The following is a 268,559-nucleotide window of genomic DNA, read 5'->3' as shown; positions in this document are numbered from 1 at the left end:
TGTTTGGAAACCCAGAGAGGAATGACGTGGTTTTCCCAAGACAGCCCCCGAGCAGCCCTGGTTCACTAAAAGCCTGACCCTGGCAGTCCCTCCCAGGAATGGCCATTGGTTTGGAATATTGGGACTGAGCTCTTGGAAATGGCACCATTGAGGGCCCAGAGGGAGGCTGGAGGGCGAGGGGGCAGCGCCGCAAAACGTCTGTTCCCCAACATTTGCAAAGAGCACCCGGCCGGGGTCCAGGTGGCAGGAGGACGAGGCTGGGCTAAACCACACCTGGGATTACCTGGCGACACAGCTCAGGAAGGACGCTCCCGCTGGAAAGCCAGCATGCTGTCCTCTTACACATTCCTGCGCTAACTCTGGGGCTCTGGGGAAAGAAGAGATAGGGACAGGACCATCATTGTTTCCATGCCTGCTGACTCAAAACCGTCTTGCCAGAGGGCTTCTTGGAATGCTTAAGTAACTTTCTCCTAATGGTACTCGCTAGGTGTCGATAACTTCAAAGCAAGGGAAAGAATCTTCGTGCTGGAACACACTTGCGCCTTTGAGATGGCGCTTACAAATGAGCAAACAAACCCGCCAGAAGGGAAACAAGGCTTAGGGGCTTTGACACACATCTTGCTGGTGGCAGGCCCAAGCAGGGGCTCCCATCTGTTGATTAACACGATTGCCTTTAGGATTAATATTTCCCAAGGCCTGTGGTGCCAAGGAGTTGGATTTTAATGGAGAGTCATGTCAAGCATTTTACGTGCCTCTTGAAGTTACGAAGGAAGAGGAGCACCAGAAAGGAAATTGAGAAGTAAAATACGGTGTGGTTTTCCTTTGATGATCCTTTGCTAAGAGAGCTTTGGGTTTTAGAAAGAAGTGTGTGGAGTAACTGGCCAATCGAAGAGAAGTTCTTCATTTGTTAGTGACTTTGCGACCAGACTGTGAGTTCCTTTAGGGCAGAGACGGGGTCTCTTAGTTTTCCCTGTATCCCTAGAATTTGATACACGGTGGTTTTCTGCCAAGAGAAGTTATTTTGAATCGAATAATGCCAAATTGGAATAAGTCCTAGATTATGGCGAAATAAAAGAATTTGGCAAACTTGTCACAGTGAAGGTTATCACTTTCAGGCAAAGCGTTTCAACCCGTGTGGAAAAGCACAGAGTTGGCCATGGTTGCTGTTACTGGTGAAGGGTTATCATGAGGCAGAACCAACGCATGACCGGACATATCTATCCTGGACATACCGGACCAACACATGCTAACATATCTATTTGTGGCCCATCCTGGGTGTGTTGAGTGTTTTAATTTTGCCAAGTTTGTAAAACTCAAGGTGAAGGTGGCATCAACCTTCAGGAATGGGGATGGTTCTACCGACCCAATATCACAATGCTTGTGTTTTGAATATTTTTAAAAATCTGAGGTGAGTATGTTAATCCAAATTCCAGCTGGCTCTCCCTAGGAGTATAAACAGCGAAAACAGGGCTATTGGCCCAAACCTAAGGCGTATTCCAAAGACTACAGAGTGTCTAAGTAGGAAGACAAAATTCGGATTCTTCCTCTTTTACTGGTCCAGTAACTTTGGGCAACTGACTTATTTCTCAGGGCGCAGAAGGGGAAGACGACCCAGACCCGATCAAGTCCAATGGTGTATGTCCTACTAGCACACTGGATTTCATCATCTTAAAATTCATCATAATTTGTTTTATTTTATTTTAATTTTTTAATGTTTATTTGAGAGACAGGGAGAGAGAGAAACCGGGCATGACCAGGGGAGGGGCAGAGAGAGAGGGAGACAGAATCTGAAACAGGCTCCAGGCTCTGAGCTGTCAGCACAGCCCAATGCAGGGCTCAAACCCACCAACCATGAGATCATGACCTGAGCCAAAGTCAGACACTTAACTGACTGAGCCACACAGGTACCCCTATCACAATCGATTTTAAATCACTGTGTAATTATTTGTTTATTATTTGTTTCTTCCACTATAACAAAATGAACAGTTTAGCTAGTTACAGAACTCTGGACTGTAAATAATTTTTCTTTAAAATATTGGAGGCATCACTCACTGTCTCTAGCGTCCAGTATTTTTTTTTTTTACTGTTTTGTTTTTTATTTTTGAGACAGAGAGAGACAGAGCATGAACGGGAGAGAGGCAGAGAGAGAGGGAGACACGGAATCGGAAGTAGGCTCCAGGCTCTGAGCCATCAGCCCAGAGCCTGACGTGGGGCTCGAACTCATGGACCACGAGATCATGACCTGAGCTGAAGTCAAGACGCTTAACCAACTGAGCCACCCAGGTGCCCCTAGTGTCCAGTATTTTAAAACAGCTTTATTGATAAAAACTTGATACACAATAAACTGCACATAAGTAAGGTGTATACTTTGATATTGTTTCACATATACATACAACTGTCAAGGTCATGAACATATACACCACTAGCCATCTTACCCTTCCACACTTCTTCAGCCTCCACCCCACCAGCCTCTCCATCTGCAAACAAACACCAATAGGTTTTCTGTCACTCTAGGTTAGTTTGTGTTTTCTAGAATGTTATATAAGTGAAAGCAGACAGCATGACTCTTCTGCCTGAGGTGTTTCACAGAGCATAATTATTTTGAGATTCATCCATATTGTGCCATATATGAAAAGTTCATTCCTTGTCATTGCCTAATAGTATTCCATTGAATGGATATACCACAATTTATTTATCTGCTTACCTGTTAGTGGATATCTGGACCGTTTCTGATTTGGGGGATATTATAGTTAAATTTGGCTATCAGTCTTTATATGGACATATACTATTATTTCTGTTGGACTGACACATGGCCTTAAAGGACTGGGGTTGGCAATGGAGCAAGCCTGGCAGGTCAGGAAGTACACTCTCTCTCTCTCTCTCTCTCCATCTCTTGCCTTGGTAACTGTCTTGTGCCTTTTTTGGCTTCATCCTTTCTGGTGGCCAACCTGCTACTTCTGCTTCTCAGACTGGATGATGGACTATTGGAGCAGACAGCACTGGGGTTTACACAACATCACTTCCAGCCACCTGAAGAGAAACTGACTCATATATCTTGGCTCCAGGTTTAGAATTCTAGGGCACAATTCTGATTGGCTCAGAAAGACCAGGTGTCCACCCCTAAACCAATCAACTGCAGCCAGGAGTGGGGTTCATCATCACCCTTGAAGTTGGATTAGAATTGGAATGGAATGGAATGGAATGTTTGTTGGGCAGACAAAAGTCAGTGACTGTTATAGTCACACGAGAAAAGAACTGGCTTCATATTTGTTTGTCATCTTCCTTTTGAGGAGCTGAAATTACTCTTATCTCTTACCCTCCCGGCCTTCCCATCATCTTTGTGAGGCACCATAGGTTAGCATCAGATTCTCCATTTTATAAGTGGAGAAAGTAAGGCACGGTGAAACCAAATGACATACCCAGATCCCTAATAGAAATTGCTGTATGTCTGTATTCCCAACACCCCTTCTCTGTAAGTGACAATGAAGTGTAATGGGTGGATAAATCCCAGTTTATCACATCCTTAAGTATTTTCACTTGGGTGGAGTTCCCCCAGATGCTCTGCTAGAATTGAAGTAGTATCATTGGGTCTATTCAGAGCTATTCTTTTCCTTGTGGACAGTAGGACATTTTCTCTAGCTCATTATTCAGCCCTCACCGCTGATGATGGATAGATTGGCTGGATATAGAATTTTAGATTGGGATAATAATTTACAAGGCAAGGCATTCTTTTACTACCTTCAAGCAACCGTCATTGCTGTTGAGAAGCCTGATGCTATTCTGCTATATTATCCTTTTGACCTTTTCCCCCTTCTCTCTGGAAATCTTTTTTTGGTCTTGGAATGAGTCTTTTTCCATCCTTTATGCTGGCCCTTTTTAGTTGCCCTTCTGATGTGAAAATTTATGTCCTTCAGTTCTGAGAAATTGTCTTGAATTATTTAAATTTTTTTTAACATTTATTTATTTTTGAGACAGAGAGAGACAGAGCATGAGCAGGGGAGGGTGAGAGAGAGAGGGAGACACAGAATCTGAAACATGCTCCAGGCTCTAAGCTGTCAGCACAGAGCCCGATGCGGGGCTCGAACTCACGGACCGTGAGATCATGACCTGAGCCGAAGTCGGCCGCTTAACCAACTGAGCCACCCAGGTGCCCCATCTTGAATTATTTAATTGAGGATTTCCCCCAGCACTTTCTCTATTCATCTTTCTAGAGTTTCTATTATTTGGATATTGGATCTCCTACAGTGGTCGTCTAATTGTCTTCTATTTTCTACTTTCTGTCTTTCTTTTTACTCTTCTTTCTGGGCTATTCCCTCAATTTCATCTTTCAATCTTTCTGTAGGGTTTTTCATGTATGCTGTCCTGTTTTTAACTCACAAGAGTTCTTCTTTACTCTCCTAACAATTCTTTCTTTGAAAAATCACATTCATTTCCCCATAAATACGTGGCCAACTAATCTTCAACAAGGCAGGAAAGAGTATCCAACTGAGAAAAGACAGTCTTTTTAGCAAACGGTGATGGGAGAACTGGACAGCAACACGCAGAAGAATGAAACAGACACTTTCTTACACCCTACACAAAAACAAATTCAAAATGGATGAAAGACCTACATGTGAAACAGGAAACCATCAAAATCCCACAGGAGAGAACAGGCAGCACTCTTTGACTTAGGCCACGGCAACCTCTTACTTGACATGCCTCTGGAGGCAAGGAAAACAAAAGCAAAAATTAACTACTGGGACCCCATCAAGATGAAGAGCTTCTGCACAGCAAAGGAAACAATAAAACTAAAAGGCAACCGACAGAATGGAAGAAGATATTTGCAGATGGCATCTCAGATTAAGGGTTAGTATCCAAAATCTATAAAGAACTTCCCAAACTCAATACCCAAAAAACAATAATCCATGGCAGAAAACATGAATAGACACTTTTCCAAAGACGACATCCAAATGGCCAACAGACGCATGAAAAGATGCTCAACATCACTCATCATCAGGGAAATGCGAATCAAAACCACACGGAGATACCACCTCACACCAGTGAGAGTGGCTAAAATGAACAACTCAAGAAACAACAAATGTTGGCGAGGATGCGGAGAAAAGGGAACGCTTTTGCACTGTTGTTGGTGGTAATGCAAACTGGTACAGCCACTCTGAAAAACAGTATGGAAGTTCCACAAAAAATTACAAGTAGAACTACCCTATGACCCAGCAATTTCACTACGAGGAATTTATCCAAAGGATATGAAACTGCTGATTCGAAGGGGCAAATGCACCCCAATGTTTATAGCAACGCTATCAACAATAGCCAAATTGTGGAAAGACCCCAACTGTCCATCAACTGATAAATGGATAAAAAAGACATGTGCGTGCACACACACACACACACACACACACACACACACACACACACTGGAATGTTACTCAGTGATGAAAAAGAATGAAATCTTGCCATTTGCAACAACATGGATGGAACTGGAGGGTATTATGCTAAGCGAAATAAGTCAGCCAGAGAAAGCAGATATCATACGATTTCACTCATACGTGGAATTTGAGAAACTCAACAGATGAACATAGGGGAAGGGAAGGAAAAATAAGATAAAAACAGAGAGGGAGGAAAACCATAAGAGACTCTTAAATAAAGAGAACAAACTGAGGGCTGCTAGAGGTGGGGCAGGTGCGGTGGGAGGATGGGTTAAATGGGTGACGGGCCTTAAGGAGGGCACTTTTGGGGATGAGCACTGGGTGTCATATGTAAGAGATGAGTCACTGGGTTCTACTCCTGAAGCCAAGACTATGCTGTATGTTAACCGACTTGAACATTAAACAAACAAACAAATAAATAAAGGAAAAAATAACATTCATTCCTTATTTTGGGGATGGAATACCTTCCCTTATCTGAGGATTATAGTACTTTTTTTTGAGGATTATAGTACTTTTGAAGAAGTTTATTCTTTCTGCATAGTGTATGTTCCTTATAGCTCACTGTCCCCATTTATTTTATGCATCTATGTATGTAGGTAAGTGGGCTTTATGGTCCCTATATTTCATGTTACAGACTTTTCTCAGATGCTGGGGAATCCACGGTGGTCTGTTCATGCCTCTGGGTAGGTGAGGATTGTAGACTCTCAGCTTCACTGTAGGAAGGTCCACCTGGGGTGTTTTGGGGCGTCCTCCAACGTCAGCTTGTTTAAGCTGTTCCTCTTGGGCAAGTTAGATTCCCTACAAAAATTTATCCCAGGCTCCTTCCTGGAAACCAGAGCACCTATCTTAGTTTAAGTTATATCTTCATTCACCTGATTCTTTGACTAATACTTGTCTCCCTCACATGACCATGAACTTTGGAGATGGAGGTATTGTGTCCATATTGTTTGCTATGTATCTCCAGCATCGAGCACATAAGATGTGTTCAACGAACAATTATTTCTATAAATTAATGAATGGAGTCTGTTGACAATGTCCCATCATATTCTTTTCATCCCCGCTTTATTATTTTGTATTATGAAATAACATAGGCATATAAAAAAGTATATAGACTAATGTGATGGACAGCCACTTATTTACCCAATACCAATATAAGAAATCAGCACCAAAGTTACTAGTGAAAAACCCTGTGCTGGGGCGCCTGGGTGGCTCAGTTGGTTAAGCGTCTGACTTCGACTCAGGACATGATCTCACGGTTCGTGGGTTCGAGCCCCGCATTGACAGAGTCATACTCCGTCTCTCTCTCTCAAAAATAAATAAAACATTAAACATTTTTTTAATTAAAAAAAAGAATTTGACTGCTCTAGGTACTTCATGTAAGTGGGATCATATAACATTTGTCCATTTGTGCCTGGCTTATTTCACTTACCATAAAGTCTTCAAGGTTCATCCATGTTGTAGCAGGTATCAGAATTTCCTTCCTTTTTTTGGGAATGCAAGTTGGTGCAGCCACTCTGGAAAACAGTATGGAGGTTCCTCAAAACACTAAAAATAGAACTACCCTACGACCCAGCAGTGGCACTACTAGGCATTTATCCACGGGATACAGACGTGCTGTTTCGAAGGGACACATGCACCCCCATGTTTATAGCAGCACTCTCAACAATAGCCAAAGTACAGAAAAGAGCCCAAATGTCCACTGATGGATGAATGGATAAAGAAGATGTGGTCTATATAGACAATGGAGTCATTACTTGGCCATCAAAAAGAATGAAATCTTGCCATTTGCAACGACGTGGCGGGAACTAGAGGGTATTCTGCTAAGTGACACCAGTCAGAGAAAGACAAAAATCATACGACGTCACTCATATGAGGACTTTAAGAGACAAAACAGACGAACATAAGGGAAGGGAAGCAAAAATAATATAAAAACAGGGAGGGGGACAAAACAGAAGAGACTTATAAATATGGAGAACAGACCGAGGGTGGCTGGAAGGGTTGTGTGTGTGGGGGGGGGGGGGGGATGGGCGAAATGGGGAAGGGGCACTAAGGCATCTACTCCTGAAACCACTGTTGCACTATATGCTAACTAATTTGGACGCAAATGAAAAAAATAAAACACAAAATTAAAAAAAAAGAATTTCCTTCCTTTTTAAGGCTGAATGACAGCCCATGGTATGTATACACTACATTTTATGTATTCATCTGTGTACAAATATCTATTTGCACAAATATCTGTTTGAGTCTTTGCTTTCAATAAAATGAATTTTAGTTTATGTTCTTTTCATGGGATGAGCACATACTAGCTCCCTAGGAAGAGAAGTCCCTTTGGGGCTTACCTCTATTCTCCTCAGCACGTCGTATATAGTGAGTACTTAGAAAAATAATGGTTGGCTCATTGGTGGAAAGAGAAGGTCGTATTTCACCCTTAGCCGGTCATGGTTACCATGTCTGATGCATGGGCCACTCCATGATTATTCTTGGGGAGGTTCTGAGATAGAGTCTCACCAAATGTCATATCTCCTAGGAACAGGAATTGCCCTGTGGGCCACACTCTCCAAGCTAGGACTAACTATTCCGGGACTGGTTCCTATTCTAGCAAAATAGTTGCCAGTTGAGATAAGAAGGGCTTTATTCATCAAAAGAAGGGGGTGAAGTCATAGCACAGCCAGGTACAGACCTTTGACCTTTGCTGTTCAGGTTTTACAAATGCTCAACTGGCAGCCAGGGGAGGCAGGATCTGATCTGCTTGATGGTGGAGGGGACAAGATAAGGACACCAAGGCTCAGACAAGTCAAGACATGAGCCATGACCACTTAGCTTTCCGCCCTCATAAGATTATATTAGTTTTCTATTGTTGTGCAACAAAGGACCACAAATTCGGCAACTTAAAACAATGTATTATCTCACAGTTCTGTGGGTCAGAAGTTGTGTCACAGTGCAGCTGGGATCTTTTCCTGGGGTCCCGCAAGGCCGAAATCAAGGTATTCCTGTGGCTGAGGTCTTATCGGAGGCTTGGTGTCCAAGCTCGTGGGGTTTTTTAATTCACATCTTTGGATTTGCAGAATCAAGGAGGCTGAATGTTCCTGACTCTCGTAAGAACACAGCTCTCTGACATTTTATCTCCTTTCGAAGGCTCAATTGATTATGTCAGGCACACCCAAGATCATTTCCCTTTTGATTAACATAAAATTAACTGATTAGTGGCCTCTTGACAGGAATGATATCCCATCAAATTCCTAGATCTCATCTGCTCTCAAGGCAAGGGGATTATACAGGATTTCTACAAGAGGCAACAGGAGCTTTGCACCACAGAAATCAACGAAGTTTCTTTTCCGTGTAACAAAATAGGATTGGTGGGTGTGGGGTAGTAAGGAGGGTGATCAACCCATCAGATTTGCCTGGGAAGGAAGCGTTTCAGGATGGGGGACTTTGGGTAGTAAAACCAGGAAGGTCGTGGGAAAATTGGGATAAGCTGGTGACTCAAGATGTAGAAAGAACAGACGCATGAAACCTCACCCTCCTTAAGGCACCAGTCTTGCTACCTTGGACATCCCTGATTGTTGCTTTGGACTTTCAGGAGGGGAAGACGATTGAAAGGGTAAATAAAGCAAAGTAAAAAGGTGGGGAGGGGTGCCTGGGTGGCTCAGTCAGTTGAGCGTCTAACTCTTGATTTCAGCTCATGATTTCATGGTTCACAAGTTCGAGCCCACACTGGGCTCTATGCTCACAGCTCAGAGCCTGGAGCCTGCTTCGGATTCTGTGTCTCCCTCACTCTCTGCCCCTCCCCTTGCTCATGCTCTCTCTCTCTCTCAAAAAGAAATAAAAGTTAAAAAAAAAAAAAACTCTGTGGGTGGAATTAAATCTGATAAATACACTCAATTGTTAATTCATTCAATGAGGTTCAAAATCTTTTTTTCTAAATGTAAGAGCAAAACTTGCTTCTGTAGATGCAGCAGTCTCAAGAATGCTTCATGTAGAAAATTAAGTTCCCCTTGCTCCTACTTCCAGAAATCTCTACCGATACAGTTTTGTAAAATAATGATGATGATGATGATGCCATTACAAAAAATATATGTTAAGAGATAAAATAATATTCAGCACCCAGAGAGGAGGAAATCACTTTAGGCTGGGCACAGAAACAACGAGAGAGACCAAGAAAAAATGTGATGGAGAAGGTGGCATTTCAGATGGGCCACGTGGACATTTGGAGATGTGGCAGAAGGGCATTCCTGGTGAAAGGAACAGCATGAGCAAAGGTATAAAGTCAAGAAGATGTGGGATCTGTGTGGACAATAGTTTGACCTCTTGAGGCAGGGGCTCAGACAGCATCACTGGGACCTGTTTTCTCCATTGCTGGGCTCTGTCTGCTTCCCTATCTTGAATCCATTCTCAGATTAAGCATAGATATGGCATCCCCTTAGGCTCATGTCCAGCCAGAAGGAGAGTCTGGTTTTGTCTCAACATTCCTAGAAAATGATTCATTGACTTGACTCCATCCCATACTCCTGCCTGAAATAATCTTGTGACCACGGTAATGAGATTTACTAATTAGTGTAGATCCTGATTACATGCCCATAAAACACACCATTAAGAAAATAGAGGGGCGCCTGGGTGGCGCAGTCGGTTAAGCGTCCGACTTCAGCCAGGTCACGATCTCGCGGTCCGTGAGTTCGAGCCCCGCGTCAGGCTCTGGGCTGATGGCTCGGAGCCTGGAGCCTGTTTCCGATTCTGTGTCTCCCTCTCTCTCTGCCCCTCCCCCGTTCATGCTCTGTCTCTCTCTGTCCCAAAAATAAATAAAAAACGTTGAAAAAAAAAAAAGAAAATAGAAAGGCTGGAACACCCCTAACCACTTTCAGTTTGGCCCTACCCAGTTGGAGTCAATTTTTGCTCGAATAAACTCTCAAAAAAAAAAAAAAAGGAAAAAAAAAAAAGAAAAAAAACCCAGAAAATCAAGCCACAGACTGAAAGTATTTACAAAACATACATTTCACAAAGGACTAGTATTTATGATATATAAAGAACGCCCACAACTAAATTTAAAAAAGGGGGGGCACCTGGATGGCTCAGTCAGTTAAGTGTGTGACTTCAGCTCAGGTGACCTCACCCTTGTGGGTTTGAGCCCCAAGTCGGGCTCTGTGCTGATGGCTCAGAACCTGGAGCCTGCTTCAGATTCTGTGTCTCCCTCTCCCTGCCCCTTCCCTGCTCATGTGCTCTCTCCCTCTCTCTCCCTCCCTCTCTCTCTCTCCCAAAAATAAACGTTAGAAAATTTAAAAAAAAATGAAATATGCAAAAAAAAAAAAAAGGTTTTTTTGGACACATCACAAAGGAAGATGAATGGTCAATAAGAACAAGAAAATGTGCTCAACATTATTAGCCAGTAAACAAATGCAAATTAAAACCTCCACCCACCCACCTGAATGGCTAAACCTAAAAAGACTGATAACACCAAATGTTGACAAGATTATGGGGAAGGTGAAACTTTCACATTGTTCTCGGGAATGAAAAATGGTACAACCACTTAGAAAAAAGGAGTGGTAATTTCTTTCCTTTTTTTTTTTTCAAATTTTTAAAAGTTTACTTATTTTTTTAGAGACAGAGACAGAGCACTAGCTGGGGAGGGGAAGAGAGAGAAAGAGAGAGACAGAATCTGAAGCAGGCTCCAGGCTCCGAGCCATCAGCACAGAGCCCGAAGCGGGGCTGGAACTCATGGACTGCAAGATCATGACTTGAGCCAAAGTCAGACACTTAACCATCTGAGCCACCGAGGTACCCCAAGAAAGCCTCCTTTTAAAGGGGAGTCAGGAGGCTGGAAAGGGGAACTCTCACGTCCTACCACTCATCGTCAATTACAGACGCCAACAGCAAGAGACGTACCTTGGATTCCCAACGGGAAGAAGTCTGTATTTTACCACCCCACCAGGATGAAGATTTTCTTTTTGCCCGTCAGAAGCCCACCCAGTGAGAAACTGTTACAACTTGGCCAATGCAGAGCAACAACACTTCCAACTCCCGGTTTATCCCACTGGACTTCTTGTTTATAACAGTCCTGTCGGGGCACCCGGGTGGCTCAGTCAGTTACGGGACCATGATCGACTCAGGTCATGATCTCATGGTTGGGGAGCTCTGCGCTGGGAGAGCAGAGCCTGCTGGGGATTCTCTCTCCCTCTCTCTCAAAATAAACGTTAAAAAAATAATAATTACAGCCCCTCTCGATCGCCCCCTTCCCTTTATAAGAGAGAAGCTCCCTCTGCGTTGTTCTCTGGATTTAACTGTGGTTTTGCTGTAGCTTGCATGTCCCAAATGGTAATTGTCTGCTGTTCCTGAATAAACCCATTTTGCTGGCAAAACAACGGGATGTTTTATTTTTAAGGTTAATATATAGAAATTTTACAAAGAAAAAACATGTAAACAAATATCGGACTCCAGTCAATGATACACGTTTGGGAGGAGAGGTACCTATGTCTGCAAGTTACTTTCAAAGACACCAAAGATGAAATGGATTAATTGCAAGATAGAGGGATGGATAGAGGACAGACATGAGATAAAGAAGTGCAGTAAAGTGTTCATAGTAGAGTCTAGGTGGTGGGTTAATGGGTGTTCACTGTTAAATTCTTTAGTTTTCCTCTATGATTGAAAGTGTCAAAAATGTATTAGAAAAGGAAGATGCCATGAATCATTTTGGGGGGAAGGAATTTGAGCTATAGATCTCCACCACAGAGTTCTGCAGTCTCATAGATCTCAGCAGTCTCAGGGCCACAGATCTTGAGTGTAGTGTGAGCGAAGGGGCCGATTCACCAAGGGAAAGAGAGCTGTCAACAGAAGAAAAATGGATGCAATGGCAACAAACAACTCTTGACCACTACAAATATTCCCGGATGGGGAAAAGTAACAGATTTGATGGAAGAGGATGAATTCAAAAGGGTCATGCTCACCCTGCATTCAAAAATATGTGTGCTTTTGTTGGACACATTCATACTGCCTCATCTCTACCTAAGCACTGGGCAGACATAACTTCTTCCCTGGCTAGACCGATACAAAACCATTTGGTTGTCTGTGAAACTGTGTCCTTTCCTTCTTCACAGAGAGTAAAAAATGCTGGTAGGGACTATTGTACTAAACCCTCTTGCTTCCAGCCATTCATCCATCCATCCATCCCTCTACCTGTCCATTTGTCCATCCATTCATCCATCCATCCATCCCTCTACCTGTCCATTTTTCCATCCATTCATTCAACCATCCATCCCTCTACCTGTCCCTTTGTCCATCCATCCATCCATCCATCCATCCATCCCTCTACCTGTCCATTTGTCCATTCATTCATCCAACGATCGATCCCTCTACCTGTCCCTTTGTCCATCCATTCATCCATCCATCCATCCCTCTACCTGTCCATTTGTCCATTCATTCATCCAACCATCGATCCCTCTACCTGTCCCTTTGTTCATCCATTCATCCATCCATCCATCCTTCTACCTGTCCATTTGTCCATTCATTCATCCATCCATCCATCCCTCTACCTGTCCATTTGTCCATCCATTCATCCATCCATCCATCCCTCTACCTGTCCATTTGTCCATTCATTCATCCAACGATCGATCCCTCTACCTGTCCCTTTGTCCATCCATTCATCCATCCATCCATCCCTCTACCTGTCCATTTGTCCATTCATTCATCCAACCATCCATCCCTCTACCTGTCCATTTTTCCATCCATTCAACCATCCATCCCTCTACCTGTCCCTTTGTCCATCCATTCATCCATCCATCCATCCCTCTACCTGTCCATTTGTCCATTCATTCATCCAACCATCCATCCCTCTACCTGTCCATTTTTCCATCCATTCATTCAACCATCCATCCCTCTACCTGTCCCTTTGTCCATCCATTCATCCATCCATCCATCCCTCTACCTGTCCATTTGTCCATTCATTCATCCAACCATCGATCCCTCTACCTGTCCATTTGTCCATCATTCATCCAACCATCCATCTGTCCATCGATTATCCATCCATCCATCCATCCATGCAACAAAGGCTCTTCTGTGAATGGATTATTGAGGCCAGGTTCTCTGAAAGGCCCTTGCCTACAATAATCCATTCTTGAGATCGAGGCATGACATCAGGAGAAAGATAGCTAGCGTGGAGCTGCACATGAAATCTAGGGAAGGGTTGCAAAGGACACGAGGTAATAACCAAACCATCAAGAAAGCTTACCACTGATGTCTGTGACTGGAAAGAGGCATGAGTCAGTAGATAGAAATGGGTATGTGGGTGGGTGGGGGGGGGGGAGCAGTGATGAATATCACACTGAATCAACCGGACTATGAAGGAAAAGGACATGGCAGGGATTAGGGAAGAGTTACTGTTAGAACATACGCTCTATTCATTACCCAGAGATTTCTAGAGATTCTAAACTTTCCTGGCTTCTGGTCCCCTAAATTAGGGATGTAGTTAAAATTGTCTGTGTGGTATAGACTGGGTTAAGGCTGAAAGTATCTGGAATGGACGAGAGGCAGGCAGGCTCCCCTCTCCTGGTCACATAGGTATCCTGTGTCTGTCTCCCGTTCATTTCGGGAACACTCATTTTCTGCTCTGCAGCTTGGCTGTTGTGGTTGGCTCAGCTCTGATCCTGGAGGCCAGGCTGAGGAACAATGAGTACTTCACTGAGAACGAGGCTGCCATGATGCAGGAAAAATGGGAGGCTTCCAAAGAAAATTCCATCCTGTGTGACACCAGGGAGGAACCTGGCTGCAGTTTCACCAAAATGTCCCTCCTGGCTAGGGGTGTTTTATCTCTAAGAAAAAATCAGGGGCTGGGATAGTCCCCAGAATCCAAAAATCTGAAAGGTCAGGTTGTGGCTTATCCTCTAAAGCCCAAGTGCCTGGGGCAGGGTCTGATTCCAGGGCGAAATCACTGATTGCTTTTAGAACACTCACTCGGGTGTGTAGTCCATGCTTCATGGTGACACGTGCCTTTCTGTGTCTTCTGGTTGGCTATCACGGCTTCCAAAGACTCCAGAAAAGAGGCTTTGACGACAGGCCCGGGCCTCAAAGCCCATAAAGAAGAAACAAACAGGGGCGCTTGGGTGGCTCAGTCGGTTGAGCATCCGACTCTCGATTTGGGCTCAGGTCATGATCCCAGGGTCGTGGGTTCGAGCCCCACGTCCCGCTGAGCCTGGAGACTGCTTCGGATTCTGCGTCTCCCTCTCTGTCTGCCCCTCCCTGGCTCGCACTGTCTCTCTCTCTCAAAAGTAAATAAACATTAAAAAGAAAAAAAGACACAGACAAATGCACGTGCAGTGAAGTGCGAACAGAGACTACCTCTGGAGGACAGGAGGAGGGAAAGCCAAGGGAGGAAGGGGGGAGGGGAAGGGGGAGGGGTGGGGGAGGGGAAGGGGAGGAAGGCCTGCAAAACCAGCAGTCAAAAGTCTTATGTATAATGTCAACATTTAAAAACAAGTAATATGTATATGTATATATTTGCTCACGCAATTAAAAATCAATTAAAAACTTTTTTTTAATGTGCATTCATTTTTGAGAGACAGAGACAGAGCGTGAGCAGGGGAGGGGCAGGGAGAGGAGGAGACACAGAATCCGAAGCAGACTCCACGCTCCGAGCTGTCGGCACAGAGCCCGATCCAGGGCTCGAACCCACGAACCGTGAGATCATGACCCCTGAGCCAAAGTTGGGCGGTTAACCGACTGAGCCCCCCAGGCGCCCCTAAAAAATCACTTTTTAAGAAGATCTTATTCTTCGGTGCATATCAAACTGGGTGAAAAATGTTTTATAGATCAGATAAAGGAAGGATGGCAATTAACATTTGCCTATTATTTGCCCCTCATTACAAGTAATAATTGGGGGGGGGGACGGTGCCTGGGTGGCTCAGTCGGTTAAGCGCCCGACTCTTGACTTGGGCTCGGGTTATGATCTCGCGGTTCCTGAGTTGAGCCCCGCGTCGGGCTCTGTGCTGACAGCTCGGAGCCTGGAGCCTCCTTCCCATTCTGTGTCTCCCTCTCTCTCTGCCCCTCCCCTGCTCATGCTCTGCCTCTCAAAAAGAAATAACCATTAACAAAAATTTAAACAAGGAAAGAACTGCCTGAGGCTAGGATTGGCGTCACCAATGGAGCTGAGGGCTGGGTCCCAAGGACAGAGCGACTTCCACTCTGTGGCCGAGGTATGGACAGTGCGTGAGGCAGGCAGCAGGAAGGTATTCCCACCCCAGCCAGGCCTCCGGAGGGTTCTGAGAGTGGGCGAAGGTGCCCTGAGGGCAGATCCGTCCCGGCCAAGGCCCAAACGGGGGACGCCATCCTGCAGGAGAGAGGGCCGACTCTGCCAAGGCCTATCTCTGCAGCAGCTTCCCCGTGGATCACACGCAAGTGCCAGGGGGCTGAGAAGATCCCCTGTGGAAGGTGTGGACGGAGGCAGTCCAGGTTGCTAAGCCCTGGGGTCTGGCTCTCCCCATGCAATCACAGGGCTAGCAAACGATCGATCGGCAGACTTTCCCTTTGGAGGCGATCGAGCCAGGCTTTTGCGGGCACCACACAGCCCTGAGGTTCCAGGCTGGAGAACCGTGGCCTATGAAGGCGGATCTCCCATCAGTTCCTGCGGGCAGGGCTCGCGGAGACAGACAGCGGCAAGCGAAGGGGGAGACGATTTGGGTAACCAGTTTCCCTGCTGCAGAACGGCCCCTTAGCCCGTGTGCCGGTTACCTTCACGAAATAACAAATTGACCCAAGCGTTACCACTTTAAGACAACCGTTTTTGTCTTGGTCCCGATTTGCCAAGTGGGGGGATTTGGGAAAGGCTCAGCTGGATGTTTTTGGCCTGGGGGGATCACTTGCTTGGACGTGAGATATGATGGTGGGTGAACTGGAACCGTGGGGGGAGGGGCGGAAGACGGTTGGGGGCGGGTAGGTCTGGGACTGTGGGGGGGGGCTCACTGAGCACCCCTCCCTCATCACGAAGTCTCAGGGCCTCTCCACATGGGCTGGATTGGGCTTCCTCACTCCGTGACGGCCTCAGGGCCGCTGGCCTGCTCCCACGACGGCTGAAGCCCTCACGAAAAGCCGGCAAGCAGTGTAGACACCGCTTTGCCCTTAGGATCTTGCCTGGGAAATCCCGTTGCCTCTTCTGTCCGTTGCCACAGTAACAAAACCCCAGTCAGGTTCAAGGGGAAGAGACACAGACATCACTTCCTGATGTCTGTGTCAAAGTCCCCTTGTCCATAAGCATTGGGGTCGGGGACATTGTGGGGACTCTCTGGAAAATACGACCGCTCACCCCCTGCCATGTTCCCAAACCACAATCTCAACCCCTCTCTGCATTTGGCCACCTGCTATAATGCTCAAGGGAGAGACCCACCAGCGGCAGGAGAGGTCTGGGACGGAGGACCACTGATGGTAGAGCCCCATCAATTTCTTTGGAGAGGGGTTGGGGGCCCAAAGGGTTGGCTCTGTCCGAGGTGATGAAAACAGCAACCTTGGGGCACGTGGGTGGCTCAGTCGGTTAAGCATCCGACTCTTGACTCCGGGTCGGGTCATGACCTCCCGCTTCATGGGTTCGAGCCCTGCATCTGGTACTTTCCATTCTCCTGACCGTTGGCATGAATTGAACGACTCTGGGTACGGCGCGTACGTGGCATCACACAGCATTTGTCCTTTTGCGTGTGGCTTCTTTCACTCGGCATCATGTCTTCGAGGTTCATCCACGCGGTCGCCCGTATCAGGATTGTTTTAAGATTGAACGATATTCCGTGGTACGGATAGACCAGAGTTTGTTTATGCCTTTCTCCATCCGTGGGCCTTTGGGTTGTTTCCACCTTTTGGTTACTGTAAATAATGCCACTATGAACATGCACGCATAGAAACTGACTTTGGGGCCATTGCGGGGGGGGGGGGGGGAGGCAGGAGGGGGGGAGGAGGGGCAAGAACTCCCCCTACTGGTTCGTTGCTGGGGAAAATCAGGATCGGGGACCCACCTGTTGGCCAAGACCTTATTACCTCTTCTGCAGATGAGATGAAGCTCAGAGAGGACAAACAACCTGTCTGAAGTCACACAGCCAGGGAGTGGAGTCAGCGTTCAAACCCAGAACCGTGGCGTGAAGCGTGGCTTCCCAGGACCTCCGCCACCCTTGCCCACTCTCTCCTGAGGCCCGGCGGCCAGGCCAGTGCCTGCTGGGCGACAGGCCTGTCAGTGGCCCAGAGCAATCCTGGGGAGAGCCGCTCCTCAGCACCGGACGAGAACGGGCTGCGGGAGTCTGAAACCCACTTTGTTCGCTACGAATGAAAAGCAGATGTGATCTTAAGTGTCGTGCTTCAGCTGCCGGTGCTGGGTAGAGGAGAGCCCCCGTGAGCAGTCACACCAAATCAAACGTATTATTTAGGAGTGATTGGAAGGCAGACAAGCTGAAAACATTGCTCACGGAAAGGCTACCGTCATCCACCCATGAGCAGCCACATCGCTTTCCCCGGCTCAGACGTGGATTCACATTTAGGGCAATTTCCCTCCTGGTAGCGCAATTCCGTGAGCGGGCTGGGGCTTGTGGACAAGCGATTTCCCAGCCGAGTGACTTCCAGCCCCGGCACAGAGCAGGGGCGCGCGGCGGGGCTTGGCTCCCCTGCGTCTGCCCCCGGGGGGACGTTATCCCAGAACCAGTTCCTTTGTGCTGGAGATTCATCTCCCCAGTTTCCGCTGGGACGAGAAGGGTGGGCAAAACCTAAACGTTCGCTCTGTGCTCCGTAAGCAGCGGGCTGGGCCGAGGAGCGGGAAAGCGGGAAACTGGGGCTCCGAGAGGTTAAGGTGCATGTCCGCAATCACACAGCTTCCCCAAGGAGCTTCTGAAGTTAGTTAGGAAGGCGGGGCTGGCTAGCAGGTGCAGTCCTGTGTGGGGCTGGGGGCTTTGAGAGGGGGGAGACAGGGGAGTCTCCAGGTTACGGTACATGACTTGGGGGGGCTCTCAGGCCCTCTGAAGGCAAACACTAGGAGGGCTCCAGAGGCCCCGCGAACACTGACCCAGCTACAGACACAGGCACACGAGGCATCTGGCACAGATTCATAAGCACCCAGGACGCACCAGGCCCTCGGAGCTCAAGCTCCGGCTGGAGGTGGCAGGGCAACGACGCGGATCAACCGTTCGCCCAGGCTTACTAAGCAGAAGCAGGGCGGTGAGCACTTTGAAAGAGAGTCACTCTTCAACCTGCTGAGAGCCTGAGGGGGGAGGGGGTGCATTCATAAGAACAGCCTCACCGTCTTAACACATGACCCCACGACGGTGGGGGGGGGCTCATCCCCGCTCACATCCCAGTCCAGCGTGAGATGGGGTGTCCGGTGGGGGGACTCTGCCCAGGCGGACGCAGGGCGGAGAGGGCCCGGGAAAGAATAGCCCAGAAGGTTTTGGGAGACACTTCCTCCTGCGGTCCTGGGGCCGGAACTCAGGCCTGCCGGGGAGCCTGGGGATTGCAGCGTAACTGGGGGTTCCTGGGAGGAGAAGGGAAAACCGTTTGGCGGACAGCAGCCAGCATTCGCCACGGGGAGAAAATCCTCGGATTTTGTCTGGAGGAAACCGGTCCAGGAGCCTAGGCGGGAGGGGGGTGGTGCTGGGATCCAGCTGTGGGCGCTCTGACTCCAGAGAGCATGCCCTTAACCACCAGGCCACACTGCCTTTCTGGCCGTGAGTGCTGAACTCACAGCAGGGCCCTTGTGGGGGGGGGGGCGGTGGTGTGTGTGTTGAGAGTGAGGACGGCCCCCAAATTCCCCGGGGGGGGGGGTTCATTCCCTGACTCTGCCTGTGACCTGCTGTGTGACTTCGGGCAGGTCACGTAACCTCTCTGTGCCTCAGGTCCTCCACTCCTGGAGGAGGACCCTGCTCTTTCGTGGGTCCTTCCCTGCTCTCTCCCTGGGGCTGCAGGGGCAGGAGGAGGGAGGCAGAACCACACAGGAGGAAATCGAGGTGCTCACACGGGGACTATGGGTGGAGCAAAGAGGAAGACAGGAGGCTGAGAAGTAGGTCCTGGCCGCCACTTTGACCGGCCCTCCATGGTGATGCTCCTTTGGTGAGGACGGTCCCAGGGCCTCTGCTGTAGCCTCTGCTGTCACAACCTGGCTGTGGGGTGGGGCGTGTCCCAGAGTGGACATACTGTCACTCGGCCGCTTCATTTTTATAAAAATGTTTATTTTTATCATAAAAGAGAGCGAGTGGGGTGCCAGTGGGGGAAGGAGAGAGGGAGAGAGAGTCCCAGGCAGGCTCTGTGGTGACAGCAGGGGCTTGATCCCATGAACCAGGAGATCACGACCAACAGTCATGACCTTTTGAGCCAAAACGAAGAGCCGGACCCTTAACCGACTGAGTCACCCGGGCACCCCTCAGCTCCCTTATTTAAACCGTGTTCCATATACAAGATGCTCCATGAGAGCTGTTAACCTGGGGGCACCAGGGGAAGAGCTGAGGAGTCAGGAAGGACAGGCCCCATTGTGGGCCTTGGAACCTGCTGATGAGGACAGCCAGGCCAGGCCCCTGGGGTGTGTGCTGGAGGGGAGAGAAGGGGAGAGGAGGGGAGGGGAGGGGAGGGGAGGGGAGGGGAGGGGAGGGGAAGGGAAGGGAGGGGAGGGGAGGGGAGGGGAAGGGAAGGGAAGGGAGGGGAGGGGAGGGGAGGGGAGGGGAAGGGAAGGGAAGGGAGGGGAGGGGAGGGGAGGGGAGGGGAGGGGAAGGGAAGGGAAAGGAGGGGAGGGGAGGGGAAGGGAAGGGGGGAGGGGAAGAGAAGGGAGGGGAGGGGAGAGAAAAGGAAGGGAGGGGAGGGAAGGGAGGGGAAGGGAGGGGAAGGGAGGGGAAGGGAGGGGAAGGGAGGGGAAGGGAGGGGAAGGGAGAGGAAGGGACCCTCTTGTGTCTTGGCTGCTTCAGGCTTTGCCTGTAACCAGGGTGAGTGTTTAACAAAGCTCATCTCATGCCACCCCTTCCCGCCCTCCCCCCAGTCCCCACTGTGTCCCCGGTTCTGCAGGATCTGGTCCTGCCACTCCAGCCCCACCCCTCCACCTCGAGGCACCCACCTGCTGTGTGACATGTAGGTCTCAGGATGAGCCGTTTCTCGTGTCCACACATCGCTGTTTGCTGGGGCTGCTGAAACAGAGCACCGCAAACTGAGTGGCTTAAACCACAGAAGTTTCTCGTCTCGCACAGTTCTGGAGTCTGTGCTCAGATTCCTGCTGGAGGCCGGGAGGCCGTGCTCAATACCGCCCCAGGTGCTGGGGCGTCCGTTGGCTCCTAGAAGCATCACCCCAATCTCTGCCTTCATGTTTCCTTGGCCTTCTCCCTCTGGATGCCTCTCTGTCCAGTCGCATTGGACTAAGGTCCCCTCCTGTCCCGGCGTGACCCACAAGAATCCTATAAAAGGTGCCGTTCGGAGGTCCTGGGGCCAGCACTTTAACACGTGAATGGGGGAGGGGGGCCCCAATTCACCTCAGAACATCAGCCCTCGCCCATGCTGTTCCCTCAGCCTGGAACTCCCCTCCCCAAGTGGTCCAGGAAGCAAGCAAGCATCCACTCGCTTCCAAAAGTCAGCTCAGGCACGGCTCATTGGCCAAGGCCTCACAGTGGCTCAGCTAAAGGCGACCCTTGGTCTGCTGCACCCGGCTGTCCACGCACAGCCACTGGCCAGCACACCGAACGCTTTGTGCCAATCTCTCTGTCCCCTTGTCTCCCCGACCTCACTGGACTGTCACCTCAAGGGCAAGGGTTGTGCCCTAGGCATTCGGGAGTACCTGTATCCTCCCCAGGGGCTCGCGGTGGGGGCGCACCTGTTGGGGGGATTGGGGCAGGGTGGGGGGGTGGTTAGGGGAGGGGTAGGTGGAAACCAACAGGGCCAGGCCCAGCCTCCCCCAGGAGCAAACCGCCGTCCTTAAACACTCCCCAAACAAATTTATGATGTAAATCTGGGTTTGAAATAATAACAATAATGGTAAATAAAAAGAGTGAGGGGAGGCAGGAGGGAGGGAAGCGGGGCTCCACCCGGCCCCTCCCCCTCCCCCTCCCCCGGGGCCCCCAAAGGGAGGGGGTTGGTGGAGGAAACACATGGGAAAATTGAAATTAGTTGTGACAGCTGAAATTCTCTGCTCTACAGACGACATTTGACAGGGTACTTAAAAAAATAATAAGAAAAGGGAAAGTGGTTTGGGTCGCCCGCGGAAGGGGGGGAACGGGGGATTTCAAGTGACACAAGACGCATAATTCAGGCTTCTTAGATTGCAAAATCTCTTCTTACCTAAGGGGCCTGCTGCCTTTATTTTTATCCAAATGGCTCAATTACCACAAAGCCCCACAGAGAAAATTACGGATGTTTGCGTCTATTTTTCTCCTCTTGTCTCGACAACTGTAGATATTTTGTTTTCCTTCTTTCTCTTGCTCTCTCCTCTCTCTCTCTCTTTTTGGTGGTGGTGGGAGGGAGGGGTGAAGAGAGAAGGGGGTGTTCAGATGGGCTAAGGGGCCGGAGGTTTTTGAATTACTCCTCAAAGCCCGCATCGCACCCGCACCCCCACCCCCAGTCTCGGGCCACACCACGCACGACTGGGCTTTTTGTGTGTGTCCGGCTTGGGCGTTTGTCCGCGCCCCTCCCCTCCCCTCTCCTTCCCTCCCCGGCCTCCTGCCCCCTGCTCCAGGGGCAGCGGCTTCTTGGGGCCTCTCCTTTCATCCCAGCCATTTCCAAACCCTGCAATAGACACAGGGAGGCGCGGAGGTGCCCATTTTCCAACCTTCTCATTGGGTCTCCGTTTGTCATTTTCGGAATTGGCGCTCCGGGGAGCCGGGCCTGGAGGCTGCCGCGCTCACACCTGCCCCCTCTGCCGGGCGAGGGAGCCGAGCCTCAGAACCCGCAGAAAGCTCCAGAAAGATCTCTGGGGCAGCAAGGAATGGTGTCTGAGCATCAGGTCCCAGGACCCTGATGAGTGGGGACAAACTGGGGAGGGGCACCTGCCCACCCAGATTACCTCTACTTGCCTGTGGGGCAGAGCTTCCTTCTGTATCCCTTGCCCCGACCTTCTTCTGGGCCCCCCTCAGCACCTGTGCCCCCACCAGGCCACAGCCTCTCTTCCTACCCACCTCCTGGCCCCCCTTCTGCTTCCTCCCACCAGACGAGGTTCCTCCCTTGCCTAGAACCCCTTCCGGTGCACTGACCTTATAAGAAAACCAGATCTCTTCCCCTGGCCCACAAGGCCCGGCAGATCCAGCCACACACCTACTCCAAGGTCATCACCTATTCCCTCCTTTTATTCCCTGCCCCTCCGGCCCTGAGCCTTTGCAGCTGGGAGGCTTCTACCTGGCTCTCGCCCTTTGCCTCCCTCTCTTCACCCACCCAACTCACTGGGATGAATATCCCTTCGTCAAGAAGCCTTGCTAATCAGGGCTCCTCGCCCAGCAGGCCAGGCCCCCTGCAACGCTCTCCTGGCCCCTGCAGGTGGGGGTAATATATAAAATATCACAGGGGCCCCTGGGTGGCTCGGTTGGTTAAGCGTCTGACTTTGGCTCAGGGCACGATCTCACGGCTCGTGAGTTCGAGCCCCGCATCGGGCTCTGTGCTGATGGCTCAGAGCCTGGAGCCTGCTTCGGATTCTGTGTCTCCCTCTCAAAAATAAATAAACATATTTTTCTTAAATAATAAAATAAAATAAAAATCACAGCCGCCCACGGGAGAGGACAACCAATCAGAACGGATGCTGGTTCGGCCCTTGGCCGGGCAGGCCTTAACCCTCTAGTTGGTGGGTGTGACCGGGCCTGTGGGGTGGGTTCGAGGGAAATGGTCACAGAAGTATTCCAGCAGTTTAATCGCTGACATTGCCATGACAGTCTGCTTGCCTGTCGCTGTCACACACAGGTCTCTGCCCACTTGAAATTCCTGATTTGTCGGCCCTCCCCTCCACCCGTGCGAGCTGTGTGCTTCCTGCTTGGGCTTGTATCCAAGGTGACACACGAAGTAGGTGACGGGTAAAGAGCTGTTGACCAATTGCAGGGCCCTTGGGACCAGGCCCTTTCTGGGGACCACTGAATTCTGTGCCCACCAGACCCTCCTATGCCTCTATGTAGCTTAGCCGTGAGCCGTTGGCCAGCAGGGTGAGCACAGTCCCTGTGGAACATGACCTTGGTGGCATTGGGCTTCAGGGTTGAACTTGGAAGGCTTCAGGGTCTAAGGGCTGGAGAGCTCTCTCTCCCTCCCTGCCCCTCTCCCTCTCCTTCCCTGCCTCCCTCCCCCTTCTTGGTCTCTCTTGCATAGGGGTGTGCGTGTGTGTGTGTGTGTGTGTGTGTGTGTGTGTGTGCATGTGCTCGCAGGTGTCTCTCTCTCTTTCTCTCTCTCTCTCTCTCTCTCTCTCTCTCTCTCTCTCTCGGGCAGTTTATTGACTCCCTTGGAACTTCAGTGCTGAACAGCACTCACCTGAAGGGGAAATGCTAATGTATGTAAATCACTTAACTCCAGACGCCTGCATATAGCATATTGATGATTGATTTAGCTGGTTTTCTTTATTTTTCTTTAAGGTTTATTTTCTTATTTTGAGAGAGAGTGAGCGGGAAGAGGGAGAGAGAGAGAAGGGCGAGAGGGAGAGAGAGAGAGAGAGGAGAGAGAGAGAGAGAGAAATCCAAGCAGACCCCCATGCTGGAGCCCGACAAGGGGCTTGAACTCACGAAACCCGAGAGGTCGTGACCTGAGCCGAAGTCGACAGTCGGACGGTTAACCGACTGAACCACCCAGGTGCCCCTGGTGTCGCTATTTTTATCTCCTTGCCTTCTGTGGTCAAGAGGGACCCCCGGTTGATCCTGGCTTGCCCTTCCAAGGCACCGTCCACTCCTCCATTCACTTGACACGTATTTACGGAGTGTCTGTTATTTTCTGGCTGGGAAGACACAGCAGTGAACAAACTGGGCAAAAAGCCTGCCCCTGGCAGCTTTGGGTCCATGTGGGGTGCCCGGCTGACGGCTTCACACAGTATCTCTCAGCAGTAGAAACTGTGATTGTCTTCATCTTACAGAGGAGACACCGAGGCTCAGAGAGTTTGAGCGACTCCCCCAAGATCACTCAGAGGCAGGGGCGCCTGGCTGTCTCCGAAGGTCGAGCGTCCGACTTCGGCTCAGGTCATGATCTCGCGGTTCCTGAGTTCGAGCCCCGCGTCGCGTCGGGCTCTGTGCTGATGGCTCAGAGCCTGGAGCCTGCCTCGGATTCTGTGTCTCCCTCTCCCTCTGCCCCTCCCCTGCTCACGCTCTGACTCTCTCTGCCTTTCAATAATAAATAAACGTTAAAAAAAAAAAAAAAAAAGATCTGAAGCTTGGGCCCTTCTGAAGCCAGACCTTGAACTTTCATCTTCGAGTTGGATTGAGCCACTCCTTTGCATAATCCTCTACAGCAGCCTCTATATTCCTTGCCCCACCCTAAGGGTCTCGCAGCACCTTCTCCTCTACCTCTCTCCTGTCCCCCGGGAGCCCCTCCACCCTGGCTGGGTGCCTCCCTCCAGCCACACTGGTCCTTCGGTTCCCCAGACAGGTCTAGCGCTCTTTTACCTCTGAACCTTCGCACATGCCCTTCCACCCACCCAGAACACCCTTCCCTTCCTCTTGGTAACCTTTCCTCTCCTCCAAGTCTCAGCCAGACCCAGTCTCCTCAGGGATGCTCTCCGGTCTCCCTGAGGCTATGAAGCAATGCTCTCCCCACGTGGGGCCTGCTCTGTCCGGATGCTGTTACACTCACAGCCTAATTCCCCTAGGGGCCTGGGAGTTCCCTAGGCAGAGTCATATCCTGAGGGCACAGCACCAAGCCGGGCGCAACGCATGTTTGCCAAATGAACAAAGTAACGAAAAATTGCGGAAACCGCTCTCCCAGCCTCTTCTCAGCCAAGCTGCGAAAGTGAGCCGTAGCCACAGAAACCTCGCGGCTCTTTTTTGATAAACGTAATGGCTAACGAAAGCAGTCACTTCACAGAGCCTTGCCCTGTCTGGGGAACACAACTCCAAATGAGCATCTCACTAGAAAAAGTGTTTGGGGAGGTTTTTTTTTCCCCTGAAGAAGAAGGATGCGAAAGGCCCCGGGGAAGATCAATGAACTCCCAGTGCGGAGCGCCTAGGAAAGAGACTATCCCCCCGAAGCGCTGGCGACCACAGCTTTGGCTTTGGAGAGAGTGCAAAGCAGCTCCGGGAGAGGGGGGGCACGCTCCCTGATCCTTGGACCCCATGGGGGTTACTGGGCCGCTTAATCCAATGTCGGTGTTGCACATAAGGCAACTGCAACGTTAAACGTGCCGCGGGGCCAGACTTCCTGGAACCTCTAGGTCAGGCCTTCCCTCTTGTGCTGGAGGCATGCAGGTGTTCAGGCCGGGCCTGAGCTTTGGGGTGTCGGCAGGTGCCCTGCAGGGCAGAGGGAGAGGAGAGCGCAGAGGTCCTGTGGGACACCCCCCCCCCCCCAACCATCTTCAGGAAAGGCCACAAAAACTACAGATGCCATGTGAGGGAGATGAGAACAGGACCGGGCTCCTGTTGGGATTGCTTGAGAAAAGGTTAACCCACAGAGGCAGAAGGGGAGGCCAAGAGGGAGGGAGACTCCTTCTGCCGCCCCAACGTAGGTATCCTGGGTCCCAGGATCGGAAGTGACTGCCCACGGGCAGGGCGGCCCCAGCAGACATCCAGTGGGTCAATCTCAGAGCCAGGGTACAAAATCGGGAAGAAGGCAGAGCAGAGAGGTCCCCCGATGCAGCGCTCACCATTTCTCCCGCAGAGGCCAGAGATCTGGGCTCGGCCAGTCTGTGGGTGTTAGCCTGCGGGTCCCTGGGCCCCCATGGTGGAGTCAGGGGGGATGTGGTCTGAAGGTGGGAACCAGGCAGGACCAGACCCCAGCTCCAAGCTGTCCGCTCTCCAGCACCAACACCTGCTCCTTCCCCTTCCTTCTAGCACCACCCCCATCCTTCTCTGTCCTTAGAAACACTTCCTGGGGGCACCAGGGTGGCTCAGGTCATGATCTCCCAGTTCCTGGGTTTGAGCCCCGCGTCGGGCTCTGTGCTGCTGGCTCCCAGCCCGGAGCCTGCTTCGGACTCTGTGTGTCCCTCTCTCCGCCCCTCTCCTGCTTGCACTCTCTCTCTCTCTCAAAAATAAATAAAACATTTTAAAAAATTCAAAAATTAAAAAGAAAAGAAACATTTCCTGGCCTACCTAAGGAGGTAGGGACCCAGGCATTGCTCCTTGGGGCATCCCAGCCTGGAGGGCATCAGGAGGGCATTCACTGTGGCTGTAGGCCCACTGCCTCTGTCCCCCCCGGGAAGCCCCCAGGGGGAGGGTGGTTGTAAATGCAGGTTCTGGAGCCCAGGCCCTGGGTTCGAATCCCGCTTCCACGACTTAGTTGCTGTGTGTCTTTAGCAGCTGGCCTCCTAGAGGAGTCTCAGTTCTGCCACCTGTAACGTGGATGATTATAGGGATTCAATGAGACATGATACGTGGAGCTCTTGTCACGGAGGGAGTGCTGGGTACGAGTTCTGGTGATGGCTGGCGGCTGATGTGCTCGTCAGGATTGTTTCTCCTTAAAAAAAAAATTTTTTTTTAATGTTTATTTTTGAGAGAGAGAGAGTGAGAGAGCCAGCGGGGGGTTGGGGGGGGGGACAGTGAGGCAGAGAGAGAGGGAGACAGAATCTGAAGCGGGCTCCAGGCTCTGAGCTGTCGGCACAGCTCACGAATGGGGAGATCATGACCTGAGCCGAAGTCTGACCCTTAACTGACCGAGCCACCCGGGCGCCCCACGATCTTTTCTCCCGATCTAGGAGGCTCTGCCTCAGCCAGCCGCTGCCCTATCAAAGAGCCGGTATTGTTTTTAAGAAGACCGCTGAGGGTGAGGTTACGTCCACTGTGCGGCCATAAGCACAGGTCAAGTCTGAGGGCCATGGTCCCAAGCCCCAGAGAGGGGACACTCATGCACGTTATATGTCCAAAGCCAGGACAGGGAGCCAAGATTCCTGACCCCAGACCCAGGCCCCAGGCCCCCCAAGGACCCAAGACCAGGACTGGTGAACCTACCCTCCCTAGAGCCTGGGCAGGAAGGGTGGAGGGTGGGGCTCAATCAACATTTTGAAGAACAAACAAATCCTAAAAACCAGTGCGTCACTCCCGGCTGAAAACGTCCCCCTCCTGCGGGAGCCGTTTCAAACATGTTTGCTGCAGAACGCTTCCAGTCAAATCTTACGCAGAAAATCTAAACGTATAACCAGCTGCACTCGTGCCTGAGACCCGGGGCGGGGGGCTGGCCGCCGGGCCTGAGCTGAGGCCGCCTCCTTCTGGTTTATCTTCCGCCAGGTTGCCCGGGAGTCTGTGAGGAACCCCTAGCATTCATTCCAGGGAGCTCAGCTTGAACCACTGGCCAAAAGCTCAAGCCCAGATGCCTGAACCGAGTGCACGAGGCATGGCAGGACGCTGCCAGCTGACTGCCTCACTCGCCTCACGCCTGCCCTCGCGTGCCGGCCGCACTCAGGATATAGCCCCTGGTTCTCCCACCCCAACCGACTCACACGTTTGGCCAGTCCCACAGACTATTTCCTCACCTTCCAATGCTTTTCTGCCCATTTCCACCTGGCTGACCCCTCTGCATCCTTCAAAATTCAGTCGAGCACCACCTCCTCCAGGAAGCCTTCCCAGGTCCCTGTGGATGACGGCATTATCCTTCCTGTCCCGGGCATACCTCCCTGAGGGGATTTATCACAGGCCCTGTAGGATGGGGGTTGCGCAAAGAGGCCGTCCCGTGTAGGAGCTCAGAGCGTGGGCCTTGACCTCAGAGACTAGCGTTTAAATCTTGGCCCTGAAGCTCTACAGCTGTGGTCCCTGGGGCAAGCTTTCTAACCTGTCTGAGCTTCGTTTCTTCATCTACCGAGTGGTAGAAACAACACCCGCTTCCCACGGTCAGTGCAAGGATCAGACAAGATTGTGTGTGCAAAGGACTCCAGCACAGGCCATCCAAGGCGGCTGTCCTTCCTCCAGGCGCCCTGAAGTCCCAGCCGGGAACAGCAGAGGCTGGACCGGGGCTACCAGGAGACAGACGCTGTGCCTCTGCCCTCCAGGAGCTGATAATCCAGGCCCTGGAGAAGTCTAGATGCAGGGTAACGAAATAATGCAATATTAGTTAAGTGAAGGCAGAAGGGAGTGGTCCATATGGCTGAGTCCAAAACAGACGCTCCATAAATGCTCGTTGAAATGAAAAGAATTGAGTTCGATGGAGGGAAAGACAGCTCCGGGCCGCAGAGATCTTGGGAGCCTTTGCGGCGAGCAAGATCCTGAGCTGGGGTGAGCTGGGGCTTGGGGTGGGCAGGATGCCGATGGGCAAGGGAAAGGGGGCTGGAGCCGGGGAGCCCAGGCACGACAGGGGGCAGCCAGGGAGCACCCCAGTTTTATTCTATTTTTTAACGTTTATTTATTTTTGAGACAGAGAGAGACAGAGCATAAATGGGGGAGGGGCAGAGAGAGAGGGAGACACAGAATCTGAAACAGGCTCCAGGCTCTGAGCCGTCAGCACAGAGCCCGACGACGCGGGGCTCGAACTCACGGACGGCAAGATCATGACCTGAGCCAAAGTCGGACGCCCAACCGACTGGGCCACCCAGGCGCCCCTTGGGAACACCCCAGTTTTATAAAGAGGGGGCCTCCTTTTTCTATCTTTGCTGCCAACTACCTCAGGCTGCTGCAGAATCGTCTCGTGGGTTTTCTTCTCTCTACCTTTCTGTATGGTCTGGAGGTTTTTCGTAATGAGCAAGTTTACCTAGAAAATCCAAAAAAAAAAAAAAAAAAAAAAGCAAAGACGTCATTTTCATTTGCACATCCCCCCCCCCCCGCCCCTGCCGCCGCCGCTTACATCACATGCACGAAAGTTCGTTAAAATCAAGTTGAAAAAGAAAAAAAATGAAGGAGGCCTCAGAAGCAACGATGAAGGAAACTGGGAAGAGTTATTTTGACCAACGGTTCACTTTGACTTTGAGCTGCCAGAGCCAAAGCCAAGGGGGAAATTGGCAGAGGTAGAAGATGGGGTAACGAAAATAACTCGTGCCTCGCAGCGTGCACGGAAAGGTGGGGTTAAGGAAGCAGGAATAATGGTGGGTCCAGTGCGCTCAGCACTTTCCTCCAAGCCTGGTGTCTCAAAAGAACCTGTCCCTGCCCCTCTGGGGAGCCGCCACGGCTGTCTTCACCGCTGAGAGACCCACGGAGCGGAGGGTTTGAGCATCACATCCGAGGTCCAGGAGCGGGCAGTGGCAGACGCGGGATTCAAACCCTGGGCTGCCCAGACCCCGGAGCTCACGTGTGCCCGCCGTGCCCACGGCTCTCCAGCCGCTGGGGAAGGGGCGGGACGACCAGCAGACAGAGCTGTCCTCGAGTGCGGGCACAGGGGGTGAGGACTTGTCCCCCTCAGGACCCTCGGCCTGACAGCTGCTGCCCGGTGCCTCCCTAACGGAGTCCTGATCGGGTGCCTCCAATTCAGCCCTGCCTCAGGACCTTTGTATATACCGGTTCCTGCTAACCGTGATCCTGCCCTGCCTCTGACCAAATGCTGTGCCTGGTTGGTTCTCGATTCCTGAGACTGGGTCGGGGTGCCTTGTTACGGGCCACCTCCTTTAGATTGTGAGCTCCTGAGTGCAGTCGAGGAGGGCCTGTGCTCCTGGCTCCAAGGTCCATACAGGCACGTCAGTGAATTCTTTCGGTACCCGATGAGAGCAGGCCCTTCATCATCTCGTTTTCTCGATGAGGAAGGTAATACTCAGGCTGCAGCCACGGGTCACGGGGCCAGGCGGCGGCAGAGGCAGGATGTGAGCCCCGGGTCTGTCTGAGGATTCTGGAACCCTACACCGGGCAGCATTTGGAAGCTGGAAGAGATTGTAGAAACCACAGTCCATACTGCTCCAGTGATACATGGGCAGTGATATATGAGGCTCGGAGATAGGCAGTGAACCCTTCAGGCTCACATACTGAGTTGGGAGTTGGTGGGGGCTAGAATTCTACCCTCTTGGCCCCAGGCCTGCCTCCTCTCCCCACCCAGGAGTGCCCCCCCCCCCCCCCCCCACCCAGGGAGATCTGCCTCTTCTCGGGGATTCTCCCGGCTGCCTGCCGAGGCAGGTGCCCGGGGTAGGCACCCTTCCCCAGAAGCTTGGGCTTCTCCCAGAAGTGCGGCCCCAGGGCTGGGCTGGAGGTCCCCCCCCACCCCCCGCCTCCGCCCCTCCCCCAGCCCTGCTGGCAGCTGCTTAGCACAATTAGCCAACAAGTGGCTGTTTTGCGGAGTTACTGCTGATGTGTTTTAAGTGGCTTTCTGAGTGGGAAATGTTCTGTAGGAGAGTCAGGCAGACAAAGGGGAGTGAGTGCATTAGGTTTTATTGGTCTGTTTTGCACACATCTGACATCATTCTTTGAAGCAAGTTCGGCTCAGCCCTGGGAGGAGGATAAAGAGACAAGAGGGAGAGAGAGCGGACGGGCAGACACGCTCGCTCGCTCGCACGTGCGCCATCCAGGCTTCCGAGTGGCGGCATAATGGCCGGAGACATTGGAGCAAACTGTCCGACAGATGGGGCCTGCCCTGTTCCAAAGGGGAGGCTCCGGCTGCAAAGAAAGTCTTCAGGTAAAAGAGAATAACTGAATTAGCCAACCATTGTGCGCTGAGAGGGTAATGCGTCCCCCTCTTCCTAATGGCCGCCCGGTTGCCAGAGAATGAAACCTCTTCTGAGCACGCAGACCATCCAAGGACAAAAGTCACCAAGAGAGATGGCAGAGGGAGCAGGGAGGAGGGAGCCCCCCACCTGGGCCGAGGCTTGGACAAAGGGCCTGTCTCCTCGCCACCCTCATGCCCGGGGCTTTGGCTCCAGGTTTGGTAAAAAGTAGTGAGCAAGGAAGTAGCCACCTGTGGAGGGGAGTAGCTATCTGTGGAGAGGAGTAGCCACTTATAGAGGGGAGTAGCTACTCATGGGGCGGAGTAGCTACCTGTGGAGGGGAGTAGCTACCCATGGAGAGGAGTAACCACCTATAGAGGGGAGTAGCTAGCTATCCATGGAGAGGAGTAGCCACGTATAGAGGGGAGTAGCTACTCATGGGGCAGAGTAGCTACCTGTGGGGAGGGAGGAGCTACCTGTGGAGGGGAGTAGCTACCTGTGAAGGGGAATAGCTACCCATGGAGAGGAGTAGCCACCTATAGAGGGGAGTAGCTATTCATGGGGCGGAGTAGCTACCTGTGGAGGGGAGTATCTATCTGTGGAGAGGAGTAGCCACTTATAGAGGGGAGTAGCTACTCATGGGGCAGAGTAGCTACCTGTGGAGGGGGAGGAGCGACCCGTGGAAGGGAGTAGCTGCCCATGGAGAGGAGTAGCCACCTATAGAGGGGAGTAGCTACTCATGGGGCAGAGTAGCTACCTGTGGAGGGGGAGGAGCTACCCGTGGAGCGGAGTAGCTACCTGTGGAGCGGAGTAGCTACCCATGGAGAGGAGTAGCCACCTATAGAGGGGAGTAGCTACTCATGGGGCGGAGTAGCTACCTGTGGAGGGGAGTAGCTACTCATGGGGCAGAGTAGCTACCTGTGGGGAGGGAGGAGCTACCTGTGGAGGGGAGTAGCTACCTGTGGAGGGGAGTAGCTACCTGTGGAGGGGCGTAGCTACTCATGGAGAGGAGTAGCCACCTATAGAGGGGAGTAGCTACTCATGGGGCAGAGTAGCTACCTGTGGGGAGGGAGGAGCTACCTGTGGAGGGGAGTAGCTACCTGTGAAGGGGAATAGCTACACATGGAGAGGAGTAGCTACCTATAGAGGGGAGTAGCTACTCATGGGGCAGAGTAGCTACCTGTGGAGGGGGAGAAGCTACCCGTGGAGGGGAGTAGCTACCCATGGAGAGGAGTAGCCACCTATAGAGGGGAGTAGCTATTCATGGGGCGGAGTAGCTACCTGTGGAGGGGAGTATCTATCTGTGGAGAGGAGTAGCCACTTATAGAGGGGAGTAGCTACTCATGGGGCAGAGTAGCTACCTGTGGAGGGGGAGGAGGGACCCGTGGAAGGGAGTAGCTACCCGTGGAGAGGAGTAGCCACCTATAGAGGGGAGTAGCTACTCATGGGGCGGAGTAGCTACCTGTGGAGGGGGAGGAGCTACCCGTGGAGCGGAGTAGCTACCTGTGGAGGGGAGTAGCTACCCATGGAGAGGAGTAGCCACCTATAGAGGGGAGTAGCTACTCATGGGGCAGAGTAGCTACCTGTGGAGGGGAGTAGCTATCCGTGGAGAGGAGTAGCCACTTATAGAGGGGAGTAGCTACTCATGGGGCAGAGTAGCTACCTGTGGAGGGGGAGGAACTATCCGTGGAGCGGAGTAGCTACCTGTGGAGGGGAGTAGCTACTCATGGGGCAGAGTAGCTACCTGTGGGGAGGGAGGAGCTACCTGTGGAGGGGAGTAGCTACCTGTGGAGGGGAATAGCTACCCATGGAGAGGAGTAGCCACCTATAGAGGGGAGTAGCTACTCATGGGGCAGAGTAGCTACCTGTGGGGAGGGAGGAGCTACCTGTGGAGGGGAGTAGCTACCTGTGGAGGGGAATAGCTACCCATGGAGAGGAGTAGCCACCTATAGAGGGGAGTAGCTACTCATGGGGCAGAGTAGCTACCTGTGGGGAGGGAGTAGCTACCTGTGGAGGGGAGTAGCTACCTGTGGAGGGGAGTAGCTACCCATGGAGAGGAGTAGCCACCTATAGAGGGGAGTAGCTACTCATGGGGCAGAGTAGCTACCTGTGGGGAGGGAGGAGCTACCTGTGGAGGGGAGTAGCTACCTGTGGAGGGGAGTAGCTGCCCATGGAGAGGAGTAGCCACCTATAGAGGGGAGTAGCTACTCATTGGGCAGAGTAGCTACCTGTGGAGGGGGAGGAGCTACCCGTGGAGGGGAGTAGCTGCCCATGGAGAGGAGTAGCCACCTATAGAGGGGAGTAGCTACTCATGGGGCAGAGTAGCTACCTGTGGAGTGGGAGGAGCTACCCGTGGAGGGGAGTAGCTGCCCGTGGAGAGGAGTAGCCACCTATAGAGGGGAGTAGCTACTCATGGGGCAGAGTAGCTACCTGTGGAGTGGGAGGAGCTACCCGTGGAGGGGGAGGAGCTACCCGTGGAGAGGAGTAGCCTCTGCCCCTGGTGGGGCAGGGGCCCTAGGAGCAGAGAAGGGTTTGGCAAACAGGCATCGGTAACACAAGGGTAGACAGTGGGACATGGTCTGGAGTTAAACCGACTTTCCTTGGCCTTAATTCAGTGCAGCCGTCTTTATAAGTCCTTTCTTCTCTGCAGGTCTATTTCTGCTTCCCTAACAGGAGAGGATTTGATTTAACCCGTTTCATTGTCTATCCATCCATCCCTCCATCTATCCACCCCACACCCAATTATCCATCCACCCAGATGGACAGTCATTCATTTAATAAGCTTTCTTTTTTGAAGAAAGGTTAAACTTTTTTTTTTTTTTTTTTTGCTTTACATGCAGCTTTGAGTCACTGAAGTTGGTCCACAGTCTCTCCTACCTCCATTCCTGTGACCTCTTTCCTTGGAAACTTCCATTTCTCTATCTTGGCTTATTGATATTTTATCTACTTTCAAAGCCTATTTTGCATACTAGCTCCTGTGTGGTGCCTTTTCAGAGTTTTGGCTGACTCTATATGATTTATATGTCATTTAATAAGTATGTTTTGAGTCTTGATGATGGACCCTGCGTTCTGCGAGGGGCTGGGAACACCTTGGTGAGCGGGGAGCTCACAGGCCGGCAGGGGCACAGACCATCGGTTAAAACTCCCAGATGGGGCACCTGGGTGGCTCAGTCAGTTGAGCGACCGATTTCGGCTCAGGTCATGATCTCACAGTTTGTGAGTTTGAGCCCCGCGTTGGGCTCTGTGCTGACAGCTGGGAGCCCGGAGCCTGCTTCGGAATCTGTGTCTCCCTCTCTCTCTGCCCCTCCCCTGTTCATGCTCTGTCTCAAACATAAATAAACATTAAAAAAAATTTTTTTAAATCCCAGGGATAATCATGAGTTACAGTTACAGAGCGAGCCCCGGGAAGAAGCCACACGAGCCTGTGGACAACTTGGTGGAGGGTCAGGAAGGCTGCCTAGGGGAAGGAGCCTTGCTGGGGGGACTGCTAGGGTCAGGGCGGGAAGGGAGGGGACAGGGACACTGAGCCTTGAAGGAAGCCGAGCCTCGGGGAGCAGAGAGGGATGGAAAGGAGGCGTCTGGGTGCAGAGGGGCCAGTGAGAATGCATTGGGGGCCAGAACCCCGAGGATGGAAGGTGCCCAGCCAGAGCCACAGAGCCCTCATGATGCCGGGCACAGGGGTGACACCAGGAGGGGCCCCAGTCCTCCATGTAAACACTGGGAGTAACCGAAGCGGGGATGAAGGGAGATGCCGGGGACAGTCCTTGCCCAGGAGGACTGCCCATGCAGGGATCCCAGTCTGGGCTAGGAATCTGGTGATGAAGGAGCCAGAGGCTCTTTTCACCCAAAGCAGAAATTTCATTCAACTCATCAAAGCCTCCTTGCTGCCCCCGGTCCTCACCCTACCCCGCCCCCCACCGCAGCCCCTGTTCCGGGTCTGCTCCCCTCTCCATCCCTGCGGGCCCTGGGCAGGGGCTGGGGGACAGCAGGGGCGGAGAAGGAGCAGGAAGAAGGACAGAGCAGGTCAGCCATCCTGGCAGAAAGACGGCACTTCTCACTGGAGATCCCCTCCACCAGAGGATGCTCTCCACCCCCTCGAGTAAAAGACACGTCTGCGCCCCCACCCTTTCTCATTATGATAGTACCACACGCTGGTTGTGAGAGAAAGCCCAGAATCTGGGAATCCAACGGGCCTAGAACCCTGGTTCCTCTGGACTCCTCCCTTCCTCCCACCTCTGCGTCCAGTCTGCAGCCATTCTCGGTGGCTTTACCTTCAGAATGGAGCCCGACCCTGACATTGGCCATCACCTCCACCCTACCCCAGCCCAAGCCCCTACCATGGATCTTCTGGACCGGGCGGTGGCCTCCTGATGGCCTCCAGACCGAGCCTCCTACTCGGACTCCTCATTCAGCAGCCAGTGGGGACCATGTCATTGAGGGGGCAGGGAACCGGGACACATCTCTGCCCCGAAGGCTCCAGACACCTTTCCTCTCACTCAGAGCAAAAGACAAAGTCGTCCTCTGCCCACAAGGCGCGGCGTGATCGGCCTTCCTCCTCCTTCCCGCTTCCCTTCTCTCCTCTAACCCACCCTCCCGCCAGCCGCCCCCTTGCTGCTCCTTGAACCCGCGACCCCACTCCTGCCTCAGGGCCTTTGCATCTGCTGCTTTGAACACCCTTCTCAACCATATCTGAGGGGCTCGCGCAGGTCACTCCCCAAATGTCACCCGTTCAGAAAGGCTCCCCTCGGGACCCTGTTTAAATAGTCCCTTCCTACGGGCTGGCGGGGGGAGGGGGGAATGGGGAGTTAGTGTTTAATGGGCACAGAGTTCCAGCGGGGCAAGGGGAAAGAGTTCTGGAGACAGATGGCTGTGGTGGTTGCACAGCCACGTGCATGCCCTGAATGCCAGTGAATCGCACGCTTAAAAATGCCAAGATGGTAAATTGTGTGTGCATTTGCCGCAATTAAAAATAAAGAAAATTCCACCATCTACGCAAGTACAGCCGATGGAGCTCCCCTGGGCGGGACTCACCGCTAATCCAAACTCCAACCTACGCGCAGGTGCCTTCACTCTCTAGGACTCTGACGTGGAAGCAGGTGGATGGTTTAAACGCTCTTTCCAATGACGAAGTCACGCAGTGGCTCTCGGAGGGGAGGCTATCGCAGCATTCATTCACCACCATGGAGGTAATTCCAGTACAGGAGACCCCCACCCAACAGTCCCTTCCCATCGCTCTCTACCTCTTTGCTCTGCGTCACGTTTCGTTCTAGCCCTCCTTGACTTTTACAGGCTCGTTTCCGGTTCTATCATGTGCTTCCCTGCCCCCGCCCCCCACCCCCACCCCCCCGCCTGGGTCCCATGGGCGTAGAAACTCGGTTCGCTCACCGTGGCATCTGCCTCGTCTGGTGGAGGGGAAGTTCACAGAATGGCCGAGGCTAGACCAAACACTGACCTTTTCCCCCCCGTCTTTTCCTCCTTCTCCATCCCAGCATCAGGGCAGGGAAAGGGCTGGCTTCTCCAGCTTCATCTATCCATCCGTCCGTCCTTCTGTCCATCCAGAGCATATTCGTTAACACATACTCTGCACCGGCTGTTCTCTAAGAGCAGGGCCAGATCTTATTTCTATTAAAAAAAAATTTTTTTTTAATGTTTATTTATTTTTGAGAGAGAGAGAGAGAGACAGAGCACAAGAAGGGGGGTGGGGGAGGGGAGAAGGGCAGAGAGAGAGAGAGAGAGGGAGACACAGAATCCGAAGCAGGCTCCAGGCTCCGAGCTGTCAGCACAGAGCCCGAGGCAGGGCCTGAACCCACAAACGATGAGATCATGACCTGAGCCAAAGTGGGATACTCAACCGACTGAGCCCCCCAGGCGCCCCCCAGCTCTTATTTCTTTCTGTCCCTTCTGGTTCTCTCCCAGGGCTAGCCAATACTTGGCATATAACGCACAAGTGCCACAGTGTGGAGACTGGCCTGTGCCCCAACAGGTGAATTCTCCCATGGGGTCCCTTTCACCTTGGCTGCGGAGATGATCCCGACTGTGAAGGGGTCCAATTCCTGTCATCCTGTGTGACCGAGGTAAGGAAGTAGGGGCGGGAGGGAAGGGACACTTGCAGAGCTTATGGGTAAGTGGTCACAGGTGTCCATTTTCTAAGGGCAATTTGTCTAGCTGAACGAGGTATGATTTTATTTTCCTTCTCCCTGGCCCTGGTGCACAGGAGAGATTCAGAATAACAACAAAACGGTTGAGCTTCATTTGAGGGCACCAGCTCCAAGCCACACTGAAGGAACAAGGTGTTAGGGAGATGGAGACCCTTGGGGGTCCCTGCCTGGCCACCTCCTGGTGAAAGCCCAGTCTAGGGAGCTCAAAGTTGCCCCGTGTGTTGGATATTGACTGCCCTTTGCAGCCATACTAAAATAGTCTGAAGACTGGGGAACGGGCTGGGCTTGGGGGCTCCTTTTCCTCTTAGCCTCCCAGGGAGATGAATAAATAATTTTAGTAAAACAACAGTGAGACCTAGTAATTCTACTCTGAGAAATAACAGATGAAGGTCGTGTATAAGAATATTCAGAGGAGGGACGCCTGGGGTGGCCAACTTCAGCTCAGGCGTTGATGATCTCACAGTTCGTGGATTCGAGCCCTGCATTGGGCTCTGTGCTGATGTCTCAGAGCCTGGAGCCTGCTTCGGATTCTGTGTCTCCCTCTCTCTCTGCTCCTGTCTCAAAATGCTTTGTCTCTCTCTCTCTCTCAAAAACAAATATTAAAAATATTTAAAAAAATATTCAAAGGAGTTTTACTCCTGTGTTTCTAGTAATTTTTTACTATATTCTGGACATTATAATGACACAGTATAGAGGCTCTGGATTCCATTCTCTTCTTACAAGGTCTACCGATTCCTTTTGGAGTAGGCGGTTTAATTACTGGCTGATCACCTTGGACCTACCCATGCCTGGGTTTGTATCTTGTTAGAGAAGATCTGTGGGTAGACCAAGGTGTTTTTCAAACCCCTCTAACTTGGCAGGACCTAAACTCCGAATTTTGCTCTCTCTGTGGATCTCGTCAGGGCTTGGTTTTAGGAATTACTAGGGCATGAAGGCTTACTCTAGGGCATGGCGCTTATTCCTGTATTTTATTTTCTTACTTTTATGATTTTTTTTTTAATGGGGCTACTAACAATACCAACCTCACGCACTTAAAAAAATTTTTTTTAACATTTATTTATTTTTAAGAGACAGAGCATGAGCAGGAAAGGGACAGAGAGAGAGGGAGACACAGAATCCGAAACAGGCTCCAGGCTCTGAGCTGTCAGCACAGAGCCCGACCTGGGGCTCGAACCCATAGACTGCAAGATCATGACCTGAGCCGAAGTCGGGCGCTTAACCAACTGAGCCATCCAGGTGCCCCCTTATTCCTTTATTTTTAAGTTTATTTATTGATTTTGGGAGAGAGAGGGAGAGAGAGAATCCCAAGTCGGTTACGCACTGTCAGCATAGAGCCTGATACGAGGCTCAAACTCACGAACCGTGAGATTATGACCTGAGCCGAAACCAAGACTCGGATTCTTAACCAACTGAGCCACGCAGGTGCTCCCGTGGTCCTTATTCCTAAGGGGAGACTCTTCTGATATCTGGATTCTCATGATGTTAATGCGGTCTCTCCTCTTGGGCTGGACTGGAACTCTAACATCCCCCGGCACTGCTTGACTTCCCATATCTCTGTTCCACTCTCCACCCCATAGCAGCTGATCTCTGGGAAGACTCAGGTCATATCCTGGGCACATGCCATCCAGATCTGGAAACCCACCCCTGAAACCTAACCTAGAAACCCACCCCTGGGCAGCTCCCTCTTCTCTAGCCCTGCAGAGTCTAGCTGCCTCCGGCAGCTCCAAATCCTGCCTTTCAACTCCGCAGCTCAGTGGGACACCTCTGTTCATCTGGGACCCGAGCTCTCTCATCTGTGGTTGGGAAACTGGCCCTAGGCAGAGAGCTAGGTGACCGTGGGCTCCCCTCATGGGTTTCCCTTCTTGCTCATGCCGCCTGAAAACAGCTACATCATATATTTTGTCCAGTTTCGTGGATGTTTATGGTGGGAGGGCTGGCTGTGTGCCCACTGTTCCACCACGGCCGGTAACAGGTGCTTACTAGCAGCTTATCTGTTTGTTTCTTTTTTTTTTTTTAATTTTTTAACATTTATTTATTTTTGAGAGACACAGAGAGACAGAGCATGAGTAGGGGAGGGGCAGAGAGAGAGGGAGACACGGAATCCGAAGCAGGCTCTAGGCTCCGAGCTGTCAGCACAGAGCCCGACGCGGGGCTCGAACCCACGAACTGTGAGATCATGACCGGAGCCGAAGTCGGCTGCTTGACCAACTGAGCCACCCAGGCGCCCCTATCCGCTTGTTTCTTAAATACAATTTTTATTTTGGAAGAGTTTCAGAGCTACGTAAAAGTTGCAAGGCCAAGGCCAAGGCCAAGAGCTTCCCCTGAAGTTAACACCTTGTCTATAACCGTGGCACGTTTGTCAAACTGAGAACTTACCCTTGGTGCGCTGTTATCAATGAGCCACAGACTTTACTGTGATTTCTCTAGTTGTATTCCATTACCGTCCTTTCCCTGTTCTAGAATGCAACCAGGAATCCCACAGGCTGGCGGCTCTGTTTTAATAGCCAGGAACTGGAAACAACCCGAATATCCGTCGATAGACGGATAGCAAACGGTGGTGCATTCGAGGACTGGAACACTACGCAGCCGTGGAAAGAGAAATTGCCCACCTCGGCTCCGACACGGATAAATCCCACAGACAACAATGATGCCTGAGGGGAGCCTGAAGCAAAAGGCACTGTGTGCTTCCATTTCGGGGGGGTTCTAACTGACGATGAAAGAGGGCACAATAGTCATCACCCTTTGTGGCAACAGACCCTAGAGTGACCCCCCCGCCCAAACACACACGCACCCTAAATCCTACCGGCTGGTGTTTACATCTGGTGTAATCCCTCCCCTTGACTGTGGGTGGGGCCAGTGAGCTGCTTGTCGCTCACCCAGCATGACACAAAGGGGAAGGGAGTTTTTGCAGATGTTAACGGAGGTCCCATATCAGTTTGATTTTCAGTTCCTCCAAAGGGGAGGCCAGACCTAATCAGGCAGAAGCTTTAAAAAGAGAGACTCTCCTGCTGGCTTGAAGGAGCAAGCTTCTGTCGTGTGACCTGCCCGGGAGAAGACCATGTGGCCAAAGCAGGCCCCGGCTGACAGCCGGCAAGAAAACTGGGACCTCAGTCCTCCAACTGCAAGGATCTGAATTCTGCCAACAGCCACGAGATCTGACAAGACAGCCCCGAGCTCCAGAAAAGAACGCAGCCCAGCTGACGCCTTGGCTGCTGCCTCGGGGGACCCCGAGCAGAAAACCCAGGAAGCCATGCCCGGAACTCCTGAGGCACGGAAACTGCGAGATCCTACATGGATGTTGTTTGAGGCTGCTAAGTTTGTGGTCGTTTGTTGCGCAGCGGGAGGTAACTAATACACCACTGGAGGGAGAGCGCCTGGGAGCGGGGAGAAGGGGGCTTCTGGGGTCCTGAAAATGTTCTAGATCTGGATTTGGGTGGTGGTCATGCAGCGCATGATACAGTAAAAGTCCCTCAAGCTTCACACACTTAAGATTTGTGCCGTTTACCGTATGGAACTTACACCTAAAGTGAAAAAAAAAAAAATTTTTTTTTTAATTAAAAATCATTTCCAGCGGTGAACTCTGTGATCACCGGCCCTGATTTTCTATCCCAGTCCCCTGAGGACTGAGGAACATTTGGACTCAGGGCCCCCCAAATCTGGTGTTCTTTCTGGGGGAGCGAGGGTATCTGAGCACACTGAGCGTTTTGCTCAACGCCCCGGGCTTCTGCTCTAGGCAGGATGTTACGACTGAGCCAGAAGACCGTCCTAAAGGTCTGGTTTCTGCCGCACATCAGTCAGAGGCAGGGCGCTCTACCCTGGTGGCATGGTGGGTCCACTGCGGTCCAGCTGGGAGGCTCCGGGAGAGCCAAATTTGGCCGCTCCAGGGGCCAGTGACATCCCAAGTACCAACGGCTGTTACAGCGCCCCACCGGGAAACCAAGAACCACCTTGAACTTGCTCTGTGACCTTGAGGACCTTGCTTGTGACCTCCCAGCCTCAGTTTCCCCATGTGAAACCAAGGCTGCTGGACCCCCCCCCCCCCCAATCCCAACTCTCGCCTGAGACATTTCGGTGGAGCCGAGGACAAGTGCAGAGATGTCCCAAGCCCGCGTGTGCACACAGACCTCAACTCGGTGGCTGTCACAGTGGGGCTTCCGGGGAAGGGGATCCTTCTCTGCGGTCCTCACTGGCCCACATGGGGCTGTTTTTCACAGCACCATTGATCCAGCTAAACCAGGGAGATGCATTAGGTCTCCTCCTGAGGTCAGGGGTTGGGCAGCCCCAACGGTAAGTCGCCCAGGGGCAGTGCTTTAAAGCTCGGCTCTGTGTTTTGGCTCCTTGGGGCCGGGCTCGGGAGTGAGGCTGGGAGGGGGCTGTTGAAGCCTGATCCGGCTCTGGGGGCTGGCGGGCGGGGCAAAGGGCCGCAGCCCAGGGAGGGACAAAGAGATCGATGGGAGACTGTCATGACCCCGTGACCTCAGAGATGGCTTCAAACCACGGTCTTAACCTGCCCTAGGAAATCTGGGGATAAATCTGCCTCCCCAGGGGACAGCGGGGACAGGGGCAGGGGGGAGGCGAGGAGGGGGATGCCAGGGCTAGATGCCCATCGTCCCCCGCCAGGCTGGGTTTGTCCGCTCTCCTTCATCGTCGGATAATGACACCTGGGACTTGACAGTTTGCGTGGAACTCTGCACATCACCCTTGCTGGGAGCAGCCTCTGAGGGCAGGGCTCAGAGCCCCATCTGACAGTGGGGAGAGGGCTAGACTCAGCCCGGGTGGCCCAGCTCGCCGGTGGCAGAGCTTTAGAGGGGCTGCGAGTGGGTCAGTCCGGCCGGCGGACAGAATCCAGGGGGGGTCTGGACGGGTTGTGGGGCGGGGCCCACAGGTGGCAAGGAGCGACTCTGGAGGGTTTTGGCTCGTGGTGGGGGAGGGGCACGACACGCCGCATCTCGCGGTCCGGAAATCTCGCGCCGTCAAGGTCGCTGTGGGGCTGCTTGGGCGGGGCCGGAGGGGCGGTGGTGGCGTCTGGGACGGGGATGACCAGGCTTGAGTTTCCCTCCCAGCGCCGCTCCCTGGCCCCCACCACCTCCCCAGGCATTCACCCCGCCGTCCCTGGAGTCTGCCAGACCCGGGTTCGAATCCCATCCCTGCGCCTGACTTGCTGTGCAGATGTGGTCGAGGGACTCTGCCTCTCCGAGCCTCTATTTCCTCATCCTTAACGCGTCTGAGTGTTCGGCCGGCAGCACCCGGGGTCAAGCAGGGAGAATGGGGCCGCTAGTATTCCCTTCCCCCTCCCCCTCCCCCCCCCCCCCCCCCCCCCCGGTGGCCCCAGCCTCCCCCCTCCTCAGGGTTCCCGTAGCTCTCACGACGCACCAGCCAGGTCCCTGGTGCCCAAACACAGCACCGGCTGCAGGGCCATCTGCCCTTCTGCTGTCCCCGCTGGACCCCGCCCAGCCCCGCCCCCAGCGCTGAGGCTCATCCAGAGGTGGCCTGGGTTCCAGCCCGGGTTTTGCTGTGACCGACCCTGCGTCCAGAGGCTTCCCCTCGTTCTCTCTGGGCCTCCTTTCTGTACGATGATTGGTGTTTCCCAAGGGCAACAGGTACATCTGGTGGCAGATTTAGGCTCTTACGTGTTATAAATAACACCAACTCTCTTGGGATAAACAATATTGTTCTTTTTAAAAAATGTTTTTTTATGTTTATTTATTTTTCAGAGAGAGAGAGAGGTAGAAGGAGAGGGAGACACAGAATCCGAAGCAGGCTCCAGGCTCTGAGCTGTCAGCCCAGAGCCCGACGCGGGGCTCGAACCCACGAACCGCGAGATCATGACCTGAGCCGAAGTCGGACGCTTCACCCACTGAGCCACCCGAGCGCCCCGACAATAGTGTCCTTCTGATTCTCTTCCATCCCTTCCCATTGTGCCGGGAAGCCTTGGGTTGGTGTTGATCTATCTTTAGCGAGTGCCACAAAGGGTCTCGTGGGCATTAGAAACAATCCCCGAGGAGGCACTGCCCGGACTCCACATTTGCCATTATCAGCGCCAACCCGGGCTTCGCAAGGGCAACAGGGACCAGGCTGGGAGGCAGCACCCCACGCACCCAGGAAGAGTCTGCGCAGGAACATCCACCCTTCTGGAATCTCCTCTTGCTGATTCACATTCCCTCCAGTCTGCCCGGTGGTGGCTAAGGGCATAGATCTTTCTGGAAGTTCCTTTTCATGTGGAAAACGGCCTTCCTTGCCGGTTTGTTCCCACTCGCCGGTGCTTGCCAGGACCAGAGAAGAGGAGCAGGGAGCAGGCCCAGGAGATCCGGCTACGGGCGCCCCGGCCTTACCTGCCTCCTGCCTCCCACAGGATGGGGGGCCACACAAAGGGCCGTGTCACCGGCCACTGCAACCGAGGGACCAAATTGCAGCGGTGGTGAGGAGGGACAGGGGTGCCTGTGTGGTCTTCTTGGCTTCCTCCGAGGCCAGGCTTCGACCCGGCTGCTCCCCTAGGGCACCCTTTTGTCCCCGGCCTCTCTCCGCATCTGCAGCCCCAGGACTCAGGGCAGCCTCGGCTGCGTAGCTCTGTGTGTCAGCCCGGACCGCCCGCTTCCCAGCAATCTGGCCTGGGACACAGATAAAGCGGCCTTTCAGAGCTCCCCCTCGGGCCGCTGCAGGGGTCCTCGGAGGGTCCAGGAGGAGCACTGGGGTCCTCTGCGCCGCCTGACAAAGCCGCCTTGTTGGTTGGACTCAGAGGGAGCCGGGACCCCACTCCCTGGTGAGACCCTTCCCCTCAGGCGCTGTCCAGGGTACGTGGGGCCAGCTGCTCCCAGGGGCAGGGCCATCGACCTCACTGAGCCCCAGGCACACGAGGGTGGAGTTGGGGGTGCCGAGGGGCCTGGGTCCCTGGGAGCCGGACTCCTGGGTTTGGGACTGCCTTGGCAGCTTTTCACCGGGCTCTCCTTGGCCACATGAGACCCCCGTTGCTCCCTGTGCTCTTAAAGTAAAGCCAAAGCCCCTGAGACCTCAGGTGACCCGGCTGTGCCCACCTCCCCAGGCCTTCCCTGTCTCTCCCTCTCTCTTCCTGCGCCCACTCAACCCGTTTGGTTCCTCAAACCTCGGGTCTTAACCGTGCCGTTCCCTCTGCCTAGAACGCCGTTCCCTGCACTTTTCACATGGCTGCCGCTGCTCGCCACCCTCGGAGGCCTCCCTGACCGCCCTATCTAAGTGACCCCCCCCCCCCCAACTCGGGTCTGTTTTCTAGTATACGGGGGAGCGTGTTTCCTTCACCTCTGTGTCCCCAGCACAGGGACACACAGGACACATACAATGAGTAACTGTGGAACGAATAGGCGTCTCTGTTTCCCTGGGGCGCGTTGCCCAGCAAGTGGAAGGAACTGTCAGATTCTCCTCCATAACTGTGGAGGGTCTCCCTTGGGCCACTCCTACCCCAAGAATGAGGGGGTCGTACCCCTACCTCTGTCTTGTCACACCCACCCCTTCCTCTGAGTGGTCCCAAAGGGCTGGGGGCTGCCTCCATCAGGGCCGTGGCCCTGGACATCTGTCTCCACGAACAGGCCTGGCAGGGACAGAGCGAGGCCCGGGGTGGGGGGGTTGGGGGGGACCTGCGCACGGGTAACGCGGACATCAATAAATGATCGCACCAGGGATAAACAGCTGGGCTGTGGGAGGTGGGGTTGGGGGCAGAGTGCGCACAGGGATTTCTCGAACCTCAGGCAGGACTCGGGTCAGCCGGGGTCCCAGATGGAAAGGCCTCCTGTTTCCCAGCCGCTTCATTACCGTATTAACTGAGTGGCCGGCTGGGTCCCTGTTAGCCCCAGTGGGGGTGGCTAGTGTCGTGATTAGTCACAACTGGTGCCCCCCCCCCCCAACTCCCAGGGTCAGGGTGTGGGGGAGGGGCTGGGAGAGGGCGCCGATTGTGATAACCACTAACTACGTTCTCACTTGTTGAAGGGTTACCAGGTGCCTGGCCCGTTTGAAGCTCTTTCTGTGCATAATTCGTTCCGCGGGGCACCCTCGTAACATGAGTGCTATATTGGGCCCATTTTATGGACCAGGAAACGGAGACTCAGAGAGACGACGCTCTCTGCCTCCTGGGTTCTTGCCGCCTCTGTGCTCCCGGGTGTTACTGGCTGTGCAGGGAACCCTCAAAGGCCTTCCCTAAGGAGCCTGGCCAGCGGGGGCCAAGCCCGCACCATCCGGGTTCAACACACAGCACTCCACCCTGCCAGTCGGTTGAGCGTCCGGCTTCGGCTCGGGTCATGATCTCGCGGTTCGTGGGTTCGAGCCCCGCGTCGGGCTCTGTGCTGATGGCTCGGAGCCTGGGGCCTGCTTCGGATTGTGTGTCTCCCTCTCTTTCTCTGCCCCTCTCCCGCTCGCTCTGTCTCTCTGTCTCTCTCTCTCTAAAAAATAAATAAAAACATAATTTTTTTTTTTTTTTTTTTAAGTTCTGTGGCCTGGTCCCACTGAGCGCTCCCGGCCGTCACCAGCAGGGACCCCTGGTGTAAAGCTGTAAAGAAGACATTTGGAAAGAAAGGGAACCTAGGAGTTGTGAGGACCCTGGCCCTTTGGTTTTACATTTGGGGAAACTAAAGCCCGGAAGGGCTCAGGGGCCTAAGGGTCACACAGCAAATGAGTGGTAGAGTCAGTTCCGCAAATTGCCATGACGTCAAGCTGCGTGGGGTAACAGGTGTCTACGATTCCACCACCTGAGGGTCAGTACTTACTGCCGGGTTCCCGGGAGCGCACCGGGAGGCATTAATGTAAAGGGCTTTGTGTTAGCTGGGCTCATGTGCCCAGGGCCTGGCATATAGTAGCTACTCAGTTAATATTTTTGAAATGTGCACTGAATGTCCTCCACAGCAGTGAATAAGAGAGATGCAACCCTTGCTGTCCCAGGGCCCACAGCCTGTCACCTCCATGGCTTGTGAGCCAGGATAAGGAAGGCTGAGTGCGTGTGTGTGTGTGTGTGTGTGCGCGGGGTGGGGGGGGGGGTCCCACTTCTCCAGGGGACGTGGCTAATTCTCTTCCTCTTCATCCCACTGGGCTAACACCTCAGTTTTACCAGTCCAAGTTCAGACAGGTGAGGAGATGCGTAAAAGCTTGCTGAGCGTGAGATGCTAAGGAACGGTAGCCACCGCGGCCAACAGCAACGGCATCTAGAATCTGGTTATTTTTCAAGAAGTGTCGAGGCAGCCACTGAAAAACCCCACGTGCCCTCACAGCCAAGTGGGGTCTGTGGCCATGAGTTTGCCCCAGCCAACATTCAGGGTACTGGATGAGGGGTCTGGAGACCAGGATTTAGCTCTGGCTAACTTCTGAGCATGTGACCTCGGACATATGACCGATTCAGCCTCCCCGTCTACGCGCTGGAGGACGGGTCGGGGTCACCCCCGAGGTTTTGCGCCAGGAAGCTGCTGGGAAAGCAGGATGGCCACCGCCAGGCAGGAGGCCGCTGTGGCTTTAAAAGGGCCCCAGCAGCAGCAGAGCGTGGCTGGCCACCTGCGGAGCCCTCCACAGCTGGGAAGATTAGTCTCTTCCACAAGACAACACCCATTACCATGTTCCAATAGCCATCACTTCCGCTAGGAGAGCTACAGATGAGATATCGATTGTGTTGACCCCAGGCGAGCCCTTTCCCCAGCCTGAGAGGCGCGGAGCGGAGCGGTTCTGTGCCTGGACCTTGGCTGCCAGGCCCTGAAGCCCCTCCCTGCAGCTGCCTGGGGCCTTGGGGTCCAGGTGAGGCTGGCAGTGGCCCCCACCAGGTGGGCCTGTGGGCTGGCCAACGCCTGGGCTCTGGGCCTTTATTCCCCGTGAAGGGCGGCTGGGGAGAGGGGCGTTTCCGTGAACGAAGGCATGTGAGTGGAAAGGGACGGTCTGCCTAGGGCCTCAGAGGCAACGTCTGGCCAGGGAATGGGGACAAGGGGGAAGCGAGGCCGCCGGTCGGGGCGGCCAATCTAATGCCACATCTGGGCCAGCGGTGCGAGCCCTGGGGCAGGACGGGACGAGATCTCAACCTCACCTTTGTCACTCGAGACTTCGGCCTCCCGGTCCCAGGCAGCCCGGCCTCCTAGCTCCGTAGAAATCAGCTGAGAGCAGGAGAGCAGAGGCAGGTGCAAGCTCCTTCATTCACTCATTCTCTCATCGACTCATTCAGGGAATCCCGCGGGGTAGGACCCAGCCACGGCCCAGAGCTCTCAACAGACGAGCCCTTGGTGATCCCTGCCACCGGCACTGTGATGGGGCGGCCTAGGTGCCTTTGAACTTTCTCCACTTTCTTAGTTGCCCAGCCTGCCTCCGTAAATTTTTTTTTTTTTTTTTTAATTTATTTTTGGGACAGAGAGAGACAGAGCATGAACGGGGGAGGGGCAGAGAGAGAGGGAGACACAGAATCGGAAACAGGCTCCAGGCTCCGAGCCATCAGCCCAGAGCCCGACGCGGGGCTCGAACTCACAGACCGCGAGATCGTGACCTGGCTGAAGTCGGACGCTTAACCGACTGCGCCACCCAGGCGCCCCTCCGTAAATTTTTTAAAAGAAGCAAGGTGTTCTCCCTCCCCGCACCCCCCCGCCCCAACCCTATGATTTCTAACAGTCTCACGGTGGCACTAGGGAGCCTTCTGGGCACTGGGGATGTTCCATATCTTCATCTCAGTGGTGATGAGATGAATACACCTCATCGAGCTGTCCATCAAAGATTTATGCACTTTACCGTGAGTGTGTGCATGTGTGTGTGTGTATATGCATTAGCGTGCACGTATATTGTGCCTCGACTGAAGCCAACCCCATCTTCTGCCTTTGAATAGAATGTTTGGCTTCTTCTAGGACCAGGGAGGCCTGGAAGGGGTGGGCCTGGCTGGCTGGCCCGGCTCCTTGGCCGGCAAGGAGATCCCTCCTTGTCTCCCCAGCCCCGGAAGGTGAAAGGGGTCTGGGGTCCTTGATCAGTCTGTCCTGCCCAGGCTCAGGACCCCGGCACCAGACACGAGAGCCCCTCCTTCCCCCCAGCCGGGAGCTGGAGGAGGGACAGGGGGGTAGATTTGGAAACAATAAGATAATAACTGACATGAGATGGGAGAATTCACACCATTCGACACAATCTCACCGAGAACTTCTTAGCTGCCAAATCCTGTGCCGAGTGCCCGGTGATCCAGCGATGGGCACAGGATGCAGAGTCACTGCTCTCGGGGTGTCTGCACCCTTGCGGGGTAGTTGGAGCCCACCCCGGGAATGGCCAGGGCCGAGCATTTAGGGAAAGCTGGAGGATGTGCTCCTCAACCTTGAACGCCAAGAAAGTGGCACTCGTCAGGGCCCAGGGCTCGTCAGCTCCGAGGCCGTGTGGCTGCTGAGATGCAAAAGGTCAGATCGTCGTAGGCCAAACCCACATCGAGGGGTGCCTGTTCCCTTGTAGGCATGCCACATGGGCTGACGTGGTTGGAAGCCGGGAGCCTGGACACCTACGGTTGCTGCATAATAAATAAAGTGCCCCTACGAGGCGGACACGGTTATTATCCCGGTTTTATAGCTGAGGATGCGGAGGCCAATCAGAAATACTGAAGAAGTCAGCCCGGGTCACTGGTTAGGAAGTGGCAGAGGCAGGATTTGAACCCAGGTCTGGGCAGCCTCACCGTAAAATGAGGGTTCTCCTCCCCTCCCCCCTCCTTTTCTCACCACGATGATGGTCAAGCTCCCACGACGTAAAGAAGAAGAAAAAGCCTTTTGAACTGCCCACCCAGGGTGCACATAAGGGGCAGTTTTTATTTGCAGTGACCAGCTTCTGTGACACTGGAGTGCCTCTCGGGTGGAGCAGTGATCGAGGCCAGGCTGTGTCCCGACGGCCCGTCGTGTGCCTCTGAGGGTCCCCTGAGATCCCTGGGAGGAAGGACCCATTATGGTCCCATCCTACAGATGGAGAAACCAAAGCTCAGGGGGACAGAGGAGTAGGCAGGATGTGGTGTGGGCAGCCTGTGTCTGGCCCCTGGACTGTCCCCCTGGCCCCGTCCCCCCTGCCTTGCCTATAGCTGCTCTGTGAGAGCCCTTTGCTTCACTCTGGCTGGACACCTTCCTCCCCTGCCAGAGGTTCCATCCAGCCCCACCTTCCCAGCCCATGCTCTTCCCCGTCCTTTTTGTTTTCTGTTTTTTAAAGTTTATTTATTTGGAGAGAGACAGAGAGAGCACAAGCTGGGGAGGTGCAGACACAGCGGGGGATCCCAAGCGGGCTCGGGCGCTGACAGCAGAGAGCCCGATGCGGGGCTCGAACTCACGAACAGTGAGATCATGACCTGAGCCGAAGTCGGACGCTCAGCTGACTGAGCCACCCAGGCGCCCCACCCATCCTTCTTTAACACTGGCCGTCTTTCCTCCTCACATTGAAACGTGATTTACACCTCAGACAAGATTTGCCCATTTCAAGCATATAATGCAAGTTTGTTATGAAGCCCGTATTAACACTGTGGAAAATTAATTATGCTATTATGTTAAGTGAAAAAAAATGAAATGTGCAAGTACACAACCTAAACATATTACATCACACGCATGAGAGCAAATGTGTATATGCAAACATGACTAACAGGAAACATAAAAATATTCACCAAAATATTTTAGCTAACCTGTGGATGCAGAGGGGCACCTGGGTGGTTCAGCTGGTTGAACGGCTGACTCTTGATTTTGGCTCAGGTCATGCTCCCAGGGTCATGCGATCGAGCCCCACATTGGGCTCCATGCTGAGTGTGGAGCCTGCTTGAGATTCTCTCTCTCCCTCCTTCTGCCCCTCTCTCCCCCCTCTCTCTAAAATAAAAATTACGCACACGCACGCACACAGAAAAACAAACCAAGAAACCAAAAGACCTCCAAAAAAAAAAAAAAAAAAAAAAACCATGTGGGTGCAGAAATGAATTTCTTCCCAACGATTTTCCGAAGTTTCTGTACTTTTCAGTATCACTCTGCTCGGTCACTCTGGCAGAGCCCAGGTAAACAATGGATGTGAGGTACCAACAGCCCCGTCTACAATCCAATATCTATTTGAATTTCCTGATTGACTTGAGAGCTGAGGGACATGCCTGGAGAAAGAGCTCCAATGTTGGGAATGGCCTGATTCAGACATACCTGGACATCTGTGGTGGTCTGGGGGCCACGTCACGGAAGCCTATAGCCAGGGGGTGAGGGAATCTAGGGTCTCCCAAGGATAAAATCTACCCCGAGAGAAGTAGGGTCAGTCCCGGTGAGCCAAGCCCTGCAACAAGGTCTGTGGCCGGAAGACAGGGCGGTCCTAGTGAGAGCTGGGGGCTGTCGGTAGAAACCACCAGCAACCCAGACCACTTGGCCACATCCGCGTGCTCAGATGGGGCAGCGCTGGGTGTGCGAACGGCTAGGAGTTCTAACATCTCAGTGTCCAAGCAACCCTACTCTGGATCCCCTAAGGTGGTGGTGTCCTACCCACTTCTCAGTGGAGTTGGGGGTCCCTGCTCTTGAGAGCAGGGGCGGAGGCATGTCAAGCTTGTAGGTAGTGGCTGGAGAGAAGTTACAGGAAAAACAGGAGGCGAGTGAAGGCAGGAACTGGGCTGTGGCAAGAGGATTGGGTTGGAATGGCTCCCGAGGGCCTAACCACCATGGGCACCTCCCTGTACTTCGAGATCAGGGATGGGCTCTGAACTGGGGGCAGAGGGAATGTGTGCTTCTAAAGTTCCTTGGATGTGGCTTCTGAGCTAATCAAGGCTGGGTGGATATTCAACATCCAACAAAACTTTTCTGAGTACCTGTTATGGACCAGACACTGACCAGACCACATGGTGGTTTCAGCACCAGGGGACACGGCTGTCTGGGTCTGACCCGGAGACCGGGTCTCTGCCCACAGGGAGCTCCCTGTTCCGGTGGGAGAGACACTCAACAATGCCCAGCATCCAATAAAAAAATTATTAGACACACAAAGCAAAGCAATGCATAACGTGTCAGGTGGTGATAGGTAATATGGAGCAGAGAAAGGCAGGGGAAAGGGTATAGTAGGTGCCAGGTTGAGGCTCTTTAACAAGTAAGACTTGTGGCTGTCTCGGGCAGGTGGCTCCAGGCAGAGCTTGGCCTGTTTGGGGAACAGCAAGTAAGGCAGGGGGCTGGACAGAGTGAGGGGGGCAGTGAAGGAGGTGAGGGAGGGAGGCAGTAGGGAGCCACGAAGGGATTCATAGGCCCTAGTAAATGTATTGCTGATCTGTTTCTGCATCATAAGCAACCCCAACTTAATGCAACAGAACAAAACTGTATTCATTCTCAGGAGCCCAGAGGTTGTCCGTCTGGGTGATTCTTCTGCTGGTCTTACGTGGGATCATTCAGGCAACCGCTGTCATCTTGCGGCTCGACTGGAGCCGGAGTTCCCATGTGGTCTCACTTCTGTGTCTGGCAATTGGTCCCGGCTGGAGGAAGGATTTGGGTTTTTGTGCCGAGCGAGACAGGAGACGCGGTGGAAACAGGAAGGATGGGAAACTATGCGACATGTGTTAACTGAGAGGAGAAACGGCCAAAAATGTTCCAAATTGGATAAAACCCCACAGATTCAAGCCCAATGAACCCCAATAGAATAAGCATAAGAAAACAATAACAAAGCATATCATAATCAGGTTGCTGAAGACCAGCAATAAAGAGATGGTCTTAAAAGCAGGCAGAGAAGGGGTGCCTGGGTGGCTCAGTCACTCGAGCCACCGACTCTCAATTTCAGCTCAGGTCGTGATCTTATGGTTCATGAGTTGGAGCCCTGAGTCGGGCTCTGCGCTGACAGTGGGGAACCTGCTTGGGATTCTCTGTTTCCCTCTCTCTCTGCCCCTCCCCCACTCGCACGCTGTCTCCCAAAAATAAATAAACATTTTTTAAAAACTTAAAAAAAAGCAGGCAGGAAAAACATCATACGTACAAGGACAAAAACGATGTTTGTAAAAAAAAATTTTTTTAATGTTTATTTCTGAGAGAGAGAGAGAGACGGAGCATAAGTGGGGGAGGAGCAGAGAGAGAGGGAGACACAGAATCCGAAACAGGCTCCAGGCTCCGAGCCGTCAGCACAGAGCCCAATGTGGGGCTCGAACCCACGGACGGTGAGATCATCACCTAAGCTGAAGTTGGCCGCTTCACCGACTGAGCCACCCAGGCGCCCCCCAAATGGTAAATTTTTAGTTACACTAGTCAAGAAAAAACAAGGACACAAATTACCAAAGTGAGTCGTGAAAGAAGGACACCGTTATCAATCCCACATACATTAAAAAGGCTTTGTCAGCCTACAGGAGGAAAAACGAGGCTTACAGAAGGATGCTCCTTCAGACAGAAGCGGCACTAAAAGCACCCTGAACCAGGCACCTGGGTGGCTCAGTTGGTTAAGGGTCCAAATTCGGCTCAAGTCACAATCTCACGGTTCGTGAGTTCGAGCCCCGCATCCGGCTTTCTGGTGCCTGCACTGAGCGCCCTTCGGATTTTCTCTCTCTGCCTCTCTCTCTGCCTCTCCCCCCACCCCAAGTAAATAAAAACACTAAAGAAAAAATAACAGCGGCGTATCGTAGGGGTTTGGGAAAAGTAATGCCTACAACAGCACAAAGGGAAATGTTCTAAGATTGCTCTGTTGTGAGATTCTCGCCTTACACGCGAGGCAGTACGGTATTCATTGAAGGTAGTCTGGGGTTAAGCTAAAGATAGATATTGTGACCCCTAGAGAAACCACCAGAAAGGCAAAAAGAAGTATAGCTAATAAACCAACTACCAAAAATGCCCAATGAAATCCAACAAAGGGAGGGAAACAATTTAGAAGTGGAAAAAAACTAAATCTATGAATCTGTGAGTAACTTGGGTTTGTTTTTTTTTTTTTTTCAATATAATGGAATGTTACGTAGCTCTTGGAAGTGTTCGAGAAGAGATTTCATGATGTGGGGAACCATTCGTGATATACTGTTAACATTTTAAAGTTTATTTATTTATTTTGAGAGAAAGAGCACGAGCAGAGGAGGAGCAAAGAGAGAGAATCCGAAGCAGGCTCTGCACGGTCAGCGTGGAGCCCGATGCGGGGCTCGAACTCATGAACCGAGAGATGATGACCAGAGCCAAAAGCAAGAGTCAGACGCTTAACCGGTTGACCCGCATAATATTAACATTTTAAAGCTGAGCTACCACCTGCTTTTAAAATACTTTAGCGTAGGGGCATGTGGGTGGCTCAGTCGGTTGAGCGCCCAACTTCGGCTCAGGTCATGATCTCCACAGTTTGTGGGTTCGAGCCCCGCGTCAGGCTCTGTGCTGACAGCTCAGAGCCTGGAGCCTGCTTCAGATTCCGTGTCCCCCTCTCGCTCTCTGCCCCTTCCCTGCTCATGCTCGGTCTCTCTCAAAAATAAATAAAACGTTAAAAAAAATTTTTTTTGAAATATTTTAGCTTAAAGGACTCTGCAAAAATATTTATAAGCATAGAAAAACACAACTGTAAGGAAATAAACTAGGTATAAGCAGTGTTTGTAACTGGGTGGCAAGCCGATGAATGTTCATTCTTTCCATAAAATTTCAATTAATTTTAGTAAGACGCAGCCTATCACGACATAACACGGGAGCGTTTGCGGGGCAGCCAGGCCAGCGTTTGGTCCTTGGCTCTCGCTTGCGGCTGAGGGACCTTTGGCAAATCAATTTCTCTGCCTCTGTTGCCTCCTCTGTAAAATGGAGGGGACAGTGTCTACCACACGGTGTTTTGAAGGTCCGGGGAGACCATGTGAATAAAGCGTATAGCGAAGTGTTTGGCAACGGTGGTTTTGAGGAATTCACCGGTAACTCCGATAAGCAGAGAAAAAGAAGTTTCAAAGACAAAACTCGTTTTGAAAGAAACCCTCGTTGGCCAAGGCAGGAGACGGGAGATCAGAACCAGGGCAGGGTCCAGAGTAATCTGCACTCCAGTCTTCCCAGTAAAGCGGCTTTTGGTTGCAAGTACCAGGCACTCCCTCCTCAAGCTTAGGCCCCACACGATACTGGGTTATGAGAACCCCAGGCTGTCTTAGAGAATCCGGATGAAGAAACGCCACCACCACCACGGTGCGCACCGGGATGGGAACTGGGATTCGAACCCTGAAGCCCACTCCTCCCATCCCCCTGCCTCCTGCTTTCTTCTCCCTCCGCGCTTTTCCGGAACGAGGCATCCCAACCAGCCCAAGGGCACCTGGTCTCGCTTCTGCCTATTTGTGCCTGCTGGGTCCCTGGGAGCAAGATTCTGATTGGCCCGGCTTGGGTCAGGTGTCCAGGCCCGGCCCAATGAGATATGGCTGAGGGGGCGGAGTCACTGCACAGACATGGCCGCCTTGGGCCTTGTTTTGTGTTGGAGTGATGGGGGGAAACTTGTAGGCCAGGTGGCCTCCCCCCAAGGGTTGATCCTCTGTTCTGTGGCTGTCCTTTTCTGTTCTCTGTTCAGGCTTTTCTTCTTAACTCAGGGTTCCTCCTCCTCCATAATTTGGGCCACATAAGGCCACCGTGCTGTGGGGGGGGAGCCTCCTGTGGGCAGTCATGGCCACCATTCCCGGCTGTTCTCTGTGGGCAGCGGGCGGGACAGCTCCCCAGGAGGTCACCCAAACTCTCCTTGGTTCCCTGTGACATGGCACGGGGCCACAGTCGGTGACAAAATGCCAGGCTGACCCAGGGGGCCAAATCTGGATTCTCTGGGGGGTTTTTGCGGGAGGAGAGTCGGTCCGATCCTCCCAGATAAACAGGGTCCCCGGCAAAAGGTGGCTTTGGTAGCGCTTAAATCACAAAGGTTGGTCTAAGAAGGGCACCGCTGACTACACAGTCTCACACACACCCTCTCTCTGCAGAAATAAAGAAACAAAAGACTAATGTATCTCTTTTTAATTGTCATTTTACATCTCCGCACTGCAGCCACCCCCCCCCCTTCCCTTCCGTGCCCACTTCTGCAGGCTGCAGGGGAGCGGGGAACAAAGCTGGGGGCTGGCACCCCCACCAGGCTGCCAGCCCGGGAGAACAAGTCACAATTACAAATTATCACAACAATTAGCGCCTGTACTTGGGAGATGGGCAAAGGAGGCGGCCCAGCTCCTCATTGTCAACCGGTCTATTTGGCAGTGACCTTGCTCTGGAGGCGATGATATTCCTTCAGCCTGTAAACCAGATTCAAAACAAAGAAAAATGTAAATTAACAATAACAACATGCACTCGCTTCAATTAATTCGGGCCCAACCCGGGTGGCGGGGGGCAGCTGCTTGTTAAGATGTGCGTGTGTGTGAAGTTGTCTTTTTTTCCCCCCCTCTGTTCCCACTCCTGCCCCCGGCCCCTCCTGCCCTCCAATCAGGATAATGTAATTAATTTATCTTTGGGGGAAAACATTGCTTGGCATTGTTGAAGACAAAGCATTTAACTGGCAATGGGAGAGATGAAGAGGCCATTATGAAAACCCGATGTGTTTGGAGCCATTGAAAAAGGGTTTATAGTCATAAAATACAGAGGGCGAAGGAGGCGGGTTGGCGGAGGTGATTGTCGGAGCGGAGAGCGCCCGGGAAGGTCAGGCTGGATTCAGCGTCTCCCTCGGTCTCGGCACCAGGGACAAGAGCCTGGCTTTGGGGGAAAACGGTGGCTCTGTGCCCAGTGCATGTGTCAGGGAGACAAGAGAGACTCGTGCCTTCTACCCAACGCCAAGTCCCGAGAGAAGGAAGTTGGTGGCTAAGCACCCAGAGCTGGACAGACACACCTTCTGGACTCAGCAATATGGCTTCCTAGCTGTGTGACTGTGGGCAGGTTACTTAACCGCTCTGGGCCTGTTTCTGGAGTCGCAGCTTTGTGTAAGAATTAAAGGAGACAAGTTAGGAGAGTGCCTTGGGAGTGGCTTAGTGTATGGTGACTGTTGGGAATAAATGACCCTGTTTGCCCTTGCTCTGAGACCGTACTGCAGAGCTCGGCTTTGAACCCAGGTCTGAGCGGCTTCAGATGGTACTCGCTACCCCGCTAGGCCATGGGGGTCCACGTGGCTAGGGTGGTTTCCAGTTAGACCCGCAGCTCGGGGGTGGCGACGGGTGCCTTCTGGCCCGGTGACTCTCTGAGGCGCCTTTCTACCTCTTGGCCATTTCCCTTTCTAACCCACCCAGGCAAGGGGCTCCTAGCGGAGTCCTTCTTCCAGCTGGAGAGGATGGGAGTAAGTGTCAGAGGCAAAGGGCAGGACCCGGGAACATGGAACCTAAGTATTCAGGACCCTCTGTGGCTCTTGGCTGTGCCTCCTGCCTCCTTGAGAATAGGAACAGGCTGGGTCCAAAGCAGGCACTGCAGGTGCCATGGGCAGGGGAACAGAAAGGTGGGGCTTGTCTAGGAAAGGGCAGCTGAGGTCCTATCACTGCCTGCTGCCCACACCTGGGGGAGGGGGGTGTTGAGGACCCATCAGGGCCCAGAGCCGCTCACCTGAGGGAGTTGATATTGATGAAGCCGGTGGCATCGATGGGCTCATAATCGCCCTGCACGTTCATGCTGCAAGGAGACAGTGGAAGCCTGTCAGCACAGCCCCCAGGCCTTGCTTTGCGATGTCAGAGGATCTCTGGGGCTGGGCACCGCTCAGGCTCCCAGGTACCCGGGGTCTTTCTGCCCTGCTGGCCCAAACTTTGGCTTCTCGTTGCATTTCTGTCCCAATTCAGGAGCCCTACTACGGGCCAGGCACCGTGTCCGGGGCTGGAGAGCGGGGAGCCTCATCCCTGCTAACACGACGGGGCAGGTAGGGTCCCGGCCAGACCCTGCCTAACCCATCCGCGAACCTGGTGCCCGCCCCACGCCAGCTGGCCACCAGAAGCGCCTGGTCAACCACTGCTGTTACCAGTGTCTCCCCCCGCCCCCCGCCCCATCTACAACCTTCCTCTTCCAGATTCGACCTCTCTGGGGCTGTTTTCACTTCCCTAGCTTCCAAAGCCCCTCCCAACCACAGTCCTTCAGGGCGGGGTGGGGGTGGGGTGGGGAGAGGCCTGTCTCTCAGCTCTGCCGCCCCTTCTCCCCCCCCCCTCCGCCAGGGAGCTTAGGGCAAATATTCCTGTTCTTTGAACTTCAGGCTTTTACTTGCCAAACGGGGGCTCTCAATGTCGTTACCTTGTATCATTCATTCACTCATTCATTTATTTGGGGATCTTTTAGGCACCCAGGACCCGCAGGTGCCGAGGAAACCGAGAGGGAGACGAGAACAGGGCCCGCGGGGTGTGGGTGGCGCAGAGACGGGAGCACTCAAGCACCCACCTGCCTTCCTTAACTGTGACTGTGATAAGCTCTTTGAGGACAAGTTCAGGGGCGCTGCGGTCTCAGATCTGTCTCCACACGGCCACCCTCCAAGGCCCCCCCCGTGGGCAGAGGACCCTCCTCTGTTTCTCACGCATCCTGCTCTGAATCAGCCCCTTGTCTTCACGTCTCCAGAACTCCAGCCTCGGGACAAAGCAGTCTCAAGGTTCTCAATGACAAGGGGGGGCGGCCTGTCCCCTCAGGAGCCCTTCTCCCCAGGGGTGAGATCGGGGAGGAGGAGGGCAGAGGAGAATCTGCGGGTGTTTTCGCCCTAAGGCTGTGCCTCTGGCTGGCTCTTTGTGGATGTGGGCTTTTTCCAAGGACCAATGGGGTCTCTGGGCTCCGCTGTCCTGAAACTTGTTCAGGACGTGGGCTCTGTTGCCCGACCCACACCATGACCTTGCCCTGACCTTCGTGGGGCTGTGAAGCTGCCCACGAACTCCCACCCCTCCCTTCCTCCTCACCTCCGCTGGCCCTTCCAGGTCTCAGGTGGCTGAAGCCACCAGGAGCCGACCAGCAAGTTCCCCTGTAAGGGGGAAGATGACAGACTTCGGGGGGGGGGGCGCTGCCTCTTGCCCCCCGCCCCTGACTGGGAGGAGAAAAAGCCGGACCAAACTAAAGCATCAGCCTCCACAGATCCCTTTTACGGACTTTGCCCTGGATGATAAATGAAGCTTACCCCTCCCCCCACCCTCCCCCCACAAATTGTGGAACACATTGCCACCGATCCCCTTCAGAAGGACCCCTGTGCTCGGCCCAAGGAGAAGCCAGGGCTCCGAGCTTCCAGCTCCCCTCCATGCACACCTGCCTTTGCGACACCATCTCGTCGCACGTGTCAAAACAAACTTTCCCACTCCCCTCTCCCTGTCGGCCCGTGTCCACCGGCCCCAGCAGCCCCTGCAAAGGGAGGCCCGCGTCCAGGGACCAACTTGTCCCGCAAGGCTGCCGAAGAGTTTCCGAGAGGTGTTTCTCAGGAGCTGAAAAACCTCTTTTTAAAATCGTGGTTTGGGGTGGGGGGGGGGGGGGTGGTGGAAAAAGAGTTTACAATGATTTTTTTTTTTTTTTTACCTCCCCTGACGGTCTACAGAAAACCTCTGTGCTTTTATTTTTGTTCATTCGAGTGGCTCTGACCTGCTCTATAATTACGTTACTTTCTACCTACTGTGCCTCGGCATTTCCAGCCCTGCTACCTCTCACGGCTTCCTCGCTGGTCCCTGTGACGCTGTCATTCAAGGGCTTTCAAGTCAGCGATGTAGAAATCAAAAAGAAAGGGGAAATGGTCGGAGACACAGTGAGAATAAATGCGCCTGCTTTTCTCTCTTTTTTTCCCTTCCCCTTTTTACTTTCTTCATTTAATCTCCCTGAGTGAGGCTGTAAGGCTTAATGAAGGGTTGGGCAGATTATTAGAGGCTGTTGATTCGGAGGGGGAGGGAAGAAAGAGCCAGAGAGAGAAAGAGAGAAGATAATTTGACATTTACCCCGACTGATCTAAACTGATTCGGTTATATTTATGGCTTATAGAGTGTTTAGAAAAATGGAAGGGGGGAGACGCTCAACACGGCTAGGAGAAGGGAAAGAGAAAAATAATATTGGCTGCCAAACAAAACTCACACACTAATTCCCAACGGGCGTCCCCCCCGGGGCTGACCTAGGCCTGGGACTTGAGTCGGGGGAGTGGGGGGGCTGTCTGTCCCCACCTCTGGTTTGGCCAGATGACCTCCAAAAGGGATGCCTTGATCATCGGCGAAGGCCATGCTCTCCTACACGAGTGCAGGTGCAGCTCAAAGGCAAAGGCTGCCTTTGACCCGGCCCACCCGGGCTCCGCAGCCTGTCCCCCCGGGGCCTCGTCAGCACCCTCGGCTTGGCCTCAAGATCCCTCCTTGGCTCCCTTGCCCTCTCAGTCTGATCCTAGCCCCCAGCCAGTTTCCTCCGGGCTTCGGAAAACATCCGGCTGTCCACCACTCTCCACTGTCTTCAACCCAATTTCTCCTCCCCTCTAGACCCGTGTGTCCAAGGGTTGACCAGGCACTCTCCTGGTCAGTCTCAAAGATGACTCACCCTCAGGGTGTCTGAATCCAAATGCACGCTCTTTCCTCAAGAATTCCCTCCACCCAGGACTTGCCACCGAAGCGCGCCCAGCTCGTGCTGGGTGATTCATACCTCCTCCTCATCTTCTTCCACGTCCAAGCCCTTTCGATTCTACCTCTCTTATTTGAATTTTTTAAGGTTTATTTATTTATTCTGAGAGATGAAGAGTGTGTGCGGGAGGGGCAGAGACAGAGAGAGAGAGAGAGAGAATCCCAAGCAGGCTCTGCACCATCAACACAGAGCCTGACACGGGGGTCTCGATCTCATGAACCTGGAGATCATAACCTGAGCTGAAATCAAGAGTCGGATGTTCAACCGGCTGAGCCACCCAGGTGTCCCTCGATTCTCCCTCTTAACCATTTGTCACATCCTTCTGCTTCTCTCGGTCTCCAGGACCATCAGCCGGGTCCCAGCCACCGGCATGTCCCCTGGGGTGCTTTATGGGCTCTACCCTTGCTCATTCCCTCCCCGCCCGAATCCATTCTCCAGGGCAGCCAGAAAGGACCCTTGGGAAACAAAAGATCTGATGGGTCCTTCCCTTTAAGATCTGGCTCCGGGAACCCCATGCTCTGGTCCCCGGCCCCCATGCTCTGGTCCCTCCCATGGTTCTGGTAGTGCCTGGAATGTTCTAGGCTCTTCCCAGGCCCAGAACCTCCCTGGAAACTTGCCTGCTGCCTCTCCACCTGGTTAGCTCCTGTCTTTTGGAGGCCAGCTCAAAGGTGACTTCCTCAGGGAAGCTTCTCCACACTCTACCCAGAGTACCCAGCACCTCGCCCCAGCCTAACACCCCCTTTCCTCATTCAATCGATCATTGGATTGGTGCCTTTCTCCCCATCTAGCCTGTAAGGGCCCCGAGGGCAGAGGCAGCATGTCTGTTCTCTTCGTGACCGTCTCCTCCGTGCCCTGCTCGTGCTCATCTTTGTTGAGAAAGCCCGTCAGAAGAGACACTGGCTGTGGGGGTCTGTTCCCCAGCTGGGGCAATTGTAGGGCACCTACCTCACCAGCTCCTCGTTGTAGAGGGACAGTGGGGACTCCCGGCTGAGGATGTACACTTGGCCCTTGAAGACAGACACCTGCACTCTCCCTTCCACGCGCTCCTGGGACTTGGCGATGCAGTGGCGGACGAATTCACACTCAGGGCTGTGCCAGAAACCTGCAGCGGGGACAAAGTGAGGGTGCTAGGGTGGCCCACGGCGCTGGGGTACCGCACGCCTCAGCCCATCATGGTGGACCTCGGGGGTGGGTCGGCCCTGTTCACTGCCGAGTCTCGGCATGACGCGCACTTGTGGCATAAGCCCGCAGGCCTGGCCTGTGGCCCTGCAGGTCTCTTGTGGGTAAGGAGGTACCCTTGCCACGGTCAGGAGGAGGGGAGCTATAACCCTCTGCCTCAGGCCAGACATTCAGGGAGCACAACGGGCCAGGCACTGGGGACACGGCGGTGAAGGGACGCTTGCCCGCTGGGAGCTCAGTCTCATGAGGACAGCGGACAGCGGTGGGGCAGGAGGCCTCCTGAGACTCAGGCGTGTGTGTGACCCCAGCCTGAGCAATGGAAGCACCCAGCACGGGCAGCTGGATGGTGGCTCGGGTGCAGAAAGGCCACATGTGCGTGGCCTTCACCTCTCTGCCTCTGTTTCCCCATGTCTGGAGTTGGGGTGACACAAAATCACCCTCCCAGGACTAGTGGGCTTCTTGGGCGTGGAAGTCCTGGGCATCCACACACTGGCGTCCTGGCCAAGAGCCAGTACGCATCCCCCAACCCCCCCTACTCCCTGGATGTCAGTAACCTGTCAACATACTGCTAATATTTGCATATGCAAATATTTTTATGAATGAAGCACAGGTATCCTGGACTGGCTCTTCGAATGGGCATAAACAGCCCTATGAGAAAAACTCTCTTAGCCTCTCTCTTCTCTGGGTGAGCAAGTAAGGCTCGGGGAAGCCGAGGTTTCTCCAAGGTCACACCCAAGCAGACCCTGAGGGGCCTGGGTCTGCCCTTAGTTCCCAAGTTCATGATAATCTTGGAATTTTCCTGTCCCGGGATGGAACATCCATCAGCGCACAAGGTGCCTGAGAAATGTGCCGCCTCCCCCGCCCCCAAGCTCTGACCCCCGGAGCCCTAAGGCCAGCGAAGGCCATGTGCTCAGTCCCCAGGCTGCCCCAGGGCCTGTATCTCAGCCCCAACAGGCTCAGACCTGCAGACAGCTATCTCCTCTCTGGTCCCTGTGGAGGGCGGGTGGCCGCGCGGGCAGGATTGGGGGAGGGACAGCTCAGGCGGTAGGGTTTCTTTGAAACGGAGCCGGGAAGGTGACCCCACCTGGGCAGCTGTGGGGCCAGATGGTGCGCGATCTCCTGCCCTGATAAAGGGCCAGGTCAGCCCCAGGTCTGCAGCTATTGTTGGAGGCCGGGCCTCTGGGGCGGTGGGGGGGGGGGGGGTGGGCACCTGCTGAGGCTCTCCGTGGGAAAGCGGAGCAGGCCTTCTCCGGGATGGGGTCCGGTGGCTTGCAGAAGTGGGGGAGGGGCCAGGCAGGGAGAGAAGAGACTGGGTCCTCGCTCTCCAGCCACCTGTCACTTGGGTTCACCTCCCGCTCCACGCTGACAAGCGATGCAACTTCTCTGTCCCTCGGTTTCCTCGTTTGTACGGTGAGAGAGTACTAACCATTCTCGGGGGGAGTTGTGTGGTTTCAATGACAGGATGTGGGCGGAACACTAAGCATTTTAAATCCCAGATTTGAACTCGGCCTCCGCCAGCCCTCACTGCATACAGGGAGACAGAAACCCAGAGAGGAAGAGGCTGTCGCAAGCCACAGTCAGATCCCGAAGAGTGCTCCCGACTCTGGCCCAGACCCCCGTGGGAGGGGACGCTGATGCCCCCCGCGCCCCTTCCCTGCCATGCCCCGGTGGCTTGGCCATCTTTCTAAGTCAGGATGATTAGACCTTTAAGCTCTCAGGCTGGAAGACAGAGCCAGAGATAGGGGGCTGAAACCCACGCGGGAAGACCCGGCCTGGGCTTTATCTCGGGACCTCCCCACCTCTACTACGTGGAGGTCTTGCACTCAGATTTCTTTTCCCAGCGGACCCAGCCTGGGGAGAGGGGCAGTGAACTTGGTGCGTTCCATGGGCATCTCAGCTCTGGGCTGGGCCAGGCACTGTGCCAATGGGGATAACAGCCCTCTGTTGGAGGGGTGCGTTATACCCATTTTTCTGCTGAAGTAACTGAGGCGAGGGGAAAGGAGGTGAGCTTATGTGCCCTAAAGGAGATGGGTCCTGAAGCCGGGATCCTGCCAGGATGACCCTGTGGGTTGGGACCAGGGTCTGCACCTGGAGGGAGGGGATCTGTACAAGCCCACAGGGAGATGTGGGGATGGGGCGAGGAGACGGAAATGAACAGGGGTCAGTCACCAGGGCATCTAGGAGTGGGGCTGAGGCAGAAGGGCTCCCTCGTGCCTCAGTCTCCCTGTCTGTGCTCCGGGGAAGCCGAGTGTCACAGCGGAGTGGCTGTATGACTGAGCTGTTAGACTCAGGAACCGTGAAGAGTCCCGGCCTGGTGCCCTATGTTTCACAGGAGGGGAAACTGAGGCTTGGGGTAGACAGACCTACTCAAGGTCATCAAACCAGCCAGAGGCATGGCCCTGGTCCCTGCCTCTATCCTGGGAAACATGCCAGGCATTTGTAGTTTTCAATACACTTTGCAGTAGCAACCCTCCCCCCCGCCCCCTGCATGCTCTGTCCACCCCACCCTTGATCTCCCTTTCCTAAGGGCCCCAGCCCACTTTCCCTGCCCCCACGCCCCTCCTGCCTCCTGGGATCGACTGGAGCGGCTGAGCACTTGCCCTCCGAAGCTGGCCTGTCCCGGGCTCAAAGCCACCACTCGTCAGCCGTGAAACCGTTCAAGTGTCTTCACCTCTGTGCAGCCAAGATGAGGTGATACCCGTGAGGGCCCAGCTCGGGGCCCCTCGGCAAGAGGTAGCAGCCCTTCTGTGATGAGAAGGGAGGTGGCTGGCGACTGGTGGCTTGCCCCCGCTCGGCCTCCCCGCAGCAGCAGCCGGGGCCTCGGAGCTAGCAGCCCGCCGCCGCCCGGGCCAGGTGCTCTCCCCCACTGGCCTGCCAGGCTTCACGACTCTCCTCCTTTGTAACCAGAATCCACCTTCCAGCTGAAGCCCTGCTGAGCAAGAGAGCCCGCAGGAGACAATGGTATTTAAACACCTGTCTCTACCTGGGAAGGAGGGGGACCCGGCTTCAAAGCTGCCGGATACAATGGGAGGGAGAGATCACCCAGCCAATAACCACCGAGTCCCCTTGAAGCCCCAAGAGGAGTTACAGTGGTTAGGAGCTTTCAAAGGAAATAAAAGCTCCGGGTGGAGGAGGAGGGGGTGAGTAGGAGCCGCGGAGTCTTATCCCAGGTAGGGATTATTAATGTTCACTCTCCAGGGTCCCCCTGACGTCCAGGACCCCATAGGTGTCAGCAGCCGGTCCCCGGCCACAGCTCAGAGGGGCTGTTTGCTGTGATGTGGTTTCTCACGTTAAGGAGCCGGTGAATGCCATAGAGCGGGGTCGGCAAACATCTTCCGGAAAGGGCCCTGAAGACAGTAACTATTCCAGGCTCTACGGGCCGTGCGGCCTCTCTCACAACTACTCAGCGCTGCCATTATCTCTCGGAGGCGGCCAGAGACAACATGGGAGCCAATGAGCGCGGCCGTGCCCCCAAAACTCTTTATGGACACTGAAATCCGAATTACCTGTCATTTTCCTGTGATGTGAAAGAGTGTCATTAACTTTTCCCCCAACTATTTAAGAAGTATTAAAAAAAAAAAAAACAACAAAAACTGGGTTCCCCTCAGGGGCTGAACAGGTATGGAAGATGGGCCGGACCTGGGGACCAGTGTTTTACAATGTGGATTCCAACTCTGGGACGACAGGTAAGGCACGGAAACCCGAGTCTCAACTGTAAATCGGGGGCCCACCCATACTGCGTGCTGATGTCATTCCGAGCGTGGGTTAGTGACATCTGGCTCGTGCGATGCCCGGACCTGGGGCCGAGCTCTTGGTCAAGGCAGCCTTTCCCTCGCTTGAGGTGGTTCCAGGTTCCGCCTGGAGACAGCCTGACCTGGGGCCAGACCCAACTAGGCCACCTCCGGTTGTGTCATTTTGTACAAGGTCCTTTTCCTCTGAGCCTCAGTTTCCTCGTCTGTAACAAGAGCTGGCCGGAGCTCTCCTGGGAACGTTGGGAGGGACTCCCTGGGATGGCTGGTGTCCCCACACAGTGCCTGGCACGCGTGCCGCGTCAAAGTCGGCCACCCCAGGGATGATGTGTGACGCTTCCCTGGCCCCCCTGACGTCACGCGAATCGCAGGTGGCAGAGCGGCTGGACATCCTGGGGGGACTGACACATTCCCCTCAACACCCGGCGAGGAAGGCAGGTTCTGGCGCCCCCGCCCCCCTCGCTCCTTGTCCCCCGCCCTCGCCTGACCCCCTTCAGCCTGCATCCTTCGGGCTCTCTCGCGAGGATGGCGGTGGGTGGAGCGGGACCGGAGGAGGGTGCTGTTTGCTTAGGGAGGGGAGGGCAGCGGGGTCTACGCACCCGTATACACCAGCTCGGCGAATTTCAAGCCCAGGCCCTGTTTGATTTTGCGCACTTCCCGATCCATGGTGAAGGCCTCGATGTCTAAATGAGCATGGTAAAGGATCGTCCCTGCTGGGGTCTCGTAGATACCTAGCCATTTTTCCAGGCAGGGGGAAAAGGAGAAAAAAAGAGAGAAACGCATGAAACCCAAACTGTCAGCAAATGACAAAAAAAATGGAAAAAAAAAATAATGACTCGTCTGACAGGAGACAAGCCGGTCGGACCCATTCACTCCCAGCTTGCCGCAAAACGCTCCTGTCATTATGCTCATGCTGGGGCCACGACAGTCCACTCTGCGGCTTGTGGAGAAAATGTCTGGATCCCCCCTTTGAAGAGGCCCTCAGACGTTGGAAAATGACAGGGTTTCGGAGCTGTTCCCCCCTCCCTCCCAACGCGTGCCCACCGGCCCGCGGCTGAAAACCTATAATTAAACCAACCACGGTGGAGCCCAGGGCCCCAAATATCCCTTCCTCCCTTCCACTGGGGGAGCCAGGGGAGGGGACAGCTGTGCACACACATGCCACCTTCAGCCAGAGGCTCCCTTATAAGTCACGTCTCTGCAGAGGAGCCCTCACCTCTGGGGTAGCCGCGGAGGGCTCGGCGGTATCCTGTGCTGGCCCCATGCACAGATGGGGAAACTGAGCCTGGGAGGAGAAAGGACGTGCCCAACGTGGGGCCACGTCCCTGACCAGTGCTGTCGGCTGCCCTGTGGCTCAGCTGGCGGTGGGGGCCCAAACCCAGAAGGTCGTGGGGAGGCTGGTCTTGCTCACGGCCCCCCCTCCGTCCCTATTACGTCAGGCCCAGCCCCTCCGTTTCCTAAACAGCCTGCTTGGACCAGACGGTCTCCGAAGTGACACTGAGGCGCCTGGCCCCGAGCTGAGCGCGGTCCCGGGAGGAAGGTGTGATTCCCAGATTCCTCCCTAGAGGGGAGGACACCGCGGTGCCCAGAGGCAGGACCGCCCGCGCGCGCGCACGGTCAGACCCCCTCTTGCGGCGAGCAGTACGGCCTCTCCTCTCGGGTGAAGTTCAGGGCAGCGCCTTGAGCTGACCACAGAGTCTGCTGTCCCGATGGCGGGGCCGTAACCGTCCCCCTTCCGCAGATGCCTCTCCAAAAGGTTCCCCTCCTCCCACCGCATAACGTTCCGGTATTAACGGAATGTTTTGGTGATCCTGAAAACGTACCGCGGTCTCGCCACCCTGGCTGCTCTAAAAACCAGAAAGGACCTGCACGGCCGTGTTCACCACGGCCAGAAGGCGGAAGCAGCGCGAATGCCCACCGACGGTCCGAACGGCTCAACAAAATGTGGCAAACACACTCAACAGAATTATTATCCGGCCTGAAAGAGGGAGGGGGCTCTGACGCGGGATCCGGCGGGGATGCGCCCGGAGAACAGGGCACGAGGAGCGCCAGCCGGTCGCGGGAAGACAGATCCTGCACGGTTCCACTTTACGTGAGGCCCCCCAGAGTCGTCAGGTTCATAGGCACAGAACGCAGAAGGGCGGGCGCCAGGGGCTGGGAAGGAGGAGGGGCTGGGGGGGGGGTGCTGGTTTACAGGGTGAGGACTCTCCGGTTCGGGAAGGCGAAAACGAGGCTAGAGGTAGCTGGTGGGCCGGCTGCACAGCACTGTGAATGTATTTGGACTGGACCGTAGGCTCGAAAATGGTTCAAATACACCTGTTAGGTGTATTGTACCACGGTTTCCACAAAAAGGTTTCAAAAAGCCTCCCCTGCCCCGAGCCCAAATCAGAAAGGAGGTTGTTTTCAACCCTGGAACCCAAGGGGCCGAGGACACGGCTGAGTGCGCTGTCCCTGGCCAGAAACGCCCTCCTCCGAGAACCTGCCCGCCTTGGATCTTTCCGTCTGGGAGTCGCAGAAATGCCGGGGCAAGGACAGGCCCTTTCGGATCGCCGGTGCCCTGTTGTCCTAACTTTGAGCTGCAAACCTGTTATTCAGATAGGCTTTGGCAGAAGCCCGGCCTTTAGAACACGCAGCCCAGGCCCCGCTGCGGGGAGCGGAGGCCCCTCCGAAAACGCTGGTCTCCACCAAGAAGTCCTTTAAATGCCAACTGGGTCCAACACCGCTTTCACAGAGGGGCAGGCTGAAGCCGGGGAGGGAGGGGACCTGCCCAAGGCGAGCGGGACCGGCACTGGACCTCCCTTCTCTGCCCCAGGCTGCTTCTCAGGGCCTCTGGCAAAGCAATCCTGTGCTTACCAGGGCGTGAAAGGGAACAAATCTGAGGAGTGGCTTAGGAGGAAAAGCCTGGGCTCTCACCCTGGCTCCGAGGTGTTCCCAAGTAGAAGAAAAGAGCCTCTCTGGGGTGTGTGTGGGGCGGGTGGTGAGTCTCTTATCTGCAAACCTCTGCTATCCTGGTCTTGGGGGGTGGGCACATCCATGTCAAAGCCCCACCTAGAGGCCAGGTGCCGATATGATCACAGTGTGCCACGAAGGAGCCTGTCCCATTCCACTTGTGTGGCCCTCAGGGCAAGGTCTACTGTCCTGCTCCAACCGTGACCTTTCAGGGGGGCAGGGGAAATGGCCTCCCCAGCAGGAAGACCCCACCATCCCAAGTTCACGCACCGGCCCCAAGCCCTGGAGTCCTGGGGAGTTGTTCAGACCCTCACTCAGCTTTTGGCAAACAAGGTTCAAATGGGCTCGGGGCGGCCCCCAGCCACAAGCCAGAAAGGGCAGAAAGGCTGGTGGCGGATGGATGGCTGAGAAAAGCCAAGAGCATGAGAACGGGGAGCCACAGAAAACCTACGAGAGCTTAGCACAGAAGTTGGGGTGGTAAGGTACCACACACGCGTGGCTCCCAGTGGCCCCCGGGGCCACGGAGAAAGACCGGACAGGTTCAGCCATCTGTTTACAAAGACAGACATGTTGGGAACACGGAGAAATGCCTGCCTCCAGGGGCACCCGTGTGGCTCGGTCGGCTAAGGGTCCCAGCTCTTAATTTCGGCTCAGGTCGTGATCTCATGGTCATGGAATCAAGTCCCATCCCACATCGGGCTCCTCGATGAGCGTGGAGCCTGCTTGGGACTCTCTCTCTGCCCCTCCCCACTCTCAAAATAAATAAATCAACAACCACATCAACAAAGTCGGCCTCCGGAATGGCAGAGATGAGCACAATATTAAAGGGGCAGGTTTTCAACTATCCTAGAAACTTTATGGTCGGGAACACAGTAATTTTCCAAGAGCCACCTAAAGCAAGATACCGACAGAGGCTTTTACTGGCCTTTCGTCCATCTTAGGCACAAGCTAAGAACTCGGTATTTATTGAATTGCAAACAGGCCTTCTAATGATTAGTTTTGCCACGTCTTGGAAAAACCCAGATACTTTCAAAGCCTATCCGTATATTGGCACGGTCGGTCTCCATAGTGCCAGCCGGGGCGGGCCAATAGCTAGAGCCCTGGAGCCCTCTTCCTTTCCGGCTCCCGGGGAGCCTGACTCCTCCTTGCTTTTCTGTCTGGCTGGGCGAGGCATGGGGCGCAGTCCAAGCCGTATTTGCAAAGGGCTGAGGCTGGGGACCAGAAGTCCCACGGACAGGATATCTTCGCAGAGTTCCCAGCTCAGCTTTGCCGTGTGACCTTGGCCCACGTCAGTTGCCTCTCTGAGCCCCAAGCAAACTGCTCCTCCTTCCAACCTTCACGGGAGGCCTGCCTGGAAGGCGAGTGCCCAGGCACACCCACATCACAGGTGCGCACCCTGCTGGCTTTGTCTCTAGAACACGGGGGCTGACCCCACAGTATCACCTGAACAGCAGTCACGTGCGATGCTACGAGGACACCTAGATGGTCCAGCCAGGAAGACCTGTGACCTGCCCCAGGGCCACCCGCTGCTGGCCCAGGATAGCCGTTTCCCAGGAAAGGAGCAGAGAACGTGCCCGACGGCTGCGGGAAGCATCCGGGCAAGAAGAAAAGCCATAGCCCCTGACACACAGCAGCACAATTAATATTCCTGCTCCCTTTCTTAGGTGTTAAAGTCAATCGTGACTGATCAAAAAGCTGTTTTCAGGTCGCTGCTGTTGTGTGTGCATGTGTGTGTGTGTGTGTGTGTGTACGGTGTGTGATAGGGAGAGAGAGAGCGTTTGAAAGATCTCCCCTCTCCTCTCCACAGGGGTAGGGGGTACAGATGATTTCTGTGTATTCCTTCTGGAAAAAAAAAAAATGACTTCAAAAAAAAAAAAAAAACAGTGACAGAAACCTGATGCTAAAAGACTATGGATTTGGGGCTTTTGACAGTCGGCATACAAACCACTGCGCAAAAAGAAGGAGGAAATGACAGGTGAGTCGCTGTCGCGGTGGAAGAGACAACAGACATCTTCGCAGTGACATGCACAGCGGCTCCAACTGTCTATTTTCATCTCCCCGTGTTTACAGGAAAAAGACAGAGGTGTCATTGGCTCTCTGCAGAGCAGCCTCAATCACACCGTAATTACTGCTGGGGCGGGGGTGGGGGGGGAATGGGGAAAAGGGCAGGGATCTAGGGGAGGTTGGCGGGGGGGGGGGGGGGGTGGGGGTGGGAGCGAGAGTGGACCGAGGAGGAAGTGGTGGGGACCAAAACACTTCTGCTGCTGTTTCTCTGCTCCCGAGGCTGCCAGGTTAACCGGACCCGCACGGCCTGGCAGAACTGAGGGAGATCCACCAGTGAGCTGGGGTCTGGGGCAGCGGGTGGGGATAGGGGTGAGGGCGCCTGGACCAGAGGTGGTCTGCTTTGGGAAAGCAGGATCCAGAGGGAGAGATTTGCAAAGACCCGGGGAAGGGAGGCTGGCTGGAGCCCAAGGGCTCCCCTCTTAGGTACCAGGGCCAAGGATGGAGGCGGTTGCCATGGTAATGGGGAGGCACATCATGGTGGGTCTCCAGCCGTCCTCTGTGCTCCTGGTGCCCTGCGAACCCCAGCCTGGTGAGCAGTGTGGGCCTCTGAGGGTACAGACATCTTTGTTGCATAACTCTCTCTCTCTCTCTCTCTCTCTCTCTCTCTCTCTCTCCTCTCCATCTGGAACATTCCATCTGAGCGGAGCCTCTGGGAGGCCTGGACAGGTGGGCAGGCAGGTGGGTAAGTGGGCGGGCAGCCCTTGGTTTTTCTTAGCCAGAAAGTGGAGGAATCGGGAGGAAGTGAGACAGGAGGGGAGAGTGGGAGAGAGATGGAAAGGGTGGAGGAGAGAGGGACAGGAGAGGGAAGAGGAGAAGCAGGCAATGAGGAGGAGAGGCAGGGAGTCCGCAGGGGGGAGAGGCAGCAGCAGGCAGAAGTGAGCCGGGGAGGGACAGGGCTGGGAGCGAAGAAGGGAGCCGAGGTGGCTGGAGAAGGAGAAGGTGAGCAGAAGGACAGGAGCTGGCGCCTTCCCCGCTCCCCTCCTGCCTGCCCTGCCCCCCTTCTCCTCCCCACTGATTTCATTTACTTCACTTAATTAGCCCCCCTCCAGAGTTAAAAAGATAATGTGATAATGACAACGTGAACAGCCACAATACAGCAAAAGGACTTCCGTCTGCAGCCTCCCCAGTCCCCTGCCCCTCTGACCCCATGACCACCCCAGGCTCAGGGCAGTGGCACTGCCCAGCTCCCTACCCAACTCCCACCCCCCCCAAAAAAAAAAAGAAACCAAGCCCTTTAACGAATTTCAATTATGAGCTTTGTAAAATCAATACAAACGACATTTTCCCCTTGTACACGGAGCGTCGGACAACAGCGTCTTCCTGTTCTGCCCTCAATATCGTTGACAATTAACAGCTTCTCCCATTACTGTGGACTTCATAAAGACCTTGTCGTGTGGACATCCCCAGCACCCTCATTTACCACCACCCCCCCCCCCCGGCTCGTTCATCCTCCCAACGAATTACTCGTAGAAACAGGACACCACCCGAGAAATCGCGAAGCAGCTGTCTTCTCTCACCCCCTCTGATCCAAGTAAGAAAACAGGCAAATTACAACTTCCAAGGGGTAAGATCACCCAGGCCGGCCCCACCTTCGACAGCTGGGGCCACAGAGAGGGAAAGCCACTTGCTGAGGTCACACAGCAAGTTCTTGGGAGCCGGAATGTCGACTGTCTGCTCCAAAGGCTCTACAGCCCTCGGGCTCAATTCTGTGCCTTTAGGGACGGCTCCCCACGGGTACACGCAGAGTACCCGGAGAGGCTAAGTCGCTTTCCCAGTGGTGATGGAGCTGAGACAGGGACTCACGTCTTCTATCAAAGCCCAGCCCTCCAATGTGCCTCCATCAGGTTCCAGGGGCTCGGCTCCCCCTCAGACCTAACAGGCCACCTGGGGCGCCCCCTAACTTCTTCACTAATCCCCCCAGAATGTTCCACTCCACCCTCTCTCTTCCACATCTACCCGCTGAAGCCCATTCTCCTGCCACCGTCTCCAGGGTGTCATTTCAGCATAGCCCCGTCCAGGCCTTCATGACTACCCCCCCTTCAAGTTTACTCGACTGTCCCTACTTTGCGGGATGCCATTTCACAGAGTGACCTCAGGCCAGTCCCTACCCGGAAGGTGATTCGTTTTCACCACAAGTGCCTGTCCCGGTCGGTTGGCGTCACCCTCCAAAGCACCGAGACACGTCCACAATCCACGAATGATGGCTCGGGAAGGTCATGACGGCAGGTGCCATAGAGGATGCCTCTGAGCCACACTGAGCTCCCCGAGGGCACAGGCCGCCTTTGACCTTCCAGCATGCCTCTGTGGCTGCTGTCATTTGTGGGGCACCTGATCCCACTATGCAACACGGCCGGAACCTGGGTGTGCCCCACCCCCGAGTTTCAGCTCTTGGCCTCAGCCCCACGCCTCTCTGGGTCTGGGCATCAGTCCTGGCCTTGGTTTCCCCTTCTGTCAAATGAAGGTTGCCGATCTGTGGCTCCCCAAGGTCCGCCTAGATCTGCCTCGCACGATTTTACATTGTGCTGTCTCCCAAGGGCAGACGGAGACAAAGGGACATTTAATTAGACGTTAATACAGGTAAGAGACAAAGGTAAGCGAGGGTAAAAGGTAGCAGCTAATTAGTAATATTGTTCTGACAAGGCCTTCCCTGAGAGTTTCAATTAGGTTGCTTCTGGAAGATAGTAGCTGAGACCAGGAGGGAAAAAAAAAAAAAAAATCATGGGAAAGAGGCTAAGGAGTCACTTTGCCTCCCTCCTCCCCACACCTTTGGAGACACATCCAAACAGGTCATAGGCAAGAAGATCCGACCTCCACCCCCGTGCCTACCACGTCACACGTGGGCCAACGGGGGCCCCGAGCTGACAAGTCAGAGGTCACCGGGCAAGCCTGGGCCAGCCTGAGTGACAGCTCCCACACCCTGCCTCCCGGCCCAGCGCGCTGTTCTGACAGCTGAAATCTGGCCATCAGCTCTCTGCATCTGAGAATCTTAGTAAAAATGTCCTAAAGGACAAAGCGCCGTGACTATCCCTTGGCCTGGCTGCCTTTGGCTTGTGTTATCTTTTTAAATTGGCCCAAAGAAGGGGCGCCTGGGTGACTCCGTCGGTTAAGCATCTGACTCTTGGTTTCTGCTCAGGGCATGCATGATCTCATGGTTTGTGGGTTCGGGCCCCACGTCCCCCCCTGCGATAGCAGTGTGGGGCCTGCTTGGGATTTTCTCTCTCTCCCCCTCTGTCTGCCCCTCCCATCTCGCACGTGTGTTCTTGCTCGTGCTCCCTCTCTCCAAATAAGTAAATGAACTTTTAAAAATAACATAAAATACGGGGCGCCTGCGTGGCTCAGTCGGTTGAGCGTCCGACTTCGGCTCAGGTCATGATCTCACAATTCGTGAGTTCGAGCCCCGCGTCCGGCTCTGTGCTGACAGCTCGGAGCCTGGAGCCAGCTTCATATTCTGTGTCCCCCTCTCTCGCTGCCCCTCCCCTGCTCACACTCTGTCTCTCAAAAATAAAGATTAAAAAAAAATTGTTTTTAATAAAAAATAACATAAAATAAATCGAACCTAAGCAAAGCAAGCTGAATATCTGTCAAAACACGGGACCCCCCCCAAGCTCACCACCAGTATTTAAAAAATCAGGGGCTCGATTTGGGGGCTCTCACTGCTGCAAGATTTCCCTCTCCCTCTTAAAGTTCCCTAAGGAGGCAGCATTGCTTTATATCATGCTGACAGACCCAGTTCCTGTGGGGATTTGAGATCCCCTTGCATGGGGAAACTGAGTCCCGGAGGGGAGGGTGTGGCCTGGGGACTGATCGGTCTGATGCCCCTGTGAGCGATGGCCGGAAAATCACAGGGCTCTGCTTACTAAAGAGAAGAGACAGGCACCTGCTTGGTTGGGACCAACCTCTCTCCACTCCTGGGCCAGCCAAAAGCAGCTACGGGCGGCCTAGCCTAGCCGAGTCAGCTGCCCCAAACCCAGGCGCAGGCCCCCCTCGCATGACCAGCGCAGCCCATAGCGCCCACCCCTGGCAGGATTCCTGCCCTGCTGGGCTGGCGGCCTCCTCAAAGAAGCCTTAATGACTGTGAAATCGGCCCTGCATGGTCTGCCTCCAGACCTGGCCGACCCACCCAGGGCACAGGGGAGCCTGGCTTCCAGGCCCGTCCCTGGCCTTCCCTCGCCTCTGAGCCCCTCCTGGACCCCCAGCTTCCTCCTCACTCTTGGGACAGTGCCTCTCATGATGCCCTTGGGAGTCAGGGACACACGGCCCGCTATCCCCGCTTCACAGGGGAGAAACGGTCTGGTGGGGGGAAGGAACCTGCCCCGACGTCCCGATGGGATGGCGATCTGGGGGGCTTCTGGAGTCTCTGGAAGCTGAGACGTGCCCCCGAGGGCGGAGAGCAGACTCACCTCGGGACTTCATCCCGATGAAGCGGTTCTCCACGATGTCGATGCGGCCCACGCCGTGCTTGCCCCTGCGGGGAGAGCGGGTTCTTGAAAACCAGATGCCGCCCTGCCGCGAGGATGCGAGTCGGAGGCCGCCCTCTTGGCTGGGCTCTCAGCTGCGGGGCGCCAGAGCCACAGAGCCACATGGGGGGGTGCCCGGCACCATCGCAGGATCCAAGACTCAAAGGACATCTGAGCCAAGTCACCTGCTTCAACCGCCCATTGCACAGGTGGGGAAACTGAGACCCCGAGGGTGGAAAGATCGCCTGGGTCACGCAGTTGAGTTTGCCACTTGTTACCTCCGTCCTGAGGCCTTGCATGGCACCAGCCCTACCCCCTGCTCATCTTTCCTTCTGTCCCGGTCTCGGGTCAGACGGAGGGCTCAGAAGCTCAAACCAGGAGACCCCCTGCCTACGGGCCGTGCCAAAGGCCACCGGCAGGACCCAGGCGCATCCCCCTTGGCCCCGAAGCCCCAGGCCGTGACCATCAGCCACAATGGCCTGTGCCAGGGCTTGCCCGAGATGGTGGTCTCCCAGGAGGCCGGGAAAGGCTGCGGGCACTCACGCGACTTCATTCAGGTACATGAAGAGCTCCAGGGACGTGCGGTGGGTGGTGCCGTCTTTGACGTTGGTCACCTTCACGGGGACCCCTAGGGCAGGAGGAGAGGGTGGTGGGCCTGCGGGCCCGGAGCTCGGAGGAGCCTGTGCCTGGCACCCCGCCCTCTCCCTCCACCCGCAACGCCTTAAATGGATGTGACAGATATGGACTCCAAATGACTCCTTGAAAAGCCCTGTGCAGGTTGGGGCCTGCTGGAGGGAGAGAAGGGGCGAGAACGCCCCCCAGAATGAAAGGGAAAATGCAATAAAAACGCGCCCCCCACCCTTCCCATTCTCTCTGTCCCTTTTGCATTTAGGGGCTGTGAAATTGGAACCAGCCCTGAACTAATTGAATTTCACGCTCCACCATTGTCTTACGCCCGGGCACCTTCTGTCCCACCAGCTACCCAGGCCGCCTGGCCGAGATGCGGAGGGGCTCGGGCTCGTGTATGCACATGCGCGCACACACACACACACACACACACACACACACTCACAGCCCCCTGCCACGTCCGTCAGGTGGACCCCCCGGACCCCGCACCCCAGACCTCCAGAGCCACAGCCATCCAATTGCCGGGGTAAAGGGGTGCCCGCTCCAGCAGGCGAGGTGTCGGGAGGTGTCCGTGAATTCTGAGAAGTCGGGGCTGGGGTGGCAGGAGGGCAGGAGGGAGGTGGCCGCTGCTCGGGGAGGGGAGGGCAGGGCCGAGTCAAGGGGGGCAGTGGGTGGGTTCAGGGTTGACTTTGAATAGCAAGGGGGCACTTTTCTGGAGCGGTGTGAAATGAGCAATGAATGTATCAGGGGGCTAACAAGAGAGCTGTAACAGTGACAAAGAAAAGCTGTTCAAAGTTGGCGGATAATCCCCCACCCATCTGCCCAGCTCATTACCATGTAGCCAGCGACCGGGGGCCAATCAGCCTCTATAGCGGCTTTCCAGTCTTTATTAGCCGGGCGCCGCTTGGAGGGGCTTCCCTCAAGGCGCTGTCACCTCGCCATTCTTCACCCCCATTTCCAGGGGTTTTATAACTTGGTTGTAAATTGCTATTAAATGTAAGTCTGCCCAATAATGAACCTTAAGCCCCTCTCGCCACTGCCCGCCTCTCCCCTCTCCCTTTCTCTCCCTCCCGGTCCTATTATGGCCTTCGCAGGGGCCTTGGATGGGGGCCTGCCCCAGAGAGGAGCTAACATTGTCGATGCTGCTGCCGGAGAAAGCCTCTTAGCCTTTAAAATAGTTAATAATTAGATTAAAACTTCAAATAAATTAACTAGAGAGTGAATGGGAGTAGTCGGGGACGGCTCCTCCCGTCTGTTTTTTTGTTGTTTTTTTTTTCCAGACGGTTCCCCAAATCATTAAAATGGATCACGTTTCTTCTCCAGCTCAGCCCTTGGGGCTGCCCTATTTCTGGAAGAAAAGGCTGCCAGAGCCTTGTGTCCGGGACCCCGCTGCCGCCTGCCCGCCCGCCTCCCACCCTCTCCCAGGCTCCCCGGCGGAACCTGCCGGAGGTGTTGCCTGGGTCCCCTCCTGCCACCTTCTTCGAGATGGTGCCCGGAGATGCCCCATGCCTGTGGACCAGACCTGGGTCAGACAGAATGGGCACTTAGGGCTTCAGCTACCTGCGGGGGCGTCAGACCACGGGCCCTTTGGTTCCCAAGTGGCATGAAATTCAAGCGTTTGAATGGATGCGGGGGGTGGGGGGCAATGAAGACACCCGCTGGCTTGGCCAGGTTCCTGGGAAAGGCCAGGAGAGGCGGATGATCCGCGTACTAACAGCCTCTATTTCCCACCGTCTCGCTCCACACATCATACTCAGCACCTACGAGCATCATTTCCATGGCCTGTTTTATAGGAAAGTGAGCCCGAGGCCCAGAGGGGTGAAGTTGGCTGTCAAGGTCACACCAGCACGAGTGAGGCACAGATCTGAACCCCCACCTCCCCTTCCCCATCCTAGGTCTCTGAGGTGCCCTGGGAGGGAACATATCCCTCTCCCTCCGCTCTGTTCTAGCCCAGGGAGTGGCCTTGTGGATGGACTGTCCAGCCTCCTTGTCCAGACTCAGGATGCACCCCCCCCCCCACCTTGCTGGATGCTCTAGCTCCTGCCTAGCACCACCTCCAGGAAGCCTCCCCGATTTCTACAGCTGCTTGGGCAGGTCCTCTCCTTGGGTGCCCTGAACCCTCACTCTGAGCCTGGTCCCGCCCTTCTCATTACCAGGCTCACCTTGCCTTCCCATCTGTCCTCTGCGGCAAGAGGTGTGCCTGGTGCCAGGCTCGAGACTGGGCACTCAGGCCGGGCCAGCAAACATGTCTTGCTGCTAGCAGTGAAGCTAGGGAGATCAGGACACCCACCCACGGCCAAAGCGAACAAGAGTGGTGGCAGCTTTGAGTCTGGGGTAGGGGGTGTGGACAGCGTCGAGCCTAGGACTAGCTGAGGCTTTAGCTGTGGGGTCAGAGGGGCCCCCCGAGGCTGGCTCTCTAAGACCCGCCATTTACTGAGCACCTCCTTGGTGCCGGAACCCTGTAGCAGACATGTCCCTTTCAGACCTCATTCCATGCCATGAAAATGCCAGGCGGCGGATGCTTTTATCACCAGTTTACAGAAGGGGACACTGAGGCCCAGGATAGCTGAATGACTGTCCCAAGTCCCAAAGCAGCTGGCAAATGACTGCCTGGGGACTGGAATGCTGTCACGTCAGAGCTGGTGCCCGTAAGCCCATGTGATGGGCCACTGAGGGTGCTTTTCTCTTAAGCCTGGGGGGCTTCCGTGGACCATGCCATCTGGGGAAGCGGGGGTTGGGAAACCTGAATTCTGGCTTCCGGGAACACAGGAGGGATGGAGAGGGCTCGTGCCCAGGCCTGGGCACAGGGTAAAGGAGCCAGGACCCCAGGGCCCCAAGAGCCCACCCCCTCGCGTCCCAACAGGCGGGCACCTACCTTTCTTGAACTCGATCTCAAGGATGTCAGGGCTGTTGGGGGCTTTGGCGGGGTCCTGGGTCTTTGTGTAGAGGCCTGGAGGCGCTTGGTTCTGATAAAAGACAGAAAGAGGTTGGAGGCCGGGGTGCCCAGAGCCAAGCTGTGCCCTGCCAGTCCCTGCACCCCACCTCCCGCAGACATCTGCACCCCTTCTCCGGAACTGGGGGGCTACGGCCCTTGCCACCACCTGGCACGGACCCATGGTCCTCCCAGCCCCCCAGCCCGGAGCTGGCCTCCCCCCTGCACCCCCCCACTTGCCAGGGGCCTGGGAAACAAAGGGCTCAAGAAATGACAATTTTTCCCCTCAACTTGATCTCATCTTTTTCTTCGACGCCCCCACAGCTGGAGGTAGAATAGAAAAGAATAGCAGCAGAGGAACAAGTCAGGCAAGAAAAGTGTGACTTTGGAGGAGCGAGGCGGGCGGGCGGGTGGCAGCGGGCTTCCCGGGAGCGGGCGCTCGCTCTCGCAGGCGCCGGGAATTGGGGTTTATTCTGCACTGACCGCAAAGCTAATGACTACGCGTGACCCCAGCAGGTGCTCCGGCAGGCCGAGCCGTCCCCGGGGTCCCCGAGGTTAATACTCACAGGGAGAAAAGAGAAGAGTAAAGCAAAAACCCATTTGAAAGCACATCAACCTTTATGTATATTTTTCCTTGGGCGTGTTGGAAAATGGGCCTCTCGTCTTGATCCAGCGGCAGAGGGACCGTTGACTGCCTGGGGCTCCCGAGGCCCTGGCTACCCGCCCCCCCCACCCCCCCCCCACACACAGACTCCCCGCCGGCCCAGGATCCTTGCCACTGAGGGGAGGGGGGCCTGCCTCTCAGCTTGACTGCTCTAGTCTCTCCTGTGGGCACCCCGGACCTAGCAGTTTCCACCTGGGACACCCTGGGACACATAGTTCCTTAAATCTTTGCTTTCAGAACCCTGTAGACATTCACGGGTCTCTTTCCACCTGCAGTTTCTTTCAGGTTCCCAGCGGCCCCCTTTGGTAAGGTCAAGTGCTATCATCCTATCTATAGATGAAGAAATAGAGGCTGAGCGGGGAGCGGGGGGCGGACCATGGCTGCAACTAGGTTCTGTGCAAGCCTGAACCCTGCCCGGGACAGGGAACCCCGAGATTGGCCACAGACACGAGCTGGGTTTTAGACTGGTGGGAAATACCCTCAGCCAGGGGTCAGGATCTCCGGCCTGGGGCCGGGGGAGGGGGAGGGACTGCTTCCCTCACCTGCAAAATGGGGAAACAATCCCTGCCCTTGACCATCTTCCACCATAAGCACACAGGATGGTTTTTGTAATTTTTACTGGGCGTGCACATCACCCAAGAAAATGGCAGGGAGGTCGGGTGCAAATTGTGACCTGCCCTGCAGGGGGGGTATGGCAGCTGGAACAGGCCCCCTGTGGCGTCTGCCTCCAGGAAGAGCCTGTCCAGGAGAGGTGGGCCGGCAGAGGAGCCTTGGGCCCCCTCGCCTGTGGTCACTTTGCTTCTTGGCTGTATGCCCGAGTGACCAGCCATCCTGGCTCCCGCCCGCCTAGGCACCCCTCAGTCCTGGGCAAGGGGGATGCTTGGGCTTCTATCTCCACCTCTGAGCTCACGCAAGGGTCTGCGGTGGACCCCTCACCTCCAGATTGCTGCACGACCTGGGCCCCGCTGTATCCCTTCATCCGTTTCCATCTGTAGGGTGGGAATAAGCCTCCAGAGCTGACCTCAAAGACAGACTCAGGGCAGAAGAGGGTCCTTCAGGACCTGATGCCTCCACGGCAGAGATGGAAAACCAAGGCCAAAGAAGTGGCTTGACCCAATCATATTGCCTGTCCCGCCCCCCTCCCCCAGTGTAGACTCTAGACTCCCTGTTCAGTGTTCTTCCCATCACCCCCTGCTGTTCCCCAGCTGGTTTCGAAACCAAAGGGCTGAGAAACAGCAGGAGGGATTGGGCCCGAGACAGCCACCATCGTGCACGGTGGGGACAGGCTTCGCGTGGTTTCAGAGAAATGCCCAGCTCCCCAGGCACCGCTGGGTCCCCAGGCACCGCTGGGTCCTGCCGACCACCGCATTCCTTGGGCACAGGCAGGCCCGATGACAAACCGTCCTTGGCCAAAAGGCAAAGTGGAGAGCAGGGCTTGGACCTCTGGGTGTCCCCCCTGACTCCGCAGCCCCTTTCCCCACAGCCCAGGATGAACTCCAAGCGGGGTGCCAGCGCTGAGGGTCCCCGGTCCCGCACCCACGGCTCCTTCCTCCCACCCCCCACCCCCCTCCCAGCGCTGCCTGACCTCCAGCCGCGCTTCTCTGCGAAGCTGGGAACGGAGGACGAGATGGCCTGTACTTGGGAGGACAGAGGAGGCGGGCAGAGCCGCACGGCCAGCGACCCACACTCTGCGGTGGACGTCGGATGCAGCTGTCCTGCCGGTTTCCGACACCCTGACAGCACCGATTAAATAAAATAACTAAATAGAAATCAAGTGACATTTGCTTTGCATTCCGAGGTGGCCGGGCGCCTGCCTTCTTTTTTACTCTCCCTCCTAAAAGCCCAGTTCGAATGACAAATAGTTTGTTGCCGAGTATCAATACCATCTATTTATCCCTCCCAGCGGGAGGGCTCACTTCCAATGTCATCTGGGGGGGGGGCGCGGGGGGGGGGGAGGGAAGAGAGTGAAGAAAAAAAAAGAGAGAGAGTGGGGGGTGGGGTGGGGGGAGAGGCCGAAAGAAAGCATGAAACAGGGCCGAGAAGGAGAAATTGGAAGCAAATGGCCCATGAACTAAACCATGATGTAGAGGCATGGTCGATGCTGAAAATGGTTTATTCATCCATCAGATATGGCGGGCCGGCGACTGAATGAACTCTTTCACTGTGTGCCGTATGAAGTTAAAGCAAGTAAATTTCTATCTTTCTTCGCATTAGCTGCCTCATTGCCCTTCAATCAGCCCTCACGGAGGCAGAAAATGGCTCCGCCATCTGCCTTCAGACCCTCCCTTCGGCAGGTCTTGGGGCTTTTTTTGGAGAGGGGGAGGGGGGCCCCCGTTCCCTTAAGCTGTCTCCCCATCTCCTCCCAAGGGGGCCAGGGCTGCCGGTGGGGCAGGGGGGGTGGGGGGGGGTGGAGGCTGGCACCATGCACAGGGCATCTAGAGATGCAAGCGGGGGGGGGGGGGTCCTGGGGTTTAGGCTGGGGGAGCCCCCCCACCCCTGCCACCAAGCTGGGCAGGCCCCGGAGAGCCGGACCGTGGGGTCCTCAGCCTTACCCCACACTGCCCAGCGGGAACGATGTTTCCTCTCACTCATACCCAGCCCAGCCTTCCCTACCCGATGAGAGGGGTCCCACGAGGATCTCGGCCCCTTTATCCCCCAAAGAATCTTTGTGTAAGGAGGGCGGGGGGGGGGGGGCGGGGAGCCCGGCGCTAAGATCGAGGTGTCGTCGCCCTGTGCTAGGGACAGGCCAAGAGCCGCAGAAGGGAAGGGCTGGCTGGGGCCTCCCACTGTGTGCATGAGGAATCAAAGGCTCAGAGAGGTTGGGTCACTTGCCCGAGGCGGCACAGCACCAAGGGGCAGAGCCAGGATTCAGAGCCCAGTTTCTTAGCTCCGGGCCTGAGGCCCCAGCCTTCCCAACTTGAGCGGGTGGCAGAATTCCTACAAAGACACTCTTTGGCCCTTACGCATCCATCCACCGCCCTCGTTAGACAGGAGGCCTGAGGGGGAGGGTCTGCCCAGGGTCACACAGCCATCTGCACCCCCAGCACTGCCCAAGGGGCACTTTCCCCTCTGGCCTTGGCTCTGCTCCCCGCGCCCCCCCAGCCGCCCCTTGGTGGGTGAGAGTGCCACAGGATGTTTGGAAAGGGGTCGGGGTCACAGCCTGCCTCTGCGCAGCTCTGCCTCTGCCAGGCTCAGCCTCCCCCGCCCCCCTTGGCGCTGACTGACTGGCTAATTAGGGGTGGCTGGCCTGAGTGTCATGGGGTCAGCAGAGCATGAACTGGAAAAACCTGTGGCCAGCAGGCAGCAGCCCCGTGGGGCCATCAGCCCCCAGGGGGCAAGGGTGCGGGCTCTCTTGAGTGACACATTGGGCAGAGCCGAGTGTGGGTGGGGGCGGGCACTGGGGGAACCACGGAGGCAGGAGGGCCAGCTCCTGAGATGGGGTGCCCTAGGAAGGCGGTGGGGTGGGGGGAGCCACTTAACTTTGGGCCTTGGTTTCTCCCTTTCCTCTCCCGTAAGATGAGGACTGGCTTATGGCTAGGAGCCAAGGAAAGGAATCCAAGAAGAAGCTAAACCCGGGCCTGGCCCCAGAAATGGTCACTGGGAAGCTGTTACAATATCACCCACATTGCCGGAGAGGCCTGGTCCCTCCGGGGGGCCCCCCCAGGACTCCCGGCAGGGGCTCCAGCTCTCCGACCCTCACCGGCACCACCAGGGCACCCCCCCCCTCCAGCTGGCCTTCTTGGATCCCCCAGACCCCGCTGCCCAAGCACCCCCACCCCACACAGCACACTTCTTCCCTAACGTCAGCCACCCAGCAGCTCACCCCACCCCCAAACCAGCCGCCCTGGTGTGGGGCTGGGCCAGGGAATGGAGACACATTCCCTCAGGGACAAAGAGATTTTTCTCTTTTCCCAGGATAGATTTCGTCCGGGTCCCCCCCCCCACCCCTCACCACCCCCCCCCCCCGCCCCAGCCCCCATCTCCCACGGTGGCAGGGGGAGATACAAAGGGAAACCCCCCAGGGAGAGAAATCCTAAACTTCAAACAGGGCTGAGGCCCAGCCTGGCCAGCCTGGGAGGCTGGGGACCCGGGATCAGGGCGGCCTGCCTCGGGCTGCCGTGGAAGCAGAAAACGCAGACAAATGGGTCCTGAGGCTCTAATCTGTACCACCCCCCACCCCACTGCAGCACTAGCGGCCTGAGAGCTGGTGGGCACAGCCTGGGCCCTCCTACAAGTGTCTCATCTGCCTAATTGCTTCTTTATTGTCTTACAATCACACACTCTCTCCATGCTGTCCTGAAATATTTCCTTCCCCTATTCATCTCGGGCGGCAATTAGAAAAAGAGAGCCAGGGAGTGGGGGGGGGGGGGGTTGTCTCAAAACGCAGCAGCATGGAGTGGGGAGGCGGCGAGGGGAGGTGGGGGGCGGTGGGGAGGATCTGGACGCAGGCAGGGCTCGGCCCCAGGCCCACACCCGGCCCCCGTGAAATTTCAAATTAGGCTACAATCACATCAGACAGCATCGGGCCCGGAGCAGGCAGCCCGTTCACAGGAAACGGGGTGGGGGGGATTACCTTGGGGTTCTCCAGGATTCCAGCCTCGTAGCTGCAGGGGGAGAGGGAAGACAGGGGATCAGCTGGGGAGGGGCAGGGAGACACCCCCCACCCCCACCATGCCCAACACAAGTCTGCCCTGCCTTTCTTTCTCTGCCAAAGCAACCGCTGCCAGCCCCGCCTGGAACATTCTGAGCCCACCATAGTTGGCTGTGGGAACTGCAGGTTGTAGGAAAGACCCTGGGACATTTCCCTCAATCTTCTGGGGGGGGGGGGGGCACGGCCCCAGGGCTTCCCATCTTGGGGGGGGGCGCTTCACACATGCTGTTCTCTCTGCTTAAAACACTGCGTGCACCTAGGCCGGTCCAGTCCGTTCTCATCCTTGAAGTTTGAATGTCAAATGTCACTTCCTCCGAGAAGCCTTCCGGATACCCCAGCGGAGGCCAGGTGCCTATCATCTATCTACCCCCCAGAGGGCCGTGCAATGAGCTACAAGTGGGTCGGTCCACGCATGCGGTCACCGTGACATCTGCCCTGAGCAGGCAGGTGCTCCCTGACACGGGGTGGGGCAGCGGACAGGCGGGGGACGTCTTCCTTACCTGATGTGCATAAGGTTCTCGTCCATGCTCCACGGGTTCTTGGGGGTGACCGGGATGGGGATTCCGTGTTGCTGCAGGTAAGAAGTGACACAGGGGGGGTGGGAGTGAGGCAGCGTGAAGGAGGCCTGAGGGGCAGGCCCGGCTGCCTTGGTTTTCTTTCCAGGCTGCAGACACACTGGCCACCACGCAGTCAAGGCCAGGGCCCCGCTCTAGTGTTCCTCCCCTCCTCCAGGCTGCACGGAGAGTGAGGGCCCTGTGGCTGGACCCGCACGTGCAGAAACCACAGGATGGTGTCTGCGACGTCGTGGAGTGGATACTGACCTTGGAGGTTCCTTCCAGAAGATTCTGAGCATTAGAATGGGTCCCCGACCCTCTGAGCGGGAGGGTGGGGGGCTGGAAGGTTCCAAACTTCCACCGCGGAAGCCATCTGTGCCCCAAGCAAAGGGCTTCTAGCCCACGACACTTGTTTACGATACGGGCCTGGCACTTTCTGGGAGGCACCCCTCTCCCCCTGCCTGGTGCAACGGCCACACCCATCACTCTGCAACCCTGCAAAGAACAGCCTGGGCCGATCCGCACCCTCTCCATCCTCCTCTCTTGGTTCTAATCGTGTTTTGCTTCCCAAATGGTTCCATCCGTCATGCAAGGAGAAAACTCATCCCACCCGAGACCCTGGGTCTGAAAGGCTGTTGGCGATCTCACTGTGAAGGCCCTTTCCGAATAAGGAGGAGGCTGACCCCCTTAGCTACCCCACGCTGCCCTGGGTGGATACTCAGCCGGAATCTAACGCACACACGCTTACTGGGCAGAGGCAGCTGAGGGGCCCAGCCAGGCCCCTTTAAGGCAGTGACACCTGACGCTTTGCCTCCAAGCCCCCTTTCGGCACCGTGCCCTCTGTGGTCCTAGACCTAGCCAGGCCCAGCCCCGTAGCCCCCACCAGCACCACTCTGCCTCTCCTGGTCGGGCCACCCTGAGCCACACTTATTCCCACGACTGTAAGATTCCAGCCTCCTCCAGGGAGCCCCTGGGTTTCCTTCAGCCTCACCTTAAAATTTCAAGGTAAATGAAGCTAAAAGCCCTCTAAGTCGTTTTTCTCAAGCTTTACCAGGGGAACGTTTCTGTAAGTCCGTATCTACTCGAGAATTTGTGGGCAAACAGAACACCCCATTTAGAGGGCTGCTCAGCGTTGGGGGGCCGCCTGTCTCCCCGCCAGGTTGCCAAGAGTCAAATGCACGTGCTGGCCTTAGGCTCCCTCCAGGTAGAGTGGGCCAGCTGTGGGGACCGGGACCCTGTGCAGGCGCTGGCATCCCCGGGCTGGGGGCGGAGAAAGCCAGCAGATGGGTTCCCTGCAGCCCGTTTGGGGGGATGGTTTGGAAACACTTTTGCCTTGTTTCCCACTGGGGCTCCTTGGTCGTGGTCGGAGTAAGGAGACGAGAGAGGGAAGGCAGGATGGGCAGCCCCTCCAAAGAGATTTTTGTCTCCCCTCCCCTCTCTGTCCTGAGGCTCCCCCACCCCCACCCCGCCCGCAAAGAAATTCTCACTGCAACTGAGACAAAAAAAACCCTCGTCAACATGTATGCAGCAACCGCCCTGCTTTGTAGCCCCCCCTGGCTTGTCCGCTGGCTTTTTAAAAGAAACTAATTAGGGTGACAATGCTGAGGACGGGTGATTCTGAGTGTTTTCCCCCTTGGACGATGGCTTGGGGGGGCTGGATGGAAAATGCAGGCAACACATGTTTGCGGGTCTCCGACCCCACCTTTTGGCCTTGGTAACTTACGGGTCTTGAAAGCAGGGGTTTTCAAAGCCCCATTGATTTTTTGTCTCAGCTGAATCAGCTGCCTGGCTCTGAATTTTGGACAAAGCCTGGTTGCTGTTCAGTGATTCTGGTCATTTCCTGGGTGCAGAAACACGGCCTCCCTCCCAGAATGTGCTCAGACTCCCTGGAGCTCAATGCAGATACTGCCCGCCCGTCGAGGGGCGGGGGGAGGAGAACCCAAGGCCTGGGGCCCCAGACTCGCCTGTTCCTCACCCCCCTCCCCGCCATGCTCTCCTGTCCTAAGGTTATTGGGGACAGAAGCTCAGTGAAGTGACTTCTCCCCCAAAATCTGGGAAGGAAATTCATCTTTGCTGGGAAAACCAGGAGCCGCTTTTGTGTGGGGCTTAACGGAAACGAAGGGCCACGCGTGGGGTCGCCCTGGCCCTCTCTTGAACCAGGACGGCAGTCGTGAGAATGTAGTTCGGGGTGGGGGTTCCAATTCATTATTCTTAAAGATGAAACGTGTTCCATATTCAGGATCAAGGAGACGAAGGGCTTGTGGGGGGGCGGCGGGGGAGGCCCTGTCAACCGGGTTCTCTTAATAGCTCTGCTATTTGACAATTTGTTTGGCAACATATGGGCTTCCTCTCGTAAACTCCCCTCTTAATAATGAAACAACAGATGGTACAGGAGATCTTTCCTCCAAGCCCTCCAGGTCTTAATGGGATGCTGGCGGCAGGGGCAGGGCCGCGTCCCCGCCGGGTCCCCTACCACGCGGCACCTTGGCTGCGGTGAGGGCTCACAGCCAGCCCTGGTGACTGCTATTTAAAACCTGAGCAATTTGCTGGCGTGTGCAACGAGTCGCTTTTCCCCCCGTCTGATTGATTGAGGCTGTTTGTCAAGAGCTGCCATTGAGTCGCTAAAAAGAAAGGTGCCCTGGGGAGCGGCTAAGGATCTTGATGCAAAACTTCTAATATGTTTTATTGCAACTTGTACTTCAAAAGGGCTGGCTCGACACCAGCCTTTGTCTGCCACTGCCCCTCAGCGTGCCTACCTGTTCCCTGCAAAGCGCCGGGGACCATTAGCAGCCAGGTAACGGAGGGCCAAAGAACACCTCACTCACACCTCCCACGGAGGGGGAGGCACGGGGTGCCTGTCACCCTCTGACCTGGCGGACTGGAGACTCTCCGTGGAGATGCCCAGCCCAGGTAGTGACCACAGCGCCCACCGTGGGGCTGGCCCAGGGGACAGGTGCCACGGTGGGGGAGGCAGCTGGGACAGAGATTCGGTACCCCCCCCCCGCCACCCCCCCCCCCCCGGGATAAGGATCAGCCTTAGCCTTGTATTGCTGGTCCAGCCCCTTGGAAGGGATATGCCCGGAGGGCCAGGGCTGGGGGTGATGGGGTGGGGGGGACTCAGCCATACCTTCGCATACTCCATCAGGTCATTGCGGCCCTGGAACCGGTTGTAGAACTCAGGCATCCGCCAGGGAGCGATGACCTGGGCATGGGGACAAGGAGTCAGATGTGGGAGAGCCCAGATGCTGGCTTCTTCTGGCCCTCTGTTAAGGGGCCCAAGACTCCAACGGTTACCTGGGTGGGGAGTCCCCCACTGCATCCCCCCCGGAGAGAATACAGTCCGTGTGGGGTGGCCAGTGGTACCCCATTAGGCACGGGATGGACAGGACCTGCTACACTGGAGGGGGGGGCGTGCTTTGTAGAGGCCCAAGCTCCACGGCAGGATGGCCCTGTGGCCCCCAGAAGGGTTCTCTGGCTTTCCAGGCATCCGTCTCTCTGAGACTTGAGGGTTTGAACCAGACAGGCCTCGGGTTTCCTACGAGGACCCCCGGTCAGAGGGCTAGCAACCCCCGACCCCTGCCCGGGGTGGGGGTGGGGGGCGGTCCACACCACTGCAGAAGCCCTGCAGGGCTCAGAGATAATGCATGGTGCTCTCAACCCATTTCTCTTGTTCTCCTGCCTTCTGCATGCCGGAGCTGCGCTGGGTGGGGAAGGGAGAGGAGTCACAGCCTGACTGAGGGGACTGAGCTCATTTCACGGGGGGCCCCATCAGCCTGGGGGTGTAAGGGTCAGGTCCTCAAGAAGAGCCCCCACCCAGCCCTGGAGCCAGCCAGGCCCCTGCCTCTGATGGCAAGCTGCCCCTGGCACAGGCTCAGCCATGGGGGGCACCCTCTGGTCTCATCTCATCTCAGCTTTGGCCCCTGCCCTCGGCCCCATCCCAGCCCCTCGGCTCGGCCTCTGCAGACAGAGATCCAGAAACCAGACACCTTGCCCTCCTCCCCCAAGCTGCTGTGGGAACCCAGGGAGGAGGGGTCAAGAGAAAGCCCCCATGGCCACCGGCCTGCGACAAGCTAGCAAGCAGCCACTGCTGAGGGCTTCTTAGCTGCCCAGTGTTTGGGGACCATTAGAGCTTCCCTCCAGGTCACTCCCACCCAGCAAGCAGCTGCTGGCTGGTTAAAGGGACAGAGAAAGATGTTCTACTTTAAAAAAGGGACACCTGGGTGGCTCAGTCGGTTACGTGTCCGACTTCGCCTCAGGTCATGATCTTGCGACTCGTGAGTTCGAGCCTCACGTCAGGTTCCATGCTGGCAGCTCGGAGCCTGGAGCCTGCTTTGGATTCTGTGTGTGTGTGTCTCTCTGCCCCTCCCCCACTCACGTTCTCTCTATCAAAAATAAACATTAAAAAAAATTTTTTTTAAATAAACAAATAAGGAAACCTCTTAGGGCTCCTTCAGTGCTCAGGAGGAGACACGTCTTCTGCAGCTTTAGCCTGAAGGGACCTCGAAGGAGCTCAGACCTAGGCCTGTCCTGTCCAGTCCGGCAGCCAGGAGCCACGTGTGGCCACCGAGACCCGAAACGTGGCCGGTCCCGACTGGGATGTGCTGCCACCGCAAAGCACAAGGAGCTTGAAGACTCAGAACGGAAAACATCTCATGAGTAATGTGTTCACATCGATGGCAGGTTAAATGACACCACTGGGGTACACAGGGTTCAGGACATACATGCAGTACATATTATTACAATGAGGTCACCCGTCGCTTTTTATTTTGTGTTTTTTTATCGGTTTGTTTTGATGCAGCTGCTAGAAAAACGTAAATTACCCATAGGGCTCCCATTGATGGCACATTACAGCTCTGTGGCCCAGCCTTGTCTACTCATTGTATGCCTGGAGCCTGGCCCAGGGTCTGATCTGAGTAAATACAGAAGGAAGGAAGGAAGGAAGGAAGGAAGGAAGGAAGGAAGGAAGGAAGGAAGGAGAGAGAGGGAGGGAAGGAAGGGAGGGAGGGCGGGAGGAAGGAAGGAGGGAGAGAGAGAGGGAGGGAGGGAGGGAAGGAAGGAAGGAAGGAAGGAAGGAAGGAAGGAAGGAAGGAGAGAGAGAAGGAAGGAAGGAAGGAAGGAAGGAAGGCGGGAGAGAGAGAGGGAAGGAAGGGAGGAAGGAAGGAAGGAAGGGAAGGAGGAAAGAAGGAAGGAAGAGAAGGAGGAAAGAAGGAAGGAAGGAAGGAAGGAAGGAAGGAAGGAAGGAAAGAGAGAGAGGGAGGGAAGGAAGGGAGGGAGGGCGGGAGGAAGGAAGGAGGGAGAGAGAGAGGGAGGGAGGGAGGGAGGGAAGGAAGGAAGGAAGGAAGGAGAGAGAGGGAGGGAAGGGAGAAAGGAAGGAAGGAAGGAAGGAAGGAAGGAAGGAAGGAAGGAAGGAAGATAGGAAGGAGAGAGGGAAGGAAGGAAGGAAGAAGGAAGGAAGGAAGGAAGGTGGGAGAGAGAGAGGGAAGGAAGGAAGGAAGGGAGGAAGGAAGGAAGGAAGGAAGGGAAGGAGGAAAGAAGGAAGGAAGAGAAGGAGGAAAGAAGGAAGGAAGGAAGGAAGGAAGGAAGGAAGGAAGGGAAGGCGGAAAGGAGGATGGAAGGAAGGGAAGGAGGAAAGGAGGAAGGAAGGAAGGAAGGAAGGAAGGAAGGAAGGAAGGAAGGAGAGAGAGGCAGGGAAGGAAGGGAGAAAGGGAGGGAGGGAGGAAGGAAGGAAGGGAAGCAGGAAGAAAGGAAGGAATGAAGGGAAGAAGGAAGGAAGGAAGGGAGAGAGGGAGGGAGGAAGGGAACAGATAAGATAGATGGACACAGGCCCAGGCCCCAGGCCAGGCTGGGGGGGGGGGGGGGGACAGAGGCAGCGGTGGCCGACACACAGCCCTGATGTGTGCTCTCATGCCTGGGCGACAGGCCACGGGCAGGGGCGGTTGATTCCCCAGATCCTGGTGATTTCCACCCAGGAAAGGATCCAGGATGCAGGGGGTCAGGGCTCAGGCAGCCGGAGCAGAGCCGGGGCCTTAGCTGGGTGGCCCCGACCTTGGGTGTGCTATGAGCTCCTAGAAACAGGCCAACATTGTCCCAGAACCGTTCCGGCCTGGAACCGAGAAGCCGGACCCAGGAGCACCAAGGACACTGGCCAAAGGGCGGCTATGTCTTTCTGTCCAGTGCTCTGACCTACCCAGGCCCCTGGGCAGCGCCTTCCAGGAGGACTAATGGTCAGAGAGGGTGCCACGGCCTCTCAGCTGGCGTGAGCACAGCGTCTCTCCCGAGCAAGAAGGGAACCACCCACCTGGAGACTCAGGGGCACTCTGTCCCTGTCCGTGGGACCTCCCAGAACTCCACACCCTGCCCTCCCCCGCCGGTGACATTAGCCCCCAGCACCCACCTTCGGGGGAGGAACAACATCTTACCTTAATCTGAGGGGCCAGTGAATAGCAGGTGAGCTCAAACCGGACCTGGTCATTTCCCTGAAACACGGAACGGGGGGGATCACCGGGAGCCACAGGACAGGGGCTGGGGGCAGGGACGGCACCGTGTGACGGCCGACAACCTGCCTGAGGGCTGCTCAGGGCAGGCCCACCTCCAACCCCGAGATCTTCTGAGGTGGGGACTGTTATGAGCCTCCTTCCTGGAGAGGAAGCCCCGGCCCCTGCCCTTTAGGTGGAGTCAAGATTAGAATCCAGGACTCTGAGTACACAGCCGAGCGGTGTGGGTGTGGGGCGTGTGGCCCGACGGGGGTACACCTGTCTGGGAACACGGTAGGGCGAGCACACTTCAGGGGGCGCACACATGTGTGAGGCGGGGGGTCTAGCCCCGCCGAGATCCCCGTTCTCCTCTAGGGAGCCCCCAGCTGTCCACACCTCAGCCTTCTTCCCCCCACCTGGCCCCATCTAACCCCCACCCAGAGATCCAGCCCAGGGCTGGGGCTCCGTGGTCCTTTGACGACTCATATCCATCCAGTTGGGAATCGCGTCTCCTCTCTGAGCCTCAGTTTCCCCATCTATAAATTGCCGGGGGAGGGGGGGGGGCAGGGAATGGGTGCAACCAGGTGACCCCTGAGGGCTCTTTGCTCCTCGGTTCCTCTCTGAACGGACAGGGAACTGAGGTCCAAAGAGAAGGAACTAGTTCAAGGGCACTGAGCCCACCTCCCTGGGAGGGTTGCCCTGCCTCTCTGCGCCTGCGTAAAATAAAGACTCATCTGACACCCCAGGGCGCTGACGACGGGGAGGAGGAAGAGAAGGCCGCAGACACAATGGTTGCCAGCGTCCTGCCTGCTTCCCGTCAGCTCGGCGCCCAGAGGGGGACTTAAGCTGTGGAAATAACAGAGGGGCCTTTCGCCTACTGTGAAAACTGCACGGGCCCAGCCAGGCAGCGGCGGGAATAACATGTTATTTTCCAGAATGTTGTCAGGCGGCGTGGAAATACAGGCTGCAGCCCCTCTCTGCGGAGCCAGGAGCCGAGGGGCCGAGGCCGTCCCTCTCTGATGCCTCCCAGGCCCATCCGGCTCTCCGCCCGCCAGCCAAGCCCCGTAGTGAGCACCTACTATGTGCTCGCGGCCACAGGGGAAAGCCGCCTGGGGCCAGGGGGATAGTTAACCCAGCTTTGCTGACAAGGCTCAGAGAAGTGATGCCACTTGCCCAGGGCCGCGCAGCCGACAGACAACGTTTCTGTCCCAACAGCTCACACGCCAGTGACCGGTCCGAGCTCCGGACTTAAACCCGTTGAATCCTTACAGCTGAGATAGGTTCCGGTATCGCCCCTGCCTGACAGATGGGGAAACCGAGGCACAGGTGGCACGCCTGCCCAAGGACCCGTGGCGGGCACAGCTCCCGGGGCAAAGGCAGGCGATGAAGAAGCAGGCTCGGTTCAGATCTGCGAAGCCCACGAAGCCCACGGTATTGCGTCTCCTGGTGATTCCCACCCCCCACCCCCCACCGTGGCTTCACGTTTCCCCAGTACAATGGCCACTTGTGCCTCCTCGGACAGGCACACCCGGGCTGGTGTCTGCCTGTCCAGACCCACATGGGGACACCCATCTGTTCCACAGTCGGAGACCCTCGCAGAAGCCAGACGGGCCCCCTTGCTTCAAACTCTGTCCCAGGTTAAGACTCCAGTTGGTCTAAGTCCTTCCTCCCCCTGGAACCCCAGGACCCTCGGCACCAGGGCGGCCCCGAGGGCGGGAGGGGGGGGGTGTAGCCGTGTGTGTCCACGCGCTGATACACGTGCAGGTGTGCATAAGTGTGGGTGCAGCGCCCACGGGGCCCGGAGGGGCTGGGGGAGGGGGGCCCGCCCATCTGTTCCTCGGCTAACCATACAGATGGCGCCATTTACAGACCTGCTCCCCGTACCCCTGCCTGGGTCTGGCTCATATTTCCAGGCCCTTCTTCCAAAACTAGGGGGGGGTGAGGGGGGTGCCGGAAGGGCCACCCCAGCTTCTGTGCAGCTCTCTCCTAGCGAGGGATCAGGGCAGGGCGTGGAGGGGGGACCCCCAGCTCCAGCTCAGTACCAGGTGCCGCCCGGCTGCCTCCCTCCCGCCTCCAGGCCTTCGCAAGGGCTGTTCCGGCCTGGGATGCCCTTCCCCGCGGCATCCCTGGCTAACTCTTGCTCCCGCCCTGTTCCAGCCCCTGCTGGGTTAGGGCTCCTAAGTCCCGAGCGCCTCCTGTACCAGCGTCCCCGTGCGTGGAGGAGGGCCCGTGCTGGATCAGTATTCGGGGAGTGAATGGACACACGCGGGAAGGTGACATCTATCCGGGAGGCTGGAACGAGTTTCCTCCATCCGCGACTCAGGAGCCAACAGCTGGGAGAGGCCAGCGGCTGGGTGTTCCAAATGGCCACAGCCTCAGGACTGGCCACGCTGGGATCTCCCCCACATCTGCAGGGGGGGCGGGGGGTGGGGCCGCAGTCTGCTTATACCCCAGCTCTCTCTTCACCGTGAACCCCTGCAGAAAACTCCGCCGAGCGTCCTTCTGGCACCTCTCTTTGGGGTGGCCGGCCACACCCCACGGGGCCCAGGTGCCTCCATCTGGGGCCACAAGCCTCCCTCGCTTGCCCGCAAAGCCCACCTCCTGATCGCTGGTGCCCACTGCAGGCCGCCGGCCCCTGTCCCCGCTCCTTCCTGCCTCAAAAACTTGGCATTTCTCTGGACGCGGCCCCAAGCCTTCCTGGCTCTCTCTACTCGCACCTCTCGGGGCTAGGAAATTGTCTTCAGAGACTTTGGGGGGCTTCCTCAGGTTCTGCAGATAAGGGGAAACTAAGGCACAGGAGTATGCCTCGCCCATCAACCCCCAGAAGGGACAGCGGACCCGGGGTAGCACGGCACACACCTTCTCACCCGAAGGCCTCAAATCCAAGCCTCTGGTGTCCTCTTGTGGCCAAACAGAGGGTGCACACGGCTGCAGGTGGCTGCTCGCCGCCTTGTGGGGTTAGTTGCCCCGGGAGGGGTGGGGGTGGTCAGGGAGGGTCTCTCCCTGGACCCTCGAGTCTCCCACACCAGGGCCAGACCCACCATTCACTCCGCCAGCCCTGAACGCCACCCATCCTCAGTCCTGGGGGGATCTTCTCCAGGCAGGAGCCCTTCCGGAATCCTGATCTGGTCTCAGTTAAATGCCTCGTAGAACGGGGAGCTCACTGCTCAGCTCAGCTCATCCGGGGCGGATGACACGGCTCCGAAACTTCTTTATTCCGCACGGACATGTGTTCTCACTGACCTTCCTCTACCTGCAGGAGCCCCCAGTACAGCTCTGAGAGCCGCACGACCCGAACCTCCGGGTTCTCGTGCACTCTGTCCTACCGCCCTCAAGGCGGGAGGGGACGCGCACATCCCCGTGCAAACAGCCCGGCTCTGTCACCCTGCTCACCGTGTGCTCACGACTAGGCTCTAGGGTCACAGGTCTGCGCGAGAGACCCCAGTCCCCTTCCTCCGTAGAAGGAACTCCCACCATTTCAGTCCAGAACCATCCCCAGCACACCAGTGGGGGACTCGCTGGCCACCCCCCACCCAGCCTGGGGCCCTCCCGTGCCTCCTGATGTGCTGCTCTCAGAAGTCAACCCCTCAGCATGGCCGCGGCCCGGCCCCGAGCCTGCTGCCTCCCACAGCGACAGTTCTGGCTAGATGCCCCCAGACGGGCTGTTGTTCGGGGCTCCGTGCCCCCAAGCCTTGGCACAGGTGGATCCCTCTGCCGGGCACACTCTTCCCGTACCCTGTTACTCACTCACCCACACTCCTCCTGCAGGGCCATGCTCTGGAGATCAGCCTCCCTCCCCTGCCTGTTGCCCCCATGGCCGAGAGGCCCCACCCCTACAGCCACCTTATTGTGTCTGTCTGTCTGTCTGTCCACTCTCCTCTCCCTTGCTAGGACACACAGGCTCCCTGAGGGCGGGAGGAGCCCCAGAAGTTCAATACTGTTGCCAGACCCGGCTTGTGTCCAACCCTTTCCACAGGCCCCCGTATAAGCTTGCTGACCTCGTGCCCAAGCGCCTGAACGAACGCATCAGCTCTCGAAGACCGGAACCAGGGCCACCCTGGCTTGCAAGGCCACCCTCAAGTCACGTCTGCTCTGTCATAATCTAGGCTACAAGTGTCCCTGTGTCACAGCGAGCCAGAGTCTGCTTCCCCTCCCACTGCCCCGACCAGCCTGGGCAGGGGCGGGGCCTGGGTCAGGTTAGCATGAGCGCGGGAAAGGTAGTGAGCTCCCTGTCGCGGGGAGGGGCAGGGTCTGCTGACTGTGGGGTTGTCAGGGAGCCAAGCCCTGTACCGGGAGGGGGGGGGGCTACTGGTTTGGCGTCCAGTGACGTTGAGAGCCCGTGACCACACAGCCTTGCTGACACCATTGCCCAAGACTTGTCTGCCTTGCAATCTTGTGTCTTGAGCACGGCCACCTGTGGGACACCGTGCAGAGGGCTCTCCTGCCTTGTCCCCCACCGGGCCCCCTCCCTCAGTCTGCACTGGCCATGCAGGGGCCGGAAGGCGGGGTTGTGTCACGGGTTGACTGGTGTCCCCCACAAGAGCCAGGTTGAAGCCCCAGCTCTCAGTACCCGAGAACGTGACCTTATTCGGAAACAGGTCTTTGTAGAAGTGATGGGGTTAGGTTGGGATCAGAAGGGTGGGCCCTAATCTGATAGGACTGGTGTGGTATAAAAGGGAGGAATTTGGACACAGAGGGAGCCATGCCCGAAGGCACATGAGGGCCCCATAGAAACCTGGAGAGGCCTGGATGGACGCCTTCCTCGCCACGCCCCCGCCAGGGGAGCCCGGCCCTGCCCGCACCTCGGCCCTGGAATCGTGATACGACACACTTCTATGGCTGGAGCCACCAGGCCTGTGGCACTGTGGGGCGGCGGTCCTGGCCAACGAAGACCCACAGGGGCCACCCAGGTGGGATCCACCCCGCTTTGCTAATGCGGGGTTTCCAGCCCTCTCCACTGCACTGCATGGTGACCTGTGCTCTGTGACCCGGGCCAGGGGTGATTGCCCTGAGCCGCAGGGTCAAGTCCGCCAAACTGCTCCCCCCGTAGACAGAAGACACACACGGACCCGCGGCACCCAGCTGCCTACGCCCTGGTACCCGCTCCTGCGAATACCATTCGTCCTGCTCAGACTGGACAGGCAGTGTGGACAGTGAGCGTGTCCGCTGCTCGCCTGCCTCTCCTGGGGGCGAAGCCTGCAACCACCCTGGTTTCCCGAGTCCCCTTTGCAGGTTCCCCCCGCCTCTGCCCAGCCCTCCCCAGCACCGTCCACCCATTGGCTCACCTTTCCTGTGGCGCCGTGAGACACATACTTGGCTCCCTCCCGCTGGGCGATCTCCACTTGTTTCCGGGCAATGCAGGGCCTGGCGAGGGAGGTGCCCAGGAGGTAGCGGTCCTCGTACAGCGCGCTCGACTGGATGGCCGGCCAGATGAACTCCTCCACAAACTCCTTGCTGACGTCCTCGATGAACACCTACAGGGAGAGGAGCCCATGGAGTGAGGCTCGGCAAGGAGAGGGCCCAGCCAGACGACAGAGCCCTGTGTCTACGGCAGACTCTACTAATGGATCCTGGCCAGATGCACCTCCACTTTACCTTCTGTTTATCTGTAGCAGACATCATTAATCAACCCTAGCACACAGTACTCTTACTCCCTTCCTGCACTCATGGCAGACATTGCTAATCAATCCTGATAGGCCATCTAGCTGAAACCTATGCAGACTTTAAGTCCCTCCCAGCCCAACCTTCTGGGCCTGAGATGAAACTTGTTGTCACCTAAGATCTAAAGCAGTAGATAGGAGATAGTAATCCACAAATGCTCTCAACTAGGGATGATTTTGCCCGCCAGGAGCAGTGACAATAGCTGGAGATATTTTTGGTTTTCATACCAGTGGGTTGGGGGAGAGGGTTTCTGATATCTCATGGGCAAAGGCCAGGGATGCTGGTAGACATCCCAGAAACCTCAGGGCAGCCAGCTCCGTCCCAAGAGTGCCAAGGTTGAGAGGCCCCGATCTAAAGGAACGGTTCTCAGAGCATAGACCTCTGGACACCCTCAGGACCCTTTCAAGGAGACTGAGTGAAAAGATTTTTTTTTTTTTAATTTGAGAGAGAGAGAGAGAGAGAGAGAGAGAGAGAGCATGCATGAGTTGGGGTGAGGGGGCAGAAGGAGAGAGAGAGAGAGAATCCTAAACAGGTGTTCTCCCAACTTGGGGCTTGATCCCACGACCCTGGATCATGACCGGAGCTGAAATCAAGAGTTAGACGTTCAACTGACTGAGCCACCCAGCGCCCCGGAAAGATTTTTTATGATGATGCTAAGCTGTCATTTGCCTTTTTCACTAGGGTTGACGTTCACACTGGCACCTCAGCACAAATCAAGGCAGAGACACCGCCACTGTGTTCCTAACGTCTTGTTTCTACCGCGATGATTTCACTTAAGAACGGTCTCGAAGCTGCAGCAATGATTACTTCCGTTGAATCTCAAGCACAAAAGGTGAAATGCACATGAAGTCCTTCTGGTGCCTTCCAAAGCGAGTTACAAGCTGAAGTAGCCATTTTTTTTTTTTCATGAAACATCGCTTTTACTTGAAAGCATGACAGACAAAACATGGTCTTTCAGACTGGAGTGTTTGACATTTTCACAAAAATGAAGTGACCTTGTTGTCACTTCAGGGAACACTTGAGTATTTGTTACCAATGAGAAAACTCAGGTTTTCCGGTAAAAGTTAGAATTATGGACAACGTCCATCTGACAGCTTCCTAATATTTCCGTGGGTAGTGGCGAGATTGACAAATGCGATGTTTTGATATCTTATGATGAAATGTACCAACATTTGGAAGATCTGCATAACTCAATGAAATAATGGCTTTCACATGATCAGTGGATGCATGATGTGACACAATCTTGCACAGACAAAAAAATCCATCGAAAGTGCAAGATGGACAGGGTTTTTAAAAATGTATTTGTATTTTATTTATTTATTTGAGAGAGAGGGAGAGAGCGAGCGAGAGAGCACGCAAGCCAGAGTGAGGGGCAGAGGGAGAAGAAGAGAGAGAATCTTAAGCAGACTCCATGCACAGTGAGAAGACCCATGCGGCGCTCGATCCCATGACCCTGGGATCAGATGCTCAACTGACTGGACCACCAAGGCGCTCCTGCACCAATGGATTCTGATGCATGAAAAACTCATTGCTACAGGGTCAAGCTCCCCATCACACTAATCTTTAAGAAACCACCCCTTGCTGAGTTTAGGTGCAGTATCAGAAAATATCCCCAACTCTCTGAAAAGGCTATTAAAATATTCCTCCCTCCAACACCCAAAACACAAATAATCCAGTGAAGAAATGGGCAAAAGACATGAACAGACACTTCTCCAAAGAAGACATCCAGGTGGCCGACCGACACATGAAAAAATACTCAACATCACTCATCCTCAGGGAAATACAAATCAAAACCACACTGAGATACCCCCTCACACCGGTCAGAATGGCCAACATGAATAACTCAGGCAACAACAGATGTTGGCGAGGATGTGGAGAAAGAGGGTCTCTTTCGCGTTGTTGGTGGCAATGCAAGCTGGGGCAGCCACTCTGGAAAACAGTATGGAGGTTGCTCAAAAAACTAAAAAGAGAACTGCCCTACGACCCAGCAATGGCACTACTAGGCGTTTCTCCATGGGGATACAGGTGTGCTGTTTCGAAGGGACGCGTGCACCCCCATGTTTATAGCAGCACTATCGACAATAGCCAAAGTACGGAAAGAGCTCAAATGTCCATCCGTGGATGAATGGATAAAGAAGATGTGGTCTATATAGACAATGGAGTACTACGCGGCAATCAAAAAGAATGAAGTCTTGCCATTTACAACTACGTGGATGGAACGGGAGCGTATTATGCTAAGTGAAATTAGTCAGTGAAAGACAAATGTCGTATGACTTCACTCATATGAGGCCTTTAAGAGACAAAACAGTTGAACATAAGGGAAGGGAAGCAAAAATAATATAAAAACAGGGAGGGGGACAAAGCAGAAGAGACTCCTAAATATGGAGAACAAACTGAGGGTGACTGGAAGGGGGTGTGGGAGGGGGGATGGGCTAAATGGGTCAAGGGCACTAAGGAATCTACCCCTGAAATCATTGTTGCACTATATGCTAATTTGGACGTAAATTTTAAAAAATAAAAAATAAAATAAAATAAAATATTCCTCTCTCTTCCAGGGCTACATTCCTGAGGGCGTATTTTCTTCACAGTGTCAGCCAAAACAACACATCGCAAGATGAATGGAGACACAGCCACAAGAATCCACCTGTCTTCTGCTAAACCAGACATGAAAGAGATTTATAAAAATGCAACATACACAATGCTGCTTTTACCAAACATTTTTGTTTTGGAAATAGTTATTTTTCTGAGGTAAAAACGTCACTGATGTTAACATAGGATGTGTTTAATATTGGTCTTTTAAAGTGGGTTACTGGGGTGCCTGGGTGGCGCAGTCGGTTGAGCGTCCGACTTCAGCCAGGTCACGATCTCGCGGTCCGTGAGTTCGAGCCCCGCGTCGGGCTCTGGGCTGATGGCTCGGAGCCTGGAGCCTGTTTCCGATTCTGTGTCTCCCTCTCTCTCTGCCCCCCTCCCCCGTTCATGCTCTGTCTCTCTCTGTCCCAAAAATAAATAAAAAAAAAATAAAATAAAATAAAACGTTAAAGTGGGTTACTGTGTTTAATTTCAGCTTTTATTTATAACGTTGTATCAGTAGATGTAATCCACAAAACTATGGGGCACTCAAGTATTTTCAAGAGTGGAAAATGGTCATGGGGTTCTTTATATTATATTTGCAACTTCCTGTGAGCCGATATTTAGCTTAAAATGAAGCCATTTTGTGGGGGGAAGCGCCTGGGTGGCTCAGTCAGTTAAGCACCCGACTTTGGCTCAGGTCATGATCTCACAATTCGTGAGTTCGAGCCCCGCGTCGGGCCCTGTGCTGACAGCTCAGAGCCTGGAGCCTGCTTCCGAGTCTGTGTCTCCCTCTCTCTCTGCCTCTCCCCTGCTCGTGCTCTGTCTGTCTCTCTCTCAAAAATAAATAAGCATTAAAAAATAATTTAAAAAAAAAGAAACTATTTTTTTTAAATGACTCAAAGAATGAAAGAAAATGAAAATTAAAAGAAAAGCAATGAGACTATACCCTGATGGTATGGGCAAGAAATTCCCACTCCAATTCCAAGTACATAAAAGTAGTTGGGATCCTCAGAGCACAGGGTTAAGAATGCTCTAGAGTAATGAATTAAGGACAGATCTTTACACAAAAGCCCAACTCATGTGAAGGCCCAGCTCATCTTCAACACTCAAGTGTTCTTATCCCACCTTCTGGGTTCCTGCTCAGACAACCCCTCTCCACCCTGAGACGTGAGGGAGATCCAGTTTTAGGCCTGCGGCCAGTGATGGGATATGGGACTCATGCATTATTTTAATGTGCCAATTGAGCTCTTTGTATGTGCCAGGCTCCTTTTTAGGTTCTGAGAGCCCCAAGGAAGTGCCCTGCAGAGGGGACCAGTTCTGACCCAGCAGGTGAGCTGATGGCTTTTCACACCATCCCTGCTGTGTCCCCTGTCCACTTGCCCAAGTGAAGGGGTGAGGGTACCAGGGACGGCCCCGGGGAGCAGCTCAGACTTTACACTGTGAGCCTATGTGAGCAGGGACCATGTTGGCCCTGTTTACTACATGGGCTCCACACCCAACAGAGGGCCTGCCTGCCACGTGATTAGATGCTCAATCAGGGCACCGGACTCAACTGGAATTTTCTGATTCTGTTGAATGGATGGAATGATGGACAGAGATAGAAGAGGAATGGACAGGTAGATGGATGAAGGATGGATGAAAGAATGGGTAGATAGATGGACAGATGAATGGATGGATAGTTGATGGGGGGATGGATGAATGGATGGATGGAAGAAGGTTGGCTGGATGGGGGGACACATGAGTGAATGGATGGCTGGATGGCTGGATGATGGTTGGCTGGATGGATGATTGTTGGATGGATGGATAGATGAGTGAATCATGGGTGGAGGGACAGAGGCATAAAGGAGGGATGGGCAGGCAGACCGACGGATGGATAAGAGGAAGACAGAAGGGCAGGGGGGGATGAGGACGTGGTGGGAAAGTGGGTAGGGAAGGCAGGGAGATGATGGCATCCACACACCTGAAAACAGAAGGAATCGAGCCCATACTCTTGGAAGCAAGAGGACCCAGCTGAAAAGGATGCAGGGGACAAGGAACCCTGAGGCAGCCATGCCCACTGCTGCCTCCACCAGGTCAAAACCCCACTTCCAACCCCAAATCCTGCCGCCACTTGGTACCTTTTTGGCCCCGAGCTTCAGCGCCTTCTTCCTGGCTTCTTCAAAGTCTTCCTTCTGGCCGATGTTGGCCTGAGAAACAGCAGCAGAGAGGCCTAATCAGCCCGGGGGCACGAAGGAGAGCTGGAGAAGAATTTCAGCCCCTTCTCCCCCTGCCAAAGCTGTCTACAACACCCCTCAAATGGAGGTGGCTCTCACTTGCCAGGTGACTGTGAGCGAGACGCTTCTCTCCCTGGGCCTCACCCTCCCCTACCTGAATGACAAGGGGACCGGGCGCTCTTAGGTATCTTGACTTCAACTGCAAACCAATCACTCCTGGCAACGGCTGAACTTTTGTCTATGTGGAGCACTGTCCTCGCTTCCTCTGGGACCAGAAACTTCTTTTGGGGGGCCTCTTTCCATAGGAATGGAGGGGAGCAAATCACGTCCCCTGCTCAAGGTAGGGATACGCCCATGATCCAAGCCTAGTCAGTCAGAACCCTTCAGCCACTGCAAGAGTCTATGATCTTTGCAGACTCCCTGGGTGCTGACAAGGGGCTTCCGGAAACAGGAAGACGGTGTGCCTTCCACGGTCCCCGCTGCAGGCCAGAGCCCACGGCCCCTTGCAGGCAGGCTGGCCGGGTCACACCGCCAAGCTCATTTCTGGCGTTCCCCGCTCCGGTCGCCCGCATACGGCTGGCCTCCTCGGTGCCCTGTGGGGCACCCCAGACCTGGGGACACCACGGATGTTCATTTTACCGGGGAAGAAAGAAGTATTTGCCTACAGTTGACAGGCTTAGGGAGGGGAAGCTGGGCTCGGGGGCAGGGAGAGCGAGCTCACGGACAGCAGGACAAACGGGTAGAAAGACGGACACACTGCGAGCCTCCTTACCAGGTAGGCGATGACGTCATAGCCTTGTTCCTTCAGCCACACGAGAATGCAGGAGGTGTCCAGGCCGCCACTGTAGGCCAGAACCACGGAGCCTTTGCTGGACATCTCGTCTGGGGGAGGGGGAGGTTGTCGTGGAGGAAGGAGAGTGACTCAGAGCCAGCCCATCCCAACCGGCCAGCAGCCCCCACTTTGGCCTTGGGCAGCCTCAGCCCTCGGAGGAGCTGCCGCGGGGGGAGGAGAGGGTTGGGAACAAGGTGTTCACCTGTTCTCAAGGCCAGCTGAGAAGCTGTTCCTTCCTGCGGCCTCATCCCTTCCCCCACCCCTACCCCCGGGGACCTGACCCCACACACTGCACGCACACACCTACATCCATGCAGGGAAGGCCCTGGGAAGACTGATAGCAGCTTGGGGGTGACAGGGGTTTGGGGGAGGAAGGAAGCATCCCTCGCCAGGTAGACAAGGTGCCTGAGGCTGAGCTGTTGGGACAGGGCCAGGATGCTCTGGAGACTTGGGCGGGGCTTTGGCCCCAAGCCTTGGGCAGCTCAGAGATTGCCAGGCGTGGCCCTGGGGGGCCTCACGTGGCTCACCCCCCGCCCCTACCGTGACCCGCTGTTGTGTCCGTTGGGGCGGCAGACCCTGGGGCTCAGACAGGTGAGCAGCTGGCTCAAGGTCACAGAGCTCGTCCCAGCATGCAATGCTGCCTCCCAGCAGAACAGGATGCTAGGGTGCAGAGTCCCTGCCTCCACGTACCCCCCCCCCCCCCCCGCCACCTGGTGCCCCAGCGAGCCCTCGCACATTGGGAGTTTAGACTCTTTTCAAACGCTGCTCCAGGATACAGACGGAGACACTGAGGTCCAGAGAAGGAAGGGGACAGGCAGAGGGAGTTCCTTCCTGGAGATGAAGATGATCCGTCCCCCTGCAGCAGGGACAGATGCGTCCCGCCTTATCTGTCTCCTCAGCTACACTGAGGCACCAGAGACCCCTGTGTCCTTGTCTTTGCAGCCACTGTTTCTTCCGTCCGGGAGGCTCTCCCTCAGCCTTTGGGCCGTTAGGACCTGCCCTGAGTCCCCCGGCACTCTCCACGAGGTCCCGAGAGTAGGTGCTGTTATCGTGCCCGCTTTGCTAATGAGGAAGCTGAGGGTCGCGGAGGTGGGGTCATTTGCTGGAGGTCATACGGTCAGCAGGCAGCAGGCCCAGATTTGGACCCAAACCATCTGGTCCCAGCCTCCCTGGACGTGGCCCCAGCATCCTGCATTGGTAGGGGGGATTCTTGTGTCTGGTGAGAGGCGTTCCCACTGGAGTCTGACCAAGGTCAGGGTCTTTATTAGGCACTGTTGGGAAAAGCCGTGGACGCCCCTCCGCAGGAGGGAGCCCACAAGGGGCACCCCATCATCACGACCGCAAAGATACAGGCTCCCATGTACTGAAAACTTCCCCTGTGCCTGGGCCTGGAAGTCCAGGGAGGAGATGTGCTGGCCCAGTCACCCAGCCCTGCGCAGCAGAGCCTGGAGAGGGCCCGACTGCGACGCTAGAACACGCATCCTGTGTGCAGACCCCTGGCCAGCCCCAGGGCTTGCACACCCTGCGGCCCTTGGCACGCGGAAGGGAGAACACCTCATGGAGAAGTGCGGATGGGGGGGGGGGGTGTTTCTGACGGATGCAGACGACTTCTGCCTCCACTGGGCATTCGACCGCCTGCCAGGCCCTGTCCCCAGCCCGGCTTGCTGGTGACTCAGCAGACCCTGACCCTGGGGCCCAGGGATGGTGCTCATGGCAAGAGCAGACCATCAAAACTGGAGGGAAGGAGGGGCGCCTGGGTGGCTCAGTCGGTTGAGCATCTGACTTCGGCTCAGGTCATGATCCTGCGGTTCATGGGTTCGAGCCCCGCGTCGGGCTCTGTGCTGCCGGCTCGGAGCCTGGAGCCCGCTTTGGATTCTGGGTCTCCCTCTCTCTCTCTGCCCCTCCCCCGCTCGCGCTCTGTCTCTCTCAAAAAATAAACATGAAAAAAAAATATTTCTTTTTTAATGGAGGGAAAGAGGCAGGAAGGACTCAGAAGGTACCTTGGATGGGACGTGCGGCTTCCCGGCTTCTGGAACCCGACTTCACGGCTCGGCGAACCACTCTGCAAAAGCCAAAGCTATTTCAGCCGTCTGGAACGGCAGTCCAGGTGAAGCCAGAGACCCTGAACCTGGCCTCTCCGGCTGGTCCCCACAATCCACATAAATGAACATGCCCGTCACGTGCGGAGCCCTTCCCTTTGTGTCGTCTCCATTTCCGAGACGGGGAAACTGAGGCTCAGGTTAAGGAGCTTGCTCAAGGCCTTGCTTGGCTGGTTAAGTGGCAGAGCCGGGACTCAACCCCAGAGCAGCTGGGCCCCAGAAGCCCCCTGCTGGAAGGCACAAGGCCCAGGGAAGGGAACCGCTGGGGCCAGGTGTGGTCTGGGAAGCCACAGGCGGCTCAGACACCCTGGCGCGGCTGGGGTGGGCTCGAGACAGGGACAGGTGATGCAAGGCCAAGACGGTGGGCGCCGGAGTAAGGGAGAGGGAGCCCCACGGAGACAGACAGACTGTGCCCGCCCCCCTCTGCCCCGTGGTCCCATCTCGGCACAGGCACGCTGCATTCTAATTGTACCCCCACTCCCATAAGTGTGAGCTCCGCGAGGACAGGGACCATCTCACGGACGGTGCCTGGCACCTGGCAGGCACTCAGAGCGACGCTTCTGTTCTACTGTCCAGAGGCCAGTTCCTTGCCCGTAAGAGGAGGGTTACGTCCCCCCAAAGCCTAGAATTCTATGCACGCGCTCATCCAGAAACTGGCGCGCCCCTCCTGCCTGCCAGGCTGTGTGCCTGCATGCCCACCGAGGACCTTGGCCCCGAGGTCTGAGCTGTGTGAAAGAATGCACGTATCTAGGACTGTGTGCCCAGGAGCATGAACGCGTGTGTGCACGCCCGCGTGCGTGGGGGATGTTTGGGCCTGTGTGTGCAGAGATTAGCGGGGCGGGTGGGCTGGGAAATGTCGCAATCTGACACTGGCGTCTTCCCAGCGCCCCCACCCCCCATCCCCGGACCGGTGAAGCTTCTCCTCCCCCAGCCAGCCCGGTCCCTGGGCTGTGTGATGACACTGATGTCTGTCTCCGCGAGTGGAAACTGACAAGAGCTGAGGCCTCGAGTTGGGGGCGGGAGATGGGCAGAGGAGCAGGATGTTGGGGTACAGTCCAGTGAGTACCCACTATGGGTAAAGCACAGGGGCTGGGTCCTCCAGACCTGGGCTCAGGCTGCTTCAGCTGCTCGTCTGCTAAATGGGGGTGAGAAGAGCCCACCAGTCCACAGGGCGACAGTGAGGATTCAGTGAGATGCTGGGGCAGGGGGGGGGGGGGGTTGGCGGGGAGGAGCCAGAGTTGGGCACCAAGCTAGACTCCCCTTACCACGGCCACGGCTAACCTCAGGCCAGTCCCTCACTCTCCAGGGCTCAGTCTAGCCATCGGCACTACCTGGAAGCCGTTCTGGTTCTGACACCCCAGGACCCTGGGATGCCTGCCTGGGGGGGTTGTCTAGCAAACCCTCGTCCCCACCCCATCCTCCATGAAGGGCCCAGGGCAGTCTCCTGCCCCCCTCCCCAGATCCTAGGCACGTGCCCATTGCCAAGAAGATCCGTGTTTCCCCACTCCCACGCCAGACCTGACACCCTTCCCCGGAAGACGGACACCTTGGGAGGAGGGAAGAAGGTGGCCTCATGCCGAGATGCCTACCAGCCTGGTCTGAGTTGCCCAGGCAGGTGGCATTCTCCGTGGCCCCAGCCCGGGCCACCCCACCAGCTTCCCATGCACCTGCTAGGCCAGCCTTGGATACTTCCTCAATTCTAATGAAACCCGTGGGCTCCTAAACGTCAAAGCTGGAACGATGACAAGAGCAGATACTCTGTGTGGTGCCACACAGGTGCCATTTCAAGGTGGAGACTATTCCTAAAAATTAATTATACCAGCTATCACTACCACGTGGGGCTCAGAAAAGGTCAACTACTTGCCCGGGTCTCAGGTTGCCAGATGCCAGAACTGGGACTGAAGCCTAGGCTGAATGCAGACCACAGATCGCCTCCCCCTCACTTTTGTCTTCCAGAAACCAAAACCCCCAATGAATCATCACCAACCAGTAGTATATTTCTCCGCGAGTCAGGGATACAGCTTGGCGAATGTTCTTCTGGAACCCCTCCCTCACATTCTAACTCTGCTGATCTGGGTTCATTAGAGTTGTTTTTTTTTTTTAAACCCTAGCTCCGCCTAAGCCGGAAGAATTCTCTCTGACTTTGGGGTTTCCTCATTCTTGGGTTTGGAGGTCCTATCACTTTGGGGCCCTCTTTTGTGTCTGACAGAGCTAGGCTGCAATTCCACACTTTGACCAGGAGGTGCCGCTGTCGGGTTTCAGCCCGACCATCCACTTGATGGGCTCAGCTCATCTGTCTGCACATCCTTGGTAAGACAGTGAGTGATTTTCTTCCCAATTGACAGAGGGGGAAGCTGAGGTCAAGGGGCTTGTCCTAGGCTAGACAATGAGCTGGCTCTCAGCAGCGGGATTCCTGGGGCCTGAGAATCAAATCGGGAACACTGGCTTTCTCGGGGACAGTGGCACTCCAGCAAACATCTTCCACCCAGGGTTAGGGGTCACTGGGGAGTCTGCCGTGGCTGGGAAGGTTGAGTCTCTACTTCTGGTGAAAAGCCCCTGAGACAGGTGGTAGGGAGACTAAGCAGATCTCACCAGACTCTGGTAAAAGACAGGCAAACTTCTAAGAGCATTTGGAGCACACGGCAGAGAGTGCATTCATTCATTCGTTGATCCTACCAATAATATTGCAAAGCCTGTTGGGTACATGGCCTACCCCCAAGTCTGGGGAGGGCGCCTCCCCAAGTCTGGGCGGGGGGGCGGGGGGTGGAACGCACCAGGGCCTGGAAGATCAACCCTTCCCAAAGTGTTACAGCAGAGCTCAGAGGCTTAGACCCTGAATTCCAATGAGTTTCTTTCCACATGGGCGCCCACAGGCAAGGCACTCTCTTCAGGGGCTCTGTGCTCCAATAAAGGCATCTGGCTGTCCTGGCTCGCCTCCCAGGACCCATGAGGCTAAGAAGAAATGGGACCTGGGAAAGTGCTTGCACAGCAGGTAAGTCTGGGCCTGGCTCCCCTCCGTGAGTCAGACTCCTGGGGCCCCAGGCCAGGGGAAATGGCTACCATCACAGCCAAGCGACCACAAAGCCCAGAGCAGGCAGCCAGTTGATGCGGCCCATGTGAGTCCTCGGGGGAACTTGGACTATACAGAGTGGGGGCCTCCCTGCTCTGCCCCACCTGGTGCCTGCCCCAGGGTCTAGGTGCTCAGTGGGCAGCCTGCATCACTCAGCTTGTACTGAGCGGAACGAGAAGTGCTTCTCAGCACAGGGCACAGATGGCTCCAACTGGGACAGGTCCCCACCCCGCCCCCTGGCTCCCCTGCTTGGGCTCCGAGAGGGGGGATGGAAGGAGGGAAGGTTTGTAGGATGAAGATTCCTCCCGCCCTACCCATCCATTCCTCTTGTGGCTCTGTCTACGGTCTCCTCACTAGAAGCTTCCGTAGGAGGGTAGAGATCTGGTCTCCGGTCTCATGTCCCCTGTATGGCACGTGGTGAGGCATGCCCCAGACAGTTACTGAGTGAATGGACCCAGCCACAGTTGTCAACAGTCTACAGAGATTGCCCCACCGTCTTACTGCTTCCTGAGCGCCGAGCCTGTGCCAGCTCTGACAGACGGAGAAACTGAGGCTTGGGAAGCTGGCAGCTGACCCAAGGTCTCACCCGGTCGTGCCTGCCTTCCGGGCTTGGGTCTGCTGGCTCCAGAGTCTGCCCTGTTACCAGCCGTGGGCTGGGAAGGAAAGATCAAAGCCCAGGGCCTATTTGATCCGACCCTGGGGAAAGAACAGGTTTGTTCCTGCCTGACTCTGTGCAAGCTCCGGGCCGCGATGCCCCGGAGGAGACGCCCCCACTGCGCAGAAAGGAACACTGAGGTGGCGGGTCACGGGACCTCCTCAGGAAGAGCCCTGGCGGGATGGGAGAGGAGTTTCCTCCATTTCACAATGACCCTCCCTCTCCGGAGGGCGCAGCCGCCCAAGGGGCCAAAGGCAACAGCAACCCGGACGGCGGACATTTCCTGCAGAGCGGCCCCTCCCACAGCCCCGGAGTCCAGTGCCAGCCACAAACCGGGCACCGTGACCCGGCGCGGCCACCGCCCCCAACCCTCGGGCGGAGAAGGCTAATAGGTTTCAGGAGGCAGAGACTGACGCCCCCTGCGGGGGAAGGAGCGCAGTCACAACCAAGACTCCGCGTCCCGCTGCCCATCTGCCCGCGGTAAACTGAGGCTCGGGGCTGTGGGAGGGGCCCATGCGCCCAAGGCCCGGGGAGAGGGGCAGAGGTCGGGCGGGAACTCAGGTTTCACGCAGAGAAAGGGAGGCGGAGACAGAGACCGGGGCAGGAGGGGGAGGTCAGAGAAGGGGTGAGAGAATCCGGACCCCACCCCACCCTCCGGACTCCCAAGGTCTCCATCTGGGGGGGTCCGGCATAGAGGAAGCTGGGCTAGACACGGGGAATCTAGAAAAGACCTCGGCCCGCAAAGGGGACGCATAACCTGACCTGCCACCCCCCCCCCCACCCCCGCATTGTCCGATACTCGCGCCCCGGCCCCACCCTCGAAGGACTGAAGCCCCGGCGTCGCTCTCCTGCCCTCCCGTCCAGGTGCGAGCGCGGGGCGCTTGGCCACTCGGGGCCGACTTCTGCTCCCGCCTGCACGGGCGACCGGAGCGCGGTCCCCTCGGCCTCCTCGGGTCGCTGTCGGCGGGACCCGGGGGCAGGGTGTCCTAGGCCAGGGGGTGGGAGCGGAGTCTCGGGCCGGGGGCTCCTTACCGTGGCCCGGGCGGCGGTGGCAGGCGGCGGAGCAGGGCCGGCTGCGTGGCGCATCCCGGGTTATAAACACCCGGCCCGGGGGCAGGGCCCGGGACAGGGACACGTGGGGGGGGGGGGGGGAACGCGCGCGACAGGCCCCGCCCCCGGGCCCGGCCCCCACGCGGAGCCGCTCGGCGGCCGCGGCCACCTGCAGGTGGGCGGGGCCCGGTCCCTCCTTCCCTCCTTCCTTGTCCGCCCTCGCCCCGCCCCCCGGGGCGCACGTCCTCCCGAGGGCGCACGCGCCCAGGGTCCTCTCGCCCTGACCCTCGGACAGGCGGCCCCTCGGGGCGCGGCAGTAGCTGGAACGCGGGCAACTGGCAGGGTGACCACGGCAGGCGGTCCTGCCAGAGGCTTGCCACCGCCCGGGGGTGGGAGTGGGAACAGAAGTCCCTTAGGCGCGGTGCATCTCGTGCCCGCTTTTATCCCGCGGTGGCCTCTCTGCAGACCTCCCTTCCCCCACAGTGGCCCCCGGGAACCGGAGCCCAGGTGAAGGCGGCCCCAGAAGGCCGCGGTTTCAGCCCTCCGTCCAGGGCTGGTTCTTGGCTGTCTCCCCAGAGCCTGGCACCGGGCCACCCCCCTCCGGGGCACCCCATAAATAGTGAAGAGAAGACTGGCCAACTGCTAAGCCGGCGGGCAGTCGGGGTTCACAGCTGAGGTTCACAGAGGCGAGGCTTCTTGCTTGCAAAAAAGAAACGGGGACTTGCCACCCCGGTCTGGCCTGCAGAAGGTTCCGTGTGTCAGAAGTTCCCCAGCCTGGTTTAGAGGCCCCAAAGCACCAATCCCTGCCTCTACAGCTGAGTGAAATGGCAGGTGCCCACCCGTCCAAGGCAACGCCATGGTTAGGACTGACTCCCAAGTCCTCTGGGCCCTGACCCCCCCCCCCCCCCCGGGAGGTGGGAGCCCCAGACCATACTGCTGGTTTGCCATTCAGCCATCTTGTAAAAGTGGGGGCGAAGGTGGGGGATAGGTGGTGTCGAGGAGGCAGCCTTGTCCCCTTCCTGCAACCAAGAAGCAGACAGAGAAGGGGACCCTTGGCAGAGAGGAGTGAAGGCCGCTGGCTTAGTCACTTAGTCCTCCCAGTCAGCGCCCCCGCCCCGGCCCATCCCAGCCCCGGGCATCCCTGCCTGGCCACCAAGCACGTCTGCCAGGTTAGTGGCTGTGAGCCCATCAGGAGGCAAAAGGCATTAAAGCAACTGACAAGCAGAACCACGGCTTTTGGTCCCTGTGAACGCCCCAGCCTCAGACACCCAAACCCCAGGAGTGGCCGTGATGGCAAGGAAGCGCCCCAAGAGCTGTGTGGGGCTGGGTGACTTCAGGCACCTTCCTGCCAGCAGGCGAGATGGCGGCTGGCCCCTGAACCCACTCACTCAGCCGCCTCTGGGCCTCGCAGAGCCCCTGGCCTTCCACACTAGCAGGAAGCAAGTGAGGAACAGCCGACACAACATGCCTGCAGCCTGGGGCGTGCAGCCTGGGGCGGCTTCCTTCCCCAGCAGGAGTGGGGAAGGACCGTCCTGTGACTTTGTGCTGGGTCTTTGTTTCTTCCTTTAAGATGTCACTGCTGGTTGAGAAAGTTGGGGAGGGTGTGGGTGAATAGGGACCACCTCCTGGGAGTTACTGCAGAGCAAGTGGGGGGGGGGAAACTGAGGCAGGGAGGCCTGATGTTCCCCCAAGCTCTCCAGAGCCAGTGGTGGCTCCAGAGAGAAGCCCCATTACCCAAACCTTAGGAAGAGGGTGGGGTGAGGGATAAGCCCCTGTCAGTCTAGGACAGATGGGGGAGGGGCGGCGGGATGGAGGAGGAAGTGAGTTCATCTGGGTGAATCTGGGGCTCAATGACACCCTTGTGGGTATCACGAAGCACGGTTGTATCCTCCTTAGCTTTATTTGCTCTTCACGATCCCCCTATATGAGGCCACTATGACTGTTATCCCCATGTTACGGATAGGAACCTGCAGCACAGAGAGGGTATATCTTTCCCAAGACCACACAGCATGTTAGTGGCAGAGCAGGACTAGACCCCAGGGTCTGAGGCTCCGGCCAAACCCTCTGCTCGAGCTCGGGCTTGGGTTGAATTGATAGAGGCACCAGGGTCTCTGTCCCAGGGTCCCAGGCTGCAGGGACCTTTACGCTCTGCTGCAGAAATGGCTCCAGTCCAGGGGACTGTCCCTTTCTGACGCACAGGAGCTGGTGACACAGCTCTCCTAAGAGGAAAATGGGCCCAACTGCTAGCAGGGGTCCCGCCCACTGGGCACCAGGGTGATTGAGAGGCAGAGATCAAGGCCAGGATGGACTGGCCGGCTTCTGGATGAGCCACTTTCATCATGCACCCCTCCATCTGCCAGGTGGACATCCACACCCTGCCCTGGCCCTCACCTTGCAGAACAGGTCGTGGGTCCACGGCCGGGGCCTGGCCAGAGGGGCTCCCCTACCTGGGGCTGAGCCACTTTGGCCTTTACCTTTCACCCACACCCAGGTCAGGGCTCCTGAAGGACCCTGCACACCTCCTAGGTAAGTGCCCTTGGGTGGTGCCTCTAAAAGAACAGCGGCACGTACGCCTGACCGAGCGGAGACACTGAGAAGTTCGAATCTTCTGCGTGTATCCAGAGCCTGCCCTTTCCTTCCGGTCTCCACCTCCTCCCCACTGGCCTGTCTTCTCTTACTCAGACCATTGCTATAGCCTCCTTGATCATCTCCCTGCTTCTCTCTTCCAGTCTCCTGCTCCCCGCCCACAAATCCTTTCTCTGCACAAGAGCAGAGAGTTCTTAAAAACGCAGAATAAGTCACACCCTTCTTCAACCCTTTGGTGGTTCATTTCTCCCATATTAGTTCCTAGTTGGTCTAGTCACATTAGTTGAGGACTTTCCTTTCTCCATTGAATTACATTGGCGCATTTGTTGCAAATTAACCGAATATGCAAGTGTGACTATGTCTCTGGACTCCCTCTTCTGTTCCACTGATCTATTCGTTCTTATGCCAATACTACACCGTCTTGATTTACTACAGCTTTATAGTAAGCCTGGAAGTCCGATAGGCTGTATCTTCCAATTTTGTCCCGCTTCAAAATTATTGTGGCTATTTCAGCTCATTTGCATTTCCATATAAATAGTAGAAACAGATTGCCAGTTTCCATAAAAAGCCTGCCGGAATTTTGATTGCGAATTCCAACAAATCTATATAGCATCTTGGGGTGGGGGGGAATGGATATCTTAACAATATTGAATTCTTCAATCCATGATCATGGTATACCTCTCCAGTTATTTATAGCTTCTTACATTTTCCAGCATTTAAAAAGACTTCAGGCTGTTTACTGAAAAGTACTAGTTGGGGGCAACTGGGTGGCTCAGTCAGTTAAGCCTCCAACTTCGGCTCAGGTCACCATCTCACAGTTTTTGAGTTCGAGCCCTGCATCGGGCTCTGTGCTGACAGCTCAGAGCCTGGAGCCTGCTTCACATTCTGTGTCTCCCTCTCTCTCTGCCCCTCCCCCTGCTCACACTCTGTCTCTCTCTCTCTCAGAAATAGATTAACCTTAAAAAAAAAAAAAAAAGAAAAGTATTAGTTGCTATTTACATGAGCAATGAGAAAGAAAGTCAGGCCAATCTATAGGAGGTTACATCTTGAGATGATCTTCATTTGTGATGGATTCAATTTTTGCTTTAAACCAGCTTCAGAGTCCAGCCTTGGGATAGATATTTTACCGGACAGGTTATATGACTTGCCAGCTGGAGGCTTATTCTTGGGCCTTATTCTGCTCAGAGAAGAGGAAAACCCGGCCGGTTGGTGTGTCCTTGATGGGTGGTATAAAAGTCCTCAGTTTCAACAGGAGTGTCAAAGGATCCATCTTGGTTCAGATGTCTGAGCAATGTTTTGTAGGTTTTAATGTACAGTTCTTGCTTATCTTTCATTAAACTTCTTCCTATTTTAAGTATTTTAAATTTTTGGATACCATTGTACATGATTTAAATTTCATTTTCTAGTTGTTTGTTGCTAGTATATAGAAATACGGCTGGTTTTTGTATATTTGCCTTATATTCAGCCACCTTGCTGACGTCACTGACTAATCCTAGTAGATATTTGGGGTTTTTTTCTTAAAAATTTTTTTAATGTTTATTTTTGACAGAGAGAGAGAGACAGAGCATGAGCAGGGGAGGGGCAGAGAGAGAGAGGGAGACACAGAATCCGAAGCAGGTTCCAGGCTCTGAGCTGTCAGCACAGAGCCCGATGTGGGGCTCCAACTCGTGAACCCACCAGATCATGACCTGAGCCGAAGTCAGACGCTTAACTGACTGAGCCACTCATGCATCCCTGACTTTTATTTTATTTTAATGTTATTTATTTTTGAGAGAGAGAGAGACAGAGTGTGAGTGGGGGAGGGGCAGAGAGAGAGGGAGACACCGAATCGGAAGCAGGCTCCAGGCTCCGAGCTGTCAGCACAGAGCCCGATGCGGGGCTCTAACCCATAGACGGCGAGATCACGACCTGAGTCGAAGTCGGACACTCAACCGACTGAGCCACCCGGGCACCCCAATCCTAGTAGATATTTGTAAATACCTTAGGATTTTCTATGTAGACAATAATGTCCACTGTGAATGGAGACAATCTTGCTTTTCCCTGTATTATCTCTGTGCTTTTTCTTCTTGCCTTATTGCAATGGTGAGGACCCCCAGTATAAGATTGAATAAAAATGGTGAAGGACGATATCCTTGTGTTGTTCATATTCTTGGGGAAGGCATTCATTCACTCTTCCACTATGATGTTAGTGTAGGGTTTCTTTTTTAAGTTTATTTATTTATTTATTTTGAGAGACAGGGCATGAGTCGGTGAGGGGCAGAGAGAGAGAGAGAGAGAGAGAGAGAGAGAATCCTGAGCAGAGAATCCTCCCTCCCCCACCCCCTACCCCGCCATGTGGGGCCAATTAACCAACCAAGCCACCCAGGTGCCCCAAACTGTAGATTTTCCATAGTCACTTTTCATCAGGTGAAGAAGGTCACTTTTACTCTTAGTTTGTTGAGAGTTTTTATCATGAGTATGGGCTGAATTTTATAAAGTGCTTTTTCTGCATTTATTGAGATGATCATATGATTTTCTCTTTATTCTATGAACGTGGTAAGTTACATTGATTGATTTTCAAGCCTTGAACCAACTCTTGCATTCCTGGAATGATCATATCTCAGTAAAGTTGATTTTTAACTTTTTATGGGGGAAAAAAGGAGATGGGGGGCTTAGGGTTCAAAGAGACACAAAGGATGTACTTAATCACAATATGTAGACCTCCTTTGGATCCTGACTTTTTTAAGCCTAAACATTAAAAAAAAAAAAAAAAGCATAAAAGAAACACCCTTTTTGTGACCACTTGGAAACGTGAATGAACACTGACAGGATTGTTGAATTTTTAATTTGATGTGATGATATTGTAGATAAGCGTTTTTAAAAGAATTTTTAAATTTTTTTTTCAATTTTTGAGAGAGAGAGAGAGAGACAGAGACAGAGCATGAGTGGGGGAGAGGCAGAGAGAGAGGAAGACACAGAATCCGAAGCAGGCTCCAGGTTCTAAGCTGTCAGCGCAGAGCCCAACACGGGGCTCGAACCCACGAACCGTGAGATCATGACCTGAGCCGAAGTCGGACGCTTAACCGACCGAGCCACCCAGGCGCCCCCGGGGTGGCTTTTCTAAGGGTCGGCTCTATTGCCGCCACTTGTCTGAACGTAGATGCAGCCTGTGCATCTAACCAAGGAGCAGACCCCTCTTGTCCTCCGTGTCTCCCCTGCCACGCGAGGGCTCGCGCCTGTGAGTCACACAGGGGCCTGGGAATGTGGAGACCGCAGACACTTCACCGCACAACCATCCCATGCTTGGCACTGGATACCATTCTGCTGCTGCCCAGGCCTGGGCACCGGCTCCAGGAACAAGAGTGTCCTCTAGGCCAGACCCCCAGGTTGCCAGTCCCTGCCCAGAGGGAACACAGAGTCCATTTGTTTGTTGGGTTCTTGGAAAAACCGGCATCAGGGAGTTTAATGAGTGACCTACAGGGCTGTTTATCACCATTGATGGATCGGGACAGCCTCCGCCCGGAGGTCAGATGGTGCTGGGGGCTGGGGTGGCTGGATGGGGCCCTGGCCAATGACGGGAGCTGGTCGGCAGCTAGAAAAGCAGAAGTGGAAAAGGCTCCCTTGGGGCTGGCTCCTCCTCTGCTCCTGGATCTGCTCCCTGTGGATCTGGGCAGGGGCGGGTGGGGCAGGGGAGCACAAGCCTGAGAGTTCACGGCCCGGATTCCAGGCCAGGTCTGCTACTGGCTCACTGCCAGACTTTGAGCAATCAGCCCTTTCCACCAGCTCAGATGGCCATTTGGAAGGCGGGGGAGGCAGGACTGAATGGACACTCCCCTCGTGGCTCCTCAGGTCTTGAACTGTCTTGAATTGTCGCGGTCCCTCCTCTTCATCCTGTTCTTGGCCCTCCTTCACCTCCCATCCTCCTTTCTTGGGGAGTGGAGACAGGGGGCCTGCAGGCTAACACCCCCCGGGCTCTGGAGTCAGAGAGCCTGAGTTGAGTTCTTCTTTCCTGCAGGCTGTGTGAGCTTGGGCTAGCGGCTTGCCTTCTCTGAGCCCCCATTCCTTCATCTTTGAAATGGGCATACTCTTTCTTGCCTCTGGGTCTCCTGGGAGAAGGAAAACTCGGGCCCACAAGGCACTGGGCATGCCAACAGATGGTTTGCAAACATGAAGGGCCAGGGGGAGACTGGGAAGCAGCAGACAGGAGGCAGCAGGGGTGAAAGAGGAGGCCGCACCTCCCCTCCGCAGGTCTCACCTCTGCAGTGCCTCACCCTGGGGCTGACCTTTTCACGGGCTCCATAAAAAATTAACAGCCCAGCAAACGGCAGGGCGCAGGTTGTGACCTCTGGCCCCTAGGGTTGCACAAAGAGGGGCGTTTCTCCCAAGGGAGGTCCTCACAGGTGGGCGCCAGACAAATGGGTGTGGGGGGGGGGGGCTTGCCGGACCCCGCCCCCTCGAGTTTCTCCTCCATCGTTAGTGACTTCCGTGGCTTAAATCCGGAGTGGCGGGCTACAGCACCCCCCCGCCAGTTTTTGTGAAGCCTGCAAGCTCAGGATGGATTTTGCACTTGTAAATGGTTGGAAAAAAAAAATCAAAAGAGTATTTCGTGACATGTGAAAACTGTATGAACGTCCAACGTCAGTGTCCAGTCATAGTTCATTGGGACACAGCCACGCTCATTCATTCGTGTGCTGTGTGGCTCCTCGAGCGCTGCCGCGGGGAGGGGAGTGATTTCAACAGAGCCGAGGTTCGCCAAGCCCAGAGCTTTCCTTTATCTGGCCCTTCACGGCAAAAGTTCGCAGACCCCTGGCTTCAAGGAGAACAAAATAGCTTTGAGGAGGAAATGCCCCGGGGAGGTTCAGGTGGGGCCGTCCAGTGGAAATCCGGAGGGCCGGTCGAACCATGAACCGGTCGCCTATCCGGCTAGTGGCTGCGTCACGCCCCCTCTCGGAGCTTCCTTTTCTCCATCTGTAAAATGGACACAGCCGTTTCCCCGTTTCATGCAGCACTGCTGGAAGTCTCTGCTTACAGAGTCTGGTTGTCATTCACCCGTTAGTGAGAAATAACTCAAGACAGCTTTTTCCCTCCCTGCCCGGCTGAGAGAATGAGGACGCAAAGGGGGAGGTGACGGTGTCACACTGAGCAAGGGCAACGGGGAGGAAGGGTCTCTCCTCTTCAAAACCACGTGCCACGTGCGATTGAGCCTCTTTCTGCCAGAGGCTGTGGCCAAGGGCGGCAGCCACAGGGTGGTGGCTGAGGCAGGGTCGGGGGTGTGGGCGGAGAAGCAGCTCCCTGCGCTTCTGCAGAGTCCCTGGTGACTCAGACCCTCCCCAGCACCCTGGAGACGTGCCCTTACGTACATAGATGTTCTGATCCTGTCCCTTCCCAGCTCATTCCGTCAAAGCCAAAGTCCCTGCGATGGCCTAGAGGCCCCAGGGATCTGGCCCAACATGCTTACCTTTCAGGTAGCATCTCCCTCTTCCTCCCCCCAACCCGCGGAGACTCCAGCCTCCCCCACCTTCTCCCGGGACCTCCACCAGGGAGCACCTTCCTGCCTGAGGCCCAGGGCTGCTGGACCAGAAGGGTGGTCCAGCCAAAGCCCCTCCTGACCAGAGCAAAATAACTGGACGAAGAGATGAAGTTGGTTAAAAAGAAACGTTTTTATGTTATACGTACACACACACGGGGCTCAGGAGGACACCGTTCTGTGGGCAGAGGATAGCTGCTGTCACCCTCTAGGGGTCTGTCCCTCCCCTGGGGCCTCCTGGTGTGCTGTGTCCCAGCCCAGGTCTCCCTGGAGTTTGGGGCAAGCCTGGAGGCGCCCCCGTCAGACAAGCAGGCTTCACCACCCAAGGACGGCCTTAGACTCTTGAGTGCCCAGCTCCACCTCCGCGGGGGGTGGGGGGAGATCGGGTCCTTGACGTCGTGGGGTCAAGGTTGCACAGGGTCGTGTTTGCTGAAGGGCTCAATGACGCACAAGGTGTGGGGGGGGTGACGCTTCTTGCCACAGCAGGTGGTGAGGGCAAGAGCCACCTGGGCGGGCGGGCGGTGGGGACCGCTCCGGCTCCTCCCTGGCCCCCCTCCCCATCCCTGGAGGTCACTGGCCCCCAAAGCGGCGGCCAGCGACCACGCCCCTCAGTAGGGATAGGGGGACACGGCGATGAGCAGGACGAAGACGCTCTGGTGGCGCGGCGCGGCGGCGCGCACGGTGAGCCGGTAGAGGCCGGCGCGGGTGAGCGCGCGGCGGGTGTAGACGGCGCCGTGGCCGGTGCGCAGCGGGCGCAGCGCGAAGGGGCTGCGCGGGTCGGGCTCGAGCACGCTGAGCTCCGTGCGGTTGGCGGGGACGCCGGCCTCGGAGAAGGCGGCGAGGCGGGCCACGTCGTGGTGGGCGCGCACGCCCAGGGGCAGCGGCAGCAGCTTGTACTGCAGCGTGGAGGGGCCGCCCGCGCTGCAGTCCTGCGAGCAGCGTCGGAAACACGTCCTGCGGGCGGGACAGACGGATCGACTCCGGGTGCCGTCGCAGCGTGGTCTGCAAACCGGACCTCGGCCCCAGGCCCCGCGGTTCTCCCGTGCGCCGCCCGGCCCCTTGCCCCCCGGTGGCTTCTCTACAGGCACCATAAGCCCACTTTAGAGATCCGCAAACTGAGGCCCAAAGAAGCCTTCCCATCGGAGCGGGTCCCATAACCCCACAGAACTTTCCAGACCCACGCTCCAGGGCTCGCCGGTGGGCGCAGGGCGGCAATACAGTTTGGGGCCCTCCAGGCCTGTCTGCAGCCCCGGAACCGAGTCATCTGCTCTGGATTTGCAAGGGGGCAGGGGTGGTGGGGCTCAAAGACGCTTGCTTAGCCTTGCCAAGGGCATCGGTGTCCCCACCCCCGGCCTGGTCTTCCCGAGGGGTAGAGTCGCCTGGGCAAAGTCACCTTCCCTGACTGCTGCGGCTACAGCTTGTGACCACCAAGATCCCCAAGTCCGCGCATCTTTCCAAGCACCTGTGGCCGGTGGGAGTGGGGTGAAGGAGATGTGTTTCGTGTTCGTGCGCCAGTGTGTGTCTGAGTCCTGGGGTTTTGGGGGGGTTTCTGGGTGGCATTTATGTGTGTGTGCGTGTGTGTGTGTGTGTCCATGTCTAGGGTTTTATGTACACAGTCATGTGTTCCCCTACATCTCACGTGTTCATCTCCAATTCTGTGTGGCCTCTGGCCTATCCCCGCCCCCCAGGATTCTGCTCCGGCCGCATTGCCACCGCGGTAAATGCCAGCGTTCGGGTCAGCTTGCCACCCGTGTGGCTGCGGGGAGGTACGCTGCCCTGTGGGCATAGTCGCCTCACTCGGGAGTCCTGGCAGGGGTGACCCCACTGGCCCCTGCCTGAGACATGGCCTTTCTGGGGGCAGGCTCCGGCCGCCCAGGAGCCAGAACGTAAGCCCCCAGCTCCTGGCAGTGTGCCCCAGTTCACCCCCAGCCGCCTCAGCCCTTACCCTGGGCTGGAGCCCTGCCGGTAGGTGGCCGGACATGGCGTGTCCACGCACTGGTAGCTGCCGCGGGTGTTAAAGCACATCTGGCTGGGCCCACACTCGACGTCGTTCTCCTCGCACTCATTGATGTCTGGGTGGGGGAGGTTGGCACAGAAATGGGGAGTGAAACAGTGGAGTAAAGTGGAAGGGACCAGGGCAGGAGCCAGAGACGGCATGGGAGTGGGGGTGGGGGGAAGGGAGGTGCTAAAGAGAAAAATGCCTTTGGGGGACCAGGGAGGTAGGCAGCCCCTCTCCCCTTGAACCCAGCCACCTTGACCTATGATAGCCCAAGCGGCAGGTCCCGAGCACCTCCCCATCTCCCTAGGGGGGCACCCTGGGGACCTCCTGAGCCCAGAGCTGGGTTGCACAGCCTGGGAGAGATGACGGCTGCCCTTGGACCCCGAGTGAAGACTGCCCGTGACCCCTGTCTGCCCTAGTGGAAGCCCCGCCCTCCTCGGAGGACATTCACAGACCCTCGTGGCAGAAAGTGAGGGATGGACACGGGCAAGGTAGGCTGGAGGCAGATTCCCACTCTACAGGGGTGGGGAGGAGGAGCGGGGCACTAGCCCCCTGGAGCACATCAAGGGGAGTGCTCCGCTGCTCCCACCAGCAGCTGGCTCTGGGCCCGCCCTCCACGTGTCTCATCCGGCCATTTAAGGGAGCGCGTCAGCCCCATTTCACCAGGAGGCTGAGGCTCAGAGAGGGGAAGTGAGTTGTCCAGGGACACACAGCGGGGCTGCGATGGACGCCCCCCAGGGCTGCTCTCAGCCTGCCCACGCCCCCCCCATCTCTTCGTTCCGGCTTGCCTGGCTGTGGGCCCCTGGGGTGCTCTGAGCTCGGCTCCCTGCCCCACCCGTGAGAAGCCCTGTCCTGGTCCCTCCCGCACTGGGAGGGGGGGGAGGGCCACGGCTCACCCTGGCAGTTTTTCCCGCTGGGGAGGAGGCGGTAACCCTTGGGGCAGAGGCACCGGTAGCTGCCCTCGGTGTTTCGGCAGGCGTGCTGGCAAAGGTTCCTCACCCGGCACTCGTCCAGGTCTGGCCCAGGCGCAGGGGTGGGGGGGGATGGGGCCAGAGACACGCACTGAGTCACAGACGCCCAGGGCGCCAGGCTAAGGGGATGTCTCTGGCTGAGGCGGCCCACGCCTTCTCTCCGCCCTGCCCACCCCACGTTCACGGGGCCTGGTGGGGAGACGCTGCCCAGACCCCTCTGCCCAGGCAGGAATGCTGAAGCACATCTGCCCTCGACACTGTCTCCCCTTTGCCTCTGCAGCCCAGCGCCAGCCTCCGCGGGGGGGGTTTAGGGGGGGGCTGTCCCTAGCCTCCCCCCACCCCACCCCCCTACCCACCAGTCTCTGTTCAGGGTCTCAGATCAACTTGGAACGCTCCTGCAAATCTCCCTCCCTGACTGCTTCACCTCTACGCACCAAAAGCAGTGTTTCTCCAAAGTGGCTTCCCCGGGAACATCTGCCCCGGGGGACAGGACACTCTCTCTGGGCCAAGAGCCCCTCCCCCCTCTTGGAAGCCCCTTGCCCATTAGTACAGCCAGGGCCTCCCAATGGCACGTAGCCACGAAAGTGACTGTCGGCACCTCCCACCCTGCTTGCCGTGAGCCCTGGGTTTCTGAACATGGGGTGTGGTGCCCACGCGCCCGGCCGGGGCGCACGACACACTGGAGCGGGGCGTGTCCCCAGTGGGATGGCTGGGGCTTGGCCTTACCCGTGCAGACGCCGTTCTGCCGGATGAAGCCAGTGGGGCACCAGGCCCGGCCCTTACTGCTCAGGGCTCCGGGGCCCGGCCGGAGGGAGACCCAGGCCTGGTAAGAGCCCCTGGGGTTTGGGGTACGGGGCCGCAGCCAGGGCACTAAGGGGCCCCGGTGGCCGACAGTGGTCACATTTTGTTCACTCTGCTCTAGGGGGGTGCAGGTCTTGCCGTCACGGAGGAGGGTCTGGCCCGGCGGGGCACAGGCAGCGGTAGCCACCCTGGAGGTTTTGGCACTGGTAGGCACAGGTCCCGGGCAGCTGCAGGCACTCATTGATATCTGGAAAGGGACAAGGCCAGGCAGGGAGCCAAGGGCGGCTCAGGGCTCGCCACAGCTCCCCCCGCCTCATCCCTCCCGGTCTCCCGCCTTCCCCAGAATCCAGCTGCCTCCCCCACTGCCTCCAGGCCTGCCCGCAAGCCTTGCCTCTCCCGGACCGCCTCCTGCCTCTGCTGCGCAAAGAGGCCCCAGCCTCCCCCAGCTCTGAGCCTCATCCCAGACTCCCCCCTGTGCCGCAGCATCCCGGTGAGGCCCATTCTCCCCGCTAAGCCTCTCTGAGACCCACCCCACTCCTCCCCACCCTCCTCCTCCACCTCCTCCTCCCGGGCTCCCCGGGAAGGTTCGGTGCCAGACAGCGGCAGAGCCCCGACCCGCGCACGCGCTGGGCGCACGGGCAGTGTTAGCTGCTGTTTGGGTTACTCGCAAAACTCAACGACACCCTTGTCATAAACACCCGCTGCTTGCGGGGTCAGCCAGCGGGTGCTGACCAGGGCTGCAACCAGGGGGGTGAGTGGCCCCATACCTAGGCAGGGCAGGCCGGGGCCCTGGAGCCGGTACCCTCTGGGGCAGCTACAGCGGTGCCCGCCTGGGGTGTTCTCACAGATCTGGTTGTAGTGACATTCGTCAGACCGCTCCAGACATTCGTCCACATCTGGGGAGGCAGGGGGTGCGGACAGAGGTGGGGCCGAGCCCCTCCCCCTGCCCCAACAGACACAGCATGCCTCTGCACATCTGGGCCTCATCCCTGTCCCCTTCTCCAACCTGAGTGCCACCAGGTAGAAGGCCCCTGCCTGCAACCACCTCTCCTCATCACACCCACTTTGGAGGGTGAGAAGGTTCCGGATCCAAAAGAAAGGAGGGGCTTTGGAGGCAGAGTCCCGGGTTTGGGCTGAGCTCTGTCATATCCCTTAGTCCCTGAGCAAGGAATTCTCCCTGTCCTGGCCTCAGTTTCCTCATCTGTGCAGAGGGGTCAGGATGGGACCTCTTCACGGGGCCATGGGGAGAAAACTGGATCACGTGCGTGAAGCGGGTAGGAGCCTGATGGGGGAAAGAGCGCCAAGAACTGGTAAGAGAGGAGGCGGTGAGGGCAGAGGAGCCGTCTAGGTGGACAGGGCGCTCCCTGAGGCCACGCACATGGGGTGACCTCCTCTTCTGAGTTCCGGTTTTACCAGACTTTGCCCCTTCACTAGGTGGTCCTACCACTCAGAGGAGGAGCCTGTCCGAGGAGCTGTGATCGTGATCGTGATGGGGAGGCTATGGGAGGCTGGAGCCGGAGAGCCCCGGGGGCGGGGTCACCCTTCCAGGGGTGGCACTGAGGCACTGAGCTTCTCTCAAAGGCTCACTGCAGCCGATTCATAGCGGCTGCTGGAGAAGCTGTGTCGAGAAGGAGCCGGAGGCTGTGTCCGGGCCGGGCCACGATCCACAAGGGGAAATCGGGGAAGCGACAGCAGACACAGCACGTGTTTGCCATCCCTGACCTGGTCCCCCTTCATGAGATGAGAAACCTAAGGTCTGGACGGGAACAGACACTTGTCCCAGGGTCCTCAAATTGCCAGCGGCCAGGCCAGGCTAGGCCAGGCCAGGCCTCAGACCTCTTGAGTCCAGCTCAAGCTTTCTCCCCGGCCTTCTCTGCTCCTTCTGCTTCCTCCGAAGGCCCAGAGTCCCCGTGGCACACAGCACCCCCTCCGCTGAACCCAGGCAACCACCGGAGCACGGACAGCCCCACCCACGTCACGCCCCTGTCACCTTCACAGCCGGCCCCGTGAGCGGCCACCCGGAAGCCAGGCCTGCAGTCGGGGAGGCAGTGGTAGGACCCGAAGAGGTTCACGCAGCGCTGTCCCTGCTGGCAAAGGTCGGCATCCCACGCGCACTCATCCACATCTGGCGGGGCGAACGGGGGCAGGGGACTGCGTGAACGCGTGTCCCCCGGGCCCTCCTCGCCACCCTGACCCTGGCCAACCTAACTGCACAGGCTTCATCCCCGGCCCAGTAGCCCCTGGCAAGAAGGTCCCCACCTCTCCTGTTAGCTCTTTCCAGCATGTTGCCATAGGCCTTGGCCTGGGGCACCTGATAGGAGGTTGAGGACAGTGTCCCTCGGGCACCCAGCTCAAAGCCCAGTGGGGACTTGGCCATGCCAGGCCTCCCTGGTGGAAGCGGACGGGTGCAGAGGGGAGGGTCAGCATCTGGACAGCACCTACGGTCACATTTGTTGTCCAGAAGCTGTGTTAAGGGGACAGATGGGGGGTCCACTGCGTTCCAACCCCAGCTGGCTGGAAATGACTGCCATGTTAGGAAAGCGCCTGAGGCCGTGTCCGGGCTCGGCGGGCACGTATGCACGAGCACGCAGTGGGCACGTGTATGTCTTTGGGGCTCCCCAGCACCCCTAAGACTTGAGCCTCTCTGATCTGCAGCCCTCCTAGCAGGAAGTTCCCAGGGGAAACGGGGCATCGCCACCCCTAGGCTGGCATCCGTGCCATCGGGAACGGGCCAGGTCCTGAGGCGGGTGCCCCTGGCCAGGGTCCCGGCTCTGCAGCGCCCCCCACACACCCAGGCCACCTCCCAGGAGAGCCTCTGCACCCGGGCCCACTCACCTCTGCAGTTCCTGTCATCCCTGGCCAGGGCAAAGCCGGCTGGGCAGGAGCAGGAGAAGCGGGCCGGGTGCGTTGTGGCAGGAGTGAGAACAGGGGCTGGGGGCCGGCCGAACACTCGTCCCTGTCTGGGAAGAGGGGGGGTGGGCGGGATCTGGTGGTCTGCACCCACAGGCCCTCCTGCCAGCCGGCCGGGACACATCATCCAACCCCGGCTGAGAGGCCTCCTCGGCCATGCCAGGGGAGGGGAGGGCACTCACCCACACAAAACTCTCCCTGGGCGTCCAGCTCGAAGCCCTCTGGGCAGCCGACTTCATTCTCTTCTGCAAGGCGAAGGGGGTAGGTCCTAAGCACACAAGGGCACCGTACCCAAGGTGCCCCGGGACAGACAGCAGCCCCGGCCGAATGCGCCTCCCTCCTGCCAGCCTGGCCAGGCCGATGTCCCCTCGGCCCTGAGCCAGGCCCGTGCCCAGCCAGTCAGCGAGCCTGTTCCCAGCTCAGGCCTGGTGGAGGCGCTGGCTGTGGCTCGTGCCACACGAGCTGGCTGGAGTGTAAGCTGACAGACGCAGGGGAAATCATGAAGGATGCCCACCGGATGCCCATGCGTGCAAAAGTGCACTCTGAGAATCCAGAGGAGTGGGCGTGGCCCCCGGCCGTGCCCAGGGTGGGGGGTGTGCAGAATGGGCAAATGACAGCATCTGATGGGGGCAGCGAGCACACCGAGGGGTGGCGGCAGGCTGCGGTCTGGAGACAAAAAGACCAACTACCAAAATCAGTGTAAGGACAGCATGCTGGACAGAGCAATCGATCCCCGGGTGCCCGGCGAGGGTTCTAGAGAAAACACCGCTATTCCTGATACCCTGCGAGGCAGGTGATGTTGTGCCCACTTACAGGTGGGAACACTGAGGCTCAGAGAGGGCCAGGGCATCGCCCCCAAGGTCCCACAGCTGGGAGATGGTGTGGCTGGGTTTCAATGAGGGGCCTGACTGACCCCAAAGCTACGCTCTTACCGCTGTCCCACGTTCAATGTTAAAAACAAGCGGGGACCTCAAATAATGGTAACAGATCTTTACCATCCACCGGTTGAGATTATATGGCATGTTCATGGGGGCCTCCGGGCGTTCCAACAGGGGCTCCCGGCTGCCCGGGGCGGGGGGAGCTCTGGTGCAGGCACCCTTGAGAACGGGGGGCATATGGCTGGAGTCTTGGACGTCAGCTTGGGGGGTGGACCTGGACCTTCCCCATGGGGCCTGGAAAAGGCTCTGGGGGGGTTTGAACAGGAGCGGCCAGAAGAGCTGTGTCCCCGCTGGGGGTGTGGATGGTCAGACAGGACCAGGGACAGGCTGAGATGAGTGGACCAGGGGGTGAGCTGTCCCCGTCCCCAGTTTCCGGTCCGTGGTGAGAGGGCGCAGGAGGTGGGGGTGTCACCTTGGCTCTCGGCCAGGTGCATCGGGGGCCCCCGGTGGGTGTCTGGGGAGTGGAGACAAAGGACGGGGGCCTCACCAGCCTGCAGGGCTGCGGTCAGCTGGAATTGCAGGGCCTCGGCCTTGGGGTCGAAGGCCGAGCTGATAGCCGAGGCCCACAAGCGCTGCACCAGCTGGGGCTGGAGGCCCCGGGCCGCGCTGTACTGGATGCTGTGGTTACAGCGCAGGAACGTGGGAAGGCCGTCCTGCAGGAAGTGCTGCGTGGAGCCCCACGAAGAGACGGCCGGGCCCCACCTGCACATACTGCTCCTCGAAGTCCTGGAGGAGGGGGGAGGAGGGGTGGAGGGGAAGGAGGGAAGGGGGTAGGGAGGAGGGTGGGGGAAGAGGGGGGAGGAGGCAGAGGAGGGGGAGGAGGGGGAGGGGAAGGGAGAAGAGGAGGAGGGAAGAGGGGGAAGGGGGGGAGGAGGGGGGAGGAGGGGGGAGAAGGGGTGGAGGGGGAAGAGGTAGGGGGAAGGGTGGGGGAAGAGGGGGGAGGAGGCAGAGGAGGGGGAGGAGGGGGGAAGGGGGGAGGAAGAGGTAGGAGAGGAGGTGGAGGGGGGGAGGGGAAGGAGAAGAGGAGCGAAGAGGAGGAAGGGGGGGAGGAGGGGAGAGGGGTAGAAGGAAGGAGGGAAGCAGAAGGGAGAAGAGGGGGAGGAGGAGGAAGGGGAGGAAGAGGTAGGGGAGGAGGTAGAGGGGGAGGAGGGGAAGGGAGAAGGGGGGAAGGGGGGAGGAGGCAGAGGAGGGGGAGGAGGGGGAGGGGAAGGGAGAAGAGGAGGAGGGAAGAGGGGGAAGGGGGGAGGAGGGGGGAGAAGGGGTGGAGGGGAAGAGGTAGGGGGAGAACGGTGGGGGAAGATGGGGGGAGGAGGCAGAGAAGGGGGAGGAGGGGGAAGGGGGGAGGAAGAGGTAGGAGAGGAGGTGGAGAGGGAGGAGGAGAAGGGAGAAGAGGAGGGAAGAGGAGGAAGGGGGGAGGAGGGGAGAGGGGTAGAAGGGAAGGAGGAAGCAGAAGGGAGAAGAGGGGGAGGAGGAGGAAGGGGAGGAAGAGGTAGGGGAGGAGGTAGAGGGGAGGAGGTGAAAGGAGAAGGGGGGAAGGGGGGAGGAGGCAGAGGAGGGGAAGGAGGGAGGGGGAGGGGAAGGGAGAAGAGGAGGGGGAAGAGGGGAGAAGGGGTGGAAGGGAAGGAGGGGAAGCAGAATGGAGAACAAGAGGGGGCAGGAGGAGGAAGGGGAAGAAGGGGGAGGGGAGCAGGGGGAGAGGGAGGACCAACGAGACCGAGAATGTCTGAGATTTCAACTTCCAAGGGGTAGGAGCCTTAGCCCCTCGTTCAAGGGGCCCCGGGTTGCTGGAGGTGGAAGCCTGGTAGGCCTGTCACCTCTTCCTCTAGCCGGTTGGGGACCCTTGCGCAGGTGGCTTCCCTTTGGTTTATGAAATGGGGAGGACACCTGTCCCCGAGAGGCTGGACCCAGGGCACCCTCCCACTGGGCTAAGTCTGGGCCAAGCCACGCCCCAGGCCCCGCTTGGGGTGTCAGGAGGGGACGCTTGGGGCAACACATCCCATTCGCCCCCCACCCCCACCTGCACGCCTCGGGGTGCGTCCCCACCTGCGCTTCAAGATCTGCGTCAGCCAGGCTCCCAGGGACGACGCCACTGACCACCACGTCAAGGAGCAGGAGGCCGTCGGGATCCAGGCCCCTGGCCTCCTGGGTCATCGTGAGCAGCTCGCCTGTAATCACCCCCCGCCCGGCCTGGAGTCACCACGGGGGAGAGGCCCTGGGCTCGGGCCTCAGCCGCCCCGGCCCCCCGGGAGGAGACCCCTGCTCACCCGTGGCGAACTCCACGTGCGACTTCTGCAGGAAGCTGCCGCCCGTCAGAGAGTGGCCGTTCAGGGCGTCTCCGGTCTCTCCAGCCAGGGCCCAGTAGACGGGGGCGACGGTGACCAAGAGCACGCGCATCAGAGGCCCTGGACGGGGTGCGCACGGAGGCCGAGTGAGGGACCGATCCTGAGGGCCGCCACTCCCCCGCTCGAGGTCCCTCTGCAGCTCCCTATTGCCCCGGGAGGGCTCGGGCCCCCTTCCCTCCCTGCCCAGGACCAGCCCCGTGACCACCCGGGTCAGTTATTGGACCAGAACCTGGGAAAGGGTAAAAGCAAACATCTAGTTTGTGGAGCGGTGTTTGAAAACTAACAAAATACAAAGAAGGGCATGGGGGTTGGGCGCCCGGGGGGGCTCAGTCAGGTAAGTTTCTAACTCTTGATTTCAGCTCAGGTCATGATCTCACGGTTCGTGGGTTCGAGCCCCGTGTCGGGCTCTGTGCTGACGGTGCGGAGCCTGCCTGGGATTCTCTCTCTCTTCCTCTCTCTCTGCTCCTCCCCCACCCCCCTCAAAACAGATACATAAGCATTTAAAGAAAAAAAACCAAAAAACAAGCCAAACGAAGAAGGGCACGTGACTTGCTGATAGTCCATTCAGTTCCACGAATCCTGAGGGTGACTGGTCACCCCCGAGCCTGGGACGTATGTGCTGAACCAGGTTGAAAGTCAACCAGGTCTCCTCACTCGCAGACGCCTCCCGGAAGAGGAGGGTCACTGAGTTCTGAACAAAGGGCCCCAAATTGGCTCTGGATGTGGATTCTCAGACTTGCGCGTGCTGCCCAGCCCTCCTCGATGGGGCAAGGGGTGCCTCAGTCCGGGGAAGGGGGAAACCCCACTCGCTTAGGGGGGGTCAGGGATGGTGGAGGTCAGGGATGGAATCGTTATCTGACGGCATTCGTATATCCCGATTATTTCACACTCTCTGGGTCTGATTTTTATTTCGTTTTGTTGGGAGGTAGCGGGGGTGGGGAGGAAGTGGCCTGCACCTCAATCCACTTTGGCCTCGACTCGGGTCTTAGGGGCGGTCAGAGTTTTCCTCCGGCAGTCGGGCCCTGGGCAAGCCTCAGAACACACGCTTGGCTTCCGCCTGGAGTCGGAGGGGCCCCGGTGCAGGAAGAGGCTCTGGCCCCCGCTTACCCACGCTCGCAGGGATGTGGCTGATGCCGCTCCAGATGGTGGTGACCCCAGAACGTGCCTCCTGGCGCACGCTGGTGTTGAGGCTGGCCATGCCAAATTCCTGGCCGTTGATCACCCCGGATACGCCGCCCCGGCTCCCGCGGGGCTCCCCTGTGAGGAGGGAAGGGGACGGCAGCGGCTTTATCCACCTCCACGCCCTCAGCATGAGCGGGTACTGTCACCCACTTCATGGAACAGGAACGGAGGCTCAGAGAGCTCAGGTGGCTCGTCCAAGGCCACACAGCTCGCGGGTGACGGACTCGATGCCCGGGGGGTCCTGGCTCTGAGGAGACCTGCACTCGGGGCTAGCTTCGAACAGTGGCTCTGCTGTCACCTCCCTGGAAATCTGGGCAAGTCGGGCCCCCGAGACGCACTTGAGCGAGGAGGTGGGACCACAGATGTGCCAGAGACCTGTTGGGTTCTAAAATGCCAGCTGCTCATGATGGCGGGGCCGGCATGCTGGAGGAGCCGGGGCACCAGGCCAGGGACGGCATGCCGCCACCTGAACGTCCCCCATTCCGTCGGTGGCCCTGGCGCCCTCCGCCCTGCGGCTGGTTTGGCCGGGGTGGGCCGGATCTCTCACAGCAGCCAGGCGGGTCTGCAAGCACCCACGCTTTTCAGGACTAATCAGACGGATGGTGGGGGCACAGAGGGTGCTTCCTCTGGCTAATGGGCCAGCTGTCCTGTCTGCACAGATGGCATCCTGGGGGCTGAGAGACAGAAGCTGGCCTGCCTCTTCCCCCTGCCAGCTCTCTGGGGAAATTAACAACCAATTGCCCATGATCTGTCGAAAAAATAACATAAAACACTCAACGGCCAGGGTCCTTAATGGGCAAATCAGGGGGCTGGTTAATTTTGGATTCCGGGAAGCAGTGCCATTTACCCAGTCCAGAGCTGGGGCTTGATGAGATCTGATGCCCATCTGGGATGTCTCTCATCAATATCTGTGGCTCTGGGGCTTATGGGGGGACAGGAACCGGCCATGAACCTACCCCCTGGCTTCTCAACAAGGGGAGGAGGAAGAAGCTGGGGTGCAGATAAGCAGCAGAATGGCCCGGCAGCTTTTGAGGGGGACAAGAAATTGGAGGCCAGGAATGACAAGCCACTGTCAACTTTCTCAGACATGGGATGACTCAGCAGGCCTCTTGCCTCCCACGAGGCCAGGCTGGGCGCCACCCAGGCTGATGGGAAACGAGGAAGAGAAGACAGCGCTCAGAGTGAGGGAGCCTTCGAAACCTCTGAATGCCTTTTACCTAGCAATGCCCTGTTGGAAGAACTCAGCCCGTAGAAATATTCAGGCCAGCGGACAGGTGCACACCACAGGGTAGTTTTCAGGGAGGAGGGTGGGGGGACTGGGAAAAAATAAAAACAAAACCCAAGCCCGTTGCTTATTTAACAAAGCCATTTGCGGGGCGCCTGGGTGGCTCAGTTGGCTGGGAGTCGAACTTCAGCTGAGCTCAGGATCTCACGGTTCGTGGGTTCAAGCCCCGCATCGGGCTCTGTGCTGATGGCTCATAGCATAGCACTTTGCTCTGGCGGCCCTGAGATACTCATCCAGAAGCCATGTGCAGAGCGCTGTGGTTTGGGGCGTGAGCTTTCCAACAGGAGAGGGTAAGGACGGGACCCAGCTCTGAACTAAAGGGAGGAACCGCTCAGACCCGAGGCAGGGCGTGTGGCCAGGCGTCAGAGAACCGCTGAATTTCTGGAGCCGTGTGCGTTGGTCTTCTGTCCCTGTCCGCAGGAGATGAGGCGACCAGGGGCCACAGAGGGTCCCCACAGTTGGCTGGCGGTGGGGTTCAAGTGGGTTTGCAAGCGGCAAAGTGTCGAGACCCCCGCTCTCGGGGCTGGAAAGGTGCCCTCTGGAGCAGCGAGGAAGTAATCTGGCCTTGGGGGCGGGTGATAGATCAGTGATGGCTGTCACGGCCAGGGACAGCAATCCAAAGCCACAAATACGGCGTATTTGCTACAGAGACACTATTAACTTTCAGAAATGAGACTCAGTGACTATCCGCGGTGCGATCGGAGTCGTTTCACGGTGGTTCAAGATAGTCCTTTTCTCTGTTTTGAAGTTTGGCCCCAGGGAGGAGGGAGCTGAACGGTGAGGCCCGGAGGTGGGGGGGGGGGGGTGGCAGGTGTCGTAATGCGAGAAAGCAGTATCCGTCACTGTCCACCCATCATGGCCTAAGTCACAGACTTTTCCCAGCAACCCCCAAAGTGGGCACCAGGGCACCTGGTTTTACTCTGCCCACTTCACAGTGCTGTGGAATATCCAGAGAGAGGACACTGTCTGTGCCGATACGAGCGGCAAACACTTAGCATCTCGGAGCCTCAGTTTCCCCAGCTGTAAAGGGCAGGGTGGGTAAGGTGACCCAAAAGGCCTTTTTCCTCCTAAGTCTGTGATTCTAAGCGAAGGGAAGAGTCGCGGGGGGGGGGGTGGTGGTGGTGCTGGCAGGACAGGGGGCCACGTCCCCCCGACGAAGCAGGAGATCCCGCCCGCCTCTGTCCACAAAGGTCTGAGCGGCGACACCCCGTACCTCTCACGGCCAGGACCGCTCGGGCCGTGGCAGAGCCCAGAAGGTTGTGAGCGACGCACTCGTAGATGCCCGCGTCCTGGGCCTCCACTCGCTGCAGCCACAGGCCCCCGTCGGGCAGGGTCTGGAGCCGCCGGCCGGCCCGCACGGGCTGGCCCGCACGCAGCCACTCCACGGTGGGCACCGGCTCTCCCGAGGCCTGACACTGTAGGGCCACGTCGTCCCCAGATCTCGCCGTCACGTCCCGGGGCTCCACCCGGAACACCGGGGCGCCTGTGGGAAGCCCAGGGCAGCTGTTAGGAACGTTTGGTTATTTTCGTATGTTCAGCTGCTGCTTGTTCATTCAGACGGCTTAGAAAATGCAGAGGTAGAAAGGAGAAAACAGAATCATGAGTGAGCATCACATCCCATCACCGTTCTGAGTACGCCTTTCCAGACACCGTTTCCGTAGAACATGACTGCATGGCTCATAGCTGCTTCCTTCCTTCCTTTTTCACCCCACAATAAATCCTAACTACCTTTCCGTGCCATGAGATACTCGTTTTCAGTGCCTCCCTTCGTTTGGGTCCCTCACGGGGATGTTTCTAACAATGCCAGATGGGAGACGGGGGCCCCGTCACCGACCGTGGGTGAGTCTCACCAAGTCTCTCCCTGGCCCTCCGTTTTCTCGTCTGAGAGATGGCAATCCCTGTCCGCCTGCTACCTCAGACCCTCCGAAACGGCTGGAAAGAAGACACTCGTGATAGCATTTTGGCTTCTCCACGCGTCCCAAACCATAGCATTCTGATCCAAGAAATCCCTTTCCGTCTTAAACCCCCGAACGTAATCATGTCTGCAAAGATCCCTTCTCCAAATAAGACCACGTTCTCGCCTGGGAGGCGAGGACACGGTCGCTCAAATGTCGGGGGGGGGGGGCCACTTGTCAGCCTACCACGGCCAATGTCTCCTAACGCTGAACACATGCCTATCGTGTGGCCCGGCCACTCTCGGACGGACACCCGAACGGAAAGGTGCATGCGTGACCGCCAAAGGCACGCGTCACCTGCCGAAGCAGCGCGGCCCGTAACTGCCCCCACGTGGAGGGGACCATACAAACCGTGACGTGTCCGCACAGCGGCGAGCCAGACCGCAACGGGGACGACGGGTGAGCCACTTCCGCGTGCGAGCTCACGCGGCGCTGTGCACAAGAAGCCGGACACGAGAGCGCACGCGATGGGGTTTCGTTGCGACGACGGTCAAAAAATAAGCAAGAGCAAGACGCTGGCCGTGGCCGCGTGAAGAGGTCAGCAAATGCACAACTTGACAGAATTATCCAAACCAACTATTTCAGGGCTCTAGAAGTCAACGGAAGGCAAGCCACAAATGGAGAATCACTGACCCGCGAAAAGCTTCCAGAACTTTGGGCGAGAACAGTGGAGGCGTGTGGCCTGGGCCTGCTCCCATCCGCCACCCCTACTCTTGAGCTGGGGGCGGGGCTGGCCGTGAGACCCCAGCTTTTGCTATCACAAGGGGCCGATCCGATTTGCGGGAGGAGACGATGCGGGGGGGTTTTGTGGGGGGAGGGGCAGAAGTGACAGGAAGCAAGCAGGGAACTGACGCCTCTGCTGGCCTGCGGAGACCAGGGGACCCGCCGGAAGCTTAACGAGAAGAGCCTGGAAACGAGGGAGCCCTGGAAAGGCCAGACGGGGTCTCTACACATCCCTGGCTGCTGTGGACGGCGTGCACCTGTGCGGGGATCTGGGCGGGGGTGGGCCAGGAGGAGTCAAGGCCGAGGTCCCCTCAACACCTGCCCCAACTCTGACTCACCCAGATGCTTGGATGGGGGGTGGGGGGGGGGGCGAGGCCTTAGTTTCTTGGCCCTTTAACCGTTAGCAAGTTTGACCGGGGTACGTCTTGGGGCAGAACTTCTCCGGGTTTATCCTGTTTGCGTCTTGCTCGAATTTTGTAGCCTTACGTCTTTTGTGACAACTTTTCGGCTCTGGCGTCTCTGGGTATTTTCTCACCCCTTTCTCCTTTCCTTGCGGGACCCTAATGCCACGATGTCAGGTCTTGGCTTCGTCCCACACTGGCTCTGAGGCTCTTCTGGTTGTCCTGCTCGAGTCTGTTCTCTCTTTGTGGTTCCGACTAGGCGAATTCTATTGTTACGCCTACAAGTCGCTAATTCTTCCTTCTGTCCTATGCATACCTGTTCACACCCATCCACTGAGGTTTTCATTTTATGGAAGTTGGGTCCTAAGACTTCCCTTCGTTTCTTCTTCATAGCTACTATTTCTTAAGATTTTTAAAAAATGTGTATTTATTTATTTCGAGAGAGAGAGAGAGAGAACACGCGCAGGGGAGGGGGAGAGAGAGAGAGAGAGAGAGACAGAATCCCAAGCAGGCGCCCCCATTTAACCATTTTTTAAGTTGTACAGTTCAGTAGCGTGGAGCACGTTCACATCACCGCCGTCCATTTCCAGGACCCTTTCGTCTTGGAAAATTGAAACTCTAGATCCATTCAACCACGTCTCCCCATTGCCACCGACCCCCGCCCCGCCGGCCGCCGCCATTCTGCTTTTCGTTTCTACGCATTTGACAACTCTGGTCACCTCACAGAACTGGAATCACACAGCGTTTGTCTTTTTGTGACCGCCCTCCTTCCCCTGACAACCTCAAGTTTCGTTCAGGCACCAGGTGTCAGAATTTCCTTCTTTTTAAAGGGTGAGTAACATTCCAGGGTACGAATGGGTGAATTTTGCAGTGTATATATTGACAGAGCTGTTTTTTGTTTTTGTTTTAAAGCGATCTCTATGCCCAACATGGGGCTCGAACTCATGGCCCCAAAATCAAGCATCGCAGGCTCTGTTGACTGAGCCAGCCAGGCAGCCCAAGCTGTTATTTCTTTTAAAGGCAAAACCCTGGGGGTGCCTGGGTGGCTCAGTCGGTGAAGCATCTGACTCTTGATTTCGGCTCAGGTCATGATCTCACGGTTCGTGGGATGGAGCCCTGTGTCGGGCTCTGTGCTGACAGTACGGAGCCTGCTTACGGTTCCCTCTCCCTCCCCCCATCCCTCCCCCGCTCTCGCACAGGCGTTCTTCCTCCCCCTCTCTCAAAAAAAGAGCAAAACTCTGGACAGGGTAAGTTACCTGGGGCAGGGCATTGACTGGAAAGGGGGTACAGATAGAAGTGTCTGGAAGCTGGCAGTATTCTGTTTTTCTATTTTTGCTCTGGGTCAACTCGGTAGGTTCACATGATAAACATTCATTGAACTGTTCACTTCTAACATGTATTGTCCCTATGTATGTTAATCTTCAGGAAAAAGTTTTATTAAACACCTCTAGGCGGTTTCACAGCATTACTTCGAGGCTCAGACAATGCTTTGTAATCCGCAAGCTACTTGGCAAATGCAAGAGCTGTCCCTGAGATCTTGTTGATGGTTGTGAGTTTGAATAAATGGGTCCCCCCGGGGCCTGGCTGTCGGGTCCCTGGATATTCATTAGCCCTCACCCCGCTCCCCATTCCCCAACTGGGGAGCCATTTCATAGGACTTCAATTGTGTTTTCTGAGTAAATACTTGTAAGAGAGTTCCAAGTCCCTGGCCCTGCCTTTTTTAAGTTTGTTTATTCATTTTGAAAGAGCTGTGCGAGCAGGGGAGAGGCTGAGAGAGACAGAGAGAGAGAGAATCCCAAGCAGGCTCTGTGCTATCAGCACAGAGACAGCCGTGGGGCTCGAACCCACAAACGGTGAGATCATGACCTGAGCTAAAATCTATAGAGCCGGACGCTTAACTGACTGAGCCGGCCAGGTGCCCCTCTGCCCTCCGTTCTTGTCAGACAGCCGGGGACACGCGCCGGGCGCCCACTCTGCACTGTCCCCCCCCGCCGGGGCCCAGGGGAGGGGGAGGGGGAGGCCGAGACTCACTCTGCAGCACGAGGGTCACCACTTTCTCCACTGTGCCCATCTCATTCTCCGCCAGGCACTGGTACCGACCCGCGTCGTCCATCTGCAGGTGGGGTGGGGGGAGAGCAGGTGTTCAGGGGAGCAGGAGGAAGGAGACCGTGCACAGTGAAGGATCATCACTCCGTGGCACGTTACTGAAAACCAGGGGTCTGTGGTGAAGCAAGTCTGGGAAACACGGAGTCGAGACGACACCCCGCTTCTGGCCGCAGGATTCCTCGGGGCTCTTATGGTGCTGGAGCGCAGCGAGGCTTCCAGAAGGGAGACGGTTTGCAGTGTTTTCCCGGCTTAGTGAGAGGGAAGCTTTTCCCACGGGGCACGCATCACCCTGGCCACTGGGGAAACTCCGGAAGAACAAGGCTCGGCTTCACCTCTGAACGGCAGCTGGGGGACGGGCTGAGGCCGCCGTCTACACCCGGGAGGTGACGGCCTGGATGCTGCACCCAAGGGGACTGCCGGGACAGCCCAGCATGCAGGTAAGAGTGGAGATTTGGGGGTCAGATCGGGATGGGGCCGAACCCTGGCTCCGCTGCTGACCACACCCGACTCGTGACCAGTACGCCGTGTCTTTGGAGCGAATCATCTCCCCGTCGCCAAATGCGGATTGTAACCGCTGAGAGCGGCAGAAGCATTACAGGAAATCATGCTCATCGAAGCCAAAGTATCGCCAGTGCCTGGCCCGTGGTAGACACTCGGGTCACCTTAGCGGGCAAGATCGAGGGCCCCTAAGAAGAGCCTGACAGGACGGGATTGTGGATTTCTGCATGATCACCGGGACCCGGGACACAGGAGGGGAGGTGAACGGGTCTGGCCCGAGACCCAAGGCTTTGTAAACAGCACGGAGCAGGGGTCAGGAGAGCTGGGATGGGGTCCTGCCTTGGGAACTTAACTGTTGTGGGCCTCTCTGAGCCTCAGTGTCTTTATCTGTAAAATGGGGCACTCTTACTGGTCTCTTCCGCCCCATGAGTTTGTTAATAATATTTATTGGCATGACCCGGGGGCCAGTCACTCTTGAATACCGGTGTGGGTCATCTCGCTGATTTCTTACTGCAAACCTATAAGCTAGAAACAACCGGTAGCCCCGCTGAATGGCTGGGGTGACTGAGGCACAGAGAAAAGTCACTGGCTGGAGGGCACTCTAGTTTGTTGGGGTGGAGAATCTGGGAGGTGGGCAGGACAGTGCTTTGCAGACTGTAGAGGACGGTGGCCAACACTAAGAACCCTCCCAAGCCATCACAAAAGGCTGCGGTTGTCCTGGGTGGCCCCGCCCCGAGGCACCAGGTCCTTCCTTGCCTCTGTCCTGTGGATGGTCAGCGAGCCATTCTGCAGCCGGTGCCGGAGACGGCTGCCCCGGAGCGGAAGGCCGTCTTTGATCCAGCGGATGTCAGGCGCAGGGGCTCCACGGACCACGCAGTCCAGCTGGACGCTGCTCCCCACGGGCTCCACCAGGTAGGAGAAGGCCTCCCCTTGCAGGACAGGAGCTTCTGCTCGAGGTGACATCGGACAAGGGGTCAGAAAGGTTCCCTCAAGGCTCAGCCTCCCATAAGACAACTTCCGTGGCACGGGTCAAACGAAACAGACTGCCGGGAACGCCGATTTGAAACCGAGTGGGAACAGTGCCGTGATCGATTGGTGATGCCTGAGACGGGCCCAGGAATGGCAGGCAGTGCGAGGAGTGTCATATGCTTGCCCGCCTGGATGGATTATCCCAGCTGCAGGGTACCTGCCGGGGACTTTGGAAAACAAGGACTACCTAGCCACTGGGACACCTCAGTTGGACACAGCAACACTAAGACGCCCCTGATCCTCACTTCGTGCAAGCGAATCCTAAACCACTCTCGGATGCCCCGTGTCAGTTTTCCATGCTTGCTGGTTTCCTGAGATCGAAACCGGCCGCGGCCGTGTCCCGGTGCCTTGGGTGGCTCGTTCCCTTCCATCGAGCTCTACCCCTCCCATCCTGAAATCAAGCAAACTAGGTCATGGCATCTCGGAGGGTTAGCATGCTGCTCTTGACCAAGCAGGGCCCTGGGGGACAACTGGTAGGCTGGCCAGCTTCAGGCGTTTTTCTGCCAGGACACCTTGGTCCCCGTGCCCTCCTTCTACACTGGCACCGTGCAGCTGATGGCGGTGTAGGCCAGCGGGTCAGATCTCATTCTACCCGCGGCCAAGTCATCTGGGGAGCCGAGAAAAATACTGATGCTGGGGCCTCACCCCAGGGAGGCTGGTTTTGAGAGTCAGGGCTGGCACCTGGGCCTCTCAGCATTTTATAAAGTCCCCCAGGGCACCCCAAGCCACCGTCAGGGCAGAGGGTTACTAGTTCAGAGGCCAGGAGATTGATTTCTTAGAAAAACTAACAGATTGGGTCTAGTGGAGGTCTCAAGAAATCCACACGGCTCACGCCCTACCCTTCACGTGGACGAAGCTGACGGCCTGCACACGGCCCACTCTGTTCTCGGCCCAGCAGACGTAGGTCCCGCTGTCCTCTCTGGTGACTGCCACCCGCTGCAGCGTGCTGCCCCCGTCCTGTTCGGACACCCCCTCTGGTGGAAAAAGAGATGCCCCAGAGGGTTCTGAGCCCAGGGTGCCAGGGACCTCCTGCCCCAAATACTTAACCCGGGCCGGGCACCCAGCAGGTGTTTGACAAAGACACAGAAAACAGGTGTCTCTTCCCGAGGGTGGAAGGCTGACCACATCAGGCCCATTCACAGCAGGCCCAGGCCATGTTAGAGGATGAGGTTGAAGGACCAGCCTTCCGCAATTTTCAGGTCCACACCGCGAGCTTGCTGCGGGGCTGAGGGTAGGTCTTTGGGGGCCTATTAATCTGCACTTCCTGCATTAAACCAGTTGGCCCTCAGCACCCCTCTTATCTCCATTTTGAGACGAGGCAGCTGGGCTCAGAGAGGCTGAATCACTCCCCCAAACGCCCACCCCAGGAGCTGGTGGGGTCAGGGCGACGCCTTCTTTACAGGTGCACGGAGGCGAGCTTCCGCGCCCGGACTCCGGTTTAGGAGCGCCTGAAAACACCATGTTAAAAAGTTTTGTATTTTATTTTTTAAAAGTAGGCTCCACGCCCAACCAGGGGCTTGAACTCACATCCCTGAGATCAAGAGTCACACGCTCCTCCGACTGAGCCAGCCAGGCGCCCCTGAAAATATCATTTTGCGGTGGAGGGGACTCAGCCATTTGCCAGTTCGGCAGACGTTCATCGAACACCCACTCCAGACCCTGTGCCCTGTGCGGGCCCTGTGCCTCCCTCAACATCACCTGGGGACCAGGAAAGGGGTCTGCCGAGGGGCCCAGCAGTGCTGGGGTGTGACACGTGCTCCCTCCCGGGCCCTGAGGTCTCTGGGGCTGAGTCTTTTCTGCAGGTGGCTTCTTGTCAGGTCTGACATGTGCTGGTCGCATATGGCCACACCTGTGTTTGCTCGGTGCCCCCCCGCAGAGGGCCAAGTCTGGAGACCCAGCACCCACCAGGCTGACGGACACCCTCTTCCTCTCTACTAAGCGGGGTCTCCCCACCTGTCGGCCCTCCTCCCAGGAGACCCCCACCACCCGCTCCCAATAGGCCCAGACCCGTGACAGGTCGGTCGTTGACGGTCCAGCCGATGCGGGGGGTCGGGCTGCCCCGGGCCGCACAGCGAAGCCACAGCCTGTCCCCGACGCGCAGGCTGCGGTCCCCGGGCAGGGTGGTGAAGACGGGCAGTGCCAGGATGGTGAGATGAACACGGTGGCGGGCGCGGCCCGCCGTGTTCTCGGCCACACACGTGTAGGTTCCAGCATCCTGGCCCTGCGGGCAGAGGAGGGGTCGGCCTGAGAACTGCCCCCACCCCCAGCTCCTAGGGACCCATTCTCCCCGAGGTCCCCTCGGAGCGTGCAGCCCAGAGAGGTGAAGTGCTTTGCTCAAGGTCACACAGCTGCAGTAAACGGCTCCCTTTCACCACCGCCCCATGGCGCCCCTTACAGCCTTCATGAGACTCCGCGAAGGTCACCCGCACCCGTTCATCCGTGCTCCCATCATCCCTGAGGTCCTGTGTTTGGTGCCCTTTGTACAGAGGGCTCAGCCAAGCTCTGAGAAGTTCCACGGTGCTCTCCGGCACAGCTAGCTCACTCACCACTGTCCGAGGACCTTGTGACCCTGCCCTGCAGCAGGTGTGTGCCCTGAGCAACCTCCCCCCCCCCCCCCCCCGGCTGGAGAGGCGCCCATTTGTAACTGTGGAACCCGAGTGCTGTCCGAGAAGGTGGTCGGGGCTCCCACCCACGCCCCTGGCTCAGGTCAACAACAACGCATGGTTGAGGACAACCAGTCTGGGGACACAAAGTCAGCTCTGTGTCCCGCCCCCCCACCCCACCCCATCCAGGGCTCCTTCTCTCCCTCAGGCATTAGCCACTGAGGCCCAGGTTCGAATCTTGGTTCTGCCTCTCGGCAACGGCGTGCCTCGGAAAAACTGGATACGCTCTGAGCCTCAGTTTCTTCATCTGCACTTGGGGATTATGATACCTATTTCCCCAGATTGCTGGGATTAGAAGCTGCATAGCGCTCAGCACGGGGCATGACAAACGGGGTGCTCGGCCGGCATTTTCCGCTCCTGCCATTACCATTAGACCCCTCGGTGCTACACAGGGAGGGAGCCACACCTCCAAGTTCTTCACCAGCAGCTCCCCAGAAGGCTGGATGGTGAACTTCCCCTCGGCCCCGGACACAGGCTGGCCGTCTTTTTCCCAGGTGATGGTGGGCTCAGGACTGCCGCTGGCCCGGCAGGGCAAGAGGACGTGGGAGCCTTCGGTGGTGGACAGGTCAGGGAGGCCAGTCTTGATCACGGGCGGGACTGTGGGGGGAGAGAGAGGTCCGCTTGGGGGTGAGGGCGGGCTGCCCCCGCTCCAGCGCCCTTGGCAGTTGGCGTGCCCCTCGCCCCTTCCTCCACCGACCCTGTCACAGGCCACGGCCCATGCTCTGGACCATTTGGGGACTGCTGAGTTTGGTGAAGCTGTGACGGGGTGATCCCAGCGCACACACACACACACGCACGCACGCACACACAATGACTAAAGGGACAGAAATGGCTATGGTTGCCGGAGCGCCGAAACGAGTGAGGGAGGCCCAGACCACTGGCTCAGCAAAGGTCAGAGGAGGCAGAGGGACCCGAGGCACTGTCTAAAGGCAGACCTTGGGCACAAAACGGGAGAAGGCGTTTTTTTCCCCTCACTTCCTTCTCGAGCACAAGCCAGGCTGGCACGGGGGAGGATGCAGGGACGTGTCCTGCCCGGGACGCCAAAGCCCCTAGCTCGCCGGGGTCCACCTCAGCCCCCTTCCCTGGGCCCACCTTGCACCACCAGCCGTGTTTTCCCGATAGCACTGCCTGCGCTGTTCTGGGCAATGCAAAAATAGTTCCCGGAATCCTCCGGGCTGGCGTGGATAATCCGAAGCTGTCCACCGGGTAGGACCTGCGTACTCGCTCCTGGATTTGTGGGGGGGGAGGGAAATCGGGGGTTCGTGGCTGAGCCAGCAGGACCACCGAGGAGAGCAGGAGGGCCGTGTGGACTGTTCTGTTTGAGCAGGTAGCAAGTGACTCGTTGTGGTCACAGGGTGATGGGGGCGGACAGAGACCCGGAGTCCAGCCGGCTTGCCCCGCTCCCCAGCCTCCCAAGTCAGCCACCGAGTGCTCCAGCAGAGTCTCAAGCTCTGGCTGGTGAGCAGACACAAGCTGGCAGGAGGGAAAGGCGGGCCAGGGCTTTCTGGGAGCAGGCGGGAGGATCCCGGGCCCGGATGATTCTTCCCTTCCCGGTGCTGGGGAGACTCACCTGCGGGAATGCTGAGCCCCTCCTTCTGCCAGGTGATGCTCGGCTGGGGGATGCCCGAAGCCACACAGGAAAGCAGTACCTCCTCGGCCACCAGTGCCCGGACCACGCTGGGCAGAGGCTTCACCACGGGGGAGGCTGCAAGGGAACGGGGGCCACAGAGGTCCCTGGGGATGCCTTCAGAGAGAGAAGCCTCTAAAAGGACCAGGGGATTCCCGAAGTCTTGGCACTGGAGGACAGAGGCGGGCTGAGGTTTTTCTCCCACAGAATCCCATCAGGGAGGCAGAGCAGAGAGGCAGGTCGGGGCGCCTGGAACCCGGGCCCCACGCACCCCCGCCCGCCTGCCTCTAGCTCTCCACCTGCTGGGGGGCCCTTACCTTGCACAGCGAGGACCACGTGCTTGTGGGCCACGCCCGCAGGGTTGCGGGCCGTGCAGGTGTAGCGGCCAGCGTGGACGGGGAGGGCCTGCCCGATCTCCAGGGCACCTGTGGGTGGCAACGGGGCCCGTGGAGAGGGGCGAGGGGACTCAGGACGGACGTCCCTAGCGACGGCTGGCAGGGCTCTTACATCCCCCCCACCCGGGTGTCTCTCTATTGCTGGCCAATCGACCTGCCTCCCTGCCCGTTTGTAAGCAGCACCGGAAAACCCGGGTTCCGGGCCTGCCTACGCTCCCTGTCTGGAGCATAGCGGTGGGCAAGTCCCTTCCGCTCTAGGGGCCTCAGTTTCCCCACGTGCACAGTGAGGAATCAGACAGGATGGTCTCTCGAAGCTGCAGGCTATGATGTTCCAGGACCTGCCGCTGCCCTGCCTAGAGTCCCTGGCCCACCGGTAGTTCCTTAGACCCTCACCCTGCTACCCGTGCCGTGTTCTGCTCAAAAACTTGCCTCCTCCGGGCAGCCTCCCCAGATGACTGCTTTATCCGTCCTCTCTTTACCTTTTCTTTCTTAGTCTTGGCTGCTCAATGAGCACCGTCTGAACCTTCCTGGACCACCCCAGCCCCAGATAGAACCAGAACCTCAGCTTCTTGTACATGACGGGCTTCCCCGTAACTGCTGGTCAGAAGAAAGGGTTCTACTTCTTCAGAAGAGTTTGAAAACCGCAGATCTGGCCAGCGGTGCTCAGAGTTCACGAGTTCACCAGCTAACCAACTAACAAATAAATGCCATTTGGAGAACCCCCGTAAAGTTGCCAACTTTTAACTTTGACGAGCAAAGACGTTTCCAAATCACCCATCTACTATCACCTTGATCTCATAGAAGAAAGGAACTTCCAACACTAAAATAGCAGGAAAAGCATAATTGCAGGGAGCCTGGGTGGCTCGGTTGGTTGAGCGCCTGACACCTGATTTCAGCTCAGGTGGTGATCTCAAGGTTCATGGGATCGAGCCCTGCGTCGGGCTCTGTGCTGACAGCTCGGAGCCTGGAGCCCGCTTTGGATTCTGGGTCTCCCTCTCTCTCTGCCCCTCCCCCACTCACGCTCTCTCTCTCAAAAATAAATATTAAAAAAAATTAAAAAAAGAAAAGCATGATTAAAAAAATTTTAAACATTTTTATTTATTTTTGAGAGACAGAGAGAGACACAGCATGAGCAGGGGAGGGGCAGAGACAGAGGGAGACACAGAATCCGAAGCAGGCTCCGGGCTCCGAGCTGTCAGCACAGAGCCCGATGTGGAGCTCGAACCCACCTGCTGTGAGATCGTGACCTGGGCCGAAGTCGGATGCTTAACCGACTGAGCCACCCAGGCGCCCCGAAAAGTGTAATTTCAGAATAAAGGAAAATCCTTCCAATGAGCTCAAACCCGCTTTACGGAAACTCTCACGTAGCTATTATTTTCCTCACTTTGCCACGGAGCGGCACTGATCTGTCAACTATCATCAGAGAACCACTGACAAATATCAACGCGCTAGTGCGTTGAGTGGGGATACTAAGGCCCAGAGAGGGTGAGGGGTTCCCCGAGGTCACACAGCAGGGAGTGGCAGAATCAGACCGGGTCTCTCCACTGCTTTCACACCCTCGGCCTGACGCCCCGTCTCCACCCTCACGGCTCACCCCTACTTACCGGAAGATGTGACACGATAGCCACTCCCCCGCATCCCCAGCTGGGCGCCTGCCTTGCTCCAGGACACGACCGGGGCCGGGACGCCCGTGCTGTGGCACGTGAGGACCACGGGTGCCATCTTGGTCACGGTGAAGTCTGTCTGGTCGTCAGCAATGGTAGGGGGCACTACGATGTAAGACAAGGCTTGAGGCCCCGCTGAGGTCCACTGGCGGAACACGTAGTCATGGGGCCAGGTGAATGACAACTATCAACAGAGACTAAGACACAGGTGACATCAGTGACAAAGGGCCGGGGGGGGGGCACAGAGAGAGGTCACATTCACCCGCTTGGGAGGTATTTTTTTGCTGGGCTTTGGGGGACAGTTACGAACTGCTTTCTGTAGGGGTGCCGGCTAGGCATCTCCGGAGGGTTTTACAAGAGAAGGGAGCTTCGTGGGAGCTCAGAGTTGGGGACACCACATGAGGCCTCCAGGGGAAGTGGCATTTAACCTGAGACCCGAAGGAAGAGCAGGATTGGCTGGGTGAAGGGCAGAGGGAACAGCATATACAAAGGCCCTGAGGTGAGGAACCAAAAGCTAAGCAGCATGACTGGATCCCAGAGCGAGGCGGGCACTGGGTGAGCTGAACTTCGGGTGGCTGGGCCAGCATGCACGGGACACTGTGGGCCCAGGTGACACCCTGCATTCTATCCTGAGAGCCGTGGGCAGCCGTGGAGGGAGGAATTTTAACCAGGGCGATGGCAAGGTCAGATCTGGGTTCAGAACATTCTGGATTGGGGAGAGGCCTCTCCCGAGAGCTCCTAAGTGCCATGAACAGTGCTGGGGCCAGGGTTGCGTCAGCGTGGGTACGTGGGATCAGGAGACGTGCACGCTGTGCCTGTCCTGTTTTCTTCCTCCTCCCTCTGCTCCAACTCACCGTGAACGGTCACCTGGTAATGCCTGCGGGCCTCGCCCACCTCATTGCTCACCACGCACTCAAACTGGGCTGAGTCCTGGGGGCTGGGAGCTGCCAGGAGCAGGGCGTTGGAGGGCAGGAGCCTGGGACGGACGGACAGACAGACAGATGACGGCTAACCAGCTGGCCTGGCTGACCCGAGCTCAGCCTGTGCAGCAATCTGGATGCAGGGGACTGGCGGGGGGGGGGGGGGGGTCTCCTGACTAATTTCCCCTCTGGTGTCTGGCCCCCAGCCCCGAATATAGAAGTTTCTTCTAGAAGTTTCTACGCTTACAGGTCGGGCAGTTGAGCTCGTGGGCAAGTTTAATTGTTACCCCCGTGGTTCTCTATGTCCCTGCACGCTTTCTGTAATCACCAGATCGGACACCTTCCATAATAGCGACGGTACCCAAGTCCTTGATCGGAACAGCTCGGGTCTGTTAAGCACGTGCTTTAAATTTCTCTTTTTAAACGTTTAGTTATTTTTGAGAGAGACAGAGTACGAGCCGGGGATGGGGAGAGAGAGAGAGAGGGAGACCCAGAATCCGAAGCAGGCTCCAGGCTCTGAACTGTCAGCACAGAGCCCGACGTGGGGCTTGAACCCACAAACCGTGACATCACGACCTGAGCTGAAGTCGGCCACTTCACTGACTGAGCCACCCAGGCGCCCCTGCTTTAGACAGAAGCTCCGTGTCGGCCTGGCACCCGACACAAGAAATATTTGGCGAATTAGTGAACTGACTCCTTTAACGTGCCCAGGGATCATTCCATGGTCAGCTGCACATGAGAAACTGGGAGACGAGGATCCAGGCTCAGCCAAACTCAGGCCTCCATGTATGGATATCGATCGTTGTTAGACCACAGTGGCTGGGATGGTTTTCAGAGCCATTCCTTTCTGTTTGGCTCTATGTCCCAAATGCCCCTACCCCCTATCAGGCATCTCAGTATAAAGACGCTCCTAGACCCCTGAGGTCAGGATATAGATCCTGGTGCTGGCTTTGTTGAGACCCTGAACACATCCCTGTCTCATTTCTTTCTTTCCTTTCTTTTCTTCCCTTTTCTTTCTTTCTTTCTTTCTTTCTTTCTTTCTTTCTTTCTTTCTTTCCTTCCTTCCTTCCTCTCTCTCTTTTTTTTTTAATGTTTACTTATTTTGAGAGAGAGAGACAGAGTATGAGTCAGACATGGGCAGAGAGAAGGGAGACAGAATCGGAAGCAGGCTCCAGGCTCGGAGCTGCCAGCACAGAGCCCGACGCGGGGCTTGAACTCACAGACTGTGAGATCACAACCTGAGCTGAAGTTGGAGGCTTAACTGAATAAGCCACCCCACCCCTGCCTCGTGTCTGACCCTGCTCCCCACCGTGGGATGGGCACACTGTCCCCCCACCCGGAGCACCTCGTGAGGCTACCCAGAGGCCCCGCTCAGTACCGGTAGGTTCCCTGCTGCAGGTGGAAATCCAGCTTCTGTCCGTCCTTCCACCAGACCACCCGGGGCTTGGGGGAGCCGCTGGCCTCACAGGGCAGTGAGGCAGGGGTGTGGGCAATCAAGGTCAGGTTGGAGGGGCTGGGGGCGATGGCAGGAGGCTCTGGGGAGAGAGTAGTCATCAGGAGACAAGGGTCTAGGATGCGGGCAGGGGAGAGGCAGGAGACACTCCGCAGGAATCTTCCAACAGGCACCCCAAATCTGGGGTGATGGAACCTTTGCTCTCCAAGGCTGGCGGCTCCCTAGCCACCTCTCCCTGAATGCAGATTTCGGGGTTCTACTCAGCCCTGCCGGAGGCCAGCGCCCAGAAGAGCGGCCGCCACCAAGGTGATCCATTGGAGCGGGAAAAGCAGATTAGCGCGTCTGGTGCGGTGACTCTGAATCTTATCCTTTCGAATGTCTTTTATCTGTGCATGTTTCATCACTTGCTTGATACAATGGTATGGGAGCAAATATCCGTACGATATTGATGAAATCAATACGCATCTTTGGCGCGTGCATGTTCAAAAGTTTTGCCAGTAGGCTTCATGGTCAAAAACATGTAGAGCTCATTGCTCTTGGCTCCTGACAGCAAGGATAAACCCAAAAACTAAGCAGGACCCGGCCCAGACTGGGGGTGCAGGATGAAGGCCAGGAACATTCCTCCCCTCGTCCACCTACCAAAGACCTGGAGGTCACGGCCTTGCCGATCTGAGCCTGCAGAGTTGGATGCAAAGCAGAGGTAGTGGCCAGCGTCCTGGGCAAGGACTGGCTGGATCCTCAGGGAACCTTCAGGAAGAAGCTGCAACCTGGAGTGGAGGAAGGGGGTTGCCATGGAGACCAGCAGACTAGGGAGGCCCTTTGAGGGGTTGGACCCCGGTAGTGTCTCCAGCAAGACCCTCCCCTCTGCTCCTGGCTTTCCCAGTAAGAAGGTGCTAACTCTGGAGTCCTGCATCCATGAGGCCAAGGTCAGAGGAGGTCACAGCCATGGGCAGCTCCCCACATCCCAACCCAGCATCGGGGCGGGCAGGGGGTGGGGGGGCTCCTATGCTCACACCTGGGCCTAGCTCCTCTCTGGGAGTCAGCAGCATCCAGAAAACACCCTTTCCGCGCCTGTCCCCCGGATCTGAGAACTGCCCCGCCCCCAGGCCTTGTCTGTACTAGGTAGCCCCGCCCCCCAGGCCTTGTCTGGACAGGGTAGCCCCGCCCCCAGGCCTTGTCTGTAATGGGTAGCCCCGCCCCCAGGCCCTGTCTGCACTGGGTAGCCCCGCCCCCAGCCACAGTCAGTTGGACAAGGGATAGACACGTCATTCAGGCTGGACCAATGGAATGCTCTGCCCTGGAAATGGGGGTCCTCGGGTAGTTTTCCAGGCTCTGCAGGTTGCATGAACTGAGAAACTCTAACTCGGCGGCAGGGGGAGCCCGGGGAGGGGTTGGGGGCTGTCTCTGCCATGTTCACAGAGAAAGAAGGTGTAGAAAATTGGTCTGAGAGAGAGAGACGGGGATGGGCGGGGGCGGGGGGGGGGGGCATGCAATACACACAGAAACAGACATTAGCAACCAAGAGTCGAAACCAGACAGACAGGCAGCCAGCCAGCCACCTGGGATTTTTGACACCCTCGATGCCCTGGACATGCCTGTCCCCTTGGCTTCGGAGGAGACCCGTGCGCTGGCAATACAGCCACCTTTCTGCTCCAAGTGCCCAGGCGGTTGCTGTTTATAAACCGCCCCCCCCCCCCCGAGACCCTCCCCTCCCAGCTCCCACCTGGGGCTCTCAGGATCCAGGGGGGCCCCGTCCTTCCGCCAGCTCACGAGGGGTGGGGGAGCGCCGTCCACCCGGCAGGGCAGCACGGCCGTCTGGTTCACGGAGGCGTTCACTGCGGGCGGTCCTGGCTGGATGGTGGGCACCACTGGGGGGGGCGGGGCACAGAGCGAGTGGGTGCTGGGAGCCTGCAGCCCTCGGGAGGGCCAGCGCGCGGCGGGGTGAGGCCCACTCACTGTGGATCTCCACGCGGAAGGCCACGCTGGTGCTGCCCGCGGCGTTGCGGGCCGTGCAGCTGTAGTTGCCCCCGTCGGCCGTGCTCAGGGCCCGCAGCTGGAGGAACCTTCCCTGTTCTGGGAATTGGGTGTGGGCGTCCGCCTACAGGGTCCCCAGGGTGGAGAGACCCTCCTTAGCACCGGGCCAGGCTGGGCCAGGCACCAGGCAGGGAGGAAACAGGTTCGTGAGGGTGGGGGTGGTGGGGGGGGGGGGGGGAGGGGGCAGGTAGGGAATGAGCCTCCTGCCCTCGGGCTCTGCCTACTGGGGATGTCGCAGAAGGGACTCATGCTCGCAGAAGACTTGCAAGCTTCGGTTCCCATTTCAGGGGAGAGCACAGAGAACCTCAGTAACTAGCCCCGGGTCACCCGGCCTGGTCAGGGGCCGGGGCCGGAGGGCCACAGAAGGTGGTGGCCCCTGCCTGGCACCCACCTGCAGCAGGATGCCATCTCGGTGCCATTCAATCTCGGGTGCTGGCTCCGCCTCCACCGAGCACTCCAGAACCAGCTGCCCGGGAGCCAGGCCGACCACAGAGCGGGGGCCTCGGGGCCCTATAACGTGCGGGGGGCCTGGGTGGGCAGCAGAGAGGGCATGAGAGACGGACTCGCCCCTGCGGGTCCCATCCCGCCTGCCTCTCCGGCCGCCACCCTGGCACGCCCTACCTTGAACCCTGACCCGGAAGCTCTTCTCCGCTTGGCCGGCGGGGCTCTGGGCCAGGCACGTGTACAGCCCAGCATCGCCCACCTATGGATGGACCAGGGTTAGCAGCTGCCTCTGGTCCCAGCCTGCCCACCTCCTGATCTGGTCTCTTTCCTACACAACTCGGGCCCCACGATTCAGACTCAGGCCGGCTGAGTCTGCCACGCCCCCTTTCCCACCAGCCCCCTCCCTGGGACGTTCCTTCTCCATCTCCAGCTCACCCTTGCTTTGTGGCCAGGGTAAAGCCTGCCTCCTCCAGGAAGTGCCCCTTGACTGCACCAGCCCTCCTCTGGCCGGGCTGGGGAGTGACCCGGTTTCTGCATCAGCCTTGGCCCTGACCTGGCTGGGAGCTCTCGAGGGCATTGGCCCTGGTGGGTGACCCCCACACAAAGGAAGAGCTCAGCCTAACTGCCAAGTGCTGTGGGGTCCTTCCCTCCACCTCTCGTCCCCTGCCCTCCCCTCCCCTCCCCTCCCTTCCGCCAGCCCCAGCCCACAGCAGTGGGGAAGCTGCACCTGTACGTCCTCTACCCGGAGCACCCTACTGCTGTCTGCAGGCCCGCTCAGGGCCTGCCCGTCCTTATGCCAGGTGATGTTGGGCGGCGGGGTGCCCTGGGCATCGCAGCGGAGCTCCAAGGGGGTGCCGGGAGTCAGCAGCAGCTCTGCGGGCTGGCCCGAGTCCTCTATGTGGGGGGGGTCTGCAAAACACCCCACCCGGGGTCAGCATGGCGGCTGCACTCAGCGCTGGGAGCTGGGGTGCATCTCCAAGCCCCCACCATCCGGACGCTGACCGCAGAAGGGGCCACCAAAGGCGGAGGGGCGGGGCGCTGTGCCAGAGGATCCTGAGAACACCAGAAACCACAGGCCCATTTGCCTGGGACAATTATTTGTGCTTTAAAGCCAGCAAGCACACGGCAGGCCCTTTGTCTCCGCTCTACAACACTGGGGGACAGAGCTGAGGAGCAGAGCCCCAGGAGAACGAGGCCATCCAACCCCCGCGTCAAGGCCAGCGAGGCATCGGGTATGAGCCCGCCCTTCCCCCCAAACCCTGCACCCAGGCGGCCGCCCCTGGGGAGATGCACCAGGGGACGTCACCTCCCTCGCCACCTTCTCCGACGCCCCCCGGGCCCAGAGACGCTGGCACGGGGCGGGGGGTGGGGGGGACAGATGACCCACCCATCACTGTCAGCTGGAAATGCCTCCTGGCTTCCCCCGCCTCGCTCACGGCCACACAGGAGTAGGTGCCCGAGTCTCCAGCTCCCGCTGTCTCCAGCTGCAGGCTGGGCCCCTGTTCAAGGCTCTGGGGCAACAAGGGCTCCCCATCCTTCATCCACGACACTAGGGGCAGAGGGCTTCCCCGGGCTTCACAGGGGAGGACCACCGAGGAGCCACGGACGACCGCCACGTCATTCTGGAACTCTACCGGCTCCAAGACAGGAGGCACTGTGGAGGGCAAGAGCGGGCACGAGTCCTCGCATGGCCCTCGCCCCTGGACCTTTGCACAGGCTGTTCTTGTATCAGTCAGAACGCCCTTCTCCTGGACTATTCCCTCTCATCTCCAGTCCTCAGCGTAGACCTCGCCTCCTCCGGGAAGCCTTCCCTGAACTCCCCAGGCCAGTCGAGGCGGCCTCTTCTGGGCTCCGGTAGCTTCCTCTCCTTCCCCTGCTGTCACTAGTTGCCTGGAATTCCGACTGCCTCTTTACAGAGCTGTTTCCTGCACTGACCCCCCCCAGTGGCAGGGGCCTCTGCTGCTCACTGTCGCACCCCGGTGCCCAGCAAGGCCCTGGCACACCGCAGGGTCTAATGGCTGCTTGTGGCGTGAATGAATGAGGAACCGAGCGAATCAAAGACTGAGTCTCTGTGTTTGCCCACTGGCCTGATTCTCAGGCCCAAGGCCAAGGGACACATTTATTCCACCCCCCACTCCCCCCGATCCGTACCGTGCACCTGCAAGGTGAAATTCCTGTCGGTCACACCAGCTGGGCTTGCAGCCACACAGGTAAAGACACCAGCATCTGCCAACTGCACCTGGGAAATCCTGAACCCCTCGAGAGGGGTGACGGGGGAAAGAGGGAGGGGAGGTGGCTCATGAAAACAGTCCTTCTCTTTTCCTGTCTCCCAGTGGCCTGCCTGCCAGAGAGGCAGCTCTGAAACTCACCTGAACGGGCCCAGCGTCGGCCCCAAACCCCTTCCCCGGTTCCCGGGTGCCCCCAGAATAAAGCCCCAGACTCCCTGGCCCCTGCTGCCTTCTCTGACTCACTTCACCCCGAGGCCAGATCTCCTGCTTTTCCACTCCCACCGCCTACGCTGTCTCACCCAAGGAGACACCTGCCTGCTGGTCCCCCCCACCCCGCAAGCCTCCCCCCAATCCTTGAATACACGGGCACATGCCCACCTCAGGGCCTTTGAACTTGCTGCTCTAACCCTCTTCCGGTTAGGGAAGCTCCTCCCTACAGAATCCGCTCAGCTCGCTCTCTTAACTCCGCCCACCTCTGCTCAAAGGTCGCCTTATCTGAGTGCCTATCACTGACCACCCTAAAATACCAGCCTCCGCTGCTACCTCTCATTTTTTCTTTCCCCTACTTTATTCTGCAGCGTGTGTATCCCTTGTGACATTCTACCCAGTGTCCGCTCTCCTCCCCTGATAAAGCAGCTGCAGGGGCAGAGGTTTTATTTTGCTCACTGCCCAGTTCCCAGTGCCCGGAACTAAGTGTCGAAGAAGGCTCAGAAGCCTTCTTCCAGGAAGCCTTCCCTGATTTTTCCTCCACCCCAAGGCAGGCTGAACTGGAAACCACCAGATGTCATCACCTGGCTCTCTGCCTCCCTCCCTCGGTGGGGAGAACCTGAGGGCAGAGTCCTCTTTTGTCACTGGAGTTCCATTTGGGGGTGGGTCCCCACCACAGACCTCTGCGTGCTTATATGTATTATTTTTATTTGAAAACCGTTCAGATGTGCTCCGAAACCCAAGCTGCCTGGAGACTGTGTCTGGGACCAGCTGGCCCAGGGGCCGGGGGGCCTCCCCCCTACCTGAGGGTGCGGCCCGAGCTGTGGAGGCGAGTGCGTTGGGACAGCGGCAGGGGCAGCCCGTCCTTGAGCCAGCTCATGCGGATGGGCGCGGAGCCCCGGACGGGGCACGCCATGGTCACCAGCTCCCCAGGCCTGCTCACCAGGGTCCCCGAGCCCTCTGCCCACTGCTCGATGGTGGGAGGAACTGGGGGCGGGCAGAGAGGAAAAGGGGGGCGGTGAGGGCGTTGAGGAAGAGGGTCTGGGTGGGGGAGATGGGATGCTCTCGGGCAAATTCCAGAAAGCAGCAACCATCTCGTATGGGGTTCTTAGAGCCACACATCGGTGCCAGGAGAGGAAAAAACCCAGCACAGGGGGGCACGGGCTCACCCCATGGCTCTCTTCTCACCCGCCCCCCTACTCCCCAACTCTCCCGCCGCGCCCCTGGGCCGGGAGCGCCTGTTCCTTTAGTCTCAGAAAGGATGCAGAGGCCCAGAGAGGCCGTATGGTGGCCTGGCTCACAGTGTGGACATGGCTGGCGCTGGAACCAGGTCTCCGGCATCCCGGCCCCGGCATCCCCCCTCCAGATGCCCCCGGTGGAGGCCCCACAGTGGCCGGGCCGCGGCAGCCCCGGGAGGGCAGAGCCGCCCCCCTCCTCGCCCCTCCGCTGCTCACCCAGCACGCTCACTGTGTGCAGCCTGGCGTCCTCCCCGGCCGCGTTGTGGGCCACGCAGGTGTAGGCGCCCGAGTCCTCGGCCCTCAGGCCCTTCAGCACCAGGGCACCGCCGTCCACGTAGAACCTGCTCGGGCCGGAGAGCCGAGAGCCGGCAGGTAAGGGGCTGTGGCTGCTGCTCGGGGTGGGGGCGGGGGGACCCGGGAGGACACGGGGCGGGCCTTACCGGAGGTGGGGGCCCACGCCTTGGCCCAGCGGGCCACCGTCCTTCAGCCAGGCCACGTCGGGCGGGGGCTGCCCGTCCGCCTCACAGTGCAGCCGCACCTCCTGCCCCTCCAGGACACTGTGCTCCTGCGTGGCACCCGAGCTCCGGATCCGGGGGGCCGCTGCGGCGGGGGCTATGGTGAGGCGGGGGCCCGCGCGGGGGCTGACGAAGGGGGAGGGACACGGGGGTGGGGGACACAGGGCGCGGACGTACCCAGCACGGCCACCACGAAGTCCTTGCGGGCCTCGGCCTGGCTGTTCTCCGCCACGCACGTGTAGGTGCCAGCCTGGGCGGGCTGCAGGCGACTCAGCTGGAGGCGGCCCCCCCGGGAGACCACGCCATGCGCCACGTTGCTCTCTGTGGGACGGAGGGACGTGCCAGGCCCTCACCCGCACGGCCGCACCGCCCCGGGCGCCACCTACGGGGCCCCCCACGCAAGTCACGTGACTCCTGGAGAAGGCGCCCATCCCCCACACTCGCGGGACCCCAGGAACCCTGGCATCGCCCACCCGCTTCTGGGGCTCACAGGGAAACTGAGGCCCAGACAGGGGCAGGGTCTTTTGCTGCCTACATCACAACCTTCCTCAGCTGGGTCTCTAAGGGCCCCGTGCCCCACCCACAGCTGTCCCTACTGGCATTTCTCGCCAAGGTGCCCCATTTCCTTTAGTGTCCGAGGCCTGGCCCTCTTCCTGTGGGCCCCCAGGGCCCCCCTCCCCTCCCGCCCATCTCTACCCTGCCCGCTGTCACCCACCAGGGCTTCCAATCAGGGTAAATCAGCCACTCACTGACCACTTCCGGGCCCCGATGCAAGTCTCGCGAGGGGCTCCCCAGGGCCTCTGCTCAGGCTGCACGCACCTGTCCCCCCACTCCAGCCTGGAATGGCCCCCGTCTGTCCAGCCGCACCTCGGCCTGAAGCCTCCCCTGGCTGCCCAGCCCAGGCCGGGCCACCCTCACCCGGGTTCTCAACTGTGCGGCCAGTCTCTGGACACGAAACGTACTAAACCAACGACTGCACGTCCGGCTGTCCGCCTGGGGATCAAAGCCGAGTGAGACACGGCCCGTGGCCTCTAGGGGCTCAAAGTGCATCCGGGACAGTGAGACCCGCGGGATCCTGCACGACCAGCCCTGTGAAGCCCCCGAGGGAGCCAAGACGGGTCAGGCAGGTCTTGGGAGGGGGCGGGTCTCAGCTGAACCAAGCGGGTATCAACCAGCCAGTAGAGGCACTGGGCGGGGTGGGGGGGGGCCCGGGGTGGGTATTTCCGCGAGGAAACAGCGTATGCCACGAGAGGAGGTGGAGAACGGGGCCCAGAGAGGTTCCACAACCAGGTGTAGCCCAAAGGGACAGGAGAGCGTGAGCCACACGGACACTCGTCCTTAAACACTTCACAGCACATCATTCATGAGAGCCCCAAGGGGGATTCAACCCGGACGTCCACCGGCTGATGAAAAGGATAGAGCAAATATGATATAGCCCCACAGTGAATAGTCAGCCATAAAAAAGAGAGAAAAACTTGAACTTAAAAGAAAGAACGGGGCCGCCCGGGTGGCTCAGTTGGTGAAGCGTCCGACTCTTGGTTTCAGGTCATGATCGCACTGTTCGTGAGTTCGAGCCCTGCATCAGGCTCTGTGCTGACAGCATGGAGCCTGCTCGGGATTTGCTCTCTCTCCTCCCCTCTCTCTGCCTCTTCTCGCCTCTCTCTCTCTCTCTCTCTCCCTCTCTCGAAACAAATGAATAAACTTAAAAGAAAGAAAGAATGAGGAACTAACACCCGCTGCTACATGGATGGACCCTAGAAACAGGAAGCTAAGCAGAAAAGTCAGTCGCAAAAGGTCACGTAGTGCATGATTCCACTTGTGTGCAGTGTCCAGAACAAGCAAACCTACAGAGACACAAAACAGGCCAGTGGCTGCCTAGGGCTGGGGTTGGGGGCAGGTCTGGGGGGGAAATGGGGTTTCCCTTTGGGTGATAAAAATGTCCTAAGATTGATCGTGGGGATGGTCGGTGAATATACTAAAAAGAATGGAATCGTAAGCTTTAAACGGATAAATTGCACAGTATGTGAATGTGGATAAAGCTGTATTTGAGGGAGGGTTGGGTGGGGGAGACAGAGAGACCGAGAGACAGAGAAAGACAAGGGACCTCCTCAGAGCTGCACTTTGAGATCCCTTCCTCCCCGTCTGGAGACGGCACTAGAGACGGGGACTGGACCAAGGACCCGTGTGGGGGCTGCTGCCCTCCCGGGGCAGGGGGACCGTGGTGGCCGGAAAGGGAAAGGCTACGGGCAGCAGAGAGCTGGCTGGCACCAGAGGCGTCTAGCAGCTGACGAAGGGAGGGCTCTGCCGACAGACCTACGGGTGGGTGAGGGGAGAGGGACGAAGGCCTGGACGGGGGGGTGACCGGCAGCCGGGCCAGACGGAGCTGAGTTGCTGGGGGAAGCAGCAGCTTTGGGGGCCGACGCCAAGCCCAGGGGCAGACCGCCCGGGCCCTCAGCACCCACCCTGCACCCAGCTTGTGGGAGCTGATTGGGGACACAAACGCAGGGAGCCTTTGAGCCCCCACGTGAATGGGTTTCCACACTGGGATTTCAAGGGCCGATCGGGTCGAAAGACAAACAGGGGGTGGGATGACAGGACCCCGCCGGCCTTTGATTTCGCCAAGGTCGCTGCCATTGTTGTGTCATCGCTGAGAGGGCAGGATGCACTCACCAACAGGCATTCTGTCCTTCAGCCAGGTGACAGTAGGTGCAGGGACCCCGGTCACATCACAGCTCAGCACCAGGGGGCTCCCGGCCACCTGGCTCACTCTCTCTGTCCTGGGGTTCTCAAATGTTGGGGGCACTGCAGGAGAGAAGCCAGATTGCCAGGATCCTAAGATTCCGCGGCCCCCTTCCTTCCGCCCGGGCGGATTAGGGACACTCAACGGGCTCTTCCTTCTGGTTAGCAGTTGACATGTTATGCTTTGCCATCGGTAGCAATAAAGGTTGCCTCACTCACAGATGTAAACAGAACCAGCAACTGCCTGCAGAGCAGAGCCCAGAGGGGTCCACTCAGCCCAAGGATGGTGAGTGCCTGGCTGTGAACAGGGCAGACATCACTAATCGATCCCAACACTCTCTCCTGCTCAGCCAGGATGGCGTCACGCGTCCCAGGCAACCGCTACCAGTGGAACAAAAATGGCTGTGCTCAGGATGAAATGTCTTTGTCCTCAGGGACCAGACGTTCCCCCCGCTTCTCACCACTGGTCAAAGCAGCCAACGGGAGAAGGCTTGAAGCAGCAAACCTGCTGTCGATAAGTTTCAACAGCCGTATTCAATATGGCTCACGGTTGGCTCCACCTGCTACTTGCCTGGTGGGCAGGCTCCTGGCTTTGCCTTCTGGGGCGGACAGCTGATGTCCGCCCCCCCACCCCCTTACCCCCCAACACGCACCTGTCCTTCCCATCTCGCCCAGCAGTTTAGCAGAGTACAGGCTCGCTCAGGTAGAACTACATTTCCCAGTCTCCCTTGCAGCCTGCTGGGGCCAGTGGCCTATGTTCCCACTGACGGGATCCAGGCAAGGGGGCAGACCCGCATCACTCGCTCAGAACAAAAATGCTTGCCCTCTGCTCCTGCTCCTTTCTGCTTCCTGTGAACTGGGACGGGATGCATGTGGACAGGGGCAGTGCCCTAAGGGGAGGGTGGCCGACAGGACGGAAAGATCCCGGGCCCCAAATTACCACTCAGTAATTTACCTACCACTCGGAAGGCCCCGAGCTCCCCCCCCCCCCCACCGACCCCCAGACTAGACACTCACCTCTGGGCTTTTGCACGAGAAAGGTAAAGTTCTCTCTCGTTTAATCCACTGGGGTTTGGGGTCTCTTTGTTACACAGCTGAGCTTATATTCTAACTGATACGATACCTGATGCCAAGAAAGTCTGGCTGAGCCTTCATCCTTTAGTTCCCTAAAGCGAGCTCCCCCTTTTCCCCCAGCTTGAGCCACATCCAGTCAAATGCCATCTGTGTTCGGTCCTTGGGCTGAGGGAGCAGGCCCCCCAGGGCTCAAAATAGTGGCGACATGGCCGCAGGGCTCCCACTGCCTGACTCTCTCAGGGCCGTGCTGGGCACTTTATAGATACACTCACGGCAGCCCGTCAATTGAACGCTCCCTGTCTGCCGAGTAGGCAGGTACCACTTTTCCTCCCTTCACCGGAAGATAAACCCAAGGCTCAGAGGAACCAAGGCGCCCTGCTGAGCCCCAGAGAGCAAGTCAACAACAGTCCTGGTCTTTTCAGTGCCGTATCCTGTGCCCTAAGTACACAGGGCCACTGACTCTTTCTAGCTACTGCCCCTCCCATCCTTGGCGGCCCTGTGTGCTGCTAGGGGGGTCCCACGGCAATGCTCTCAGGCTGGTCCCCAGCTTACCCTGGACAGTGAGGACAAACGTCCGCATGGCTTCCCCCGCGGTATTGCTGACTTTACAGCTGTATAAACCTTTATCCGACACCTGGGACAAAGAGAACACGCGGTGATGGTGTGCACGGGGCCGGGAGGGGGATACCTAGGGCCCCCCCAAAACACCCAGGCCTCAGAACCTTCTGGAGAAGGGACTCCCCAAATATGCTGGTCCCGCCTGGGAAGCCAAAGAGGAGACAGGACCCGCTGGCTTTTCCCAAGAACCTCAAGAAGCAGGAGGGTTGTTGGAGGGTGAATGCATAGGTTCCGGACCCCCACCCGCCCCTGGGCCTGCACATCAGCCAAGCCTGGAGGAAAAAGCCCCTCGCTGCAGGGGGACGGAGCTGGGCCAGGAGACGGGAGCCCAGCAAGGTTTCCCAGAGGAGTAGCAAATATTCATCCAACAAACACTTGTGAGCGTCTAATCCACACCAGGGAGGGTGGGCAGAGCAGGCTCCCAGAGGGTCGCAGCCAGGGGGGCCTGGAGAAGGCTTCTAGATCCCAGGGAAAGGAGGCAGGTGCCAGGGCACGGACGGCTCAAGGTCAGTTCAGAGCCAGCTCTGGCGCCCCGTGCTCTTCTCACGTCACCTGCCCTGCAGGCTGCTAAGCAACTTGGTGCGAGGCCCTGTAGACTAAGGAGGTGACCGTCCCTACACCCTGCCACGCAGCTGCCTCACCCTGCCTGCCTCCTGGGCTCACCAGGCCCGGGCCCCACGACCACCCACTGCTGCCCACGCCTCGGGGCCGCTCACCTGGGTGTCCTGGACCTCCAGCCTCTGCCCACCCAGCAGAGCCCGGGTGCGCTGCGTCGGGACCAGGGGCTGCCCGTCTTTAAGCCAGGTCACGGTCGGCTCAGGGAGTGAGTCGGTCTCACAGCTCAGGACTGCTCTGTCCCCAGCCCGGACCAGGATCGCGTCCTGGGGGCCGCCGGGAGCCTGCCTGAAGGTGGGGGGCACTGGGAAAACAGGTGAGCGGACTGAGGCACAGCAGCCTTCCCGGCGTCCTCCCTGGTTCCAGCCAGGGGAGACAGCCGACGGAGGCCCACAGGGGTCACGCAGTGGAGCCGGCCCCAGGGAGCGGGGGGACGAGAGTCCAGGTCCTGGGAAAAGCCTCCTGCCCTCTCTGGGCCTCAGTTTCTTAGATGGGGAGATCCTCCCATGGCCTTCCTGGGCTCTTTCCTGCACGGGGCAGGCCCTGGCTGGGTCAGAGCCCCCATGGGGGTCCCCCACAGCCCACGTCCCTCCAGCAAACCAGCACGGAAGCCCCCACCCCCGGCCGTGAGCCCACGGGACCTGCCACAGGGCACACACAGTAGGTGAACACCGTGCTAATAAATCAACCGGCCCCGGGGCTAGATGGAAACCTCCAGTGAGCTCTGGGTCATGACAACTTGGGCCAGCTTCTCCCCAAGAGGAGTCTGAAGACCAGAGGCCCCGACAAAGGCCGCATGCTGAGAACCTCGGATCAATCAGGCTTGGGAAGGGCCCCTCCTGGGCCAGCCCCCCCGCAGCTGTCCTGCTGTCCCCTCCTCGACCTCGGGGCTCACGGCGTGCCGGGTAAGCACTCACAAGCCATCCTTGTGCCAACCGTCACCTTACAGACGGGAGGCCTGAGGCTCAGAGAGGGAACGCGACTTGCCCCAGATCACAGAGCAACGAAGCGCACAGGTGGGTCTCAAACACAACGTGTCCAACTCTGCAGGCCAGGATGTTACCCACCCTGCTGCCCAGAGACGGTGCAGGGCATCCCAGGCTCCCCCCGGGGCCGGCTGCCCCCTTTCCTGGCTGTGCTCCCTCAGCGTGTGGGGCCGAGGGCTCACTGAAGGAGTGGGGGACAGGCAGGACGTACCCAGCACGCTAAGCTGCACCAGCTTCTGGTCTCGGCCGGCGGCGTTGAGGGCCTCACACAGGTACATCCCGGAGTCTGATGGCTGCGTCCTGGCCAGCTGCAGCGTGTGGGTGCCTGTGGCGGGGGGAGCCGGCCCCTCGCACCAGCAAATGGGCCCCGGGGCCCCGGCCCACAGTCCCCAAGTCCTCCCAGACTCCCGGTGTGGTTCCCAGGTTTGGGGAAGCAACTCTGACTCCCCACACAGCCTCAGGCTGGGCTCCAAGCCTCAGTTTACCCACCAGGCCGGAGGAAGATCTCTTTTCCCAGGGAGACGGCCTGGCCGTCCCGGTACCACGTGACCTCAGGGCTCGGGTGAGCATGGACGTCACAGGACAGGGAGATGCTGCTGTTGACCGTGGCAGTGACCTGCTCCAAGCTTGGGCCTGTGATTCGTGGTGGGGCTGTCCCCGCAGCCACCGGGAGAAAGAAAGACCCATGAGAGCGCGTTCGGGTCGGGGGGGGCGGGGCAGGGAGCCACAGAGTGGAACACGGCCCTTCGGAGCTCCTGGCGCCTTGCCTTGGAGCATCTTTTAAGCACGGCTGTGCAGTCACAACTATTTGTCACGACTACCCCACGGATGACGACACAAGGCTCAGAGATCAGAGAGGGAGCAGCGGCCCTCCCGAGCTGGGAGCCCCCCCAGGGGCCGCTGCTCAGCCCGGCTCACCTTGTACCCTGAGGGTGAAGAGCTTCTCCGAGGAGCCCGCCGGGTTCTCCGCCACACACATGTAGCTGGCGGCATCGGCCACCTCGGCCGTGGAGACCTGCGGGCGCAGGGACAAGGTGCCTGGGAGACGCCACGGGCCTGCGGGCTCTGGGCTCCTCCAGGAAGGACCGTGAGGGCTCCTTTGTCTGCCCGCCGCCTTTGTCTGCACGGAGCAGTGCTCGAGGGGCACCCCCCACCCACGTCCGTCAAGGGCTCTTTGGGACATTTGGGGCACAGCGTGAGCTTGGTGCTAGGTGATCCCCTAGAGCAAACTAGATGGTGACAACCGTCCCCCCCCAACCCCAGCCCCGAGCAGGGCCGCTCCGTGCTGTGCTGGGCACCCGTACAGCTGTGCCTGGATCCGGGTGACCGAGGGTGCCGGGCCCAGCTCTGTGAGGGTCGCGCGGCTTTCCTGCCGCATCGGGCTCTAGATGTGGCACACGTATGTGTCCTCTGCGGGTACTCCGTGTGGCCCTGGGCTGCCAGCGAGCTCCTCACATAGGATTATTTGGTGGGCAGAACTTAATCCCAGGGGCTCCGACACGCTCTCGGGCAAAGAGCCTCGTCTGGCACAGATACCGTCAGCTCCTTGGTCCCCGGGCCAGCAGGACTGAGTCACGGGGGACGTCCTCACCTGCAAGACGCGCCCGTCCTCCAGGACCTGCAGCCGTGGGCTCGGGGAGAAAGGCAGCCCGTTCTGGAGCCATGAGATGGTGGGCACGGGGTTGCCCAGGGCCGGGCACTGGAGGCTGACGGTGCTGCTGGCGTTGACCGTCACCTCCTCCACCAGCTCCTCTGTGTCACCCAGGATCACAGGTGGGGCTGGGGGTCAGAGAGAGCAGATTGAGGAGTGGGCAGCCTGCCTGGGAAAGGTCACTGGGGTAGGGGGGCGGGTGTGGAGGTGAGAGCAGCCCGTGGCGCCAGGCTCCGGCTGGGGCTCCCTGTGCCCTACCGGCCAAGCCCCCCTCGGCGCCACAGCTAGGGACCCTGGGGCACAGGGACGGACGCCCGTGATTTGCCCAAGGCGACAGAGCCACTTGGAATCTGCCCCTAGTCCAAGGTCGTGTGCCTTATGTTATCAACCTCTCGGCACAGCAGGACTGGCTATGCACTCTGCCTTGAGCCCCTACGGCAAGGAGCCCCTCCCCACCCCCTGCCATGGGCCCTGCAGACCCAGACCCCCCCGGGCCCCAGGCCGGCCACTCACTCAGCACAAGCAGCTGGTAGTGCAACCAGTCCTCGCCCACCTCGTTGGAGGCCTTGCATGAGTATTTCCCGGCATCCTCTGCACGCACCAGGGGAATCTGCAGGACCCGACCTCCTGCGGGGACACAGGACCGAGACCTGAACGAGGGCAAGGAGGCCCGCTCTTTCCCCTGGAGGGGACCTGGGAGACGTCCCTGGCCCACCTCCTCGGAGATAAATGGAGGAGAATCAGCCTGCCCCGCCTGCGGGGTGCCGGGCCCTGGGCTGAGCATTTTCCCGGCCTCTGACTCTGTGTGCTAGGACCACTCCCATCTCACAGATGGAAGGACTGAGGCTTCCCAAGAGTGCCCGGCGGCGCTGAGCCCAGCTCCGTGATGAAGGCAGAGGGAGGGGGCAGAGAGCTGGGCAAAGGTCCAGGCATTGGCTTTTCGGAGGCGAGGAGGCAGCTCTTGGGCTGTGGTGATTGCGGGGGAGGGGGAAGCGGGGGGCTGGGGGTGTCACCTGGGACTCTGTGATCAAGAGACAGCCAGCGCCAGATCCTGGCATCTATGGAGGGGGCTAGCGATGGTCTCCCGCGGAGCCGGGTTGGGGTCACTATGAGTTCAGGAGTCTGGGTTGGGGGATCGCTGGCCCAGGCTGTGGTGTGCTTGTGGCCAGGGTCAGAAGCAGGGGCTCGTTACCTACAGAGCCGGGGGACAGTAGCCAGGACTGGAGAAACAGTGGCTGCGTTTTGGCGTGGCGGGGGAGGGGGGTGCGGGGGGGGGGGTCACTTGATACGTAAAGTTGATCTATGGTCAGGTTCAGAATTAAGGTCCACCTGTGGCCACCACCACCATGTGCCCATGCCTAGGGGTCGGTGGCCAGGGTCAGAGGGCAGTGGTAGGGTTGGAGGTTAATGGCTAGGACCAGGGGATCAGCTGATGGCTGGGATTAACCTCTGGTCGGGCCCTGAGGTAGGCATCAGCATGTGACTGAGCTCACTGTGTACCCAGGATCTGGATCAGTGTCCAAGTCCAAGGGCAGTAGCCTGGCTGAGGGGTCAGTCCGGGGGTTTATGACAGCAATAAACAGCTTCAGTAAGCATCGCCTCTCGTCCATCTCCAAGAGGCTGTCTTCTTTTGCAAGCACCAAAGTACGACCCTTGGAATGGCCCTGTTCGTCTAGAGGCCTGGGCTCCCCCAGCCAGCCCCACCATCGCCCCCGGCCTGGCAGGACACAGGCCAAATCCTACGTTGAAAGGTCACATGATCTCCCCCCTGATGAGACGATACAGGGCTCTGTGCCTGGACCCCCATCCCCTGCACCAGTGTGGTCCTCATGAGATCACAATAAAGGAACCGCCTCCCCCTGCAGAGAAAGACACCAGCTTTGGCCAATTATCCCAGGACCTTACAGACCTTGAAGCCCAGAGGTGGGCTCGTTCTAGAAACCAGAGGCAAAGGGGGATCCTGCTCCTGCCTTCAAATAAGCAAAGAGCGTCTAGCCCGAGTTTACAAAAGGCAGCTAAGGTCCAGGGTGGTTGTGCGGCCTGCCCGCGGTCACAGAGCAGGCAGCACCCAGGAGAGTTCCCAGGACACGTAAGGGCAGTCCGAGGTGAGTGTGCCCCCGATCCCTGCCTGCAGACGCCCCGACCTCCCTGGCAGACGCCCTGACACCCTAAACTACCTTGCAGAACAGACACCCCGTCTGCGGCCGAGAGGGGCTGGCCCTCCCTGTACCAGCTGAGCTCCGGGGGAGGGATGGCATTGGTATCGCAGTACAGGTAGGCAGGGTTGTTCTCCACAATCTCCCGGTACTCCGTCACCCCACCGCGGACCTCTTCTTCCCTGGACGGGATCTCGAAGTCCACACCGGCATCGCCCAGCTTCTGGAACATGGGGGGCACTGGGGTGGGGGACAAAGCCATTAGGATGCACAGCTGAGGGACGGGGGTACGCTTCTGTTCCAAAAGACTCCCGTGCCAGCCTCTCTCAGGGCTGGAGAAGTCCACTGTTAGAGGAGATCCCTAGGGTCGAGGCAGCTTTCGAAGACACTCATTCTTTCAGACAGTGTTTATTGAGCAGCTACTTCGCTAGGCACTGGGATAGAGTTCTGCCCTCTGCAGCTCACGTCCAGTGGACTCAAGAGACTGTGTGGCATGGTGACACCTCTCAGGGGAGGAAGCAGACACGAAGTCGTAACTAGGGTTTGCTGAGCGGAGCACAGAGGCACAAAACCACTGGCTTTCAGAAGTGGAGGGGGCCCCCGAGGCCACCTGATTGGATGACCCACATCTTACAAAGGTCAAACCAAGGCCGGGAGGCGGGGGAAGGGCAGTGATGTCCCCAGGTCACCGCCAGTTAAGGGAAGAGGCCTGGGCCAGGGGTCTGGGGGTGAGACATGGCGGCCAGCAATGAGAAGAAGAGCCAGCCGCCTGGGACAGAGTCCTCCTGCTAGACCATTCCAGAAGCAGGGACACTCCCCACCCCACCTGTGCCGCCCCCGCCCCACCGGCCCCCACCCACCCTGGATGAGCACATTGAAGTCCTGGTCATCCTCGCCAGCCACGTTGGTGGCCACGCACAGGTATCGCCCTGAATCCGAGACCCGCGTGGGCTGGATCTGGAGGAGCCGGCCTTCGCCCAGGATGCGCAGCCGCTGGCTGGGGGTCACGGGCTGGGGGTGGGAAGAGTGGAGGGGGGGGCGATCGGAAATGAGGAGCAGGGGCGCCTGGGTGGCTCAGTCGGTTAAGCATCCAGCTTCAGCTCAGGTCACGATCTCGCGGTTCGTGGGTTCGAGCCCCGCATGGGGCTCTGTGCTGACGGCTCCGAGCCTGGAGCCTGCTTCCGATGCTGTGTCTCCCTCTCTCTCTGCCCCTCCCCCGCTCACTGTCTTTCTCTCTCTCTCTCAAAAATAAACAAACATTAAAAAAAAAAAAAAAAAAGAAAGAAGGGGCAGAAAAGACCTAGATGAGAGTACTTAAGAGTTTAATAAGATTTTAAAAATGAGGGTAGTGCTCTGACAGTTTTGAACCCTGAACCCGTGTAGCCGAAAACCCGGGCGAGTTAGACAGGTGAATGTGGAGTTTAATGTTGATGACACCTGTTCCCTACAAAGAGCTGGATTTCTTATTAAAATATAAAGTGGGGCAGGGCCCAGGCCAGCTCGGGGGCCAGGTGCTCTGACTGCCTTCTCCGGAAGGTTCCAAGCAGAAGCAGGGGGACCCCGGGGCCCCAAGCTTACCCGTCCGTCCTTGTACCAGCTGATGGTGGGCGGGGGCACGGCCCGGGACTCACACTCCAGGGTCAAAGTACTGTTGACCTTGGTCTTCACCTCCTTCACGCCGGCCTCCCCCGAGGGGTCGTCTTTGGAGATGGAAGGAGGGACTGAAAGCCACAAGGGGGTCCGAGGAGCAGGCTTAGGAAAGGGCTGCTGAGACCCAGTGCCCACTGTGGCCCCAGGGCAGTCCCAGAAATGGGCGGCTGGTTCCCAAGAGCAGAGCCACAGGGACCCTGGAGACCGACCCGCTCCTGTCACTGTTCATTTAGGGGAGAGAGTGTTGGTTTGAGAGCGATTTACGGGACAGGGCAGGTCTGAGGCAGGGGACTTCCTGGGGTGACCTCTGGGGGCCATTCTGGGGGTGCCAGGTCTCAAGGTGTAGGGCCTCTGGCCGCACCGCGGCGCGGGTGACAGAAGGAAACCGGGACCGGCGGGAATCTGCGTCCATGTGGCCCAAGTCCTAAGTCACTTGTTTCCATCTCCTGGTGCCCTTGGTCCTACAATGACTGAGTCAGCCCTGGCTGCCTGGGGACCGTCAGAGGAGGTAAGCCACATGAAGATACCTAGGGCATCCGTGTGGTCCAGGTGCCGGGGCCCCAGGGCTCCCAAGCAGCCTCCTGCCCGCCCTGCCGGTGCCCGGGAGGGTCCCCGACTCACTGAGCACCTCCACGTGGTAGTTCTTCATGGCCTCCCCAAGTTCATTGGTGACCACGCAGGTGTACTGTCCCGCATCTTCCTTCTGGGCATTCAGGATCTGCAGCCCGTGGGTGCCTGCTTGTGGGGGCAGGGGGCAGGGTCACCCCCGAGGTCACATGAACTCAGGCTCACCAGTCCCTTCCTCCAACCGACAGAGGGCATCACCTGGGAGCATCTGGATGTTGTTCGAGGCCTCAAACGGGGCGCCGTCCTTCATCCAGGTGATGGTGGGGGAGGGGAAGGCCAGTGTCTCACAGATCAGAGAAATGGGGTTGTTGATGGTCACTGTCACCTCCTCATCCGCGCTGTCCTCGGTCACTCCCAGGATGGTGGGAACCACTGTTGGGAGGCGGGGGTGGGGGGTGCCACGATCCTTAACAGAGATCCCTAATCCTGGGCCCGAGGATCCAGAAAGATCTCAGCTCCTGGTGCTTCGCTTCTGAGCCTACGCTTTCCACCGCTAAGCAGTGCCCCAGGGGAAGTTTAGGACGATTCCCGCCTCAGTTTCCCCAGAAGGCTCTTAACAGCCAGCCCATCTACTAATGTACCAGAGCCTTGTCAATTCGGCTTGTGTTCCAATCCGTCCCCCTCTCCCTCTGCTCTCGTTGGTCCTAAGATTTCCTCTTTCAGGTCCTGCAGGGGACCGTCCCTTCTACCATCATTTGTACAAGCAGATTTTATTTATTAAGTCTTCTCATTTTCTAGATCCCCGTTTCTCCTGCCAAGACAGTCCGTGCCGACCACCCTCGGGAGACGGACAGACACCTGGGGGCCCCGTCACCTCCCCAAGCCTCAGTGCTTCGTTGGTGACACAGAGGGACAAGCACATCTCCCACCCCCTAGGCTTGTCCAACCAATCAGGCCTGCGCAAACGCCCAGCCCGTGACAAACGTTCAGCCGATACAGCTATGACTATTTTTGTTGTTGTTGAACCTGAAGAAATGGGAACGAAAAAAATAGCAGAGTGCTTTGCGGGAAGCTGTCTATTCGCAGCTGGCCACCTTGGCTCCCCCTCCTTTCGGCGCCCAGGGAGGCCCGGAGATGCCCAGCACTTACCCAGGACGCTAAGTTGGAAGTGTTTGGTCTTCTCCCCTACGGCACTGGCTGCAATGCAGGAGTAGTGGCCAGAACTAGACAGGTCGGCCCGGACGATCTGCAGGAGAGCTCCGTCTGGAGAAATGCGGTAGGCGTCTCCACCAGCCAGGGGCCGGCCATCTTTGAACCACGTGACCTTGGGCTGTGGGTGGCCTGTAAGGAGGGGGACAGGCAGAGGAGACCATTCGGAAGGTTCTGACTGGGTTGGCCAAGAGGTCAGAGGTGGCTCCGGGGTAGGGCAGGGGACATAGATTTTCCATTCTCAGGCCAGAGGCCCCTGCAGCAGGGCACGACATAGGAGCAGCCTCCAAGCCTGGCCCGGGACCTTTCCTATGTGGCTGACTGCCTTTTCTTTAGGGAGGACGGGGCAGAGATCGCTTGGTGTAGACAGGCAAGACAGAAAGGCAAGTTATCCCTTTCATCCATTCACCCATCCATCCCCCCCAGTCCACAAGCCTTAATGGGAGCCTCCTCTGGTAGGCACTGGGAGAACCACGGTGACAAGGCAGTCCTTGGGTCCTCATGGACCTCAGATCCCAGCTGGGGTATACAGATGTCAAGGTTACTATGGTCGAAGGTGCTTGGGGCTGGGACAAGAAAGCCCTGGGGCCTGTGGGACCCCAGTGGAGGCAGCCCACGGGCCCAAGGGGTCAGCCAAGGACGCGTTGTGGAAAGTCCTGGAAGTTGAGGTCTCTAGCCAGGTGAGGAGTGGGGAGGAGTGTTTGGGGCAGAGGCAGAGCCAGTGCGAAGATGAGCAGGGATGTGGTGCCAAGTTCAAGATGTACAGAGACCTTCCACAGGGAGCACTGGGGCTGGGGGCAGGCCAGAACCCCCGGGCACCCCCTCCTCTCTGAAGCTGACTTCTCATGCTTGTCCCAACCCACCGGAGGGGCCCTCACCTGTGGCGTTGCACGTCAGGTGGGCTGTCTGCCCCTCGGGGACCTTGACTGCCTCCTCCAGGTCCTCGTTCTCAATCCTGGGAGGAACTGGGAAGAAGCAGGGAGACGGACGGTTACTGACCAGGGTTGGCTGAACAACCATGAAGCAGGAAGCCAAGAGCCCAGAACCAAGTGCCCAAGGCAACCGCCTTCAGTTTCCTGTGCCTCAGTTTCCCATCCCCTTAGGCCTGCTCCCACGGGCAGTGAGTTCCATAAACATTTGCTGCTGGCTGAGAGAAGTCCCAGTGCCTCTGCGGGAAGGCCCTGATCAGAGGAAGACGGTTGGGTGGTGTTGAGAATATGTGCCCCCTGTCACTTGGGGTTAGTCCCTGCTGTTTCCGGAAAGTTCCATGGCAACTTCAGAGCAGAGGCCACTCATGAGGCAAAGAAAACAAGGCTTGGTCTCTCCCCCCTTCCTGTGTTGAGTGCCCCCTACAGCATGAGCCCTTAGTCCTGGGGATAGCCCCCAGAAGCTCCAAGACAAGAGAGGAGGGATTTGTGGGGTGCTCATAGGAACGGGCTGGGGCATACCTAGGACCTCCACACTGAAGTTCCTCCGAACCTCCCCAGCCTCGTTGCTTGCCAGGCATGAGTAGAAACCTCTGTCTCGCTCCTGTGCCCGGGGCATCTTCAGCATCCAGCCACCTGGGGAGGGAGGGGAGTGGACTCCAGGCACGGTTCTGAACAGCCTCTGTCCCAAGCTGAACCCAGGCTGCCCACCAGAAGAGGAGTGTGTCAGATTTGGCAATTCGCTGTGTGTGTGTCTACCTCCCCCAGCGTTCCATTCCTCAGATGGGAAAACTAAGGCCCAGGAGGATAAACAGGTAGAGAGAGCCCCAGACATTAGTGCATGGGTAAATTTGAGGGCCCTGTTCTAATAAGAAGGATCTGTAAGCTGGCTACCCTTGGTTCTAGAAATTGACTATGGCTAAAAATGGGCTCTGTAGTCTTGGTCTAGGTCAGACTCCCAACCCCCCACCCCCACCCCCACCCCCGCCATGGGATTCTGGTGGCCCTGGAAAAAAGCCACCTTCTCCCAAGGACCTCTCAGAGGTGAGCCAGTTCCTCTCAGGAAAACCCAAGGATCATCTAAGACCTGCCCAGGGAAGGCAGATACACCGGATATACCATTACTACTATTCCTGCACCCAGGGCAGACATTGCTAATGGATCACCTGGGGGCAGACATCACTAATGGATCACCATGCTCTCCTCTGCCCAGATGCAGTCTCTGAATTCCTATCGCAAGGCATCTGGCAACCCCCACCAAGTGCTCAGAAGTGGTGCACAGGGGAACCTAATTTGTCATCCCAGCTTTGGCTACGTGGAACAACTGTTGAGTCACCGAGGCCGAACTTCAGGGGGGTCTTGAGGTTCTTGCAAAATATGGATGGGACACTGCCTCTTGGGCCCCAGTTTCCCCTTTCATAGTTCCCCAGTAAGAACTATCACAAACCAGCTCTGTGGGGAGGATGAATGTTCAGAGGAGAAGGTGCTTGGCTCAGCATTTTGAAAGTGTGTTACTGTTCTGGGGGATGTTATGGACATGCCATGAGAATTTTTGCTGCAAGACTTATCAGAGCCTTAACTGTGCACATAGTCGCTGTCCGTCTTCAGGAGGGAAACCGAGCAGGAAGTCTTTTCCACGCTTAAAGCCAGTCGTTTACCTCACCTAGCCAGTGTTTTCGGCTGCATTCTTGGGGGACCGATGGCTAAATGGTTTTCCCAACCAGGCCTGGCAGCGAAGGGTCAGTGGGCAGGGGCAAGTGATAAACAGAGGCGGAGGGACAGGTCCAGACCCGACAACCAGACTCTCCCCTGGCTGGCACCTTACCTGCCAGGAGGTAGGTGTCCTCCCCGGGGCTGATGGGCTCCTCCCCTCGGAACCAGCGGACCCGTGGGGGTGGGACGCCTGTGGCTTCGCAGAACAGCGTCAAGGGGCTGTGCAGGGCAGCAGAGACGTTGGTCACTGGGTCCAAGTCTCCGGTGAGCTCTGGGGGCACTAGACACAGAGGAGAAACCACACTCAGGTTGCATATGGGGGGGTGTATGCTCCTTCCCTGTCCCCCAACAGTCGTGCCCCGCAAGGAGACCCACCCCCGGTCGGGAGAGTCTGAGGAACAGAAGTGACAAGATCAGAGTGGCTCCCGCTGGAGGGAGTGACGGGTGCCCACAGGCTGGGCTTTGGCAGCAGCCAAACCTTGGGCCTCAGTTTCCCCGCTCCCTCAGAAGGATGCCAGGAGGATTCAGTAAGAACTCAGCACAGTGCCTGGTATGGAGTCAATGCTCAGCAACGAGACCGGAATTAGGGCCGGGGTGGACACAGATGTGCCCCCTAAACCCACACGCCAAGCACCTCTGTGCTTTCTAAAGGACCCACTCAGAAGGAGGTCATGCTCCAGGGATCCTGAGGCAGTGGCAGGGGTGGGGGCCATGGTGAGAGAGGCCTCGCTAAACCCATCCCTGCTCACCTTATCTCCTACCACTTCCTGCCCCCACCCTGAGGCATACAGTAGGCGCTCAATAAAAGACTGGAATCACGAGGATGGGGCGGCAGTCACCCTGAAAGTGCTGTGTCACCTGTCCAGGCCTCTGTAGCGTGTGTTCCCCAGCGGGCCCCGCATCCCGCCCTCCTTCAACACGCTGCGGGTCCTCACCCAGCACGGAGAGCGCAAACCTCCTCTCGGCCCTTCCGGCCACGTTCTCGGCCACGCAGGTGTAGCGTCCGCTGTGGGCGGCCTGCGCCCGCCCCACGTGCAGACTCTGGCCTTGGTTCCGCAGCAGCAGGCCGGCCTCGGCCCTCACCGGCTGGCCGCCCCACTCCCACGTCACCCTGGGCGGGGGCTTCCCTGTGACGTTGCACCACAGAGTGGCCTCCCCGTCCTGGACCACAGAGACCTGCGTGTGGGGCTCCCGGGGGCCAGCGATCCGAGGCGGCACTGGGGAGGAGGGGAAAGCGCGTCAGGGAGGGCTGCTGTGGCCACCGGGGCACCAAGCATCTGCCGCGAGCCGGGCCGGCCCCCACTCCGCCTGTGCTCCCCCGGCCACTCCCTGGCTGTGTGACCTTGCCGGGTGACCTCACCTCTCTGGGCCTCCATTTTCCATCTCTATAACGGGGGCCGCACCAGTACCTCCTGGCCCCTCTCCTGCACCCTGGAAATCAGGGGCAGGCCCTCTGTTTGGAGAATAAAGTCACAGCACAGCCCTGAAGGTCTGTGAGGGGTCTCCTTCCTCAGAAACGAGGGGCTTCCTGGGGCCTAAACGGGACACTGGGACTGTTTGGGGCAGGGCGTCATTCCATAGGTGGGATGCTGAACGGTGCTTTTCTTGGTTTTTTTTCCTAGAATTTTCTAGATGTCTACAAGGCTGCGGTATTTAATTGCACCGCTGCAGGACAAGTCTCTGGAGACAGGCTCCCGTTACGTGCAGGAACCTCACAGAGGTTTGTCCAGATAAACTTTGTTTCTCTGGGCCCACGGTGGGGGGGGCTACTGGGGATCGTGGCACCCCCCTCGTGCACACGCGCATAGGTCACGAGCTGGAAGAGGCTGATTGAGCAGGGGGGCAGCTCGTAAAACCCCAGTGGTCAAGGGGGGACGGGAAATTGTTCTCGTCGTCACTGTTTCTGTCTTTGCTCGGATTCTGGAGGGTGGGGTCTGCCCTACCGGGGTGCCTGGTGGCCCGCCCTTCTGGCCCTTTCCACCGGGTTCAGGTCGTCCCAGCCCGGCTCACCATGCACCTCCAGCAGCTGGTCCTGGCTGCGATTGCCCGCCACATTGCTGCACTCACAGGTGTACGTTCCCTCCTGGGCCGGCTGGGCCTGTCCCAGGTACAGCAGCCGCCCCACCGCTGACACCTGCTCGAGGCTGTTCCCCTCCCCTGGCAAGGGCTGACCTGGAGGCAGCAAGAAAGAAGCCCCTGATCCCCGGTCCTTCCGCCCGGAACGTGTGTCCTCCCACCTGTCCTGGCCGGCTTCTGCTCACCCTTGAAGGCGTTTACTTACACGGCACATCTATCAGGAAGCTTTCCCTGAGTGCCAAATCCCATCCCTGAGCTCCCACAATCCCTGGGCTTCTCCGCATCACGGGTCTGCCTGCAGATCCGGTCCAGCCTGAATCCCAGCCTGGCCCCAGGGCCTTTGCACCTGCTAAAACCGCTGCCTGAAATGTTTTTCCCTACCATATTCTCATGTTCACCCCTCCCTCCCCTTCTTAAATTCTGCTCGGCCAAACGTTCGTGGCCACCCAGCCTGAAACTGCAAACACCTCCTCCGTCTCCTGGCTTTATTTTCCTCCATAGGTAGTACTTACCATCTAAGTTATTCACTAACTCCCTGTTACCTGACTACCCCCAATCCGCTGCCATATTTCCAACACCCAGAACGGGGCCTGGCACGGAGAGGCCCTCAGCAACTATTGGTTCAGTGAATGAATGAATGACGAGTATTTATTGAGCACCCGTTTTATACCAATTTTGGAATTCAGGGGGGCCAAGACGACACCTCACGGGGCTCACAGACTCATGGAGAAGCAGACATTGAAGAACTAGGGTGGTTACACGACAGGTAAACACTCAGGGGTTATGTCAAGGAGGCCCTGCCCCAGCCTAGGGTGGGGGTCAGGGAGGGCTTTCTGGAAGAGGAGGCCACGGCCCAACCCAGCACTCACTGGCAGACTCAGGGACCGAGCAGAGAGGGGCTGAGGGCACTGTCACTTCTGTAAACAGCACCCTTACCCCCAGTGTCAGAAGCCCACCCGTCTCTGTTTCAGCTAGGCTCTGGGGGGGGGGGGCACCCAGCGAGGCCAAGGAGCAGCCCTCCACTGTGGGGGGCACCCAGGGCAGGGCTGGGCAAGGGAGGCAATCATACCGTCCTTCCTCCAGGAGATCTTAGGGAAGGGGACGCCCCGACATTCACAGGACAGCCTGGCGGGGTGCCCTTCGGTCACGGTCAGGATGCGGGGTTCCCTCGAGGGGAACACAGGAGGCACTGGGGGAGAACAGAGAGGCGTATGAGGTAGGTGCTGGGCCAGGAAGGGACAGGGGCGGGGAACAGAAAAAGCCTGGATCCCGGGACCATGGAGGCAGCACTCCTCTGGGGGCATGAGAGCCAGCCACGGCAGGGACAGGGGAGGGACCCCAGCCCAGCCCCCGAGACCCTCACCCCAGACATTCAGGTTGTAGTGCTTCTCCGAGCGGCCCGCCTGGTTCAGTGCCTCGCAGGTATAGCGGCCTGCGTCCCCCACCTCTGCTCTGCTCACCTGGCCGAAAGCAAGAATGAGCCATCAGCGGGGGCAGCACCGGGATGGGGTCACCCCTGAACAGACTGTGTGACCTTGGGCAGGTCATCTGACCTCACTGCGCCCCAGCCTCCCCACCTGGAACCTGGGGGCAATGATAGCACCTCCCCTACCTGGTGCACCGTGACGTTTCCAGAAGCCACAGCTTGTGGTGGCCTGACGTGGGCCGGCACAGGGACTGGGCTCCCCAGATGGCGGCCCTGCCCGCCTCACCCCACTTCACATCCACACCCCAGCCCCGCTAAGGATGGTTTGCGTGTGGCTGGGTCAGCCCCTCTCCCGCCTGTAATCTGCTCCCGGCCTCTTTGGAAAGTCCAACAGAGCAGACCAGAAGGGAAGGTAGAAAATGAAGAAGGATTGGGTGGCGGGGGGTGGGGGGTGGGGGGTGGGGGTCGGTCCCGTCCTCAGAGGTCAGATCCTGACGGAGGAGGTGACGAAGCTAAGTTGTGGGTACAGGAAACCAAAATGAGGTGTTCAGAGTTGAGAATGATCACATCACAAGGTGTAGAGGGGTGGGAGCAGGAGGAAGAGGCTGGAGTGGAAGTTTCTCCCCAACAGCTGGAGAAGTACCTCCCCTCCCCTAGCGGACATGGATGAGGCATCCGAGGGGCTGGCTTTGAACTCCAGCCACCCCAGAAGAGCAGCACCGATGTGCTTACAGGTGACAGACTGGAGGCCGGTGCGGTCGAGACACTGCCTGAGGCAGCCCAGCCAGGAGGAGGTGGAACTGACATTTAAATCCAGGCTGCGGTCCCCACAGTCCCCGGCCCTCATCGACCCTTCCCTTGTTGGGCCAGAGGCCCGACGAAGGGCTCCCATCCCCAAAGGCCAGGAGGCTTTGGAAGAAGGAGTAAAAAACAGGTGAAAAGCGAGAGGCTCGGCTTTGTGGGGACCGAGCGAGGCCCCTGCAGCAGCTTCTGACCAGGTCAGGAGGATGTGCCCCGGGCGCCGGGTCACGCTGAGCTGAACTGATCTCGTAGGGGCCCCCCCAGGCCCTGCCCTGCACACCTCCAGCAAGGCCTTGTCTGTGGAGAGGTGGACGCCGGGCCGCGGCTCCAGGGGGCGGCCGTCTTTCTTCCAGGTCAGCACGGGAGGGGGCACGGCTTGGCTTCGGCACTCCAGGGCCACGGATTCGTTGGCCATGACGGACACGTTCACCTCTTCCCCGAGGATGCTTGGGGGCACTGCGGGAGGGGGCAGGAGAGGGGTCTCAGGCACGTGGGTGGGGCCGGCAGGACGCCAGGCCCGGGGTCAGGCCCGGCCACTTCCGGCAGCCAGGAGCAACCAGCAGGGCATAGGGAGGGTGGTCAGCGCTGGGAGGGGCCCTCCGGCCCGAGCTGTGGCCTCTCATCCTCCCCGCAAGGACCTTCCCAGTCCTGCTCCAAGAGGAGGCCCCCAAATCTGAGCAGGATGGTGACGCATAGCCACGTCGATACCCCCACGTGTGGCTGTGTGCTTTACAGGAGGATTCTGTCGAGGGACACTGGGCAGAGGGGACCCAGGATCTCTCTGTACTAATCCTTACAAGTGCATGTGAATTTACGATGATCTCAAATTCTTTTAGAAACATAGTGTCTTGGGGCCCCCGGGGTGGCTCGATTGGTTAAGGGTCTGACTCTTGGTTTCGGCTCGGGACACGATCTCACGGTTTTGTGGATTCCAGCCCCACGTGGGGCTCTAGGTGCGAGCCTGCTTGGGATTCTCTCTCTCCCTGCCCCCCCCCTCTGCCCCTGCCCTGCTCATGCTGTCTCTCTCTCCAAACTAAACTTAAAAAATGTAAAAAAAACAAAATAAAACCTTTTTTTAAAGTTTTTAAAATTTTTAAATGTTCCCCGAAAGCAGTTACCCCTTTGATCGAGGACCGTGAGAACATCCGATTCCTGACTCGGCCCGGGATTCTCCCTGCCACGTCGTGTTCCTTCCACCTGTTCCCCGAACACGAGCTCCTGGCTGTGCGGGCCACTCACCTGCCTCCCTGTGTGCGACGGGGGAGCAGCTCACCTCCAACTGATGCCCCCACGAAGGCAGCCACGGTCTCAGGCCGGCGCGCCCCCTCCGCCACCCCGCTTTGGACGTGGTTTGGGGAGGGACGCCCCCAGCCCCACCTTCTTGAGCCCCCGGCCGAGCCCAGGCAGCATCCCGAGCCTGAGACTCACTGTGGACATACAGGACGACGTCCCGACGGTCCTCGCCCACTGCACTCACGGCCACGCACGAGTAGCTGCCAGAGTCGGAGGCCCGGGCACTGGCCAGGGTGAGGACCCGGCCCCCAGGGAAGACCTGTGTCCCCAGAAGGAAGCCCACGTCAAGCTACGCACGGCAGCACCCACACATTCCCATGCTGGCCCTGCTGCTGGGCACCCCTGGGCAGCCTGCCCCAGACCCCAGAGCCCCCCCACAATGCGGGGGAGCCGTGAGCTGTCCCCAGGCCTCGGGACCTCCGCCGGCTGGTGGACGAGTTACATCGGTGCTCCCTCTAGAGCCGGGCTGTGGCTACGGAGCCCTTGAAATGGGGCTGAACCCCAAGGGGACAAGACACAACGGACTGCAAAGAGTTGGAACAAAAAGAAACCCTGGGAAATGCCTTAATAATTTCCATACTGATCATGGATTTTTTGGCTGGATTAGCTTAACTAAAATGTTTTACTGAAACCGCTTCCGTGCATTTCTCGTTACTCGTTTGAACGTAGTCACTAGAAAGCCCAAAACTACATATATGGCTCACACTGGCGGCACGTATCGTGTTTCTGGAATCCACGGGGCTCTAGACTCTCCTTCCTCCTGCCAGCCGACCATCCTCGGCGGCCGCGGCTCATCCCTCGCCTCGGAGCTCCCGGGGCCCGACCTCTGCTCCCAGCACCTCCTGAGGCACCGGAGAGGTGACCCAGGGCTGCCCAGCCTGACCTGGAGGCCAGAGGCCCCTGCGGTGGACACGGGGTTTCCATCCTTCAGCCACAGCAGCGTGGGGCTGGGGACTCCAGTGGCATTACAGGTCAGCCGGACCGGGGCGCCGAGCAGCACGGGGCCTGGCAGGCTGGGTGGCTGTGTGATGTGTGGAGGCACTGCAGGGCGGGGGACAACGCAGGGCCCAGGGTGAGCCCCACTGGGGGCGAAGCCAGCAGGGCCCCTGGCCGGGCCACCCCACGGGGCACACGGCCACAAACAAAAGCACAGGGACGTCACTCCCAGCACGGGTGCTCCTCACATCCTGACCCCACCATGAGGGGGCTTCCACCGAAGGGAACCGGGGACTCAGAGAGGGTAAGTCATGGCCAAGGCTGACCAGTTCGAAAGTGACAAATAGCACTTGAACTTGGGACTTCCAGTGAGCATGAGGTCCTTAGGATGCAGACGGCAGGGGGCGACCTCTGGGAAGTTTTGTTTCCCAATGCAGAGGTATCAGATGAAAAGCTATCTGGCAGGCAGCCCCTCGAGGGCGGAAAATGGTCAGAAGACTCAACGGTATCTGGGAGATACGGTCACGGTCACGATGCCCAGGGTCCCAGCCTCCTGCCCAGCCACCTACTGCTCCTAGCATAAAGGCTCTGCCTCCCCAGCCTCTATCTGGCCACCTGCACCACCCCGTCCCCTCCTCCCATTGTCCGGTAAGCTCCTGGCCCCCAGCCTCCTTCCAGCTCCCATAATTCCCCACATCTCTGCAGCGTCAGCCCTTGGCAGGTGGTCTCCATTTAGGCATCCAACTGTCAAAGACACCTCTGGGACTCCCCAGGCCAGGTCAGTGTCCCAGTTCCAGGCACTGGGTCATACCTCCTCTTTACTAACTCTTATCACAATCGTCAGAAGATAGGATACTGGGTGACTGTGTAACTACTGTATTCTCCACTAGACAGAAGGCCCCTGGGTCTGTTTCCTTGGGGCTACAGCCCCAAGGTCCGCCCCAGAGGATGTACTCAATAAAAGTGGTTGGACAGAAGACAGATAAATGGAGGAACGGATGGATGGGTAAGTAGATGGACAGATAGATAGTTAGATGGGTGGATGGGCAAAGGATTGAATGGATGGTTACATAAAAGGATGAATAACGGATGAATGATGGATGGATGGCTAGATAATGGATAGATGGATGGATGATGGATAGATGGGTAATGGATGGACGGATGGATGGATGGATGGAAGGATAGATGATGGATGGGTAGATGGATGGATAATGGATGGATGGATAGATGGGTAATGGATGTATGGAAGGATAGATAATGGATGGGTAGATGGATGGATGATGGATGGATGATGGATGGATGGATGGATGATAGATAATGGGTACATGGATTGATGATGGATGGATGGATGGACACATGGGTGATGGATGGAAGGATAGATGATGGATGGGTAGATGGATGGATGATGGATGGATGGATAGATGGGTGATGGATGGAAGGACAGATGATGGATGGGTAGATGGATGGATGATGGATGGATGGATGGACGATAGATAATGGGTAGATTGATGATGGATGGATGGATGGATGGATGGAAGGATAGATGATGGATGGGTAGATGGATGGATGATGGATGGATGGATGGACGGATGATAGATAATGGGTAGATGGATTGATGATGGATGGATGGATGCACGGGTAATGGATGGATGGATGGGTGGAAGGATGGACGGACGGACAGACTGACAGACACATAAATGTAGGGATTACTTTTGGGACAAGGACCCCTTCAGTCCCAGGGCAGCTCACCATTGACCCGTAGCCCATACTGCAGCTCCGTGCTGCCTGCCACATTGGATGCCACACAACGGTAGCTCCCAGCATCAGAAAATCGTGCCCGCTCAATGTGGAGAACTCTCCCGTCAGCTGACACTGTCACTCCCTTCCGGGCTGAGACAGGCTGGCGGCCCTTGAACCAGGAGATATCTGGGGGAGAGAAGAGAGATGCAAGGAGTCCTGCCCGCCCTTCAGGCTGTGCCTGTGTCGTGAGCACCCATCAAAGGCGGCCAGGGTGGCCACATGGTGTGCCTTTATGTCAGGCACTGGAGAAAGCCAGAGTTTTCCAGGAAGAAGGCTGGGGCTGGAACAGGGGAGGGTTGTCTGAGACAGGGCAGAAGGCAGAGGGGAAGTTCCATGGGATGGAGGCTGGAGCTGCCAGGAGCAAGGAGAGTCAAAGCCAGCCCAGCCGCCCTCAACTCCTCTCCCTGCCAGGAGACCACTCACGAGGCAGAGGGAATCATGGCACGCTCTGAATCCTCAGCCCCACAAGCATGGACCAATTGTAGCCTTGGCCTCCTTACATCCTGCCAGAGCTCATCCCGTCCGCCGAACACTCACGCCCCGTAGCCCCAAGCTCTAGACAAGAGCCCCAGACAGACGGCGACTCTGAGGTCCCGGTCCTTGCCCCCGGCCCCAGGGCGGCCCTGTGAAATCGCGAGTTCTGAACAGAAGCCCCGCTTGCTTCAGACACCAGTGCAAAGGCCCTGGGCCCCGGCAGTGACCGACACATTGAGAAGAGAGGAACATTCGAGAAATAGGGGAAGGTCCTACGGATCCCTCCCTGTTTTGTCCACAGCCCAGGCGGTGCCTGGGGCACTGGCCGGCCTCATTAGATGGGGAGTTGGGGCCTGGCTGGGATGGCTTTCGGCCAAGGGGAGGGGTCTTACCAGGAGGGGGCACACCCGAAGCCAGGCACTCCAAGGTTACCGAGGCATTTTCCAGCACTGCCTTGTTCAGCGGGCCGGGCTCGATGTTGGGGGGCACTAGGGGAGACGAGCAGAGCCCCGTCTTGGTGGATGTGGGCTCTGGGCTCCTCTCGGCCCATCTCCTCTCGGTCATGCCCGATAGCCCTCCCCAGCCTCCCCGAAGGGTCCTGGGCCATAAAAGCCCCCAACGGCTCCCGTCCTCTGCCCGAGGAACCCCACTCCTGAACCGGCACGAGGACAAAGGCACCAGGCTGCCACCTTTCCGCAACCGGAAAGACCCCAGCGCCCAGCTCTGTGGGAACAGCCGCGAGCCGGCACAGTAGAGACGTGGAAAGTTAGGCAGCCGGGAAAAGTGACAAGAGCTGGGATTTGCGCACGCACGCGAGGACGTAAACGAACCCGAGGATGAACGGAGGAAGCAAAAGTAAATAGGCGCGCAGATGAGGACGTGCTATGTTTTTAAAATCCCCTGCTCCCTGCCCGCCCAGGGCGGCCCCGAGGGCCCTCGCGTCCCCACCGTCCGGCGCCCCCCGTCCTCACCCAAAACCTTGAGAACCACGTCCTTTTTGCTCTCCCCAGCCAGGTTAGTGGCGGCACAAGTGTAGACGCCTTCATCCCTCAGGTCCACCTTCTCGATCTGGAGGGGGAGGAGGGACGGCCGCGTGTGTGCCATGGGGAACACGGGGCCCTATTAGGGTGGTCAGAGGGATGCTGGGACACAGTGAGCAGTGGGTCGCTGCAGACCCCAGGGGCAGGAGAAGGGAGTCCAGGGGACAGTTTGGCTCCGGGGGTGGAGTCCTAAGCTATGCATTCAGATTCCCGGGATGCTCCCCTTGCCCCGACTATGCCCCTCCGACTTCCCTCCCCTCTTCAGGCCCACCACCCAGTACTCATCCTGTTCCCAGACTGCCAGGGGCCCGTACAGGGTCACCAGGATCCCTAAAAAGTGGCCCCTCCACCCGCGCCCAGCTGCCCCACCAGCCCTGGGGCCCCTAAACGTACCTGCAGCTTCCCCCCCAAGGCTGCCAGGGCCACCCCATCCTTCCACCAGCGGAGACTTGGGGTGGGCACCCCAGTCCCCACACACTGGAGGGTCACAGGCTGCAGGAAAGGGGCTGTGATATTGTCGCCCCCGACGATGGCCACCAGTGGGAGCTCTGGGCAGGGGGAGAGGCAGGGAGGGTCCCGGTCAGGGTAAGGAGGGGCGCAGTGAGTATCCAGCCACCCCCTCAATGCCTGGAGAATAGGGAGTGTCCTTACAGGGCTGGCCTCCGGCCTCCACCCGCTCAACCCGAGGGATGCTTGGCTTAGGGGGAGAGCACCAGACCAGGAGCCAGTAAAGCAGGTCTTTCCCTTTAGAATTCTCCCATCTATGCATCCACCCTTCATCCACCCATCCATACGTGCGTTGAGCATCTATTCGGTACGAGGCCCGGGGGTATAGCAGAGAACAGCGGCTAACTGCGCTGCCCTGCCAGAGCTCCCAGAGCTGGGCCGTGGAGCTCGACAGCCAAACAAGCCATTTTAAGACAGTGGGTGGTAGGCCATGGCCACGACGGGCTAGGCACTGCAGATTAGAACCACGGCGGAATCAAGGAGGGCTTCCTGGAGGAAGGGGTGCTTTAGGACGGGCCTGAGAGATAGGGAGCAGCTGGGCAGGCGAAGAGGAAGAGGGAGAATATTCCAGGCAGGGGAAATCGAATGGGCAGGCGTGGAGGTGAGAAAGCGGATGTATTTAAAGAACGGAATGAAGCCAGGCGCGTTCGGCGTGGAGAGAGCCAGAGCAGAGAGGGCGGGGCTGGGAGGCGGCGAGCGGGGGCCTGTGGACTGGACACGTGACAAGCGTGGAAGCAGCCGAGGCCAGCCTCTCACAACTGTGTCTCTTTGGGGAGCGGGAAAGCCCAGTCCAGAAACGCCGTCTAGGAAAAGACCAGCCCTGTGCCCTTCCCTCGTCCGGCAGGCCTACGAGGGCACGGATGGCCGTGGCCCCCCTGCTCCCCCTCCCCCACCCCCCACCCCCACCCCCTAGCCCGGTGTCTCAGGCTACCCACGCCCCCTCACCGTGCACGGACAACTCCACCTCAGCCCCGGCAGTGCCCGCCTCGTTGGTGGCCTGGCAGGCAAAGAGGCCCGCGTGGCCCAGCTCCACATGGTCGATGTGCAGCGTGGCCCCCCCTGAGGCCACCTGCACCCCAGCCAGCTCCTCGGCCGGGCGGCCGTTCTGCAGCCACCTAAGGAGGGTGGGGACAGGTCAGCCTGAGGCCAGGCAAGTCAGGCTGGCCGGGACCTCCCTGGCTCGGCGGCCTGCTTCGTACTCCAGGGAAGGGGAAGGGTCTCCCATCCCCACCGACCCCCCAGCATGCACTCTGCCTGCCCCCCCGCCACCCCCCGGCGCTGGCCTCCGCCGCCCCATACGCACTGGAGAGTGGGCGCTGGGGAGCCCGAGGCCTGGCAGGGAAGTTCCAGGGGCTGTCCCAAGAGGGCGGTCACCTGGCCCAAGCCTTCGGCCACCAGGAGCTGCGGGGGCACTGTGGGCAGGACCCACCATTGGGTGTTTGGAGCTGAGCGAACCCAAGTCCCCAGCACCCCGACAGCAAGACCCAGACCTCACCTCACCCTTCAGGTCCCCCAGAAATGGTTCCTCCTCCAGGAGGCCTTCCAGGACCACCCAAGACAGAGTGAGTGAGTGGTCCCCCCGGCCTCCCCACAGGCTTGGCCTGTCTCCCCACCAGACGGACAGCTCAGGAGTGTCGTCTGTCTTGATCCCTGCTTCATCCCTGGCACCACGCCCAGCCCAGAGTTGATGCCTGAGAAGTGTCCTTCGGAGGCAAGAGAGCAGGCGAAAAGGCCCCACCCCACCCCAGCCGACCCTGGAACCAAGCCCACAGCCCAGCTTTGGGCCTCAGGGAGTCCTTGATCGACGTCCGTCCCGTTGACCGGGAGCACCCGGAAGGCAGAGTGGGGCCCCGTCCCAAGTCACCGGCTCGGGGTCCCCAGCGGGAACAGGAACCACGATTCCGAGCTCGAGCCCGCCCCCTTGTGGCCCTGCAGGACCTCCAGCCCAGATGGGCGCAGGCGTCCGCCTCCCGGGCACTTCACCACCTCGCAACCCTCCGGGCGGCCCGCAGGGACCCACGCACAGTGGGTGTAGGAGGAGGGGTCCGCAGCCCAGGTGGCCCCAGGCGGGGGACAGACCGAGGCTCACCCTGCACTTCCACGGAGTGCTGCAGAACAGCCTCCCCGGCGGGGCTGGTGGCCACACAACTGTACAGGCCTCCGGACGCCTCCCCCAGGCTCTCCAGGCTCAGCACACGGCCTCCCGCCTCCAGCCACATCTCGTTGCTCTCGGCCACAGGCAGCCCCTCGTGGTGCCAGGAGAGGGCGGGGGGCGGGTGGCCCCTGGCCACACACTCCAGCGCCAAGGGCCTCCCAGCCACAGCCTTCACCACACGAGGTCCTCCTCCAGTGCCCTCGATGGTGGGCGGGACTAGGGGAGACGCACAGGGCCGCTCAGGGACCAGAGGGGGACACCAGTCTGCTCCCCGCCCGGCGGGCCAGCTCAAGCCCCTCGCCGACCCCACCCCATGGGAACAGCCTCCTCCCTCGCCTCCACTAGCCGAAACCCCCTGTTCAGATGTCACTTCCTTCAGGAAGCCTCCCCAGACCCTGGCTGGAAGCCTCCTCTCCCTCCTCTGCCCCTTGGCCGCATCTCCTCCCCGCACCCCACTCCCCCCCCGGCCCCCCACGGCTCACCGCTGCTTGTATCTTCCCTCGATTCCCACCACCCCTGCGGGCTCACCAAGAGCGGAATAAATAGCTTGTGGGTGTGTGTCTGCATATCTGCACACAGTAGGGCTCTGTATCTGCTGAATTCTAAGTGACGGGCTCCCCAGGGCCCAAAACCAGAACGACTGCCCCTTCAAGTCCCTTCCCTGGTCTGAGGAAGCGGATGCCTGGGGCGAGCCGAGCCCAGAGGGCCTGGTCTGTGGGGGCTCAGCCCTGGATGGCCAAGGGGGTAGCCAGAGGGGGACTTCTCTCTTCCCCCTGAGGAGGGCCCCCAAGTTGCTGAGACCACGGAGTCCTCACCAGGGGACGTGGGGGACAACTGCCTGGGACGAGCTTCTCAACCTTGTTTGGGTCACAAGCCCCTTTGAAAATTTTAAGCACACGTTTTCCATTCAATTCCCAGGAGGTCCCCCGATCCCCAAAGGAGAGTCCTGGAGCTGGCAGCCGGGGACGCAGAGAATGCCCGTGGACCCCACACAGCCCAGCACCCAGGCCCCCCTCATCTTTGGGGGCCGGAACTCCGGAGCGGAATCCTCTCGAGGGGCCAGGATGACGCCACCGGCCTGCATTCTGGGTCTCAAACCTCACCTGCTCAGACTCTATCCCTGCCCACCTACACTTGGATTTTCCTCCCCTCTCCATGCATCCTAAGAGCCCAGCCCCTCACGTTGGGTCTACACCCGAGTAAACAGCACAAGATTTACGGTCAGAACCACCCCCCCCCCCACCCCCGCTCCCCTCACCATGAACAGGGTCCCATCACGTCCTAGCAAGTGACCCTCGGCCAGAGTCTCATCCCCAGAGAACACCTGAGTGGGACCCAGGGCGACAAGGGCCCAGGCCCCTGAACCCTGATTAAATGAGCCGATGCTATGAAAAGCCCCAGGAGTCCCGGCTCACAGTGAGTGATTATCGCAGAGCAGTTAATTATTCACTGAAGGGCACGGAAAAGCGTTTCCCCCTGAGGGACACCTAGATTCTCCCCTGGGCTCTGCCTGGGCCCCCAGACAGGCCCTTCCGCCCCTGGCCTCAGCATCCTCGCCTGTCCAAGAGAGGGAAGTTGTTCAAGCTGAGATGGCCCTTCTCCCTGGCCTCGGTCTCATCACCCTGTACCTCTGGCCACTTCCCTCGGCGACTTTTGAAGACCGGGCCGCCATGGCTCAGACCACCCCCCTCCCCCACTGCCCACCCCAGCTGCCCACCGCTCACCATAAACCTCCAGCCTGGTGGTCTTCTCCGCGACCCCCACAGGGTTGCTGGCCTTGCAGGTGTAAGTGCCAGCATCCAAGCCCCGGGCCCTCTCCAGCTGCAGCTGCCGGCCGCCCCTGGTGTAGACGGCCTCAGCGCTGAGCGGGAGAGGGGCCCCGTCCTTGAACCAGGTGATGTTGGGAGTGGGCACTCCTCGGGCCTCGCACAGGAACCGCACCGGGTGGCCCTCCATGACAGCCACCTCGCTCGTCTCGTTGGAGCCCCAGATGGTAGGAGGGGCTGAGGACAATAGGAAATGCTGGTCACAGGGAGCCTCCTCAAGGCGGCTGGCGTCCCACCCACCCCATGTCACTGGCTCCTGCGGGGTGTGGAGTGTGTGTGTGTGGGGGGGCGGGGAGAGTGGGCATCTGGGGACAGACGGGAGAGGCCTCTTGGGACATGCTGGCGGCGGGGGCCACAGATCCGGGCTTTGGACGCACGCTGCCTCTAACTCACTGCGTGACCCGGCACAGGTCACTCCCCTCTCTGGGTCTCGGTCTCCCTGTCTGTAAGATGAGGGTCGGGCCTAAATCAGGGGTTTACTGCTAGTGACACCCACGGCGATCCTGGGAGCACGTGGGCACAGCACCAAATAGCACCGCATCTGAGAACGGACGGCTCCGCCCTTCCCAAACCCCTTCCATGCTGATTACAACAGACGGCAAGGCGCGGTTGGATAGACTGTGCACTTAATCCTTCTAGCACTCCCTGTATCAGTGCTCTTCTGCTGTATCTGTTCTCACGGCTTCCTCCCCGAAGGCCAAGTGGCCCTGACTTCCCACCTACGCTCGAGACAGTAAATATCCTTTTAAATGAGTGTCTTTCCGTATAAAGTAAACGGAGTCGATTTAAAGAAACAGGGGCAGAAATGATCACCCCCAAGCAGGATTAGGAATAGCAAAGCTCGCAAAGCCGGGGATGGGGACGATGGGATTTGGGAGCGCCGGGCCAGATTCCCGGGCCCTCGCCCCAGATTTTACTGGACCGGGGCTGCTCCCCTAGGACCTCCCTCCGGGAAGTGGGCAGCCCGTGGTGGGGGCCGGGCTCACCGTGCATCCTGAGGCGGAAGTCCTTGGCCTGCTGGCCGGCGGGGCTGAAGGCCACACACTGGTACCGCCCCTCGTCTCCCAGGTGACTGCTGGGGATCCTGAGAACCTGGCCGTCCTCCTGCAGCTGGACATAAGGGTCTCCCGGAGGGATGGGCCTGGGTCGAGAAAAACGCCGCCAGTAAGCAGGGCCCGGCCGCAGAGAGGTGGGCTTGCCACTTGTGAAAAGCAAATCTGGAAGGTTCATGGTCGCCGTAAGGTGGGTGGGTACAAACAGTGGCCGATCCCTACCACGGACTGTTATTCAACCCTTGAAAGCAGTCACGCATAGGCGGATACTGCATTTCTGACAAACTGAAGGTCTGTGGCGACCGTGCCTCAAGCAGGCCAGTCGGTGCCATTTTTCCAATGGCGTCTGGTCACTTCGTGTCTCCGCGTCACGATCGTGGCCATTCTCACAATATTTCAAACTTCTTCGTTATATTTGATACGCCGTGATGTACAACGTACGTTTGTTGCACGGGGTTACAACTCGCTGAGAGCCCAGATGATGGTTAGCATTTTCTCAGCAATACGCTTTTTTTTTTTTTTTTTTAAGGTTTATTTATTTTTGAGAGAGCGCGCGAGCCGGGGAGAGGTCGGGAGAGGGGGACAGAGGATCCGAAGCGGGCTCCACACTGACAGCAGAGAGCCCGACGCGGGGCTCGAACTCACGAACCGTGAGATCATGACCTGAGCCTCAGTGGGACGCTCAACCCACCGAGCCACCCAGGCGCCCTGCGATGAGCTATGTTTTTAAACTACCTTTTAATTAAAGTACGTATGCTGTGTAAGTATTTTGCACACTCAACAGACTAGAGTGTAAACCTAACTGTTCTTGGGAAACCAAGCAAGTGGTCTGATTTGCTTTATCGCGATATTTGCTTCACTGCGGTGTTCCGGAACCAAACCCGCGACAGCCCGGACGTGTGCCTGTACTGACACCTGCTGTGGCCCAGGTGGACCCTGTGAACTGAGCGCTCAGACACGTCAGACACAAAAGGCCCCCCGCCGTACGACTGCATGGGATTTCCATGAAATCTAGGTAAATCTACAGAGACAGCAAGCAGATGAGTGGTCGCCAGGGGCTGGGGAGTATGGGGGTCTCCTTTTGGGGCGATGGAATGTTCCGGAACTAGACAGAGGTGGCGGTGCACATCACGGTGCGTGTACTAAATGCCCCTAGAAGCATGCACTTCAGAAAGGCTGATTTGATGTTTTGTGAATTTTACCTAAAAAAAAAAAAGAAGTTTAAAGCAAAAAGCAAGACTGGCTGAGTCATGAAAAAATGCTGCTGGGGGGAGAGAGGAGGGCCCCCTGGGGAATTCCAGGCTGGGGTGGGAGGTGTCCCATGCTGACCCCCGCCTGGGCCCTGGAGGGAGGCACCTGCAGTGCTCACCAAGCTCCTTGCCCCCGTGCGCCCGGCTCTGGCAGAGGAACCACCCCCCACCTGCCAGGAAGACCACTCACTGCCCGTCCTTGGTCCATTCCACCTGGGGCGTGGGGACCCCCGAGGTCCGGCACTCCAGCTCCACCCCTGCACCGGCCAGGCCCAGCACCTCCTCCTGGGCAGCCCCGGCTCCCGTCACGGAAGGAGGGACTAGGGGGCAGGGGGCAGAAAGTCCTCAAACCCTGCACAGGCAAAGGCCCTGGGGCGGGCCTTTGTCTGTGCGGGTCCCCAGGTGCGCCCTTCCCTCCCCTCCGGTCCATGACTCGAAGCTCCCTGGCTGATCAGGACCCTGCTTGGTGCGTCCTCCGCAGCTTACGCTACCGTTCTGTAGCACGTAACACAACGCTAATTACGTGGTTGATCATGTGACTATCTAACATCTGCCCCGATGGCTCTGCGAGGACAGGGATGGAGTCCGTCATGGGCCCCCGGCTCTCAGCAGGCGAAATCTCCTCTTCCCCAGCCGGCGCCAAAGGGCAGGGGCTCGGGCCTCACTCACTGAGCACGAGGAGGTCGAAGTCCCTCTGGGCAGTCCCGGCCTGGTTCTCTGCCCGGCAGGAGTAGAGGCCAGCATCGCCCTCCTGGATCCTGGGAAAGTGGAGGGCCCGCGGCTTGTCCGGGAGGCGGTGACCACCCACCTCAGGAATCTGGGTGGAAGAGGCCAGAGGGAGCTGATGAGAGGGGTCCGGAACCTGGGGCTTCTTACTCCCAAAAGAGTGCCATGCCCTCTCCACCATGCAGCCCCCTAGGCTTCCTCCACTGCCCACTGCAGTCCCCCAAACACCTGTCACATCTCCCCGCCACACCCGGCCCGTGCGGGAACCCATCCAGAAGGTCCTTATCCAAATCCCACCCACAGCCCAGCCACCCCAGAGGACACCCACCGGCTGCCCGTCCTTGAGCCACACGATCTCAGGGGCTGGAAAGCCATTCGCGTCACACTCCAAAGTCAGGGACTGCCCGGCCATGCCTGACACATTGGTCCTGTGCCCGTCCTCCCGGATGCTAGGGGGCACTTGAGAGCAAAGAGAAGCGGAGAAACCATCCATCCCCTCTCCGGACAGCCACCGCTACCCAGACCCCACGTGGGCCACTCTTCCTGGCCTGGACAGGCAGTCCCAACTCCTGCCCTTCCCCAGATCCTGAGGTCCCAGGAGGCCCAGGCCTGTCCCCGATCTGGCCACCGGGAGCCGTGTGGACCTGGGAATGCCAGAGCAGCCTTCCCGGGGACCCGCACGCCCCAGCTGTGCCCGGGCACCATGCCACCCTCTCTGACATTCAGCTCTGCAAGATGCTGGAGCCCCCGGATCCACCCGGCTCTACTTATAACCTGTTTGTCACGGTCACCTGGGAGGGACCCAAGTCATAACCTCTGAAGACGGGGCTTGGGTGTATCTTCATAACAAATTTCCCAGGCAAGATGTTATACGGGGAGCCAGGATGGCTGGTCACGGGGAGGGGGGAGGTGGCCCATCAGGAGCAGTTAAAACTTTCCCTACTCCTGTTAAGAGGAAGGGCCCCCTCCCTCTGCCCACAAGACCATGGGAAGGGTCAGGCGGAATAGGAGGCTCTCCCTGCTCTGGGACTCTCTCCCCTGCCACTGGTGCTTGTTATAAAATGAATTCACCGGGGCGCCTGGGTGGGTCAATCGGTTGAGCGTCCGACTTCGGCTCAGGTCATGATCTCACGGTCCGTGGGTTCGAGCCCCGCGTCGGGCTCTGTGCTGACGGCTCGGAGCCTGGAGCCTGCTTCCGATCCTGTGTCTCCCCTCTCTCTGCCTCTCCCCCACTCTCACTTTGTCTCACTCTATCTCTCAAAAATAAATAAACATAAAATGAATTCACCTACGAGACCACCTTAAAAGCCTTTTAGGGAGTTCTAGGTCCTTCCCCTTACAGTGTCCCCATGGCGGTCTCTCTGGGGAAGGGGTGCCGTTGGGGTAAGTGAGCACAAGCCAGCCCCCACTCTGGGGGCCCTGCTTACCATAGACCACCAGCTTGGCTCTCCTGGACGTGGAGCCTGCCTCATTGGTGGCCTGGCACTCGTACTCTCCGCTGTCGGTGGGCGAGACTGAGGCCAGAAACAGGGAGCCTTCATCCAGCACCTCCAGGCCCGGCCGGCCACGCAGGGGCTCCGAGGTTGGGCCCTTCCGCCACGTGACCTGCGGCTTGGGCACGCCTGGCGGGGCGCACGGAGTCATCAGCATGAACGCTCTGAAACCTGCCCCCCCCTTGGGGCACCCACGCTGCCCCCCCTTGGGCAAATGTCACTGGCCCTCCCGTGGGGGGCTCCGGGCAGCTCCTCGCCCCCTAGGCTGGCGGGAGCAGCTCCCTCGGGGCCCACACACCCGCTGCCTCCCACCCGTGCTGGGGGTCCGCTGGTCTCCCAGTGCCCTGAAGGCCACAGGAGAGGGGCCAGAACCCTCTTTCTGGTTCCCTCCTCAAAGAAGGGCCGCCTTGTGTGGGATGGCACTCCTGCCCCCGTTACCCGCCCCGCGTTCCTCTTTGCCTGTCACCCCCAACTTCCTAACGTGCACAGGATGCACTCACTCAGGTTTCTTTTGTCTACCTTGGGGCCAAGGTCTTTGCTTTAACTCCCCGCTGTGCCCCCAGCTGCAAGCCCAGTGCCGGCCCATAGGAGGCGCTAAGTGAACGACCGCGCCTGCTGTGCTCGGCACCCATCTGGGGCCACTGGCCATACGGAGGTCCTCAGATGGGCGTTGTGGGACTGACCCGGGCTTCTGAGCACCACTCAGGCCAGTGAGACGGCGGCACCCAGTGGTCATGGGGTCACCCGTCCCCCACCCCTGCTGACCTGCTCTACGACCTTGGGACAAGAGCAGCCCTCTGTCCCCTGGGGCCTCGGCCACCTTCCGTCCTTCTCCAGCCACATGCAGATGGGGGGCCTCCCTGGGGGGGGCACTCCCCAAACTCACAGGACGGCACCTGGCACCTCTGTCTTCCCCATCGCGCTCTGCCAACGTCAGCCATCGGGACCGCAACGTGGGCTAACACGCGTGGGCAAACGCAACACCCCACGCGCTCTCTGACACCTCCCAGGCAGCGTGGGGCCCCGGGTGGACGTGAACTCTCCCGTCTCACCCACTCCTTTACCCACAGCCATGGGGGGGGGGCACCCCATTTGGGTGGACACGTGGGTGGCAGTCAGGACATGGCACACTCAGGGCATCCCAGGTGGGGGACCCGGGCCCGCTCTGCCTGCGCTGGCCCCTCTGCCCCACGTGCTGGGCCTCTGCCTGCCACCCTGCTCTGTGCTCCTGCGTCACGTCGCGTCCTCTGTGCCTGAGGCTTGAACCTTGGATCTTTTTTTTTCTTCAGGCAAAACGTCTCTCCCCTGGATGAGCTCTAGCCACAGAACTGCCCTGTAGCTCAGCCCCGGAAGATTCTAGGGGACTCAGGCTGTTGCTGAAAACCACTCCCCTCCCCTCCCCACTCCTACTTCACAGGGGCCAAGAGAGCGAGTCAGTGGCCAGGCTCCTGGCCTTTCTGTCCCACCCACAAGGAGGCGGCGGGCAGGGCCACCCTCCGCAGGCACCAGGGCTCCCACATTCCAGGCACCGGGCTGGGCACTTTCTCCTTTAGCCCTCTGACCCCAAGGCCACGTGGCTGGTGAATGCCAGTGCCTAGCACTGCCCAGCAGCAAACACCTGCTTGAAAGGGAGAAGGCCAAGGGCAGCCTGCGGGCAGGCGCAGGCCAGGCATGGTTATCAGCGGGGGCTTGGGTTATGCTGATTCCGCTGAAGTCTGGTGCAGAGGACAAGCCCCTGACTGGCCAGGGATCCCCCTCCCCGCTCCCAGACCGCCAGACGGCTGCTTGATGTTACCAGCGACAGGCACAAGGTGGCGCTCTGGCTGAGGGCGGCGCGTCGGCCCCTCCAGAGGGGCCGTTCTCAGAAAGGAGCCCCTGAGGTGCCCAGAGCTCCCACCCAGCACCTGCCTCCTACCTGGCCCTCCGTCAGGCCTGTTCCAGCAAACTCCCTGGTTCCAGTCTCCTGCCAGGCTTTCTGTAAGCTGTCACCTGCTCCTGAGACCCAGACACCCACCCTTCTGGAGAGCGCCCGCGCACAGGGGACACGGCAGGCCCTCTCGCCACAGAAGAGCCCGAAGCCAAAAGCGGCAGCTGGGGCAGGCAGTGAGGTCCACCGGGTCCGACAGAAAGGGAGGCTCTTCGTTCGACACATCGCCCTGAGCCCCTGTATGTGCCGGGCACGGTGCTGGGACCTAAGGCTCCTGCTGTCCCCCGGAGCCCTCACAGCAGCCCCGCGTGGAGGGCCTGGAATGACCCCACTGTACAGACGAGGAAACAGAGGCTCAGAAAGAAGGTATAAACTGCCCCAAGAAGGTACCTGGCCTGGAAGGGCCAAAGCAGGGGTCAGCGCGGGGCAATTGACCACAGAGGGATCTACCTTGGCCCTGCGGGATGCTGCTGACCCCAAGGGGTGGTCTGCCTAGGGCCACCTGAGTCCATCTCTGGTAGAAAGTCTGGGGCGGGCTTGAAGAGTGGGGGCGGGGCACTGAGCCCCAATCCTTGGACCCTCGAGCCGTCCTCAGCCCAGCTGCCGCATTTCCCAGGCAGAGGGGGCTGGGGTCAGCCCACACCACGCTTTGTGGGTCACCTCCCGGCTGCGCGACCCCTAACAAGTTGCTTAGTCCCTCTGGGCCTAGACTGCCCCTAACAGAAGAGAGTTAACGCTAACACCCATCCTACAGGGTCGTCGGCAGGATAACATGTCTGGCGTGGCCTGGCTGGGAGTGAGGAACCCCCCTAACGCTCCCTAACCCATGGGCATTGCCCACAGTGTTTCCCAGTCCAACCCACCCCGGGGCCCGGCCTCACCTCTGGCAGGGCACGGCAGGCTGGCATTCTCTCCTGCCACTCTCTCCAGCAGGCCGCCGGTCTCATCGGCCTCCCAGTGCGGCGGCTCTGGGGAGAGGCAGTGTGGCCGCACTTACACCCAGGCCGGTGGAGAGGGCGTCCCATCCAGAACCCGGCCAGGCACGAGCCCCACCTCCCACGGGCTGGCCCGCAGAGAGGTCGCCAGGGCCACGAGCGACCCCACGGGCTTGGGAGGCGAAGCTTGGCAGGGTCCTGCCCCGCGCTCCCCTCCAGCAGCGGCTTTCCGGGTTTGTCTTACGCTCGTAATAGTGAAAAATGCGGCACCACTGATCCAGACCAGACCTCCCCGTGCACCAGGATGCTTCTCACACATTCTCTCGGACTCCTTGCTATTATCGGACCCATTTTACAAGGGACAAAACTGAGGGTCAGAGAGTGTAAATGGCCTACAGTCGTCCAGCCAGAAAGCGGAAGGAGCTGAGTCTCGGCCCAGGCACCTGCTCTTTGATCATGACTCCGTGGCACCTTCTGGCCACCCCGGAGCAGAGAGGGTGCCCACGAGGCTGACCTAAGGCTCCCTCACACTGGACGCTCCCACCGCCTCAGGGGCTAGCGGCCGGGAGGAAGGAAGGGGTTAAGAATCTCAGAGGCCCAGGGGCGCCTGGGTGGCTCAGTCAGTGAAGCTCCATCCGTGAGTTCGAGTCCCAGTCCATCCGTGAGTTCGAGTCCCGCATCGGGCTCTGCACTGCCAGCTCGGAGCCCAGAACCTGCTTCAGATTCTGTGTCTCCCTCTCTCTCTGCCCCTCCCCTGCTCATCCTCTGTCTCTCTCTCTCTCTCTTTAAAAATAAATAAACATTAAAAATAAAAAAGACTCTCAGAAGCCCAGGCTACTGTTGGGGGTGGGGGGGATGCGGAGCGGTGAGTTGGGGGGGTTCAGGGGAGACTCACCCAGCACCCTGAGCTCCAGCTCCCAGGCATCCACGCCGGCGCTGTTGGAGGCCTCGCAGCGGTACAGCCCCGCGTCAGAGGCCTGGATGGCCGAGAAGTGGACGGAACCCTCGGGGCTCCCGCCCCGCAGGGCCACCCCGTCCTTGGACCAGTTCAGCCGGGGCTCCGGGCTGCCCTCGGCCACGCAGTTCAGGTCCAGAATCTCTCCTGCCAGCACCTTCAGGACCCGCGGGCCCGGCTGCACCTGAGGGGGCACTGAAGAGCCCCGGGGAGGGGGATCCAGTCACTGGGGCCCCAGGTGGGGGGGCGCAGAGCCCAGACCCACCTGCCCTTACTTCCGGGGATCGCCAAGCAGCAGGGATCACTGTAGGGCGCAGCCTAAGGCTGACCATTCCTCCTTTTGTCAGGAAAGGGCAGCAGGACGCCCCAGGTGATTCGCCCAAAGTGAATCGAATCCGCCTTTCGCCTGAATGCACGTGCTCTCATCGCAGAATCGTTTCTTTCTCCTCCTCCTTTCTCCCAGCTTCTTTCTCCTCACCCGCTCTCCCCGCCATCCCCCTACTCCTGCTCCCTCCCTTCCCTGGGCTGGGGGGAGATGGGGGCCATCATTCCTTCCACGTTTACATCTCCTCTGTCCCACTCCGGTCCTTCCTCCGGGCTGGTGATACCAAGCCCATTTCGCAGATGAAGAAGCTGAGGCTCAGAAGGGTCAGGTGATTGACCAGAGTCACCCAATCCCTCAGCTGAGAGGAACCGGAGCCAGCCCCAGCCCTGAGTCTGTCTGAGCGGGAATCCAGGCCGCTTCCCTGGGCCACCCCAGGACCTCGGTGTCCAGGAGCACGAGGGTGCCCGTGCCTTGCCCGCCCCTCACACCTGCTGAAAACAACAGCAGGTTCCACTGTGACGCTTCCCCTTCTGACAGCTATGGGATGGGCGTGACTGTGGCCCCTGGTTTACGGAGGAGGAAACCAAGGCTCAGAGAGGCCAAGCGGCTGGCCAAGGTCACACAGCCCGTCAGTGGTAGCAGAGTCAGGACTCACATCCGGTCCTCCTAACTCTGGGGCCTTGCTCACCACCCAGCCCCCTCCCTCCCCCCCCGCCCCCTGCCACTGCCCTATCTCTCATACGCTCACGCAAGCCAACAGCAAACCTTTCACCCCTTCCCTCTCTGAGCCTCAGCCTATCCACCTGTAAGATGGGGTGCTAACTTAGATCGGGGTCTCTTTTTCCATATAGGGCAAGAGAGTAAATATTTCAGCCTTTGTGGGCCAGATGGCCTCTCTCTCAACTACTCAACTCGCCCCTGTGGCTTGAGAGAAGCCAGAGACCACACGGACACGAGTCTCAGGTTCTAAGAACGCTGGTTTTGAGGACACTGAAATCGGAATCTCCTGTAATTTTCACGCGTCACAAAAAATGTTGTTTGGGTTTTTTTCCCAGTCGTTTAAAAAAGCGGATACCGTTTTTCACCGGTGGGCCATGTGAAAACAGGAAATGGGTCAGACATGGCCCGCGGGCCACAGTCGGTTGGCCCCTAGCGTTGGTAATCCCCTGGGGCTTTTGAAGCTAATAAGCTCCCTGCCTCTCTGGGGGAGCGACAGCATGGCTGGCCTCTGTGGACGGGACCGAGACATCCAGGGGAATGTCCACCCCTGGGGTCCCAGCCAAGTCGGGAACCAGAACCCCTTCATGGGTTCCCCTCTGACCCTTACCACCCTAGGCCCACCCTGGGCCCTGCCCTCTGTTCTCAGGGGGCCCCATCCGAGGGTACAGGGGAAGGGAGAAAGGGACTGAGGAGATACAGGGCTGGAGGACCCCGAGGGGAGGGGAGGAAGCACTGGAGAGCCCCACGAAGAGGCGACAAGGCCTGGCCTGCAAACAGGGAAGGACACTGAGAAGGCCTAAGAAAGATGGACGGAAGGGAGGGGCCGTGGGCGAGACCCTGGCCACCAGCCCGGGCCCTACCTTGCACCCGGAGCATGTAGTGCTGAGAAGCGGACCCAGCAGGGTTGCTGGCTGTGCATCTGTAGAGGCCACTGTCACCGACCTGGGCCTGGGCCACACGCAGGGAGCCTGACGGCAGGAGGCGATGCCTGCAGGAGTGAGGGGCATTGGTGAGACCCCAACCAATCCCAGCCCCGCCAGAAAGACCTCAAGACTCCACTTGAGCACCTGCCTCCCCCAGCAGATGGCCAGATTCCGTGTGGGCTCAGCCCGGGGCCAGGCACATGGTCACCAATTAACTCTGTCTCTTCTGCATGCCCTGCCCTGAGGCGGGGGACGAGGCCGGTCATACACCCTCCCCACAGCTTCTGAGGAGAAGCTGCCAGCCCAGAGGCCCTCTGAGGCTAAGTGCCAGGGCCGGCCAGACTCCGAATCCAGTGCATTTTGGTAATTCTGTCGTCCAGCCCTGTGCCGGGCCCTCGGGAGGAAGCTGTGCAGGCCCGTCGTCATTGCCGTCCCCAATCTGGCCCACCTTGCTAAAGCCACCTGGCCCCCCTCCCAGAGGGATCTGGGACCCCCAGCCAGGCTCCTGCAGCTGGGCTGGACCCCAAGGGGCCCCAGCAGACATGATGTCACCGGCCCATATGTGCTGGCTCCGTGAAGCCCCTGTCCCCATAAATCGGGGAGGGCAGCTGCGGCCACTGGCCCCAGCTGGCCCCAACTGCAAGCGGCCAGCACGGGGTTGGGGGACCCCAAAGGCCAGCCGCCAGCCTGTGCTCCTAGTATAACAGCTGGGCTCTAGAGTCCAACAGTGCTGGGGTCCCCACTCCCCTTTCTGCTGAGTGTCGGTTTCCTCCTCTGCAAAATGGAGGTGACAATGGTCCCCATCTCCCAGGCAGCTGCAAGCAAAGTGCTGGGCATGTGCTTCTCAGACAGGTCCTCATTGCTGGCAGTGGGCTGCCTGTGCGACCTCGGGCTACTAGTTTTGCCCTGCTGGGCCTCTGTCTTCCCATCTGTAAGATGGGGTAATAATCCCCCTGCCCAGTACCCCCTCCTCCGAAGCATCCAGCAGGCACTTGGTGCCAAGCTCTCTGAGGACAGTTAGTGACACCGGGTGATGGCCTCAGAGCCCCGGCACCGGGCTGGACCACTGGGATCCAACCCTGTTGGGCCACATGCTTGCTGTGTGAGGTTGGCCTGGTCATTTAACCTCTCTGTGCCTCACTTGTCTCGTTCTGGAAACTGGAGACAATATCATACGGGGGCGCCTGGGGGGCTCAGTCAGCTAGTGTCCGACTCTCGGTCTCGGCTCCGGTCATGATCTCACAGTTCCTGACTTTGAGCCCCACATTGGGCTCCGGGCTCCGTGCTGACAGGGCAGAGCCTGCTCGGGAGTCTCTCTCTCCCTCTCTCTCAGCCCCTCCCCACCTCGTTCTGTTTCTCTCTCAAAAACAAATACACTTTTAAAAAGTAAAAGAAAATAAATAAAATAAAAACATTCATATGAATGGCTTCACGTGTATGTGCGTAGATCTAATTCGTTCATTTTTCACCACTGCATAGTAGTCCCTCACGTGCCGGTACCACAATTCATGAATCTGTTCCCCTGCGGAGGACATTTAAATATTTAGATATTCTTTCTTTTTCTCTTCTCTCTTCTCCTCTCCTCTCCTCTCCTCTCCTCTCCTCTCCCCTCTTCTCTCCTCTCCTCCCTCCCTCCCTTTCTTTCCTTCCTTCCTTCCTCCCTCCCTTCTTCCCTCCCTCCTTCCTCCCTTCCTTCTTTCCTTCCACCGCCAGACCTTTCTGCACACTGCTCTATGGGTCCTGCCTGAACAGGACCAGGAGTCCTGGGCCAGGGCTCACACACCATCAGCCGTCATGGGCACAGACGCCTCACTCACACCTTGCAGGGCAGGGCTTCTCATCAGAATCTCCAGGCTTCGTGTGAAACACGCAGATTCCCAGCCCCACCTGGGGCTCTGATGGCGGGGGGCAGGAACTGGGGTTTCACCAAGGTCCTAGGTGGCTCTGACATAGGTCAGGGGACCAGCCCTTGGGCACACTGTCCAGGGACACGAGTAAGTGTCCCCACCCTGAGAAGCATCACGAAAGAGCAGACGGGAGCAGGGCTTTGAGTGAGCCCGCGTGAACCACCGTCTGCCACCGTGGGCCAAGGACTCCACCTCCAGGGGACTCAGGGTCCTCATCTGGAGTCACAGGAGGTGGCAAGCATGAAGTGACACGGTGCACGCCAAGCTCACGTGCCAGGGACGTAGTAAGTGCTCAGTAAATAGCCCTGCTGTTAGCACGACCCGCTAGTGTCCGGGGTCTCCTTGCGACTCTCCTCCGGTCAGCGGGGCTGCCCTGAGCTGGTCACTTGATCTCTCAAAGAGGAGGAAAAACACCGCGCAGATCCTGATTCGTCCCAGCGACGGGTACACGTCTCCCCCGTGTGGCATCGCTTCCCTGACTTTTCGCATCCACAGGTTTTTATATACTTTTTAATTAAATGATATTGACATCCACCAACCAAGGGCCAGGTCCAGTTTGAGGCTGGAACATATATATACATTCCGTCTACACGGTTCCCTCCCTCCCAGGACCTCACTGCAAACCTCAGCGGAGAACATGGGGACGGCGTGGGTCAGCGGCAAGAGGTGCGGGCTGGGAACCGGAGCTCGGGATCCGACATCTGCTTCTGCTACAGACGTGCTGTGCAACCTGAGGCAGGCAGTCAATGTCTCTGAACCCCAATTGCTTCCCATTTGAAGAGGCAGCTGCGGATTCTTTTATTCAGAAGCTGCCTTCTAGTTTTGAAAACTTCAGAGACCATAGAACCCCTCGCTCGCTCTCTCTCCCTCAGCAAGACCTTTAAAGGATAGGAACTGGGAGCTTCTGGGAGAAAAATAATCAGGGCCGCCTGGGTGGCTCAGTCAATGAAGCGTCCGACTCTCGATTTCGGCTCAGGGCACGATCTCGGGGTTCGTGAGTTCGAGCCCCGCGTCGGGCTCTGCGCTGACAGCGTGGAGCCTGCTTGGGATGCTCTCTCTTTCTCTCTCTCTGCTCCTCCCCCACTTGCGTGACCCATTCTCTGTCTCAAAATGAATAAGCTTCAAATAATTAGTAATCATAATAATGAAAGAAATTTCCAGAAGGGGAAAATTCCCCCCGATGAAAGCAGGCATCTTGTCTTTCCTATGACCAGCCCCAGGTCATTTCTCAGAAAGGGAACGCTGTTAGTTTACCACAAAGGAAAAACGGAATGAAGGGAGAATCCATTTTACAGATGGACAAGCTGAGGCCTAGCAGAGGCCAAAGGACCCCATTACCTGCCCCGTGGAGCCTGTGTCTGCTGTCACTGACAGAATGGCCATATCACTGCTTTCCCTCAAGCCCTCTGCGGTTGCCCCGCAAAATCCAAGCATAGCCTCCTGGCCTGTGTGGACCTTACACGGACCAGACCCCCGCCCCAACCTCTGATGGACCACCGTTCCTCCTCGAAGGACCGGCTTCGTCTCACTCTCATCCCTTTGCCCGTGCCGCTCTTCCTACCTGGGGCACCCCTCCACCTCCTGTTCACCCAGGTTATACCTGCTCGACCTTCAGTACTTAGACATCACCTCCTCCAGGAAGGCCTCCTGCCTCGATGCCCCAAGTCTGGTAGGTGCAGCCCGTGAACTCCCACGGCTGCCTGTCCTTTCCCCTCCCTGTCGCAGCCCTCTCCACCACACTGGCTTGGGACCCAGCTCTCCCTCCCCTTCCTCAGGCGCTCTGCAGGTCTGGGGGCTGCCGCCTGGGGGTGGGGGCCGGGGAGAGGTGGGAGGAGGCGGGGTGAACACTGCCGCTGCGTGCATGTGGTGTGATCAGTGGCGGCCCCTCCGGCGTGGCCGTGGCCGGAACAGCCAGACGGCTGCCCGAGGCACTGAGATGAGAACCAGGGAATTTCCTGTTTTGTTTTTTTAATTTTTTTTTTTTAACATTTATTTATTTCTGAGAGACAGAGCACGAGCAGGAGAGGGTCAGAGAGAGAGGGAGACACAGAATCCGAAACAGGCTCCAGGCTCTGAGCTGTCAGCACAGAGCCCGACGCGGGGCTCGAACTCACGGACCGTGAGATCATGACCTGAGCCGAAGTCGGCCGCTCAACCGACGGAGCCACCCAGGCGCCCCGGGAATTTCCTGTTTATGACACGCATCGGGCTCGAGCCTTCACAGATGGCTGCAGCTGCGAGGTTCACACATGGTTCAGGGAAGCCGCCCCTCCTGCCCCGGGAGATGCCCTGCCTCCGATGACCCGACCCTGGAGCCATTACGGCAGCCATCACACCTGTGATCACCTGTCAAGGTTAACGCTTCTAGAAGGGGAGGGGCCGGTTCCTGCCCTGTCCCCAGCCCTTAACACAGCCCCTGGCCCCCAGTAGGTGCTCGATAAAAATGTGATGGCAAATCTCAGATGTACACACACACACACACACACACACACACACATACACACACACACGCGTACGCGCCCTTTCCCACCTCTGCTCACACTGTGTCCCCCCATGGTCTCAAGGGCACACCCTCCTGCCCTCCAGACCCCCTTCAAGGCAGCACATGCTCCAGCCCCTCCAGGAAGCCCTCCCTGACCCTTGCTCTGCTCTGAGTTGCATGGAGCCCAGCTCAGCCAGCTGCTCGCTCATTCATTCATTCATTCATTCGACAAAGAGCCGCGGGGTTCCGGGTGCGCCGGCTGCCGCAGGGGCAGAGAAAATACTCTCATCTCCAGGCTGCTCAGAGTCCGGGTGGCTTGTCTACACTCAGCCCCTCTGGCCGGGTCCCGTGGTGCCCATCCTGCTGCCCCCGTTTCGGGCGGAACGCGGACTTGACTTTGGACGCTGCCCCCGTGCTGCCAGTCGCCACGGTGCTCTAGAATGTTCGGTTCTGAAACTTACTTCCCCTGACTGTTCTCCAGAATGAGAGCTGCTGGCCATAAGCTAATAAGACCCCTTGCCAGGCCAGGGAGCGGCACAAACGGTGAGGATCCACCAAGGTAAAGACCCCACAGGAGGGCACCGGGGCGTCGCCACCACGCCACCGGCTCCCGGTGAGGAGGCAGCTTTTCTCCAGGAGCACCAGAACCCCGCTGGCAGCCCGCTTCTCCACTCGGGGCCAAGTGGGCCCAGAGAGGCGGGTGGGCGCGCCAACCGTCCCGCAGCATCCCGGGGATGCTCCATCCGCTCACTGTCCCCTCCCCGCCGGCTTGCCCCCCTCCTCCCCCAGATGCGTCTGGATCGGCCCGGTGGGGGACCCTGGCCCGCTGCCCCCGGAGCTGGAAAGCTGGAGCCCGAGCCAAGAGCACTCACAGCTGTCCCAGCTACACATCAGAACCACAAACAAACACTGTTGCCCGGCAACACGGCCTCGCCCCAGCATCCTGGGGCTGAATCATGGGACCAGAGCCACTAGGAGCCGTCTGGCCACCATCGTCTGCCGTGAGCTCTCCGCCCGGCCCTTTCATTTCTCAGACGGGAAGACTGAGGCCCAGAGCGGGGAAGGGTCTCGCTCACGTTCACTCAACGAGGTGGGGACAAGGCTGGGATGGGATCCCAGGTCTCTTGCCACGTGATGTCACGCACAGCCAGAGCCCCGTCTCTCTCCGAGAGCCTTTTCTCTCTGCCGCCGCTGCGGCGCGGGGCTGGGCACGCAAGATGGCTCGCAAATCCTGCCGACTGCAGTTCTGAATCACGAGCCGGATGGTCTTTTCACAAACAGCAGGCCTCACAGGGTAAGAAGCACCCGATGACCATTCCCACCCCAGGACTCGGTTGTTTGCTTTGGGGACTATACCCCAAGGAAATGACCCAGAAGATAAAGAGAAGCGTTTGTGGGATGATGTCCCAACAGCCCATTTATTACCGCTGAAAGCTGGCAATGGAGCCTATGGCCCCAAACAGAGGAACAGCTTAGCAACCATGAGAGCTGAGCGCCCTGGAATGTTCTTTTGCCCTTTAAACGAAAAGCAAGTGATAAGGGCCAGGATGAATCAAGAAAATGGGTAAATGGGGGGGGGGGGGGAATGTCAATGATAAAGGCATAACAGAAGGTGCACTAAGTTTAATTCTAGAAAAGCACCTACATGAACAACTTGGACAGGGTTGTGGACACAGGTGAGTGATTTAGAGTTTAGTGCCACTCGAGCTCGTACCGTTCTCTTTCTGTTAGGACGTACTGACTCAGAGCACAGAGGAGCCCGGAATATTCTCTAGACCCCGCAGAGAGAGCAGCGGCCTGCCTAACGTTGGCCCAGAAGCCTGATGTAAATGCGTCTACGTTTGTAGACCTGTCTGTGTGTGTGTCCCTATGTGTGTGTGTGTGTCAGGACCCAGCCCTGGGACTCAGAAGGTCAGGATCCCAGTTTTCCACACCTCATGTTCTGTGTCTCCTCCTCAGTGCACTGGGTATGGTGACGCTCCATGCAGCCACCTCCAGGGGGGCCACCCTGACCACAGAGAAATGGAGGGGGCCTCTGAGACTCACCCACATCGTGGGGACCCCCCCCCCCCACGGAGCTACCAGGAAACTTTGAGGAAACACCAGCATTGGAGCTCTGCCGGCGACCCTAACCACAGCCAAGGCCGAGAGCCCCTGGCCCGCGTCACCCAGGGTCAGGAAAGACGGGCCCGGGGCAACCACAGAGCAAATGCTGGCTTTTCATCCTTGAGGACAGAAGGAAGAGGGGAGGGAAGGAGGGAGAAGGAGCGGACAGACAGCAGCTCCCTCCCCGCCCAGCACTGCCACGCTCGGCTCGCTCGGTGCCTGTTTCCAGGGGGTTTTTAAATCTCCATTTTCTGGCCGGAGGATGGTCGTATGACTAAGGGCAGCTGTGCGTCTGCGAGCAAAGCTCAGTTCTGCGGGGGGGAGGTTGTGGGAGCCGCAGGGAGGCCCAAAGAGCCAGGGGGACCCAGAGAGCCTGCGGACGAAGCTGCAATGCAATCGAACTTGCCGAGGTCACTCCCCCTGGCCGGCAAGGGCAACAACAGAAACGTCCATCAACAGGCGGATGGACAGACAGATGGTGGTCTTTCCACACAAAGGAGCATCATTCAGCCGCAAAAGAGAACGAAGCCCTGCTCCGTGCTGCAACATGGATGGGCCTCAAAAACGTGTCGAGTGCAAGGAACCAGACCCCCAAAGCCACATATCACACGATCCCACTTCTACGAAACGTCCAGAATAGTTTAAGTCCCAAAACAGAAAGCAGATGAGGGGTTGACATGGGCCGGAGGGGGGAAGGGGCAGGAATGGAGGCAGCTGCCAACGAGTGTGGGGTTTAGGGGCGGGGTGATGGCAATGTCCTAAACGTGGCTGTGGTATGGCCGCACCCTCCCGAATATCCCCAAACCCGAACTGTCCTGCGTGTGAATCGTATCTCGATAAAGCTTATATATTTTAAACAGTAGGTGAGACTGCGGGGCGCCCGGGGGGCTCAGCCGGTTAAGCATCTGCATCGCGATTTTGGCTCAGGTCATGATCTCCCCGTTCGCGGGATCAAGCCCCGCGTCCGGCTCCTCGCTGCGCGTGGGGCCTGCTGGGGCTTCACCCTTTCTTTCTCTCTTCCCCTCCCCTGCCCGTGCATCCGCTAAACACTGCGCATCCCTCGCTGCATCGCACGAAGTAGTGAGCACTATTTAACCAACATCCGCCGTGCAGGTGAAAAACAGGCCGGGGGGAGCCGGCAGCCACCTGAGGCCACACGACAGCAGCTGGGACCCCCAGCCAGGTGGGATGATCCCCGCCAGGTGGGACGAACTCCGGGGTCTAAGCTCCTCGCCCGGCCCCGCCCCCCCCACCTTAGATAAACTCCTAACTGAGATAAACTCCCAGAATCTCGTAAATCTCTGGAGAACGCTGTATGCCAGCAAGAAGCGGAGGGGAACAGAACAGGACTCCGGATTCCACAAGCAGCTCCCACAATTTATGGCTCCCGGTTGATCTATTAACACATCACGACAAGGAAGGGCGAACAAGTGAGCGCTGTGTGTTTCCTCGTCTCCGTAACGAGCCATAAAGAAACAAGCACCCGGCCGGCCGTCGCCTCCGCACAGGAGTTAACACCAGGCTTTGTGGGGAGAGCGGTAGGCTCCCCCGGCCTCCCACCCCCGGTTCCCAGGACACACGCAGCTGCGGGGACACCGACAGGGCGTGGGGGTGGGGGCACTGCAGACCCTGCCCAGGCCCGGGACCCCGGCCGCCTTCAGGGGTGCGGGCTCCACGGTTTGGAAGGGCTCACCCAACAGATGTTCTGAGATGCACAGACACACGTGTGGGTGTTAGGGGGGTGGGGGGGGGGGTTGCGGTGAGACCTTCTGGGTCTGGAACTTCTCAAAGACCTTGCCAGGACTGATGTCACTGGCCGGAGCCTCCCCCGCCCTGGGCTCAAAAGTCAAGAGCCCCGGGAGTCTCGAGACCCTTCTTGTCTGGAACCACCGTCTCCCACAGCCCTGCCTGGGGTGGGGGGGGGGGGGGGGGTACGGCCTCCCTCTGTGCCCAATCCCGGCATCCCTGATGGTGGGAGAGAAGCTGAGTCAGAGAGCCCAGCCACCAGACATCTGGTCTGAGGAGGAGACGGGGACGTTGCACGTGACAACGTTGGGGCGCCGTCCAACTGGGGGGTGGCTCTTTCCTAGCTGGGTGACCACAAGCAGTCCACCCCCCCACCTCGCTGAGCCTCAGTCAGCTCAGACAACAAGGGCTGCCGCACAGATTTGAAAGGAGATTCTGCACGTAGCACCCAGCGGCCGGTGCACGAGGCTCCGGGCACGTGAACTTCCGAAGGGTCTCACCCTGGCCACCTGTGCTCTCTCTCTCAGGGGTCCCCTGACAGGCTTCAGGGGACCCGTGGACAAAAGTGCTACGTGTGAAGTCGAATCCACGCCCGACCCTGGGAGAGTCCACAGGGTCCCAGACACTGGCCGGGTCGCTGGCCACCTCGAGGCCAGTTTCCTCAAACCCCAAGCTCCGCCCACCTCCAGGACCAAGGGCATCGGATCGGGTTACCTGTCGGTGACGGAGGGCACAGGGTGGAGGTCCTTGGTCCAGGTGACGAGTGGGGGTGGGGAGCCCTGGGCCTCGCAGTCCAGGGTCACCTCATCACCAGCCTTGGCCGTGACTCTCAGAGGCTCATCTGCATCACGTGACCCATTCCCACGGATCCTGGGCTTAGCTGTGGGCGGAAGCACACGGGGACTGTGAGACGGACAGGAAGCCGCGGCACAGAGGCCAAAGGGGACCAGGACGGCCGCCCCAGGAAACGGAGGTGCTACCCCCACCCTGGGGGGTGCAGAAAGTGGGTGGGCTCGGCTCTAAGGAGAGAGTGGGGGTGTGGGGGAGGCCCCAGACCCCATGGCCCCCCCAGTCCCGGCCTCCACCTCTCCACCAGCACCCTCCCTCTGGAAGCTCGGCTTGCTTTGATGACCCTGCCATGCTCACTCCTGCCCCAACGTCTACTCCCCTCTAGCTTCTCCTCCCCCGGCTGTCCCTTCCCCGGGGACATTCCGGCAGGTTCTGTCCTCGTCTTCTCTGTCCCCCCTTCTCCCCCAGGGGTCACCCCAGTCATTCTCAGGATATCAACCACCGGATGATGCACAACGTCCCCCTGGCCTTCTCAAACTCCGATCGGGGGTTTATACCAATCCGTGCACATCACCGTTTTCTCGTATCAAGTTCAAGGCTCCTAATGACAGAGCTTACCCCATCCCCCTCCTCCCTTATGCCCCCCTACATTTCTAGCCAGCTGCTCATACACTGATATACCAGGACATGTCTCAGCAATAATAATTAAGCTAGATGGGGCGCCCGGGTGGCTCAGTCTGTTAAGCGTCTGACTGTGGTTCGGGTCACCATCTCACGGTTTGTGGGTTCAAGCCCCGCGTCGGGCTCTGTGCTGACGGCTCGGAGCCTGGAGCCTGTTTCAGATTCTGTGTCTCCCTCTCTCTCTGCCCCTCCCCTGCTCATGATCTGTCTCTCTCTGTCTCACATAAGACCTCACGCATTCCCTTATACATTCATTTAGAGAGAAAATCTCCCCCTAAAAAAAATTTTTTTTTTTGTGGTATAAAAATACTGGTTGTAAGAGTATGTCTAGAAAAACTTGGCTGTACATTTGCTCCTTCATTCCAGGTGGTTCCTGAGTGCCCAGCTCTGTGTGGATTTGGGGAAGGAGCAGCAAAGGAGACAGATCCTGCCCCCGTCCTCCCGGCATTAGGGCCCACAGGGAACATTGCTACCGAACAACTCAACACACAATTAACTATCTAATCATAGTTACAAAGGGGACATTCCAGAGAGTCTACAGCAAAGCGACTTGACTCAGTCTGAGGAGTCAGAGAGCAGATACCTGACCAATGGGAGAAGTCAGCTGGCCCAGGAGGGGGAAGGGGATTCCAAAGAAGGAACTGTTCGTTCAAAGGTCCTGAGGCAGGAAGGCCCATTGAAGAAACTGAATGGAGGCCAGAGGGTCTGGGGCACAGAGACTCGGGGACAGTGGCGGGCAAGGGGGCTGCCCAGGTGGCAGGGGTCCAGTGTAGGGCCTGTGTTTTTCCGAGGCTTGTTAACGTGATGGCTTCCCACCCTCCGCTCACAGAGGGCTGAACTGGACCCACTCTTAGAGCATGTGCACACTGCTGAGGACAGTGAGCTGGAGGAGGGCAGCTTTGGTCCATGTGCCCTTCAGATGGGAAGAATTTCGAGGCAGGGGACAAGGAAGGTCCAGGTAAGGTCAGCTCGTCCATGCCCCTGCCTCCATGCCCGCCAAGCCCCTCTCCCAGGACAGGGGGTGGCCACCACTCACTGTTGACAGAAAGCCGCATCTCCTGGCTGGAGAAGCCCACAGCGTTGGTGGCCGTGCAGACATAGGCTCCTGCATCCCGGACAGATGGCCGGGCGATGACCAGGGTGCCATCCTTGCTCACGTTGTAGTGGGGACCCGTGGAGGCCAGGGCATTGGTTTCCTGCAGGAGAGTTGGGGGTGACGTCAGCAAAGCCCACACCGCATGGCGATTTGCATAATCCCCCCACCCCATGATGCACTGGGCCCACCCCTCTGGGTACCCTTAGCATAAGAGGCTCCTCCTACCTTGGTCCAGGTGATGGCAGGGGTGGGGACCCCCGAGGCCACGCAGGGGAGGGAGGCTGGAACCCCTTCATTGGTGACATGGTGGGTGGCCACGGGCTGGATTCTAGGGGGCACTTTCCAAAACAAACCAATTTTTTAAATTGAAAACAATCCAAATATCTATCAACTGGAGGACAGAAAAACAAAATGTGGGGCGTACGTAGAAAATATTATTCATCAGTAGGGGCGCCTGGGTGGCTCAGCTGGTTGGACATCCGACTTCAGTTCAGGTCATGATCTCACAGTTGGTGGGTTTGAGCACCACATTGGGCTTGGTGCTGGCAGCCCAGAGCCTGCTTTGGATTCTCTCTCTCTCTCTCTCTCTCTCTCTCTCTCTCTGCCCCTCCCTCACTTGCGTGCTCTGTCTCTCAAAAATAAACATTAAAAAAAAAATCTTTAAAAAGGAGTAAAAGTCTGGGACTCCTGGGTGGCTCAGTTGGTTGAGCGTCTGACTCTCGATTTTGGCTCAGGTCATGATCCCAGGGTCATGGGATCGAGCCCCGCATCGGGCTCCAGGCTGAGTGTGGAGCCTGCTTGGGATTTTCTCTCCCACCCTCTGCCCCCGCTCCCTCGCTCCCTCGCTCCGAAATAAAAAACAAACAACATATGGGGCGCCTGGGTGGCGCAGTCGGTTAAGCGTCCGACTTCAGCCAGGTCACGATCTCGCGGTCCGTGAGTTCGAGCCCCGCGTCAGGCTCTGGGCTGATGGCTCGGAGCCTGGAGCCTGTTTCCGATCCTGTGTCTCCCTCTCTCTCTGCCCCTCCCCCATTCATGCTCTGTCTCTCTCTGTCCCAAAAATAAATTAAAAACGTTGAAAAAACAAACAACATAAAAAATTAAAAATAAATAAATAAAAAGGAGTCAGAGTGTGATACATACTATAACACGGATGGACCCTGAAAACATCACGCGAAATGCAATTAACCAGACACAGAAGAACAAATGCTGTGTGATTCCACTTACACGACGTCTCTAGAACAGGCGATTTCTGAGCCACAGGGCAGAATGGTGGTTGCCAGGGGCTGGGCAAGAGGGAAATGGGGAGCTGGTGTTCAGCGGGGCAGAGGGCTTCACGTTGAGATGATGAAAAAATTCTGGGGACAGACAGTAGTGATGGCCGCCCTACGAACATGCTTAAACTGGAGGCTTTGACATGGTTAAAATGGTAAGTTTTATGTATATTTTATCAGAATTTAAGAAACGAACAAAAAAACTATTTCCACAAAAGGACACAAGGGGCATGGTGCGACGGCCACCACCTTTATGAATTCACGCCCCGGACAGAGGGCCGCCTGTGCCCGGGGCCAGCTGTGCCCTTTCTTTGCTCGGGGACTTTGGGTAAACCACTTAATCTTTTGGTACCCAGATTCCTTCATCAGCAAAACAGCTCATTAACCCCAATTCCCTGCCTGCCCACTCTCCAGGGATGGACAGATGAGAAATGGCAGAAAATAGTATTCACAGAACACAGTGAACTGGAAACAAGTGCCAAATCCATTCTGGGCACCGTCCAGATGTGCAGGGGCGGGGAGAGACCGGGCTTGGACAAGCCTGGGAGGGGAAGCCAGAAGCCAAGGGCTCTGCCAGTAACACTGAGACCCACCCGTTAGGGAGGAAAATGCCCTTCTAGATCCTCCCAGGTGGCCCAAGCCCGCCAGGCGATTACTACTGTTGAATTGGAAACGAAGGGAGCCAAGAGGACGAGCTTGGTCGCGTCCAGCACCAGCCCCACGGACGGACGAGGCGCCTGAGATCCTGCGGAGTTACTCGCCTCTCCGGGCCTCGGCGTAACGTCAGAACGGGGAGTCTTTTAAACCCCACGTCTCGGGTAGTTATGAAAATTCAGCGGAACCCACACAGAACCTGGCAGAGGTGTGGCCCGGGGCACACGCCCAGGCTTTGATCACTACTACTCGTTGGGGTGACGTGGAGGCAAGACAGCGCTCTAGACCCTGCCTCCTTCTGAACTTTGGTTTTCCTCTAGAAAATGGGAACAGTGTGTTCTTCCCGCTCACTCTTGGGGGGTTTTATAAAACAAATGGGAGGAAAAAAAAAAAAGGAGGATTATTATTAACATACTTGGTAAATGACAAAATGTAGCCAAACTTAGTTTAAGCCTCTCGTCTTAGGTTCCAAGGAAGGGTCGTGGGGCGCCTGGGGGGGCTCAGTCGGTTGAGCGTCTGACTTGGGCTCGGGTCATGATCTCACGGTTCATAAGTTCGGGGGCCCCACATCTGCTGTCAGCACCGGCTCGGATCCTCTGTCTCCCCATCTCTCTCTACCCCTCCTCCACTCTCTCTCGAGCACGCTCTCTCTCTCTCTCTCTCAAAAATAAGCAAACATTAAAAAAAAAAAAAAAGAACGGTGGCACCTGGATGGGCGGGTAAAGGGAACAGGGACTCTCCAGCACTGTGCGTGGGAGCGTTAATTGGGTAAAATACACTAAAAGCCCTAAAAATGGGCAGTCTCTGTCAGTCAAAACTCAATTCTACATTAATGGGTTTATCCTAAGGAAGGGATGGGGTGTGTGGGCAAAGGTAGAGCGCCAACCGTCCCCCTCCCCAGGGTGTTCGGGCTGGTGAGAAGGCGGACGTGAGGGGGCAGGTGAGCTGCTCCCGGCTCATCCAAACAGAGGACACGTCGTCTTCAACTGAGCCCTCTATTTATTCGCAGAATACGATCATAAGATCATAATCTATCGTCAAAACAAGCACCCAGGTTGCAAGACACTAATACGCTGTGGTCCCGGTCTCGTTTTTAAACATTTCTGTGTATGTGTATATAAAGAATCCGTAGATAGATGGATAGAAATATAGACCTATAAAGAATTTATATATAACGTACAAGTTACTTACATACAATGTACACAAAGCTATATACAATTTATGTCACATGTAACTCATGACATATACAGTGTGTAAGCTCACATGTTGGGGAGGGGCAGACCGAGAGGGGGAGAGAATCCCAAGCAGGCTCTGGCCATCACCACGGAGCCCGACGCGGGGCTCAGTCCCACAGACTGCGAGATCACGAGCCAAAATCGAGAGTCAGACGCTCAACTGAGCCACCCGGGCGCCCCTATTTGTGCATTTTTTTTAAATAACTTTTTTTGATGTTTGTTTATTGTGGGGAGATGGAGAGACGGAGTGGGGGAGGGGCAGAGAGCGAGAGGGAGACACAGAATCCGAAGCGGGCTCCAGGCTCCGAGCGGTCAGCACCGAGCCCGATGCGGGACCCGAACCCATGAACCGTGAGATCGTGGGCCAAAGTCAGACACTCAACCGACTGAGCCACCCAGGCGCCCCGATTTTTTAAACACAGGTGTTGCAGATCAAGTTCTCCTCATGCGTCCTCCCCACCCCGTCACATCCCTCACCCCTACCCTGCACCCCAGGACTCACCCTGGACAACCAACTCCACATCCCTGTGCTGAGAGCCAGCCGTGTTGGTGAGCACACAGCTGTACCTCCCTGCGTCCTCCTGCAGCGCCCGGTCCAGGTGGAGGCTGCCATCTGCTCGGACCGAATGCCGGCTGCCAGGTGGGAGCTGGGGAGGGTGAGGAAGCCCCAGCTTGAACCGCAGCCCCACGCGGCACCCGCTGAGAGAGAGAACGCTCTGGAAACCACACTGCCCACCAGGCCAGTGGGGAGCAAGCCGGACCGAGGGGTCGGGGGTTTGGAGAACTCTCTCCCCTTCCCTGAGACTCCTCCACCCCCGCAGACCCTCGGGGCTAGGTGACCTTGACCCCGGGCACACCTCGGACCCCACTCTCCCATGACCAGCCGGACCAGTGGGCCGGGGGGAGCCTCTCCCAAGAGTACAGGGCTGGGGCCAGAGCCTTTACTGAGTAGGGGCTGGGGCTCCAAGGTAGGGACAGAGAGTAGGGACAAATTCCTGCAGGGAGAGAACAGAGCCACAGGAGCAGAACAGAGGTGTGGCCACATCAGACGTGGTCCCAGGGAGAGAAGCAGAGACAGTGGCTCCTGGTGGCTGCCCAGATCTGTCCCCATGGGGACCAGGGAGAGCTGCTCCAGAAGGGCGCCCGGGGCGACCTTCATAAAGATGTCTAACCAGTCTTTCTTTGGTGAGGGGTCCTTTTAAAACCTTTCCACCACCAGGCCTCACTCAGCCCGCTTTCGGCATCCTTGTCCCTGTCCTGTGAGCCTGGCTGCACCCATGGGACTCGGCTCTAGGAGCTGCCCCTGTGCCCTCTTGGTACCAGGCCCCCTTGGGCCGAGCAAGCTTGAGGGGGTTTCTGCTTGTGGCACTGGGCAGCCCTATGGGCACGCGCCCTTCCGGTGTGGCCCTTCCGGTGTGGCCACGGAGCTCAGACCCCACATCTCCAGCCGCTCGCTGGCCTGGCATCGACAAGGCCCAGGGCCCTCTTTCTGCAACCCGAGCATCAGATTCTACTCAGGAAGCCTCCCTCAAGGGCACAAGGTCCCCAATATGTCTGAGGACAGGGCCCGGGAATTGAGGAAAGGGGAGGGGTAAAGAAGGAGTGGCCAGGGGCGCCTGGGTGGCTCAGTGGGCTAAGCATCTGACTTCAGCTCAGGTCATGATCTCGCTGTTCCTGAGTTCGAGCCCCGCGTCGGGCTCTGTGCTGACCGCTCAGAGCCTGGAGCTGCTTCGGATTCTGTGTCTCCCTCTCCGTTCCTCCTCTGCTTGCTCTCTCTCTCTCTCTCTCTCTCTCTCAAAAATAAATAAACATGTAAAAAAATTTTTTTTAAAAACTGTTAAAAAGAAAAGGAGTGGCCACGAGAGGAGAAATAGAAAAAATAAAATAAAGAAAACCGAATCCATATGAGTGGATAAAGCAGCTATCACGTACCCAGCTACGTAGTCAGGGCGGATGTTGAACTGCACATCCGGTCAGAATGGGGGGCAGAAAGCACTGTCTCTGTGCCCCCTAAATTCCTGCCCCCCAGCCTCAGCACTAATGGAGCGTAAGATTCTCCTGCGGCTCTCGGGGGGTGGGGACCAGCAGCCACAGAAACCTTGGCAGGACTTGGGAGGGTGACGGATGCTATCAGCACATTTACCAGAGAAGTTTCTGGAAAGAGGCAGGCAAGAGAGGGAGCAAGGAAGAGCACGTTCCAAACCAAGCAAATAGCAAAGTGGAGGCAGAGGGAGGAACGTGACAGTCCCCTCTGCCCCCAGGCACCACTGCGGGTGCCTGCACCCAGAGAGCTCGCTCACCGGCAGCCCGGCCTTGAGCCAGTGTCGCTCCGGGAGGGGCCTCCCCGCCAGGATGATGCAGGGCAGGGACACCGGCTGCCTCTCCAGCACCCGGACAGTGGAGGCGCTGCTTGCGATCTGCGGTGGGGCTGTGGGGAGGGGAGACGGTATGGGTCACATTAGATTCCCGCGGGTGGCCGTTGCGGGGACAGAGACCCCACTGCCCCCCGCTCCTCCCCAGGGAACCAGTGGATAGGGGATCCTCGAGGGTCAAAGGGCACACTTCCCGGGGCACGTTACCCAGGAAGCAGGGATCCAGATCTGCTCTTGGAGAGCCTGGCACGGCCACACCCGTCCCAAAAGATGGGCCGCCATAGTGAGGGGGCCTCCCTGGGGGTGCCCGGCCTCCCCACCAAACCCTCCCCCCCGCCCCCAGATCCACCAGCGAACCGTGTCCGGTCACGACGAGCCGGGCCTCTGCCCGGACCTTCCCAAACACATTTTGAGCTTCACAGAGATACAGGGCCTGGTCTTCGGGGGCCACACCTGAGGGACGGAAAGAGGCCGGCCTGACTGCCGGGACCCGCCACCGCTCCGGCCCCCCAGGTGCAGGCAGCCCACGGCACAGCCCAGCCCTGCAGGGGTGAGGGAGGAGGGCTGGGGGGAGGCAGCCAGGCCTTGGGAGGGCATTCGTGGTCAACCCAGTGCCCGGGATCCGACCCGCGCGACAAGCCCTCAGGCCGGCCCGTTATTAAACCCAGGCGGTAGGTTTTGTCGTTGTCATGGCTGTGGGGGGCTCAGAGCAGCGGGGCGACTTGGTCAGAGGCAGCCAGCCAGGACACGAGCCCGCGTCGGCCTCACCCGTGGCCAATGCCAGGCATCAACGTTCTGCTCCGAGCCACCCGGCCTGGGGAGGCACTCGGCGTGTCAGAAGCCATCCTGTCTCCCCCGCCCATCCTCCCCCGGCCCCTGTCTCTTACTTTCAAAGAACAGCACTCCCGAATCAGGCTGCCCCGTCCTGCCACCCCGCCTGGGCCCCAGCGGCTGGCCATCTCCACGGCGCCAGGTGACGAGCGGGGGCGGGCGGCCCATGGCCCGGCACGCCAGGAGGGCACTCCTCCCCAGCTCCACAGTGACATCCCGGGGCAGCTCCATCAGCTGGGGCGCATCTGCAGGGAGGTGACCGGTCAGCCATGCCCGGTGGCTGAACCCCACGTGCCCCCAGAGGACTGATCCTGCCGCCTGCCCCCCTCCCCTGGCTGGGAGGTTCCCTTTCTCCCGGCCTCGCCCTCGTGAACCTGGGGCTGACTCATCTCCAGGGCTCTAGGGCCAACCTGAGCTTGGAAGGATCCGGCCCTGAAGAGGGGTTAGGGATGAGGCAGAGGGAGCGGCCTTTGGCAGGAGGAAGCTACCGCCGCGCCTCACGCCCCTGCACGGGGTCACGGGAGCCCCGCTGTGCCTGGCCGTGCAGGGGGGCGGGGGCAACTGGCCTGCTCCTGAGGCGACACCTCCTGGGAAGCCCACCTCTGAGGGGCTGCAAATCAAGTTCCAGCCACAGGAGCCCCGCGCCTTGGAGACCCTCCCCTCCCTCGCCCTCCTCCTGGACCTCTTGCACCTGAACTTGGGCAACCATTTCCCGACCCCCAAAGAGCCCACTCTGTGGGGAGATTACGGGCCACCTTGACTCTCTTCTCCACATCTCTGTTTGCCAAAATTTTTGCAATGAGTATATGAAACGCCACCACAAAATGAAAACATGCTTATTATTAATCAGGTGACTTTATACTTCAACATTAATCATGACCCCAGGGCAACAGTCCTCGACGAGGACTCATCTGGGTCAAACAAAACTCCAACAATACGCAAGAATCTACTTCCCCCCACCAATCTTTTGCTCCCCACGCCCCCAAGCTCATGCCCTTCCCCAGGGCCACCACTGTTAATAGCTCGTAGCGTTTCTGCTAAACTTTTTTCTAAGCGTTGTCTGACGTTTATCATCAGGAGAAAATTAAGTGATTTCCCCAAACAGAAACTCGTGATCCTTTCTGCCCTTCCGTAGGCCAGGAGTGAGTCCAACTCCAGATGGGTCCAGGCCCCGTGCCCCGCAGCTAACGGGCACTGTCCTCCGGTCCCCGTCCCCAGACCCATGACCAGGAAGCCTTTTTTTTTTTTTTCCTTTTTTTCTTTTCTTTTTTTAGCCTGTAGCATCCAGCACCATGGAAACCCCTCCACCTCTTTGTTCTGTCCGCCTCCCTCCAGAAATCACCCCCATTTCCATCCAAATCATGACATCAAATTTCCCTCCTGGCCCAGGGATTAGGGAAGTTCCAAGGAGATATAAACACAAGTTGGAAAATTACTGCAAGGAGGACCCAACGGTCTTGGACCCAACCTCAGACGCCACCCGCACGCCTCTCTTTCTTGTTGGGCCCTGGCCAGAATCCCAGAAAGCCTCTGCTCCGGGCTTGCCTCAGACAGGGTCACTGGTCCAGCAGAGCCCTGGCCCCTGGGCAGAGGTGAGCCTCAGCTCCGGGACAGGCACTCCCAGAACCTGCCTTCGCCGGCCCCGCCCAGCCGCACCTGCTTCTTGACCCCTCCCTCCTTAGTCCCCAAACAGCCCAGCTTGGTCTCCCGACTCTGGGACATTACAAAACACACTCTCGTCCCCATTCTCCTCCCAGACCTGAACTTCCCCCTGGAAAGGGACAACCGACTTACGATCGTCAGCAAATGATATGCACAGAGCATAGCATCTGGAGCACCTACGAAGCGACAGGCACGGTAACGGTGCTTTTAGAAACACCAGTTTCATCAACGGCCCTAACAAGCTCCTGGAGTGGATGCCATCACAACCCTACTTTACAGATGAGGACGCTGAGGGTCAGGGAGATGAAGGAAACTGGCAAAGGGCACAGGTCCAAGCCGATGGAAGAGGCGGGATCGGAGCTTAGGTCTGGCTGCGGCTGAGGCCCAGGCTCTCACCCACCGCACCCCTGCGTCCCCCTGGGTCCTCGGGAGCAACTTGGCCGCTTGCTCCGGCCAGAGCCGCACCCGTGTCTTCTGTCCTTTCTTTGGGGTGAATCCCAAAGCAGCCAAATCCCGACTCAGATCCTGCCCGGAAAAACTCTGACTCAGCCTCGGGCACAGCCACACCCCCCTCACCCCGTTCCTCACTGGAGCCCCCAAATAAGGCAGGACCCCAGAATCCTCGTATGCCCGGGCTGGAGGTCCTTTGGTCACCTCCTCTGCACATGGGAAACTGAGGCCCGGAGCAGGGGCAGGGCCGGCCCTGAGTCCTGCAGCATGTCGGTGGGGGCTGGGCTCCCGACCCAGTGCTCTTCCCAGGGCCTCATCAGAGGCTCAGCCGCCTCTGCTTCCAGGCCCCCTCCCCACAGACTCCCAGGTGACCCCTGCAGTAACCCAGGGAGGGACCGTAAACTGGCTCCCCCGACTGCCAGAGGGATGGCCCCTTCTGCCTTGGCCTCAGGCGGGCTTCGGGGCAGGAGCTGCAAATGCCCAGAGACCATTAGGCACTGCAGCCCCACCAGGTTCCCTGGAGACGCAGCGTGTGTCTGTGGGGGCGCAGTGCCGGGTGGGGAACCTAGAATACCCAGGATGAGAGCACAGCCCCACTGAAGGATGCCAGCCAGCAGCCTGGGTTGGGGGGAAAGGACAGGAGGGTCTAGCCACCCTGAGGGCCACCTCCCCCTTCTCCCTGCTTCCCCTCCTCTGCAGAAGGGCTGAGGAGTTTGGTTAACTCGGCCCGGCAGGGCCACTCCCCACCTCCAGGAGGTTTTCGGGGGGAAAGGTCCCCGTGGATTCTAACGGCAAAGTGACCACGGCAGAGGTGATGACTTCCCTTCCTCCTACTCGGCCACCAGGGCAGGGGGCACCGGCCTAAAGGCCCAAAGCCTGTGCTGGGCCCTTGCACTGCCTCTGCCCCAGTGGGCATCGTGGATGAACCCCTTCAGCACTTGGGGCCTCAGTTTCCCCATGCAGAAGGAGGTAACTATTTTTATTCTGGCTCCAATACCTTAAAGTTCCACGGTTCTTTATCATTGTGCGCAGACCCAGCGTTCCCCCCACCCCTGTCCCCTGTGCCATCCCCCCGCCCTAGTTTCCGTGGCTCAGAGCCCTGCAGCAGGGCTGGTGAGGATGAGCCAGCTCAGGAAGGAGAGCTCCAGTCTGTCTTGACTTTGGCCACGAGTAGGCAGAGGGTCTTAGGTCCAATGGCTACACAGCAGGGCAAGGTGGGCAACAGGAGAGGCCGGCCTCGGGCCCTGCCCTGTGTTCAGAGGGAATGCCGGGGTGTCTGTGGCTGGGGGGGATGGGCTCCACAGCCCCCTCCCGGGCAGGGTCCTGCAACTGGGCCCGGAGCCGCAGCCCCACCAGCCAGGGCCGCAGGAGGACTCTCACGGGCCTCTTCCTCCCGTGGAAAAATATCAACAGTTATATTTTATGACCACATTGACATAAAGGCACACACTATCCAGGCTGGATTCCTTCTTACCTCTTTGTTGGTACCCATTTGCTTCCCTCTCATTTTAAAAGAAATGAAAATCAGAGCCTTATCCTGGGTCGCCGGAGGCATCGCAGACCCCGGGTCCATGCCCGCCGTGCCCAACGGGACAGCCGCCCGGAACCCTGGCCACTCCTGCCCCGGATCCCAGCGCCGCTTCTCTCCTGCTCTCCCGGGCTGGCCACGGGCCCTCTGCACCCCCCAAAGTACCTGCTCTCCCCCCACTGCTCATCTGCCTGGCGACCATGGGCCGGGAACAGAGAGAGGAAGGAGGGTCCTCTCATCCTGAATGAGAATCCAGCAGGCGCAGGTGATGGCTCAGAGCGGCTGTTCTCAGGGAGCAGAAAGGGCAGTGAACTTGGGGCGGGCATGGCCTGCTGCGGGGCCCCGCTCACCAGCCGTGTGACGAACCACGCCGCCTCACCGGGCCCCCGTGGGCAAGCGTGTTGAGTATTTATTCCATTCAAGCCCGGAGCGTAGCACACTGTCTCATCAAATCTCTCAAGGACCCTACGGGCAAGGCTCTGTGATTATCATCTCCTTTTCACAGATGGGGAAAGAAGGGCGCGGGGAGGTCAATAACTTGACCAAACGGGAGCCTGCACGCGGACCTCGGACTCCAGTCTTCCGCGTCCAGAGGTGACGCACAGGTGCCTTGCAGGCGGGTCCACTGACATTGGCACTCGCCTCCCTCCTTCCCAAACGCCCCCAGGAAGAGAGTTCCCAGCTCAACAGCAGCAGGTGGGCACTGTGCCCAGCCGTTCCTGGCCCTGGAAGGCTCTGCCGGCCTGGCTAGGAAGGCTGGACCGCAGCTGCCATCCAGATGGGCAGGAAATTCGATTTCCCCCCGCTGCTGCTAGGCCAGCTCTCCCCAGACACACAGGCGCTGGGTCACCGTCCACCCCTTCCCTGACCTAAAGGCCGAAGGCCACCAGTGGCCCAGTGGCCGAGAAGCCTGCCTCTGGGATGCCACCCATCTCCTCCTTGACATGGCCCTAAGGCCTGTGTCTGACAGGTAGAGGAAGCGGACCAAGGAAATAAGGCTGTGCTACAAAGAAATCAGACAGGAAACAAAGGATGACTCTTGGAAACAATGCCAAGGGCAGCCTTGCCTGGAGCGCCCTCTCTGCTCCCCCGGAACCTACTGACTGTTAACAATGACAGTGGCATTGATCAGAACCCACCAGCCCCCAGGCCTTTTGTATCTCTCACTCGTAAAGCATCCCGGAGCCTGGGGCTGGCGGTGACCCCACAGCAGGTAGCAGATTCCCGGGCACCCCTCACCCCCTGCTCTGTCTCACTCCCTGGCTCGCTTCTCTTGCCGTGGGGAGATCTGCACATGCTGTTCCCTTTACCTGGAACACTGTTCCCCAGCTCACCACCTGACTGATTGCTTCTGGGTTCATCTCAGACACCACCTCCTCCAAGAAGCCTTCCCAGCCCCCACCGTCCGTTGGACCCCTTCTCTGGGCACCAACAGCTCCCCGTGGATACCACCTGCAAAAGTTTGGTGTATTGTCTGTCTGACATCTGGGACCTTGACACCAAGAGCCCGAGTCTCGCCTGCCATTGTGTCCCCAGCACAGGGCCCGGCCACCTGGTGACCACGTGCTACAGGAATGAATGATGGAACAAACAAATGAAGGCCAAGAGTGCCCTGAGCCTGGGAGGATCCAACCCTGGGATGAGACTGTCCTCCTCAGGGCCAGAACCTCCTACTCACAGGGCTTACTCTCCCCCCAGAGCCCCCCACCGTCCTTGGAGAGCCCCTTGGGCGTCCCACCCAGCCTAGACAAGCACATCCCCGATTCTCTGTGCTTCCCCAGAATTCCTAGCACCTGGCTTTCCCACTGTGGCCACAGTGAACCCCTCAAAGCCCAGTCCATCCCGGCTCAGCACGCCAAGGAGCGGTGCCCACAACTTCAAGCAATCCCCAGGACTCAGGGTCCGGGCCTGGAACTGAGACGTCACGGCAGTCACAGCCAAGGCCATGCACCAGCCACAGGAGAATACAGACTCCCCATCTGTAAAAAGGCGATAATCAGCCATCTGTTTATCAAGCACTCAAGATGGGCCAGATTCTGTGCTAAGCTTTATATGCCTGATTTCACTTGGACGCTCACAGCAACCCTCATGGCATGGTCAGCCCCGTTTTACAGAGGGGGAAACTGAGGGTCAATGACTCGACCAAAGCACATAGGTGGCAAGACGTGACGGAGACGAGACGGGACCTCAGGTCTCAGGAGTGACAACGCCCGAACTTGACCCAAACTGTCTCTGTGGCAGGCAGCCTCCAAGACGGTCCCAGTGACCCCTGCCTCCCGGTATCTGCACACTTGAGCAGCCCCTCCCACCCACCGCACACAAGGGTTGGTTGGTGTGACCAACAGAATACAGTAGAAGGGACTCTATGTCACTTCCACGACTGTGGCTGGTTATAAAGACTTCAGGGCGCCTGGGCGACTCAGCCGGTTAAGCGTCCGACTCTTGACTTTGGCTCAGGTCACGATCTCACAGTTTCATGAGTCTGAGCTCCACATCGGGCTCTGCACCGACAGTGCGGGGCCTGCTTGGGATTCTCTCTCTCTCTCCCTCTCTCTTTGCCCCTCCCCTGCTTGCAAGTTCTTTCAAAATAAATACACTCAAAAATAATTATAATAAATAAAACACTTAAAAAAATTTTTTTAAAGACTGCAGCTTCCTGGTTGGATTCCCTCCCTCCCTTTCTCTCTCTCTCCCTCTCTCTCTCTTTCTCTCTCTCTCTCTCTCTCCCCCTCCCTCAGCTACCTCACTCATGAGAATCCATGTCAGGAGAAGCCTTTTAGACAAGCCCACGTGGAGAACGAACTGAGGCCTCCTGCCAACAGCCGCATGAGTGAATTCAGACTGGGTTCTCCCGCCCCGGTCAAGCCTTCAGATGAAGCAGCCCCAGCTGAAGCATTAACGGCAAGCCCACGAGAGACCCTGAGCCACGGCCACCAGCCAAGCCACTCCCAAATCCTGACCCTCCAGAACGGCAAGATAATAAATGCTTACTGTATAAGCCATGAAGTTTGGGGGCAATTTGTTACACAACGAGAGGCACTGTGTCCTCGGTCCCATGTGCTCTGGATCCACGTGAGCCTAATTCCACACTGGCGTTCTACACGGTAGTGTTCCCTCCTCCCCGCTCAGAGGCGCGGCAAAGGGGGAGGGGCAGGTGGGGGCCAGCTGCAATACTCACATCCAACCTCCAGCCGGATTTCTGCAGAGGCATCGCCCATCTCGTTGACAGCTCGGCAGGTGTAGACGCCAGCATCCCTCTCCCGAGTTGCCGGGATCCGCAGCGTCCCAGAGCTGGAGCCCTCGGGGCCCAGAATCATTTCAAGACCGCCTGGACCAAAGAAGGGAGAGCATATCTAACGGGGACAGAGTCTCAGTTTTCTAAGACGAACAGAGTTCTGGGAGTGGATGTTGGTGACGGGCATACAACGACACGCGTATAATTACAACTACCGAACCGCACCCCCAGCAAGGGTTAAGATGTCAAGTTCGTTATTTGTACGTTACGACCATTAAAGGCAAATTTTTTAAGTTGAAAAAAGCCTCCAGCCCTGCGGGGGGGCTTCCCTGAGCTCCTCCGTTGACCTCTGTAGAGGCCCAGCCTGTCCCCCTGCATTCAATGGGCTGAGCACCAACAAACTCCTTGCCTGGGTCTCCCCGCTGGGTCCCCATCCTCCACCCCAGGTCTAGAGCGACTGAGGTCTGGATCAGCTCTGGGGGCGCCCAGGGTCGCCCTGGGATGAGCACACCCCACCCACGGCTGCCTCTCTGAGGCCTCATCCCGGGCAGGCCTCCCGAAACCCACCCCGAGGCCTCCCTCGTTTCTCCTGACTGTTGTCTGCACCCAGGCTCCTGACGGCTCCCCTGATTCTGCCCTACGTTCTAAATTCTATTTTCAGTTTTTATTTTTACTGCGGTAAAATGCACATAAAACAAACAACTGCACCATCTCCAGCGTTCAGAGTGTCCGATTCAGTGGCGTTAAGTACGTTCACATTATTGTGTATCTGTCTCCAGAACTTTCTTGAACTTTCTCGTCGTCCCAAACCGAAACTCCGCCCTCAGTAAACAGTGACTCCCCATCCCCCCACCCCATTTTTCATTTCTTCAAATGAAAAAGACTTTTACTTGTGGCAAAAAAAAAAACCACAACAAAATTGGGGGCGCCTGGGTGGCTCAGTCAGTTAAGCGTCCGACTTTCGATTTCGGCTCAGGTCATGATCTCACGGTTCATGAGTTCGGGCCCCGTGTCGGGCTCTGTGCTGACAGTGCAGACCCTGCTTGGGATGCTCTCTCTCTCCTTCTCTCTCTGCCCCTCCCCCACGCTCTTGCTCTCTCTTTCTTAACAATAAACTTAATAACATTTTTTAAGGAACAACAAAATTTACCACCTTCACCATTTCCAAGAGCACAGTTCTACAGTGTTAACTATATTTACATTGTCGTACAACTGGAATTCCACTTCTTCTTAAGGCTGAATAATATTCCATCAAGAGATGCCCTCCTAAAGAGGGCTGGCCGGGCTCTCGGCCAGAACATGAGACGCGAGCACTGAATGAGGAGTCCCGACACCCCTGGCACCCACCAGGGGTGGCCTTGGACAAGTTCAAGTTCGAAGCTACTTCTGCCTGCCAGGACTCTGAGCTAATACCTCAGGTGCGTCCAGGTGGAAGAGGGCAATATGACTGAGAGGCTGACCCTTGAGAAGGAGCTAGTGTTCTGCTCCTGGCAAGACTGAGGCAGCAGCCCCAGGCCGGCGGCCCCTGCTGAAGGCTCGAGAACACCCCCGTTGGCCAAACTCTAGCCCAGCGTCTGGCACCAGGAAGACCCTCCGTGCCCATTAACTCAAAAGAGCCTCAGACAACCCTGGTCCTACAGCTCCCCATTTCTCGGGTAACTGCATCACTGTCACCATCTAAGGACACCGAGGCCAGCCCGGGTGCCAGGCTGGTCCTAAACACTATACACTGAATCCTTGCACAACCAACCTGTCTGATCTCCCCCCATTTTCCAGATAAGGAAGCAGGCTCGGAGATGCCAAGTCACCTGTCCCTTTTTCACCCAGGGAGCCAGAATTCAAACCTGAGTCCACTCTCGTTTTGTTTCTTTTTTTTATGTTGTATTTATTTTTGAGAGACAGAGAGAGAGCAAGCCGGGGGAGGGACAGAGAGAAAGAGAGAGAGAGGGAGACCCAGAATCCGAAGCAGGCTCCGGGCTCCGAGCTGTCAGCACAGAGCCCGACGCGGGGCTCGAACCCATGAACCGCGAGATCATGACCTGAGCCGAAGCAGGACGCTGAATCGACTGAGCCACCCGGGCGCCCCAATGAATCTACTCTAAATCCTGTTGCTGGCCACTGAGCCGTGCGAATGCTGGGCTGGGTGGGGGGAGGGGGTGCCCCCCTGACTGTTCTGGAAAGCTGATCCTCCGGGGCCCCCGCGGGACAGTTCCACAGACCCCTCTCGTACCTCGGTACCAGACGACCCGGGGTGGGGGCACCCCAGACACCTCACACACCAGCACGGCCTCCTCCCCGACAGCAGCCAGCACCACGGCATTTACGGCAGAGACCGACGGCGGATCTGTGTGGGAACAGATGGGGAACTTGGGAGCAACCCACAGACCCCCTAGGGCGACAGGGCGGCTTTTCACAGTTTGGGGGTGGGTGCAGCGAGGAGAGAGAAGGACCTGGCCTCCCTGCCTCCTCCCCATCCCCCACCATCCGTCACCCCAGAAAGGTTTCTGACCCAGGATCTCAAATCAAAGCCAGTCCCGCCTGGAGCCACCCCACCCCTCAACACACATCGTTTCTTATTGAACTTGCCATCAAAGTGGAAACCCTACAAGGTCCTGAAATGCCCTAGGTGGGCTGCCCAGCCCTCCCTGAAGTCCCCCTCAATTCACTCCACACCAGCCTTCTCGCAGCCCCTTGAGCACCCCAGACTCCTGCCGACCTCAGGGCCTTTGCCTCACCGGGTCCCCGGGCTGGGAACACTGCTCCTATTCCCTTCTCTGGTAAGCATCACCTCCTCACCGAGGCCTTGGCCGGTCCCGTGTGTAACAGCCATTTCCCCCTCGCCCCACCTGCCTATCACCCTGCGCTGTGATCCCCCTCGAGTACCGTTAGCTGCCCGCATGCTTCTTTTGTGCCTGGGCAGGGAGCGTGCGTTCAGTGCTGTATCCCCAGCTCAGTGAGTATCTATGGACGGGAAGGAGGGAGGGAGAGAGGGGGAGAGGCCCAGGTACCTGTATAATAGAGGGTGACCGTCTCCTCGTCTGTGCCAACCTCATTAGCGGCCCGGCAGCTGTAATTCCCAGCATCCTCTGGGGCCACTCCCTGAATGATCAGGGTTCCCTGGGCATCCACACGGATTCTGGAGTCACGCCATAAAATAACATGCTCAACGGGAGGGGGCTGATTAGGTGGGGTCACACAAAGATTAGGTGGGGATGACACAAAGTCACCCTCAGTAACGAACGAATTAATCCCATCACTAGCGACCGCCATTTCCTACTGACTGCTTGCTCTTTGGCTGGCGGTGCGCCCAGCACTTTACATAGATTGTCCTTTTTCATTCGTGAGGCTCAGAGAGGTAAAGCGACTCGCCCGAGGTCACACAGCCTGAATGGCAGAGGCAGGATTCGAGCACAGGTCTGGTGGATTCTGGAACTACGGCTTTTGACCCCCCCGGGCTCATACTGAGGCATCGCTATGTTTTCAAAGCGATCTCGCTGCCGAGTCTCAAATGATCCCAGGAAGAAGGCAGGGCGAATGCTACCCTCTCTTCCCAACCCCACTTAGAGGGAAGAAGATGGGGGCCCAGAGAGGTCCCCTGGGACCTCTAGTCCCAGAGTCCCTCGTCCTGGGGCCCTTACCTGCTGTCCTCTTGCAGAGCATGACCCTCACGGCTCCAGGAGATGTGGGGTGTGGGGTACCCCGAAGCTGAGCAGCGAATTCTCACCTCCACACCCTGGGAGAAGTGCTGGGACCGGGTGTGGATGCTGACCTGGGGAGCCTCTGCAGTTCAAAGAGTGGACAGGTGGTCAAGAGTCTGTCTGGGCAGCCGTGCTGTCCCAGGTGCCTCCACTCCATCCCCGAAGTCACAGATGGGCCAGACGTAGGAAGCAAAGGCCCCCCAAGGGCCCGAATCCCAGGGAGTGGCTTTCCTGGGAGCTGGGGTTGACCAGATAGCCGCCCAGGCCACACGGGGAGGATTTTCCAAAGCTCTCCCTGGGGTTCTGGTCTGGGCTGAGCATCCTGGAGAGGGTTAGGGTGATAGGCAGATGCCAGGGCTGGGGGCAACGCCCATCTCCAGTGACCTTGAGGGGACGCCAAAGCCTGCCCAAGTACTGGCCCCAGACTTAGGTTCTGTTCACGGTACAACGGGCTCGTCAGACTCGAACAGACCTCACCAGGCCAACTCATCCAGAATAGGCAAGCAGGCCCCTCCCATGCCAGTGGCAGTCTCAACACACTCCAGTCAGGAGTGGCTGGGACAAGAGAGGGCAGTTTTTCCAACACGCTCACTTTTACACTTAGGCAAACAGCATCCCAGAGAGAAGGATCTGGCTAAACCCTGGGTGGACCCGAGGCTACATCTGGGTCCTAAAACTCCAGGACGGGTGCTCTTTCCGCTGCCCACCCCCCCACCCCCCCGCCCCATCTGGCCAGGGCCACCCAGCCCCCACCACGCGCTTCTGATCTCTGGACTTCCAGAAGTTTCCCGTAGCCCACTCCTCCCCCACATATGGCAATGGAGCTGACCCACGGCACGGGAGGTAAACAGGACACGACGAAACTGGCTTGGTCTACAGCAGTAGAGATTGAGGTTAGCTACCAGGATGAACTTTCCACGGCGAGAACTGCTATACATAGGCTAGGAGGCTACACAATCTTTTTTCTCTGAAAACCCGGAAGACCCTAACGGGGCTGGCACTGCCTGCTGGGGGTGGTGTCTGGGCAGAGGCGTGGATCGACGGGCTCTGGGGATAAGCACGAGGTAGTGAGGGGCGCCCGGGGGGCTCAGTCGGTTGAGCGTCCGACTCCGTCTCAGGTCATGATCTCACCGTTCGTGGGTTCAAGCCCCACACTGGGCTCTGTGCTGTCAGCCCAGAGCCTGCTTCGGAACCTCTGTCCCCCTCCCCGCCTCTGCCCCGCCCCGCTCGCGCCCTCTCTCTCAAAAATAAATAAAAACTTTGTTTTAAATCGTTTGTTAAAAAGCACCAGGTAGGGTGCGGAATCAGGAGGACACATCGCAGAGGCAGGAAGAGCCTCACCTCGCACCAGGAGCCACACGGACGCCCTTGTGACCCCGTTGGCGTTGCTGGCCATGCACTGGTACCGTCCGCCGTCGCTGGGGATGATGCCGCTGACCTCCAGGGACAGGTCGGCCAGCTGGGCGACTCTGCCCGTCGAGGCCGACAGGACCCGCCAGTCCCGGATCCACGTCAGGTTGTAGGGGACCTCACTCAGAACCTGGCAGGACAGGATGGCTGTCTCCCCCGGGGACACGGTCACGTTGGGGGCAGGAACCAGCTGCGGTGGGGGGTCTGAATGGATAAAAACAGAGGAGACTCTGAGAGGCTGACGCAGAGAAAGGACCATCCTGCCGGCCCCCGGGGGTGCCCTGACTCCAGAGCCCGGCACCGTATCCTTCAGGACGCGTGGGCCAGCAGAGGAGCCAAGTATCACGTGCTCGCCATCCCGGGGACGGCACCACCCCAGGGAGGGCCCGGCCCGCCCCCCGCTTCCCCCCCCCCAGCATCACACACCCGGCGAGGGCTGCGTGGGGCGTGCGTGCCTTCCACACGACGGCCAAGTGCAACATGTATCAAGCTCTACACCCTGTGAGCCAGTAATCCCACCCTGGGGAACAGAGCCTTGGAAATAACTCTCAAGAGGGAAAGAGTGATGAGTACAGAGCTATTCTCTGTACAAATAGCAGGGGCATCATAACAGCCAAAATATACAACCGAGGCCACTGCCCAAGAGGAGGGAAGAGCTAAGAGAACCACTCTCTTGATAGGAAAAGGGGAGAAGTGACAAGATGAGAGACTTGTCTAACCGGGGATGTGGGCCCAAGAACCTGCAGGAAAAAAGCCGGGTCCACACAAGCTACACGTGCCAGTGACCTGATGTCACAAAGAGCCTGTGAACGCCACAGTCCTGAAAAATGATATTGTAGAAGCCAGCCAGAAAAAATACCTGGGGGCCAATGAGAAAATCCGACTATGGCCAAATTAAACACCATTAAGGTATTACTGTTCATTTTATTAGGTGTGATCGTAGAATCTTTATTATATGGGAAAATCTACTTTAAAAAAAAAGGGGGAGTGATAAATACTGAAATGTCAGCATGCCTACAATTTAGTTTAAAATGGTTTAGCCAAGGGGCGTCTGGGTGGCTCTGTCGGCTAAGCATCCGACTCTTGATTTTGGCTCGGGTCATGATCTCATTGTTCACGCGTCAGGTTCCGTGCTGAGCATGCAGCCTGCTTAAGAGTGTCTCTCTCTCTCTCTCTCTCTCTCTCTCTCTGTCTCCACCCTCCCCCACTCACACACTCTCTCTCTCTCTCTCAAAATAAATACACGTTAAAAAAAGAGTTCAGCCAAAGAGCAAGAAAGCAAATATGGCCAAATTTGAGCGATTATTAAGTTTAAGGAATGGGTGTGCAAGTTTCCTTATACTCTTTCCCTTTTCCTGTCCTCGTTTATAAAAAGTAAAACCACTAATTCATGCCATAGAAGCATGTTTGCAGACACGTTATATTGTTAGATGACAAAAAACCAGGTTGTCACATGCATACGTCCGTATAATATATATAATACTATCCCAGTTTTCTTAAAACGCACACACAGATAAAGGTCTAAGAGGGAGTAAATCAAAATGTTACGGAGGTCGTCTCTAGAATGAGACTGCAGGTTATCCAGATCGAAGCATAGCAAGTCTGTGGGATTAGAGGCTGCAGACTGGCTAATCTTTCCATGTTCCTTGGGCTTTTAAGGCAGTTTAGATTCCTGATTTAAAAACACAAAGCCAACGTCATTTTGAGATGGTCCGTGTCATCAGCAACCTTCCTGAGCCGGTTGGGGCCATCCCGGCAGGGACCTGGAGGCATTAAGGGAGGGGGACTTCCAGATGGGCAGTGGCCCCCGAAAGGGCCTGGGGGAGGAGGGCATGACCCTGGCTGCGTTTCTCAGCCTCCTTCCCGTCTAAGATCCACAGGCTGTTCCTGGGTGACCGCCCAAATGGGGTGCCAGGTGGCAGTGTGGGCAGCAGGGCCTGGGTGACGGCAGCTGGCTGGCACGCTCCCCCACAGATGGAGACACCCTGGGGATAAAACCCTAGAGGGAAAAATCCGGAGGGGGTGGGGAGGGGAGACGGGGATGGGCCGGAAAGGACAGACCTGTGACAAGAATCTGGGCCTTTGCTCGTCCGGTCCCAGCCCGGCTGACCGCCGTGCACTCATACGTCCCTTCCTCGGTCTTAGAAGCCCGTGGGATCTCCCAGCTGCTGTTTCCCGACACCCTGTGAACACAGAGCAGCTGGAGACACACAATAACACTGACCCCCGCCAGGGCCCCTCAGCCTTGTCCCGCCCCGGAACCCTGCCCAGAGGGGACAAATCCTCTTGGAGGCTTGGTAAGGAGGGGCAAGGCAGTCGAGGACGTGCCAACTCTACAACATGCTGGGTGACTCTGAGCGAGTCCCTTTCCCTCTCTGAGCTCTGGGCTTTCATCCACGACGGGGAGGGTCTCGGAGGGTCCTTCCCACCCTGACCCCACGGGCCCGGGGCCCTGCACGGGAATGTTCCGGAAGCTCAGCAAGCCCACAGCTCCTCCGCAGGGTGACGATCCAGCGGTGGTGGGAGATCTGGGGACCACCCTCCCCCCCATCCCTGGCCGTGCTGGGAGATGCCCAGGACACTATGACCGAGATCAAGGTCCTTCTCCTGCCACCCACATCCCTCGGACCCCTGGGGCTGGGGACACAGAGCAGACAGCACCCACTCACTGAAAGTGCCTCTCCTCGCCCAGCCTGGCTCCGTTCCGCCGCAGCTGTAGTCTGAAGGGGAGGGTGCTGTGTACAGAGCAGGAGACCAGCAGGGGCTGGTCCAGGTAACCATGGATCCTAGGGGGCATGCTGACCAGGGGGGCACCTGCAGGCAAGGTCCGGCACTCAGGATTCCTCCCCACCCGCCCCGCCACAGCCTGCCAACGCAGAGACCACAGGGATGAGCCAGGAGGCCAGGATTCAACCCACAGCCCCACCATTTGGGGGTCACCAAGAGCGGGGTCACCTTACCCCCCGTAAGCTCAGTTCCCACCTCTGTAAAATGGGCTTAATCCTGACACCGATGTCACCACGCTCTCTGGGGAGCTGGTGAGAGGCGGTGCATGGAAAGCACTTGGCATGTCCACAAGGCACGGCAGGCCCCCTCAGGACGAGCCGGCATTGTTTCTACGGTTTCTAAGAAGACCAGCCAAGACGGACGGGTCTGTGCAACCACCTTCTCCACTGTCCTGGACGTAGATGTTACACCAGCCCTGAGAAACCTGATAAAATGCTCCCCGGACCGGGCTCTCCAAGCTTCCAGACCTCTCATCCGCCTGGAGGGTCGGTTTTACCCGAGGATGTTGGAAGAAAGCCTTTTTTATTTAAAAATAAGTGAAGCTGAAGCATGGCTGTGAATGCAAAGTTCACACGCATTTTTGAGATAAGAGACTTCAATGAAATCCCACAGTTTGTGATGAGCCCCGTGGGGCCCCTGAGAGACACTCCCCCCCCACCCCCACCGCCCCCACCGCCTGACCCTGGTCCTGGGATGACACATTCTCTTTCCTTGGCCATTAGAATCACTCCAGTGGGAAAGTCTGAGAACGCCCCCCCGCGGGGTCAGTCACAGCTGTCAGTGCCTCACTGGGTGATCGCGGGCGTGTGCTCAACTCTTGTCCTGCCCTCCCCCGCATCCCCACCAGAGATGCTCCTTGGGTGAGACAATGCACCAGACGTCCTCCGAGCCCAGAGCTGGGGGTGGGAGGGCAGCAGGTGACATCATGCTACAGGCTCCCTGCCACATCCCAGGGGAGAGGGATGTCAGACCATCTAGCCACGTCCTCAGCTGTGTGCAAAGCAGCCACCGCTCACCCACACACACTGGAATCCTCGGCAAGGCCAGCCCAGGCTCTGTCTTCCATGAGCTGAATGGGCCCAGGGACCATGGCCCAGTCCTCACTACCTGCTCCAAACCCAGAGCCTCCTGCTCTAATCCCAACTCCCAGCCTCCCGACCCATCAAGTGGGGAAGGAAGCGAAACACCAAACCACCTCCCTTCTCCCTGCCCTGCCAACACACACATACTCTCTCTCTCTCTCTCTCTCTCTCTCTCTCTCTCTCTCTCTCCCTCTCTCTCTCTAATCTAGTCCTGAGATGAAGACCAAAATCCAGAGAGAAATCCAAACTCTTCGACTCATCTGCAAGAACAGGACAGAGAGAAACAGGCTATTATTGCCCCTGCTGAAACTCCCTCCTGAAAATTCCTCCTTGGAGTTATAGAAGCCAAGGGAGGAGGGGCCCAGGGACCACAGCAGGGGAGTGGAGGTCAGGAGGCTGAGAGACGGGGTCCCCAACCTCCCTACCCTGCCCTCAAAGTCCCCCACCTCACCCTAGTGCCCTCTCTGCATCCCTATTTGGAGTAGACAGAGGAGTCTGTCCCTTGTTAAGAGATCCCCAGCAAAGAAGATGTTGGATATCAGTGGCATCCACCTCTGTGAGCTCCCCGCCCAGGCCACGGCCACGGGAAAGGGGGGAGTGGGCAGGAGGAGGGAACAAAGCCCAGGAAGGAAGCTGATGACCAGTGAACTCAGATACCCCATGCTAGGACCAGAGGCAGAGCTAGAAAGCCAAAGACTCAGCCCTGCCCTCTGGGAGCTTCTGAGCCGCATGTGAGACCTCAGGGACACAAGGAAACAAGCAAAAAGACATACATGTAGGAACCAACACAACACGACCAAAGATAGGACCACAAAATGACCCGTGCCTACAAAGACATAACACTAACAGCAGCTGTCACTCTGGAGGGCCCAAGTCCACAATGCCCACATCATGGGCACAGCCTCAGAGCACCCAAGAGCTGTCTCGTGACGTGTATTAGCTTATGGAACCCTCAGGGCAACCCTGTGAGATGGGTAGCCTCAGCTTCTCCATCTATAAGATGGGGACACATCTCAGAAGCACTCAATGAGCTAATGTATGGCAGGTGCTTGGTTCAGGATTATCTCATGAGAAGTGCTCAAAATGGTGACTAGCTTAGTATTCCCATGATTAGGATTATGGAAGAGCAGACCCATACTCGCTGCCCTGCCCACTGCTGTGTCTACAACGCCTAGCACCATGACTGACACAGAATGCATGTTGGATGGACATTTGGATGGAGGCACCCATGCATGAGTGGATGGGTGGATGGATATTTGGATGGATGGATGCATGGATGAGTGGGGATGGATGGATAGGCAGAGGAATGGATGGATGTTTGGGTCAATGAAGGGTGGGTGGAGAGACGAATGCGTGAGTGGATGCATGGGTAGATGGGCAGACGGATGGCTTTGTACTAAATCCCCGACCGATTGCTACATCTGAGCCATCCCAGTATTTAGCATAACGCATTGCAGAGTTTCCTGCTCGTAGAAGTTTAATTTTCTAATATCACGCAATCAGGGAAGGCTTCCAGGAAGAAGTGAGTCTCCAAGTGAGCCGGGGCGCTGGGGGTGACGAGCGCTACTCACTCACCTGGGACCACCCCACTGTAGGAAACTCCAGAGACACGGAGAAGGGGATTCCCCTCGTGGTCTTTGCCCTTCACCTTGAGGTAGAAGCGCTCCTGGGGGGCGTGGAAGGGCGGTCCGCCCCAGAGCTGATGGGCGGAGCCATTGGAGAGGGGCTGCATGGGCAAAGTCAGGAGGGGCTGCCCCGAGCTGCGTGAGAGCTCCACGGAGTCCAGGTGGCCGGGTGCCTGCAGGCCCGTGGAGTTGATGACCAGGGAGATGGGCACCCCTGCAGAGGGAAGGGTGAGGAAGAAGATGCCGGCTCCATGATCCTCCCCAAGCAGGGGCCCTCAGACCACAGTCAGGGACCCAGCTTGCTTGGCCCTCCTCGCGGCCCCCTCACCTCTTTGCTGTGCCAACTAATGCTGGGGGGTGGATAAGCAGAGGGGGCCTGCTACTGTCCGTGGTCCTGAAACGCCACTGTCCACCCACACCACAGCTTCCCACGGCTGCATCACCTTCCACTCTGCAGACTCGGGCTCCCATGGAGTAGAACTGGGAGGGGGCGTTTCTCTCCACCACCACCCTCCCCCCGTTAACTCTGGCGTGGGCTGTCATCGGGCAGGCTCTGGGACCAGCCGAGGTGAGACACGCGCTAGTTTGGGAACGCTGACTCCTGCCTATCCTCTCTCTCCCCGCGGTCCACTTTCCTTTGATTTTCTTTTCTGTCTTATTAGCCACGGGCTTTTCACCCTGTTCCAGAAAAGACAGAGCTGGAGCTGGGTTTCTGAATTCCCTTAGTTGATTTGGGAACTTGGCTCGGGTCTTTCCCTTTTCAGGCAGCGATTACTGTGTTTTTTCTCAGAGGTCACAAACCAGGGAACAGAGGGTGTGGTTGGATAAAAATCTGAACGCCTTAACACTTTTGAAGAAGCGTGGAGAACAATCTGGAAAGGGCACATCAAAATCTGGAAGTCCGGATTCCTTGGAAAAATAACGTGTGTTGGCACTGGGCTCCATTCACATGTGGCAACAATCAGCCAACGGCAGGTAGCTGCTGTCCTCTGTATTTGGGCAGTTGCTGTCCAGCTATAGCCATGGCCTCCAGACTCCCGGATGCCCCAGCACTGAAGCCAAGTGCCAACCACTTCTCATTTGCAATTGCCCTGCTGTTTCTCTCTCCCTTTTTTTTTTTTTTAAACTTTCTTGGAAACCACATCTTTATCAAAAGCAGAAACCCAAGAAGGTCCCAAAAAGGTCCCAAGAAGGTCCCCTTCACTCTCTTCCACTGGGGACTGGTCCTGGCGACCCTTCAGTTTTCAATCCCCACTCGCGCGCTGCATTTAGGAGTTCTTTTCTCTCCTGGCTCTAGAACGGGAACCAAGCTTCCCTGCCTCCCCCCTTCCTGATGCTGGGAAAAACAAACGTGAAATGAGCAAGCAGCCCCCTTTCGCTTTGGAGATGGTCCTCGCACAGAACCAATAAGGGCTGACAACGATGACAAAAGTTAGAGCAAACACACGCTCAAAAGCTCTAAGGATCTTGTATGCACCGTGTTGGTCATTAGTCAGTGGTCCGAGTTGACCAGACCTGGTCTAGATCCCTCCCCTTCTCTCTTCCGAGCTGGTCCCAGCAAAGTCCTCTGATGGCCCCACGGTGAGGGGCCATACTTCCCAAACTATACACTGGGACCCCTGATCTGGCCACCAGATGGTACTTTCTGGCATGGAGCTCTGACAACCCGAGCCAAGAGCCCCTGCCTGCTCTGGAGCCCTCCTCCTCCAGATGGAACCACGATGGGACACACAGGCAACCCCAGATCCCAGGGGGTGGCTTCTCATCAGAAAACCGACCCTGTGCCTCCAACTCCAACATCCCCCTGGGCTCTCAACCTCCATCAGCCTCCAGAACATCGGAATGTCCACCAGGACATTCATTCCTCTGGAGTAAGATACTGTTCTCCTTTTCAAGTAAGCTAACAACTGACTAGCATCTGTTAGTTTCTTGGACTAGCCTGCTGTTCCGTGGAAAACCGAAGAAGCTCTAGACGGACAAGTCTGGACAAAGAAAAAAGAGAAAGTGTGGACTGACTAGTAAGGGGGACAGCCAAAGGTCCTGGGGGCCTTTGGGGGCAGGGAGTGCGTCCTAAAGGTAAATGGTCACGGCGTCACCTGGGCGGGGACCAGTGGAGAGGGTGCTGGCCCTGGGCTCGGTTCACTGTGGTCTGAGAGAATGGCTCAAGCCAGCCTCTTCCGGGTACACAGCAGTCACACACTCATAGCCTGCCCCCCAAGGCTCCCCGATGCCCCAAGGCAAGCCCCGCCTCTTCAGAAGGCAGATCTGCATCGTCCCCAGGGTCCGGAGCACCATACCTTGTAGGGGCCACTCAATGGTGTGGTTGAGGTCCAGAGAGGGCTGGGTGGAGAAGCCGGCTCGGAAGTCGATGTTGCTGACGCCTGTGATCCTCACCGAATGGCGACCGCTGCTATAGACCTAGCACAGGCCCCGGCCCACGTCACCAGGGCATCCGCCTCCGGTGCCCCAGCACCGGGACAGACACGTGGGCAACTTACCTACTCCCTGGGGGCCCAGCACGACGCTCCCCAAATGAAGCAGAAGAAGCCTCAGCTACGGTAGTGTCTGGGACCCCTGAGGCTGTTCTGCCCTTCTGGCCTCCCCCCCACCCAACACCTGCAGCTCTGTCTGTCCCCCTACAGGTCTAAGCCCTGCTTTGCCTTCCCCACTGGCATTAGAGCTCTTGGCTCAAAGCCACTCAGAGTTTGAAGGGCAGGAGTCAATGCTGCCCCCTCCCCTGCAGCACCCACACCCAGCCCAGGGCCTGGAGCCTAGCAGGTGCTTCACAAACATTTGTCCAATCAGCAAGAGCTCACATCCCTCCAAGGCAGCAGCCTCCCCCATCCCAGGACACTCTGCCGGGGGCCCAGCCTACCCCAAGTCCCTGGCCTCCAGCACCTTGCGGATTAGAGTGGGCCCTGCTCCCCCTGCCAGCCCTTGTCCCTCTGAGCCATCCTTCCCCCCAAGGTCACCCTTGCTTCTTTCGTTCATTCTTCACAGGATAGGTTTCTGAACCTCAAGCCGGCTCAGTCACCCACCTCTGGACCCTCAAATCATTTCTCCAACTTTCTTAAAAGTTCCCTAACTAACCCCAAACCGCTCTACTTCCTCTCACTGGTGCAAAGCAGAATACTCCTCCTCTGTTCTGGACCCTTTGCTTCTACTGATACGCCCACCTCGCCACCCATGTTCCACCCCTCAGCCTCCCAGGGCCCCAAGGCTCTCGGGACAGGCAGGAGGGAGACAGTGTCTCTGCTCGGTGAAACTGGTCCCCTCCCTGGGCACCAGGGCCCCGTACCTTGATGGACCACAGCCCAGGATGCTCAGGCTTAAACGCCACGACCTTGGCAGAGTCAGGGATGCTGAGGAGCACGTTGAGGCCCTCGTCCTTCTGCAGGATCCTCCCTGTGGAACGCCCAAGGGTTTCTGTCCCCACATCTTTCCTGACTGTGACAGAGGCCCCGTTCTGCCAGGAACCCATGGTCTTTCCAACCACCAGCCTCAGCCTTCCCAGAGAAAGTGACAAAGGCCTTAGGCGGTGCTCGGGCCTTTGCCTCATTCTACACTCCAGCTTCATCCACCCCCGGGTGTGGGCCATACACCTCGCCTCCAGACCTGGGGACCCAGGACATCCTCGGAGCTCCATGAGGCCAGGTGGCTGGGTCCAAATCACACCGACCCTGGGTGACCTGGACAAATCACTCCACCTCCCAGAGCCCCAGCTTCCCATCTCGGTGACATGCCACCAATTCTTGCCCCGACTGGTCTGCTAGCCCACCGTAGGGACCCACTGAGAGAATACGGGTAAGACTCCGCGTGAACCTTGCATCCCAGGGACCGTCATTACTCTTGGAGAGAGAGAGAGACTGAGAGAAAGAGAGCCCAAGCACGTGAGAGAGGGCGCACTCAGGAGAGGGGCAGATGGAGAGACAGAGAGAATGTGAAGCTGAATGCGGAGCCCCACGTGGGGCTCGATCTCACAGCTGTGAGATGGTGACCTGAGTGAAATCCAGAGTCAGATGCTTAAGGGACTGAGCCACCCAGGCGCCCCCAGGACTGTCGTTGTTTTAATTCCCCTCCCTTGGCTGCTAACAGCCTCCCTGCTTCCTCGCTCACCATGGGCACCCCCTCTGCCCTCCACTTGGCACCCCCCCACCCTCCTTATTCCCAGAGCCTTGTGTCCAAACCCATTGCCACCCCGGGTCTCTCTCTTTGTCCCACCCCGGACTCCCAGCTCAGTCTTGGGGCCAAAGCAGAGGCCGGCCAGTCCTAGGGTGTGCATACCCAGCGGGTCGCGGACTTCGATCTTGGGACCCGGACCGCTCAGGGAGATGGTGACCTCCTTCAGGCTGGGGTCAAAGGGAATCCTCCACGTGTGCTCGCCCTCCTCCTTGTGGTCCGTGGACAGCAGGTGCACCTTGGAGGCCTGGATCGCTGACTCTACCCACTTCAGCACCTGGGAGGCAGGTTATGAGCAGCTGATGCCAGCAGAGGTGCCTGTGGTCCCGCCTGTGTCTGACCCACTGGAGGCAGGTCTCTAACAGGTCGCCAGCAGAATCCAGTCCCCCACCCTGGGTTTCAGGCAGCGTATGGGCTTTCCAGGTCACCCAGTCCCCCCACACTCCCACCGCTCTACAAGAGGGCCAGTTCACACATCATTACCCTCCTGGCCCGTCGGCTGGGAGATGTAACGCCTGAACCGAGGCAGCTCAGAGGGAATGGCCAATTTCTATGGCACCCACCACTTCCTCCAGGAAGCCTTCCTGATGCCTCCTACCCACAGATGAACGCTGGAGATCCGGACTCTCCCGCAGAGCAATGTAATTCACTGTCACCCCCCCAAGGGGCCTTAGGCCACATTCCTGCCAGGGTAGCACACTCTCTAAGCAGGACCGAGAGGGTCTGCTGCAAAGTTGGAGTCTCCTCCTGATTCATTTCACAATGTTGAGAAATCCTAAGTCCCTGGTTTCTAGAAGTGCTTATTCATTCTAAAATCTTAAGTGTTTTTGGACAGGTCCCATTGAAAAGCAGGCAACAGGCGAGGACTCCCTCACCCAGGTACACATTTAAAGTATGATTTTGGTGGGCGGGGGGGGGGGTTCTCAAAGACCCCCCCCCCCATGCATGCACAGACCCCATGTCAGCAACCCCGGATCCAGTCTAAGTTATCTCACAGAGCACAAAATTGTTGAGTTTCTCCAAATCCTGACCACGATCTTCGAGACCCCGCGTCCTGTCCTAGGATTTAGGCAGCTGTCCAACCCGACTCAAGGTCAGCGTGCCCCTGACTCTCCCCACGCTTATAGGGTTGAACCCCCGGGCCTCCCTAGGCAGCTCCCCCCACACACACTGTTCTCTGACAGAGATGACCTGCCCCTTCTTTATCAACCCACTCCTGGCTACATTCATGCCCGTCTCCCCTCTTGGCCTGGGAGCCCCAGGAGGGCAGAGACCCTCCGCCGCACCCCGAGCTCAACGTCTGGCACAGACAGGGTACTCAGGAAGCATGTGCTCACTGTGTGTGGTCCGACGGGGCACGCACCTCCCGACCAGGGCCACCAGATTCACCTGGCAGTCACCTGACTCAGCTCCATCCCGGTCCCTGCCTTTGTAGCAGCCACATCCCACAGTTTCCAGTAAGAAAACCAGGCAAGAGGACTCGGAGGGGGCCTCCCCCGTCCCCCCGCCGGCCCCGGGCCAAGTGACTTTAAGGTTTTCATGGGATGCTTCTTGAACTAAACAAAATGAAACAGGAACCTCACTGTCCAACAAATTAGCACCATAGGCGCAGAGAGAAAAGAGCTCCCATTGGCTAAATCTGGGGCAACCTGAACCCCTAAAAGAATAATGACTTTAATCAAGTGAAACACATTGAACTATAGAATCTGTGTGCCCCGGGGCGCCCGGGTGGCTCATTCGGTTCAGCGTCTGCCTCTTGATTTTCGGCTCAGTTCATGATCTCACAGTTCATGAGATCGAGCCCTGCGTTGGGCTCTGCACGGACATCGTGGAGTCGGCTTGGGATTCGCTCTCTCTTCCTCTCTCTCCGCCTCTCCCCAACTTGTGCACGCTCGCTCGCGCTCTCTCTCTCTCTCTCTCAAAATAAATAAATAAATTTTAAAGAATCCGTGTGCCCATAATACCCAAAGAAAAGCGAAATTCAAAACAATAAAACCTCATTTGCCACCAATGAAAGCAACCTGCTAATTAAAGACGAAGAACTAAGTGCGATCCCTGCCTTTTCCATAGGCACTGTGCCTCAAAAAACCAAGCCATCCCTTTGGAGAAGCCAAAGCTCTTTTTTCAGGGAAGAACGCCCACTAACAAATGTGAACGAGGTGATGCAATGAGGAAATCATCATTTTGCAACCCCTAATGAAATCATTGTTTCAGGCAAGCATCCTCCACGGACGCCACAACCATCAGACGGAAGGCGGGTGGGGAACGGGACGTCCATGTGGAGCCCCAGCATTTACCCCACAGACCACTTGAGTCATAAGGGGAAAAATGCGGCCCTACGATGCACCGAGAGCTGGCTGTCACCACCTTCACCAGGAATCAAACTATCATCAGGAAGAGCGGGACAATCAGACGTTATTTACCTCCCGGGGCAATGCAACAGAAAATACACACAGCACCAACCATGAAATATTCCTGCCAGAAATGCTGGCTTCCATTAATCAGCCACTGAGAGCTAACTGGCAGGTTAGGGGAAATACGGGGGGGGCGAGGGAACAAATTAATGACACCATAAGGAAACAATCAGATGAATCCGTAACACGGGATACTGTACAGGCGATGCCTCTCCAGCAAGTTAGTGGCATTAAAAAAGGGTAGACTGTTCCAGATGGAAGCGGACGTAACAGACACAAGTGAATGAAATGCACAGCCCCTGATTAAATCCTGATTTGACAAAACGTGTTACCGAAGACATTTTGAGGACAATTAGGGAAACAATATGAACTTGGCATCGGACGATACCAGCAGAATACTATTCATTTTATTAGAGGGTATCGTGGGCTGTGTCCAAGGTCATATATATATATATTTTTTAAAAACCCACCCATGACTATTTGCGGATAAGGTGTCACAGTTCAACAAAAGGCATAGAAAGAGACAGAGTAGGCAGGGCAAACATGTTAGGTGCTGAATCTAGTTGGGACATAGGTTCTTTTTTGTTTGTTTCAAGTTTTGGTTTAAATTCTGGTTCGTGGGGCGCCTGGGTGGCTCAGTCGGTTAAGCGTCTGAATTCGGCTCAGGTCATGATCTCACGGTCCGTGAGTTCGAGCCCCGCGTCGGGCTCTGTGCCGACGGCTCAGAGCCTGGAGCCTGTTTCAGATTCTGTGTCTCCCTCTCTCTCTGACCCTCCCCCATTCATGCTCTGTCTCTCTCTGTCTCAAAAATAAATAAACATTAAAAAAAAAATTAAAAAATAAATAAATAAAATAAATTCTGGTTCGTTAACACATCGTGCAACACTGGTTTCAGGAACAGAATTTAGTGATTCATCACTCACGTACAACACCCAGTGCTCCTCGCCACAAGTGTCCTCCCCAGTCCCCATCCCCCATTTAGCCCCTCCCCCACCCCCACCCGCCTCCCTGCACCAACCCTCAGTTTGTTCTCCGCAGTTAAGAGTCTGTCTTCTGGTTTGCCTCCCTCCCTCTTTTTCTTCCTTCTATCTTCTTCTGACTTTTCTTTATCTTTAACATCTTTCATGATATTTTTTTTTAAGAGAAAGTCCTTGAAAAAGAACAAGTATGCCATGACTTGAATCTATACCCCTAGGCAACCACAGGGGTACCCTGGCACTCGCCAATTCCGATCAATCTAATCAAACCTGATCAATCGCCAATCAAATCTAATCTGGAAGTAGCTTCCTGGGATACTGTGCGACAAAAGTCGAAACCACATTCAGCTTCAGTGAGAAGATGTTCTGTGATTGATGAGTCATGTCTGCTGGGATACGGGGTCCGAAAGCGGGTCTCGTGTGCTACATGTTGGCCAACCTTGCTCCGCATCAGAGTCCTACTGTGCGATCGCCGGCGAGAGAGAAAAGGGAAAGAAGGGAATTGGAAGAAAGTGCCCGAGATTCAAAAAGTGAATACATTTTGTCCAGACTGAGCTGGGACATCTACACGTTGCAGCTGGATTTCAGTTACTACAGGATACGAATCCCAGGTCCCGAAAACTCACTTCTCTGTATACTTGGAGGTCCCTCTTTCTTCTGTTTCGCCCAGCTTTCTTTCTTTTTTTCTTCAATTTGATTTGTTTTGAGAGAGACAGAGAGAGCTTGAGCAGGGGAGGGGCAGAGAGAGAAAGAGAAAGAGAGAGAGAGAGAGAGAGAGAGAGAGAGAGAATCCCAAGCAGGCTCCACACAGTCAGTGCTCAGAGCCTGAGGCAGGGGTTGAACCCACGAAAACGTGAGATCACGACCTGAGCCGAAATGCGGATGCTTAACCGACTGAGCCACTCAGGCGCCCGCTCGTCTAGCTTTCTAAGTAATGTTTCCCTTGAAAAGGTTCTGCGCGCACACAGGGGCTGGCGGGAGGAAGCGGCAGTCGAGGCTCCCATCTGGAGAGGCGGACAGAAGCCAGCGAGGTGAGGCAGCTGCTGCCACAGCTCCGGGACCACTGTCGTCTTCCCCCGGGCCCGGGCCTTGTCAGGGGTCGGGAGGAAATCACAACCGAGCAAAGCTGCCTGGAGGCGGTGGCTGCACCAGCTGACAATTACCCAGAGAAATCACACGCACTGTTGCGTTGCAACTGTCACTACGAGCTTGTTCTAGGATGACGGAGGGACGGTGCCCAGGAGTTCAGGCTACCGACCGGCAGAGAAGGCTCAGACTGAGCTCAGTGCCAGGGACCCCACCAGGCGGCGGCGTGCCCACGGGGTCTGCCCTAAGCCCGTCACCACCAGGGCGCTGCCCTCAGCCAGCCCGGATCCCCTGTGCGTCCAGGCCTGTGGACAGGCTTCCTGGACCCTACAATCCCCCCAGGGCTCCAAGAGGAATCTGGGGAGCCCTCGGAGCAGAGTGCCTTCATCAAGCCAGCTCAATGTTTATCTGGCGAAGACAATGGCTTCCAGATGTTAGCGGGACCGGGGGCCCGCGAGCCTGTGCTGCAATGGGGCTCATCTCTCTGTCACCGATGGGGAAGGAAGGAAAGAATCTGGAGCTGCTACCCTGGCCAGATGGCTGCCGCTGGGCCTTTCACGGCAGATAAATCATCCCCTGGGGCCCCTCCCCCAGACGCCTGACAGCCAGGCCGGCCAAGGAGGCCGAGCGGGGAGGCCAGGGGGCCTACAGGGCCCGAGAGCCGCAGAGCAGAGAGCTGGGACCGGACCGTGGAGCCTGGGTCAGGAAGCCCGGCAGGCAGTGATGGAGAGAGGGCACCAGCCCCTGCCAGCTGGGCGCCACCGCTGGGCGCTCGGGTGCTGAGAACCTTTTCCGAGAGAGCCCTTACTCTCCAGGGGGGTGTGCCGGAGCCTGGCATGGGTTCTGGGCTCCACCCCAAAGCAGGGGGCTGGAGCCACAGCCGTCACGAACTCTCACCAAGGGCTTCTGGGTGCCTGTCGGGACAGCGCCCCCGTCTCACCGGGCAGGGGCTCTCAAAAACCCAGCCGTGCACAGGGGGAAACGGAGGCCCAGAGAGGTTAAGGACTGAGTTCGGGTCACACGGCAGGCAGGTGGCAGGGCTGGGGTCCGAAGCCGGCACGCGGCCCTAAACCTCCACCGGGCTGCCCTCTCCGGGAAGAGTCTGGGATGAAGTCATCTCTGGGGCCGGTGCCTCCTGATCTGTTAACTGGAACCACCTGGTCAGAGCTCCCCTTCTCCCCTGCACCCCACACTTACTGCCTTAGAAGGTGGCTCGCCTTTCTCCTAGCTGAGAAATGTGCAGAATCTGGGCGATCTGTCACGTTTGTGCGGGCTGGGCCGGTGCTAACAGGGGCAGGGTCTGGGCCCCCAGAATGGACTTCCCAGGACCAGAGAAAGCTTCAGAATGAGGGGCTTTGCCCAGCAATTCCGGCCCACTCTGCCAGGGCTGGTGACCGTACAGCGAACTGGGCGGGGGTGGGGGGCTCTGTGCCAGGGCGAGGGGGGCCTTGGACCTAGCCCGGCCGAGACCAGAAATGCACACCCCCCAAGGGGCCATGATGCCCGCCTCCCCCGTCCACTGAAGGCTGGCAAAAGCTCCGAACTGACCCCGCCAGGGGGAGAGGATCCTCCCCTTGCTTTAACTACCCTGGAATCCCATAGGGCCAACCCCACAACCGGAAGAAAGTAAAGGCTCAGAAGCACCGAGACCGGACCTGGATGGATTCTGTCTCTGCGCCCGGCACCTGAAGCTGTGCGCGGTGCGCGTAGCAGGTGCACGGTCAGCGAAGGGAAGAGAGATTACAGAACGTGTCGCTCCTGCCACATGGGACGTACCTTGGGAAGGTGAAGGGGCTAACGACACAGGCAATAATTTAGGGACTCCCGCAACTTCTGAGGAGTCATTCTCTCAGCTGGAGCTCCCCGCTGGCTTGGGCAAAGACACCGTTCCCTCTCCCGGGTGCCCCGGCCGCTTTCCAGGCCGCTACCCAGAGGCAGCCAATGCTGGGCCACCGGAGGTCCCACCAAGTGAGACACCTACCGCCGAGTCAGGCTCCCACAACAGAAGGCGGGGTACTATGGCCAGGAGCCAGCGGAGTCGCCCCAACTTCCCCGCCTCGAGAGAGAGCACAGGAGAGCCCGGCCCCACACACCCGGGCAGGGCCGTCCTCCGCCACCCTGCCCGGCACCGCACTGCCTGATTAGCCGCTGACAAGCACCCAGCTCCCGCCCAAATAGGTCTCCCCCCAGACAAGGACCCAGCCATCCCTCCACTCTTCAATGCCTCCCAACCCTCACTTGGGCGGCTCAGCGCCAGAGGAGGTGCACATGCCAAGGAATAAAGTCCAATGTGTCGCGGAGAGCCATAAACGCCATCTGTCAACAGGGAGTTAAGGCACGCTAATCTAAACACGGCCCCGGAGAGCATAAATACAGAACACAAAAAAAAACCCTCTCCTGGAGGCTACAGCAGGGCTGGCTGGGGCCAGGGCCTGCCTCACACACACAATCTCTCTTGCCTTCCTCCTCCCAGGGCCTCGGGCGCAAGGGACCCCGCATGTGTCCACCCACCGGCTATTTACTGACCACCTGCTCCACGCTGGGGGCTGCATAAGGTGCCGGGGATACGGCAGCAGACGGGACCTGGGATACAGGACCCGTAAGGGCCAGGCTGTCAGGGAGCTCACAGCCTAGTGGCGTTCATTAAGTAACAAGAAGGGAAATCAAGGGAGGTCTCCCAAGGGGACAGCATGTCAGCTAAGACCGGGAAAATGAGGAGCCAGGGGAGGAGACGTGGGAAAAACGAGCCGCATGAGCAAAGGCCCTGGGGTAGAAAGACGCGGGGCACTGAAGAAACAACAGAGGCCAGTGGGGTGGCAGCAGTGAGCAAAAGGGGAGAACACGGGCCACGGGGTTGGATAAGGGCCCCGACCTTCTCCAGGGGGCAAACAGGAGAGGCTCATTGGTCAGATGAGGGAGATGGAAACGGACATTCTTATTCTTTCCAGGGACGCAGTTGTGAACATTTATGAGCATGTCACTGGAAGGATCCCTCTGGCTCCTGAAAGGGAGCAGGCAGACGCGCGGGGAGAGGGAAAGAAGGGCAAGTTCTGAGCGGCCAATGGGGCCTGGAGGAGAGGAAGGGCAGGCACCCAGTTCAAGAACACGGCGAGGGTACAGATGCCAGGTCACTGACAACCCTGCATCTCAGGACACAGGACCAAGCAAGCGCCTGCCTGCTCGTTCCCCGGCAGGACTCTCTGCCCCAGCAACACAGCCTGAATCAGACGCCCCCTGCCCTCCACCCACTCTTCTATCCGCCCCTGGGTTCCCCGACTCTGCGGAGAAGCTCACCCTGTACCCCCGCCCCCCAACTGTTGGCAAATTTTGCTAGGTCCATCTTGCCAGCCCGGACCACCTGTGGGACCCAGGGTGCTTCTTCGAGCTCCAGCCTCTTTACCTGCGAAATCGGGAAGTCTGCGGCACCTGCCTTTGGGGTGGGGGCGGGGGCGGGGCGGCGGGTAGAGGGTGGGGGGCTGGCGAGAGGACCTCATACAGCCCGGAGCACAGCACTCACTGTGCTGGCCACAGGGGGAGCACTGCTCACGGGTGGCACAGCTACCTGACCACCAAGCCCAGCCGCCCAGGGGCGAGGACGGTCAGGGAAGGCTCACCTCGGTCACCTGCTGCTTGTCCAGGTGGAACACCTGCCCGGAGCTGGTGGCGGCGATGTCCTCGTAAGCCAGGTAGCCGGGGTGAGTGCGGTCACCACAGTCCCCCGTCAGCACAAAGACCACCTGGAAGAGGGACACACAGGTGGCTTCCCTGGCCACCTTCTTCAGGTGTGACTGGAGTGGCAGGGCCAGAACCAGGGAGGAGGGACCTGGGCCAAGCCCCTTCCCCTCCGGGCTCAGCGGATGCGACTGTAGAATGGGAATGATGAGAGCGCCCGCCCCAGGGGATCGGGACCGACACAGGTCAAGGGTGTGGTACAGGGCCAGGCATACTAGGTGCCTCAATACATGGGAGCCATTATTTTTTTAATGTTTATTTTTTGAGAGAGAGAAAGAGAGAGAGGGAGTGTGTGAGCAAGAGGGAGAGGGAGACGCAGAATCCGACGCAGGCTCCGGGCTCCGAGCTGTCAGCACAGAGCCCGACGCGGGGCTCGAACCCATGAACCGTGAGATCGTGACCTGAGCCGAAGTCAGATGCTTACCCGACTGAGCCACTGGGAGCCATTATTAAATCTACAACGAGGAAGGGGATGGAAATCAGCTGGCCCCGAGCAGTAGCCCCTGGAGGCCACACACTTAGAAAAACCGTGTGTTCTAAGGTTGAGTGTTTGACTTCGGCTCAGGTCACGATCTCACGGTTCGTGGGTTCGAGCCCCGCGTCGGGCTCTGTGCTGACAGCTCAGAGCCCGGAGCCTGCTTCGGATTCTGTGTCTCCCTCTCTCTCTGCCCCTCCCCTGCTTACGCTCTCTCTCTCTCTCTCTCTCAAAAATACATAAACATTAAAAAAATTTAAAAGAAAAAAAAAAAGAAGAAGAAGAACCTTGGAGAATGGCGTTCGTTCTAGACGGGAGACCAGAGAAGCTGTCCCAGCTCTCGAGAGCTTCACCCGAGGAGGTCACACAGTCAGACGGCCCTTCTCCCGTCCAGTGCACACCCTCCCCCAGCCCTGGCTGTGAACACAAGAAGCAAAAACCCCAGCAGAGAGTCCAGACCTTGAGGCACTGGGAAGAGGGCGCCTCGCTCTGCGGAGACGGGAGCAGAGGCGACGCCAGGAGGAAGACGGATCGCACAGACTCTGACAGGGCGCGAGGGGAGCCGGGGGTGGCGTGGTCTTTATCAAGAATGAGCCTCGCCAGGCGGCGGGAGCCCCGGCGGGCGGGGGGCCCAGAGCATGAGAACACACTTGGACTTCACCAGACCGGCTCGGCCTCCAGGGCTGGCGGAGACCCTGGAAGAGAAGCTCCTGCCCTCCGCTCGCCAGGTGGGGGCCCGGGCTGCCTGCGCTGGGGACCCCAGCTTCCTCAGGACCCCCCTGGGGCCCCCACGCTCGAGCTCCCCGGGCCGGTCCGCTCACCTGCGACTGTTTCAGCTGCAGAAGCCGCAGGACGTCCTCCTTCTTGTGGTAGTCCTTGGCGCGGGCGTCCGTGAAGACGTAGATAAAGGAGCCGGGGTTGGCCACCTCCACGGCAGCCTTGATGGCTCCCACACTCATCTCTGGGCAGTCACCGCCTCCCTGCGGGGCAGGGGTGTGTCAGGGGCCGCCGCCCACCTCCTCCAGGTGGGGCCCACCCAGGTAGACCTCTGACACCGACGGGGTGGCCGGAGGGGGGCAATCCCCTCTGTCCGGCCTCTGTCCCCGCCCAGCTATGGGTGAGGCCAGGCCACGGCACGCCTTCCCTGAGACAAGGTCACATCCAACCTGCTTTAGACGAGTGGTACCATCTGCTCGCTCGCTCGCTCACCCACGCAAGAGTGGGGTCCCTCCCGTGGGGGCCTGCTCTAAGCGCTAACAAGCACGACATGATTCTTTAATTACCACTGCGGTGAGTGATGCAGGATGGAGAGGAGGGAGGGGAGCCCCGGGACGTCTAACAGATGCCCCAAAGAAGCCACGTGTTGGCCAAGGCTTGGACGACGGAGGGTACAGGGGGTGGCCGGGAGAGAGAGAGAGAGGTGGGCGTTGGGCAGAGGACGCCATTCTCAGCCAGCCCTCCCCCCGAATCCTCTCTGCCCCGGAATCAGTCCCAAACCAACCAACACCCGCTCCCGCCCTCCCGGCCCACGGACGGGAGCTCCGCGAGAAGGGAGCGTGTCCTGCCTCGACAGCTTTGCACACGCAGCAACGGGGTCGCTTTCCAGTAACGCATCTCTCCCGGGCCCGTTCATCCGGCCCACAAGCGCTTCCCGTCCCCTCCAGGCGCTGGGCCCCGTTCTGAGTCCTGGGGGACCCGGCGGTGAGCCAGATATGTGGGGGCCCTGCCTTCAGGAAGCTGCCGTCCTCAGCGGCAGGAAGCGGGGAAGGACAGATGCTTTACCAAGGTGCTCAGAGGATGCGAGGAGACCCCTCGCATCCTCCTTCAGCTACCGCTTCGTCCGTTCACTGAATAATAAGCACCTACTACGTGCCAGGCACAGGGACTCCTGTCGGTACTTGGTTCACCGAATAAAGGAAGGAACCCCGAGAAGTACAGATTCTCCGGGACCCCCCAGCTGGGGTGCAGGCCCCCGGCAGTGTTGGGAGGCAGGTGATGGCGGTTCAGGGAGCCGCCATCTTGGCCACCGGGTAGGGTAAAGACCTTGGCCTCTGCATGGACTGGGAAGGACGGCAGGAGGCGGGGGATGGGCGGCAGCCAGGGGCAGGGCGGCCCACCTGCACATAGAGTTCTCTCAGCTCTCTCTGAAACACCGCCGGGTCTGCCGTGAGGGTCACCGGGCCAATATCTGCAGGGAAAAGAGAGAGAGGCCCGGGTGGGCTTGGATTCCCAGACGCAGCGCTTCCGTGGGGTGGGGCAGCAGTTACAAGACGTGCCACCAGGGGGAAAGGGGTGAAGCCTGGGCCCCAGAGACCCCCCCCCTCCCACCAAAGGGAGAGAGGCTTCCAGGCCTGCCAGGATCTGACCTGGAAGGGAAGTCAGGCTACTCAGCCCCCTGCCCTGCTCCAAACCAGACCAGAACTCCAGGGGAGCACAGAGGCGAGACGGAGGGCAACCCCCGCCCTGCTCAACCTCAAAACCACGGTCCCTAATCTTTTCTGAACACGGCCGTCTCTATTCACCATCAGTGGGAAAGGAATTCTGGAAAGACGAAGGAACAGAGAGCTGTCCAACACCAGGCTGATGAACAAGAATGAAATCTTCCAGAAACTCCATCCATTTATTAGCTCATTTAAATTTTTTTAACGTGGGGCGCCTGGGTGGCTCAGTCGGTTAAGCAGCCGACTTCGGCTCAGGTCACGATCTGGCGGTCCGTGAGTTCGAGGCCCGCGTCGGGCTCCGTGCTGACAGCTCAGAGCCTGGAGCCTGTTTCAGATTCTGTGCCTCCCTCTCTCTCTGACCCTCCCCCGTTCATGCTCTGTCTCTCTCTGTCTCAAAAATAAATAAACGTTAAAAAAAAATTTTTTTTTAACGTTTATTTATTTTTGAGAAACAGAGACAGAGAACGAGCAGGGGAGGAACAGAGAGAGAGGGAGACACAGAATCGAAAGCAGGCTCCAGGCTCGGAGCTGTCAGCACGGAGCCCGACGCGGGGCTCGAACCCACAGACCGCCAGATCGTGACCTGAGCCGAAGTCGGATGCTTGGCCGACTGAGCCACCCAGGCGCCCCTGGTAGCTCATTTAAAAAGAACAGAATTCAATTACAAAGGCTGACTGCACCAAATGTAGGCGAGGACACAGGGCAACTGAAAGTTCCGTCCACCGCCGGTGCGAATGCAAAAGGGTCCAACCACTTTGGAAGGCCAAGAGAACTTTCTAAAAACATCAAGCATGCACATACCATTCGATCCAGCCATTTCGCTCCCGAGAAATGAAAACATATGTCTACACCAAGACTTGTACTCAAACATTCAGTGCGGTTGTACTCATCATAGCCCAGAACTGGAAACCAGTCCAACGTCCATCAACCAAAGAAACAGTAAACAAACTGTGGTCTCTTCGTATAATCAAATACTGCTCAGCAAGAAAACAGAACAAGCTACCAATACAAGCAACCGCGTGATGAATCTCACAGACGTAACACCGCACGAAAGAAGCCAGACACAAAAGAGTGCGTGTTTGATGGTTCCATTTATAGAAGTTCTAGAACAGGCAGAATTATTCCAAGGTGGAAAAAAATCAGAACGGGGGTTGTCTGGGGACTGGGGAGAGGCAAAAGGACTGTCTGGGACGGCAGAAGTGTTCTATATGGTAACAGGAATGGGGGTTCCGTGGGTATATGGTCTCTCCAAAGTGCAAAGCAAAGATTTGTGCGTTTCAGCGTATGTAAATTTTACCTCCTAAAACCAGAGCTAAAGACAGCAATCATCACTGAGTTGGGGTGGAGGGTGGGAAGAGGTATAGATGAATGAGAGCGGTTTGGATACTTGGTGGTGGGTATATGCCGATTCATTACTCTGCTCTGCTTCCTTTGTGTATATTCGGAATGTTCCCCCAATAAAAAGGTTTAACAGCCATACTTGAACATCACAGCTAACCTAAGACAAGGCTACCAGTGCACTGAAAACGGGGCTAGAATTCCAACTCGCCACGTAGACCCGGAATTCCGACTCACCCTATGGACGTATGCACAATGGGGGTTTTTACAAGGTTCGTGGATGTCAAGTTTCTTAGGAAAGTATTTCCTCTGAGTCCTCGGTGAACTCTAATAATGGACCGTTTTTAGTTGAAGAATTCTAAATTCTAGGCACCCCCCCAAAAATTCCCACACTCATCAACCAGTCAGCAGACCTTGGTCCTTCTTAGGGAAGGAAGCCTGTGGAATCATCCGGCATTGATCCACAATTCTCAAGGGAGAGTGCGGACAGCAGCCCTTCTGCCGGGCACTTTAAGAACCCCTCGTCCCCTGAGGGCCCCTGCCTCTGTGTTCTGAATGTATTCGTCATGTCCAGCACCCCTCCCTCAGCTGTTCCAGCCTTTACCAAGCCTCCCCCCTCCGCACCCCTACTTTCTGAACTCTGCGGTAACTCATTCGACCAAACCCTCAGGCTTTGCCCCCAGACAGAGCTGACTGCAATGCTGGCTCCATCCTTCAGCCGTGGGGTCCCCCAGACCTGACCTCACTGTGTCCAGCCTCAGTTTCCCCATCTGTAAAATGAGGCCTATAACAACACCATCTATCCTAGCTGAGAGCCATCATTGTAAGAACTGGTGGGGCCAGGGAGGGACACCCCCTCCCCCCCCCCCGCCATGGATTCTGGTACCCAGCAAAGGCTTGGCGAACGGGAGCCAGCCCAGCCCCCACGGCCACACGACTGCCTATGTTCCAGTGTGAGGTCTCACAAAAGGCACAGGGCAAGACAGTCTTGCTCTAACACGAGGGCCTCAAACTCTAGTTTGACGGAAAAAATTGATTTGACTCAATGTTGGTTATTTCTTTATTACATAATAATACACGTTCGATGTTTAAAAAAATGACACTAATTTACTAAGCACTGACTAAGGACCAGTCCACGTGCCGAGATGTTTCCAGAGCGTTAGCTCACTGAGTCCTCCCTGGCACCTGGTAGGTCTCAGTCTTACCCACATTTTATAGAGGAGAAAATGGAAGCCCAGAGAGGTTAAGTAATTTGCCCAAAGACACACAGCCAGTAAGTGGCACGGATGAGCCTAGGTCTGTACAACTCCAGACACTGAGCTGTTGAGCACTGCTCCCTGTGAACTGTCCTGATGCATGGAAAGAGAAGGGAATTCTGGGGTGCCTGGGTGGCTCAGCAGGTCAAGCGTCCGATTCTTGATTTCGGCTCAGGTCGCGATTTCATGGTTCATGAGTTCAAGCTCCACATCGGGCTCTGTGCTGAGTGCCCGGAGCCTCCTTGGGATCTTCTCTCTCTCTCTCGCTCTCTCTCTGCCCCTCCTCCACTTATGGGCGTGCTCTCTCTCTCTCTAAGTAAATAAATAAACTTAAAAACAGAAAGAAAGAGAAAGGAATTCAACCAACCAGAGACAGTCATTTTGATTTTCATACATAACCTTCAAAACTTCCATGCAGATCTGTAAATATACATCTCACAATGCATGCCTACTCTTTCAGGCAGAATTTCTACTAAAGTGTAAATAACATACTATTTTTAACCTGATTCTTTTCACTGAACAACGTATTTTGAGCAACCTTCCAGAAGGCCAAATGCTCAGTCCAGAATCATTTTTGAATGACTCTGAGGTATTGCCTTTGCATAAATGACCGTGCGCGGACTTGCCCAATCTCACATGGCTTTGTTTCCGACGTTTAAAAAGAGTAGCGCGACCAAGAACACCTCCGGATCCGTGGCATTTAAGCACCAGCTCGGCCGTCCCCGTGGCATTCACTCCCCTAAGCGGAATTGCTGGGTCAAAGGCAAGGCCGTTTGTAAAGACTTTGGAAGCAAATTCAGGAAGCTCGTAACCGTCCTCCCCAGCTCCAGACGTGCCAGCCGCTCATCCATCCACCTGCCAACGCCAGAGAGGCCGGCCTGCGCCCAGTTTGGCTCACACCGCCCCTGCTCAAGAATCCACACTGATGGCTCACTGCCCCTGGGAGCCCAGGGCTGACTCTGGCTGGCCCCGCCCACCCCCACGGTGGTCTAGGGACAGCAGCTGCCCCGACAGCCCCAGCGTTGGGCCAGCGCCAGGCTGACCACCTTCTCTTCCATTTGCGGCAACATAAGAATCAAGTTGGCGACGTGAGTTATCGTAAATGAAACAGCAGTTGGAAGGGCTTCCCCGTTATTGTAACGTCTATGCGCCTCCTCCCTGGGGGGTGGGAGGGGGGTTGAGGATCACCCTCTCTCATCGAGGGACAATGATTGTTCAGGGAGTTGATTCTGTTCACGGTTCTACTTGGCAAGATCAAAAGTTGGTCACCCATGTCGACTCCTTCTGCTTTTCTTTCCTTTTAGCTTTTTTATTTTTATATTTTTATACTTTATTTTATTTTTATTTTATTTTACTTTATTTTATTTTATTTTTTATTTTATTTTATTTTATTTTATTTATTTTATTTTATTTCATTTTATTTTATTTTATTTTATTATTTTATTTTATTTTATTTTATTTTATTTTATTTTATTTTTTTAATTTAATTTAATTTAATTTAATTTTTATTTTATTTTACTTTATTTTATTTTATTTTATTTTTTTATTTTATTTTATTTTTTTATTTTATTTTTATTTTATTTTATTTTATTTTATTATTTTATTTTATTTTTATTTTATTTTATTTTTATTTTATTTTATTTTATTTTATTTTTATTTTTATTTTATTTTATTTCGTTTTTGTTTTTTTGTTTTTTTTTTTTACAATTTTACCGGATTGAGAAACCCAAAGTCGGGGGGACCCTACGGTGGAGGGGGGGAGGACACCAGACCTACCATCTAAGGTCTAGCCTTCCACGACCAAGGCTGTTCTAGGAGAGTCTGCGCTCTGGGAGAGAGGAAGATTCTTCTGGAAGATTCGTCCTGATTCCCCCACACCCCTCAGCAATGCTCAGTGACATCCTCTCCTTACATCCCAAGCACTGGGCCAGCACATGAGGAGTGCCAGGGACCGTGTGGCTAACACAGACTTGGAAAATTTCAGGAGCCAGGGAGGCTTCTCTGAGTTCACTGGAAAGCCCTGGAAAGGATTTTCAGGTTGGCCTCTGTGTTAGTTTCCTACTACTGCTTTAATAAATCACTACAAACTTAGTGTCTTAAAACAACACACATCATTTCTGGAGGTCAGAAGTGCTAAAGTTAAGGTATCAGCAGGGCCGCGTCCCTTCTGGAGGCTCTAAAGGAAAATTTGCTTCCTTGATTTTTCCAGCGTTTAGAGGCCGCCTGTGTTCCCGGGACTGCGGCCCCTCCTACATCTTCAAAGCCCCTCTCTCTCCCGTCTGCTTCTCTGCGGCATCTCCTTCTGTGACCCTGATCTCCTGCCTCCCTCTTACAAGGAGGCTTGTGACTACAATGAGGCCACCTAGATAATCTGGGATAATCTCTCCATGTCAGGATTCCTACCTTAACTACATGTGCGAGGCCCCTTTGCTTGTGTCAAATAATTGATGTACAGGTTCTGTGGGTTACAGAAATAACCATCTATCCTGCCTCCCACAGCCTCCATCATCCCGTCTCCAGCAAGAACAGACTTGGGAACAAACAATTTGACCGGGGGTGCCTGGGTGGCTCGGTCGGTTAAGCGTCTGACTTCAGCTCAGGTCACGATCTCGCGGCCCGTGAGTTCGAGCCCCGCGTCGGGCTCTGGGCTGACGGCTCAGAGCCTGGAGCCCGCTTCCGATTCCGGGTCTCCCTCTCTCTCTGTCCTTCCCCCACTCACGCTCTGACCCTCTCTCTCTCTCAAAAATAAATAAACATTTTAAAAATTTTTAATAAAAAAAATAAATAAAACCAATTTGACCACAAACCTATGTGCCAAACCTAACAAGGTTGAAGATAAAGAGATCCAAAACTCCCATCTTCTTAAAGACGGAGAAACTGAAGTCCAGAGAGGAGACGGGAGTCCTTCAAGGTCAGCTGGGAAGATCTGGTGCAAGAATGATGGGATATTCCCCACAGACGGTGACCCCTTCTTCCATTCTCCACTGCAGGCCTCGAGCTGAGCTCAGTGCCCGGCCCGCGGTAAGCGCTCAACAAACCCGGTTCAAATAAGTAACCGAATAAACACATCAGTGAATTCCAAATTGCTTGAGCAGCCCCAGGTCGGAACAAAGTTTCACTCACCTTTGTAACCCGTGTCCCAGAACAAGGCCAGGCATACGATCAACACACAGCCAACATGTGCTGAATCCCAGACCCTCCCCCTACAACACGCTGGCTGCCCGTCTCCCAGGGAAACAAATACAAAATGAAGCAGGGAACGAATGTGGTTATTTGGGGCACGCAGAGGAGTTGGCCATACTGAGACAGGGTTGGCCAGACGGACAAAAGTGTCCGTGATTGCTCTCAAGACAGAGGGCACGACCCTGGCTGAGATGGAAGGCAAAAGGTTTTGTTTTATTTTCCATATGTGTTTTTGAGAGAAAGAGAGACAGAGTATGAGCAGGGGAGGAGCAGAGAGAGAGGGAGACACAGAATCCAAAGCAGGCTCCAGGCTCTGAGCTGTCAGCACAGAGCCCCATGCGGGGCTCGAACCCACAGACCGTGAGATCATGACCTGAGCCGAAGTCGGACGCTTAACCAAGGGAGCCACCCAGGTGTCCCAGAAGGCAAGAGTTTTTTAAATGCCTGCCTCAACATCTGAATCAAGAACGCTCTCAGGAGAACACACACACACACACACACACACACACACACGCACGCACGCAAAATCTGGGATTTCTTCCTTTTACTGAAGAGATAATCCCCAAACCGGCTCCGGGCACAGGGTGCTACTGAAGGTCCCAACACCCTACGGGAGCGCTGGCTTCCCAGATGCCAAGAAGGGGCTGGGGGGCTGGAGGTCTCCTTGCCACCTGGTCTCCCCGCCACCCTCCCTTCCGCAGCGGCAGGCAGAAAGAGAGAGGCCTTCTTGTCGTTAATTCACGCTGGCCTCTACCTTTCATCTGTCATTCCTGGGCCCGGCTGCACCTCATCCATCCTGAAACCCCACCAGGACCGGGTGCTCTCAGCAGGATGACCATTTCAAGACCCATCTTCCAGCGGGACAGACTGAGGTGCCAGGACAGGGCAGGAGAGGGCAAGCCACCTGACACATCCCCATATGAGTTTACCCACTGAAAGGGGTCTCGCAAGCCTCCCCATCTCCTTCCTTCACCCTGTCCAGGCAGGGCTGGCTCTGGACAAAAAGCTCTCATCACCCCACCTCTTAGCATGCCGGCCTGGCTAGCATGATATTGATAATTTGAGCTCAGTTCTCGTAATAAATATCTCCCTGTAACCACGGAGGATACCAAGACTTAGAGAGGAGACAACGCCCTCAGTGAAGGTCAAACAGCTGGTAAGCGATAGTTAACGTCTGTGCTAGTGTCCTGGGGCCACCGTAAGAGAACACCACAGACTCAGTAGCTTTTAACAACAGAACTATTTCCCTTCTTGCAATTCTTGAGGCCAGCGGTCCACAATCCGGGTGTCGGCAGGGCCGTGCTCTCTCTGAAGGCAACACCAGCAACCCTCGGCGTTCCTTGGCTGGTAAAGCGCTCGGGCCTTCCCCCCGTTGTCACAGGGCTTTCTCCCTGTGCTGTCCCTGCGTCTCTCCTTCTTATGAGGGCATCGATCGTGTTGGATAAGGGCCCACTCTACCTCAGTATGACCCCATCCTGACTCATCGCACCTGCAATGATCCTCTGTCCAAATAAGGTCGCATCCTGAGGTTCTAGGAAGGACATGAATTTGGGGGAGGGCACAACGTCCAGACCCACCTGTTCGCCCCCAACGCCCCCTCTGCCACCGGCTGGGCTGCCTCCGAAAACAAGGGTGACGATGATGATGGGGACAGTTACCACCCTTTTAGTATGTACGAAGCACCAGGTGCCGTTCTCTGCCCTGAGAAGTCAACTGTTTATTATCCCCATTTCACAGATGAGAATTTGGGGCCCGGGGAGGTGAGGTGACCCCCCCACCACCCAAGCAGTAGAGGTGGGATTCAAAGTGGGTCCATCCAGCCCCACATTCAAGGTCTCAACGACTGACCGGCTGCAAAAATCATTAAACCCGTGACCTTGGCTCCTCTCGTGCCGCCCTTGAGCATCTGAGCCCCAGAAGCCTGGCCTGGAACCATCTCTCCTCAGGCGGATTTTTTTCCACCCTGACCAGGGGAGGGTGTGGAGGCCCTGGGACACGGGAGGATCACGCATAGGATCACACCCAGGTGATGCTCCAGCCCGTTACCCAGAATCCTGTGCCCCAGTGACGTCGGTCAGGGCTCCAGCCAGGCACTGCCGGTCCGGCCTCCGAACGACCTCATGTCAAGGACTCTTCCTGGGGCCTGCCCCTCCCCCCTCCCCCTTAAAAGCAGGGCGGGAGTCCTGGGGCCAAGTCTGGATTCACGCCCACCCCCTCCTCCAGCTGCAGTGACCCCGGGGTAGGGTCCCACAGTCTGCCACCATCGCGGGCACAATTTCATCCCCTCTCGGGGACACCGTCTTCCCATTTCTACCAGGCAGGGGCTGGGGAAAGTGAAGTCTAGCCTGCTAGGCTCCCCACCATCCCTGAGCCCAGGGCTGGGTGAACGCGACTCCCTTGAAAACGCCCGCAAAGGACAGACATGGTGGGGGCAGGAAACAGCTGGACAAGTGACGCTGTCCAAAGAGCCAATATGGCCCCAGAACCTTCCTCCACCTCCTCCTTGGTGTCCAGGAGTCCAGATCCGCACGGAGGGGCCCTCGCCCCCAACACCCAATGGAGTCGGGCTCTGCCCCGACTGTCCGCATCAGCCAATCCCTGCCGTCTTTAAAGAGACGTTCACATCCACATTCCTGGCAGCCTCAGAGCCATCATATCTGCTGTCCCCTCAGCCTGCAGTGCTCCTCCCCCGCCCGGACGGGCTCTGCCCGACCCACCCAGCACCTCTCTATCTCGGCTCAAACATCATCCCTGTATCCCCACCTCTCAGAGCAGCTAAGGCCTCTCTGTATCAGGGACCACACTGTGGTTAACGAACTTGGCCCTTTGCTGTGGGCCCGGCTGGACTAAAGGTGCCACGGCAAGCTGGAGCCCCGCCTGGCCCGTGGTCATCCTTCGAGAATTGCCTATTGAGCGAGTGAAAGGTGGGTCTGTCAGGGATCCCTGGGGACCAGCCTAACGCATCAGCCCAGCCCCTTCAGGCAGCCTCCTGTCCTCAGACCCACCGCGTCCTTATCTTGCCACTTCTCCTCGGGGACGTGCCTAACCCAGCTCACGGCTCGCAGGCAGCTCAGAGCCCCCAGCCTCCAAGGTGAGAAGCACGCACGGAGGGGCGGGGGGAGGGCGGCCAGGGGTGGTGGACCGTCCCCTCAGAGCTAGAACCAATCAGATCTATTTCATGAGAGGCTGGTTAACAGCAATGTCACTCCTGTCACTGTGACAGGAGGCTGACACCCCTCCTCCCTGAGGAAAGCTGACGGTGCGCCTGGTGACCCAGAGAAGATGCTGGAACCCACCAACGATCCAACATATGCAAGTTAAGACAGGACACCATTTCACACCCGGCAAATTAGCAAACCAGGGAAGAATGATGTCCCCCGATGCCGGCAAGGTGTGTGGGAAAAACCCAGTCTCATACTGTGCCAGGAGGGCGGGGCAGTACAGCATTTCTGGAGGACAATCTCGTTACCAAAACTGAAAACGCTCACGTGCCTTCACAGAGCAACGGCGTGCCTGGGATCTATCATTCGGATATGTTTGCAAACGCGTGAGTGTTTGCGGGAAAGGAGCTGAAAGCCATCTATTTCCCACAATATGGGCGCGGCTGGATAAATCAAGATAGGACCCAGATAAACGAAGATCCCTTCTGTCGCATCTTTTGGAGTCGTTAAAAAACAGTGAGGTGGATTTATATTTCCTGACGTGGAAAGAGATCGCTGGGGTGTTGCACGGGGGAGAAAAGCAACGTGCAGAACACTATGCATCGTATGATCCCATTTTTCATGTTATAAAAAAATCAAGTGCATCTATGTGTAGGACTGAATTACACGCACACGTGGTCTGGAGGGATGCAAAATTATTCAAAGTATTTGTATCCCCTGAGAGCAGTATTATTAGAATATTTCACAAGCGTGTATTAATTTTACAATTTGGGGCCTGTCGGGCTCAGTTAGCAGAGCATGTGACTCTGGATCTCGGGGTTGTTAAGTTCAAGTCCCCCGTTGGATGTAGAGGTGGCCACAAAAAATAAATGAATGATTTTGTTTTTAATTTGCAATTTGGGGAGAAAACTTAATAATTATAGTTATTAACTAAAAGAGCTAAGCCCTGGGGCGCCTGGGTGGCTCAGTCCGTTAATCGGTTAATCAGCTCAGGTCATGATCTCGCAGTTGGTGAGTTCCAGTCCCACATCGGGCTCTGTGCTGACAGTTCAGAGCCCGGAGCCTGCTTCAGATTCTGTGTCTCCCTCTCTCTCTGCCCTTCCCCTGTTCATGCTCTGTCTGCCTCTCACTCTCTCTCTCTCTCAAAAATAAAATTTAAAAATTTAAAAAAAAAAGGAAAGGGTGGAATTTAATATTTATTTACAGGACACTGCAAGATATGAGATTCCACATAAAAATAAGAAATCCACTGAGAGGAGAGCTTCATACAGGTTGTACAGTTTGGAATCGTTTGAGCATCTGACTCGTGATCTCAGCTCAGGTTGTTGTTTGTTTTTTTTTTAAGTTTTTATTTATTTCGAGAGACAGAGAGGGCAGAGGCAGGGGAGGGGCAGAGAGAGAGAGGAAGAATCCCAAGCAGGATCCGCGGTCAGTGCAGAGCCCGATGTAGGGCTCACACTCACAAACTGTGAGATTGTGACCTGAGCTGAAATCAAGAGTCGGACACTTAACTGAGGCACCCAGGTGCCCCATCAGCCCAGGTCTTGATTTCAGGGTCGTGAGTTCAAGCCCTGTGTTGGGCTCCACACTGGGCCCGTGGAGCTGACTTAAAAAAAATTAATCTTAAAAATAAATAAATAGAGGGGCGCCCGGGTGGCTCAGTCGGTTGGGCGTCCGACTTCAGCTCAGGTCATGATCTCACAGTCCGTGAGTTTGAGCCCCGCATCGGGCTCTGTGCTGACAGCTCGGAGCCTGGAGCCTGCTTCCGATTCTGTGTCTCCCTCTCACTCTGCCCCCTCCCCTGCTCATGCTCTCTCTCTGTCTCAAAAATAAATAAAAACATTTTTAAAAAATTTTTACAATAAATAAATAAATAAATAAATAAATAGAGGCACCTGGGTGGTTTAGTCCATGGAGTATGCAACTCTTGAACTTGGGGTTGTGAGTTTGAGCCCTGGGCCATGTGTAGAGCTTACTTTAAAAAAAAAAAAAAAAAAAAAGACAAGGGGCACCCGGGTGGCTCACTCGGTTAAGAGTTCGACTTCAGCTCGGGTCGTGATCTCGCGGTTCATGAGTTCGAGCCCCGCCTCAGGCTCTGTGCGGACAGCTCGGAGCCCGGAGCCTGCTTCGGAGTCTGTGTCTCCCTCTCTCTCTGCCCCTCCCCTGCTCACGCTCTGTCTCTGTCTCTCTCTCTCAAAAATAAACATTAAAGTTGCTTTTAAATAAACAAAAGAGCTAAGCCCTGATGCCAACACTTGACAGAGGGCACAAAGAAAGAATGTCACTTACTGATCTGAGCTGAAACAGAATGCAAAACTCCCCAATGAGACACTGGCAAATGGAATCCAGCTGTATACGAAAGAATAACCCACAACTGAGCAGGGCTTCTGGAAGGAACGTGGAAGTAGTTAGAGACGAAGGAATCATATCAATAGGTCAACAGGAAAAAGAGCTTACGAATACCTCAAACAGCCAGAAAGTCACTGGCTAAAATTCAGCGCCCATCCCTGTTCGGGGTTTTGTGTTTTGGGGTGGGTTTTTTTGTTTTGTTTTTTACCCTTAGTAAATTAGGAATGAAAGCATCGTCCTCGTTCACCTGATGAGGAAAACCTCAAACCGAGAGCCAACGTCACATAGCAGTGCACAATCAGAGGCAAGGCGAGAATGACCACGGCCGTTGTTTGTGTATTTAGCATTGTTCTGAAAGTTCTGGGGGCGCCTGGGTGGCTCAGTTCGTTAAGCGTCCGACTTCGGCCCAGGTCATGATCTCACGGTTCGTGGGTTCGAGCCCTGTATCAGGCTCTGTGCTGACAGCTCCGAGCCTGAAGCCTGCTTCAGATTCTGTGTCTTCCCCTCTCTCTGCCCCTCTCTTTGCCCCTCCCCTGCTCGTACTCTGTTTCTCTCTCTCTCTCTCTCTCTCTCAAAAATAAACATAAAAATTTTTTTGAAAGTTTTTGGCTGAGAAAGAACAAAAGGCATTTCAAATCAGTGAAATACTTGATTGGAAAAGCAAGACAATATTATAATTTCGATAGGCAATGGAAACTTGAGCCATTACCCAAAAAGTTAGAACTAGTTAAAAAAAATAATAGAACAACTTCAGCAAGAACGTTGGAAACAGAATAAATATATGAAAATGAATTGCTTTCCAACATACCAGCAATACTCATTTGCAAAAAATGTAATGGAAAAAAAATTCCTAGTCAAAATAGTAACAAAAAACAAAATACTTAGAAATGATCTTTAAAAGAAATGGGTGGAACGTATAAGGGAGAAAAAAAAACTATAACTCCTTACGAAAGGAAATAAATATGTGAACAAAGGAAGAGGCACGCATCCTAGATGGAAACAACCGAACTTTTTAATGACGATTTTAATTTAATGACAATTTTCCCCAAATCAAGATTTCACACAATTCCAAAGAAAATCACAACAGGAATTTTTTTTTTTTTTTTTTGGAAGTGGACTCAGTTCTTCTGTTTTGCCATCTGAAAGAATAAATGTTCGGGGCACCCGGGTGGCTCAGTTGCTTACGCGACCGACTTCAGCCTAGATCATGATCTCACGGTTCCTGAGTTCGAGCCCCACGTCAGGCTCTGTGCTGACAGCTCGGAGCCTGGAGCCTGCTTCGGATTCTGTGTCTCCCTGTCTCTCGGCCCCTCCCCTGTTCATGCTCTGTCTCTCTCTCTCTCTCTCTCTCTCAAAAATAAATCAACACTAAAAAAAAAATGTAACGGAATAAATGTTCAAGGAAAAGGAAGCAGATGAATAAAAAGATTACAGATCAGGGACTGACCTAAGTCGCTCTGGAAATAAGTCTGTAAGACCAAAGGCCAAAGAACTGTCCTCTGGTTAACAGGGTTGTCTCCCATGGGGTGCAAAGTAACAACGCTCCCACCACTTCTACGTACAGTGGAACTGAACAGTTCCATAAATAGTTCCATAACAGTTAAATAAACGCAAGGTGGCTGCGGGGGGGGGGGGGGGCCAGGTTTGTCCCTGTGGGGGTCAGGGCTCATAGATCGGCAAGGGGAGAAGGCTGGAATGATCCACGTGGTAACAAAATCAGAGCTGGAGGCATCGGTACGAAGTCACGCACGGCTCTGTGTAGACACAGGTAAACACTCACAGCTACAGGTATACACGCAGGTTACTACACAGCGCCTATTTCTTTGCTCTGTCAGCTAATGATCTAGAAACAGTGACACCCCAGCACCCCTAGCACCCAGATCCTATTTTCTGACACCATTTTTCAATAAAAGGAGCCAGGGACTCTTGGATGCATTGTTACATCCAGGATGGGGGCAGGAAATACAGAAGACGGGTCTTGAACGTCTGTAGTGCCAGAAAGTAAGAATAGTGCTTATACACACACACACACACACACACATACACACACACTTGCACACACACCCAAGAGCCAACAGAAGAGCTTCCAATGACCAAAGCTGGAAAAACAGAGCTACAAAAATAAAGCAGCACTGGATTAGAACCCGGTGTCCGAAATAACTACATGATACATGTGAGCTATGTAAAGGACTGGATGAGTGAATAAATGGGGAAGAAGGGACAAGGCTCTGATCCAGAAGAATTCCAAATAATTTATGCAGATTCTCCAGCCCTAATAAGGTGGCGCACAACGTCCCATTTCTTCAGTGGGGGTCGCACCTAGGGACTTGTCTTCCAAAGAGGACGGTACGGAAAGGGAGAAAGAAAAGAGTCACTTCGCAGCAGAGACAACGGACGCCTCAGCCGTGTGACCGAGGTCAACATCGACAGTGATACGTCGTATCGACAGCGTGCACCCGTGGCCGGACGTGACCAGAATGGCATTGCACGTGTGCTCTCCCTCCCACCACCCGCTCTAACCGGAGAAAAACACCAAACAAATCGTGACTGAGGGACAAAACGTCCGAGTGATCCTCATCAAAACCGTCAAGGTCATCAAAAACAAAGCCTGGGAGACTCTCACAGCTAAAGAGCCTAAGGGGACATGGCAACTGAATATATAACGTGGGATCCTGGATGGGATTCAGAAAAAGGACATGAAGGGAAAACTGAGGAAATGTGAATAAAGAACGCACTTTGGTTAATAACAACACATCAGTCGGGGCGCCTGGGTGGCTCAGTTCGTGAGTTCGAGCCCCGTGTCGGGCTCTGTGCTGACAGCTCAGAGCCCGGAGCCTGTTTCGGATTCTGTGTCTCCCCCTCTCTCTCTGCCCCTCCCCCAATCATGCTCTGTCTCTCTCTCTCTCTCAAAAATATATATTTTTTAAAAAATTAAAATAATAATACATCAATCTTGGTTGGTCGATGGTGATAAATGTACCACAGTAACGTAAGATATTATAATAGGAGGAACAAGGAGTTGGGCATACGGGAACTTCTGTACTATCTTCGTAAGAATTCTGTAAATCTGAAATAAAACTGTGCTAAAAATAATAAAACGAAACTATATTAAAATTAAGTTTAATTTAAAAAATTAAGATTTTTTTTTTTTACTTTTTTAAATTATCTCTACACCCACCGTAGGGCTCAAACTCTCAACCCCAAGATCAAGAATCACATGCTCCATGGACTGAGCCCAGCCAGGTGCCCCTGAAATTTTTTTTAACCATCAACGGATGAATGGATAAAGACGATTATACATCACGGAATATTATCCGGCCATGAGAAAGGAAATTCTGCCATTTGCCATAGCACGGATGGGCCTTGAGGGCATTATGCTAACTGAACTAAGTCAGACCAGGAAAGATAAATGCTGTATGATCTCCCTGACATGTGGGATCTGAAAAAGCCAAACTCCGCAACAGAGAGTAGAGGGGCACCTGGGTGTCTCAGTCGGTTAAGCGTCTGACTTCAGCTCAGGTCATGATCTCGCGGTTTGTGAGTTCTAGCCCCACATCAGGCTCGCGGCTGTCAGCGTGGAGCCTGCTTCAGACTCTCTCTCTCTCCTTCTCTGCCCCTCCCCTGCTCACGCCCGCTCACTCTCTCTTTCTCCCCCCTCTGAAAAATAAATAAATAAGCATTAAAAAAAAAAAAAAAAGGAAGAAGGTAAATGAGTTCTGGAGTTCTAACGTACAGCATGGTGATTATGGCTAATACCGTATCATATACTTGAATGTGGCCAAAGAGCAGATATTAAATGTTCTCACCACAAAAAAGAAATGGCAATTACGGACGCGACCGTAGGTGTTCGCTATCGCTATGGTGGTAATCGTTTTGCAATATACACACGCATCAAATCAACAGGTCGCATTGCCTGATGCTAACCCAACACATGCGTCCCTTGGATCTCAGTAAAGCAGGGGGAAAAAAAGGGTTTTTCTTTTTAATGTTTATTTACTTTTGAGAGAGGGAGAGAGACAGACAGAGCATGGGGGGTGGGGGGACAGAGAGAGAAGGAGACACAGAACCCGAAGCAGGCTCCAGGCTCTGACCCATCAGCACAGAGCCTGATGTGGGGCTCGAACCCACGAACCTTGAGATCATGACCTCAGCGGAAGTCGGACACTCAACCCACTGAGCCACCCAGGCGCCCCGCTTTTTTTTTTTTAACAAAATGTTTATTTATTTTTGAGAGGCGGGGGAGGGCTAGAGGACCTGAAGCGGGCTCCAGGCTGACAGCAGACAGCCCGATGCGGGGGTTCGAACTCACAAACCGTGAGATCATGACCTGAGCTGAAATCCGACGCTTAACTGACTGAGCCACCCAGGCTCCCCCAGATAAATTCTTAAGAGATAAAGTCATGGGAGACAAGGACAGGATCCAAATAAATGGGGGGGAGGGGAGGGAGAAGAAGATTGTTTGATAGAATGTACCTGAACAATTATCCCATTCTAGGAATTACGGTAGATGACTTTTACACCAACTTTTTAAAAAATTCCAGGTTAAAGATTTAAATATAAGGAGAAAACCAATGAAAAGCAATCTAGAACATGTACCTAGGGGCGCCTGGGTGGCTCAGTCGGTTAAGCGTCCGACTTCGGCTCAGGTCACGATCTCGCGGTCTGTGAGTTCCAGCCCCGCGTCGGGCTCTGGGCTGATGGCTCAGAGCCTGGAGCCTGCTTCCGATTCTGTGTCTCCCTCTCTCTCTGCCCCTCCCCCGTTCATGCTCTGTCTCTCTCTGTCTCAAAAATAAATAAACTTAAAAAAAATAAAATAAAAAAAAAAAAGAACATGTCCCTAACTGACTTTGTGACAGAAAAGAAAATTTTTTTCTAAGCACGTAGGTAAAGAAACTACAAAGAGCAAAAGTCAATCGATTTTGCGACATACGTGTTTAAAACTCAGAACACCAGGAATCACAAATATTAAAAGGCAAACAATCAGGAAATATACTAACCGCTTAACAAAAAAACAGTTAATATTATCAATATAAAGTCCTCACAGTGACTGATAAGGAAACCAAAATCTCGTGAGCCCTTGAAAATGTAGTGAAGTTCACTAGAAATTAAAATAAGGAGATATTTTCCATCTTTTGAATTAGGGGGAAAAAAAAACGGTTTAATCTGAATTCCCAGCGTTGGGGGGTAGTTGCTCTGAAACTGGCCCCTCAAAGCCTCCTGGTGCAAGTTTCAACTCCTGACACATTTTGGAAAACAATCTGAAGAGCTGCCCACCCATTCGGTGTGTTAAAAACGGCCTAGGAATTCCGCTTCCAGAAACCGAATCCTGCAAAAAAAAGCCGATCAGAGACAGACAGACGTATTTGCACACGGGGGTGTTTTTGGCAACACGTTAATAACGAAAACCTGAAAACGAGCTGAATTTTCAGCCAAGATGAAACCGTTACCAAAACGCTAAGTTTCTAGGATGGGAACACAGCACTTTCTTTCATTTAAAAACTTTTTAAGAAGGGGGCGCCTGGGTGGCTCCGTCGGTTAGGCGTCTGACTTCTGCTCAGGTCCTGATCTTGTGGTTCGTGGGTTCGAGCCCTGATTCGGGCTCAGTGCTGGTGGTGTGGAGCCTGCTTGGGATTCTCTCTCTCTCTCTCTCTCTATCTCTCTCTCTCTGTCTGCTCCTCCCCCCACTCTCTCAAAATAAATAAATAAACTTAAAAAAAAGAAAAAACTTTAAGAATATTTCCAAAGCACAGGTCCTGGTTTCTCTCCAAACACTTGTAGTCCAGAACCACTGATATTCACCCTACAAAGACTGGCCCTCTGGGTTTAGGATGGGGGGGGGGGTCTCCTTTAAGAAGACCCTCTATGTATGGGGGCCTTGGGGGCCCGAACAGTCAGCTAAAAGCCCTGCTTCTGAAGCTTCTCTTCCACCAGAGAGAATTCCACTGGCCGATTCAAAAGACAGCTGAACGTAAACCACCGTCTAATCCCTGCTCAGAAACCCTCGGTGGCCGCTCGCAGCCCATACAAGGAAATCTAAGTGCTCCAAACCCCCCAGTGCTCAAGTCAGAGCCGGGACCAGTCTTGCCTTTCCCACCTTCCCATTTCACTCCTACGCTCCCAGCTGCCACACACACCTGCCCGGACATGTCAGCCACCACGCGGCCCCCCTCCACGTACTCAGGGAGACCGCCACCCCCGCTGCATGGCCAGCACCCAGCAAGGGCCAGGCACGTGGTCAAAAGCAGATAAACGCTCATGCGTGTCCAAGCCCTGCTCCAACGCTGCTTCCGCAGAGAGCCTTTGGTCGGGGCCCTTCCTTGCTGACCGACCCATCGTCGGGAGCTGGTACGGGAGCCAGGTGATACTTTCCACTCTCCACCTGGCCTGTCCCCAGCAGGATGCCTGCCCCCTTCACGCTGGGGGCCTCACAAAGGCTGTGCACACAGAAGGGGCTCAGTAAACGCTGGGGTGCCCAGACCTGGGGGTGTCTGTAGGGAGGGTGGTTTGGGGGAACGGGGCGGGGTATTGGGGTTTTTGTTTCATAGAGGACTCAGTGAAGGTCGGAGAGTCGCACGCACACCTGCTCAGCTTCCAGGGAAGGGAGGAAAGGCTGGGGGTGGTAATCACTTGGCAGCTTCCAGAAGCCTGCAGCTACAGGGGCGGGGCAGGGAGAACAGGCCTCAGGAGCCCCAGCCTGGACCCCGGGACGCTATGTCTGGCTCCAGCAGGCTCCTATCCTGCCCTGCGATGCGACCAAGCATTTTAGAGACACATGTGGGTCAAGAATCCGAAATTACATCATCCTAGCAGGTGGTTTTGGGGAAGCCCCATCCGTGTCCTGAGACTCAGATTCTCACTTTTAAGAAAAAGGGGTAGATTGGATGATCTCTCAGCTCTTTCCAGGCGATGGCTTCTGGAAGCCCGAGAATGACCCAGAAAGGGGGGGGGGGTTGGATAGAGGGTGACTTGGGTCTGAGCTGAAACCCCAGGACACCCCATACCCCATGGCTTCACAACTGCCCGCCACCCGGAGGTGGGAGCTATCCTTGTAATGCTCCCAGAAATATTTTTCTAGACCCCCTGGCCTCTGGGTTTTGAGCAGCAGAGCTCCGCAGAACCCAGAACTCGTGGAAGCAGAGCCTGAGGGGCTGCGTGGGGATTATATCACACCCACTGTTGCCCATTTTGCAAATCTGTGATGCTGTGGTAATTAATAAAGGCAAATCCTTCAACAACAACAACAAAAGGCTTCCTATCTCATATAGCCATGGGTCATTGCGTATTTTCTCAGCCCAAGGCACTTTGTAACCCAATTTTGCAAGGAATCTGCCATTTTTATTGTTTTTTGGCTTTATAAAGCTATCGTTCTGGATGGAAAGGTGGCTCGATGGAGAGACCTGATAAAACTCTAAAACAATAATCACAGGATCATGGGGGGGGGGGGTGCAGATAGGTGTTCGATGCCCTCCGCCCTCCCCCCTCCCCATTCTGATGTAAATCTGAAATTTCTCATCAAAAAAATGTTGGCGAAAAAGCGGTCCCGCTGCTCAGAAAGTTAGAGCTCTGCACAGACACCGCAGCGGTTTCCCCGACCTCCCCACCGTGGGGTCTCCCAGGGACCCTTTTCAAGGCCGTGCCCCTCACGCTGAGCTGAAAGTTAGGTGGCTGCAGGGGACAAGGCGCGGCGCGCAGGGGTGGGGGGGCGTGAGAATCGGGCAGGTGGAGGCCACCCGGAGGAGCCGCCGTTTTCCTAGGGAAAACCGAGGGCCAAACCGAGGCAGGGGTGGGTGTGTTTGCCTGCCTCTGGGGGCTCTTTTGGCCTCCGAAGCCCTTGCTGGGAGCAAAGTCTAAGAAAGGAACAAGGAAGTCAAAACGCAAACCGCGCAAAGGCTCGTCGCGTGCCGGGCCCTGGGCACGATTGCGTCGTGATCCACGGCTCAGCAAGGGTTGGGGACAGTTCCCACCCCGTTTCGCTGCTAAGGCAAGCGAGGCTCAGGAAGGTGAGGTCACCTGCTTCAGACCCACAGCCAAGAGGCTGGCTCTCGGTCACTAGGCCTGGGTCCGCAACCCCGCAACCCGGGAGGCGCGGGGCAGGGAGCCAGCAGGTTCCCCGGGGCAGGCAAGGGGAGGCCGCCCCAGGTGCGGGGGTCCGCCAGCGCGCATGTGCGGAGAGGGCGCCCCCGCCCGGCCGCGGAGCAGCGTGCGGCCCTCCAGGTGCGCCCGGGGCGCGAAGGCCGGCGGGGGGAGGGGGGGGGGATGGGTGAGCGCCCACGACCGGGCGCCCGCGGCGCGAAGGGGGTCCGCGGGGGCGCTACCTGGGTCGTGGAAGGGCACCAGCGCGTAGTTGGCGATGGCCTGGCTGCGGCGGCTCAGGCTGCTCTCCAGGATGCGTGAGGCGCCGTCGAGCACCTGCATCAGGTCGTCCCACATGGAGCCGGTGACATCGAAGACGACGGCCAGGGTGGCGTCCCCCGTGGGGAGGGGCAGCGCCGGCCCGGGCTCGCCGGCCACCGCCGCCACCGCGGAGACCGCCAGCAGCAGCAGCAGCAGCCGCCGCAGGAGCGGCGCCCGGGGCATCGCGTGCGGGGCCGGGGCGGCCGGCGGCCGCGGCGGTGGAGGCGCGAGTGTCGCTGGGCGAGCGCGACCGTCCCGGGGGCACCCAGCGGCCGCGGCGCGCGGCTGAGGCTGCGGCGCGGCGTCTCCCTCCGTCGGGGCCGGTGCGTGCGGCACGCGGGCTCACGCCGGGTCCCCCTGCTGGGAGCCCGAGGCGGGTCCTAGAGCCCACCCCGTTCAGGGTCACGGCCCGCCTCCTCCGCTCCCCCCCCCCCCCCCACCACCGTGACTCAAATTTTCCCGGCCCCGCCGTTCACCAGTCCAGACCCGAGGTTAGCGGAGGACGCGGGGCGGACGGCAGAAGGGAGCTGGGGCCGCCGCCAAGGCGACGAGGGATGGGGACGCGCGGGGAAGCCGCGGACACCTGCGCTTCCCGCCGAAGGCGCGCCCCGCTGTGGGGGTGGAAGAGGGAGGGGCGACGCGACCGCCGGCCCAGAGGCTTGGCCACAGGGGGCCTTGGCTTTGTTGCTGTCCCCACCCATCCCCCTAAACCACCCCCCTCCCCTCCCCAACACACGCCGACACTGCAAGGCCTTTTCTTTCCGCAGAGGTCCTCGCTTCCCAACTGTTGCAATTATTACCGTTATCATCAAGCCCCCTGAGTTGAGCCCCTACTGTGTGCTAAGCGTTTTTACATAGTTATTACTCCCTCCAGCGCTCGCTACAACCCTGGAGGGAAACCACGAACACAACCCCATTTTACAGATGAGCAAACTGAGGTTCGCGGTCCGCTGCAAACAGGCGAAGTCAGATCTGCCGAAGTCAGTCAGCTCTCAGATACCGAAGACAGGGATAGAAGCCGTATCTGGAAAGATTCCAGAGCCCCCGGGCTCTGCTGCCTCCCCTAAGTGTTGTAAGACTTCCTCCAGAGGATGAGGGTCGCCCCTCTGTGATCTCCTGGCCTGTTTCTACACCTCTCTCCCCACTGGCTCTGAGCACCTTGAGGGCAGGGTTGTGTCTGGTTCCCCCAGTGAGCCCCCAGTTCCCAGCCCAGTCTCTGGCACAGGGTGGGACTCACCACATGCTGCCGGAATAGATAAGGGAGAGACAGTGAGCCTCTGCCTGGTTTTGAGAGCCATGTGAGAGAGAGCAGCTCGTCCCCACCCGGTCCCTCTGCCGAGAGAACTTACAGGGACAGGCAGCCGCCTAGACAGAGCTAAGGGCTCTGGGTCTGTGATTGGTTGTTGGGATGGGGGGAGGGGGGCATTCTCCAGCCCCTGCCCCTTCAGATCCTCAACCAGGAGAAAGTCCCCTTCAATCTCAGCTCATAGCCCACCTCTGAGGCTGCCTCAGTGCCCTTGCTCTGTGACCCCACAGTCTGCCCCCCTCGTCCTAGCACAGCCCACACTATCACCAGGGCCATGTCCGTAGATCTGTCCCTTCCCCCCCCACTGGCTGTGAGCTCTGTGGCAGCAGAGATCCAGTGCCTGGCACGCGACAGGTGCCCAAGGAAGGTCTGCCCCATGAATGGGTCAGTGGGGATCAGAGAGGCCTGGTAGCTGGGCATTGGTAACGGTGGGCGGCAGAGGGGAGGCGTCCCTGGGTGTCCTCGGGGACTCACTTCTAGACCAGGGTCTTGGTGGGAGCCAAGTGCCCCGTGAGAGTCTAACTCCCCGCCGCTCTCACGGAAGGTTGTGTCACCTGCACTTCCGAACGCGGGCTCTTTAAATCTCCGTGATTGGCCCCAGAGCCTGGGCAGGGCTGGGCCAGCTGTTGGAGAGAGAAGAGAGGCCCCAGCTGTTGGAGAGAGAAGAGAGGCCCCAAAGGCGAACAGGAGCCAGGATCAGGCAGGGCTCACGGACGGTGACATCTCAGGCACAGTGCAGGGAACGTTTGGGGACAAACAACTCCATAGACATTGGCTGAGCCTGAGCCGGGCGTCAGGCACTCTGCTAGGCACTGGTGGGGGAGGGGGGACACACAGATGCAGAAGACACGCTTCCTACCCTGGGGAGAAGAGACAAGTAAACAAATAATTCTAAGTCAATGACATAAGTGCTAATAAAGGAATTACCAAGAGCTCTGGGAGCTCAGAGGAAGGAGTGGCTGAGCCTAAGGGGTCACAGGAGGCCGCAGAGTGAGCCTGAGAAGCCTTTCAGAACAAGAGGGGAAGGGCATTGGAGGAGAAGGAACAGCATGTGCAAAGACAGGGAGTCGCGAGTCACCCACGGCTAGCCCAGTGTGACCGAAAGGTGACGGCAGAGGAGGCGGGCGAAGGCCAGATCCTGAAGGACCTTAATCGGTTTGTGAAGAGTGTGGGATTCCTCCGAAGGCACACGGGGGAGCCACTGAAGAGTGTCAGGGAGGGAAGCAACCGAATCCAATTTGCATTTCAGAAAGGTCACAGCGGGCAGAAGTTCAGAGGGTCGAACTTGCAGGCACCAAGAAGCCATAAACCTACTCCCCAAGGACGTAAGAGCAGAGCTGACCCCAGAGAAAACAAGATGCGTCGCCTTGGGCGGATCCCGAAGGCTTGTGGGATCATGGATTTGAGTCCGGAAATGGCTTTGTGAACTTGACCACGGCCCTCCCCCTCTCTGGCCCTTGGTTTCCCCATCCGTAGAATTATTTGAGGGGGAGGGGGGCTAACGGGAGGACCCCCTATGGTTCTTGCATCCTCGCCATTCTAGAACCGCCTCCAGGAGCCCCTAGGAGGCACAGGAAGGATTCGAAAGACGTTCGAAAGACCGTCTCCGCTCCTGGAGACAAAGTCTCCCCACTTGCCATGGAAGAGAGCCTTGGGCAGGTGCCCGTCGCTCCGTCCAGGTATGCTGCCCCAAGCATGGGCCTCTCCAGATGCTCAGTGCTGACCAAGATTGTAACTGTGGTCCCCCAAGGGGGCAAGGCCCCAGGACCGAGCAAGAGAGCAGAAGGCCCAGAGAAAACAACCCAGCCTTATCAATCAATTTCCATCCCGACCTTCCAGGCCACCTGGGAGCCCACATTTTTGAACTGGCGATAATCCGCATTTTTCCCCTATTTCCAGAAGGAGCGGTCCCGGAGGAGTTCTTTGTTTCCTAACATACCACATGTTTGCTGTGGAGAACACCGTGGGCCTGGCCCATCCAGGAAACATGCACTGTTATTGTTCACCCCACCGCCCTCAGCCTTGGCTTGGAAATCCAGTCCCGTCCACTGTGTCTACACTGGGGAACCAAGACCAGATGGGTGGCTGGATCAGAACCCAGGGCTCTGGACACTTGGCCAAAGAAAAGCGGCCCCTCCCTACCAGTGGGCCTTCCTTATGTCCCATGCCCTAAATGTACCGTAGTGTGACCCCATTAGATTCTCTGATTTTCACAAGCACCTCTCGCCTCGTCCCACCCAGCCCTCTTCCTGAGGGACTCTGCCCCGTCCCTCGGGTGGAGGGCATTTGGCCAACCCTTACTGAGTGCCAGGCACTCTGCGGAGATCACCTCCTCATTAGATCCCCTCTAACAACGGCTAAGGTCAATATTTACTCTTCCCGTGACCGATGAGGTAACTGAGGCTCGGAGAGGTGAAGTCCTGCATCCGGGCTGGATTTTGCATCACAGCTGCCTTCCTCCAGAGCCTGTGATCCGCCCCACCCCTGCACGCTGCCTCTGAAACGTGGGGGTGCCTCGTACAGGGCTCCCAGCAAGCAAAACTTCTAGAACTAACGTGGAGTCTGGAGCACGGCTCCTCGGGCCGGACGTGGCCTCAGGTTTCAGACACTTAGCGCCTGTGTAATGCTGAACAATACTAGCCTACCCATCCATAATTAGCCAAACTGCCTGGGCAAAATGAGATTCGAGAGAAAACCACCATGTAGGTAAACAGGTGCGGTTGGCCATCGCTCTGTGGACACGCGCCCAGGGCCTGAGAAGTGGAAACAGTCTCAAAGCCTTGTTTTCTCTCTTCTGGGGAGGAATTAAAGAATGAAGGGAGGGCCCTGGAGGACAGGGCTAGCAGGGAGTCCGAGCTACTGAGGAGAAGGAGGAGGCAGGAAGTTAGAATCTGCATGACTGCCAAGGGCTCCAATCACTTGAGTGATTTACTGCCGAATCCGGTCCTTCTAGGGAACCGGCCTCCAAGTCACATGTACCGTAAAGAATGGTTTGAGACTGTCCCAAGAAATACTTGAGCAGCTCAAGAGACACAGGAACCCTTGCCCATCCCCATGTTTTCAAGAACAAATAATTAGATGAGCTAAACCAGAGCCAAGAGCTCTAAGACTTGCTCCCAGCCACCCAGACCCCTGGACGGAGCTCATGTGCCACCGAGCCCCAGATGCTGTCATCAGGGCAGAAAGAGCCTGCCTCATTGGCAGCTCACTGTGCTGGACGCTAAGCTGTGTTGTCATTTAAAGCCATGTTGTCACCTTTGTCATTGTCATCAGTGGCTGGCAAGAATGTCCAGAATGAGTTGAGGTTTCTTGTCCATCCCTTTTATTTTTGTGTCCCCTCTCTCCATCCCTATCTATCGTCTATCTATCTATCTACCTCATAATTTAAAATTCCATTGAACTGTTTCATACATTGTGACACACACTGTTGACTTCTTACCCTAAAGTCTTTCCCTCCTTCTTCCTGGAAAGCCTGGCTTTACACACACACACACACACACACACACACACACAGCCCATCAGCTTTCTGATTCACGTTTCTACCCTTCTTCCATGTGACTTGTGGAAAAGTGACGCTTTCCTCCCTCCAGGGGAAACCTGATGGGATAGGTCACTCCTGCGGTCTCACTCTGGGGAGGGATATTTGATGCAGTTCTGGCCAATGAGACTTAAAGGAACATGTGCTGGGGTCTCCCCAGAGTCAGAGGACTTACACACCTGACATGCAGTCTTATTCTAAAACAACAGTGATGAAAACGCTGTAATAGAGGCAAAAAGAAAGGGGACAAGGCCAAGAGGATGGAAAAAGAGAGCCTAGAAATAGATCCACACATATATGGGCAATTGATGTTTGACAGAGGTGCCCTCGGAGACAGGAAAGTCTTTTTCAGCTAATGGTCTTAGGACGACAACTGGATAGCTGCCTGGAATTACAATGAACCTGGATCCCTACCTCACACCATACGCAAAAGCTAATTTGAAATGATTCCTAGGCCGAAGTGTAAAAGCTAAACTATAAGTCTCCTGGAAAAAGAACCACAAGGAAGAAAGAGCCCTTCTTCTTCCACTTGATATCGTGTCTGTCTAGGACTCCTGGAACTTTGCAGCCTGACAGCATGAGGAAGCCAGCCTGACGAGAAGAGAGCTTGGGAGCCGCCCGTGTGTGGCTTTATCATCATGCGCAATAATGCACTTCCTTCTTGGTTAAGCCACTTGCCTTGCATTCTCTGTTACTTGCAGCCAAAAGCATCCTCAGGGAGACATGCCCGTCCTCTTGATTTTCCTTCATATGGCATACAACTTGATACAAATGTTTCTACTCAGGCGGCAAACAAACTAAGAACACTGATCGTCATGACTAGTTTAAGGGAATATCAAACAATTTTTCTATATCTACGTTTCTTCTCATGCACTGCCTTTGGCCTCCAACCCTTGGGGCAGGTGCTAACTTACCCTGAGGAAAGAGCTGCAGAAAAGCGACCCACAAGAACATGTCCCCAAAGCACAGAGACCACATGTGACTCTGTTTCATTCAGAGCCCCAAGCCCTATACAGCACCTAGCGGAGCTCAATAAATGTTGTGCGGATGGATGGACGGATGAACGACAAAAGTCCAAGCCCTTTCCCATGCTGTGTTATAAACCCACAAGCTTTATCGGGACAATTAAATTCCATAAACCGTATCCTTGTTCTTTAACCAATTCTCCCTAATTTACACTCTCCCATTACTGGAACAATTCCCCCCAGATGTTTGAAGAATGTGATCAGAATTGGACAGGCTTCTGGTGGGGACAGGGTCATTAAAGAGCGATGCCCCCAAATCAGGACCCTTCCTGCCACAGCTGTGGCTCTCCTCCTGTCATCGAAGGGCTCACCATTAGCACCACTTCCGTGTTATGTGGCAAAGGTGAAGGAATTTGCTCCAGAAGGCCCCTGAGATATAGCGCTTGGGTCAGATAAGATGACCCTCGCCCTTTCTCGTCGGTTTATTAGCTTGGATTGTTCAGCAGACCGGCTCTTGTCGACCAGGAGATTCTGAGAGCCTGCCCCCCAGGTAATGGAAGGGAAGCATGACAGCCACGAAAAATCACGGCAAAACATTTAAAGACGCCGGGTCAGGAAAAGCAGGGCGTAAGGGTGTAAGGTGGGGCAGCCGCTGTGGAAGCTTGGCATTTCCTCAAAAGATTAAACGTGGAATTGCACTGTGGTCCAGAAATTCCACTCCTAGGCAGAGACCCCAAAGAATTGAAAACAGGTGCACAAACACGAGGTTGTCCACCCATGTTCATAACAGCATTACTCACAACAGCCGACAGGTGGACACAATCCAAACGTCCATCAGAGATGAACAGATCCACAGAGTCTGGGCTAGCCAAACAACAGAATGTTATCCAGCAATAAGAAGAAATTACCCATGTTTGCCAGAGCACGGATGAACCGTAAAAACATTATGCTAAGTAAAAGAAGTCGGACACGAAAGGCCACGGGTTGTATGTTTCCATTCATATGGAATCACCTAAGTAGAATCTGGAAATACCCACAATATGAAATAGGCAAATCTTTAGAGACAGAAAGCAGATGAGTGGGGGCTGGGGGTAGGAGTGGGTGAGGAGCGAGTGTCCCACAGGTATGGGGTTTCCTTCGGGGTGATGAAAATATCCTGGAACTAAATGGAATTGATGATTGCATACATAACATTGTGAGTGTCCTAAATGTCACTGAATTGTACACTTGAAAATCATCGAAATGGGGGCGCCTGGGTGGCTCCGTCGGTTGAGCGTCCGACTTCGGCTCAGGTCGTGATCTCACGGTTCGTGGGTTCAAGCCCCGCATCGGGCTCTGTGCTGACAGCTCGGAGCCTGGAGCCTGCTTCGGATTCTGTGTCTCCCCCTCTCTCTCTGCCCCTTCCCCACTTGCTCTCTCTCTCTCTCTCTCTCTCATTCCCTCTCTCTAAAATATATAAATAAACTTAAAAAAATAAAATGATTGACATGCTGAATTTTATGATATGTGTATTTCACCACACACACACACACACACACACACACACACACAGGCAAGGCATGGATGCCTGGGGAAGATGGGTGGAAAACCAAAGTAAGGCTTCTGGAAGGCCCCCGGGGATCTGGGGAGGGTAGCTCTGGGAAGGCTGAGCCCAGCCCCTATGGGGGGGGGCCGGGGCGGACGATGGATTCTCCCACCACCCTGGAGCCCTGCCCCCCAGCTTCCTTTAACTTCTTGCCCATTCAATTTCCCCTCGGGAAGTCTGCACCGAAGGATCCATAGTGTCATGGAGATGGCGGCAATCAAAGAAACAGATCAATTAGGACAACTGAGCCTTGACAGCTGACCTTTGATGAAAGCAGAGAACCGCAAAAAGAATCAGATGAAAGGTGTTTAAACTACTGGTGC

At 57.1% G+C, this 268,559-nt stretch overlaps 2 protein-coding genes and 2 long non-coding RNA genes across 5 annotated transcripts; 2 read left to right on the top strand and 2 right to left on the bottom strand.

Annotated features, from left to right (window-relative positions):
* Positions 1 to 55,027: 55,027 nt before the first annotated feature.
* Positions 55,028 to 108,095, bottom strand: ASS1 (argininosuccinate synthase 1). 2 transcript variants are annotated; one of them, XM_053908430.1, is made up of 16 exons: positions 108,026 to 108,094; positions 103,170 to 103,231; positions 101,110 to 101,219; positions 100,242 to 100,310; positions 95,178 to 95,366; positions 89,839 to 89,895; positions 86,547 to 86,621; positions 83,366 to 83,436; positions 82,788 to 82,818; positions 77,494 to 77,584; positions 74,535 to 74,619; positions 73,935 to 73,999; positions 65,121 to 65,252; positions 60,539 to 60,695; positions 56,600 to 56,665; positions 55,028 to 55,311 (listed from the first exon to the last, which is right to left on the bottom strand). In XM_053908430.1, the coding sequence occupies exons 3-16, from the start codon at positions 101,212 to 101,214 to the stop codon at positions 55,266 to 55,268; spliced, it is 1,239 nt and encodes a 412-aa protein (XP_053764405.1). In that variant the 5' UTR covers positions 101,215 to 101,219; positions 103,170 to 103,231; positions 108,026 to 108,094; the 3' UTR covers positions 55,028 to 55,265. The 2 variants fall into 2 exon arrangements, with proteins under 2 accessions (XP_053764405.1, XP_053764406.1); XM_053908431.1 differs by having other exon boundaries at positions 55,223 to 55,983; positions 108,026 to 108,095.
* An 8,154-nt stretch (positions 108,096 to 116,249) lies between these two features.
* HMCN2 (hemicentin 2) lies at positions 116,250 to 261,256 on the bottom strand. Its single transcript, XM_053908429.1, is given in 102 exon segments — positions 116,250 to 117,089; positions 118,081 to 118,207; positions 119,031 to 119,150; positions 119,832 to 120,072; positions 120,074 to 120,153; positions 120,674 to 120,802; positions 121,897 to 122,031; positions 122,742 to 122,802; positions 122,804 to 122,842; positions 122,844 to 122,866; positions 122,999 to 123,061; positions 124,242 to 124,431; positions 124,433 to 124,480; positions 125,798 to 125,919; positions 126,019 to 126,156; positions 127,204 to 127,353; positions 129,777 to 130,046; positions 133,674 to 133,755; positions 135,003 to 135,193; positions 136,115 to 136,249; positions 137,283 to 137,496; positions 138,345 to 138,535; positions 139,031 to 139,165; positions 139,509 to 139,643; positions 139,883 to 139,990; positions 141,565 to 141,729; positions 142,479 to 142,600; positions 143,923 to 144,079; positions 144,637 to 144,764; positions 145,721 to 145,865; positions 145,954 to 146,095; positions 146,423 to 146,559; positions 146,653 to 146,734; positions 147,203 to 147,384; positions 147,863 to 148,129; positions 148,627 to 148,724; positions 149,714 to 149,897; positions 150,365 to 150,489; positions 150,589 to 150,748; positions 150,841 to 150,984; positions 153,334 to 153,465; positions 155,029 to 155,110; positions 155,811 to 156,013; positions 156,907 to 157,020; positions 157,185 to 157,346; positions 157,614 to 157,710; positions 158,287 to 158,474; positions 158,860 to 158,973; positions 160,524 to 160,742; positions 161,363 to 161,513; positions 162,081 to 162,223; positions 162,774 to 162,887; positions 162,978 to 163,151; positions 163,869 to 164,060; positions 164,807 to 164,893; positions 165,377 to 165,490; positions 166,680 to 166,847; positions 167,503 to 167,784; positions 168,578 to 168,739; positions 169,713 to 169,832; positions 170,007 to 170,103; positions 171,151 to 171,326; positions 172,299 to 172,422; positions 173,047 to 173,204; positions 174,849 to 175,025; positions 175,766 to 175,861; positions 176,345 to 176,441; positions 176,807 to 176,961; positions 177,866 to 178,035; positions 178,224 to 178,332; positions 179,010 to 179,291; positions 180,800 to 181,078; positions 181,888 to 182,042; positions 183,394 to 183,523; positions 183,873 to 184,020; positions 184,258 to 184,388; positions 185,357 to 185,551; positions 188,231 to 188,317; positions 189,180 to 189,434; positions 191,145 to 191,272; positions 200,163 to 200,328; positions 201,955 to 202,114; positions 202,240 to 202,352; positions 205,680 to 205,824; positions 207,478 to 207,605; positions 207,907 to 208,002; positions 208,437 to 208,625; positions 215,199 to 215,348; positions 217,486 to 217,599; positions 218,264 to 218,391; positions 218,894 to 219,035; positions 220,295 to 220,567; positions 222,425 to 222,546; positions 223,033 to 223,177; positions 225,808 to 226,071; positions 228,155 to 228,275; positions 229,156 to 229,262; positions 230,142 to 230,313; positions 238,128 to 238,250; positions 239,542 to 239,700; positions 240,838 to 240,908; positions 260,764 to 261,256. Coding segments are annotated over 102 exon segments (15,228 nt in total). The 5' UTR covers positions 261,026 to 261,256; the 3' UTR covers positions 116,250 to 116,743.
* Positions 163,883 to 169,410, top strand: LOC128778652 (uncharacterized). Its single transcript, XR_008424373.1, has 3 exons — positions 163,883 to 163,995; positions 168,190 to 168,287; positions 169,330 to 169,410. It is a non-coding gene; the product is annotated as an uncharacterized LOC128778652 (long non-coding RNA).
* LOC109250020 (uncharacterized) lies at positions 196,485 to 197,442 on the top strand. The gene is made up of 2 exons (XR_002072850.2): positions 196,485 to 196,890; positions 197,328 to 197,442. It is a non-coding gene; the product is annotated as an uncharacterized LOC109250020 (long non-coding RNA).
* Positions 261,257 to 268,559: the final 7,303 nt, after the last annotated feature.

This window comes from Panthera pardus, unplaced genomic scaffold (genome assembly GCF_024362965.1).
Source record: "Panthera pardus isolate Hobbes unplaced genomic scaffold, ASM2436296v1 HiC_scaffold_20, whole genome shotgun sequence".
Classification (NCBI taxonomy): domain Eukaryota; kingdom Metazoa; phylum Chordata; class Mammalia; order Carnivora; family Felidae; genus Panthera; species Panthera pardus.
This window is presented reverse-complemented; position numbering and strand designations above follow the sequence as displayed.

Excerpts from the sequence above, each read along its gene's own strand:
- ASS1 (XM_053908430.1), bottom strand. The coding sequence starts at position 101,214 with ATGTCCAGCAAAGGCTCCGTGGTTCTGGCCTACAGTGGCGGCCTGGAC. Across the intron at positions 83,437-86,546 it reads ACCTGATGGAGTATGCGAAG|CAACACGGAATCCCCATCCC; the intron begins GTATGGCTGAGT and ends TCTTACCTGCAG. Across the intron at positions 74,620-77,493 it reads TGAGATCGAGTTCAAGAAAG|GGGTCCCCGTGAAGGTGACC; the intron begins GTAGGTGCCCGC and ends CTCCTGCCCTAG.